Source organism: Anarhichas minor, unplaced genomic scaffold, assembly GCF_050575085.1.
Source record: "Anarhichas minor isolate MPS153535 unplaced genomic scaffold, ASM5057508v1 ptg000148l, whole genome shotgun sequence".
Classification (NCBI taxonomy): domain Eukaryota; kingdom Metazoa; phylum Chordata; class Actinopteri; order Perciformes; family Anarhichadidae; genus Anarhichas; species Anarhichas minor.
This window is the reverse complement of record NW_027466594.1, coordinates 1-225,000: the sequence shown is the minus strand read 5'-3', so window position 1 is coordinate 225,000 and position 225,000 is coordinate 1. Positions and strand designations below refer to the sequence as shown.

Here is a 225,000-nt window from a genome sequence, read left to right as displayed (position 1 = left end):
TACCAAAAAATCCTGAAGGAGAATGTCCAGCCATCTGTTCGTGACCTCAAGCTGAAGCGCACTTGGGTTCTGCAGCAGGACAATGATCCAAAACACACCAGCAAGTCCACCTCTGAATGGCTTAAGAAAAACAAAATGAAGACTTTGGAGTGGCCTAGTCAAAGTCCCGACCTGAATCCGATTGAGATGCTGTGGCATGACCTTAAAAAGGCGGTTCATGCTCGAAAACCCTCCAATGTGGCTGAATTACAACAATTCTGCAAAGATCAGTGGGCCAAAATTCCTCTACAGCGCTGTAAAAGACTCATTGCCAGTTATCGCAAACGCTTGATTGCAGTTGTTGCTGCTAAGGGTGGCCCAACCAGTTATTAGGTTTAGGGGGCAATCACTTTTTCACACAGGGCCATGTAGGTTTGGATTGTTTTCCCCCTTAATAATAAAAACCTTCATTTAAAAACTGCATTTTGTGTTTACTTGTGTTATCTTTGTCTAATATTTAAATTTGTTTGATGATCTGAAACATTTAAGTGTGACAAACATGCAAAAAAATAAGATATCAGGAAGGGGGCAAACACTTTTTCACACAACTGTATATATACATATACATATACACACACACATACATGTGTGATACTAGTACTTATACCACCGTGGTGAGAACAATCATGACATCACAGACCTTCATCTCTTTATTGTCTTCATCAAACATGGAACTGAACATTAACATGAAATGAATTCAAACTGAATGTTTCACAAACATCAAAACGTTGATTGTTGTCAGAACAACAATAAAAAAAGAGCTTTTTAAAAGACAAACAAACGTTATTTTATCACAAAATATATAAATCTAAATGGTTAATTTAGAAATCATAATAAGAAAGTGCAAACTGATCAAACATTAGTCTCAAACATAATGTGAACGTTTCTTCTTTAAAAGAGTTTGTGATGAAATAAAAGTGTTTCCCTGAAGATCAGGTTCTAAAGGTTCTAATGGTTCTAAAGGATTATTCAAGAACACTTTGATGAAGAATCTCATTATGAAGAAAACAAGTATTGCTTTAAATGGCTGACAGAGGTGTGTGTGTGTATAGGTGTAACACAGTGTGTGTGTGTCACACAGTGTGTGTGTGTCCTCTGCTCAGGTAGGTCTTCATGGTGGTGATGAGCTCACTCTCCTCCTCCAGCGTCAGGTCCAGATAATCCTCCTCATGACGAGAGATGTCCTCCAACACCTCGTTCACCAACTCACTGTCCTCTGTCAACACAACACCTGCTGTTAGTCATTGCCCTCGGTCATTGCTTTTATAAATTATATTCATTGTTCGTTGCCCAACAGGTGTGTCCTCCTACCTGTGGAGTTGCTGGAGGAGGCGCTGGAGGAGGTGCTGGGCTCCTCGGAGGACGGGGATTCGGCCATCAGCTCCGGGGAGAGGAGGCCCTGGTTGTCCAGCAGCAGCTGAGTCGCCGACTGGACGTCTCCACCCGTCAGTCTGAGAGCCGCCTCGGAGACGTCCCTCTGGAAGCCCAGATACAAGAGCTGAGGAGACAAGAGGAGGACGGGTCAGCGTCTGTCCTCCAGAGACCGCTCAACTCAAGAAGAAGAAGAAGAAGAAGAAGAAGCTCTACCTGCTCCACACACCCCTCTGTGTTGTTGTTGGTGGCCTGAGCCGATCCACTGGAGTCCAGCAGGATCTGAACACAACACAGAACTTGTTCCAGAGCTTTCTACCAAACACCTCATCAGCACATGGAGATGTCTTCACTCCACGGCAAGTACTCAGACCCTTTACTGCAGTAAAGGTACTACTACCACACTACTAGTAAAAGTATGCATTCACAAGACAGACAGACAGGCACTGACTCCATAAGCCTGGTCTACGTCTCCATCAGCGTGGTGTAGAGCTCTGGCTGCGTCTCTCCTGGAGAAACCGAGCTCTGTGAGGGTGGAGATCACCTCAGACCTCCTGCTCCTCCTCTTCCTCTCCCTCTGCTTCAGCTCCTCTCGCTCCTGGTGACCATCATCATCTTCATCACCATCACGTTCAGTATTTTCATTTCATGACGTTTACAGAACGTTAGAGACAGAGAGTCTCACCTGTCTCTGGTTACTGATGTGGACAGCTGCCTCCTGCAGGTCTCCCTCACAGGCTCTGAGTCCGAGTCGAGCTTCTCTCTCAGTGAAACCCAGAGACATCAGCTGATCCATCTTCTCTGAGTCCAGACAGAGACGACTGTACAGAGCCTCCACCTACACACACACACACACACACACACACACACACACACACTGTTCACACGCTAGCTATGCAATGCTAAGCTAACACAGTAAACATGTGAGTCTCTTCACAGACTGACTTTGGACAGCTGGTGTCGAGCCTGAGCGTCGTTCCCTTCGATGTAGGAGAGGAGACTCTGGAGGAGGTGCAGCCGCAGGAACAGCACCTCCTCTCTACCTGTGTTACCCTGATGACACACACACACACACACACACACACACACACACACACACACACACACACACACACACACACACACACACACACACACACACAATAAGAACAATAAGAACAATAACAAACTCTGTCTGAGAGGTTAGTTTTCAATATGACCTAAGTGAACGTGTCTATTGTTATAAATGTGACCTAAGTGAAAGTCTCTGTGACTCTGACCTTGATCCTGAGCAGCCTCTGCTGCCTCTCTCCGTAGCAGCGTAGGAAACAGTCCTCAGCTATCTGCAGTCGACTGCGTCCGTCGTCCAGACAGGACAGAGCCTCCAGAGCTCTGTAGCACCAGACCACATCCAGCTGCAGCACGGCGAAGTTATCCACCGACGCCAGCAGAGCAGAACCACACCGACTACACACACACAACACTCAGGTTAGTGAGGGTGATGATGATGAAGATGGTGGTGGTGATGAAGAAGTCGGTACCTGAACTGCTGGTCGGCCTGCAGCAGGTGACACAGAGCGTTGTCAAACTGCTTCTTCTTCATCAGAGAACGACCTTTCTCATGGAAACCCATCGCCAGGATCAGAGCCTGAACACACATAGAGACACACACACACACACACACACACACACACACACACACACACACACACACACACACACACACACACACACACACACACACACACACACACACACACACACACACACACACACACACACACACACACACACACACACACACACACACACACACACACACACACACACACACACACACACACAGAGAGACACACACACACACACACACACACACACACACACAGAGAGACACACACACACACAGAGAGACACACACACACACACACACACACAGAGAGACACACACACACACACACACACACACACACAGAGAGACACACACACACACAGAGAGAGACACACACACACACACACACACACACACACACACAGAGACACACACACACACACACAGAGACACACACACACACACAGAGAGACACACACACACACACACACACACACACACACACAGAGACACACATACAGAGACACACACACATACACATACACACACACACACACACACACACACACAGAGAGACACACATACAGAGACACACACACACACACACACACACACACAGAGAGACACACATACAGAGACACACACACACATACACATACACACACACACACACACACACACACAGAGAGACACACATACAGAGACACACACACACATACACATACACACACACACACACACACACACACAGAGAGACACACATACAGAGACACACACACACATACACATACACATACACACACACACACACAGATTAAGAAAATGTTCCTCTGATGCCGTTTGTGTGTGATGTTGCATTCAGGTGTTGTTGGTAACTGTGAGCTTCTGGATGAGAACATTATAATATCTATAAAGATATATATATATATACACAATGTATTCACAGTACTTGTACCTTCTTCTCCTGGGGGGGGATCTTCAGAGGGTTTCCTCTCTGGTCAGCGATCTCCAGGAAAGGGGAGGAGTCTTCACTGCCGTCTGAGGACACAGAGACACAGTGACAGCCAGCCGTCCAATCACAGCGGAGTAGGGGCGGGACTAATACCTCACACACATCCTGCATGAAGAGCCTTCTTCTCTCCTCTGCATTCAAGTATTAAGTATTTCATTCATACTATAACTGATATATGTGTATATATAGCACCTCTCTCTGACAGGATCTGGAACCCCTTCTGGGTCCTCTGCAGACTCTCCTTCTGGTTCTTCTTCTTCTCCTCTTCCTCACTCAGCTGGAGTTTCCACTCGGCGTCACTGACCTTCAGCACCATCATCTTACTATGGTTCTTCACGCCCTGCTGGTCCAGAGACTGGTCTACACACACACACACACACACACACACACACACACACACACAGTGAGACACACACACACACACACACACACACACACACACACACAGTGAGACACACACACACACAGTGAGAGACACACACACACAGTGAGAGACACACACACACACACACTCTCTCACTCTGAACTCACCTACAGACAGAGTTTTTCCGTTGAGGATCAGTTTGATGTATTTCAGGCCGTACTCTTCTCCAATCCTACACAGGAACACACTCATCAGTGTGTGTGTGTCTCACTGTGTGTGTGTGTGTGTCTCTCACTGTGTGTGTGTCTCACTGCATGTGTGTGCGTGTACCTGTCCACCACCTCCTGCACCAACACGTCCAGCCTTGTCTCCAGGAGACTCTTTGTCTTATCGTCCTAAAACCAAAACAAGACAAGAAACTAAATCACACTAATGTGTTCAACTCAGTGGTGATCCGTCTGAACACAATAGTTATAGCTATTTTATAATCTTTCTTAAATACACTACGTGTATTATAATGCATTACACACAGACTGATATATTTCAAATGTTTATTTCTTTTAATTTTGATGATTATAACTGACAACTAAGGAAAATCCCAAATTCAGTATCTCAGAAAATTAGAATATTGTGAAAAGGTTCAATATTGAAGAGACCTGGTGCCACACTCTAATCAGCTAATTAACTCTAAAACCTGCAAAGGCCTTTAAATGGTCTCTCAGTCTAGTTCTGTAGGCTACACAATCATGGGGAAGACTGCTGACTTGACAGTTGTCCAAAAGACGAGCATTGACACCTTGCACAAGGAGGGCAAGACACAAAAGGTCATTGCAAAAGAGGCTGGCTGTTCACAGAGCTCTGTGTCCAAGCACATTAATAGAGAGGCGAAGGGAAGGAAAAGATGTGGTAGAAAAAAGTGTACAAGCAATAGGGATAACCGCACCCTGGAGAGGATTGTGAAACAAAACCGATTCAAAAATGTGGGGGAGATTCAGAAAGAGTGGACTGCAGCTGGAGTCAGTGCTTCAAGAACCACTACGCACAGACGTATGCAAGACATGGGTTTCAGCTGTCGCATTCCTTGTGTCAAGCCACTCTTGAACAACAGACAGCGTCAGAAGCGTCTCGCCTGGGCTAAAGACAAAAAGGACTGGACTGCTGCTGAGTGGTCCAAAGTTATGTTCTCTGATGAAAGTAAATTTCGCATTTCCTTTGGAAATCAGGGTCCCAGAGTCTGGAGGAAGAGAGGAGAGACACACAATCCACGTTGCTTGAGGTCCAGTGTAAAGTTTCCACAGTCAGTGATGGTTTGGGGTGCCATGTCATCTGCTGGTGTTGGTCCACTGTGTTTTCTGAGGTCCAAGGTCAACGCAGCCGTATACCAGGAAGTTTTAGAGCACTTCATGCTTCCTGCTGCTGACCAACTTTATGGAGATGCAGATTTCATTTTCCAACAGGACTTGGCACCTGCACACAGTGCCAAAGCAACCAGTACCTGGTTTAAGGACTATGGTATCCCTGTTCTTAATTGGCCAGCAAACTCGCCTGACCTTAACCCCATAGAACATCTATGGGGTATTGTGAAGAGGATGATGCGAAATGCCAGACCCAACAATGCAGAAGAGCTGAAGGCCACTATCAGAGCAACCTGGGCTCTCATAACACCTGAGCAGTGCCACAGACTGATCGACTCCATGCCACGCCGCATTGCTGCAGTAATTCAGGCAAAAGGAGCCCCAACTAAGTATTGAGTGCTGTACATGCTCATACTTTTCATGTTCATACTTTTCAGTTGGCCAAGATTTCTAAAAATCCTTTCTTTGTATTGGTCTTAAGTAATATTCTAATTTTCTGAGATACTGAATTTGGGATTTTCCTTAGTTGTCAGTTATAATCATCAAAATTAAAAGAAATAAACATTTGAAATATATCAGTCTGTGTGTAATGAATGAATATAATAGACAAGTTTCACTTTTTGAATGGAATTAGTGAAATAAATCAACTTTTTGATGATATTCTAATTATATGACCAGCACCTGTATATATATATGTGTGTGTGTCAACAGACCTTCCTGGTGTCTCGGGGCAGCAGCAGCTCCAGTGTTGCTACGTTCGTCTCTCTGAACGTCTTGTTTCCTTTCCCTCGGTTCACCGCCTGCTGTCTGATGACCTCCAGAGCTCCTCCCACCTCCTCTACCTGTAGACACAGCAGAGGGGAGAAGCGCTCCGCCAGCTCCTGACACACACACACACACACACACACACACACACACACACACACACAATTATAGTCTGTTTATTTCTTTCTTTTTTACACGTACGTAGTAAAAATGTATTCCTCTCCTCTCCTCTCCTCTCATCTCATCTCCTCTCTCTCTCCTCTCTCCTCTCCTCTCTCTCCTCTCCCATCTCCTCTCTCCTCTCTCTCTCATCTCCTCTCTCCTCTCTCCTCTCTCCTCTCTCTCTCATCTCCTCTCTCCTCTCTCCTCTCTCCTCTCATCTCCTCTCTCTCCTCTCTCATCTCTCCTCTCTCATCTCCTCTCTCCTCTCTCCTCTCATCTCCTCTCATCTCCTCTCTCATCTCCTCTCTCCTCTCTCCTCTCATCTCCTCTCTCTCCTCTCCCATCTCCTCTCTCCTCTCTCTCCTCTCTCATCTCTCCTCATCTCCTCTCTCCTCTCTCCTCTCATCTCCTCTCTCTCCTCTCTCATCTCTCCTCTCTCATCTCCTCTCTCCTCTCTCCTCTCTCCTCTCATCTCCTCTCTCTCATCTCCTCTCTCCTCTCTCTCCTCTCTCCTCTCTCCTCTCTCTCATCTCCTCTCTCATCTCATCTCCTCTCCTCTCCTCTCCTCCTCCTACCTTCATGTGCTGATGACCCGGCTCACTGCTGTCCTCACTGAATGGAGGATTCCACAGCTGGATCTTCTCCTGCTTCAACATCTGCTTCAGCTTCGCCTCCAAGTTCTGATCAGACATCTCCTCTGATCTGGAGGAGGAGGAGGAGGAGGTATATAACTATATATATATATATATATATATATATATATATATATACATATATATATATATATATATATATATATATATATATATATATATACATATATATATATATATATATATATATATATATATATATACATATATATATATATATATATATATATATATATATATATATATATATATATATGTATGTATATGTGTGTGTATATATAACTTGTTTACCAGTCTATCTTTAAACAGAGAGCTAATGTATAGAATATATATATACATATATATATATATATATAACTTAAGCTATGTAATATAATAATATATAACAATATATAACAGCTAATGTCCAGGATGCTCACCGACATTAAACGAACTGTAATCTGAGAAATTACCCAGAATACTTAGCGCCAGTGACGCAGTTAAAACTGAAACAAACGTTGCGTTAACGTGACGTCAGCTCACGTGACTCGTTGTCATTCTACAGCTGCGTAGCTTCAAACTGCTCGTTTGACTGTTTTTATCCTTTCATTGTGCCGCCAGACGCTGTTGAATATGTCCGAGAGTTACCTTGATGTTAGAGGACACGATGACAAAGAGCTCCGCGGTCCGAAAAGTCCGTTAAATCTCCGTTAAACCTCCGTTAACCGTCCACTTCCTCAGTGCGACGGTATTGTTTTTGTCGTCTTTCGTAAAGAGGTTAAAGGAGGAGGAGGTCTCACTCTGAGCACGTTTAGGGTCTGGTTGACGTTACGTAAGCTAACGTAACGTCAAGCGATAGAACAGCCGAGAGACCCGTCTTCTCAGATATAGACGATCTTTGATGCACTACGGCGTCTTACAAGGGTCAAATGTAGAAAAGCTTTATTTCTATGAAAGATATGAAAAGTTAGGAAGAGACCCAAAGTAAAAGAAAGTAAAGATTTAATAAAATAAAGTTAAATAAAATAAAATAAAGTTAAATTAAATTAAATTAAATCAAACAAAAATGTAATTTAATCAAACAATAAAACAAGATTAAATTAAATTCTGGTTTAATGAGGTCAAAGACAACAACATCAGACTCATTATTATTTTATTGTTTTACATTCGATCATTTTAATGCACAACTTTCAACGACTCGTTTCTCTTCCTGCATCATGATGCAGCAGCTTTATTAATTAAATATCTGAATGAATTCATATATATATATAGTACATATACATACATATGAAATATAAAGGTGTTGATAGTGACGAATGTATTCTTAAAGAGACAGTACACCATTCAACGGACTGGACGGGGACCCTCAGAAGGACGAGTACATCCCCAGCCTCCTGGCGGACTCTGAGATCCTCGGGGTCTTCCTGTTGGGGAACGGGTGGTAGCTCTGGTTCTGGGTCTGGTTCTGGTGGACCCCGGTGGAGGAGCCCACACCCCCCAAACTCAGCTGCCTGGTGAACCTGAGGGCCGGCGCTGATAACTTCCTGGAGCCGAGTGAACCAGAGACAGAAACCTGGACTGGATCCGTCTTCTCTGGATCTCCTCTGGACCCGTCAGAGGACCCAGGACCCGGGTCTCCTCCAGAGGAGCCAGGACCCGGGTCTCCTCCAGAGGAGCCAGGATCCGGGTCTCCTCTGGACCCGTCAGCGTTGACTTCTTCTGTGGTGCTGCAAAAGGAGCTGCAGGAGGAGAGTTTTCTGGACTCGGAGGAAGACGAGGAGCGTCTGTAAAGACCAGAAGAACTTCATCACAATCTGATCCACTAGAACATTGAATTGATCTTCTGGTTATTTAGCACAGCGCCATCTGCTGGAAGGTTCAGAGAGTAACGAACAAAGTGAAGGAAAAGAGTTAAATAAATACAATAAAACACAATTAAGTTAAGTTAAATTAAATAAAATTTTCCCTGACCGGGAGGAACTGTCGGTGACACCGGGACAGCAGCGCCGGTGGAGTTCCAGGTGGACGCGCCACGGGTCGGGGTCAAAGGTCACAGCTGGCGGCGACGTGAAACCCTGAGAGACGGAGACGACGACCTCCGACAGCTCCTCCGACACTGAAGACAGAGTAACCGAGTATTTTATACTCTGGTATTATTGTGGTTTTACAATGTGAAGTCACATCTTCTTGTCTCAGGGGCTTTTATTTTGAAATCTCAACACGTGACTTGTTCCTGAACGTTTAAAACCAACATTTCCTGCAGTTTCTCTGCACAGATCCACAGTTTCTTCTTCTCTCTCTCATATTACAACGTCTACTTTCTCACTGACACACCTGAGACGCTCCTCCACAGGTAAGCGAGCTCACCTGTCCTCAGCAGCAGCATGTGTGTGTGTCTCCTCTGCGTCTCTCTGGTGCACCTGTACTGTTCTCTGAGCAGAGAGATGTCCATGTTCCTCCTGCTCTGCTCCTCCTGCTCCTCCTCATGCCTCACCAGCTGCTCCTTCTTCCTGATACCTGCGGGAGACACACGGAGAGGTGACCTTTGACCTACACACACCTACACACACCTGCACACACCTACACACACCTGCACACACCTACACACACCTACACACACCTGCACACACCTACACACACCTGCACACACCTACACACACCTGCACACACCTACACACACCTGCACACACATACACACTTATAACACACACACGCACACACACACACACATAACACATCTAATCTTTATTGCTAATATTTAGTTTTATTTGCAGTCTTCAGTATTGTATTATATAATATATGTATGTATACATGTACATTGTATATATGTATATATATATTATATAACAATTGCTGTATATATTATATATACACAGGTGTGTGTAGATGTGTGTGTGTGTGTGTGTGTCTTATAAGTGTGTGTGTGTGTGTGTGTGTGTGTGTGTGTGTGTGTGTGTGTGTGTGTGTGTGTGTGTGTGTGTGTACCCTCCAGCAGCTCTCCACAGCAGCAGCAGGACATCCTGTTGGCTGCAGCAGAAACACACCTGCTTCAGGTGAATTCAGTGTCCTGCTGCTCGGAGACTCGTGGTGCGTTCAAAGCCCGTCTGGAAGCTCCGATAAGTCACTACCTGCTCCTCAAAGCCGTGAAAATGGATCCAAGTAAAACCTGAAAAACAAAATTAAAACGATGAGCTGTGACCGGTCGAAGGAGAAATCAGGAGAATGAAGGAGGCGACAGGTTCCTGCTGTGTTACCTGGTCAGGTAGGAGGCTGGACTGATAACACACACACACACACACACACACACACACACACACTGGGCTCTGACTTTGATTGGTGTGTAAACAGTGGAGGACAATGTGTTGACCTCTCTGAGTGTGTGTGAATAACAAACGCTGCATTCATTAACAATCAGAGTGAAGAGAGTTAAACAGCTTCAGAACAACGACTCAGCAGATTACAGGAGGTCTGAACCACCAGCTGTCACCTGACACCAGTACACACCAGTACACACCTGTACACACATGTACATAGCAGTACACACCTGTACACACCAGTACACACATGTACATACCATTACACACATGTACATACCAGTACACACCTGTACATACCAGTACACACCTGTACACACCAGTACACACCTGTACACACCAGTACACACCAGTACACACATGTACATACCAGTACACACCAGTACACACATGTACATACCAGTACACACCTGTACACACCAGTACACACCAGTACATACCATTGCACACCAGTACATACCAGTACACACCAGTACACACCAGTACACAGCTGTACACACCAGTACATACCAGTACACACCAGTACACACATGTACATACCAGTGCACACCAGTACACACCAGTACACACATGTACACACCAGTACATACTGGTGTGTACACATGTGTTAAATGCACATTGGGGTTGATGAAAATACTTTTGTACTTTTACACTGTGGTATTAGTACTTTTACTGCAGTAAAGGACCTGAATACTCTGAATACTTCTACATGTAAATCATTAACTTTTGTATTAATACTAACTCCTCAGAGTGTTACTGTCTCTTTAAATAATTAACCCCTGCTCCTCACTCTGTGTGCGCGTGTGGCATGATGGCCGCCGCTCGTGACTCTCCTCTGTTTCTGGGCTTTGACTTCAGCACCCAGCAGGTAAACTTACCACGTGCAGCCTGTTTACTCGGTGTACTTCTACACAGTCCTTCATTTACTACTTGTGTATTTTACTGAGTGTGTGAAAGTAGTTACTTCTGTACTCGTGTACTGTGTGAGGTACTTTACTGTGTGTTTACATTCTGTACTACTTCTACTTTATCTGAGAGCTGTAGAATCCTACGACACCTGAATGCATCATTAGGACTAGATTCATAATATATAAAAGTATACTGTGTACTGAGTGTACTTTTACTGCTGATACTTTATACACGAAGCTGATATACTTGTGTACATTTACTGCTGGTACTACATGAAGGTGGTAATACTTGTGTACTTGTACCTCTGGTACTAGCTGAAGATGTTAATACTTGTGTACTTGTACCTCTGGTACTAGCTGAAGGTGGTAATACTTGTGTACTCGTACCTCTGGTACTAGCTGAAGATGTTAATACTTGTGTACTTGTACCTCTGGTACTAGCTGAAGATGTTAATACTTGTGTACTTGTACCTCTGGTACTAGCTGAAGATGTTAATACTTGTGTACTTGTACCTCTGGTACTAGCTGAAGATGTTAATACTTGTGTACTTGTACCTCTGGTACTAGCTGAAGATGTTAATACTTGTGTACTTGTACCTCTGGTACTAGCTGAAGGTGGTGGCCATCGATGAGAACCTGAACATCGTTCACCAGAATAATGTGCAGTTTGACTCCGAGCTTCCTGAGTTCAGGTAACAAACATCTCCTCTGTGTACTACTAGTAGTACTAGTAGTAGGACTAGTAGTAGTAGTATTTATTCATATTTCGGACACATTCAGAAGCTTGTGAAAGCATCACTGTGCATCTAAGTGATTTAATTTAGTAAAGTCTTTTATTTTGAAACTCCAGGACTCAGGGAGGAGTTCATATTCATGCTGACAGACTGACGGTCACCTCACCAGTACTGATGTGGGTGAAGGTGAGTCTCACACACACACACACACACACACACACACACTGTGACCAATGACTGTGTCTGTTTTAGTTGGTCCCTGTGCTGCTCTGTGATTTGGTTGTCACGTGTCTCTGCGCCTGTCTGTCATCAGGCTCTGGACCTGCTATTGGACAAGATGAAGGGGGCGGGGCTTGCCTACTCCCGTGTCAGAGCGTTGTCGGGCAGCGGCCAGGTGAGAGATCACACCAAACCTACTGCAGCGTTAGAACCACACCCAGACCTAAAGTACTCCACACTATGTATACAAAGGTGTCCTCATAACATATAACATACTGCATATCATTACTTCACCTGTTCATCGACTGAGCCTCTTCACTAAAGGAAAGTGGGCGGAGTCTGGTTTTTATAACAGAACCTCTTTAAATGTCTCTCAGCAACACGGCAGCGTGTTCTGGAGAAGAGGGGCGTCTGAGACCCTGAAGGACCTGGACCCGGACCAGGACCTGCACCAGCTGCTGCAGGTGTGTGGGTCCACAGGTACGTGTGTGTGTGTGTGTGTGTGGTATTATGGGATGTGAGCTGATGCTGACTCTCTAACAGGACAGCTTCTCCGTGTCTCACTCTCCTGTGTGGATGGACTCCAGCAGCAGACAGCAGTGTGAGGAGCTGCAGACAGCAGCAGGAGGAGCAGGGAGACTGGCAGAGATCACAGGGTCCAGAGCATACGAGGTCTGTCTGATTACCTGTCTGTCTGTCTGTCTGTCTGTCTGTCTGTCTGTCATATCTAATGGGTGTCTGTCTGCAGCGTTTCACAGGAAACCAGATCTCCAAACTGAGACAGACTCGACCGGAAGAGTTCAAGAACACAGAGGTCAGTGAGCAGACTTTGTTACTGTGTTAATGAATGATTCCACACAACTGATGTGTGTGTGTGTGTGTGTGTGTGTGTGTGTGTGTGTGTGTGTGTGTGTGTGTGTGTGTGTGTGTGTGTGTGTGTGTGTGTGTGTGTGTGTGTGTGTGTGTGTGTGTGTGTGTGTGTGTGTGTGTGTGTGTGTGTGTGTGTGTGTGTGTTTTCAGAGGATCTCATTGGTCAGCAGCTTCGCAGCCTCTCTCTTCCTCGGTGGTTACGCCTCCATCGACTACAGTGACGGTACAGAATCAGTGCTCGTTAATCGTTTATCAATTAGTGTCTTTATTGATCCGTCTTCCATCTTTACTAATCGTTACTTTAAACGTGCACAACGATGAGTCAGCAGAGTAAATATGAAAATGTATGAAAATCACAAAAGTGAAAACTAAACTATTGATGATGTCAGAGAGACAAACGACAACAAAGAGACATTAAAAGACTACAAAGACATTAAACGACTACGAAGAGACACTAAACAACTACGAAGAGACTCTAAACGACTACGAAGAGACACTGAACGACTACGAAGAGACACTGAACGACTACGAAGAGACACTAAACGACTACGAAGAGACACTAAACGACTACGAAGAGACTCTAAACGACTACGAAGAGACTCTAAACGACTACGAAGAGACTAAGCGACTACGACTACGAAGAGACTAAACGATTACGAAGAGACTCTAAACGACTACGAAGAGACTAAGCGACTACGACTACGAAGAGACTCTAAACGACTACGAAGAGACTCTAAACGACTACGAAGAGACTAAGCGACTACGACGAGACTCTAAACGATTACGAAGAGACACTAAACGACTACGAAGAGACTCTAAACGACTACGAAGAGACTCTAAACGACTACGAAGAGACTCTAAACGACTACGAAGAGACTCTAAACGATTACGAAGAGACTCTAAACGACTACGAAGAGACACTGAACGACTACGAAGAGACACTAAAAGACTACAAAGAATTGAATGTGCTGTGATTTAAAGCTCCAGAACAGCCACTGAGGTGCTGAGACCGTTTGCTGCTCTTGTGAAGTATAATCCTTCAATAATTAACTAAAAAGTGAAATGCTGTTTTCTCTCAACACTGAACTAAACTAGTGGTTCTTAACTTCTTCTTGTGAAACGCGTTCAGAGAGGGAACAGAAAGGGGCCTCATGTTTGTGACTAAATGTGCTTCACTTGAACGTGTCGGGAGCCCAAAAGAACGACAGCTCCTGAACACAACCAGGTGATCCCTTTTGTTCACCGGCTGATTCGCTGACTTCAGGTTCGGGGATGAATCTGTTGGACATCAGGACCAGAAACTGGTCTGAGATCTGCCTGGACGCCACCGCTCCTCATCTGGACCGACTGCTGGGCGCTCCGGTGCCCTCCACGTCTGTACTGGTGAGACTGGTCTTCACTGTCTTCACTGGTCTTTACGCTGTGGTGTGTGTTGGCTGAGCTCTGACTTCAGTGCTCCGTCGTGTCCCTGCAGGGTCCCGTCTCCGCCTACTTTGTGCGGCGATATGGTTTCTCTGAGAGCTGCAGGGTGGTGGCCTTCACCGGAGACAACCCGGGTAAGATATGACCTGAGACCTCCGGCTCACTGCAGCAGGACTCCAGTCACCAACTCTCACACTAAACACTAAACACATGACCTTTAACCCTTCCTGTGGCTCATTTAATATTTTATATAGTAGTCATTGTGAAATCCACTCATTCAAGCAGTTCTGTTGTCTGAACACAAGGTGGTGCTGCTGGGATGCAACTGTGTGTGTGTGTGTGTGTGTGTGTGTGTGTGTGTGTGTGTGTGTGTGTGTGTGTGTGTGTGTGTGTGTGTGTGTGTGTGTGTGTGTGTGTGTGTGTGTGTGTGTGTGTGTGTGTGTGTGTGTGTGTGTGTGTGTGTGTGTGTGTGAGGAAATGTCAAATGGAAATTTCCTCTTCAAACATTTACTTTTTTTTTCAGTTATTTACTTCCTGTTGTCCGTTTTTCCTTCTTTTAAATATTTGATGATGGAATGAAACGACGAGTTGTTTTTTTGACCCTCGTGGATCTTTTTCTTCCTCTGTCGACGTGTTCAAATTAAAAACAACAAAAAGTTCAGATATGTTACATATTATTATCATTAAAGTGAGTTTTCTCTCCTCAGCGTCTCTGGCAGGAATGAGGCTCCAGCAGGGCGACGTCGCTGTAAGTCCACATGAGACCCGTCCGTCTTTTAGCTGAGTCGGTCCTCTGTGTGGTCAGTGTGTGTTACACTGTGTGTGTGTGTGTGTGTGTGTGTTACACTGTGTGTGTGTGTCCAGGTCAGCCTGGGGACCAGTGACACGGTGTTCTTGTGGATCCAGCAGCCTCGCCCAGCGCTGGAGGGTCACGTCTTCTGCAACCCGCTGGACTGGCGGGCCTTCATGGCTCTGCTGTGGTACGTCACCGCTTAGCTTAGCATAAAGACTTGAAACGGAGGGAAACAGCTAGCCTGGCTCCGTCCAAATTTCAACCAACCAGCTCCTCTAAATCTCTAAGTACTGGAACTACACAAGTATTCTGGGAAAGTGTGTGTGTGTGTGTGCAGCTTTAAGAACGGGTCTCTGACGAGGGAACGAATCAGGAACGAGAGCGCTGGAGGATCATGGGAACTCTTTTCCGGTGCCCTGAGAGACACGCCGCTGGGCAACAACGGACACATCGGTGAAGCTTCCTTCATTCCTTGTGTCTCACCTTCCTTCCCCCAACTTCACTTCCTTCCTTGTGTCCTTCCTTTTCCCATTTACTCTTTCGCTACCTACATGTGTATCCTTTCTTCCTCCCTTACTACCTTACCTTTCCTTCTCTAGTTCCTTTTTCCTTCTTTCTTTTCCTTCTTCGCTTATTTCGTCCCTCCTTCCCTTTCCTTCACCCTTCTTCCTTATTCCTACCATCAGCTTCCTCCTTTCTTTCTTCCTCCTTCCTCCTTCCTTGTTATCCTCCCTAACTCCTTCCTTCCTCACTTCCTTCTACTTCATTAGTTCTCCTTCCATCTTCCGTCATTTTTCCTTCCTTGCCTCTACCTTCCTCATTCCTTCTCGTTTCCAGCTTTTCATCTTTCCTTTCTTCCTTCTTCCCTGCCTTCACCTGTTTCCTTCCTTGCTTCTTCCTTGTTATATTCCTTTACTCCTTCCTTTCTTCCTTCCTTTGTTTCCTATTTCCTTCTTCCACACCTTCGCATGTTCCATCTTTTCCTATTTGTTTCCTGTTTTTCTTCTTCCTGTCTTCTTTGTTATCCTCCTTCCCTCCTTCCCTCCCTCTGACCGGTTGTTTGGTGTGTTTCCAGGCTTTTATTTTGACAGTATGGAGATCACACCTCCTGCAGTCGGAGTTCACCTCTTTGACCCCGACGACAACCAGGTGAGTGAGAAACATTCAGACAGTTTAACTTCAGGTGACGTCTGAAACATGTTCAGCTCGTCTTCACTCTTCATGTTCTACGGCACTGGTTCTCAACTGGTCTGGCTGCGGGACCCACCATCACCCCTTAATGGCAAGCCGCGACCCACGACCAAAATTATATATATATATATATATATATATATATATATATATCTTTAAATTCAGTTCATTCAGGGTGAAGTGAAAAAGCCACGATATTATATTTTTCTCATCTTCTAAAAAGAGAATTTAGTGTTGGAAGATTTCACCTATATGACTCTGGTCTCTCTGGCCGATTTTCTCTTTTGGAAATCGTCCTATGATTTGACTTTCACAACTCAACAGTCCTGCTCTGCTGTCTCTCTTCTCGTCTCTCCCCCGTGTGTCACGGTGTGTGTACATCTCACTCAAGTCAGGAAACTCGTCAGAATACCCATATTTGATTGGCTGAGCTGCATCACGTGATGTGATTCACAACGCATTGGTCAGTGTTTTTCCTGCACTGCTGAACAAGTGCCGTAAATGCTGGAATAATTCCGCTGCATAAAAAATGCCTTTCAAAATAAAATCACATTTTTTATTTTTTCAGTCAAAGGCCCGCGACCCACCAGTTGAGAATCACTGTTCTACGGGAATCTCCTTGAATCCTTTTGAATCCCTTGTCTCCTGTCTCCTCTCCCTCAGGTGTCCTCCCTGAGTCCTCAGGTGGAGGTCCGGGCTCTGGTGGAGGGTCAGTTTCTGTCCAGGAGGCTCCACGCTGAGCGGCTAGGATACTCCATCAGTGAGACCTCCGTCCTTCTTCTGATCCTCATCTTCTCTTCCTGTTTATGCTCCATCAGTGAGACCTCCGTCCTTCTTCTGAACTCATCTTCTCTTCCTGTTTATACTCCATCAGTGAGACCTCCGTCCTTCTTCTGGTCCTCATCTTCTCTTCCTGTTTATGCTCCATCAGTGAGACCTCCGTCCTTCTTCTGATCCTCATCTTCTCTTCCTGTTTATGCTCCATCAGTGAGACCTCCGTCCTTCTTCTGAACTCATCTTCTCTTCCTGTTTATACTCCATCAGTGAGACCTCCGTCCTTCTTCTGATCCTCATCTTCTCTTCCTGTTTATGCTCCATCAGTGAGACCTCCGTCCTTCTTCTGAACCTCATCTTCTCTTCCTGTTTATGCTCCATCAGTGAGACCTCCGTCCTTCTTCTGATCCTCATCTTCTCTTCCTGTTTATGCTCCATCAGTGAGACCCCCGTCCTTCTTCTGAACCTCATCTTCTCTTCCTGTTTATACTCCATCAGTGAGACCTCCGTCCTTCTTCTGGTCCTCATCTTCTCTTCCTGTTTATGCTCCATCAGTGAGACCTCCGTCCTTCTTCTGATCCCCATCTTCTCTTCCTGTTTATGCTCCATCAGTGAGACCTCGGTCCTTCTTCTGAACTCATCTTCTCTTCCTGTTTATACTCCATCAGTGAGACCTCCGTCCTTCTTCTGATCCTCATCTTCTCTTCCTGTTTATGCTCCATCAGTGAGACCTCCGTCCTTCTTCTGAACCTCATCTTCTCTTCCTGTTTATGCTCCATCAGTGAGACCTCCGTCCTTCTTCTGATCCTCATCTTCTCTTCCTGTTTATGCTCCATCAGTGAGACCTCCGTCCTTCTTCTGAACCTCATCTTCTCTTCCTGTTTATGCTCCATCAGTGAGACCTCCGTCCTTCTTCTGATCCTCATCTTCTCTTCCTGTTTATGCTCCATCAGTGAGACCCCCGTCCTTCTTCTGAACCTCATCTTCTCTTCCTGTTTATACTCCATCAGTGAGACCTCCGTCCTTCTTCTGGTCCTCATCTTCTCTTCCTGTTTATGCTCCATCAGTGAGACCTCCGTCCTTCTTCTGATCCTCATCTTCTCTTCCTGTTTATGCTCCATCAGTGAGACCTCCGTCCTTCTTCTGAACTCATCTTCTCTTCCTGTTTATACTCCATCAGTGAGACCTCCGTCCTTCTTCTGATCCTCATCTTCTCTTCCTGTTTATGCTCCATCAGTGAGACCCCCGTCCTTCTTCTGAACCTCATCTTCTCTTCCTGTTTATACTCCATCAGTGAGACCTCCGTCCTTCTTCTGGTCCTCATCTTCTCTTCCTGTTTATGCTCCATCAGTGAGACCTCCGTCCTTCTTCTGATCCTCATCTTCTCTTCCTGTTTATGCTCCATCAGTGAGACCTCCGTCCTTCTTCTGAACTCATCTTCTCTTCCTGTTTATACTCCATCAGTGAGACCTCCGTCCTTCTTCTGATCCTCATCTTCTCTTCCTGTTTATGCTCCATCAGTGAGACCTCCGTCCTTCTTCTGAACCTCATCTTCTCTTCCTGTTTATGCTCCATCAGTGAGACCTCCGTCCTTCTTCTGATCCTCATCTTCTCTTCCTGTTTATGCTCCATCAGTGAGACCTCCGTCCTTCTTCTGAACCTCATCTTCTCTTCCTGTTTATGCTCCATCAGTGAGACCTCCGTCCTTCTTCTGATCCTCATCTTCTCTTCCTGTTTATGCTCCATCAGTGAGACCCCCGTCCTTCTTCTGAACCTCATCTTCTCTTCCTGTTTATACTCCATCAGTGAGACCTCCGTCCTTCTTCTGGTCCTCATCTTCTCTTCCTGTTTATGCTCCATCAGTGAGACCTCCGTCCTTCTTCTGATCCTCATCTTCTCTTCCTGTTTATGCTCCATCAGTGAGACCTCCGTCCTTCTTCTGAACTCATCTTCTCTTCCTGTTTATACTCCATCAGTGAGACCTCCGTCCTTCTTCTGGTCCTCATCTTCTCTTCCTGTTTATGCTCCATCAGTGAGACCTCCGTCCTTCTTCTGATCCTCATCTTCTATTCCTGTTCATGCTCCATCAGTGAGACCTCCGTCCTTCTTCTGAACTCATCTTCTCTTCCTGTTTATGCTCCATCAGTGAGACCTCCGTCCTTCTTCTGATCCTCATCTTCTCTTCCTGTTTATGCTCCATCAGTGAGACCTCCGTCCTTCTTCTGAACCTCATCTTCTCTTCCTGTTTATGCTCCATCAGTGAGACCTCCGTCCTTCTTCTGATCCTCATCTTCTCTTCCTGTTTATGCTCCATCAGTGAGACCTCCGTCCTTCTTCTGAACCTCATCTTCTCTTCCTGTTTATGCTCCATCAGTGAGACCTCCGTCCTTCTTCTGATCCTCATCTTCTCTTCCTGTTTATGCTCCATCAGTGAGACCTCCGTCCTTCTTCTGATCCTCATCTTCTCTTCCTGTTTATGCTCCATCAGTGAGAGCTCCGTCCTTCTTCTGATCCTCATCTTCTCTTCCTGTTTATACTCCATCAGTGAGACCTCCGTCCTTCTTCTGGTCCTCATCTTCTCTTCCTGTTTATGCTCCATCAGTGAGACCTCCGTCCTTCTTCTGATCCTCATCTTCTCTTCCTGTTTATGCTCCATCAGTGAGACCTCCGTCCTTCTTCTGATCCTCATCTTCTCTTCCTGTTTATGCTCCATCAGTGAGACCTCCGTCCTTCTTCTGAACTCATCTTCTCTTCCTGTTTATACTCCATCAGTGAGACCTCCGTCCTTCTTCTGGTCCTCATCTTCTCTTCCTGTTTATGCTCCATCAGTGAGACCTCCGTCCTTCTTCTGATCCTCATCTTCTCTTCCTGTTTATGCTCCATCAGTGAGACCTCCGTCCTTCTTCTGAACTCATCTTCTCTTCCTGTTTATGCTCCATCAGTGAGACCTCCGTCCTTCTTCTGATCCTCATCTTCTCTTCCTGTTTATGCTCCATCAGTGAGACCTCCGTCCTTCTTCTGAACTCATCTTCTCTTCCTGTTTATGCTCCATCAGTGAGACCTCCGTCCTTCTTCTGATCCTCATCTTCTCTTCCTGTTTATGCTCCATCAGTGAGACCTCCGTCCTTCTTCTGATCCTCATCTTCTCTTCCTGTTTATGCTCCATCAGTGAGACCTCCGTCCTTCTTCTGAACCTCATCTTCTCTTCCTGTTTATGCTCCATCAGTGAGACCTCCGTCCTTCTTCTGATCCTCATCTTCTCTTCCTGTTTATGCTCCATCAGTGAGACCTCCGTCCTTCTTCTGATCCTCATCTTCTCTTCCTGTTTATGCTCCATCAGTGAGACCTCCGTCCTTCTTCTGATCCTCATCTTCTCTTCCTGTTTCCTCATGTCTTCTGGTTTCCTGGTTAGTCTTTTCATAAACGGATCCTTGAATAATGTCTCCTTGAAGTTTGAGTCTCCGGTGATGAAACAGTGAAAACTCTTCGTTCATGTTTTCAGTTCCAGGAACCAGAGTTTTGGCGACAGGAGGAGCTTCAGCTAATAAAGACATTCTGCAGGTCATTCCTCCTCATTATTATTATTATTATTATTATTATTATTATTATTATTATCATTATTGTGGTTATTGTTCTTGTGTATTGTTATTGTTGTGATGACTGGATGATATCTCAGTGTTGGTTGATATTAATAATCCAGGTGAGGTCAGTCAGTCAGAATAATAAATGTCTTTAATAAGTAATAATAATAATAATAATACATTTTATTTATATAGCGCTTTTCATAAAACTTAAAGACACTTTACATTAAAATCATCATATATAAAAGCAATACACTAAAAACAAAATACACAATATCGGTCACACATTAAAAGCAGTTTTGAACAGGTGGGTTTTGATTTGTGATTTGAATATGGAAAGTTCAGTGCAGTCTCGGATGTGTTTGGGGAGAGAGTTCCAGAGGGAGGGGGCAGATATGGAGAAGGCTCTGTCACCCCATGTCCGGTGCTTGGTCCTGAGTGGAAGAGACAGGAGGTTGGCATCAGAGGAGCGGAGCCGACGGGATGGAGTGTGGTGGTGAAGCAGGTCGGTGAGGTAGGAGGGGGCCTGATTATGGAGGGCTTTGTGAGTGAGGAGAAGGATTTTGTATTGGATCCGTTGTGGGACGGGGAGCCAGTGGAGGTTCTGAAGAACAGGGGTGATATGGTCGCGGGTGTGGGTGAGCAGGCGAGCAGCAGAGTTCTGGATGTACTGGAGTTTATTTAGGATTTTGGATGATGTGCCGTGAAGAATGCTGTTGCAGTAGTCGATTCTGGAGGTGATGAAGGCGTGGATCAGAGTTTCAGCAGCAGATGAGGAGAGTGATGGGCGGAGACGGGCTATGTTTTTTAAGTGGAAAAAGGCAGTTCTGGTGATTTGTTTGACGTGGTGTTCAAAGGAGAGGTTGCTGTCGAACATGACTCCAAGGTTGCGGATGTGTGGGGAGGGAGACAGAGTGGAGTTGTCGATGGTGAGGCAGAAGTTGTGACTGGTTTTGGTGAGGGATTTGGGACCGATGATGATATCTGACTGGATGATATCTCAGTGTTGGTTGATATTAATAATCCAGGTGAGGTCAGTCAGTCAGAATAATAAATGTCTTTAATAAGTGATTTTAAAGCTCACTCTTTGCTCACTCTTTGTTTCAGAATCCTTTAATTCATTTGATGTGTCATACAGGAAGTGAGAGAGGAGATGACGTCCAATCACATCGCTCTGTTTTCTGTCTCTCAGGTTTTATGTGATGTGTTCAACGCTCCGGTTTACACCATCGACCTGTTGAACTCTGCTTCTCTGGGATCAGCCTACAGAGCTCTACACGGTAACATGTACTTATACTACTAGTACTGCTATTAATACTACTACTACTACAGCCTACAGAGCTCTACACGGTAACATGTACTTATACTACTAGTACTGCTATTAATACTACTACTACTACAGCCTACAGAGCTCTACACGGTAACGTACTTATACTACTAGTACTGCTATTAATAATACTACTACTACAGCCTACAGAGCTCTACACGGTAACATGTACTTATACTACTAGTACTGCTATTAATACTACTACTACAGCCTACAGAGCTCTACACGGTAACATGTACTTATACTACTAGTACTGCTATTAATACTACTACTACTACAGCCTACAGAGCTCTACACGGTAACATGTACTTATACTACTAGTACTGCTATTAATACTACTACTACAGCCTACAGAGCTCTACACGGTAACATGTGCTTATAATACTAGTACTGCTATTAATACTACTACTACAGCCTACAGAGCTCTACACGGTAACATGTACTTATACTACTAGTACTGCTAGGACTGCTATTAGTACTACTACTACTACTACAGCCTACAGAGCTCTACACGGTAACATGTACTTATACTACTAGTACTGCTATTAATATTACTACTACTACAGCCTACAGAGCTCTACACGGTAACATGTACTTATACTACTAGTACTGCTATTAATACTACTACTACCACAGCCTACAGAGCTCTACACGGTAACATGTACTTATACTACTAGTACTGCTATTAATACTACTACTACTACAGCCTACAGAGCTCTACACGGTAACATGTACTTATACTTGTACTGGTAATACTAGTATAAGTATCTGTTACCGGTACGTTCATGTATTTTTTTTTAAACGTTTAATACGTTTTACTGTATAATCTAATATTACCATTTAATAGTACACTATCAGAGTACTGTTGTATATATTTAAATCTGTATATATATTCAGTCATGACTCTGCTGACTCTACAGACTTTGTGTTGTTGTGCTGCACAGGATCAATAAAGTTCATCTCATCTTGTCCTCAGGTTATAACGGTCCAGTGGGAAACATGTTCACGCACACACTCACATACATGCATACACACACACATACACACACACACACACACACATACATACACACACATACATACACACATACATACATACATACATACATACATACACACACATACATACATACACACACATACATACACACACATACATACACACACATACACACACATACATACACACACATACATACACATACATACACACACATACACACACATACATACACACACATACATACACACACATACACACACATACACACACATACATACACACACATACATACACATACATACATACACATACATACACACACATACACACACTCGCATACATACACACACACACACATACACACACATACATACACACACACACTCACATACATACACATAAATACACACACATACATACATACACATACATACACACACACTCACATACATACACATAAATACACACACACTCACATACATACACACACACATACATACATACACACACACATACACACACTCTCACACACACACACATACATACATACACACACTCTCACACTCACACACACACTCACACATACATACATACACACACTCACACACACACACACACATACAGTTGTGGTCGTACAGTTCTGTCAACAGATCCATATCCATGTTGTGGAGTTTACAGTGACTCTGACGATGTGTGTGTGTGTGTGTGTGTGTGTGTGTGTTCGTCCTCAGTTGTGTGAGGTCAAGCTGAAAAAGATTTGACTTTGGAGGTCAACCCCCCCCCCCCTTTGGTAGCATATTACACACAAGGCATCATGGGAAAAAAAGGACATTGTGTGTCAGTCCCATGATGCTTTGCATGGGCGAGGTCATGACACAGAGTCCCCAGAGCAGCTGACCTCAGTGTGTGTTTTTACTGAGCTCAGCTTTGTCGTGCGTGCGTGAGAGATTTAATAACAGTGTAGAAGAGTTTCTAGGTGTAGAAAGCTTCAGTACAAAAAAGCTCCAAAAGTCCCTTTAGTTCATATTTACTGGATTCTGTGTATCAGCCAGTGGTGTATAGTAACGAAGTAGAAATACTTCGTTACTGTACTTAAGTCGTTTTTTTTGGATATCTGTACTTTACTTTACTATTTATATTTCAGTTGACTTTTACTTTTACTTCACTACATTTTGCAAAGAAAACTGATACTTTTACTCCGATACATTTCCCCTGAAACCTTCGTTACTCGCTACAAAATCAAATCTATCTTTAGAAACAAATGAATCATGAGACCAACGTCGGGGACAGAGACTGCAACAAGCAGGTTTGGTGAATCAGTGGTGCTAGTTTGCAAGTTAAATCATTGGTTAATCACGTTAATGCGCAATTGCAAACAAGTGCTCTCAAAGCCGCGGTGTTTTGATTCCCAGTGATGCCCAGGATGATATATGCTATAGCTAGCGAGACTACATGAGCAGAATTCCACTCTACGATGACTGATTTCATGACGGAAGCAGAAATGGAAGCACCTGCTACTCCCGCAACAAACTACGGTGGTGACGAAGACCAACACCCGAGGATCGCTAGCGAGTTAGTGAGCTGAGGAAGTGTTGACAGTTGTGAGATTTTGTTGATTTGAGTCATCTTAGCTATAATCATTGCAGCACTAGTTGGCTAACGTTAGCTAACTTAACGTTAGCTAGCCACCACACCATAGGATTGACAGGAGGCGCGAGAGCGCAGCATTAGGGTTAGCATTAGTGTTAGCATTAGGGTTAGCATTAGTGTTAGCATTAGGGTTAGCATTAGTGTTAGCATTAGGGTTAGCATTAGTGTTAGCATTAGGGTTAGCATTAGAGTTAGCATTAGGGTTAGCATTAGTGTTAGCATTAGGGTTAGCATTAGTGTTAGCATTAGGGTTAGCATTAGGGAAATCCTTCCCAGCTGTGCGCAAGCTGTGTGTGAAGCTGAACACACCTCTACCTGCCTCAGCGGCCTGTGAAAGGCTGTTTAGCGTCGCAGGACTAGTCTTCAGCCCAAGAAGAGCGAGACGGAATTCTCGCAATTTTGAAAACCAACTTCTTTTGAAGATGAACAGGACATTTTTCAGGTTCAAGTAATGACTGAGTTGTTACTTTCGGTGCTGCTTTAGTGTTGATCATGTTTTGATATTTGAGTCATTTTGTGGATGATCAGATGGAGTTATGATGGTAGCAGTCGCCCAATTGCAGATTCAGCTTGAGCAAAACCTTTGCCTATTGTGTTCAAATCAGGCCCATAGGAGTTTACAAGGCAGGTGTCCTTTCTCACAACACTGACCTGATGCATCAAGTTGATATTTTTTGCTGAACACAACATTATGCATTTTCCCTCTACATCCTCTAGTCGGAATGAGCATACTTATAAACACACTGTTACAACTCCTTCATAGTGTCATATTGCTTTTTGGAGAATTATGATGATAAGTTCATAGTAGATGCAAAAGTATACTTATGTACAATATATTATGTTGAACATTGTTGCTCCTGGATGGATCACAGCCAACACAATTATGTTCAACACAGCTCCATGTCCTTGGTCATGGTGCCACAGCACTTAAAAGAATAAACAGCATTTACTTGTACTTTTACTTTCAATACTTAAGTACATTTAATATCAGAAAATTACTTTTGATACTTAAGTACAATAAATATCAGATACTTTAAGACTTTTACTCAAGTAGTATTCTAATAGGTGACTTTTACTTTTACTGGAGTAGTTTTCCAGTAAGGTATCTTTACTTTTACTCAAGTATGGCTTTTGGGTACTTTATACACCACTGGTATCAGCACGTCACATGACGACATCACATGACACGTCACATGTCACGTCACGTTTGTCTTGATTATTGATCTGGACTTGTCATAGTAGTGAAAGCAAAGGACAGCTTAGTTCTGTTCAAGTGTCCCCGTAAACCATGACGGTGTGACAGTGAGCCAGAGTAGGAGGACTCTCACACTGCTAAACGGTGATGACTCAGTGTTCTACTGAACCAATCAGAAGGTCTTTGAGTTTTTAATGAACACTTTCTGTTTTTGATGCTGTTATTTATTTGTTGTATTGTGTTTATTGTTTGTTGTCTCTGAGTTGATTTGGTAATAAATGAGTTTCCTCACTGGGGATTTATAATCTAATTAACTCTGTAACTCACCTATATGTTGATTGGTTAACGATGCAGAAACCTCCTCCTCTGATTGGTCGATGTGTGTTTTCAGGCATGATGTCAGAATCTGTCGCGTCCTTCTTTGATGTGGTGAAGAAAGCTCCAGAAGCTCAACTGGTGGCTACACCTCATCCTGCAGCCCAGCAGGTACACACACTCACACAGACACACACACTCACAGACACACACTCACACACAGACACACACTCACAGACACACACACTCACAGACACACACTCACACACAGACACACACTCACAGACACACACACACAGACACACACTCACACAGACACAGACACACACACAGACACACACACTCACACAGACACACACACTCACACACAGACACACACACACACACAGACACACACTCACAGACACACACACTCACACAGACACACTCACACACACAGACACACTCACACAGACACACACACTCACAGACACACACTCACACACAGACACACACTCACAGACACACACACACAGACACACACTCACACAGACACAGACACACACACAGACACACACACTCACACAGACACACACTCACAGACACACACACACAGACACACACTCACACAGACACAGACACACACACAGACACACACACTCACACAGACACACACACTCACACACAGACACACACTCACAGACACACACACACAGACACACACTCACACACAGACACACACTCACAGACACACACACACAGACACACACTCACACAGACACAGACACACACACAGACACACACACTCACACAGACACACACACTCACACACAGACACACACACACACACAGACACACACTCACAGACACACACACTCACACACAGACACACACTCACAGACACACACACACTCACACAGACACACACACACACACTCACACACAGACACACACTCACACAGACACAGACACACACTCACACACAGACACACACACACACACTCACACAGACACACAGACTCACACAGACACACACTCATACACACTCACACGTTATTCTAATGTAGTCGTATGTTTACTGAAGTGATTTTCTCTCATGTTCGTCCTCTATAATTAAACAGCACAGCTCATGAATAAATAATGAGCTCCTCCACACACACACACACTGAAGGTGCAGTAATGATTAGAATAAATATTCTCTGTACAGCAGCATATTAAATATAAAAACAGTAACACGCTAATGTGTGTGTGTGTGTGTTCCAGGTGTACGACCAGATGCTGAAGCGTTACGCCCGATTGGAGGAGAGAGTCCTGCAGGAGACCCGCCCCTGAGCCACGACCACCAATCAGCTCTGTTGAAGAAGCACGTGACCTTTAATGGACGCCGTAGGACAAGAACATTTACAGAAACTAAAATACTGAATATGATTTTAATATAAGTTTAGTTAATAATTTAAACCGTTTGTTAACTTCTTTATCTGAATTTTATCAGTGAGTAATTGATTGCTGGTCGTGCACTTACAGGAATAATAAAAAGATGTTTGCACTGGAAATCAAAAACACACAACTCTTCTTTCATAGAACTTAAAATAAAAGACACAAACACAACTACAGATGAAGTTTTCGCGTGGTTAACGTCTTGACGCGTGGTTAACATCTTGACGCGTGGTTAACGTCTTGACGCGTGGTTAGCGTCTTGACGCGTGGTTAACGTCTTGACGCGTGGTTAACGTCTTGACGCGTGGTTAACGTCTTGACGCGTGGTTAGCGTCGTGACGGGTGGTTAACGTCATGATGGTGGTTAACGTCGTGACGCAACGCGTGGTTAGCGTCGTGACGGGTGGTTAGCGTCGTGACAGGTGGTTAGCGTCGTGATGGGTGGTTAACGTCGTGACGCAACGCGTGGTTAGCGTCATGATGGGTGGTTAACGTCGTGACGGGTGGTTAACGTCGTGACGCAACGCGTGGTTAGCGTCGTGACGGGTGGTTAACGTCATGACGGGTGGTTAACGTCGTGACGCAACGCGTGGTTAGCGTCGTGACGGGTGGTTAGCGTCGTGACGGGTGGTTAACGTCATGACGGGTGGTTAACGTCGTGACGCAACGCGTGGTTAGCGTCGTGACGGGTGGTTAACGTCGTGACGCAACGCGTGGTTAGCGTCGTGACGGGTGGTTAGCGTCGTGACGCAACGCGTGGTTAACGTCGTGACGCATGGTTAGGGTTAACCCTAAAAAACATGAAGCAAACTAAACAGTTTTTTAATGTTCAATAATCTTGGTGATGTCGCATCAGAAACACTGGAGGACTTCCTTACTAAAATATGAGAAACAGCAGATATCCGATCAAACTGCAGCTTCTCTTTCACTGACGGACTGATTCCACCCACACGGCTGAACACAGGAGCTGCTTCACAATCAGGGAACATGAATTCAATTAAATCTTTTTCAGCTCCCTCCGTCTAATGACAAGTTCCAACGTGGTTGTAATTTTAGAGCAGCAGCAGCTTCTGATTGTGTTTTGTTGATCCGTGTTTGTTTTGTTCATCAGCACAGAGATGAATCCTGATGCTCCTCTGATATATACAGACACAGCATATAATAATAATCATGACGGGGGGGGGACCTGAGGCACCAAAAGGACCAATGGTCACAAACCAATGGATGACGTCCACTTCTCATACAGTCTATGTCCTCATTGTGTGTGTGTGTGTGTGTGTGTGTATGTGTGCGCCCGCAGAAAGCTTAAAGAGATTTCTTTCTCTCACACTGCTTTGATGGATTAACACCCCCACCCACACACACACATTACTCTCCCCTCAGTATGTATTGTAACACACACACATTAAGCCCCTCACCTCATCTGAACTCCATGCTGTATTACACACACACACACACACACACACACACACACACACACACACACACACAATCTGGTGTCCAACAGCTTTAATTGGTTCAAACAAAAAAGAAAGGATGAGATTTCTCTCTGTTTCTATTTTTAGTCACATTATTAATTTGCATATGAAAAGTGTAAACTCCTCCACGAAGCTGAGTGAAGCGTTAAAGATGTGACCTTTAATCACCTCGCCTCTTCTGTGGTGCTTTAATGGCGACGACCAGCTATTTGCATTTATATATATTATACTGATATTCACACGTCTCTATTTCGTCTTACAGTGTGTGTGTGTGTGAGTGTGAGTGTGTGAGAGAGATCATGTGCACTTTATTCCCCGGTGACTAATGCCTCAGCCATGGGAGATTGAGTTCGATTGAGATGGGCTTTACACTGTGTGTGTGTGTGTGAGTAATGCAGCAGAAGAGAACGAGTTCACATGAGGAGACGAGCACTGCAGAGACTGAGCCACACGTGAGCATGTGTGTGTGTGCATGTGTGTTCGGTCTGTAGCCTTTACAGCGGTGTGTGTGAGGGGGGGGGGCTGTCCTTAGATGACACACCCATGAGAGCTGCTGGCATCTGTGTGTGAGTATTCTCACATACACACACCGTTGTCCTCGAATGCCATCCGTCTCCCCACAAATCCCCTGAATCCTCCATCGATGTTCCTCTGAATGTTCATCGGTGCTCTGAGAGTCATTTCCTGTTTCTGTTTCACGCTGGTTTCTACCAGGAGACAACCTCTGATTCTGAAGAGTGAAGTCAAAGCTTCATGTGTTAAAGCTGCATTCTCTCTAATGTACAGCAGGGGGCGACTCCTCTGGTTGTATAGAAGTGAAAATAAAAAGTAAATGTTGATTTATTTGTGACGTCACTTCTGTATTTAAGTAACACCACTTTTGTAGGTATTTTAACTAAATAGTTTAGTTGTCTCAACCTAACTAAGTAGTTTTGTTACTAGCTCTCCTCCTGTTGCTTTAAACACTGATTGGTTGTTCACAATGAAACATCAGAGATCAGAGACTAGAAACACAAGTTTAACTGAATATCGTCAGTTAAACTTTATTCCTCGCTATGATGTTAAACTGTGTGATTAATCTGAGGATCAACTACGCTCCGTTTCTGGACGTGGATGCAGATTGTTCATGTGGAGCAGCAGCACCAATGTTTCCTCTTAAAATGAGACGCGTCCATCGCTCTGCATTTTGATGGTGAAGCCTTCTGAATGGAGGACAAACAGAATGTCCTCACAAGTACAGCACAACACGAGTGTGTGAGAGAGAATGAGTCATGCAATAGGTTCAGCTGAGGAGATCCGTCCTCACATGGTACCATGAGTGTGTGTGTGTGTGTGTTTAGACTGATCAAAAGAAACCGCTTTGATGTTCAAACGTAAACAAACACACACACACACACACACACACACACACACAGCATGTGACTGTGTTCACTGTATTCCAGATATTTTGTTTGTGTGAAATAATTGGCTCCCAAAAGGAATAAAACAGGGAAACAAATTGTACGACGTGTGTGTGTGTGTGTGTGTGTGTGTGTGTGTGTGTGTGTGTGTGTGTGTGTGTGTGTGTGTGTGTGTGTGTGTGTGTGTGTGTGTGTGTGTGTGTGTGTGTGTGTGTGTGTGTGTGTGTGTGTGTGTGTGTGTGTGTGTGTGTGTGTGCGTGCGTGTGTCGTTAATTAATCCATCGGCTGGCGGATGAAAACGTGCGTCTGGATTTCATGTGAACCCTTCAGACCTGGCAACCCGCCGTCTGCCGCTGATTGAAGGGTTTGGTTGTGAAATGAGAGGATGAGTGACGGATCCAGATCTAATGAAGCTCTTTGTACAAAGACACATAAATGAGAAGCAATCCTCATCCTCACGTACTTTGATGTGTCTGAGACTTCTATCGGCTCCTTTTCTTAGCTTCAATATCAGCAGTAAAGAAATAAAGGGTTGTCTGGTAACCGCAATGTTGACGGTTCGATCCTTGGCTGGGACATGTCATGTGTCAAAGTGTCCCTGAGCAAGACAAATGCAAACTTAGACAAATTAAGTATAAGTATAATAAAAACCACTGCGTTGGTCGATAAGATGCAGTCATTATATAGTCGGATGCTACGTTAGCTTAGCGGCCGATCTCATTGACTCATACTTGTCTCATGGGTCTTTTGACTCGTACTCGTCTTGTCTCATAGGTCTTTTGACTCATACTTGTCTCATTGGTCTTTTGACTCGTACTCGTCTTGTCTCATAGGTCTTTTGACTCATACTTGTCTCATAGGTCTTTTGACTCGTACTCGTCTTGTCTCATAAGTATTTTGACTCGTACTCGTCTCATAGGTCTTTTGACTCGTACTCGTCTTGTCTCATGGGTCTTTTGACTCGTACTCGTCTTGTCTCATGGGTCTTTTGACTCGTACTCGTCTTGTCTCATAGGTCTTTTGACTCGTACTTGTCTCATAGGTCTTTTGACTCGTACTCGTCTTGTCTCATAGGTCTTTTGACTCGTACTTGTCTCATAGGTCTTTTGACTCATACTCGTCTTGTCTCATAGGTCTTTTGACTCGTACTTGTCTCATAGGTCTTTTGACTCGTACTCGTCTTGTCTCATAAGTATTTTGACTCGTACTCGTCTTGTCTCATGGGTCTTTTGACTCGTACTCGTCTTGTCTCATAGGTCTTTTGACTCGTACTTGTCTCATAGGTCTTTTGACTCGTACTCGTCTTGTCTCATAAGTATTTTGACTCGTACTTGTCTTGAAATTATTAATTCATAGTTCAAACATCGACCAAGAATCTAACATTTCATTAACACAGTTGTAATGAGTTTAACTTCCGTCTCAGTTCAGGTTCGTCCCATGACAGCATCAACTGTTAACGTGTTCCTCTGCTGTCGTCCTCATTTCAGTCCGTCCTTCAGCCGTCTGCTGTTTGTCCTGTCGAGTCCATCAGACCTTAGCTCATGACATTACAGCCAAAGTGAGAGACAGAGAATGAGAGGGACATTCTGGATGCCTAGCAACAACCACTCTCTGCCTTCTCCCCCTGAGTCTGACACACACACACACACACACACACACACACGCCTGAACTCCGTCCACAGAGGCAGAGATGCCACACCAGCCCGGTCGGCAGCCTGCAGCCTTTAGAGTCCACCGCTAATTTGGTCGATTAGGACCCAGTTAATTCTGTCAATTAAACCCTGTCTTCATTTGTCCAATTAAGTCTTATGCTAATTGATCATCTCGGGGGCAGAGTGGAGCAGAGGTAGAGTGTTAATTAGGTGGATGTCATCCGGCAAACACTCACATTAACTCACATACAGACACACAGAAGAGGAAAGGGGACAATCTTCCAGAGCATGAGGAGGTTAATTGAAACGGCTCGTTAAGGAATTAACTGATTACTGCAGAATGAAGAGAGCTTGACTGACAGCTGCACAAGGTGTGACTTTTGTTTGTGTCTGCCTGTGTGTGTGTGTGTGTGTGTGTGTGTGTGTGTGTGTGTGTGCGTGTGTGTGTGTGTGTGTGTGCGTGCGTGCGTGCGTGCGTGTGCGTGTGCGTGTGTGTGCGTGTGTGTGCGTGTGCGTGCGCGCGCGACATTAAATCACTTGAGCAGACTTTAAGCAGAGTCTCTGCGTTGTGCTCAGAGCTTGTTGCTCGTTGATGGATTGATCACTCCAACCAGTTCTTCACCTTCTTGGTTCTTCCTGAAGGTGGAACGAAGCGTTCAGAGTGAGGTCATCACATCTCCTCCTCCTCTCCTACTCTCTTCCTCTCCACCTTCTCTCCTCCTCTCCTCCTCTCTTCCTCGCCTTCTCTCCTCCTCTCCTCCTCTCCTGCTCTCTTCCTCTCCTCCTTCTCTCCTCCTCTCTTCCTCGCCTTCTCTCCTCCTCTCCTCCTCTCCTCCTCCTCTCCTGCTCTCTTCCTCTCCTTCTCCTCTCCTCCTCTCCTCCCCTCTTCCTCTCCTCCTCTCCTCCTGCTCTCTTCCTCTCCTTCTCTCCTCCTCTCTTCCTCTCCTCCTCTCCTCTCTTCCTTCTCTCTTCCTCTCCTCCTCTCCTCCTCCTCTCCTCCTCTCTGCATGCAGCTCTTCATCAAGCCGCTCCTCTCCTGCTCTCTTCCTCTCCTTCTCTCCTCCTCTCCTCCTGCTCTCTTCCTCTCCTGCTCTCTTCCTCTCCTCCTTCTCTCCTCCTCTCCTCCTCCTCTCTGCATGCAGCTCTTCATCAAGCCGCTCCTCTCCTCCTCTCACCAGATTCATTATGAATCTAAAGTCTGTTCTCTGTGTGTAACCTTCTGAAAGCTTTGACCTTCCAGTTTGAACCTGATCTTTGGACTTCGGACTGGCTCATGAATACCAGTTAGACCAGTTAGACCATCATGAGACCACTGAACTGGTCCGGTCTCCTCCTCCTGTGGCACTATGGAGTCATTCTCTCTCAAAGGAGTCAGGACTTTCCCCTCGTTGGTTATCGATGACGTTGTGTTCTGTCTGAACTCTCATCAGGTGTTTTTTTTAATGCAGCATGAAGTGATGAGCACAAAGGAGAGCAGAGGAACGCTGCTCTACAAGGACACTCGTCTGATAGCTCCTTACATAAAGAGGATGACAGATGGGCTGTATGGAGAGGAGGAGGAGGAGACACATGGAGGAGGAGGAACAGGAAGTGTGTTCACAAAGTAACCGGGTTATTCTAGGAATCTGGTCTGGTTTCTAACAGGGTCTCTGATGTGAGCAGGTCCAGGTTTGAACCTGTGATCTGTGTCTGAGAAGGACCTGGATGATGTCATCAGACCAGAGACCCTCACCTGGTCTAACGGGAGCTCCTTTTACTGTCATAACGCCGTTCTTCTTCAGGTCTTTTTCTGTTTCTCTTCTGTTCAGACTCAAACCAGCAGAGAATGAATCCTGATATGAAAACATATCAGTGAGCCTTAATCATCAACTGTCTTCCTATCTCCACAAGAACAGCCTCTTGGACCCCCACCAGTCCGGAGTGGGTCACTCGACTGAGACAGCCCTCCTTGCGGTGACGGAGTCGCTTCACGCAGCGAGAGCTAACTCTCTCTCCTCTGTCCTGATTCTCCTGGACCTGTCTGCGGCGTTTGACACTGTGAACCACCAGATCCTCCTCTCCACCCTCGAGGGGATGGGCGTCTCAGGCTCTGCACTCTCCCTGTTTGCATCCTACCTGACAGGTCGATCCTACCAGGTGACGTGGAGGGGGGCCGTGTCGGAACCATGCATGCTAACTACGGGGGTTCCACAAGGCTCAATCCTGTGCCCCCTTCTCTTCTCGCTCTACACAACATCTCTGGGTTCTGTTATTCGCTCGCATGACTTCTCTTACCATTGCCGATGACACCCAGCTTGTCATTTCCCCCGAGGACACTCAAGTGGAGGCACGCATCGCTGCGTGCTTGGCTGACAAGTGGATGACGACACACCACCTCAAGCTCAACCTGGACAAAACCGAGCTACTGTTCCTCCCGGGGAAGGGTTGCCTGCACAGAGACCTGTCCATCACCATTGATGATACCGTGGTGACGCCAACTCGGACTGCGAGGAGTCTGGGTGTTACCCTGGACGACCAACTGTCGTTCTCAGCAAACATTGCATCGGTTACACGCTCCTGCAGATTCCTGCTCTACAACATCAGGAGGATTCGCCATTTCCTCACTGATGAGACGGCGCAGGTGCTCATCCAGGCTCTTGTCATCTCCCGCCTGGACTACTGCAACTCACTACTTGCCGGAGCCCCGGCCATCAGACCTCTGGAGCTTGTCCAGAAAGCTGCAGCTCACCTGGTGTTCAATCGCCCCAAGTTCTCCCACACAACTTGCCTTCTCCGTTCTCTACACTGGCTCCCTGTAAGAGCTCGCATCCAGTTTAAGACTCTGGTGCTAGCCTACAGGGCAGTGAAAGGAACAGCTCCTTCCTATCTCCAGGCCACGGTCAAGCCCTACACCCCCGCCCGACCTCTTCACTCTGCTGCCTCGGGGCGATCGGTTGCCCCGTCGCTCAGAGGTCCTGCGGCCGATCGACCGGTCGCGTCTGTTTCCTGTCCTGGCCCCACAGTGGTGGAATGAACTCCCCACTGACGTCAGGACAGCAGAGTCGCTGCCCATCTTTCATCAGGCTGAAGACTCTCCTCTTCAAGAAGTACTACCCTGAGCCTTCCACTCACCACTTATTGTATTCATACTAGTTTGTTTCTGTACTTCTGCTCTGGTTTATGCTCTTAGACGCTTGTTTAAAGGAGATGCACTTATGACTTCTGGTGACTAGTTCTCTTGAATATGTTGAATACACTTATTGTAAGTCGCTTTGGATAAAAGCGTCTGCTAAATGACTGTAATGTAATGTCATCATCATCATCATCATCATCATCATCGTCACACTGAAGTTTAAACTCAATCACACAAACAAACACTCACTAGAGCACCAAATGAAGATTCATCCGCCGCTGAAAATAGTCCCAAACAAAGTCTCTATTTCCTGTTTGTTTTGATAAAAACTACAGTGACTTATTGATGAAACTATAGATTTTCATCTTCAGTACGAACCATTGAGGCACAGACAGGAAGTGAGACAGCGTTGAGAGAATAAAACGAGGTTTCAATGCAACAGAAGAAGAAAAAAGAAAAAGCACAAAATTAAGATTGTGTGTGTGTGTGTGTGTGTGTGTGCGTGTGTGTGCGTGTGTGTGCGTGTGTGTGTGTGTGTGTGTGTGTGGGGGCGGAGGAAGTTATACGCTTTCTACATCCGAGGGCAAACTTTGTGTGCGAGAGAGTGTGTGAAAGCATGTGAATATTACATCCCAGGGCAAGTTAAATGTGTGTGTTTGTCTCCATCAGCAGTGCTTTAAGGAAAATGCATGCATTAGTTATCAGCTCAGCTCTGATTTTCTTGTTTCTGCTCACAGCTCCGACTGATGCAACATCGCTAACACAGCACTCTTCAGTGTGTGTGTGTGTGTGTGTGTGTGTGTGTGTGTGTGTGTGTCGTCTGAATGGTTTTCATGTCTTGCATCACCAAAATAATTGATACATTTAGTAGTATTTTTGTGTTCCTCTGCAACAACAGAAACGTCTGAAGGATTTTGTTCGTCGTTCTTCTGGACTGATTGTGTCTTTGTCTCCTGAAGACGTGTTTGTGTTGGGCTTCAAGTAAACACATCGGAATGAGATCAGTCCTCAGTGGGTGTAAAGGTAATCCGGAACCCTGACCTCATTCTGAAAACCCAACAAGTGGAAAGGTCACCTGACTCAGGACACAAACCCTCCGTCGAAACAGAGCGCCAACAGACTGCCAACAGACCGCCAACAGACCGTCAACAGAGCTTACCGCCAACAGACGTCAACAGACGTCAACAGACCGTCAACAGACCGTCAACAGAGCTTACCACCAACAGACCGTCAACAAACCGTCAACAGACCGTCAACAGACCGTCAACAGAGCATCAACAGACTGTCAACAGAGCTTACCACCAACAGACCGTCAACAGACCGTCAACAGACCGTCAACAGAGCTTACCACCAACAGACCGTCAACAGAGCGTCAACAGACCGTCAACAGAGCTTACCACCAACAGACCGTCAACAGACCGTCAACAGACCGTCAACAGAGCTTACCACCAACAGACCGTCAACAGAGCGTCAACAGACCGTCAACAGAGCTTACCACCAACAGACCGTCAACAGAGCGTCAACAGACCGTCAACAGAGCTTACCACCAACAGACCGTCAACAGACCGTCAACAGACCGTCAACAGACCGTCAACAGAGCTTACCACCAACAGAGCGTCAACAGACCGTCAACAGACCGTCAACAGAGCTTACCACCAACAGACCGTCAACAGACCGTCAACAGACCGTCAACAGAGCTTACCACCAACAGACCGTCAACAGAGCGTCAACAGAGCGTCAACAGACCGTCAACAGAGCTTACCACCAACAGACCGTCAACAGACCGTCAACAGACCGTCAACAGACCGTCAACAGAGCTTACAACCAACAGACCGTCAACAGAGCGTCAACAGACCGTCAACAGACCGTCAACAGAGCTTACCGCCAACAGACCGTCAACAGACCATCAACAGAGCTTACCACCAACAGACCGTCAACAGAGCGTCAACAGACCGTCAACAGAGCGTCAACAGACCGTCAACAGAGCTTACCGCCAACAGACCGTCAACAGAGTATCAACAGACTGTCAACAGAGCTTACCACCAACAGACCGTCAACAGACCGTCAACAGAGCTTACCGCCAACAGACCGTCAACAGACCATCAACAGAGCTTACCACCAACAGACCATCAACAGAGCTTACCACCAACAGACCGTCAACAGAGCGTCAACAGACCGTCAACAGAGCGTCAACAGACCGTCAACAGAGCTTACCGCCAACAGACCGTCAACAGAGTATCAACAGACTGTCAACAGAGCTTACCACCAACAGACCGCCAACAGACCGCCAACAGACCGCCAACAGACCGCCAACAGAGCATCAACAGACCGCCAACAGACCGCCAACAGACCGCCAACAGACCGCCAACAGAGCGTCAACAGAGCGTCAACAGAGCTTACCGCCAACAGACCGTCAACAGAGCATCAACAGACTGTCAACAGAGCTTGTGTGTGTGTGTGTGTGTGTGTGTGTGTGTGTGTGTGTGTGTGTGTGTGTGTGTGTGTGTGTGTGTGTGTGTGTGTGTGTGTGTGTGTGTGTGTGTGTGTGTGTGTGTGTGTGTGTGTGTGTGTGTGTCTGCCATTCAATGTGTAAGTGATCTTCTATACGAGGATTTCAGATTGAGTGAGATTTATCTTTTAATGTGTAAATCATTTATGAGAACATATATTTCTCTGTGTGTGTGTGTGCGTCTATGTGTGCACGTCTATGTGTGCGCGTCTATATGACCCACTTATCAATGATAGAAGTCTAATGCTCCAATTGGTGATTGGAGCATTAGACTTAGATCTTCTGTCTCCTAATGCTCGCCCATTCACTTTAACAGCAGGCAGACAGACGTGTGTGCGTGTGCGTGTGCGTGTGTGTGTGTCTTCTCTCTCCCACCTCCCAATGCCATCGTCCATCTTTCAATTTTATGGTAGGTGGCAGGCAGACGGAGGAAATGTCACAAAGATAGACGTTAGAGAGGCGAAGCTGGACCCACATGATCCTGTAGTCACCTGGTATCACCCTGACACACACACACACACACACACACACACTACAGGACTAGCTGTGGCTGCAGGGAGGCGATCAGAGCAGTTGTCTCTCAATAAATCAGTGAAGCACTTGATCTCATTTTAACACAGAAGTGAACGACGGTTTCTCTCTTCAAGTCAAAAGATGAACGAAGTACATTTACTGGTACTTAAGTATATTTTGCTGTTTACTACATCTCAGAGGTAAATATTGTTCAATATTATAAAGAAGTAAACATCATCCACATTAATGCAGCAGTAATATTAACCCACAAACATCAGACGTTTGGAAAACATTTTACTGATCAATCAATACTTTTACTTCAGTAAGGTTTTGAATGCAGGACCTTTACTTGTAGTATTATCACAGTGTGGTATAAGTACTTTTACTGCAGTAAAGGATCTAAGTACTTCATCCAACACGTTCAACACATACAATCAGTTCTGTGTTAACGTGAAATATGTTGACCTAAAGCTTGATACATTTTACCTTGTTGCGCTGTTACGTTGTTAAATTGTTACTATCTTACGTTGTTATGTTGTAGCGTTGTAACGTTTTTAAGGTTTTAAGTGTTTATAATGTTACGTTGTTAAATTTTATGTTTCTACCATTCTACGTTATGTTTTTAAGTTGTTATGGTTTTAAGTGTTTACGTTGTTGCATTGTTACTTTTTTACATTGTTGTTACGTTGTTACGTTACTACGTTGTTATTTGAACACAAACCATGATGTTTTTTCTAAGTAGCTTTGTTGAGTAAACCTGACGAATCGTTTCACAACGTTAGCTTTGAGTCACTGTGCGTTTCTGCGTGATTAGAGGCTGATATGAAACATATTTGCAGAGAAGCTCGTCCACGCCTTTATCTCCTCAAGACTGGACTACTGTAACTCACTCTTCACTGGAATCACTGCCAAGAACATCCAGAAGCTCCAATACATTCAAAACAGCGCTGCCAGGATCCTGATGAGAGTCCGGAAGTATGAGCACATAACACCCATTCTGCACTCACTACACTGGCTCCCTGTCTCATTCCGGATTGACTACAAAGTCCTACTACTCACACATAAATGCATAAATGGACACGCACCTCCCTACCTACAAGAACTCATCACTCCCCAAATCTCCACCCGTACCCTCAGATCATCAAACAGCTCGCTCCTCCGGGTCCCCAACACCAAGCTCCGCACCATGGGCGACCGGGCCTTTGGCTCGGCAGCTCCACGCCTATGGAACAGTCTCCCTGACCACCTAAGGGCAACACAGACACTGGTCTCTTTAAGACTGGCTTAGAAACCTTTCTATTCAGGAAGGCCTTTCTGACCTAAATCACTGTCAGTTATTTCTTTTGTGTTTCTGTTCATTCAGTGTTTTTTTTTATTTTTATGCCTACTAGTTCTTCTATTATAGTATGTTTTAACTATGTTTTTACTGTTTTTTTACTATGTACTGGCTCTGTGGCACTCTGAGATTTTTTTAATGAAAAGTCCGTTACAAATAAAATGCATTATTATTATTATTATATTTATGAAACGTGTTTTTGGTTCAGAAACGCTGACGTTGAATGTATTTGTTGTTTTCAGAAACGTACAGCCGTGTGGTAGAATGTAGCGTGTTAAGCTAGTAAAAGCTAACGTAGCTGCAGCAGAGATCTTCCTAACGCCTCATTTATTTACTTCCTAACTTCAACCAACGCCGACTCAACACTGAAGGACACACACACACACACACACACACACACACACACATTCCCCTGCTAAACACACTGTTTGTCTTTTTGGACAGCACATAGAAGAAGTATTTCAGCCAATAATTGGCGTAGCAGCTTGAGAGTGTGTGCGTGCGTGTGTGCCAAAGCTCCTTTAGTTTGGCTGAGATGATTGCCTCCATTCTGTTCTATATTGACACAGATTAAACTGGTAAGAGACAGGAAGCTGTCCTCTGTGTGTGTGTGTGTGTGTGTGTGTGTGTGTGTGTGTGTGTGTGTGTGTGTGTGTGTGTGTGTGTGTGTGTGTGTGTGTGTGTGAGAATCCTGTTCAGGCGTGTTTCTGGATGTGTGTGTTTGATCCCGAGCCAAGAATAACACAGCTGTCTGCTTCATGTCTGCGTTGTCTGAACTTATGTAACATCAGCAGAGAGGAAGCAGAGCCGGACTCAGGTAGCGCTCAGTACCAGGACCACCGGGTCCATTCAATCACTGCAGCGATGCATCGACTGCATTCAGACGCATCAGCACTGAATATGTTACGACAATAAACGATTTCAAGGATTTGACATGCAGTAACTGTGCTCTCGCTCTTCTTTCACCACAAACCAACAGAACCAACAAGAGACACATCCGTCCATGTCCCTCACTCAGGGAAAGACAACGTCAACATAGATGCACATATGTGACGAAGGCCTCCTCATCAGAACTACCTCAACATGGAGGGATTACTGAACCAGGGGCCCAAAGTGTCAGGGGCCCCCGTCTTTCACCTGCAAGATGTCTCTCAAAGAAGACAAGAACCAACCAAGAAGAGACTTTAATTAACAAGAAAGAAAACTGAAAACCACAGAGAGACACAAAACAACCACAAAGAGACACAAAACAACCATAGATAGACACAAAACAACCACAAAGAGACACACAACAACCACAGAGAGACACAAAACAACCACAGAGAGACACAAAACAACCACAGAGAGACACAAAACAACCACAGAGAGACACAAAACAACCACAAAGAGACACAAAACAACTAGAGACACAAAACAACAAAGAGACACAAAACAACAAAGAGACACTAAACAACAAAGAGACACAAAACAACAAAGAGACACAAAACAACAGAGACACAAACATCTACACCACTCCAGGACCTCAGACTTGGAGGTGGCGGCTCAGTCCGTCATGAATCATTAAAAACGTTGATGGGAAACAACTTGAATATCATTTTAATTCTTGTTTTTCACTTTATTGAGTCTATTTGTATTTATTTATTAATTGAGCACAGAGAGGCAAGTGTAGATTACCCATGATGCATCTGTGGGAGGTAAGTGTCACTGGTGTTGATCATAATATCCTTTAGTATTGAATCTACTCAATGATGATGCTGCAGATTCAATGATGATGCTGCAGATACATGAACATGTCTCTCTCTCTCTCTCTCTCTCTCTCTCTCTCTCTCTCTCTCTCTCTCTCTCTCTCTCTCTCTCTCTCTCTCTCTCTCTCTCTCTCTCTCTCTCTGAGTGGAAGAAGTGCAGAGTTGACGGAGCGTGTTCGAGAGCGATTAACACTGATTTGGACGCTGAGTCCAGTATGGAAGAGGACTCTGAATCAAGTTGGGAGGACTCTGAGTCCAGTCAGGAGGAGGGCGCTGCTGCTGACAGTGAGCCCTCTAAACACGGTGCTGGCAGCTGTAGGAGCTCTAGAGACTACAGCGTGGAGATAATAAAGGAGTATCTGAGGAGGAGTAAGAACGTGAGAGGAGCCAAAGTGGAGGACTACCTCTCTGACAAAGAGAAGCTCTCCAGCTCTGCCAGAGCTCACATGAGGAGCAAGGACAGAGGAGGTCTCACTCAGCAGGAAGGCTTCAGACTGAAGAAGATAGTTCACAAAGTGGACAAAGAACTGAACAAAGATGGAGCTCAGTGAGGAAAAGATATCACAGTCTAAAGACAATCAAAGACACGGTTCTGTTTGTTGGACTTTATTTGTTTAACCGTTTTAAATGATAAAGAAACATGTTCAAAGAAAATAAAGGTTTTCTGAAAAAAAATCGGTCTCTCTCTCTCTCGCTCTCTATAGGAGCCATTTTGGACTCGGTTCAGCTCGGGTGCATCAAACACTGTCAAGCTCGTTAGAACACAAAACAACACTTCCGGTCAAGATTATCAAAATAAAAGAAGTCTTTCTTCGTGTCAAACTGGAAACTGAACATTTGTATTTTTTAATGAAACATCTGAAGCAGTAGAGACACTAGAGAACACTAGAAACACTAGAGAACACTAGAGAGCACTAGAGAACACTAGAGAACACTAGAAGCACTAGAGAACACTAGAAAGCACTAGAGAACACTAGAAACACTAGAGAGCACTAGAAACACTAGAGAACACTAGAAGCACTAGAGAACACTAGAGAGCACTAGAGAACACTAGAGAACACTAGAAACACTAGAGAACACTAGAAACACTAGAGAACACTAGAAACACTAGAGAGCACTAGAAACACTAGAGAGCACTAGAAACACTAGAGAACACGAGAGAACACTAGAGAACACTAGAAGCACTAGAGACCACTAGAAACACTAGAGAGCACTAGAGAACACTAGAAACACTAGAAAAACTAGAAGCACTTGAGAACACTAGAGAGCACTAGAGAACACTAGAGAACACTAGAAACACTAGAGAACACTAGAGAACACTAGAAGCACTAGATAACACTAGAGAGCACTAGAAATTCTAGAGAACACTAGAAACACTAGAGAACACTAGAGAACACTAGAAGCACTAGATAACATTAGAAACACTAGAGAGCACTCGAGAACACTAGATAACATTAGAAACACTAGAGAGCACTAGAGAACACTAGAGAACACTAGAAACACTAGAGAACACTAGAAACACTAGAAGCACTAGAGAACACTAGAGACACTAGAGAGCACTAGAAACACTAGAGAACACTAGAAACACTAGAGAGCACTAGAAACACTAGAGAGCACTAGAAACACTAGAGAACACTAGAGAACACTAGAAACACTAGAAGCACTAGAGAACACTAGAAACACTAGAGAGCACTAGAGAACACTAGAAGCACTAGAGAACACTAGAAACACTAGAGAGCACTAGAGAACACTAGAGAACACTAGAAGCACTAGAGAACACTAGAAGCACTAGAGAACACTAGAAACACTAGAAACACTAGAGAGCACTAGAGAACACTAGAGAACACTAGAAGCACTAGAGAACACTAGAAACACTAGAGAGCACTAGAGAACACTAGAAACACTAGAAGCACTAGAGAACACTAGAGAACACTAGAGGACACTAGAAATACTAGAGAGCACTAGAGAACACTAGAAGCACTAGAGAACACAAGAAACACTAGAGAACACTAGAGAACACTAGAAGCACTAGAGAACACTAGAGAACACTAGAGAACACTAGAGCACACTAGAAACACCAGAAGCACTAGAGAACACTAGAAACACTAGAGAGCACTAGAAACACTAGAGAACACTAGAGAACACTAGAAGCACTAGAGAGCACTAGAGAACACTAGAAACACTAGAGAACACTAGAGAACACTAGAAGCACTAGAGAACACTAGATAACACTAGAGAACACTAGAAGCACTAGAAACACGAGAGAACACTAGAGAACACTAGAAGCACTAGAGAACACTAGATAACACTGGAGAACACTAGAGAACACTAGAAACACTAGAAGCACTAGAGAACACTAGATAACACTAGAGAACACTAGAAGCACTAGAGAACACTTGAAACACTAGAGAGCACTAGAAACACTAGAGAACACTAGAAACACTAGAGAGCACTAGAAACACTAGAGAGCACTAGAAACACTAGAGAGCACTAGAAACACTAGAGAACACGAGAGAACACTAGAGAACACTAGAAGCACTAGAGACCACTAGAAACACTAGAGAGCACTAGAGAACACTAGAAACACTAGAAAAACTAGAAGCACTTGAGAACACTAGAGAGCACTAGAGAACACTAGAGAACACTAGAAACACTAGAGAACACTCGAGAACACTAGAAGCACTAGATAACACTAGAGAGCACTAGAAATTCTAGAGAACACTAGAAACACTAGAGAACACTAGAGAACACTAGAAGCACTAGATAACATTAGAAACACTAGAGAGCACTCGAGAACACTAGATAACATTAGAAACACTAGAGAGCACTAGAGAACACTAGAGAACACTAGAAACACTAGAGAACACTAGAAACACAAGAAGCACTAGAGAACACTAGAGACACTAGAGAGCACTAGAAACACTAGAGAACACTAGAAACACTAGAGAGCACTAGAAACACTAGAGAGCACTAGAAACACTAGAGAACACTAGAGAACACTAGAAACACTAGAAGCACTAGAGAACACTAGAAACACTAGAGAGCACTAGAGAACACTAGAGAACACTAGAAGCACTAGAGAACACTAGAAACACTAGAAGCACTAGAGAACACTAGAAACACTAGAAACACTAGTGAGCACTAGAGAACACTAGAGAACACTAGAGAACACTAGAAACACTAGAGAGCACTAGAGAACACTAGAAACACTAGAAGCACTAGAAGCACTAGAGAACACTAGAGAACACTAGAGGACACTAGAAATACTAGAGAGCAATAGAGAACACTAGAAGCACTAGAGAACACAAGAAACACTAGAGAACACTAGAGAACACTAGAGAACACTAGAGCACACTAGAAACACCAGAAGCACTAGAGAACACTAGAAACACTAGAGAGCACTAGAAACACTAGAGAGCACTAGAAACACTAGAGAACACTAGAGAACACTAGAAGCACTAGAGAGCACTAGAGAACACTAGAAACACTAGAGAACACTAGAGAACACTAGAAGCACTAGAGAACACTAGATAACACTAGAGAACACTAGAAGCACTAGAAACACTAGAGAACACTAGAGAACACTAGAAGCACTAGAGAACACTAGATAACACTGGAGAACACTAGAGAACACTAGAAACACTAGAAGCACTAGAGAACACTAGATAACACTAGAGAACACTAGAAGCACTAGAGAACACTTGAAACACTAGAGAGCACTAGAAACACTAGAGAACACTAGAAACACTAGAGAACACTAGAAACACTAGAGAACACTAGAAGCACTAGAGAACACTAGATAACACTAGAGAACACTAGAAGCACTAGAGAACACTAGAAACACTAGAGAGCACTAGAAACACTAGAGAACACTAGAAACACTAGAGAACACTAGATAACACTAGAGAACACTAGAAGCACTAGAGAACACTAGAAACACTAGAGAGCACTAGAAACACTAGAGAACACTAGAAACACTGGCTCTGTCATCATGTTATATTGAACTGATTTACAGTTTCCATGTAACAAATAACAACAGACACGAGTCTGTGACCAGAGAAGAGTCCCCCACTGAACCTGGTCCCTGGTGTCCCCTCTACCGGGGTCAGCAGCTGAATATCATGGGCGTATCATTGAACAGGTCTACTGGACACAGACCTGGAACCCCAGACCAGAGCCTCTGTTAGAAGAGACAATAAGACCACAAAGAGACAAAACAACCACAAAGAGACAAAATAACCACAAAGAGACAAAAAGACCATAGAGAGACAAAACAACCACAAAGACACAAAACAACCACAAAGAGACAAAATAACCACAAAGAGACAAAAAGACCACAGAGAGACAAAACAACCACAAAGACACAAAACAACCACAAAGAGACAAAATAACCACAAAGAGACAAAAACACCACAGAGAGACACAACAACCACAAAGACACAAAACAACCACAAAGAGACACAAAACAAAGACAAAGAGATACAAATAAAACCATTTGAAATATGTATCCCTTTAGTTGTTGATCACCACAAGAACCAGGACTTTAAACTGAAGGCGTTTTATTTTGAAACAGGAAGCAGGTGAACCCGAGCTGGTCCGTGCAGACTTGACTCATCATCCTGCTGCTTGTCCCCAGCAGCCCCGACCAGAGAGAGAGAGGACGAGGAGGCGGAGAGAGCTGCAGACAGAGAGAGAGAGACTGAGAGAGAGACTGAGAGAGAGAGAGAGAGAGAGAGAGAGAGAGAGAGAGAGAGAGAGAGAGAGAGAGAGAGAGAGAGAGAGAAGCGCTGGTCTGCGGGCTGTTTTCACACCTCACACGGCCTCTTCTCTGGGACTCCTCCTGCGGGCTGGTGTGGAACTATCAGCGGGCTGTGAGTGTGAGGGACCCCGCATGGCTCCTGATCCGCTGGGAACTTCTCCGTAGAGCCGTGCGGGTCTGGTTCTCTTTGGAGGAGGAGGAGGAGGAGGAGGAAGAGGAGGAGGAAGAGGAGGAAGAGGAAGAGGGGGCTGCTGGCTGGATTATTTCACACACACTGCACACAAAAACCCGGTGGACTAAAAACACTGTCCCGGATCTCCGGGTCGTGGTTTTTACGCAGCGTCTCTGAACTGGTCTCTTAAATGTTGGAGGAGGATCCGGGAGACACCAGGACCGAACCGGGCGGAGCAGACTAGAGGGACCATGTGGCTCTCCTGGCTGACCGGGGCACTTCTGCTGGGAACTCTGTGTGCAGGTACGAGCTGTTTGTTCTGGGGTTAAAGGGTTAAAGGGTTAAAGGGCTGCGGGTTGCATCACTGCAGCCGGAAACAGCGGCGCGCATATGATCGGTGTTACTGAACCGGATCAATGTGCATCAGAGACGGTCTGAACCGGGATCCGTCAACGTGTCCTCATTCTGCACCGAGGAACACCTCGCTGTGTGTGTGTGTATGTGCGTGTGCGTGCGCGTGTGCGTGCGTGTGTGTGATCATCTGAGGACGTGGTCTATATTGTGATGGTCTCTGCAGGAGTCAATTCAGTTCAGACTGCTTCTGCATTCACTGTCAGTGTGTGTGTGTGTGTGTGTGTGTGTGTGTGTGTGTGCTCCATTGTCTGCTCGCGCATACAGGCGGATCGATCAAAGATCAGCAGAGCTCGAGCCTCACCATTCTCCGGTAACCGGACAGATTGATCTTTATTTCTTCATGTCGCCCTCCTTTCTTTACTACGGGCAGATGAATGAAGCGGCGTGCGGTCATGTGGCCTGGTAGTAGTGGTGAGGAGGCGTGTGCGCGCTGCAAAACACAGATGGAGAGAGAGAGAACGTGCCGTGATGAGAGAAGGTGACGTGACGTCAGGTGTGTCCTCATGCTGCTCGGTGACCAGGCTTTGTGCTGCTTCATCATCTTCATCATCATCAACATCAACACCTTCATCATCATCAACATCTTCATCATCAACATCATCATCTTCAACACCTTCATCATCATCATCAACACCTTCGTCAACATCATCATCATCATCAACACCTTCATCATCATCAACACCTTCATCATCATCAACATCATCATCAACACCTTCATCATCATCAACACCTTCATCATCATCAACATCATCATCATCATCATCAACATCTTCATCATCATCATCATATACGGTGTATATATGTATATCAGCTGCTGCTGAGCTCTCCTGCTCCCTCCAGATCTGGGTCTGTCCACGGTGGACCGGTCTCTGCTGGAGGATCTGGGTCTGTCCACGGTGGACTAGGTTTCTGCTGGAGGATCTGGGTCTGTCCACGGTGGACTAGGTTTCTGCAGGAGGATCTGGGTCTGTCCACGGTGGACTAGGTTTCTGCAGGAGGATCTGGGTCTGTCCACGGTGGACTAGGTTTCTGCTGGAGGATCTGGGTCCGCTGAAAGAGATTTAAAGGGCCAGCGACTGTTTTTTTCCCTCTTCTTGGCTCTGCTATGATTGATGACATGGGTCAAGAGGAGAAGGAGGGAGAAAAATACCCAGAATGCACGTTGTTAACTGTTGATGTCGTGATTGGCTGAGAGAGAGACAATCAGGTTAGTTCCACAAGATGCTTATTTTTAAAGCTCAACCTCAATATCAATAACCTGATCACTAACCTGATCACTAACCTGATCAATAACCTGATCAATAACCTGATCACTAACCTGATCAATAACCGGATCAATAACCTGATCAATAACCCGATCATTAACCCGATGACTAACCCGATCATTAACCCGATCACGAACCCGATCACTAACCCGATCATTAACCCAATCAATAACCCGATCAATAACCCGATGAATAACCCGATCAATAACCCGATCAATAACCCGATCAATAACCCGATCACTAACCTGATCAATAACCTGATCAATAACCTGACCAATAACCTGTATTCTCACTAAGCTGTCCTCGAGCTGCATAGATGATGACATTTTTTTTTTTTGTGCTTCAATGACATCAGAGAGATCAATAATCAATCAACACGTCGGACTGTTGATGTGTGTTTGTGTTCAGAGCTGTGAGGACTCTGATTGGATGGACCCGACTAGGGGGAGGGGCTCTGTTTTAAAGACACAGCGACCTCATTACTATATTCATAATAATCCTTCTACACGGTTCATGAACTCATAATCCACTCACAATATGATGTTTACATGAACCACATCTAGTACAGAGTATATATTCATATATATGATAATGATATAAACCTGCTCCTTTAAGACAGAAACAGATTATTATTATTAACATGAACACTTTATTAATGTGTGAATATGACTTTACATCACAAACTATAGAACACAAATATGAACATTATGACAACAGTCATAATTAATAAGTGTAACAATAAGAGTAAATATAGAAACAAGTTCAACTCAAGTGAGAAGTAAAGAAATTCATCCGTTTAGATACAAGAGTGAAAAAATGTGTGTGTGAGTGTGTGTGTATCGGTCTGCTTTCTGTTAGCAGCCTTGCTGTGACAGATGGGTGTGAGGGGGGGTCCAAAGATGTCTTTCATTGACAAAGTGACGCCCCCCCCCCCCCCCCCTCCCCTCTCCTCCCCTCGTCTCCCTCGAGGACCGGAGGAATGACTCCCTCTGTTCAGGGATGGGTGGCCCAGTCTGGTCTGGTATGGGGTGGGGAGGGGGGGACAGATGTTGTCTGGACGACAAAACCGTCTCCGATCTGGTGCTTCTGTGATCAGCTGTTAAACGTGCACGTGAGCACGCCCAGCCTGATGTGGGGTCCTTAAGGGGACTATCAGGGGGGTCCACGGGGCTCTGAAAGGGTTTAAGGGGTTCCAGGGTTTCTTTGGTGGGTTCTAAGTTCTTAAAGGGGTTCCAGGGTTTCTTTGGTGGGTTCTAAGTTCTTGAAGGGGTTCCAGGAACACACCAGTGGGTTTGCTGGTCTCAGTCTTTCTGTCTTTTAAGGTTTCACTGGGTTTTTGAACAAGACCCACATGGGGTTGTTGATGGTCCTGAAGGGTGGTGTACAGACATCTTAGGGGGTTCAGGGGCTACTTGAACGAGTATTGGAGGTCCATTGGGGGGCTTATTGGGCCTTCTGTGGACCTGAGCATCTTCTAGGGTTCCAGGGCTCTATGGGAGTCCATTGCAGTGTTTTAAGGTCTTCGTCTTGGGGCTGTTTGGGGTGCAGGAGTTCCTTGAAGGTGTTCCATGACTACATTGGGATATTTCAAAGGTGACTGATTTACATGGGGTTCTTCAAAGGGTTCCAGGTCAACATGGGGGGTTCCTCCGTGGTTTCATTGGAGTGTCTCGGAGGAGATTCCAGGGTCTTAGAAAGGGCTCCATATTGGGGATTCTAGGGGGTCCCAAGGCTACTTTACGGGGTTCCGCGGTTCCATGAGTGAATTAGTTTGTCATTGAGGCGGTCTGAGCATCTTCTAGGGGGGTCACAGGGGGATCCTCTTGATTCTTAAAGGCACCACAAAGGGTGTTTTGGTGGTCTTTGGGGGTCATTCTAGTCTTCGAGGGGTTCTGGACCTCTGTGACAGGGTTCTTATAGTGATTCCACCACGTCTTCAGTGTAGAAGCAGAGTTTTCTAGAGGGTCTCTGTGGTCCTTCAGGTTGACTGTACGAGGGGTTCTTGGGGTTGAGTGACGTTCTCGTGGTCTTTGTGGAGGTCCCATTGTTCTAAGAAGAGGTTTTAATGACTTCTCCAGTTCTTGTTGGAACGTAGACCTCTTAAGGTTTTGGTTTGGTTGAACTAAAGCTCACAGGTTTACAGATGACGTAATCCAGATTCCACTTCAGTGAGCGCCCAGCATGTGTTGACGGGTCCCATGGGAACGAGCTAACAGATGGCTTTAACGAGTAATCTGCAAAAAGCATGAGAACGGAAATACTGTTCGGGACACGTTCAGGACACGTACAGGACACGTACAGGACACGTTCAGGACACGTACAGGACACGTTCAGGACACGTACAGGACACGTACAGGACACGTTCAGGACACGTACAGGACACGTACAGGACACGTTCAGGACACGTACAGGAGACGTTCAGGACACGTTCAGGACACGTACAGGACACGTTCAGGACACGTACAGGACACGTTCAGGACACGTTCAGGACACATACAGGACACGTTCAGGACACGTACAGGAAACGTACAGGACACCTTCAGGACACGTCCAGGATAACTCTGGATGCTAACGTCTGTGGTCTTTGGTCATATAGATATTTCAGCCCGGACCAAACACTGGACATGCTAAACTAAATTAGCATATTAGCATTTAGCATGGAGGTGCTTTTACATACTAAATCAAGAAAAACTGACAATTACATAAAAGTGAATTTGTAAACTTGTTGCTTGTTAATGTTGAATAACTGGAAATGAATATTAAGAGCCTTTATTTAACACGTCCATATTTTCATATTCGTCATGAATACGTTATAATTAAGCATTTTGATTGTTCATCTTGCTGTGAGGAAACATGTCGAGTTATTCTTTTATTTAAGAAAGTCTGAACCTTTATCACTCCTCTCAACCACATCCACCACTTCCTCAGCCATGAGGACCGGTGTGTGTGTGTGTGTGTGTGTGTGTGTGTGTGTGTGTGTGTGTGTGTGTGTGTGTGTGTGTGTGTGTGTGTGTGTGTGTGTGTGCGTGTGTGTGTGTGTGTGTGCGTGCGTGCGTGCGTGCGTGCGTGCGTGCGTGCGTGCGTGCGTGCGTGCGTGCGTGCGTGCGTGCGTGCGTGCGTGCGTGCGTGCGTGCGTGCGTGCGTGCGTGCGTGCGTGCGTGTGTGTGTGTGTTGGGGGGGGGGGGGGGCGTTTTGGGATCCAGCTGGATGGCAGCCAGGACCTGGTCTGAGAGTCTGGAGTCTTCACAGTTTTAACACCACATTAGAGAGCCTCAGTGATGACATCACTTCCTGTGTGTTCCCTGGTGGATGGACAGGTAAACAGCTGTTCTTAAAGTAACTGAGTACTTTGTGGTTCCATGAAGACCTTCAGAGCTACATGAACACATCAAACCATCTTCTCTCTAAATATGAACCATCACGTCAACAGATGACGTCATTGTGTCTCTGATGTCATCGCCATGGGATTCCACTGATACGTTATCGTACGTGAAGAAGTATTACTGCAGTAAAAGTACTACGACCACACTGGGAAAGTACTCCACTACTAGTAAAACATCCTGCGTTCATTCTTACTTTATTTATTTATTTTGTACTCATTCAGATCATTTTAATCTGATATGAAGAAACTACATCTCCCATAAGCCTTCACCAGCACGTCATCCCAACCAGTTGTTACACTTCATTTCACCCTATAGATTATAGATTATTGATTAAAAGTGTGTGTCTGTGTTTTTGTGTGTGTGTGAAAGCCCGCTGTTGGGGATTTACCCTCGGGCAAAAAGCCCACCGTATAATCTGACTCCAAAAGACTACACCTTCAGAAGGACCCCGCGCAGATCGTTTGATTGGAATTACATTCGAAATGAACAGAAGACGGTAGACGATCTATAAGTATTAACAATTTATTAAGTCAAGCATCAAAGCATAAAAAACATAGATCTATGGTTTCACAAAACACAAGAATTGATTAAGTATCCCTAGCAACAGACAGAAAGTCAGGGCTCGGTCCACGCATCTCTCCTCTCGGTGTTTTGTGAACCCCGCCTAATCCTTTCCCTGTTTCTTTATTCATTCTCATGAGGGGTTGACCTTGTCCTGCACAGGGACGAGTTATTTTCACACACACACGCCAGGGTTGGGGCCGCTGTGTGTGTGGGAGTCCAGTCGTTCTCAGGGATAGCGAAGAAGCTGTTCCTGCTTTCCACCTGTTGTTGCTACATAATATCTCATGGACTAACCCGCTTCACAACACATCTAGTTACGAGTTTAAGCTAAACCACCTGTGTGTCAGAGCTTCTTCTTTGTACGGGAAGCGCGTGCGTGCCTCACCCGGAGATTCAAACCTTTGCTCGATGACACACGCAACACTATTGCAAATGAGCACACACACAATACTTATACGTTTAATGCCTGTAAATACAGTTAGCATATTTCTACACCGTTAATGATATGGATCTATATGTGTGTGTGAGAAGAGTTCCCATGGCTTTGCCTCTCATGTGTTGTCCTCTGATCTCAGTAACATATGCACACATACACACAGGCATCTGGCAGACCGTGTGTGACCCCTGACCGTCATGTCTGGAACGCACAAAGGCTGTTAAAAATGCCCGTGAGGTCACACACACTCTGAGTGATTTGCATTTCACACACACACACACGTCGGTCTGATGGAGTCAGGAGGTCAGAGGTCACAGACTATAGACATGTTAATGTGTGAGACGGGATCATGTTACGTCGCTGCTCTTCATAACTAAACTGCAGCTGTCTCTGTTTCTAACAGACGATGGGGTCAGAGGTCATGAGAACTCTGGTTTATATGAAGACGTCCTAGGATACTGGATCAGGTCTCTGAGTCACTCTGAGACCTGATTCATCCTGGTCTCTACTGAGCATGTGCAGACCAGAACTACACACCTGTAGTGGAACTTTCATGCATGTTTGTTACCTGATGATGTTGCAGTGTGAGCAGGAGGAGAGCTAGCAACGTTAGCTGTTATGATGCGTTCAGGGTCTATTCTGTAAATATGTGTATAAGTTTAGTTTATTGGTGTAGTTTAGTTTCTGGTGTGGTTTAGTTTCTGGTGTAGTTTATTGGTGTAGTTTAGTTGACTGGTGTAGTTTAGTTTCTGGTGTGGTTTAGTTTCTGGTGTAGTTTATTGGTGTAGTTTAGTTTACTGGTGTAGTTTAGTTTATTGGTGTAGTTTAGTTTACTGGTGTAGTTTAGTTTATTGGTGTAGTTTAGTTTACTGGTGTAGTTTAGTTTATTGGTGTAGTTTAGTTTACTGGTGTGGTTTAGTTTACTGGTGTAGTTTAGTTTACTGGTGTAGTTTAGTTTCTGGTGTAGTTTAGTTTACTGGTGTAGTTTAGTTTATTGGTGTAGTTTAGTGTATTGGTGTAGTTTAGTTTATTGGTGTAGTTTATTGGTGTAGTTTAGTTTCTGGTGTAGTTTAGTTTCTGGTGTAGTTAAGTTTATTGGTGTAGTTTAGTTTCTGGTGTAGTTTAGTTTCTGGTGTAGTAGTTGATTTTACTTCACCTCATGTGAAAATATCTGAACCAGCCCTTTAATACTCCATTAGTTAGAGAGAGATGTGTGTGTGTCTTTCTCTACTTCTCTGCTGAACTTTTTAATTGAAAAAGAAGTTGGACTAAATGCCAAATGACACACTCACACACACACTCACACTCACACACAGACACACACACACACACAGCTTTCTGGCCCATTAGCTCACAGATCACTATGGCGACCGAAGTCGACCTCCAGAATACTGATGAGGGTTCAGACTGAAGTCCTCTGTGTACTGTACGCAGTACTACTGCGTACAGTAGTACACAGGCAGAATACAGTACTACTGCAGTACAGTAGTACACAGGCAGAATACAGTACTACTGCAGTACAGTTCATGTACAGCAGATAGATATATATTCAGAAGAACAAAAACGTGATCATCAGAAATCTGAGAAGTTTGTTCATATAAATACAATAAACACATCAAATATAACAGAAAGATTTACAATGGAAAATATGAAAAATACGTAAAAGTACATGTGGTATTACAGTGGCAGCCTGTACAGTTATTGAAGTACAATATGTACTTGTACTTCCTCCATGTAGGATTTCTGGAAAGAGACGTTGATGTTGAGACAGTTTAGATTTTTAGAGTGAACTGTCCCTTTAAAAAAAACTCTGTTGCCATTTGAGTACCATGGTATTGTAGTATTAGTACTGTGTGTGTATGTGTCTGTGTCTGTATGTGTGTGTGTGTGGTTGTGTAGCGACGCTGAATGCAAGATTGGCTGTAACATCTGTCACACTGAACGCTCTCAGTCTGAACTTCTGTTATTAAAATACTACAGTTACACAAGTACATGTATGAGGTAGTACTACTACTTCACTCCAGTATTCCTCTAACGCTACATTTATCTGATTTATTAAGTTTGAAAACCTTCATCTCACAAAGTACTAGGAGAGAGGAAGCAACAGAGGTGGGAGGAGACGAGGAGGGGCAAAGGAAACAGTAGGGAGGGAGGAAGAAGGCAAGGAAGGAAGGAGACAAGAAGAGATGGTGAAAGTGAGACAGATTGATGAAGATGACAGAGGAGGAGGAGGAAGAAGAGATGATGAAGGAAGTGTAGAGGAATAAAGAGATGAGGAGAGGAAGTGAGGGAACAAACTGAGGAGAGATGGATAAAGAGGACGATGATGATAATGGTAATGATGATGCTGACTCTGATGATGAAGATGATGATGCCTGATGAAGATGCTCTCTCTGTGTTTAGGACTCAGCGGGGGGGCCGACACCACCGACTGTCTGTACTACAACGTGAACTTTGAGCTGGAGCGGACCAATCAGAGCGGAGTGGAGCGCTGTGAAGGAGAGCAGGAGAAACGCTCCCACTGCTACGCCTCCTGGAGGAACATCTCAGGCTCCGTGGAGCTGGTGAAGAAGGGCTGCTGGCTGGACGACTTCAACTGCTACGACCGGTAATCTAGTTCCCACAAGTCATTGTCTTCATTCCACAAGTCATTGTCTTCATTCCACAAGTCATTATCTTCATTCCACAAGTCATTATCTTCATTCCACAAGTCATTATCTTGTTCCCACAAGTCATTATTAAAAGAACTGATACCACTCACTGCTTTTAAATCTAGAATGAAAGAAATAGAGGCAGGTTCCCAAAAATGTCAATGTTTTTTAAATTAACTCGGTTAAGTCACTGTCTCTTAACTTTTAATTTCTTTTAACTTGTCTTGTTCTGTGTTTTATGTCTAACTATGTGTTTCTTGTGTTGCTGCCTGTCTTGGCCAGGTCTCCCTTGGAAAAGAGATTTTTAATCTCAATGGGACTTCACCTGGTTAAATGAAGGTTAAATAAAAAAAACATTTAAAAAAAATCTTCATTCCACAAGTCATTATCTTGTTCCCACAAGTCATTATCTTCATTCTATAAGTCATTATCTTGTTCCCACAAGTCATTATCTTCATCCCACAAGTCATTATCTCGTTCCCACAAGTCATTATCTTCATTCTATAAGTCATTATCTTGTTCCCACAAGTCATTATCTTCATTCTATAAGTCATTATGTTGTTCCCACAAGTCATTATCTTCATCCCACAAGTCATTATCTTCATTCCACAAGTCATTATCTTCATTCCACAAGTCATTATCTTGTTCCCACAAGTCATTATCTTCATCCCACAAGTCATTATCTTGTTCCCACAAGTCATTATCTTCATCCCACAAGTCATTATCTTCATTCCACAAGTCATTATCTTAATTCCACAAGTCATTATCTTGTTCCCACAAGTCATTATCTTGTTCCCACAAGTCATTATCTCGTTTCCACAAGTCATTATCTCGTTTCCACAAGTCATTATCTTCATCCCACAAGTCATTATCTTCATTCCACAAGTCATTATCTTCATTCTATAAGTCATTATGTTGTTCCCACAAGTCATTATCTTCATCCCACAAGTCATTATCTTCATTCCACAAGTCATTATCTTCATCCCACAAGTCATTATCTTGTTCCCACAAGTCATTATCTTCATCCCACAGGTCATTATCTTCATTCCACAAGTCATTATCTTCATTCCACAAGTCATTATCTTGTTCCCACAAGTCATTATCTTGTTCCCACAAGTCATTATCTCGTTTCCACAAGTCATTATCTCGTTTCCACAAGTCATTATCTTCATTCTATAAGTCATTATGTTGTTCCCACAAGTCATTATCTTCATCCCACAAGTCATTATCTTCATTCCACAAGTCATTATCTTGTTCCCACAAGTCATTATCTTCATCCCACAAGTCATTATCTTCATCCCACAAGTCATTATCTTGTTCCCACAAGTCATTATCTTCATCCCACAAGTCATTATCTTCATTCCACAAGTCATTATCTTCATTCCACAAGTCATTATCTTGTTCCCACAAGTCATTATCTTGTTCCCACAAGTCATTATCTCGTTTCCACAAGTCATTATCTCGTTTCCACAAGTCATTATCTTCATCCCACAAGTCATTATCTTCATTCCACAAGTCATTATCTTGTTCCCACAAGTCATTATCTTCATCCCACAAGTCATTATCTTCATTCCACAAGTCATTATCTTCATTCCACAAGTCATTATCTTGTTCCCACAAGTCATTATCTTCATCCCACAAGTCATTATCTTGTTCCCACAAGTCATTATCTTCATCCCACAAGTCATTATCTTCACTCCACAAGTCATTATCTTCATTCCACAAGTCATTATCTCGTTTCCACAAGTCATTATCTTCATCCCACAAGTCATTATCTTCATTCCACAAGTCATTATCTTCATTCCACAAGTCATTATCTTGTTCCCACAAGTCATTATCTTCATCCCACAAGTCATTATCTTGTTCCCACAAGTCATTATCTTCATCCCACAAGTCATTATCTTCATTCCACAAGTCATTATCTTGTTTCCACAAGTCATTATCTTCATTTCACAAGTCATTATCTTCATCCCACAAGTCATTATCTTCATTTCACAAGTCATTATCTTCATTCCACAAGTCATTATCTTGTTTCCACAAGTCATTATCTTCATTTCACAAGTCATTATCTCGTTCCCACAAGTCATTATCTTAATTTCACAAGTCATTATCTTCATTCCACAAGTCATTATCTTCATTCCACAAGTCATTATCTCGTTCCCACAAGTCATTATCTTCATTTCACAAGTCATTATCTCGTTCCCACAAGTCATTATCTTCATTTCACAAGTCATTATCTTCATTCCACAAGTCATTATCTTCATCCCACAAGTCATTATCTTCATTCCACAAGTCATTATCTCGTTCCCACAAGTCATTATCTTCATTCCACAAGTCATTGTCTTCATTCACAAGTCATTATATTCATTCCACAAGTAATTTCTGGACATCACAGCAGAGACATGCAGGGACCTCAGATGGAACATCAGAGTTGACGACCCAGATCTCTTTCTCACCAGATATTGTTGATATTTGTGTATCTTGTATATAATAGTTTCTTGTCTCCGGCTCGTCCCTCAGACAGGACTGTGTCGCCACAGAAGAAAGTCCTCAGGTCTTCTTCTGCTGCTGTGAAGGAAACTTCTGCAACGAGAAGTTCACACACCTGCCGGACGTCACGGGACCTCGTGAGTCATATTTAATAAACATATCTATATTTCATGAATCAGTGTGTGTCTGTGCATCTTCACTGATGGACGTGTTTGTATATGTGTGATGTCAGTGATCAAAGCTCCGCCCCCCGGCCTGTTGAACGTGATGGTTTACTGCCTGCTGCCCTTCGTCATGCTGTCTGTGGTTCTGCTCACCGCCGTCTGGATGTACCGGCACCGGAAACCTCCGTACGGACACGTGGACCTTGCTGAGGTGCGCACACACACACACACACACACACACACACACACACACACACACACACACACACACACACACACACACACACACACACACACACACACACACACACACACACACACAGTGAGAACATGGTGTCATAGCTCCCTCTAGTGGAACTGCAGCTGTATTGCATTAAATGTGAGGTATTATAATATTTTGTAATCATTTTCAGCATTTTTGGTTTTTATAGATATAGAAGACAAAGAGTCCAGAGGTTTCCAACCTGGTCCCTGATGTCATCGTCAATAATAATAATAATAATAATAACTTGAGCAGCAACTTATAGACACGTGTAATTAATATGTATTATCATGTGTATTATTTTATTTTAAATGGTAATAATATCCTAAATATATTATTACTACTACATCTAGAAAATAACGAAAGAAAAATAATTCTAATATACTCATTTATTTATTTAGCACTTTTCTCAACAATGTAGTACTAATAATAATAATAATAATAACATACAATATAGATGAGGTGATGTCATCAAAACACCAGAATCAAACAAACAGACGTCTCCCAGATGATTAAATGTGATGTAAAAGAGTTCAGTTTAAAGACAATAGTCTCTGTGATGTCATTGCTCAGTTTGAGGAAGTCCAGCGGTGAATATGAGACATGTTAGTCTGCTCTGATTGGTGGATTATAACGAGACATATAACAGGGTGTCGTCAGCATAACGATGTATTTTTATCTTCTTTTCTTGTCTCGTACTTTTCTATTTCGTTAAAGAAGAACATCATGTGAGGCAGCAGAATCCTGACTTTCACACAGCATGTCTACTTCCTGTTGACCTTGTTGACCTTGTCCCCTCAGCATCCTGGTCCTCCCCACTCCTCCCCCCTGCTGCGTCTCAAACCTCTGCAGCTGCTGGAGGTGAAGGCCCGAGGACGCTTCGGCTGTGTCTGGAAGGCTCAGATGATCAACGAATACGTGGCCGTCAAGATCTTCCCCATCCAGGTTCAGACTCACACCCTCTCTGTGTGCTTTTGTGTCTGGACAACCGACTCTCATCTCCTCTTCCTCCTCTTCCTCACAGAACAAGGACTCGTGGGTGAACGAGACCGACGTCTTCATCACACCGGGGATGAGGCACGAGAACATCTTGAGGTTCATCGGTGCAGAGAAACGAGGGAGTCACCTGGAGGCCGAACTGTGGCTCATGACCGAGTTCCACGAGAGGGTGAGGAGGAGGTTAGGGTTAGCTGTTATTGGTCATTTGTTAACTGGTTCAGATGTATCGGTTAAAGGTCTATTTTCTTCGGTGATCACCCTCGAAGTGTAAGAAATATTAATTAATTTTTTTATTTGACTATATTTATCCCAGTAAGGGGGACATTTGTCTCTGCATTTGAGCCATCCCTGTATATAGGGAGCAGTGGGCTGCCTATGACGGGAGCCGTTAGGGGTTCAGTGTCTTGCTCAGGGACACTTCGACACAGCCAAGGATCGAACTATCGACCTTGCGGTTACCAGACAACCCTCTTAACCCAGTGGGCCACGGATGATACATATCAAAGAAAATGTGCCTCTCAACCGACACATCTGAACCACGACATGTTTACGTTAGTTGCTAGCTGTTAGCTGTTAGCCGTTAGCTGCTAGCCAGCCACCATACAAAACAACAGTGTGTCTCTGGTCTCAGCTGTGTTTCACTAGCGCCCCTGCTGGCCGGTAGGAGTAGTGAGACAGGAACTGGACTGGATGTGGTTTTGAATGAAGACCTGAGGGACCTGGTCTGTGTCTCTGCAGGGCTCCCTGTCTGACTTCCTGAAGGGGAACATCGTCAGCTGGTCAGAGTTGTGTCACGTCTCTGAGTCGATGGCGTGCGGCCTGTCTTACCTTCACGAGGACGTCCCCCGTCTGAAGGGAGGGGGGGCCAAACCGGCCATCGCCCACAGGTCAGAGGTCAAGGACACGTAGCAATGATGGAGATATTATTATTATTATTATTGTTATTATTATTATATTATTATTGTTATTATTATAATTATTTTTAAATATAATTATTATTTATTAATATTCTTTGCTTCTTCTTCTTTTTATATTTATTATTATTATTATTGCTTTTATTATCGTTTTTATTATTTTATTTTATTTTTTTCTTCTTTTTCTTCTTCTTCTTCTTTTCATTATTATTATCATTATTATTATTATTATTATTATTATTATTATTATTATTGTTATGTTAGAATAACATTATTTTAGATATAACTGATAAACGATGTTGGTGATGCGTTTAAGTTCCTGTATGAAGGACGTAAAACAGAACGTTTAGTTTACACACAGATGATTTAAAGAGGTGTCTGCAGTAACGACGTTCAGCCACATGATGGAGCCAGAGAGTCTGTTACCGCTCTGCAGATTAAAGAGATCAAAGAGTCACAGAGTCACTGCAGACATCAAACAGAATAACTCAACACTACTTCCTGTTTACGTCCCTGTTACGAGGTCATCAAGCATTTCATTACTAACAACATGGAAGATGATACAAAGAGATATCCTAAGTATAAAAACCTTTGACTAAAACAAGAATTTACAACCTGACTTCATCCAACGCTCTTTAATTAGATACATACAATTTACATATTCAAAGAAAACTTGTAATATAAAAAAGTAAAAGTCTAAACTGTGAGACTTTCATTTTGATTACTTCACCTGTAGAGTCTTAATATCATGATGAAGACTCATGATGGAGACTCATGATGAAGACCCCATCTACAGGGTTGTGGTAGTCCTCCTATAATGGGGGACGGTCTGTAGACCCCCCATCTACAGGGTTCTTGTAGTCCTCCTATGATGGGGGCGGTCTGTAGACCTGGTCTCATGTCCTCATGTCCTCGTGTCTCTTCAGGGACTTTAAGAGTAAGAACATCATGCTGCGTTCAGACCTCACCGCCGTCATCGGAGACTTCGGCCTCGCTGTTCGCTTTGCTCCGGGAGAACCACCTGGAGAGACTCACGGACAGGTGAGCCATCGGACCGCCAAGAGTCACACACCTACACACCGAGCACGGCCTCATGTGTGTGTGTGTGTGTGTGTGTACAGGTGGGGACCAGACGCTACATGGCTCCAGAGGTTCTAGAAGGAGCCATCAACTTCCAGAGAGACTCCTTCCTGAGGATCGACATGTACGCTCTGGGTCTGGTGCTGTGGGAGCTGGTGACTCGCTGCAGGGCTGTGGACGGTAACACTCATACATTATATTATTATCGTTTATTATGTGCTGTTTACTCATAAAGTAACACATCATAAAGTTAACTTAACTAATGTTACCGTAAGTTAACTTAACTAATGTTAACTAAAGTTAACTTAACTAATGTTACCGTAAGTTAACTTAACTAATGTTAACATAAGTTAATGTTAACTAAAGTTAAGTCAACTAAACTAAACTAGACTAACCTTAACTAATGTTAACTAAACTTAACTGGACTTAACTAGACTTAACTGATGTTAACTAGACTCAATTTAACTTCAAACTTAAACTCACTTCACACACAAACACTCAACCATCCAGAGACACTTCCCTCTAACAGACCGACCAATCACAGACTCTTCACTTGATCTGGAACTCGTCATGAATTATCACGTTTCTCTTCTGTAGCATTTGATAAAATATCCAATAAAAGATGTGAACGGTTTAACAGTTTTACTTTAAAACTGTAATCCTGCTAGTAATCCCCCATTTTTACAGAATATATCAGTAATCTGATTACATAAATTAGCTAGTAAAACTAATTACGTAACTCAGTTCCATGAAGGCTGACGTCACCATATCAACAGTTATTTTTAGTTGTAATATTCACTCAGGTGTTTTACTGTGTGTGTGTGTGTGTGTGTGTGTGTGTGTGTGTGTGTGTGTGTGTGTGTGTGGTTGTGTTTGTGTGTGTGTGTGTGTGTGTGTGTGTGTGTGTGTGTTTGTGTGTGTGTGTGTGTGTGTGTGTGTGTGTGTGTGTGTGTGTTTGTGTGTGTGTGTGTGTTAGGCCCAGTGGGTGAGTACATGCTGCCCTTTGAGGAGGAGGTGGGTCAGCATCCGTCTCTGGAGGACCTGCAGGAGTTCGTGGTCCACAAGAAGATGAGGCCGTCCCTCAAAGAGCTGTGGCTCAAACACAGCGTGAGTCTTCATCACGTTCTCATCGTCATCTTCAGTACCTGATCACATGTTACGTATCTCGTTACATTGAACGCGTTTGTCATCGTAGTTTGTCGCGTCTCGTTACATTGAACGCGTTTGTCATCGTAGTTTGTAGCGTCTCGTTACATTGAACGCGTTTGTCATCGTAGTTTGTTGCGTTTGTTATCGTAGTTTATAGGAGTTTGCTCTCACACAAAGAGAGACGCACCTTTAATAACGAGGCGGTTTAGCAGCTTTTATTCGTCTTTATAAAACGAGCTGCGGTCGTACTAAGAATGATCGATAATAATATTTCTACTTTGTGGTTTCAGGGTCTGGCTCAGATCTGTGAAACGCTGGAGGAGTGCTGGGATCACGACGCTGAGGCTCGTCTGTCGGCCGGTTGTGTGGAGGAGAGGATCTCTCAGGTCCGCCGCCTGACCTCCACCGTAGCCCCGCCCACCTCGGACCACCTGCTGGTCTCCACGCTACCGCCCGTTCCGATGGTAACCAACGTGGACCTGCCGCCCAAAGAGTCCAGTATATGAGGAGAACTGGTTCTGGAAGGCCTGACGTTACCCGTGAAGCTCAACACACACACACACACACACACACACACACACACACACACACACACACACACACACACACACACACACACACCATCTTTTCTCAGTGGAACCTGAACTCGGCTGCTATTTGATCTCTTTGGACTTCTGTTCTCTGATTCTCTCACGGTCCGTTTGGACTAATCTTACCAGCACACGTACTTGTTTTTCTCAAGTTTTCCTTCCACACTTGAGTCATTTGTGTCTTTTTTTTAACCAAACATGTGTGTGTGTGGTTGTGTGTGTGTTTCTACACACACACACACACACACTCACAGGAAAACCAACAGTGAAACGCATCCAGGTCCCGACTCAGTGAATGCTCTTCTATCTCCAGGTACCTCAGTGACGACTTTCTTTACTTTGGCAGATTACTTCTTATCATTCTGTCTTCTGAGACTCCGCCTCAAGATCCGGTCCGCGTCACCTAGCAACCGCTTACCATCAACCGGACGTTTTTTTTACTACAATGCTGCAAAAAACCCTTTGCAGGAACTGGACGACTGTTACTCAGTACGGACTCTAGCGTTAGTTTTTCTACCTTCTGCTCACACTCGACTCACCTTCGGATCCAACGGGTTTTTATCCAAAACGACAGGAAACAGGAAGTGAAGTCACATGGAACCCCAGAAAGACTTCCTGTCTCTCTTTGTGTTCAGCTTGTTATCATTTCGAGGTTGAAGACTGAAGAAGCTTTTTCAGGAACCAGGAAGTAAACGTCTTGCATGCAGAGATTTGATTGGCCGATGGCACTCAACCACAGCATTTTGGTTTTGGCTCTGAAATAAATCTTCTCAGGTAACCATGGCTACGGGGGGTGGCGGATTCACGGAGCGGTTAGGGGGCGGGGCCAACGCCGGACGGGAGGGGCCTCATCTGACGGTGCTCAAAGCCTATTGGCTGTCCTGAATATGTAAATTTGCAAAGGTGCCCAAACAAGGAAACGTATGTTTCCCTTTAAAAACAAAAGGTGCAAGACCTCATGATGTGTGTGTGTGTATGTGTGACCGTGACCTTTGACCTCCTCAGCTGTGTTTCCACTTCCTGCTCTTATTCTGAAAATATTCTGCTGATCAACATATCACACACATCTGTGAGACCTGAACCTGCTGTTGACTCGTTTAAATTAAACATTTTATTTATTCATGTTGACGACAATAAGCTCCGCCTCCTCCTGTGACATCACTGCAGAGGTCAAAGGTCAACAGTTCACTTATTCTTTCTTTTTGTTTTTTTCTTTCAACCGGGACCAAAATCCATCTGTGTGTGTGTGTGTGTGTGTGTGTCTCTGTCTGTGTGTCTGTGTGTGTGTTGTGTGTGTGTGTGTGTCTGTGTTGTGTGTGTGTGTGTGTGTGTGTCTCTGTCTGTGTTGTGTGTGTGTGTGTCTGTGTTGTGTGTGTCTGTCTGTGTTGTGTGTGTGTGTGTCTGTGTTGTGTGTGTCTGTCTGTGTTGTGTGTGTGTCTCTGTCTGTGTGTGTGTGTGTGTCTCTGTCTGTGTTGTGTGTGTGTGTGTGTCTGTGTTGTGTGTCTGTGTTGTGTGTGTGTGTCAGTGTTGTGCGTGTGTGTGTGTGTGTGTGTGTCTCTGTCTGTGTGTGTGTGTGTGTGTCTGTGTTGTGTGTGTGTGTGTGTGTCTCTGTCTGTGTTGTGTGTGTGTGTGTGTGTCTGTGTTGTGTGTATGTGTGTGTGTCTGTGTTGTGTATGTGTGTGTGTGTGTGTGTCTCTGTCTGTGTAGTGTGTGTGTGTGTGTCTCTGTCTGTGTTGTGTGTGTGTGTGTGTGTCTCTGTCGGTGTTGTGTGTGTGTGTGTGTGTGTGTGTCTGTGGTGTGTGTGTGTGTGTGTCTCTGTCTGTGTTGTGTGTGTGTGTGTGTGTGTCTGTGTTGTGTGTGTGTGTGTGTGTGTCTGTGTTGTGTGTGTGTGTGTGTGTGTCTGTGTTGTGTGTGTGTGTGTGTGTGTGTGTCTGTGTTGTGTGTGTGTGTGTGTGTGTGTGTCTCTGTCTGTGTTGTGTGTGTGTGTGTGTCTCTGTCTGTGTTGTGTGTGTGTGTGTGTCTCTGTCTGTGTTGTGTGTGTGTGTGTGTGTGTATGTACGATGCTGCTTCACCACGATGAGGAACACGTTTCTCTGGTTTTTGTTATTTTGTTCCTTTGAACTCTCAGTGAATCCAGACGATGCGTTCGAGGAGCGTCGTTCGTTTCAACACTGTTGAATAAACGATAGAAAAGAGAAACAAGAAACGACTCATGAACCACAAATCACCTCAATACAGCAGAAATACCTCAGAAGACTTTTCTACGTTTAAACTTGGGTTTCTATTCCGTCACCTGATTTATTTTACTGTGAACTTTTAATTATTTAGTTTTTACATAAAACCTCCAAACTGACTGAAGAAATGTTTCCAACCTCCAGCTTGTAAATAGTTAATAAAGTTTTGTGTTTTTTTAGACTGAACTGCCGATCTCATAGTAGCACCTGGACTGAGCTCCTCTGTCTCCACCTTTCCTTCTCTCCTTCCCTCATCCTCGTTTTCTTTCCTCTCCTTTCCTTTGTTCTTCCCTTCTTTTCCTCATTCCTTTCCTCCTCCATCTTTTCTTTCATCTCACTCGTGTCCTTTTTGCCTCCTTACTTCTCATTTTGTCTCCTTCTCACTTCCTCTCGTCTTCCAGCTCCCTCAAATGATTCCTGTTTCCTCACTTCTCTACGTGTGTCTCCTTTCCTTCCCTCCTCTCCTAGCCTCTTCCACTTGTGTCCTTGTGTGTTTTTTATCTCCTCACATCTCTCGACTTTCTCCCTTTTCTCTCTCGTCTTCCTCTCCTTCCTTGCTTCCTTCTCTTGTCTCCTTAACTATGACAGCAGGATGTTTGTTCATAAATACATTTAGAATATCAGATTAATACACAATAACAGATGATGATTAAATTCAACCAAACAAATGTGAGAAAACTTGCAATAATTTAAATGTCAGTAATATTCAGTTTGAAGTGACAGCCGGACTCAGATCGAGGTGTTTCCAGGTGTTTCCAGGTGTTTTCAGGAACATATTACCTCATTAAAGCCACACAGGCAGAAACGTTCATTACCACGTTCACGGGTTAGCAACCGACCGCGCCGCTACTGTTAGCATCCCAACTGCGAAACCAGACGTTGAATGCTAACAAATGCTAATGTGCTCGTTTAAATCGACAGATGTTTTCCTTCATAATGTCATGTTCACACCAGTTTCAGATGTATTCATGTCAAGAATACGAGCACGTTAGCTTGTGCTGTTAGCATTGAGTCAACACGGTAAAAACTTCCAGCTGCTGAATTTTACCACAGTTCATTGACACTCAACCTTCAGCGTTTTATTCATTTTCAAAGCCTCGAAAATGTGTTTGGACAGTGTGTTAAAAATGTGTTAAAACTCATTTAAATGTTTCAGATAGCACACAAAGCTCAAAGTAGCATGTTGGGCTAATGAACGTAACTACAACGGGAAGACTAAACGAAGTGGCTCGTTAGCGTCGATGCTAACCAGCGGGAGGATGCGGCGAGCAGCAAATAATTAAAATTAAAAAGACAGTTTTAAAAGCTTGTGATGCTTCCAGACAAGTGCCTGAGAGTCTCTATCTTTGGGCCTTCGCTAGTTAAACAGATGGACCGACTCATTTATAATCTGGTTCAGGGCTCTCATTGGCCAGAGGCAGATGCACAGGGTTTCCTGGGCACGTTGTCCAGGGTTTCATCGTGGTCAAACAAAACAGGTGTGTAAAGATGGCCGCTTCTATTTCTCTTTGTGTTGTGTTTATAGTATCGAACGGATGTCTTAATATCACGTGAAAAATGGTGAGGTCATAATCTCATTATTATGAGGTCATAATCTCAATATTATGAGGTCATAATAATGAGATTAAACGAGTAACGTTGTGAAGCAGAGAGACTTTGTTTGAATGGTTTTCTGTAACCACAGTAGCACTGAAACATGGTGGAATTAACAAGCTAGCTAACTAGCAGACAGCTGGCTTGTTAGCTAGCTAGCTAATTCCGCGATGTTTCAATGCTACTGTGGTTACAGAAAAAGAGCCAAATAGCGGGCTGGTGTCGGAGAGATCTCTCCGTCTCACTCCCTGCCGCTATGGAGACGAACTAGCTCACAAGCTAACTAGCTCACACGCTAACTAGTCCGCTCCCTTTCTGACGAGCTGCGACAAAACGTTACGGCCTCATTGACGGGTGTTGTCACCGGGACAACTAGCGACAATCTCCATTTTCTTTTCTTCTACTTCTAACAAGAAAAATGCTACATATATATATATATATATATATATATATATATATATATATATATATATATATATATATATATATATATATATATATATATATATATATGTATATATATATATATATATATATACATATATATATATATACATATATATATATATATATACATATATATATATATATATATGTATATATATACATATATATGTATATATGTATACACAGAGATCAAACTAAGAGGCGGCCATCTTTGCAATAGTCCTTCTCCATCAGGTGGTGATGGTGGTGATGATGATGATGATGATGATGATGATGATGATGATGATGATGAAGATGATGGTGATGATGATGATGATGAAGATGATGAAGATGATGGTGATGATGATGATGATGATGTAAATCTTGCACCTTATTTTTCAGTCTGTTAGACAAACTGGTTTAACGAACATGTTATAAAAAAGAAAAATAATCTGTTGACTCTACGAGCTGAGAGCTGGTTTTCATTTCTGTTGAAGAAAAAAGACAAAAGAAAACAAGAGGACATGTGAGAGAAGCTGTTTTTGGTTGAGTCTTTTAAAATATATATAAATATAAATGTACGTAAAACAACAGATGGAATAAATACGTCCAGGCAGGAAGAGATGTAATTTAACAAAGTAAAAGCACCAGGTCATGTCTATCCTGTTGTGATGCTGTTCAAAAGGTTCAAGTAAGTTCTTTTATTTTATGATTTTCATTTTAAAGAACGATCACTGTAACATAGATCATCATCTCTTTTATTGAACTGTGGTGGTTTGTAGAGAGAAGCTCCTGCTAGATGTTTCTATGAGAAACAGAAGGTGTGTGTGTGTGTGTCTCTCTCTCTTTTATTATCTATTTTCATAAATCCCTTGTATATATTTCTATCTCTTCCTCTCCACCCAGTGCCAGAATCATTACGGTGTGAATGAATGTAGTTCTAGTCTCAGTGACGCCCCACACACACACACACACACACACACACACACACGCACACACACACAACCTGTTACCGACAAGTAAAAGTCACTGTAGAAAAAGGTTATTTCAATTTTATCTTTTTGTATATGGAATAAACAATAAATGCTGTCAAATCATTTTAATACAGATTTCCGCTGTGTTTTCCTTTCGATTGTCTCTATATGGCTCTTGTGAGAAGTTTCAAAGCTCCTAATTATGATATAATGTGATACAGTATATTTACTTGTAGGAGTCTGGTCATTTCATGCATTAAGTGTCTGTGAGAGGGGGAGGAATGTGCTGGAGCGGGGGTTGTGTGAAAGTGGCTGGCTGAGGTGTTAACATCAGGACAATGGGGCATCGGCCCAGAGGGGGCTTGTTGGACTTCAGCCAATCAATGAGCTGATCGATGAGCTGAGGAATGTAACTCTGGGGAGACAAAAGGTTTGAAGCTCTGGGGGATTTCAGATCTTCTGCTGGCCACCGAGGAGGCAGACCAGCCTCCTGGGTGGCTCGGGTTGGATCTCACTTTCATTTTATATATACGTTTGTTTTGTTATTAGTGGTGTGATTCGGTTTGTAACTGTCTGTATCTGTTTTTATGCTTCTTGGATAATAAATCCATTTGATTTTTACTTTAACCTGCTGTTGTGTTTTGGAGCCGATTGAGAGCAAAGGGGGGGCGATTTCTCCCTGTGTCCAGAAGTTATGGCCATAACACTCTCAACATGGCACCCTATGTTTCCGTCTTTCACCACCATGGTCAGTGTTTTTATGAGGGACAAAGCTAGTTAGCTATCTACCGGGAGATTTGTTTTTAGTGATGCTCTTGTTCGCCGTGATCTGGTGATCCATGGCCTGTGTTTTTTTCAGTTGGGACAGCTGTAAACCAGAGGCATTATTACTGCAGTATTTATTATTATTAGGACCCGAGCACAGACAAAGTCAGAGCGAAGGACCTATTTTATTATTTTATTATTTTATTATTTTATTATTTTATTATTTTATTATTTTATTATTTTATTATTTTATTATTTTATTTTATTATTTTATTATTTTATTATTTTATTATAATATGTGGTCGTATATGTAACATGATGGGACGTACAACAGATCCTCTTAGAGTTATGTCATAAACCAGAGGTCACTAAGAGGTGGACCACGGTCCGGATCCAGACCCCGTTGTATCTGGACCCTGGACCTAAAACTGATAATTAGAGAATTATTCAATTAAGACGGAGCGAAGTCACAGATAAACAATCTAAGAGCCCAATACGATCAGAATCCTAACACATGAGCTCACAGAGAGGAGTAGAGCTGAAACAAGTGGTTCAATAACCACAGATCAAGTCCCTGCTCTCTGATAAAGATCATATCATCACTTCACACCTGAATGGACTGAATTTAAAGCTGCAGGACAATTCAGTGAAATACATTTTTCTAAGTACTTTATTTTAAGATAAACGTTTTTCAAACGTTTTCTGTTTATAATTTATTAAATTAAATAATAAAAAATAATTAAATTATTTAATTTATTAAATAACATTTATTTATTTATAATTTACTTTCTGTAAATTTATTAATTTTTTATTATTTATAATTCATCCAGTTAAATTTAAAATTGGACAATAAATATTGTTTAGATATTATTCAATTAAACTTTATTTATTTGATGAAACATACAGACGTTAATACAACTGATAATACTTCAATATATATGGAAGTAAATCATAGAAGACGTTAAACATTAATGTTCTGGACCTTAATGAGGAAACTAAAGCTCATTAATCTTTAATCCTCTGATTTAAACCTCCAGCTCTGTGTTTCTCACTCTGTCCTCTAGAGGTCGCTGTCGAGCCTCAAACACATTCAACTTCATGAAGAAACAAAGATTCTCTCACTTTATTCATTTAGTTATTCATGTCATTACTCCTCAAATAAACTGAGAGAACATGTGGTGAAAATAAAGATATTTGTTTTCTTCAGACGCTTCAGTTATATTATAAGAGAAACAAAAGAAAAGATCAAACAAGTGGAACCTTCAATGAACAAGAGAAGCACACACACACACACACACACACACACTCTCTCTCTCTCTCACACACACATGGTGCACCCCCCCCCCCCCCCCCCCCCCCTGAGACAATAGATTGATCTGAATGGAGAATTAAAGGAGCAGACCGCTGTTTCGACAGGATTTAACCCTTTACATCCCTCTCAGTAAAGGTTGATCACTGATCACTGATTATTGATTATTGATGAATTGCAGATGTTTAGATGTTCAGATGAAACTTTAACTCTCCCGGCTGAATCATTTCTAATGACATCAGAACAAAAAGTTTAAATATTTACTGATGATTTAAATGAAACGTGAAGAAGTAAACTTTAATCACAGAGAGTCTGGTAAACAACAGCAACAGCATACCAGAGACAAGTTTCACAATCCATCCTTTAGAGAGGAAGAAGAAACCCCCCCCAACCAAATTAAATGGTTCAGTCCACCCCCTCCCCCTCTTATGGAGCTGAATGAATGAGAAAGTCTCTGCAGCAACACATTCCTCTTCACTACATTGATTCTGCAGCTAACAAGAGAAGACCAGTTAGAAAGAGTCTGAGACCAGTTAGAATCAGTCTGAGACCAGTTAGAATCAGTCTGAGACCAGTTAGAATTAGTCTGAGACCAGATAGAATCAGAGATGAAGTTGTTGCTTTTGTTGCTGCTGATGGAGACTGAAGCTCAACAGAGAGGTGAGACAGTTTATATTTACTCTACTGTAACTTCTACTGAGTTCTATGAGTTAGTTTTGTGATCTGTTAGCTCCATAAGCTGGTTAGCTCTGTTAGCTCTGTTAGCTGTTAGCTCCAAGTGGGTCAGAGTTGAGGTTATTTAAAATTTGAGTGGCTGATATTTTAAAATAAATGTGAAGCAGATTTCATCCAGTTTGTGTCATTTTGGATTAATTTACATTTTTAATTTGACAGAATGAATGACATAAAATAATGAAATGTGTTGTTGTGTAACAACAATGTCAGCAGTCTGTCTGTGTGTGTAGTGAGTGAGACACCCAGAGACAGACAGGTTGTGGTGAGACACGATGACCCTGAGTTTATGTGTTGAGTCTATTGTTCTTCTGATGATTTCAGTTGAAATGTTTCAGCCTTCGTTACTTTAAGCTTTTGCTGCTGGTTTCTACTGCAGAGTGTGTATTTACCGCAGTAGAGTGTGTATTTACTACAGTAGAGTGTGTATTTACTGCAGTAGAGTGTGTATTTACCGCAGTAGAGTGTGTATTTACTACAGTAGAGTGTGTATTTACTACAGTAAAGTGTGTATTTACCACAGTAGAGTGTGTATTTACCACAGTAGAGTCTGTTTCTAATGCAGTAGAGTGTGTATTTACCGCAGTAGAGTGTGTATTTACTACAGTAGAGTGTGTATTTACTGCAGTAGAGTGTGTATTTACCACAGTAGAGTGTGTATTTACCACAGTAGAGTCTGTTTCTAATGCAGTAGAGTGTGTATTTACTGCAGTAGAGTGTGTATTTACCACAGTAGAGTCTGTTTCTAATGCAGTAGAGTGTATTTACTGCAGTAAAGTATGTATTTACTACAGTAAAGTGTGTATTTACCACAGTAGAGTGTGTATTTACTGCAGTAGAGTGTGTATTTACTACAGTAGAGTGTGTATTTACCACAGTAGAGTCTGTTTCTAATGCAGTAGAGTGTGTATTTACTACAGTAGAGTGTGTATTTACTGCAGTAGTGTGTATTTACCACAGTAGAGTGTGTATTTACTGCAGTAGAGTGTGTATTTACCGCAGTAGAGTGTGTATTTACTACAGTAGAGTGTGTATTTACTGCAGTAGAGTGTGTATTTACTGCAGTAGAGTGTGTATTTACCACAGTAGAGTCTGTTTCTAATGCAGTAGAGTGTGTATTTACTGCAGTAGAGTGTGTATTTACCACAGTAGAGTGTGTATTTACCACAGTAGAGTCTGTTTCTAATGCAGTAGAGTGTGTATTTACTGCAGTAGAGTGTGTATTTACCACAGTAGAGTCTGTTTCTAATGCAGTAGTGTGTATTTACTGCAGTAGAGTGTGTATTTACTACAGTAGAGTGTGTATTTACCGCAGTAGAGTGTGTATTTACTACAGTAGAGTGTTTCTAATACAGTAAAGTGTGTACTTACCACAGTAGAGTGTGTATTTACCACAGTAGAGTCTGTTTCTAATGCAGTAGAGTGTGTATTTACCACAGTAGAGTGTGTATTTACCACAGTAGAGTCTGTTTCTAATGCAGTAGAGTGTGTATTTACCGCAGTAGAGTGTGTATTTACCGCAGTAGAGTGTGTATTTACCACAGTAGAGTCTGTTTCTAATGCAGTAGAGTGTGTATTTACTGCGGTAGAGTGTGTATTTACCACAGTAGAGTCTGTTTCTAATGCAGTAGAGTGTGTATTTACTACAGTAGAGTGTGTATTTACCACAGTAGAGTCTGTTTCTAATGCAGTAGAGTGTGTATTTACTACAGTAGAGTGTGTATTTACCACAGTAGAGTCTGTTTCTAATGCAGTAGAGTGTGTATTTACTACAGTAGAGTGTGTATTTACCACAGTAGAGGGTGTTTCTGTGTCTTTAACCTGTATAACGTCTTAGTTGGAGGTTTGTGTTCATCAGTTGATCAGTTGATCAACATATTGATGAAGATCTTCAGACAGACTGTGTGTCCTACTGGGAAACAACGTGTGTGTGTGTGTGTGTGTGTGTGTGTGTGTGTGTGTGTGTGTGTGTGTGTGTGTGTGTGTGTGTGTGTGTGTGTGTGTGTGTGTGTGTGTGTGTGTGTGTGTGTGTGTAATTACTGTAAACAATCACACTCTGCCCTCTTCCTCTCTACCCCCTAAATTACCCCCCAGTTACAAAAACCCTAAAACCCCCCACAAGGCCTCATCTCTTTGTGTGTGTGTGTGTTGGTGGGGGATGGGTCAGAGGTCAATCTGAACATCAACACACTGACTCAACACATTCTATTACACACACACACCTCCATTTTAATTTCTGTTGTGTGTGATCAGCTGTGGAGGTGTGATAACATCAACGGGGTGGTCTCTCACACACACACACACACACACACACACACACACACACACACACACACACACACAGAGTTTGTTGTGGGAACACACAGACCTTCAGACCTCGTCTGCATGAAGACGTCTGTGTGAGGCGTCAACAGTGTCCAGGTGTTTGTGAACAAATGACTCTTCAGTGGAGGCGTTGGACTCCCTCTGCTGGACAGAGACGGTACCTGTCCTCAGTTTGTTAAATCAGAGACACCATGGATGTCAAATGGCAAATAGATAAATCATTTAGAAAGTCCTGAAGATTGAAGATGTTTATTCAGTGTGACTTTGTAGCACAAAGGCAGTAAAACTGCCTGTGCAAAAGCACACTGACTATAAACCTGCGGGCTTATTTCTTCCGTGCAAAAAGTTTGGCGCACTTCTCCTCACACAGCGTTGCCAACACCTGCGCAAAAAATACATAAAAATGTGCGGCCTGATCGGGAATCATGTGCTATGACTTTTCTCAGAGATTCGCCCAGCGGTTTTCCCGAAGATCCCGAAAAACTGAGCAAAATTTCTCCATTCACTTGAATTGGGTTTCGGGGCCCATATTGACGAGCCATACTTTAACGTAGAAAAATGATTCAAAGTTTAAAACGTAGACAAAACGCTGCACTTTATTGAGCCAAATGGACATTTTGATAGCTAGCACAGTTTTCATGAAGTCACAGATTAAGTTTCAGGAACATTTTGGGTCCGTTTTTTAGATTTTATAATGGGTGTGTATTGCACGGAACGTTCAGTCCTAGAGTGATGACATCACGGTCAGAGTGGAGCAGAGCAGAAAAAGGTCTGTTCAGGATGCTAACGGTTAGCTGTGTGTTCCAGGTCTGTTCAGGGTGCTAACAGTTAGCTGTGTGTTCCAGGTCTGTTCAGGGTGCTAACAGTTAGCTGTGTGTTCCAGGTCTGTTCAGGGTGCTAACGGTTAGCTGTGTATTCCAGGTCTGTTCCCGGCCATCTTGAACTTGGCCAGTAACGCAGTGATCAGCAGTAACGCCACGTGTGGAGATCCCGGACCTGAAGTTTACTGTAAACTGGTGGAACACGTTCCAGGACGACAGATCAAGAACCCACACTGCCTGAGATGTGACGCCAACTCCGTCCTGACCAAAGGTACAGAACCAGAACGACAGAAGGACCAGTCCGGTGTTTTTATTTGATCGAATCTCGGATTCAAATGAAAATCATTACAGACACAACAACACAGATATTAGTGCGTCTCTAAATGATGTCCGACTCCCTGCTACAACCCAATTGGTTGAAGACGAAAAGCTTAAAAAACATGAATATATTGGTAAATTTGTCTCAGTAATCTCCTCAAACAGCTCGTAATTTTGGTTTTATCAAACAAACAGTAGGAAATAGTCACATTGTTGGGGACTATTTCCAATGGAGGATGAATACACATTTCACGGGCAAAAAGGAGGATGGAGCTAGGTAGCTAATTAGCTGCGTAGCCGGGTAGCTAGGTAGCTAGTTAGCTGAGTAGTTAGTTAGCTAGGTAGCTGGATAGATGGGTCGTTAGGTAACTGGGTAGCTAATTAGCTAGATAGCTAGTTAGCTAGGTAGCTTCATATGGCTGCAGCAGGATGCTGTATCCGGTTGAACCTGTAACTGTTACAGGTACTATCCAGAGAGGTAGTGGGGGTGAGTGGAAATACTGACGATGTTTGTGTTGTTCAGAACGTCATCCGATCACAAACGCCATCGATGGGACGAATCACTGGTGGCAGAGTCCGAGTATCAAGAACGGACGTCAGTTTCACTGGATCACAATAACGCTGGACCTCAAACAGGTAATAACACACCTAAATACACACGCACACACACACACACACACACACACACACACACAAAACAGACACAGCTACCTCTCACTGATTTACAGATATATGTAACTGCTGCTCTGTTATTGTAACCCCTGATCTCTGATTGTAACCTCTGTTCTCTGATTGTAACCTCTGTTCTCTGATTGTAACCCCTGTTCTCTGATTGTATTGTATTTATTTTCAGATCTTTCAGGTCGCTTACATCATCATCAAGGCAGCTAACTCTCCTCGACCAGGTGAGACAGTCTGTCTGTCTGTCTGTCTGTCTGTCTCTCTCTCTGTCTGACCTGTCTGTCTCTCTGACCTGTCTGTCTGTCTGACCTGTCTTGCACCTTCAGGTAACTGGATCCTGGAGCGCTCTCTGGACGGTGTGACCTTTGACCCCTGGCAGTTCTACGCCATCAGTGACTCTGAGTGTTTGTCTCGTTACAACATGACGCCGAGACTCGGTCCTCCGACCTACAAGAGCGACACCGAGGTTATCTGCACGTCTTACTACTCCAGACTGAACCCTCTGGAGCATGGAGAGGTGAGACAGGCTGTCTGTCTGGACGTCCTTCACTGACCCGTCTCTCTCTCTGACCTGTCTCTGTCTGTAACTGTCTCTCTCTCTGACCTGTCTCTCTCTCTGACCCGTCTCTCTCTCTGAACCCGTCTCTGTCTGTACCTGTCTCTCTTTGTACCCGTCTCCCTCTGTACCTGTCTCCCTCTGTACCTGTCTCCCTCTGTACCTGTCTCCCTCTGTACCTGTCTCTCTTTGTACCCGTCTCTGTCTGTACCTGTCTCTCTCTGTACCTGTCTCTGTCTGTACCTGTCTCTGTCTGTACCTGTCTCCCTCTGTACCTGTCTCTCTGTCCCAGATTCACACCTCACTGATTAACAGCCGACCCGGAGCCGATGATTTGACCTCTGAACTCTTGAACTTCACGTCGGCTCGTTTCATCCGACTGAAGCTTCAGCGAATCAGAACGCTCAACGCCGACCTGATGACGCTGAGCGCCCGCGACCCCCAAGAGATCGACCCCATCGTCACCAGGAGGGTGAGACAGGCTGCTAGAGAGAGACAGCTGTGGATGAGCTGTGTGGTCACATTTAATAAAACAGGTCGTTGCTTAATGCTTCACCATGTTCATGTTTTGTCTCTCAGTATTATTACTCCATCAAAGACATCTCTGTGGGGGGGATGTGTATCTGTTATGGCCACGCCCAGAGCTGCCCGCTGGACCAAGTTACCAAGGTAACCTGTCTTCACCTGCTCACCTCTACACCCGTTTACCTGTACATCTCCTCCACTGTTTACCTGAACACCTGAACGCCTCTTCACCTATTTAATTTAATTCTTTAAATTTAAAATTTTATATACTTTATTCATCCCGCAAGGGGAAATCGTTCTCTCATTTGACCTACCCTGTATAAAGGGAGAAGCAGGGGGAGCGGTTAGGGGAGTGGTTAGGGGTTTAGTGTCTTTCTCAGGAACACTTCGGCGTAGCACACGTAGTAACCGAGGATCGAACTGCCAACCTTTGCGGTTACCGGACAACCCTCTCTTCCCCATGAGCCACGGTCGCCCCATTTACCTGCTTAGTGTTGTAAACCAGAGGTCTTCAACAGGGGGTCCGTGACCCCTAGGGGGTTATAGAAACATTAATATATGAACCTGTGTATTATTTGAATAGCTTAGTATTGAATGCACAGTAAAGAGGTATGTTTATACATGGCACGAGGCCCATTTAATAAAAACACAATGTTATACATTATATATAATCGGTGGTCCCTGCTCCATCTCTATCAGTTTGGGGTCCTTGGCCTGAAAGACGTTGAAGACCCCTGATCTAACCACTACCTTCAACCTGTGTGTGTGTGTGTGTGTGTGTGTGTGTGTGTGTGTGTGTGTGTGTGTGTGTGTGTGTGTGTGTGTGTGTGTGTGTGTGTGTGTGTGTGTGTGTGTGTGTGTGTGTGTGTGTGTGTGTGTGTGTGTGTGAACAGAAGCTGCAGTGTGTGTGTGAACACAACACCTGTGGAGAGAGCTGTGACCACTGTTGCCCCGGTTACCACCAGCAGCCATGGCAACCTGGGACCGTCTCCGAGGGAAACACCTGTGAAGGTAAGAAGCACGGAGTGGACAGAAAAATAGAAACACCTTTAAACACACTGATTGTGGGTCAACCTGTTTCAAAACACCTGTCTGTCTGTCTCTACCCATCTGTCTCTGTCTGTCTGTCTCTACCTGTCTCTCTCTCTCTCTACCTGTCTCTCTCTCTCTCTCTACCTGTGTCTCTCTCTCTCTCTACCTGTCTCTCTCTCTACCTGTCTCTCTCTCTCTCTACCCGTCTGTCTCCCAGAGTGTAACTGTCACAACAAAGCTGTGGACTGTTTCTACAATCAGACCGTCTCTGAACTCTTTTTGAGTTTAAACACTCGCGGCATTCGTGAAGGGGGCGGAGTCTGTATCACCTGTCAACAAAACACCGCCGGCATCAACTGTGAGACCTGCAGCGCCGGATACTACAGACCTGCTGAGGTACTGACAAATACTGCAAATAATACTACAGACCTGCTGAGGTACTGACAAATACTGCATATAATACTGCAGACCTGCTGAGATACTGACAAATACTGCAAATAATACTACAGACCTGCTGAGGTACTGACAAATACTGCAAATAATACTACAGACCTGCTGAGGTACTGACAAATACTGCAAACAATACTACAGACCTGCTGAGGTACTGACAAATACTGCAAACAATACTACAGACCTGCTGAGGTACTGACAAATACTGCATATAATACTACAGACCTGCTGAGGTACTGACAAATACTGCATATAATACTACAGACCTGCTGAGGTACTGACAAATACTGCAAATAATACTACAGACCTGCTGAGGTACTGACAAATACTGCAAACAATACTACAGACCTGCTGAGGTACTGACAAATACTGCATATAATACTACAGACCTGCTGACGTACTGACAAATACTGCATATAATACTACAGACCTGCTGAGGTACTGACAAATACTGCATATAATACTACAGACCTGCTGAGGTACTGACAAATACTGCATATAATACTACAGACCTGCTGAGGTACTGACAAATACTGCAAATAATACTACAGACCTGCTGACGTACTGACAAATACTGCATATAATACTACAGACCTGCTGAGGTACTGACAAATACTGCATATAATACTACAGACCTGCTGACGTACTGACAAATACTGCATATAATACTACAGACCTGCTGAGGTACTGACAAATACTGCATATAATACTACAGACCTGCTGACGTACTGACAAATACTGCATATAATACTACAAACCTGCTGAGGTACTGACAAATACTGCATATAATACTACAGACCTGCTGAGGTACTGACAAATACTGCAAACAATACTACAGACCTGCTGAAATTATATAATAAATCATATATTTGTCTGCTTGTGTGTGTGTGTGTGTGTGTGTAGGTTTCTCCATATTCAGACTCTCCTTGTGTCGAGTGTAACTGTGATCTGAGAGGATCAGAGTCTTCAGTCTGCACCAGAGACGGCACACAGCCAGGTCACTGTTATTAGTACTATAGTATTAGACTAGTAGTAGTATTACTGCTGTTGTTGTTAGTATTATTACCTTCATGTAAATCCTCATCGTAGCTGTGTGTTGTGTGTACAGGTGTGTCTGCGGGACAGTGTGTGTGTCAGCAGGGTTTCACAGGTCGGCGATGTGACCGCTGTGCGTTTGGATACAGAGACTTCCCTCAGTGCTCTCGCTGTGAGTGTCACCTGTCTGGCAGCACCAACACAGACCCCTGCAGCACTTGTACCTGCAAGGTGAACCCACTGATGTCATACTGGACTCACAGCACCAGGGTCACCTGACACCTGTGTTCCCCCAGGCTGTGGGTCCCAACAGGATGTTCTCTAACCTCTCACCTGTTCTCACCTGTTCTCTGAAGTCTCACCTGTTCTCTGAAGTCTCACCTGTTCTCTAACCTCTCACCTGTTCTCACATGTTCTCTAACCTCTCACCTGTTCTCTGAAGTCTCACCTGTTCTCTAACCTCTCACCTGTTCTCACCTGTTCTCTGACTTCTCACCTGTTCTCTGACTTCTCACCTGTTCTCTGACGTCTCACCTGTTCTCTGAAGTCTCACCTGGTCTCTGACATCTCACCTGTTCTCTAACCTCTCACCTGTTCTCACCTGTTCTCTGAAGTCTCACCTGTTCTCTAACCTCTCACCTGTTCTCACCTGTTCTCTAACGTCTCACCTGTTCTCCCCTGTTCTCTGAAGTCTCACCTGTTCTCACCTGTTCTCCGAAGTCTCACCTGTTGTCTAACCTCTCACCTGTTCTCACCTGTCCTCTGACGTCTCACCTATCCTCTGACGTCTCACCTGTTCTCTGAAGTCTCACCTGTTCTCTGAAGTCTCACCTGTTCTCTAACCTCTCACCTGTTCTCACATGTTCTCTAACCTCTCACCTGTTCTCTGAAGTCTCACCTGTTCTCTAACCTCTCACCTGTTCTCACATGTTCTCTAACCTCTCACCTGTTCTCTGAAGTCTCACCTGTTCTCTAACCTCTCACCTGTTCTCACATGTTCTCTGAAGTCTCACCTGTTCTCACCTGTTCTCTGACTTCTCACCTGTTCTCTGACTTCTCACCTGTTCTCTGAAGTCTCACCTGGTCTCTGATGTCTCACCTGTTCTCTAACCTCTCACCTGTTCTCACCTGTTCTCTGAAGTCTCACCTGTTCTCACCTGTTCTCTAACGTCTCACCTGTTCTCCCCTGTTCTCTGAAGTCTCACCTGTTCTCACCTGTTCTCCGAAGTCTCACCTGTTGTCTAACCTCTCACCTGTTCTCACCTGTCCTCTGACGTCTCACCTGTCCTCTGACGTCTCACCTGTTCTCAGACGTCTCACCTGTTCTCACCTGTTCTCAGCCGTCTCACCTGTTCTCTCCTCCTCAGGTGAACGTGATGGGGGCTCACTGTGATCTGTGTAAACCAGGTTTCTACAACCTGCAGGCAAGTCACCCGCTCGGCTGCACCGACTGTTTCTGCTTCGGTGTGTCGGACGTCTGTGAGAGCTCCACCTGGTCCAGAGCTCAGGTAACAGACACACCTGCACCCAGCTACACAAACACAAACACACACCTGTACTCGGGTACCACAGCAGGATATCATATTATCTCTGATGCCATTATATGTTAGAATTTATTTTCTTATATATTTTTTTTCAGGTGTTTCATACAGATGTTTGGCTCCGCCCCTCAAAGTCCCTCCGCACCCCCCATGTCGTCCACGGCAACGACCTCCCCATCCCCAACAACTCATCTGGCCACGCCCACCAACAGGTGTTGTCGTGGGCGGCGCCCGACAGTTTTCTCGGCAACAAGGTGAGTCAGCACTTCCATATTTGGTCATTAAACATCACTCAGTCAACAGCAACATGATCTCCTGTCTCTCTGTCTCTCTCTGTCTCTCTCTCTGTCTGACTCTCTCTCCCTCTCCGTCTCTCTGTCTCTCTCTGTCTCTCCGTCTGTCTGTCTCTCTCTCTCTGTCTCTCTCTCTGTCTGTCTGACTGACTGACTGACTGTCTGTCTCTCTCTCTATCTGTCTGTCTGTCTGTCTGTCTGTCTCTCTCTCTCTCTCTCTCTCTGTCTGTCTGTCTGTCTCTCTCTCTCCATCTGACTGACTGACTGTCTGTCTCTCTCTCTCTGTCCAGCTGGTTTCTTTCGGAGGTTCCCTGAACTACTCATTGGTCTATGATGTCCCGTTGGACAATGAAGACCATTCTCTGCCCGTCCACTCTGACATCATCATTGAGGTGAGGAGAAACAATAACAATGTAGTTGAGGATTACCATGAAGGACTAAAACACCCAGACTGAACCCCCCCCCCCTCGTCTCCAGGGAAACGGCCGAGCTCTTCGTCTCTCTCCTCCTCTCCTCCTCTTCCTCTCCGAGCTGGCCGAGCGCTCAGTTGCTGTGACGATGTCCCCGCAGAGGTTCCTGGACCTCCAGACAGGTGTTCCCGTCGCCCGTGATGACCTGCTGTCGGTCCTGGCCGAGGTGACATCACTGAGGGTCAGAGTTCACCTGAACGCCTCCACCGAAGGGCCGATACGGTGAGAACCTGTTATCTGGTCTTGGTTGATTCTTTAGGGTCTATTAGAGGTTCGGGGGGGGCACCTGAGGACTGGCATACTGGGTAGTGGTCCACAATGTTAAAGAAGGGGTCTGGAGGTTGAGCTCCAGCTATCCTGCAGGGACCCTGGAGTGATCGGGACAGTTTGTCCAGCTACTCTGGATGTGTTTTGTGGACTTGGAGAAGGTTTATGACCGTGTCCCCGGGAATATCTTGTGGGGGGTACAGTGTGAGTACGGGGTGCCAGGACCAGTTCTACCAGTCATTAAGTCCTTGTATAACCAGGTCTCTGTTTAAGTCCTCAACTGTGGTCTATGTTTTAAAAAACCTAATGTCTCTCTGTCTGTCTGTCTGTCTCTCTGTCTGTCTCTCTGTCTGTATGTCTGTCTCTCTGTCTGTCTGTTTGTCTCTCTGTCTGTCTGTCTTTCAGTCTGGGTTCAGTGTCTCTGGACGTTGCTGACTCTGGTTCAGTTTCTGGTCGTCAGGCGGTCGCTGTGGAGACGTGTGAATGTCCGTGGGGTTACAGTGGCACTTCCTGTGAGGTAAGTACTGCTAGAACTGCTAGTACTGTTAGTTCTGCTAGTACTGGTCCTCTGTATTGTCTTGTATTTAGTGTGTACTCTGTGTAACGTAGTGTGTACTCTGTGTAACGTAGTGTGTACTCTGTAACGTAGTGTGTACTCTGTGTAACGTAGTGTGTACTCTGTGTAATGTAATGTGTACTTTGTGTAACATAGTGTGTACACTGTGTAATGTAATGTGTACTTTGTGTAACGTAGTGTGTACTTTGTGTAACGTAGTGTGTACACTGTGTAACGTAGTGTGTACTCTGTGTTGTAGTCGTGTCTCTCAGGGTTCTACAGAGTGGGAGGAGTCTTGTTTGGAGGAAACTGTATGCAGTGTGAGTGTAACGACCACGCAGCGGAGTGTGACCTCGACGGGGTTTGTTTGGTGAGTCTGAACTCAAAGAAAACAGATAAACAACAAAGAATGAAGACTCAACTGTGAACCGTGTCCGTCTGTCCTCAGGGTTGTACCCACAACACCACCGGTCCTCAGTGTGACCGCTGTCTTCCTGGTTTCTATGGCGACGTCACAGAGGGGACATCAGGCGACTGTCGGTTGTGTCGGTGTCCTCTGACGGAGCCGTCCAACAGGTCCGTCACACCGCCGCCCATTCAAGACAAAGCTTTATTGTTTGTCCAGAGGACGTAATACTGTAGTTGTGCTTCAGTTTCAGCCCCACCTGCGTGTTGGACGCGTCCGGCCAGGTGTCTTGTGACCAGTGTCGGGACGGATACACGGGACTCAGCTGTGAGAGGTGAGGACGGCAGGCCGGGGTTTCGATTCCACCAATCGGGAACGTGTCATGTGACGTGGTCATGTGTCATGTGACGTGTCAGGTGACGTGGTCATGTAACGTATCGTGTGACGTGGTCACGTGATGTGTTGTGTGACGTGGTCGTGTGTCATGTGACGTGTCATGCGACGTGGTCATGCGACGTGGTCATGTGACGTGCTCATGTGTCATGCGACGTGGTCATGTGTCTTGTGACGTTGTCATGTGACGTTATCATGTCACTGTCATGCAACCAGGTCGTGTGACGTGCTCATGTTACGTGCTCATGTGACGTGCTCATGTGACGTGTCTGGTGACGTGTCAGGTGACGTGTCATGTGACGTGTCAGGTGACGTGTCAGGTGATGTATCTGTCCGTGTCTCCAGATGCGCAAGCGGTTTCCATGGTAACCCACAGGTGGTGGGCGGGGCCTGTGTCCGCTGCGAGTGCAACGGTAACGTGGACGTCGGCGAGGCGGGACACTGTGACACCGTCACCGGGGAATGTCTCCGTTGTCTCACCAACACCGCCGGGAGACACTGTGAGGTCTGTCTGCCCGGTTACTATGGAGACTCAGTACAAGCAAAGGACTGTCGGGGTGAGACACACACACACGCATTTACACACATACATACAGACACACGTACACACACATACACACACACACAGACATACAGACACACGTACACACATACAGACACACATACACACACACACACACACATACATACACACATACATACACACGCATACAGACACACACACACACACACACATACATACACACATACATACACACACACACACACACACACACACACACATACAGACACACATACAGACACACACACATACAGACACACATACAGACACACACATACACACGCACACACAGTTATGGAGTCTGTAATGAAGCTCAGTTCCTGCTGATTCAGAGCTGAGATCTGATTGGTCGGTTTGAACAAGGTGAACAAAATACTGAAGGTTCAACTGGCTCAGGAATTCACACATACACACACACACAGTTTTGTATTTGTAGCAGCAGGAATGTTGATCTGTTCAAATCCAGTTCAGATTTGACCTCTGACCTCTTTGTTCTGCTGTCACATGACTACTTTAGTAACAATAACCTCTAGGAAAAATACAACATAGTGTTTTTCTTCTGTTGACTGATTGATGATGAACATTGAGTTAAATTCAGGAGGTGAAATATTTTATTAAGTTTAATGTTTATTTAAAAGGACTGATCTTAGTTTCTTTTTTCACTTTAAGACAGAAGCAAAGACTCATGGGAGTTGTAGTTAAAGTGTGAGCAGAAAGTTTTAATCCTTCAAAAACTGTCTGTCTGTCTGTCTCTCTGTCTCTGTCTCTCTCTCCCTGTCTCTCTCTTAGAGTGTGGCTGTGATGTCAGCGGTGCCGTCTCCAGTGTGTGTGATGTCACAACAGGACAGTGTTCCTGCAGAGAGAACGTGACGGGACTCACCTGTGACGGCTGCCAGGTGAGACACACACACACAACTACACTACCAACAGGGGACCACGGGCCACGTTGAGACCGGCTGTGTTTGCTGTTTGGTCCGATCACACGTCTGATGATCAGATCTCAGTGAGTGAAAGATCACTGATTAATGTTTAAAATGTCTTTTTTCAGTCTGGGTTTTTCGGGCTGCAGAGTCAGGAGGGATGTGGGGCCTGTGGCTGCAACCAATCAGGATCCGTCTCTGAGTCATGTGACGAGGAGGGGCGGTGCCAGTGTGTGGAGGGCGTGTCCGGAGATACCTGTGACCGCTGTAGCCGTGGTTACTATGGTTTCCATGCCGATGGCTGCACAGGTAGATAAACAGAGGAGGTGAAGCGTCGCTCTGCTGATTGGTTCTCTCTAACTGGCTCTGTTCTCCCAGCATGCACCTGTGATCAAACCGGAGGGAACTGTGACCCTGAGAGCGGAGAGTGTATCTGCCCCCCCCACACACACGGAGACGCCTGTGACAGGTGTGAGACGGGTCACTGGGGTCACAACCCCTCCACAGGCTGCAAGGTACACAAGTACACACAGAAGTACACACAGAAGTACACAAATACACAGAGATGTACACAAATACACACAGATATATACAAATACACACAGATGTACACAAATACACGCAGAAGTACACACACATGTACACACAAATATATACAAATACACACAAACACACAAATACAAACAGATGTACACACAAATACACACAGATGTGTGCACTAACATCTGTGTGTCTTCAGGCGTGCAGCTGCATGGCAGCAGGAAGCTCCGCCCCTCAGTGTGAGCTGTCCAATGGGCAGTGCCCGTGCAGAGAGGGGTTCTCAGGCAGGTTATGTGACCGTTGTGCCCCTGGTTACCACGGTTACCCAGCATGCTCGGCATGCAGCTGCGACCTCACGGGATCGGACGAGAAGTTCTGCAATGCCACGCTGGGAGTGTGTGACTGTACACACACCGGGGAGTGTGTGTGCAAGGTACTGTGTGTGTGTGTGTGTGTGTGTGTGTGTGTGTGTGTGTGTGTGTGTCCTGGTGCTGAGGACGGTTCAGTGTGTGTGTGATGGGCGTGTCCTGATGGGCGTGCCTTGTGTCCAGGTGGGCGTGTCCGGGCGGCGCTGTGAGGAGTGTGTCTCCGGTTGGTTCTCTCTGGGTCCAGACGGCTGCTCTCGGTGTTTCTGTTCAGGACTGAGCTCAGACTGTGAGGAGCAGGGAGGACTGCAGCGAGTACCTGTGAGTACAAGTACACACGTGTACTACGTATATACACATGTGTACATCCTAAATACACACCACCATATGTACACGTGTACTCAAACACGGCCTCTCTCTCCACAGATCAGCCTGTCTCACTCTCCGGCCCTCCTGTCATTGGTCAGCCAGTCTAACCTGCAGGGTGTAGTTTCTGGAGTTCACCAGCAGGGCGGCAACTCGCTGCTTGACACCCGACAGCTGGACAGCAGCCACCTGGTCGGCCCGCTGTACTGGAGACTACCCCCCCACTACCAAGGCCCACAGGTACTGTGGCCCACTCTTACTGTGTACTTTACAGTGTTTACTGTGTACTTTACAGTGTTTACTGTGTTTACTGTGTACTTTACTCTTTATTCTACTGTGTACTTTACTGTTTATTGTGTACTTTAGCTGCTGTCGTACGGCGGTCTGCTGTCTTACATCATCACCTTCTATGCCGAGGACGGCTCGGGTCTGTCCAATCAGGAGCCTCAGGTGGTGATGAGCGGCGGGACCATGAGGAAGCATGTGATATACACCGACATGGTCGCCCCTAGCAACGGCATCAGGACACTGCATGACATCAGGATGACAGAGGTACGGCTGCAATGCATCATGGGAAACCAGAAACGTGTAGATCAAAACAAACCTGCAACAGTTTATTAAAGTGTGTGTGTGTGTCTGTGTGTGTGTCTATGCGTGCGTGTGTGTCTGTGTGTGTGTGTGTCTGTGTGCATGTGTATGTGTGTGTGTGTGTGTTACAGCACAAGTGGAAGTATTTTAACTCGGTGTCGGAGAAGTCGGTGAGTCACGATGACTTCATGTCCGTCCTCAGTGACGTAGAGTATATCATCATCAAAGCTTCATACGGGACCCGACTGCAGCAGAGCAGGTACACACACACACACACACACACACACACACACACACACACACACACACGTCACATGACTGACATCACTGATGATGTAATTTACTGTCTGTGTTTAAGGATCTCTAACATCACCATGGAGACGGCGGTGGAGGCGGAGTTAGATGAGGGGAACGTGTCCCGACTGATCGAGTCCTGCGTCTGTCCACCTGGACACACCGGACTGTCCTGTCAGGTACCTCAACCAATCTGTGTGAACCTGTCTCTCTCTCTCTCTGACCTGTCTCTCTCTCTGACCTGTCTGTCTCTCTCTCTGACCTGTCTCTCTCTCTCTCTCTCTGACCTGTCTGTCTCTCTCTCTCTGACCTGTCTGTCTCTCTCTCTCTCTGACCTGTCTGTCTGTCTCTCTCTGACCTGTCTCTCTCTCTCTCTGACCTGTCTGTCTCTCTCTCTCTGACCTGTCTGTCTCTCTCTCTCTCTGACCTGTCTGTCTCTCTCTCTCTCTGACCTGTCTGTCTCTCTCTCTCTCTGACCTGTCTGCAGGAGTGTGCTGCAGGTTTTTTCTACCAGCCTCTGTCTGAGTTGTCGTCTAAGAGTCAGAAGTCGCTGTTTGTTCGTCCGTGTGTTCGATGTCGCTGCAACAACCACAGTGAGAGCTGTGACACGGAGACCGGAGTCTGTCAGGTAAACCGCTAACACATGCTAACGCTAGGTAATGTTAGCTTGCACATACTGACACACGCTAACACGCGGTAACACACGGTAACACACACTAACACACGCTAACACACGCTAACACTCGCTAACACTCGCTAACACACACTAACACACGCTAACACACACTAACACACGCTAACACACGCTAACACACGCTAACACTCGCTAACACACGCTACCACTCGCTAACACCCACACACACATTTTAGAGGGAGCCTGTTAAAAACAGACCGTAGAGAATAGTAGAAATAAGTAGAATGCCGTTTCTATTTTTTCGTCCAGGGCTGTCAGCATCACACCAGTGGGCGGAGCTGCGAGCTGTGTGCCCCGGGGCATTATGGGAACGTCAACGGCTCCATCAGTGACTGCTCGCTGTGTGCCTGCCCCCTACAGGACAACAGGTAACACTGTGCTTCTGTTGAGTGGTAACTTATAATATTTAATGTGATATCATTGACTTTAACTGTGTGTGTGTGTGTGTGTGTGTGTGTGTGTGTGTGTGTAGTTTCAGTCCCACCTGTGTGTCGGACGGTGTGGTTGGTGATTTCCGCTGCACCGCCTGTCAGAAGGGATACGAGGGGAGATACTGTGAGAGGTGAGACAACAGGAAGTACCAGCTAGTCAACCTTTAGTCTGACATCATCTGAAGCTCAGCCAATCAGCCGAGAGCTCCGGTTGACGTTTTGATTGTGTTGCTGTCATCCTGCAGGTGTTCTGTCGGTTACTACGGTAAGCCGTCGTTAGTGGGCGGGGCCTGCTCGCCGTGCGGCTGCAGTGGGCGGGGCTCGCTGCAGCCGCTGTGTGACGAGCTAAGTGGACAGTGTGAGTGTAAGGCCGGAGTCAGAGGACGGTCATGTGACCAGTGTGACAAGAGACACGTCCTGCAGGGAGGAGAGTGTGTGTGTGAGTACCAACACACACACACACAACTGTGTACTTCACAGTGTCTACTGTGTACTTTACAGTGTCTAGTGTGTACTGTACAGTGTCTACTGTGTACTTCACAGTGTCTACTGTGTACTTTACAGTGTCTAGTGTGTACTGTACAGTGTCTACTGTGTACTTTACAGTGTTTACTGTGTACTTCACAGTGTCTACTGTGTACTGTACAGTGTTTACTGTGTACTTCACAGTGTCTACTGTGTACTTTACAGTGTCTACTGTGTACTTTACAGTGTTTACTGTGTACTTCTCAGTGTCTACTGTGTACTTTACAATGTCTACTGTGTACCTAACTGTGTACTTTTCTGACTCCAGCATGTGATGACGAGTGCACCGGAGTTCTGTTGGACCACCTGGAACAAACACACGACCACTTCCTGTCTGTCAACCTGACCACTGTTGCCATGGCGCCGTACCGCCAGCTGGTGCTGCTGGAGAACCAGACCAGAGACGTCCAGGTAAACCAGGTGTAGACCGGCGGTCTACCTGTAGGTCGAGCTACATCTACCTGTGTTTATCATTACTATGTGTGTGTGAGCTCACAGAGTAACGTGTTACCTGCTGTGTGTTCCTACAGGTGATGTCTTCAGGTAACAGCTCTGTGACTCTGCGTCTGTCCACAGTCGAGGACGAGCTCGATCATTTGACCTCCGACCTCAGCGCTCTGCTGCAGCAGGTAAACATGGTCACCTCTGTTAGAGGCTCATTGCTCTCTCTGACTCAAGAGACCAACATGTGATGATTGGTGATTCATTCTAGGTCCCACGTCTGTCCAACGACCTGCAGAAAGTGGGCGTGTCCATAAACAACAGCCTTTCCCAGGGTGCACTGCTGCTGGAGAGCATCAGCAGCCTTCAGGACAGCATCCAGGGTAAACAATAAGAACGTACCAAATCAAATTGTACCGTTAAAATAAGAATAATAAAATAAAATGACAAACAACTCTGAAATCCTATTGGTCCAGGGCTTCAGATGGAGGCGGGGCATCTGAACCAGACCGGAGTTAAGGAGCTGGATTCAGCCAATCAGACGCATCTGCTGGAGGAGGTGGCGTCCATGTTGGAAAGCATCAGAGCCGTCAACCTAACGGCCGCCAACGCCACAGCCAATCAGGAGCTCAGGTGTGTTTGTGTGTTAAATACTTTCTCCTGATAACTCAATTCAAATTCAAAGAACTTTACTGACACGACAAAACACCAACCTGTCTGTCTCTCTGCAGTCTTGCCATCTCTCTCGTCCGCTCGCTGCAGACGGACTTCCTGTCCAGCAGGGCGGCGGTAGACGACAGGCTCCGCCTCCTCTCCGCCCCCCTCATAGTTGCCGTGGAAATGCTGCAGCAGGCTCACAAACAGCTGAGCAACACTGAGCAACAAACCACACACACACACACTCTGCTGGACGCAACACACACACAGCTTCAACACTACCAGGTGAACACACACACACACTGACAGACTGTCCATCACAACCTTAATATGTATTCATTATTCATCTATAATGAGATGTTTTATGAATGTTTATTAATTATTAATCTTATGTCTTCAGTCTGTCCATCACAACCTGAGCTCTGACTGTCTTTCTGTGGACGGACTGATGGACGACAGTCAGCTGTTGCTGGATGACATCATCGTCCTGAGGGAGGAGTTTACCAACAGCACCATGGTGAGATAGCCCCTCCCCCTCCTTACAGGTGATGATGTCAGTAATATATGAATTCATGAATAAATGAATAAATGACCCCCTAATGAGCAGCAGCTGGAGGAGGTGAGCGGTGAGCTGGACCAGTGGCGCCCCCTGCTGAGCAGACAGGTGGACGCTCTGGTTGTCGGACTGAAGACCACCGACGCTCTGATGATGGTTTACCGGGCAGAAGGCCACGCCCACCTGCTGCAGAGCCACGCCCACTTAATGCACAGGTAACTGTGTGTGTGGGTCTACTTGTCTGTCTACCTGTCTGTCAACCTGTCTGTGTAACTCTCCATCTACCTGTCTGTCTGTCTACCTGTCTGCGTTACCTGTCTGTCTACCCGTCTGTCTACGTGAGACACAATCATACCTGTCGTCCTCCCTCAGCTCTCTGGCGTCGGTGTGTAACGTGTCTCAGAACGGCAGCCGATTGGCTCAGCTGGACAGTGACATCACAGAACGAGTCGACTCCGCCCAGCGGGTTGCTTTGATGGCCCACAGCTCTGCCTCCATCGCTCTCAACATCGTGAGTGTGTGTGTGTGTGTGTATATGATAAATACACACCTGTGGAAAGTTCTCATGACCTCACAGTCGTCGGAGTCTGATTGGTCATTGACGTCACATGTCTTGAACTCTTGTGTGTTTGTTTCAGACCGTCCAAACAGAGCAGCTGCTTTCAGAAGAGGGCGGAGCCAAACTGAAAGTCAGCTCTGCTGTTTTAGAAGGAAGTCGACGAATCAACGAGACGGCTGAAGGTTTGTGTCTTAATATTATATCTATTGATATAATATTAATAAGTGACGGAAACAAGCAGTCACGTTTTATTTTCATCGGTTTCTGTCTCTCAGAGCTGCAGCTGAACATCTCCATGGTAACCAGCAGACTGGGATTGGTCAGAGACGGCATCCATAAAAGCAGCCTCCTCCTCCGTCAGCCAATCAGAGAGCTGCAGAGCCTCCCTAACGGTGAGACATGTTAGGCTCCGCCTACTCCAACACTGTAGAGTGGATGTGCCGATGTGTCGATGTAGCGATGTGTCGATGTAGCGATGTATCGATTTATTGATCGTTGTCTTCCATCAGCTTCGTCCACGCCGCTGCAGCAGGCTCGCCATCAGACTGCAGCTGCTCGCTCCGGACTGCATGAGGCGCTGCAGCAGCTGCAAAGACTCGGACTGCGGCTGCAGGCTTCTTCTTCTGTGGTGGAAAACACCAACAACACCGTGAGGCAGACCAACCGGCTGATGACTCACACACACACTGCAGGTCAGTCGGCGTCGGTAGAGAGAGTCACACACTGTGAGAGGTTCATGGGCCTTAACACTTAACACTTCCTGTTTCCTGTGTACTCAGCCAATGAGGCGCAGCGTAAGCTAGAGGAGGCGGAGCATCGTACGGTGCGTCTGATGGAGCGAATAAAGCCGCTGAGCATGCTGGGAGAAACGCTGAGCAGGAATCTGTCCGACATCAGAGAGCTGATCGATCAGGCCAGAAGACAAGCAGCCTCGGTACATAAACACACAAACACACACACTGACACTCAAACTAACACTGAAGTACACACTGAAACACACACACTGTAACACACACACAAACACACAAACACACTGAAACACACACACTGAAGAACACACTGATGGTGGTGATGATGATGATGATAACGATGATGATGATGATGATGATAATATGATGAAGATAACACTGATGATGTCGTCTCCTCAGATTAAGGTGGCGGTTCGGGCCGACAGAGACTGTGTTCGGTCCTACAGACCTCAGGTTGAGTCCAGTAACTTCAACACTCTGAGTCTGACCCTGAAGACCTCCAGTCCAGACAACCTGCTCTTCTACCTGGGCAGCAACACCACGGTAACCACCGCTACACTCCCACACACACACTTCCTGTTTCCTGTTGTCCTCCTCTAACTCTGACGTGTGTTCAGGTGGACGTCCTGGCCGTAGAGATGCATGCTGGGAAGGTTTCTCTGTTGTGGGACGTGGGCTCAGGAAGCACCAGACTGGAGTTTACTGGACTGGACATCACCAACAACCGATGGACCAGAATCAACGTGACCCGGTAAATAAAACACTTCGTCATCGCCCCCACGTCACATGATGAGATGTCACATGATCACATGTCACATGATGTCACGTGATCTGATCACGTGACGTCATGTGATCAGATCACATGTCACATGAGATCCCATCACATCTGATCTCATCACGTGACATCACATGATGAGATCACATGACATCACATGATGAGATCACATGACGTCTCATGATCAGATCACATGACGTCACATGATCAGATCACATGCCGTCACATGATGAGATCACATGACGTCTCATGACAGATCACGTGACGTCTCATGATGAGATCACGTGACGTCACGTGATCAGATCACATGTGGTGATGTCACGTGATGATGTCATGGTGTTTCAGGTTCGGTTCCCGCTCTTCTCTGTCGGTTCATCAGTTGGAGGCGGAGTCGGCTCCGTTGCCCGCGGTAACGGCGACATCACCGGGACCGTCCAGAGTTCTAGACATTGACAGGAACACAGTGATCCACATCGGAGGACTGGGGCCTCACACTCAGGTAACACACACACACACACACACACACATCAGGTGTACAGGTGTGTGTGCAGGTGAACAGGTGATAACTGTGTGTGTGTGTGTGTGTGTGTGTGTGTGTGTGTGTGTGTGTGTGTCAGAGCCCTGCGGCGCTGCAGTCCTCCTCCTTCCAGGGATGTTTGGGTGAAGCATCGCTCAACGAGAGGAACATCGGCCTCTGGAGCTACGACAGCAGAGAGGGAGAGTGTGGAGGCTGCTTCAGCAGGTAGAGCAACACAGGTGTGACGTTACACCTCTACCTGTCTGTCTCACCTGTCTGTCTCCACCTGTCTGTCTCACCTGTCTGTCTCCACCTGTCTGTCTCTACCTGTCTGTCTCCACTTGATTGTCTCTACTCGTCTGTCTCACCTGTCTGTCTCACCTGTCTGTCTCACCTGTCTGTCACTACCTGTCTGTCTCTCAGTCCCCAGGCAGAGGAGACCTCCTTCCACTTTGATGGATCTGGATTCTCATTGGTCCAGAAGTCTCTGCGAGCGACCTCCACCTCCATCGTCCTGCTGTTTAAAACGCTGTCGCCGGGCGGATTACTGCTCTACTTGGCCTCCAACAACACTGTACGATACACACACTCACTCACTGTTGAGGCTCTTATTGTGAAGTAAATACAGACATGACCTCACTTCCTGTGTCCTACAGAGGGACTTCCTGTCCATGGAGCTGGTGGAGGGGCGTGTCCGTTTGACTTTTGACCTCGGCTCAGGTGCTCTGATCCTGACCTCCAAAAAGAAATACAACACCGGAGTCTGGTACAAGATCACCCTGCAGAGGAGCAAACGCAAAGGTACTACTACTACTGCTAAAGTACTGCAATACTACTCTAAGAGTCTGGTACGAGATCACCCTGCAGAAGAACGAGTACTGGTACTGCAATGTTTAGTAGTACTAATACTGCAGTGTTAGGTAGTATTAATACCACAGTGTTTGTTAGTACTAATACCACAGTGTTAGGTAGTACTAATACCACAGTGTTTGGTAGTATTAATACCACAGTGTTTGGTAGTATTAATACCACAGTGTTAGGTAGTACTAATACCACAGTGTTTGGTAGTATTAATACCACAGTGTTTGTTAGTACTAATACCACAGTGTTAGGTAGTACTAATACCACAGTGTTTGGTAGTATTAATACCACAGTGTTTGTTAGTACTAATACCACAGTGTTAGGTAGTACTAATACCACAGTGTTTGGTAGTATTAATACCACAGTGTTTGTTAGTACTAATACCACAGTGTTTGTTAGTACTAATACCACAGTGTTTGTTAGTACTAATACCACAGTGTTAGGTAGTACTAATACCACAGTGTTTGGTAGTATTAATACCACAGTGTTTGTTAGTACTGATGTTTCTGTGTTGTCCAGGTTACCTGTCCATCATGGCAGCCGACCAATCATCAGACAAGGAGGTGTTGGAGGCGGAGTCTCCCGGAACGGCCTCCGACCTGAACCGCTCCGACCTGGACCCGATCTACATCGGAGGACTTCCTGCCTCCAGACCAATCAGGTGAGTCTGTGACGTCACCAGGTGAAGATGATGATGTCACAGGAGGATGTGTCTGTGCTAACTCCGTCCTCACCTGTCTGTGTGGTTGCCAGGCGACATGTGGTCTCCAGGTTGTACATGGGCTGCATAAAGAACGTGGAGATCGCTCGGTCCAACTTTGACCTGCTGAGAGACGCCTTCGGAGTCAGGAAGGGCTGCGTGCTCGAGGTGATGACCTCACTCAGCTCACCTGTGGATCAATCAGCCAATCAGGCGCTTCTTTGTTCTTATTTGTTGTTGTGTGTTGTATTTGTTGCATTTGTTGTATTTGTTGTTTCGCGATCAGGCCGTGCGGAGTGTGTCGGTGTTCGGAGGCTTCGTTCAGATCACTCCTCCATCGCTGGGTCAGGAGGCGGAGCTTCTCTTCTCCTTCTCCACCAACAACCAATCAGGAGTCCTGCTGGCCGTCTTCAGTGACGAGCGAGCACAGAGACATGTGAGACAGGTGAGACAGACGGGTCATGTACACCTGTACACCAGGTGTATCTGGTACCATCATGTGACCGTGATTGTCTTACCTGTGTGTGTGTATATGTGTGTGTGTGTGTGCGTGTGTGCAGCACTTCCTGTCGGTCCACCTGATTTCAGGTTCGTTGGAGGTGGAGCTTGGTGAGGTGGGCGGGACTACTCGGAGGGTGATGATGGTGAAACCGGATGGAGGATCCTTCAGTGACGGAACAAAACGCTCTGTGATCATCGCCATCAACAGGAAGTAGGTGTTACCATGGAAACAGACTCACCTGTCTCACCTGACTGAGAAGCCTCGATTGATATACTACCTGTCTGTCTCTCAGGTCTCTGTCCGTGCAGGTGGACGAGGAACACCTGAAGTCCGTCTCTGTGTCACCGGGCGGATTGTCTCGTTTGTCTCCAGCCTCTTTCTTCATTGGTGGGCTGCCATCGGGGGCGGAGTCTCGTCTGCCAATCAGATTACAAGATGTGTCCAGGAGCTTCAGAGGCTGCATCCAACACCTGGTGGTGGGCGGAGCGTAAGTGTCACTCACACACACACACACAGCCGCACACACACACACACACAAACTAACACACACACTTTCTGTCTCTCTGATTGGTTTGATTGGCGGCTCCCTCCAGGTTAGTCGACCTATCAGGAGCTGTGAGGTATGAGGGGGCGGAGCTTGACAGCTGCCTATTGGAGGAGAAGGTAGTGGGGGCGGTACTGCCTGATGACCAGGATGTAGAACCCACTCCTGACCCCGCCCACCTGCCTGTACCCCCGCCCACACACTTGAGCGCCTTGACACCTGGAGCACTAACGGTAATCAATACGTTTATTATTGATCATTGGTTGTTGAATATTGGTCAGTATATACTGTAGCGTGAGCGGCTCCTGCCCCGTTCCTAACACAGTGGTCACTCCGTCGGCTGTCCCACCTGCGAGGATATGCGTTCCTCCTTGAGGTCTCACAACAATACCTTCAGCCTTTTATCTCACCCCGTAGCTAAATCGTTAGGATTTCGGAATTAATTGTCTTCTTGAAAGTCTTTTAGGGCTAATGCCCTAGGCGCTCTCAATGGGATGTAACCCTAACACCCTGTATGTAATAGTTATGTACATCGTCTATACTTTACTATTGCCTATTGTGAACATTCTCACCATTTATGACTAACACTGCAAAGTCTTCACCCAGAGAACTCACCTTAAGCTCCTAATGGTAGCTTCTGTCGTCACATCTTATCGCACCGTTAACGGACAGGGGAAGAGGGGTACATTGTTCTAAAGGACCAGAACACTGTTTTGGTTTCAGTCTCTTACTAAATGTAAGGCTGTGTTTTTATTTCTGGTTTTCACACAAGATTCACATACAACGATTTCAATTCAATGAAACAGTGACAGTGGCTACAAGAACTAACTCTAGCATTCCTCTCTGTCAGCCTTTGCTGATTTTGTAATGAGGTGTTCTTCTCCCCCTCCTGCTGTCTGTCTGCTCTGCTCTGCTGTTTTTATTCTGCTCTCAGGCTGGAACCTCCTTCAGGCTCATGAGCCACTCACTCATGAGTCCTCCTCTTTCTGGAGCTGACACAGGATGTAACTGGTTTGATCCAGTTAGAACCAGAAGCACTGTATAAGGCTCAAGTGACTATGTTACACAAAGTGTCTAACTCTAAACAGTTTATATGTTAAATCACAGCTTATCAAAAATAAAATATGTTGTGCTGGTTATACTTTGAAATCAAAAGGGTTACAGGTTATAATAGCTATACTTTATGCTTTCATACTTTTCTACGATCTTTCTACAATATTGATTATTGACTCCTGCTCACTACTATTGGTTATTGATCGGTGAGTGTCATACTTTTAATTGTTGTTGATAACTGATCACTGATTATTGGTTATTGATCTGTGTTTGACGCAGTGTGTGTCGGAGGCGGAGCCAACCTTCCTACCGTCAGCGGTTCAGTTTGGTTCATCCAAACACAGTCACATAACCTTCATCATCACCCCCAACACTGTCAAGAGAAGGTGAGTCTACAACCAGAGAGGGGCGGGGTTACAGCCAGAGAGGGGCGGGGTTACAGCCAGAGAGGGGTGAGGCTACAGCCAGAGAAGGGCGGGGTTACAGCCAGATAGGGGGCGTGGCTCCAGTCGGTTGTTCTCCGTCTGACTCTGCTGTCTCTCTTCGTCCTCAGCGTGTCGTTGAGGTTGTCGGTTCGAAGCCGAGCTCGTGACGGGTTGATCCTCCTCCTCTCAGACTCCAAACAGATGGACTTCGTCGTCCTCAAACTGACCGCGGGGAGACTGGTGATGTCAGCTGACCTGGGGAAAGGCCCCGCCTCCATCGCCTCTTCTGTTGCCGTTAACGACGGAGAGTGGCACACCGTGAGTTAATATAACACACACACACACACACACACACACACACACACACACACACAGTGTCAGATACACATTACCACACACATTTAGCAGAATATAGAATAAAAAATGTTGTCCCTCTAAACCCTGTTCTCATACTCAAGTAGTCTGTGCCTGCTCTCGGATTTGCTCTGCTTCTGCTCAAACTGTATATTAACCAATAGAATGACAGCTGTAGTGTTGACCAATAGAATGACAGCTGTAGTGTTGACCAATAGAATGACAGCTGTCTTGTGTTGACACTTTTTTCTCTTTAACTCTCTCTGAACTTTTTGAACATTAAGAGGTCCACCATTTACTTGTACTGTCCTAAATGTCTCTAAATGTGTCTTCAGACTCTGATTAACATGTTCTAGAGCAGGGATTCCCAAAGTGTGGGATAAAAATTCCCTTTGTACGATTTAAATTTAAAATTAAAAACGTACAATTTAATAAATAAATGCACTTCAGCTCCTGCCGCCAGACTGTCTTTTATGTACACACTAGCTAGCCTAGCTTGTGCAGCTAACAGCTAACTTCATTCATTCAGCAACATTCATGCAAATATGCTAAACTGGCTGAAATCGGGGAAACTGTCAGGTGGGACATCTGAAGCTATCAGTCATAAAAGAGGAGAGAGAGAGAGAGAGAGAGAGAGAGAGAGAGAGAGAGAGAGAGAGAGAGAGAGAGAGAGAGAGAGAGAGAGAGAGAGAGAGAGAGAGAGAGAGAGAGAGAGAGAGAGAGAGAGAGAGAGAGAGAGAGAGAGAGAGAGAGAGAGAGAGAGAGAGAGAGAGAGAGGAAATCGAACGGGAGTCAGAGACGGAGGAGACCGAAAAGGAGGAAGGGATAGCACAGACAAATGGGGAGCACATAGGCCCATCGCGGAGTCAAGGTGAAAGAAGAGGAAACGAGAGTGAGCATCAGACTGGGAAAAAAAGAGAGGGAATATGATGAAAATGATCTGGGTCTGGGCTTCACTTGGATTGGTAATGCAGATTGCCCAAAGCCACAGTGCGTGGTGTGCAGTGAGGTTCTGGCTAACAGCTGTCTGAAGCCCTCTTACTTACGTCGCCACCTGAACACCAAGCATGCCAGTGCAAGTCAAAAGCCCCTTACATTTATATATCGAAATTGGAGGAGTTACAAAACAGCCCAAAACAACTGCAGTCTCATGTGTGGTTAATTGTAAATTAAATGTGATGCAATCTGCCTCTGAGCCTGTGCGTGTGTCCTCGCCATCCTTATTGCTCTTTAAAAGTGACGCCTTGTGTAACTGAAAGTTATTGAAACTTTGTTGCAGTGTTTCAGGGCGTTTTCACACCTTCAGTTCGTTTGCTTTGTTCTGATTCAGGGATTAATATGATACAATGTTGCAGTTGCCCCTTTGTTCGGTTTGTGTTCACACTGCAACATTTAACAGCGGACTAAATATTGTAAACAAACGCCACGCGCGAGCAAACTGTTCTCTCATTGGTCCGATTTCTATGCGGCTATAAATAGGCTCTGTTGCTTCTTTTAAGGTGTGGGGGGATTGGGGGTGCGTGAACCCGGTCGGGATGTAGAAGGGGGTGCGTGGCCTAAAAAGTTTGGGAACCGCTGTTCTCGAGATTTGACCCTGGCGGTGTTTATATCGGACCCTCTTTCTCTCTCAGGTGGTCGGCGAGGTGAGCCGGCGGTCGGTGTCGGTGTCGGTGGACGGGTCGAGTCCGGTCTCTGTGTCCGTCAAAGGAAACCAGCTGGACGTGGACAACCGACTCTACCTGGGAGGACTGCCGCACGCACACACCACCAGGAGGATCAATGTGCGACACGTTCCACTCTTTATCCACAAACGATGAACCAGGTGACTCTGGCTGCCACCTGCTAGACCACCTGTAATATGGGTCCCTTCTCTTCGTCTCTCAGGCCAGCAGCAGTTTTCCGGGTTGCGTTCGCTCCGTCAGTCTGAACGGCGCCATGTTGGACCTGTCCAAGCCGGCCTCGAAGCATGATGTCACTTCCTGTTTCACCAACGACCAGTCAGGAAGTTACTTCAACGGCAGTGGATACGCCGCCTTCAGTGAGACCAACACACAACGACACCAAAAACACATCCTGCTTTAGTCTGATCACATGGTTCCAGTATTCATCTGTGTGTGTGTGTGTGTGTGTGTGTGTGTGTGTTCAGTGCGTGATGGTTATAAGGTCGGCTCTGACGTGTCGGTGTCTCTGGAGTTTCGAACGAGCCAATCAGAAGGAGTGTTTCTGGGAATCAGCAGCGCAAAGGTGGATGCCATCGGACTGGAGATGATCAACGGACAGGTGAGCACAGAGTTACCTGTGTGTGTGTGTGTGTGTGTGTGTGTGTGTGTGTGTGTGTCACATATAAACTGTGTGTGTGTGTGTGTGTGTGTGTGTGTGTGTCTGTATCTGTGTGTGTGTGTGTGCACGCGTGTGTGTGCGTGTGTGTGTGTGCGTGTGTGTGTGTGCGTGTGTGTGTGTGTGTGTGTGTGTGTGTGTCCTCAGGTGGTGTTTAATGTGAATAACGGGGCGGGTCGTGTGTCGGTGCGTTCGGTCAGGCACGTGTTGTGCGATGGACGGTGGCACCACCTGGTGGCCAGAAAGAGCAAACACACCCTGAGTCTGAGTGTCGATAGGCGGAGCTACACCACCAACAACCCTTACCCACAATCCACCTCTGCTGAGACCAACAACCCTGTTTACCTGGGAGGCTTTCCAGGTGAGAAAGGCTTCAATGAGGTGATTCACATTTTACGACACGTGTTGATGACTGACTGATGACTAACCTCTCTCTCTCTCCTCTCTGTCTACCTGTCTGTCTCTCTCTCTCCCTCTCTCCCTCTCTCTCTTCCTCTCCCTCTCTTCCTCTCTCTCCTCCTCCTCCTCCCTCCCTCTCTCTCTCTCTCTCTCTCTCTCTCTCTCTCTCTCTCTCTCTCTTCTCCTCCTCCTCCTCCTCTCTCTCCTCCTCCTCCTCCCTCCCTCTCTCTCTCTCTCTCCCTCTCCCTCCTCCTCCTCTCTCTCTCTCCCTGTCTCTCTCTCTGATACAGTCGGGGTGAAACAGAACTGCCTGTCTATCAGCTCCAGGTTCAGAGGTTGTCTGATGAACCTGCAGCTTGTTAAGTCTCACCTGAGTGACGCTCTGGACCTAAGCTCCGCCCACTTCCTGTTGGGCATCACTCCTAACTCTTGTCCTGTTGCCAAGCAATGCCCAGCCTCCCTCTGATTGGTCCGCAGATAGAAACAGGACAGAGGAGTATTAATGTTGTTGGATGATGCTCATTTCCAGCTTCACTGTAACTTTGATCTCTTTCTCCACGAATCATTAAAGATCATCTGAATATAACACGTGTTCGTTTCTCATCATTTTCACATTTATCAAACACTGTAAACATCAGAAGACTTGTTCCATGTCTGTTCTGGTTGTCTGAAGGTGAAGATGTTGAGTTTGATGAGGAGACTTTTGTCTCAACAAGATTTATACAAAGCTCCGTATTCATCGTCAGAAGAGCTTTGTGTTCATCCTGGTCAGGTGCTCATGCTGCTTGTTGCTGTTCTCGAGTCTACAATAACTTCTATAAAACATTTATACTTTAATCAGAATATGTTCTTGCTGAAAGAATAAAAAGACAGAAAGTTGGGTAATTTATTAATCATTTTATTTTATTTTAGTGGGTAAAGACATTCAGTAAGTTTTAATTCATCATGAAGAAAATAACACCTGGGGGAGCGGTCAGTCTGTCAGGTGACACCTGGGGGAGCGGTCAGTCTGTCAGGTGACACCTGGGGGAGCGGTCAGTCTGTCAGGTGACACCTGGGGGAGCGGTCAGTCTGGGATTACATACGAACACAGATCAATAAATAAATACATAGACAGGTGAATAAAATAATTTGAGTTTCCATGGCGAGATGAAAGAATGGCACATTACTATTGCATTATGGGTAAATAGAGAGCAGATTGTTGGTGCTATACAGTGAGTGGTTACAGTGCTAGCAATCATGCTATTTTACATTTCAGACAGGAGGCTGTCGGATCCATCACCTCACCAGGTGACACGGGTGAAGTCAGGTTATTATTACAGAACCTTCAGATGTGACACAAACTAATTATTGAATATTACATAAGGCGGCTGTCTCTGTCTCACAATCAGGAGTAAATATACCTGAGTCAACCAACCAATCAGATGTCTGCTTTGACCTGTAGGTGTGTCAGGTGTGTGTGGGAAGGCGGGGCTTGTTTTACTAGGAAGTAAATACAGCAGCAGGACAATTTTTGGTGAAAGTTCATCTGAAGTTGACTGGCTCTGGTTGCCATGAGAACATGTTGATGGCGTCACAGCAGCGCCACCTGTCTGTCTCTCACCTGTCTGTGTTGTGTAAATATTTTATGCCGTCTTTGTATTAAATTTGCCTGTAAATGCCATCATGAAGCTTTCAACGAGATCTAATCAAACTATTGAACTAATGCTAACGGCTCTGAAACAAACTCAGCCTTTGGCCCCGCCCCCAGTCAGACAGACAGATGCTGCTGTGTGTGTGTGTACAGGTGTACATGCATGTGTGTGTGTGTGTGTGTGTGTGTGTGTGTGTGTGTGTAAATCCTCAGTTCCATTGATGTCCACTGGGTGTCGCTGAAAACAGTGTCTACAGTTGTCTCTGGAGTCTGGACTACAGCTCCCATGATGCAGCAGAGGCCTCTCGATTCAGTCCTGAAAGAAAGACCGAAGCAGCTGTGAGACTACATTGTAAATCTAAATGTGTATATTGAATCCATCTATAGCTCATGGCCTGAAGTTCTCTGGAATCACGATAAATGATCCTTGAATAATTAAGTTAGCAAGGATAGCATCATGGTCATGCTAATTAGCATAGCACAGCAAGCTTCAAAGCATGGCCAGGCTGTTAGTGTAGCATAGCAAGGTTTTCTTCCCTGAGTGTTGTTCACCGAGTCAGCATTCTGATCACCTGAGTCATCAGGAAGGCTGTTTATTTCCTCTTCACACTATCTTCTATTTAATCCGATCATTGCACAAACCGATCCCCATCAATCTTTCCTGTCCTCCAATCAGAAGATTCCCTTCACTACCTGTGTTCTCTGGACCAATCAGAACCTCTGAGCTCCTGGTCCGTCAGTGTTTGTCTCTCCTGGTCGAACTCCGATGTTCCTGAACACCAAATTTGCGTAAAACATGCAAACACCATGTTATGAATGCTAGCATGCACCAGCCAACCAATCAGCATCCAGTACGGGACTCCACCTGTTACCTGTGATGTCACTAATCGATCACATGATCAGGAGAGACCTCTGTTTCTTTATGGACAACGACTCGTGTGACTGACAGCTCAGGATGCTGCAGCCGAGCCTCGCTGAGCACCGCAGCCAGAGCCTTAAAGAGAGACACGAGGATCAGAACCTGGTCCAGGATTAACCCTTGACTGACCACCCCCAGGTCTGTGCAGGGTTAATCCAGGTCTGTCCGGGGTTAATCCGGGTCTATTTTTGGTTAATCCAGGTATATATATATGTCATGGGTTAATCTGGGTTTGTTCAGGTCTATACTGGGTTAATCCATGTATGTATTAGTCCGTCCGGGGTTAGTCCAGGTTTGTATAGGTCTGTCCTGGGTTAGTCCAGGTATGTACAGGTGTGTCCTAGGTTAGTCCAGGTTTGTATATGTCTATCCTGGGTTAATCCAGGTATGTACAGGTGTGTCCTAGGTTAGTCCAGGTATGTACAGGTGTTCCCTAGGTTAGTCCAGGTATGTACAGGTGTGCCCTAGGTTAGTCCAGGTATGTACAGGTGTGTCTAGGTTAGTCCAGGTGTGTCCTAGGTTAGTCCAGGTATGTACAGGTGTTCCCTAGGTTAGTCCAGGTATGTACAGGTGTGCCCTAGGTTAGTCCAGGTATGTACAGGTGTGTCTAGGTTAGTCCAGGTGTGTTCTAGGTTAGTCCAGGTATGTACAGGTGTGTCCTGGAAAATCAAGACCTGTTCCTGTTATGACACTTACCTCGTCATGGTCGATTTCTGTGTCTCCAGAAATCACGATTCTCTTTTCGATTCTGGTTTCTGACATTCCTCCTTTCACTGTCTGAAGACACAGAGAAAGAGAGAAACTCAGTAAACTCTGATCAAACATCTAAACATCTTCACTGCTTCTGTCTGGTGGTGGTGGTGGTTACCTTGGTGATGTGTGTGGTGGTGGTGGTGTTGGAGGTCTCAGCAGTGAAGGTCTGGGAGCTCAGCAGTAAACCTGTAGGAGGATCAGAGTCTACGCAGCTCTGAAACACACACACACACACACACACACACACACACATCTGTCAATCAATCAATACTCTGAATCATTATTGATTTGGTTTTACCAACAAAAGTGAAAAGTTGAAATTTCCTGGAGGTGGTTCTGGTGTCACTTCATAAAAGGTGAATACTCAACAACTAAATAATCAGTTTACAAGAATGATTTATTATCTTTCCATTCATCAATAATCTCATGAAAGGTAGTGAAGCTCAAAAACACATAACTGTCCTCACCCCTGGAGCTTCATATGTGAGAGTCTTCCTCATCACTGGGACCTGCTGACAGACACAGAGAGACAACAATCACATATATACATATATATACATATATATACATATATATACATGTATATATACATGTATATATATATATACATATGTATATATATATATATATATATATATATACATATATATATATATATATACATATATATATATATATACATATATATATATATATATATATATATATATATATATATATATATATATACATATATATACATATATATACATATATATATATGTATATATATATATATGTATATATACATATATATACATATATGTATATATATATATATGTATATATACATATATATATATATATATATATATATATATATATATATATATATATATATATATATATACATATATATATATATATATATATATACATATATACATATATACATATATATATATATATATATATATATATATATATATATATATATATATATTATATATATATATATACATATATATATATATACATACATACATACATACATACATACATACATACATACATACATACATACATACATACATACATACATACATACATACATACATACATACATACATACATACATATATATATATATATATATATATATATATATATATATATATATATATATATATATACATACATACATACATACATACATACATACATACATACATACATACATACATACATACATACATACATACATACATACATATATATATATATATATATATATATATATATATATATATATATATATATATATATATATATATATATATATAGTTATGAACTCAAAACTATTTAAAATATCCTCCTAAATTACAGTTTAATCTGTAAATCCAGAGAAGCTTTAATGATGTTCAGTCTGTTTGTTGCAGCGCAGTCATCTCAGGTTTAAGTGGGGCAGGAGTCAGTGGGGCAGGTTTAACTGGGGCAGGTTTAACTGGGGCAGGAGTCAGTGGGCAGGTTTAACTGGGGCAGGAGTCAGTGGGGCAGGTTTAACTGAGGCAGGTTTCTATCTCAGGTGTTACCTCCTGCAAAGATTTGGGCTCATCATCGTCATCACTGTGGTCAGATGGCTGCGTCTGATTGGCCGAGCGCCCTGACGCGTGGCGGGCTAAAGAGGGAGGAGGGGAGTTTTCCCTGAAACTCCACCCTCCCCCGACCTCCCCAGAGTCATCCGAGTCCTGGCCTTCATGGTAAAGCCGAGAGCCCATAACGGAATGGGGTCTGGTGCCGGGGCTGTTGTTAACCTCCGCGGCAGCTGCCTCCTGCTCACCGTGGCTAACCGCAAAGTTAGCATTGATGCTATCCTGATTAGCATCGTTAGCATCTGGGCTCTGAGCCTGTCTGACTGCGGCCTCCATGGCTTCCTCCACAGCAGCCTGTGCTACCACACTGATAGCATCCTCGCTAGCATCGCTAGCCTGGCTAGCCTGGCTACTCGGCTCGTCGTCGCTGACGTCGTAATAGCTGACCTCGCGTTTATGTGGTGGACTATTAGGGTGGTTAGCATCGTTAGCATTGCGACTGTCATCATCGCTAGCCCATTCCTCTGTGACATCATCAGCATGCGACATGCAGGCCCCCGGCGGAGGGGGTGGGGGATTAGTTGGCGGCGGGCCAACCAGATTTCTTGTTGCTACCTGAGGCTGGTCTGCCATTGGCTGGTCCTGGTCACATGGCTCCGTCATCAGGAAGACCGTCTCCACCTTCTCTGAGGTCTGAAACAGAGTCAACAGACAGGGTCAACAGACAGATCCAACAGACAGGGACAACAGACAAAGTCAGCAGACAGATCCAACAGACAGAGTCAACATACATGGTCAACAGACAGAGTCAGCAGACAGATCCAACAGACAGAGTCAACAGACAGATCCAACATACATGGTCAACAGACAGAGTCAACAGACAGATCCAACAGACAGGGTCAACACACAGAGTCAATAGACAGGGTCAACAGACAGATCCAACAGACAGAGTCAGACATATCCAACAGACAGGGTCAACAGAGAGTCAACAGACGGATCCAATAGACATGGTCAAAAGACAGGGTCGACAGACAGGGTCAACAGACAGATCCAACAGACAGGGTCAACAAACAGAGTCAACAGACAGATCCAACTGACAGGGTCAACAGACAGATCCAACAGACAGATCCAACAGACAGGGTCAACAGACAGAGTCAGCAGACAGATCCAACAGACATAGTCAACAGACAGGGTCAACAGATAAAGTCAACAGACAGAGTCAATAGATAGTCAATAGACAGGGTCAATAGATAGTCAATAGACAGGGTCAATAGATAGTCAATAGCTATAGTCAACAAGTTAACAGACAGGGTCAACAGACAGAGTCAACAGACAGGGTCAACAGACAGGGTCAACAGATAAAGTCAACAGACAGGGTCAACAGACAGGGTCAACAGATAAAGTCAATAGATAGTCAATAGACAGGGTCAATATATAGAGTCAATAGAAATAGTCAACAGACAGGGTCAACAGATGGAGTCAACAGACAGAGTCAATAGACAGCTTTTGATATCTTCAAATATTAGACAGACAAGTAGACAGACAGGTGGACAGACAGGTGGACAGACAGGTAGATAGACAGACATGTAGACAGACACCTTCAGCAGATTGTGTTCTCTGAAGGTGTTTTGTTCTCTGGCCGAGTTCAGCAGAGCCGTCAGAGCAGGAGACATGTCATCAAATGTAGGTTTAGGCTGCACACACACACACACACACACACACACACACACACACACACACACACACACACACACACACACACACACACACACACACACACACACACACACACACACACACACACACACAGGTTAGAGAGACAGGTAAACAAGAGGCAGAAACTTCAGACCTTTGAATTGCAGCCATCTCATTTTTTTCAGCAAACAAGTAACGTAACGTAAAGTAAATGAAAAGTCATTGATTCTTAGTAGAAACTGACAGCCATGCAGGGGGCGTGGCCATATAAGGTGTGGTCAAATAGGGCGTGGTCCGATAGGGCGTGGTCAGAGAGTTGTTAGTAATTAGTCTGTAATTACTAATCCGTGTAACTGGGTGACATTGAAAACAGGTTTCATGGTTTTCAGTCAACAAATAAATATATGAAATATTATTCTATTACAGTTTCTACTGTGAAATCCGACCACAAGGAGGTGAGCTTTGCATTCTGGGAGGTCTTCATTTATTGATGTTTACTTCCCGACCCATCTGACCAATGAGAGGAGAGAACATTCTCACCTGACTTATACTGATGCAAGCTGATGCTAACGTTAGCTCAGCTTGTTTCTCGAATAACTTAAGATCCAGACGTCTGACTAACGTTAGCTCAGCTTGTTTCTCTGATAACTTAAGATCCAGACGTCTGATGCTAACGTTAGCTCAGCTTGTTTCTCTGATAACTTAAGATCCAGATGTCTGACACTAACGTTAGCTCAGCTTGTTCCTCTGATAACTTAATATCCAGACGTCTGACACTAACGTTAGCTCAGCTTGTTCCTCTGATAACTTAATATCCAGACGTCTGACGCTAACGTTAGCTCAGCTTGTTGCTCTGAATAATAGTAAAGCATTTTCACGTTTGATCGTAACTCAAGTAATTATATGACACCTCTGACGCTGTAGCAGGAGCTGTTAGATATGAAATGATTCTTAAAACATCTCCAGTGGTGAGACTAAACCTGAGAGCTTCAGACAAGGTGAAAAGCATCAACAAACAGGAAGTGAAGAGCAGTAAAATAAATATCAGCCAATCAAATAAACCCAGAAAACAGGAGAAAATAATAACAACATGAAAAAGATCTAATCCTTCTTTTGCACCATTTTCAACAAAGAAAGGACCAGAAATAAAATGGTGTCTGGGAGGAAGAGGAGGGAGAAGCTGAGGGGAGTTTAAACTGAACACTGCAGCTCAACACTGTCTTCCTGCTGGACAGTCTACTGCAAGACACACTGCACTGACTGCACTCACTGCACTGACTGCATTCACTGCACTCATTGCAGGTCACACTGCATTCACTGCACTCATTGCAGGACACATTGCCCTCATTGCAGGATACACTGCACTCACTGCACTCACTGCAGGACACACTGCACTCACTGAACTCATTGCAGGACACACTGCACTTACCACACTCACTGCACTCATTGCAGGACACACTGCACTCACTGCACTCACTGCAGGACACACTGCCCTCACTGCACTCATTGCAGGACACATTGCCCTTATTGCAGGACACACTGCACTCATTGCAGGACACACTGCACTGACTGCACTCACTGCAGGACACACTGCACTCACTGCACTCATTGCAGGACACACTGCACTCTTTTTTCCTGCAGTTTCTCAGAGCTGAAGTGTTCAGTTTGACTTCCTGTGTTGGGCCGGTGAGGGTTAACTTCTCGCTGCCGGGTCGTCATGCTTGTTTCCATGCCGACCACCAACCAGCCAATCACCAGCATACCAGTCCGGTTAAGGAGGGCGACGTCCTGCCCGTCAAGTGACCTGGCGGGGGGGCGGGGCTTAGACTCAGCTCATCCAGAGGAGGTTTAGGAGGAAGGAGGGGGGTCAAAGGTGAGATCACAGAGGCTCCGCCCCTACGTATGAGGTCACTGTTGATGGGCGGTTCTGACGGTGATGTCGGCGTCTTCACCTCTCGGATGGTGATCAACGGTCCCCCCGTGATGACATCATCAGCGGTGGACAGCGGGATGATTCTGACCGGCCTGCTCATCCCCGTACGCACCGTCGTCACGGTGACGTCGGAGCTGTCGTCTGTTATCGTCATGGTAACGACCCTCCCGGAGGCCGTGTCGTAGCTCCGCCCCACGGTGTAGCTCTTCTCTCTGATTGGCTGAGGAGGAGCTCGGTTTGCTATGAACCCGCCCTCCTGGAGCGCACAGATGAGCAATATGAAACGCACACAGACTGACCGACCAATCATGAGACAGGTGAGCTCAGTAACACCTGTTTGTGTTTGACTGACAGCTGAGTGGACCTACCGCTGATGAGTTGCTTTCCAGTGGGATGGCCTGAGAGACAGACAGACAGACAGACAGACAGACAGACAGGACAGAGAGAGACAGACAGAGAGAGAGGACAGAGAGAGACAGATTAGACAGAGACAGACAGAGAGACAGGGAGACAGACAGAAAGAGAGAGAGAGACAGACAAGGAGACAGACGGACAGAGACACAGACAGACAGACAGAGAGACAGACAGACAGACAGTGTTTGTAGAATAAACAGCTGCTCTGTTTAATGTAACAATGAGTTCTGTCTCACCTCTTCTGGTTCCAGAGGTTCGATCATCGGTGAGTCGTCGACTCGTCGTAGAGGTGAGGAGGCGAGACGTTTCTCCCACTCTGTCATCCCTCCTCCTCCTCCTCCCTCTAAGAAGGAGCGTCTCAGAGCGCTGATGGAGGTCTGAGGTCTCTGCTCCTCCTCTGGACTCCCCATCGTCTCCTGGAGACAGAAACAAAGTGAGTCTCATGGAGACGACGTCATGATCCATAACAATAAAACCAGGTTTACCTGAGTCCTCAAGTCCTCATCCTGATCAGACTGCCAGACAGACAGACAGACAGACACACGGACAGACAGACAGACAGACAGACAGGGTGTTGTTAGAAGAGTTTCCATCCACAGACAGGTTTCACTTTTATTTGATATTTAATCTGAAATAATCTTCAAACCTCAGTCAGATCTCCGTCCACAGCGGTGTCAGTGAGCTCCGTCTGCACACAGACAGGTCCTCATCAATATACGATGTATGTGAAACAGGTAGACAGGTAACACAGGGGAGACAGGTGAGATAGGTGAGACAGGTGAGACAGGTGAGACAGGTGAGACAGGTGTTTGTTACCTTGGTTTCCTGCTTCTGAGGAGTAGGAGGACTCTCCGGAGAGATCTCTGTCGCTCTGGTCTCCTCCTCTTCCTTCTCCTGCTGCACCTCCTCCTCCACCACCAGCACCTCCTCAACTAGGAGATAGGAGACAAAGAAGCAAGGAGAGGAGACGAGAGAACAAGGAGACAAGAAGACGAGGAGGAAAAAAGGAAACCAGAAGAGACAGAAGGAGGCGTCATTTAGTGCTTCGGTCACCTGATCTAACGTCTCTCCTCTGATTGGTTGTTGTCTGTACCTGTCTCCACCCTCCTCTCCTCCATTGTCCTCTCAGGTGTTATCGTGGTGATGAGGTCACTGACGGTGATGAACTTAGACGCTCCGTACAGACCGGCTCCCATATCTACACACACACACACACAGACAGACAGACAGACAGACACACACACACACACACTGTGATATCAACAACAACAAGGACGATAACGCTCAGGCGCATGCAAGGCAGCCCTGGCCAATCAGCCAATTAGCATTCAGAACCACCACGAAGCCATGACCACACGGCCGTGCTAACAGCGCTAACAGTGCTAACAGCGCAGAAAAAGTTCACAAACATAGCGATGCTAACTATGCTAATAATGCTAGCTGAGAGAGTCAGACCTCCTTCCTGTCGAGTTCACAAATAAAACAACAAAAGACGGCTCGAAAGGGGCGGAGCTAAAGAAGAAATTAAATGTTTATTTCTGACTTCGTGTCTCGTCGTGTTATTGACGACAGGATCGAGGTCTGACATCATGTGATGACCTCACCAGAAACAGAAGAGCTGATTGGACAGAAATAGACAGCTGATCACAGATGTGTCTGAATGAAGCAGAGCTCATCCAGCCAATCAGGAAGCAGCATTCGCTCATGAGCTGAAGGAAGTGAAGCATTCAGAACTGTGGCCAATCACAGAGCTGTACTACTACAGTACTACTACAGTACTAGTACAGTACTGATAAAGTACTGATAAAGTACGACTACAGTACTACTACAGTACTACTGCAGTGATGAGCTCTACCTGTGTGTGTACCACCGTTGGCTTTAGGGGACGTTGTGATGGCTGGAGAGCCAATCAGAGGGGATGTGGGCGTGGCCATCGGAGCTGAGGACCAATCAAAGCTCTGGTCACCAGCAAGTACAAGAAAGAACTGACCTAACACACAGCTGTACTCCTGAACCTGAACCCTCAAAACCTGAACCCCAAAAACCTGAAGCCCCAAAACCTGAACCCCCAAAACCTGAATCCTCAAAACCTGAACCCCTAAAACCTGAACCCTCAAAACCTGAACCCCCAAAACCGGAACCCCCAAAACCGGAATCCCCAAAACCTGCTACAGACGGCACTTCTGGTAAACTACTGATACCAGTATGACCAATACTTCTACTACTGGGACCAGAACTACATGACAGAGACCAGAGACCAGGACTACTACTACTGGGACAAGAACTCCTACAGGGACCAATGAGATGGTATGGTAGGTGCCAGGACCAGCATTGGTGTTCATATTAGCGACTGTGGCTCAGGTGGTACTATGAGGACCAGGACTACCTCAGTACTAGTATGATTCAGCATGAGTACCTCCATCCAGGCTGCGGCTCAGAATGTTCCTCTTGCTGATGCATCTTGGGAAATGCGGTGCCGGTCTGGAGATCTGAGCGCTGGCTCTGCGACTCTGAATCTGAGTCCGACCGCTGTAGCGAAACTTTGAACCCAGATTCAGAAACTTCTTCGGCGTCTCTTCTGGAGACACAAGCCTGAGAGATACACGGGTACGGAGAGAGACAGACGATTTCAGAGCATGTGAGGTCTCCCGTTTGTCAAGATATGTTATGTTACGTCTTGTCACATTACGTCATGTTACGTCGTGTTGCGTTACGTCGCGTTGCGTTACGTCGCGTTGCGTTACGTCGCGTTGCGTTACGTCGCGTTGCGTTACGTCGCGTTGCGTTACGTTGCGTTGCGTCTTCTCAGTTCATATCAGGTGATATCATGACATTAATCACTGACCTGAAGAAGGAGTGATGCTCCACACACACTTTCCACAGTCTTTTAGCTGATCGGTGGTTCAGCAGCTTGAAACCAATCGTAGACTCAAACTGGTCAAACTGGAGACAGAGACAGATCAGTGATGTATCGTTGACAGCTGTGTTTCATGATGTCTAGTCGGTCAGTGAAACGTGTCTCCAGTCTCTGATCAGCTGACCGGTGTTTATCTTTATGTCTTCTTCTTCTGTGGTGTTAGGGTGTGTGTGTGCCCGTGTGTGTGTGTGCGTGGGCGTTTCACCTCTCCAGGTCGGATCTTGATGTAGAAGTTGTTCCTTTTGTACGAGAGCTTCAGGATCTTCGGCCACGAGAATCTGTTGATCCTCAGTCGGTCTCTGTAGACCAGGAGGCCGCTACTGCACACGCCAAGCATGATGGCCACGTCCTCTGAGTCCTGCACGCACACACACACACACACACACACACACACACACACACACACACACACACACACACACACACACACTCACACGTTATTTCTCTGAATGTCAACATGTTCTGTTTTTATTTATTTTTTAGTCTGTTGTAATAGTTTAAGTTCATTGATGGTTTTATGATCAGTGTTAGTTTGTGTTTTTTATCATAACCTGCAGCAGCTAGCATAGCTACATGCTAACAGCAGCATCAGAGGCCACAGAGATGACAGTGATCACTTCCTGTCTGCTCTGAACAAAGGAAACACTGATGACACACACACAGACATACACACACACACACACACACACACACACTCTTACCTCTGACTGAGCTGAAGGCAAACAGTCAAAGCGACTTCCTACCATCTACTCCGTTCAGGCAGACAAAAAACAAACAGAGAAGAAGAAGAACAGCTGGTCGATATGAGGAAGTAAAACACATCAGCTATGCTGCGTTCAATGAGCCTCCAGAACATGGGACATTTAAAACACCACAGCGTGACACAACAAAAGAGCTGTTTGTGACCTGAAGGATGGTTTGTGTTCAGGATGTAGGGGGGGGGGGGGGGGGGGGGTGCTGTTGCTGTGGCGACAGTCTTTATCCAGAGGACTGTGATTTATTTCCAGCTGTTCTTCCTTCATGTTTCACTTCCAACTGCTTATTTCACTTCTTCATATTTATATAACGTCATCTAACAATCCATGAACTGAGCTCTGATTGGTCAGGAGGCAGAGCTTACATCTCCAGCATCACCTGCTCCGTTCAGCATCAGTTACCATGGTTACCAGACGAGGAGCACAAACCCTGATCCAGGTACAGGGACCTGGTCTCTGTGGATCCGGACTGACAATGAAGTGAACCAGAGTCGATCTGTTTAATCTGCACCTCTGTGACTGAGAGACGGAATCAATGATGGAAAAATCATTACTGACACACACACACACACACACACACACACACACACACACACACACACACACACACACACACACACAGAAACGATTGATCAGGACAGGAAGTGTGTCATGTATTGATCAGATTGTTGAGAATCAGAACATCAGCAGCACACTGATGTCTGTATTAAGGGCAAAGGATTCTATACTGTATATGTAAATATTTATTTATATATTCATTTATATACATATATACATATATATATATATATATATACATAAATATGTACATTTGAATATTTATATGTATATATATATATATATATATGTATATTTCTATGAAAAAGTCGTATGATAAGTAACTACATTATCTATCCAAAGTTAACGTGTGTCCAATAATTCAAAAAGATGTTTAATATAAACAGGAGACTGCTACTACTAATACTATGTGTAAGTCTAAACATCAAGTACTGTTTTATAATTATTTAGACTGAAGCTCTTTTTTCATCATCATTCTTTCACTTTTCCCAGATTAAAGAACCCTGAAGCTCCGCCCCATCAGGACACCTGGGACAGGTTCCTCCATTAAAGGTTTGACAGAACTCAGATGAAGTGAAATGATGGTGGAGATGTTTACTCATGCAGCCTGCATCGTGTCTTATTGTGTTGATTTCTTTATTTCAGGTCATCTTCATGTTGTGTGTTTTTACCTTTGCGTGATGAAGGTCGACTCCGTACATAGAAAGTTTCTTCACGTTGTCCAGGAAGTGCATCTCTGCTTCAACTGGTGTCATTCCTCTAAACACACAAATCTAGTTTTAACAGCTGTTATTTGTTTGGGTTTGTTTTTCTTCTTAAAATTGACGTTAACATATAATTAAATGTGAGAACCTGTAAGTCTTGTGCAGCTCAATGATCTTCTCCTCCATCTCTTTGGTTTGATTTGGAGCGAAACAGAGTTCACTGACGTAATCTGAACCACACTCATCTGAAATATACAGAGAGAGAGACAGAAAGGTGGTCAGAGACAGACAGCAGGGTATGGTAGGGTATGTCAGAGAGCGTAAAGCAGGATATGGTAGGGTATATCAGAGAAGGGTACAGCAAGGTACAGTATGGTATGGTAGGGTGTCAGAGAAGGGTACAGCAAGGTATGGTAGGGTATGGTAGGGTACAGCAAGGTACAGTAGGGTATGGTAGGGTACGTCAGAGAGGGTACAGCAGGGTATGGTAGGGTATGGTAGGGTATATCAGAGAAGGGTACAACAAGGTATGGTAGGGTATATCAGAGAAGGGTACATCAAGGTATGGTAGGGTATGGTAGGGTAGAGAAGGGTACAGCGTGGTATGGTAGGGTACAGCAAGGTATGGTAGGGTACGTCAGAGAGGGTACAGCAGGGTACAGTAGGGTATGTCAGAGAAGGGTACAGCAAGGTACAGTAGGGTATGGTAGGATATGTCAGACAGGGTACAGCAGGGTACAGTAGGGTATATCAGAGAGGGTACCGCAGGGTATGTTAGAGAGGGTACAGCAGGGTATGGTAGGGTATGTCAGAGAGGGTACAGCAGGGTATGGTAGGGTATGTCAGAGAGGGTACAACAGGGTAAGGTAGGGTATGTCAGAGAGGGTACAGCAGGGTATGGTAGGGTATGTCAGAGAGGGTACAGCAGGGTAAGGTAGGGTATGTCAGAGAGGGTACAGCAGGGTACAGTAGGGTAAAGTAGGGTATGTCAGAGAAGAGTACAGCAGGGTATGTCAGAGAAGAGTACAGCAGGGTAAAGTAGGGTATGTCAGAGAAGGGTAGAGGGTACAGCAAAGTATGGTAGGGTATGTCAGAGAGGGTACAGCAGAGTATGGTAAGGTGTCAGAGAAGAGTACAGCAGGATATGGTAGGGTATGTCAGAGAAGGGTACAGCAGCATATGGTAGGATATGTCAGAGAGGGTACAGTAGGGTAAGGTAGGGTATGTCAGAGAGGGTACAGCAGGGTACTGTAGTGTATGTCAGAGAGGGTACAGCATGGTATGTTAGGGTATGTCAGAGAAGAGTACAGCAGGGTACAGTAGGGTATGTCAGAGAAGGGTACAGCAGGGTATGGTAGGGTATGTGAGAGACGGTACAGCAGGGTATGGTAGGGTATGTCAGAGAAGGATACGGTAGGGTATGGTAGGGTATATCAGTGAAGGGTACAGCAGGGAAAGGTAGGGAATGTCAGAGAAGGTACAGCAAGGTAAGGGTACATCACAGAAGGCTCTGGCAGGATGTTTTAGGGTGTAATCGGGTATCTTCAGTTGAAGTACCAGGATCGTAGTCTCCGAGCTCTGATTGGACGGTGTACGAGCTGAGGACGGTGTGAGTCGCAAAGGAACATGGGAGATGCCCAGAAACTATATCCTGTCTGAGCTGGAGACACAGGAAGTACCTGCAAACAGAAAGGGGGGGGGACTCTCTCAGGTGTCTAAACAGGTGACAACATGTTGGTATTGATCTCTGATTGACAGATGAGTGGATCTACCTGGTAATGTCCTCAGAGAGCTGGGCGGGGTCAGGGGGGTAAAACTTGACGTTAAAGGAGAAGTTCCAGGGAACACCTGAGAGACAGCGAGGGGGAAGCATTTCATCATTTAATTCAATATTAATCTCTAATTTATCGATTTTAAATGACTCAATTTAACGATCTGATTACCTGTAAACCTGAACTAACCACTTAGCCTGTTAACCAAAGATCACATTTGAATGCCCCGCCCACCAGTGAAAAGGGGGCGGGGCTACTGACCTCTGACCTGCTTCTTCATCTCCTTTGCTGGATCCAACCAGTTCTATGAGACGAGAGGTAAAGGACAGAGATCAGAGAGACAGACAGAGAGACAGACAGGCAGAGACAGGCAGACAGACACACAGAAAGACAGACGGGTACCTTGTTGTTGTCCATGTCTCTGAAGGACAAAGCAAAGTAGTCTCTCTCCAGCAGGTTGACGTGTTCACAAACTTTGTCAAACAGCTGAACACCATGAGCTCGTTTCTACAGAAGAAGAAGAGATTAACATTTATTTATCCTCCACCTGTCTCTCCTCCACCTGTCTTTCTTCCACCTGTCTCTCCTCCACCTGTCTTTCTTCCACCTGTCTCTCCTCCACCTGTCTTTCCCCCACATGTCTCCACCTGTCTTTCTTCTACTTGTCTCTCTCCACCTGCCTCCCCTCCACCTGTCTCTCCTCCACCTGTCTCCCCCATATGTCTCCACCTGTCTCTGCTCTACATGTCACCTCCACCTGTCTCCCATCCACCTGTCTCTCCTCCACCTGTCTCCCTCATATGTCTCCACCTGTCTCTCCTTCACCTGTCTCCCCTCCACCTGTCTCCCCATATGTCTCCACCTGTCTCTCCTCCACCTGATTCTCCTCCATGTGTCTCTCTCCACCTGTCTCTCCTCCACCTGTCTCCCCCATATGTCTCCACCTGTCTCTGCTCTACATGTCACCTCCACCTGTCTCTCCTCCACCTGTCTCCCTCATATGTCTCCACCTGTCTCTCCTTCACCTGTCTCCCCTCCACCTGTCTCCCCATATGTCTCCACCTGTCTCTCCTCCACCTGATTCTCCTCCATGTGTCTCTCTCCACCTGTCTCTCCTCCACCTGTCTCCCTCATATGTCTCCACCTGTCTCTCCTTCACCTGTCTCCCCTCCACCTGTCTCCCCATATGTCTCCACCTGTCGCTCCTCCACCTGATTCTCCTCCATGTGTCTCTCTCCACCTGTCTCTTCCCCACGTCTCTCTCTACCTGTCTCTCTCCACCTGCCTCTCCTCCACCTGTCTCACCTCCACAGTGCAGGTGAACAGTGAGCCGTCCAGCAGGGACACCTTGGTCTGCATGGTCCTAAAGCTCAGCGGGTTTCTGGCCGGAGAGCGAGCGATTCGACTGCTCGACGACAGGTGACTCGTCGAATCCTCGGCCAATGAGCTGTGAGCTTGGCTCTGGGACGGCCCGCCCTCCCCTCCCTGAGGACGCAGGAAGTGATGTCACTCTTCACAGACCTGATCAATAATCTATTTATTTATTTCTTGGTGTGTTGTTGTTGGTTTCTTTACCTGTTTAGGCGTGGAGTGGGCGGCGGCTTCAGGGAAAGACTCCGCCTCTTTGGACTGGGCCTCCTGTGGCTCACCTGGCTCTGTCGTCATGGTGATTCACCTGAGCAACACAGACACAGAAGCTGGAAGCTGATTGGCTGTCAGGGAGACGACAAACAGCCAATCACAGAGCTCCAAATCCTGTGAAGTCAGGCTCATGGGTATTGTAGTATTCAGAGTCAAACAATCTAAACCAGCACTGGTCTCTAGCTGATGATGTCATCAGCCTGAGCCCCATTGTGACCATCTGGTGACCCCTCCAGCTGTCAGGTGAAGGGTTGCCATGGTAACACATGTGTGGAGGGGGGGGGGGATTGGAGTTGAAAGCAATTTAATGTAATCTGGATTCAGACAGACAACAATGATGTGTGTGTGTGTGTGTGTGTGTGTGTGTGTTCATTTATTATATTGTATATTACATGTACTGAACATATAATATTATACTTTATAGTTTTTCCTCCACAACTTCTTCACATATTGATTCCAGTTTAGATATTTGATTTAGTTTGTAAAGAGTTACTGAATATATTATTATGAGGGCCCGAGCACCTAATGTTCATTATTATTATTATTATTATTGTCATATACATATATATATATATCATTTATATATACAGTATATCATATATATATGGTATATATATGTGTATATATATATATGATACATATATATCATATATATATATACCATATATATATATATGTGTGTATATAAATGTATATATGTATATATATATATCATATATATATATATATATACATATATACATATATATATGGTATATATATGTGTATATATATATACACATATATATACACATATATATATGTGTATATCATATATATGTATATACACATATATATATATATGTGTATATAAATGTATATATGTATATAACAGACACTTGATGCAATAGTTTCCGGTTGGGAGTGTTTGAGTCTTTGTCGTCCTGCAGCTGGAAACACCCCGCTGCAACACACACACACACACACACACACACACACACACACACACACACACACACACACACACACACACACACTGAGCTGCAGTGTGATGAGGCAGAATTGATACTCAGTCTCTCTCTCTGTCTCTGTGATCGATATTAAACTGATAGTCGCTTCTATCAGTGATCAATAAGCTCCTCCTCTTCCTCCTCTTCCTCCTCCTCTGTAAATAAAAACCATCATCTCATATATTTACCTGTCCTCGTGCAGGACGCTCGCCCTCTTCCTCCCGTTAACGGACGCTTTTTTTTAAAAACGTCATCTCTCTCTACGACACAACGCAGGGCGGCGGAGCGGTGACGTAACGACGCACGCTGCGGAGATGACGCTTTAACTAGTATTTATTTAACTAGTGGTTGTTTATAAAAGGAAGGTATTAGCTTGTATTGTATTAGTATCTGGGATCAATAAAGTTTATTTAAATGTAGAGTATTTTGTACAAACACTGCGATTAATATGTCTTTAAAAACAACACTGTAATAATAATATTACTACGTATACTAATGTATTTCTACAGAGTACAGTGATATTATTACTTACTTTTTATAGTATGTGTATAGTGTATAGTGGTATTATTACTACATAAAGTATTTGTACAGAGTATTGTTACTTTCATCGACTGTGTTTGAGTTTTACTCACCAGTTATTTGGAGACAGGAAGTCAACGAGACGATAGGAAAAGAAGAGGAAGAAACCATGTTAGTCGGATTCTCAAAGGGAATGAACCTAAACCTGAACCCAGAGGTGAACCTAGACCTGTACCTAGACCTGAACCCAGAGCTGAACCTAGACCTGAACCCAGACCTGAACCCAGACCTGAACCTAAACCTGAACCCAGACCTGAACCTAGACCTGTACCAAGACCTGTACCTAGACCTGAACCCAGACCTGAACCCAGACCTGAACCCAGAGCTGAACTTAGACCTGTACCTAGACCTGAACCTAGAGCTGAACCTAAACCTGAGCCCAGACCTTCAATAAATCTTACAAACTCAGAGTATGTGTTGTACTATGAAGTACTGCAGTATTTAAAGTACTCCTGCTGCTGACACGTTCAAAGGGTTCACAGAGGATGAAGATGATGATGACGAAGAAGATGATGATAATGATGATGAAGAAGAAGATGACGATGATGATGATGCAGATGATGATGATGAAGATGATGATGATGAAGATGATGAAGATGATGAAGAAGAAGATGACGATGATGAAGATGCAGATGATGATGATGAAGATGATAAAGATGAAGATGAAGATGATGGAGGACCGATCAGACGACATCAAACAGTCACATCACAATAACTACACACACTTTTAGATGAACCTGAGTTTTACCTGTGCAGGTGTTCAGAGTCTCAGTGATGAAGATGATGAAGATGAAGATGATGAAGAGGAAGCTCCTTTAAAACGACGTCTGTCTCTTTTTGTCTCCGTCTCTTGTCCCGTCTGTTGTTTGGATGGATTAGTGGTTTTTACTCTGACTCGTTAAGACCCGCCCACACAGATTACCCCCCCTCCTCACATCTGTCAATCACAGGCTGGGGGGCGGGGTTTACGGCTGTCATGGGCCCCTGCAGAGCATTGTGGGACTTGTAGTGTTCAGATCAACAGTGGAGGACAAACAGAGACCAGATGTGACATTCAGGACACATGGTAACCATGGTGACACGACAGGATATTATGGTCTGTAGTGTGTAGATTCTGTCTCTAAGTGTCCTCTGTCTTCTGTCCTCTGTCTTCTGTCTTCTGTCTTCTGTCCTCTGTCTTCTGTCCTCTGTGTCCTCTGTGACTGTCTGTCTCCCTCTAGTGGAGGATGTCCTCTACTGCAGCTTTACAAATATACTTTGTCCTTTATATATATATATATATATATATATATATATATATATATATATATATATATATATATATATATATATATATATATTATTATTATTATTTATTTTTTATTTTTTATTTTTTTTTAAATAAAAGAAATATGTATATACATATACATACATATATATATATATATACATATATATACTTATATAAAGTAAAGTAAAAGTAGTTCTAAAGTGTCGCATCTGTCTTCTTCTTCTCTGATTCATCAGGTCGTCACTAAACCAGAAGAGGAACCACAGAAGAAGAACAGGCTCATATTATTGATATTAATTCTTTATTCATCTTCACTAACTAGTGTCCACATACTTTAGGACACAAATCTGTCTCTGATATCTGATCTCATATTTTTATTGGTCTCCTCTTCTCATTCGAAGAGAGTTAATCCTCCTCCGGCCTTCTGATTGGCCGAGGCAGCCGTCACTCTGCCGGTGGGCGGGGCCTGTGAGCTCCTATAGAGCTCGTTTATGAGTGTCGGCGTGTTGTTCAGCGTAGACACTGAAGAGAAGAAGAAGAAGTTCAGATAGTTCTTCAGAAAACTAGAAGAAGAAGAAAACTAGAAGAAGAAGAAGAAGAAGAAGAAGTTCAGTGTTCTCCAGTTGTTTCTGCTGGAAAAGAAGAAGAAGAAGAAAACAAACTAAAATAAGCTTCAGTTTGTTTTTACTCTCTAAATATTTTAACTTCTGCTGTCTGCAGACAGACAGGCAGACAGAGAGACAGACAGACAGACAGAGAGAGAGACAGACAGAAAGAGAGAGACAGACAGACAGACAGAAAGAGAGAGACAGACAGAAAGAGAGAGAGAGACAGACAGACAGAGAGAGAGAGAGAGGCAGAGAGAGACAGACAGAAAGAGAGAGAGAGAGAGACAGAGAGACAGAGAGAGAGAGAGAGAGAGAAAGAGAGACAGGCAGAGAGACAGACAGACCATCTGTCTGTCTACATCTCTCTTACCTGTCTGTCTGTCAGCCTGTCTGTCTGGAGGATGGCCCCGTGGCCCCTCCGGCGGGCACACGGACCTCTGACAGCCTGCTGAACCAGAGACTGGACCAGAACCAGAGCTGGACCTGTGGATTAAAAGAGAGGATTCAGACCTGCTGGGTTCAGGATGCCCTCAGAGCTGGCTGTAGGGCTGGTCTTCAGGGTTCTGCTGCCCCTCAGCTTGACTGCAGGTAAGATCAAATTCAAGTTGTTTCTGGTTCACTGGAGGAAGTACTAATACCACACTGTAAATATACTCTGTTACAGCAAAGGTAATAATACCACACTGTAAACATACTCTGTTACAGTAAAGGTACTAATACCACACTGTAAACATACTCTGTTACAGTAAAGGTACTAATACCACACTGCAAATATACTCTGTTACAGTAAAGGTACTAATACCACACTGTAAACATACTCTGTTACAGTAAAGGTACTAATACCACACTGTAAATATACTCTGTTACAGTAAAGGTACTAATACCACACTGTAAACATACTCTGTTACAATAAATGTACTAATACTACACTGTACAAATACTCTGTTTTAGTAAAAGTACTAGTTAGTAGTTAGTAGTAATGTAATAGTAGTAGTCATTGTTAGGCCCTGAGTATCGTCTGCAGGTAATGATCATAGATTAACCCTGAGTAATGTCTGCAAGTATTAATCAAAGTTTAGCCCTGAGTAGCGTCTGCAGGCATTCATTATAGTATTGCCCCGAGTTGTGTCTGCAGGTAGTTATGATAATTTAGCCCTGAGTATTGTCTGCAGGCATTCATTATAGTAAAGCCCTGAGTAGAGTCTGCAGTTATTTAACTCAACAAAAAATATGTTTGAAACAAACATACAACAAATTTACAAAATTACTTTTCTGACAGAAGTATCAAAAACAGAATGTGATCAATAATCTTCATTTTTGATCAGTTAAAACACCAGACTCATTCTTATAACGAGTGTAACTTTACGAGGACAGACTGCTTCACGTCTACCTCATGAGTAAACTGTGTCGCATTCATTTAGTAAAGTGACTTCACTCTTTTAACACAGTTACATGTCAAACGTCTTCATTCTTTAAAATGTCGGCTAGCTTCCCGTCCGTTCTGCTGAAGTGCCCTTGAACTGATGACACATCCATGTAGAGCCGTACATTCAGCTTTTAGGTGGAATTTCCCTTTAAAACGGTCCCACATTCCACAGAGAGGGGGAGGTGTGAATGTGTGTGTGTGTGTGTGTGTGTGTGTGTGTGTGTTTGTGTGTGTGTGTGTGTGTGTGTGTGTGTGTGTGGTAAGCAAGCAATGTGTCAACACACACACACACACACACACACACACACACACACACACACAGCCAGATGTTGTTACCTGAGAAAGTGGAACCAATCTGTGTGTGTTGTTGCGGGAGGGGAATTTAAACAGGGGGGCACACTCTTCCTGTCTGCCCCCCCACCACACACACACACACACACACACACACACACACACACACACACTGTTTACAGCTCAGCATCTGTGTTCGTGAGGAAGAGGAAGACGTTCATCTTCAGACTGTTTATGAATCTTCTGTCAGATTCAAACTGAATATATATATATATATATATATATATTTATATAAGTATAAGTATAAAATACACAGATTGATCCTGGACCCCCCTGGTTCCATGGGGGTCCAGGATCAATCTGTGTAGTCACAGACCTCCTGCTGGTTAAACTGATAAGGAGCTTTTATTTTGTTAACTCGCTGGCTTCCTGCCACTGTCGGGCTCATTTACATGTTTGGTCCATATTTACATGGATATGAACTGATTGTTGTGATTGGTGTGTGTATTGATGAACTGATTGATGTGTGTATTGATGATCTGATTGGTGTGTTCACAGCTTGTGTGTTGAGGTTTAATGGATTCTCTCTGGTCTACGTCCTCCTGCTGCTGCTGCTGCCTCTACTGCCAGACCCCTCCTCCTCAGGTACCACCTGATCAATACTGATCAATGCTGATCAATACTGATAGATACTAATCAATGCTGATCAATGCTAATCAATACTAATCAATGCTAATCAATACTGATCAATACTGATAGATACTAATCAATGTTAATCAATGCTAATCAATACTAATCAATACCGATCAATACTGATAGATACCAATCAATGCTAATCAATGCTAATCAATACTAATCAATACTGATAGATACTAATCAATGCTAATCAATACTAATCAATACTGATCAATACTGATAGATACCAATCAATGCTAATCAATACTAATCAATACTGATCAATACTGATAGATACTAGTCAATACTAATCAATGCTGATCAATGCAGATCAATACTGATAGATACTAATCAATGCTAATCAATACTAATCAATACTGATAGATACTAGTCAATACTAATCAATGCTGATCAATGCAGATCAATACTGATATATACTAATCAATGCTAATCAATACTGATCAATACTGATCAATACTGATAGATACTAATCAATACTGATCAATACTGATCAATACTGATAGATACTGATAGATACTAATCAATACTGATAGATATGAATCAATACTGATAGATACTAATCAATACTGATCAATACTGATATATACTAATCAATGCTAATCAATACTTATCAATACTGATAGATACTAATCAATACTAATCAATACTGATCAATACTGATAGATACTAATCAATACTGATAGATACTAATCAATGCTAATCAATACTTATCAATACTGATAGATACTAATCAATACTGATAGATACTAATCAATACTGATAGATACTAATCAATACTGATCAATGCAGATCAATACTGATATATACTAATCAATACTGATCGATACTAATCAATGCTAATCAATACTGATAGATACTAATCAATGCTAATCAATACTGATCAATACTGATATATACTAATCAATACTGATCGATACTAATCAATGCTAATCAATACTGATCAATATTAATCAATACTGATCAATATTAATCAATACTGATCAATACTAACCAATACTGATAGATACTAATCAATACTAATCAATACTGATAGATACTAATCAATACTGATAGATACTGATAGATGCTAATCAATACTGATCAATACTGATATAAACTAATCAATACTGATAGATACCAATCAATACTGATCAATATTGATCAATACTGATAGATACTAATCAATACTAATCAATACTGATAGATACTAATCAATACTGATCAATACTGATAGATACTAATCAATACTGATCAATACTGATAGATACTAATCAATGCTAATCAATACTAATCAATACTGATAGATACTAATCAATACTGATCAATACTGATAGATACTAATCAATACTGATCAATACTGATAGATACTAATCAATGCTAATCAATGCTAATCAATACTGATAGATACTAATCAATACTAATCAATACTGATCGATACTAATCAATAATAATCAATGCTAATCAATACTGATCAACACTGATCAATATTGTAAATATCCTGCAGCACCTCCTATTGTGTGTTTAGTTTCCGTCTAGTTAGTAGTGTCTCCCGTCAGTGGTGTACCCCTGTTAGTGGTGTCCCCCTGTCAGTGGTGTCCCCGTCAGTGGTGTCCCCCTGTCAGTGGTGTCCCCCTGTCAGTGGTGTCCCCCGTCAGTGGTGTACCCCTGTTAGTGGTGTACCCCGTCAGTGGTGTACCCCTGACAGTGGTGTCCCCCTGTCAGTGGTGTCCCCCGTCAGTGGTGTACCCCTGTTAGTGGTGTCCCCCGTCAGTGGTGTACCCCTGTTAGTGGTGTCCCCCGTCAGTGGTGTACCCCTGTTAGTGGTGTCCCCCGTCAGTGGTGTCCCCCTGTCAGTGGTGTACCCCTGTTAGTGGTGTCCCCCTGTCAGTGGTGTACCCCTGTTAGTGGTGTCCCCCGTCAGTGGTGTACCCCTGTTAGTGGTGTACCCCTGTCAGTGGTGTTAGTGGTGTCCCTTGTTAGTGGTGTCCCCTGTCAGTGGTGTACCCCTGTTAGTGGTGTCCTTTGTTAGTGGTGTCCCCTGTCAGAGGTGTCCCTCGTCAGTGGTGTACCCCTGTTAGTGGTGTCCCTTGTTAGTGGTGTCCCTCGTCAGTGGTATCCCCCGTCAGTGGAGTCCCCGTTAGTAGTATCCCCGTTAGTGGTGTCCCCCATCAGTGGTGTCCCCCGTTAGTAATGTCCCCCGTTAGTGGTGTCCTCCGTTAGTGGTGTCCCCCGTTAGTGGTGTCCCCTGTTAGTGGTGTCCCCCGTCAGTGGTGTCCCCCGTTAGTGGTGTCCTCCGTTAGTGGTGTCCCCCATCAGTGGTGTCCCCTATTAGTGGTGTCCCCCATTAGTGGGGTCACCTGTTAGTGGGGTCACCTGTTAGTGGTGTCCTCCGTTAGTGGTGTCCCCCATCAGTGGTGTCCGCTATTAGTGGTGTCCCCCGTTAGTGGGGTCACCTGTTAGTGGGGTCACCTGTTAGTGGTGTCCCCCGTTAGTGGTGTCCCCCATTAGTGGTGTCCCCCGTCAGGACGTCCTGACTCTGGACTGTCTTCAAGGTCTCTGAGGCTCCCAGATCCGGTCCTGGGTTATCCCCCCTGTCCTGGAGGACCTGTCCTTCTCTTAATGTGGTTGATGCCGGCGGTTCAATCCCTCAGTAACGTGTTTGTCTCCTCGGTAACGCGGTTCGATCCTGTCTGTCTGTCTGTCTCCTAGGTAACATGGTTCGATCCTGTCTCTCTGTCGTCGTCGTCTCCAGCTTCCTCTTCCTGTTGCTTCAGTCCTTCTTCCAGTTCACCACCATCACCCTGCAGCCAGAGGCCAACTGTGAGACACCGTCTGTCTGTCTATTCACCCGTCTGTCTGTACCTAAACCTCTCTGTGTAACGATGACCCGTCTGTGTCTCTGTGTAACGATGACCCATCTGTGTCTCTGTGTAACGATGACCTGTCTGTCTGCAGGTACATCGTGGCAGAAAACTCTGGCTCAGCTCGGCCTGGTGAGGTAAGAAAGACGTTACGTGTCCATCTGTGTGAGACAGACAGACAGACAGACAGACAGACATACAAGAAGACAGACAAGCAGATAGACAGGCAGGACTTTGTATCAATAACGATGTATGTATCGTATTAAATTGGATAAAAGACTCAAAGATGGTGTCCAGACACTTTAAAATGAGCCAAACATCTGGACTGTAGTTCCATTAGACCAGAGAGGCCACGCCCCCTTTTGGAGGAAGGAGTGGCGGCGTCACAAAAGAGAAACAGGAAGAAGAAATGTGTTAATAAGTGAGACTTTAATATAATTTTATAATTTATATCATTCTAATCATCGTGATATTAAATTGTCATAGTTCAACAATAATATTTCATCTTTTAAGATAATATAAAATAAGATAATCCTTTATTAGTCACACAGCAGGATCACAGCAGCGAAGTGGACAAAACAACAGTAAAGGTAGAATAAATAATAAATAATAAATAATAAATGAATAAGTACACCGCAAAAAAAACGATGAAAGCTAAAAATACAATAAATCCGATCGAGTTGTTGGATACACATTATTGCACGTATGAGGTAAAGTGTTCATATGACATATAAACTTGGTGATATGTATGTACTGCTCACACATGGATATTGATACTGCACATAGATGAATGGTACGTGGGGTCTATTGGGAGCAGTGATGCAGTCAGACAGTCGTCTCTCTGTCTGGACTTCATGGCTCTGCAAACACCCACTCACACACACACACACATCCCTGTACTTCTATCTCTGTGGGGACCCTCATTGACGTATTACATTCCCTGATCTAAACCTAAACCTGACTCTAAGCTGGACCCTGAACCAGGTCTGGACCCTGAACCAGGTCTGAACCCTGAACCCTCAAACAGGTTTCTGAAGAAGTGAGGACCGGGTCCATGAACACACACACTTTAATCTGAGGTTGAATATCTGAAACAAAACTTTGTGTCTGTGTCTGTCACTGTATGTCTGTGTGTCTCTCACAGTGTGTCTCTCACTGTGTGTCTGTGTGTCTCTCACAGTGTGTCTGTGTGTCTCTCACTGTCTGTCTGTGTGTCTCTCACTGTCTGTCTGTGTGTCTCTCACAGTGTGTCTCTCACTGTGTGTCTGTGTGTCTCTCACAGTGTGTCTGTGTGTCTCTCACTGTCTGTCTGTGTGTCTCTCACAGTGTGTCTCTCACTGTGTGTCTGTGTGTCTCTCACAGTGTGTCTGTGTGTCTCTCACTGTCTGTCTGTGTGTCTCTCACTGTGTGTCTGTGTGTCTCTCACAGTGTGTCTGTGTGTCTGTCACTGTATGTCTGTGTGTCTCTCACAGTGTGTCTCTCACTGTGTGTCTGTGTGTCTCTCACAGTGTGTCTGTGTGTCTGTCACTGTATGTCTGTGTGTCTCTCACAGTGTGTCTCTCACTGTGTGTCTGTGTGTCTCTCACAGTGTGTCTGTGTGTCTCTCACTGTCTGTCTCTCACAGTGTGTCTCTCACAGTGTGTCTGTGTGTCTCTCACTGTCTGTCTCTCACTGTGTGTCTGTGTGTCTCTCACAGTGTGTATCTCACTGTGTGTCTGTGTGTCTCTCACAGTGTGTCTGTGTGTCTCTCACTGTCTGTCTCTCACTGTGTGTCTGTCTGTCTGCATCAGTCTGACAGGAAGCGATGCAGGCTCGGCAGTGAGACAGGTGTTTCCAGATGTTGGTGTACTGGTTGTTGGTCTGCTGACCTGGAGGTTGATCGGAAGACTGAATGCAGACACACACACACAGGTAACACACACACACTCACACTCACACACACACACACACACACACACACACACACACACACACTAATGAAGCAGGTGTAAGCGGGTTAAGTCGTCTCCTCTTGTTTCTTAACGAGGTTTCCTGTCTATTAGTGTGTAACTCAGTAAGCTATTTATTAAATGTAACCTCATTATGTGACTACATCAGGGCACACACACACACACACACACACACACACACACACACACATACACACACACACAAACATATAATGATTAGGTTTCAGGTTCAATCAGTTTATTAGCTGAACTGTCGGAGTCTGTTTGTTAACATGAAACCAGACCATGAAGTCCTCCTCCTCCTCTTCCTCCTCCTCCTCCTCTTCCTGCTCTTCCTCCTCGGCCAGCCGGAGGACGAAGATGTCCACAGGTGGACAAACAGATATTGATTCTATTGTTTTACATTATATGTGAATGTTCAGGTGATATGTGATGAGTTTAGATGTTTGTATAGAAGTAGAAGAAGAACTAAATGTCTCTGTGTGTGTTTCAGCCTCAGCAGGAGGAGGAGACGCAGGAGGAGCTGATGTTTGAGGAGGACTCTGTGCTCGGACAGGAGGAGGAGGAGGAGGAGGAGGAGGAGAGCAGCAGAAACAGGGTTCTGGTTGAACTGGAGTTACTGATGTGTAAGACCAGGAGGATGATGGGAAACATGACAACGACTGGAGGAAAAGTCCTGGTGACGGTCCTACTGGGACTCACAGGTAACCAGTAGAACCCAGTAGAGTACTTTACGGTAACCAGTAGAACCCAGTAGAGTACTTTAAGGTAATCAGTAGAACCCAGTAGAGTACTTTACGGTAACCAGTAGAACCCAGTAGAGTACTTTAAGGTAACCAGTAGAACCCAGTAGATATTTGAAGGTAACCAGTAGAACCCAGTAGAGTACTTTAAGGTAACCAGTAGAACCCAGTATATATTTGAAGGTAACCAGTAGAACCCAGTAGAGTACTTTAAGGTAACCAGTAGAACCCAGTAGAGTACTTTAAGGTAACCAGTAGAACCCAGTAGAGTACTTTACGGTAACAAGCAGAACCCAGTAGAGTACTTTAAGGTAATCAGTAGAACCCAGTAGAGTACTTTACGGTAACCAGTAGAACCCAGTATATATTTGAAGGTAACCAGTAGAACCCAGTAGAGTACTTTAAGGTAACCAGTAGAACCCAGTATATATTTGAAGGTAACCAGTAGAACCCAGTAGAGTATTTGAAGGTAACCAGTAGAACCCAGTAGATATTTGAAGGTAACCAGTAGAACCCAGTAGAGTACTTTAAGGTAACCAGTAGAACCCAGTAGAGTACTTTAAGGTAACCAGTAGAACCCAGTATATATTTGAAGGTAACCAGTAGAACCCAGTAGATATTTGAAGGTAACAAGTAGAACCCAGTAGAGTACTTTATGGTAACCAGTAGAACCCATGATATTTGAAGGTAACCAGTAGAACCCAGTAGATATTTGAAGGTAACCAGTAGAACCCATCAGAAACTTGGTTTTGAATCTCAAACTAGTCTTGATGGTCAGACTTCCATCAGTGAAGACTGTGAACCACTTTGCTATTTCTGGACCAGAATGAGGAGGTTCTTCTTTGTGAAGAGAAGTCATCTCTCCTCTTCCTCTCTTCTTCCTCTCTTCTTCCTCTTCCTCTCCAGGTATCGTGTTCCCCTCTCTCTCCTCCCTCCCCTACCTCTTCTGTTTCCAGGTGTTGTGCACCTGGTGGGCGTGGTCAGGTCAGGTCCCGCCCCTCCTCTTCAGGTCTGTGTCTGTGATGTCACTGCTCTACTCCTCATCCCATTTCCTGCTCCTCTACTGTTACCAGCTGCCCTCCCTGCAGGAGGTGTGGCCCCCGAACCGCACCTCCGCCAGGTAACACACTTCCACCATATTACACACCTCCATGAAACACACATCCACCAGGTAACACATCCACCAGGTAACACACCACCATGTAACACACCACCAGGTAACACACCACCATGTAACACACCACCATGTAACACACCGCCATGTAACACACCGCCAGGTAACACACCACCATGTAACACACCACCAGGTAACAACCACCATGTAACACACCACCAGGTAACACACCACCATGTAACACACCTCCAGGTAACACACCACCATGTAACACACCGCCAGGTAACACACCACCATGTAACACACCACCAGGTAACACACCACCATGTAACACACCTCCATGTAACACACCACCATGTAACACACCACCAGGTAACACACCTCCTAAATGGCTAAATGACTGTAATGTAATGTAATTACAGGTTGAGTTAAACACAGACTCTCTTCATAACAACATGTTGCTGTAAACTAACAACAGGTCTGGAGTCAGTTATCAATAGTTTGATGGATTGATTGTTCTATTGATTGATTGTTCTATTGATTGTGTCCCGTGCAGTGTGTTTGGCCTGCTGCCGGTGGTCTCCGTGGACTGCTCCGCCCCCTGGAGGATGCAGGTGAACTCTGAGCTCAGCTGGTTCCACGTCACCAGTCCTCTGATGCTGCTGCTGCTCTACAACACTGTGGCTACTCTGTGGAGGAACCAGGTGATCACTCAACAGCGATGACGTCACACGGCATGTTGTAATGTCTGTGTATGATGTCATCTAGTCATGATGTTGCAGTATGACGTCACTTTATGTCACTGCATTTATTTCAAACATGTTACAAATAATAAGAAAAAAAGAAGAACCAATAAAATAAATAGTAAACATGAACAGCAAAGTTTAAAACTAAATAAGTATGATATGTTCCAAACATATGTAGGCAGAGGTGAACTCCTATAAGGTCTTAAAACTTGAATAACTTCACAAACAAACGCTCCTCCGCTCTGATTGGCTGACGGGTGTCACATGTTTCTGCAGCTGATCGACGGCGTTGGGTGGTGGTGGGGGGGCGTAGAGAGGGCGGAGTCGGCGATCAGCGTGAGCTGTGACGTCATCACCGCCACCAGCAACCTGAGCGATGAGGTCAGCGGTGACATCACAGCGGAGAGACGGAGGGAGCTGTGGAGGAGAGCTCATGACCGTCCCGAGTGCAGAGACGTACGGAAACACCAAATATTATTTTGTTTTAATTTATTTATTATTTTAATTGGTTCATGAATACTCTCTCTGGGTCCGTCTCAAGGTGTCATCCACCAATGACAGTCCCTCTGACTCCTTTGCCCTGCCCACCCAGAGCACAGCCCTTGGATTGGATGTTTACTCCACGCCTCACTACTCTCTGAGCCAATCAGGTCAGTTTGTTTAGCTGTTCAGAGTCACTGAACGATCTGAAGAGTCCTCACTCCACCTGTTTTATCAGGATACTTAAGCGCTGACTGTAGACAGGTGTCCTGTAGGACAGACAGGTGTGATGATGATGTCACAGGACAGACAAGTACAGGTGTGATGATCATGCCATGACGCTGGTTCTGTTCTGTGTGTTTGATGCTGTAGACACGTTGGAGACGTGTGTGTTTGAAGGACACGGATGGGAGGAGGAGGAGGAGGAGGAGAGGAGGAGGAGAGATGAGGAGGAAGAGGAGGAGGAGAGGAGGAGGAGGGAGGATGAGGAGGGAATCAGTGCTGCGTCCATGGCGTTCAGCTTCCTCCTCAAACAGAGCTACATCTGTGCTCTGATCTCCATGATGGCGTGGCCCATCACCTACGTGTCCTGGCTGACGTGTGTCCTGCTGCTGTGGTCGTGTGTCCTCTGGATGATGCGAGAGCGTCGCCGCTACACACTGATGTCATCGCCCTGGCTGGTTGCCTACGGCAACCTGCTGGTCATCATGCAGTATGTCTACAGCTTCCCCTCAATCCAGGAAGTACCGGGACTGTTCCCTAGGAAAGAGGATCCCTGTAGGGAGCTGGCCTCCAAGGTACTACTACTGCTACTACTACTGCTAATGTTAAATCTGACGTGTTGTTGTTACAGTTATTGTTGTTGTTACAGTTGTTGTTGTTGTTACAGTTGTTGTGTCTGTTGACCTTCTGGCTGCTGCTGCGTCAGGCGCTAACTGAGAAGAGAGACAGACAGAAAGACAGACAGGCAGACACACAGCTGTCTAACATCACCGTCCACATGGAGGGTAAGACAAACCATCTCACTGACCAGCCTGTCTCACTGCTCACCTGTCGGTGTGACTCTTGTTGTTTTACGTCCGTTAGAGGAGGAGAAGAAGGAGATGTCCTATGAGGAGGTGCTGCTCCTGCACACAGGAGGAGGAGGAGTCAAGTTGGAGGCTCTGGTTGCTGTGGTTACCAGGATGTTTGTTAAATACTGGATCTACGTCTGTGGAACGATGTTCTTCTTCGTTAGTTTTGAAGGAAAAATCGTCCTCTACAAAGTCATCTACATGGTCATGTTCCTCTGCTGCGTCGCCCTGTACCAGGTAATACTGCAAGTACTGTAAGTACTACAAGTACTATCACTGTACTTATATATTATATATGGTACTACTACTGAATACACTTAAAACCTGGTCTCAAGTCACACGAGTTTTGAAACTCAGGACTCTGTCAAGCTGTGACTTAATGTACTTATGTAGTTATACTACTAATGTAATACTTTGAATCTTATAGCACTACTGTACTACGTTGAATCTTAAATACCACTGTACTACTTTGAATCATCCAATCCTGGGTCCTGAATCATGGTGGTGGGCGGGGCTACAGTTTGGTTTGCATCACTGATTGGATCTTTGGAAGGTGACACATCAGATTCTTCTTGAAAGTAGAGGAAAGAAAGCTGATGTCTTACAGCATCTACCTACCTGTCTCACTGTCTCTCTACCTGTACCTCTCTGTAGTTGAACTATGAGCGTTGGCGTGCCATGCTCAGGGGTTTCTGGGTAGCCGTGGTGGTTTACTCCATGTTGGTCCTCATCCTGGTCTACACCTTCCAGTTCCCCTCGTCCCTCCACACTTGGAGCTACTACACTGGATTAAGTACACACAGGTACTCAAAGATACAAGCGAGTACACACAGATAAGCAAAGATACAAACGAGTACAAACAGGTACTCAAAGATACAAACTAGTACACATAGGTAAGCAAAGATACACATGAATGCACTTAGGTACACAAAGATACACAATGAGACACATGGGTACTCACTGTCTCTACTGTGATTAATATCTCTGCTGTCTCCACTGTCTCTAATGTTGTTATTATCTGTCCAGGTTGGAGGATGTTGGGTTGGAGAAGTTCTCAGTTCCTGTTCTCTTCACCAGGATCTTCATCCCTGCTGCGTTCCTTTTGGTACTTTTTACATGTTTCTACAGAAACGTCCTGTTAAATGTGATGTGAAAGTTGACTCTTAACCTTGTTCTGCAGGTGTGCATTGTACACCTGCATTACTTCCACAAACCATTCCTGCAGCTGACCGACCTGAAGACTGTGGTGGACACACACAACAGCACCATCACCAGGTAACACACAACTCTACCTGCCAGTCAGAGGTCACAGATCAGCACCTTAACAACATTTGGCCTATTCTATCCAATCATTGTCCAGATATCCTATATCTGCTGACCAATCAGAAATCTCTGACAACTACTAAGTACTCAGACCTCTACAACTAGTCCCCTGATAGTTCCCATACCTCTGCAGCTGGTCCTCAGACCTCTGCAGATAGTTCTCGCACCTCTGCAGATAGTTCCCGTACCTCTGCAGATAGTTCCCGTACCTCTGCAGATAGTTCTTGCACCTCTGCAGATAGTTCCCGTACCTCTGCAGATAGTTCTCGCTCCTCTGCAGATAGTTCCCGTACCTCTGCAGATAGTTCTCGCACCTCTGCAGATAGTTCCCGTACCTCTGCAGATAGTTCCCGTACCTCTGCAGATAGTTCTCGCACCTCTGCAGATAGTTCCCGTACCTCTGCAGATAGTTCCCATACCTCCATAGATAGTTCCCATACCTCCATAGATAGTTCCCATACCTCTGCATAGTCCCCGTACCTCTGTAGACAGTTCCCATACCTCTGCAGACAGTTCCCATACCTCTGTAGATAGTTCCCGTACCTCTATAGATAGCTCCCATACCTCTGCAGACAGTTCCCATACCTCTGTAGATAGTTCCCATACCTCTGCAGATAGTTCCCATACCTCTGTAGATAGTTCCCATACCTCTGCAGATAGTTCCCATACCTCTGTAGATAGTTCCCATACCTCTGCAGATAGTTCCCATACCTCTGTAGATAGTTCCCATACTTCTGTAGATAGTTCCCATACCTCTAGTGTCTCTCTCTCTGCAGGTTGGTCCACTCTGAGGGTAGCCTGTTCGACCTGTCGGTGTGTGGAGCTCCTCAGCTCCTCCTGGAGGCAGAGAAGAGCGGAGGACAAAGGGAGAGAGAGGAGGAGTACACCTGTGTGTTTGAGAGGGAAACCCTGTCCGACCATATTAAAGGTAACTGAATCTTCATCGTCACACCTGTATCAGAATAGTTGAGTTCCATACAGAAAGTTGACTCCTGGTCTCTCCTCCTCAGTGCTGGTCTCCTGGAGGCTGGTGGTGGATCGTCTCTCTGTTTTGTTCCTGCGCCTCCTCCTCTCCTTGCAGCGCCTGCAGCACCTCCTCTGGTGGCTCCTGGAACTCCACATAGTCAAGATCGTCTCCTCCTACATCATCTGGGTCTCTGTGAAGGAGGTCAGCGTCTATCTGTCTATCTGTCAGTTTGACCTGTCTCTCTGCAGGTGTGTGTATGTTGAACCTGTTTGTCTATCTGCAAGTCCATCCATCCATTTTCCTCCGCTTATCCGGGGTCGGGTCGCGGTGGCAACAGGCCAAGCAGGCTGACCCAGACTTCCCTCTCACCGGTAACATGTTCCAGCTCATTCTGGGGGATCCCGAGGCATTCCCAGGCCAGCTGGGAGATGTAATCCCTCCAGCGTGTTCTGGGTCTTCCCCGGGGTCTCTTCCCAGTTGGACGTGCCTGGAAAACCTCCAGTGGGAGGCATCCAGGAGGCATCCTAATTAGATGCCCGAACCACCTCAGCTGACTCCTTTCGACGCGAAGGAGTAGCGGCTCGACTCCAAGCTCCCTCCTGATGACCGAGCTCCTTACCCTATCTCTAAGGCTGAGCCCGGCCACCCTACGGAGGAAGCTCATTTCGGCCGCTTGTAGCCGCGACCTTGTCCTTTCGGTCACGACCCAGAGTTCGTGACCATAGGTGAGGGTAGGAACGTAGACCGAGTGGTAAATTGAGAGCTTTGCCTTCCGGCTCAGCTCCCTCTTCACCAAGACGGTCCGGTGCAGCGCCTGCTTTACTGCTGCAGCCGCACCGATCCGTCTGTCGATCTCCCGCTCCATCTTACCCTCACTCGTGAACAAGACCCCGAGATACTTGAACTCCTTCGCTTGAGGTAGGCACTCCGTCCCCACCTGGAGGGAGCAATCCACCGGTTTCCGGCAGAGCACCATGGCCTCAGATTTGGAGGTGCTAACTCTCATCCCCGCCGCTTCACACTCGGCTGCAAACCGCCCCAGTGAATGCTGGAGGTCACGATCCGAGGAGGCTAACAGGACCACATCATCTGCAAACAGCAGAGAGGCGATCCCGAGACCCCCGAACCTGACGTTCTCCACCCCCCGGCTGCGCCTAGATATCCTGTCCATGAAAGTCACGAACAGGACCGGAGACAAAGGGCAGCCCTGGCGGAGGCCAACACCCACCGGGAACGTGTCTGACTTATTGCCGAGAATGCGGACACAGCTCCTACTTCAGTCGTACAGAGACCGGATCGCCCGTTGTAATGGGTCCGGCACCCCATACTCCCGCAGCACCCCCCACAAGAACCCCCGAGGGACCCGGTCGAAAGCCTTCTCCAAGTCCACAAAGCACATGTAGACTGGTTGGGCAAACTCCCAGAACCCCTCCAGTAGTCTTGCGAGGGTAAAGAGCTGGTCCACTGTTCCACGGCTGGGACAGAATCCGCATTGCTCCTCTTGAATCTGAGGTTCGACAAACGGTCGGAGCCTCCTTTCCAGCACCCTGGCATAAGCCTTCCCCGGGAGGTTGAGTAGTGTGATACCCCGGTAATTCGAGCACACTCTCCGGTCCCCCTTTTTGAAAATGGGAACCACCACCCTGGTCTGCCAGTCCATGGGCACTGATCCCGACCCCCATGCGACATTGAAGAGGCGTGTCAGCCAGGACAGCCCAACTATGTCCAGCGCTTTCAGCATCTCAGGGCGGATCTCATCCACCCCCGGCGCCTTGCCACCGAGGAGCTTTTTGACTACCTCAGTGGCCTCTGCCAGGGATATGGGTGAGCCTCCCCCTAGATCTTCAGGCGCTGCCTCCTCTGCAGAGGACATGTTGGTCGGGTTTAGGAGTTCCTCAAAGCGCTCTTTCCACCGCCCGACGATGTCCCCTGTCCGGGTCAGCAGTTCCCCCCCCCTGCTGAGAACAGCCTGGGGTAAGCCCTGCTTTCCCTTCCTGAGTCGTCGGATGGTTTGCCAGAACCTCCTTGAGGCCAACCGAAAGTCCTTCTCCATGGCCTCCCCGAACTCCTCCCATGCCCGAGTTTTAGCATTCGCGACTACCGCAGCTGCAGCCCTTCTGGCCTGCCGGTACCTGTCAGCTGCTTCGGGAGACCCCTGGGCCAACCAGGCCTTGAAGGTCTCCTTCTTCAGCTTGACAGCTTCCCTCACCTCCGGTATCTGCAAGTGTGTTTGTTAAACCTGTCTGTCTCTCTGCAGGTGTGTGTTTTGAACCTGTTCGTCTCTTTGCAGGTGTGTGTGTTGAACCTGTCTGTTTTTCTGCCGGTGTGTGTTGAACCTGTCTGTCTCTCTACAGGTGCGTGTGGAGCCTGTCTGTCTCTCTGTTGGTGTGTCTGATGAACCTGTCTGTCCCTCTACAGGTGTGCGTGTTTAACCTGCTATTCGTGCTGTGTGTTGGCGGGGCTCTGCCCTGCAGGGCGTGGCGCCCCCTGCTGTCAGGAGTCTGTACAGTTTGGACCTGTGTGGTGACCGTCTGTAAGATGTTGTACCAACTCAACATCGTCCAGCCCATCAGATACTCCTCCAACTGCACCGTGGTAACAACGGCAACGATATCTCTATATCCGTCTATCTAAACAAGTCAAACACCTGTATATCTGTCTGTCTGTCTGTCTGTCTGTCAGTCTCATGCCCCCCCACCACCAGTATCTTTGTCTAACCTCCTCCATATGAGGTGCCTCACAGTTTAAAAACCTCCAGTAATGGTATCATACCTGTCTGTCTCTCTGTAGCCAGGTAACTCCAGCACCGACCTGTCTCGCTCTGTTTTGTACTCTGGTCCAGTTGACCCCGCCCAGTGGGTGGGGCTTCGAAAGACGGACGGAAAACTGCTTGACTACCTCAGGGTGAGCAGTGACAACACAACTCTGATAGCTTAGCATCATGCTAAGCTGAGGATGTTAGCATCATGCTAACCTGTCTCTACAGTATAACCTGATGATGTTAGCACTGATAACATAGCATCATGCTAACCTGTCTCTTCAGTATAACCTTATGATGTTAGCTCTGATAACATAGCATCATGCTAACCTGTCTCTACAGTATAACCTGATGATGTTGGGTCTGATGACATAGCATCATGCTAACCTGTCTCTACAGTATAACCTGATGATGTTGGGTCTGATGACATAGTATCATGCTAACCTGTCTCTACAGTATAACCTGATGATGTTAGCGCTGATAACTTAGCATCATGCTAACTTGTCTCTACAGTATAACCTGATGATGTTAGCTCTGATAACATAGCATCATGCTAACCTGTCTCTACAGTATAACCTGATGATGTTGGGTCTGATGACATAGTATCATGCTAACCTGTCTCTACAGTATAACCTGATGATGTTAGCGCTGATAACTTAGCATCATGCTAACCTGTCTCTACAGTATAACCTGATGATGTTAGCGCTGATAACTTAGCATCATGCTAACTTGTCTCTACAGTATAACCTGATGATGTTAGCGCTGATAACTTAGCATCATGCTAACCTGTCTCTACAGTATAACCTGATGATGCTAGCGCTGTTAGCCTTCGAGGTGACAGTTTACAGACACCAGGAGCTCTACCGTCTCCGCCGTAACGAAGTCCCGCCCCCTACCAAAACGCTGTTTCATGACATCACCAGGCATCACCTGGACGACAGCGTGCTAAGCTGTATCAAGTACTTCCTCAACTACTTCTTCTACAAGTTTGGCCTGGAGGTGAGACACACACTGAGGTTAGCAATAAGCTAATGTCTTCCTGTTTAAAAACATTCCCATGCTCTTCCTCAGACCTGCTTCCTGTTGGCCGTGAACGTGATTGGTCAGCGGATGGATCTGTTTGCCGTAGGCCACGCCTTTGGCCTCATTGGCGTCCTATCAAAGCGCAACAGGAAGCACATCGCCTCAGTGTGGCCCAAGTACTGCTACTTCCTGTCAGGGCTGTTGTGCTTCCAGTACATGCTGTGCATTGGGTTCCCTCCGGCTGCCTGTAAAGGTACAAACTCCCCTGCAGACAAGATGTTGGGATTATTCACTTCACAGTTTAAAAAACATGTCTTTATGCTAAGCTAGCCTAACATTAGCTGCGTTCGGATCGCCGAGTAGTGAGTTCTGACCTCACAGCAGCAACAGGTATTCAAGGTGTTTCAGGGTGTACTAACAGTTTCCCTCTGCTTCAAGCCGTTATGCTAAACTAGGCTTAAGATTTTCTTTTTAATGGCTGAATCAAAACATTTAGGATGAAACCCTTTTTTTTATGAAACACAAACTTGTTTGATATTTGTTTTGTTTACAGATTATCTCTGGAGACCTCCGTCTTCCAACATGGACTCCAACGTGGTGAAGTGGCTCTTCCTCCCTGATCACCTGACACCACCGAACCCAGTCTTCCTCCTCTGTAAGATCATCATCATCATCGTCATCATCATCATCATCATCATCATCATCATCATCATCATGTTTCCTGATCTTTCAGATGATTTCCTGCTCCTCCTCGGAGCGTCTCTGCAGCTGCAGGTGTTTGAGGAGGAGCTCCTGTCGTCAGTTCAGATCCTCGCGGGAGACAACTGTGAACTGGACGAGGATGACGGACAGGTGTCCGATCCAATCAGGCGACTCCGTCTCAACACAGGCCCTGACTTCATGCTGTGCAGGTAAACCCTCCTCATTCTCCTCCTGTCTGTCTGTCTGTCTCTCTGTCTGACCTGTGCCATCTGTGTGTGCAGGTCTTACCTGGACATGATGAAGCTGATCATCTTCAGCTACATGTTTTGGTTTGTCCTCACCATCATCTTCATCACTGGGACGACCAGGTGAGTGGGCGGAGCCACAGCTACCTGAAGTTAAACCTGAATATTCACCATTAAACTTTTTACTGGTTCTGGACCAGTCTCAGTTTAATACTGATGCATTTATATGACCTACATCAGTAAATGAGACTATCAGCATGAAGATTGGCTATTTCTATAAAGTTATTAGACGAAACGTTTGCTGGCATGCAGGTTCACCAGAAACTCCTTTAGCTCAGACTCCAGCACTTACCTCTTGACTTGTTTCTACTTCCTGTTCCAGGATCAGTATCATTAGATTACATGACAGTCATTTAGCAGACGCTTTTATCCAAAACGACTTACAATTCAGATTCTATCACATTTCTACACCGTAAGCACAGCTACAGGAGCAATTTTGGGGTTAATTGTCTTGCTGAAGGACACGACTAGCGGAGCCGGGGATCGAACCGCCGATCCTCTGATTGAAGGACGGCCCTGCTCCCCACTTATCCACAGTCGCCCGACACTATTCTACTTCCTGTTCAAGGGTCAGTATCTTCTTCGACTTCCTGTTCCAGGATCAGTATCTTCTTCTACCTCCTGTTCCAGGATCAGTATCTTCTTCTGCCTCCTGTTCCAGGATCAGCATCTCTTGTATGGGTTACCTCTTGACTTGTTTCTACTTCCTGTTCCAGGATCAGTATCTTCTTCTACTTCCTGTTCCAGGATCAGCATCTCTTGTATGTGTTACCTCTTGACTTGTTTCTACTTCCTGTTCCAGGATCAGTATCTTCTTCTACTTCCTGTTCCAGGATCAGTATCTTCTTCTACTTCCTGTTCCAGAATCAGCATCTCTTGCATGGGTTTCCCCTTGAGCTATTTCTACTTCCTGTTCCAGGATCAGTATCTTCTGTATGGGTTACCTCTTGACTTGTTTCTACTTCCTGTTCCAGGATCAGTATCTTCTGTATGGGTTACCTGGTGGCGTGTTTCTACTTCCTGTTGGTGGGCGGAGATCTGCTGCTGAAACCAGTCAAATCTATCCTGGTGTATTGGGATTGTCTGATTGGCTACAACGTGTTCGTCATCACCATGAAGAACATTTTGTCGGTAAGATGCATCATCATCATCATGCTGGTCTTTATTAAAGTACTCAGAGCCACATGGTCGTGAACCTAAACTGTCTTCCTGTCTCCACCTGTCTGTCTCTCTGCCTGTCTGTGGTCAGATCCTGGCCTGTGGTTTCATCAAGTCGTTGGTGTTGAATCACTGTTGGCTGATTCAGCTCTTCAGTCTGGCCTGCACCATCAAAGGATACACAAAACGTAAGTCAGCTAGGTCTACCTGTCTGTCTGTCTACCTGTCTGTCTGCCTGTCTGTCTGTGTGTTGCTTATGTATGCATCACTTCCTGCAGCGGAGCAGCAGAGCAGTAAGCAGTGTGAGTTGCCGAGTGACGAGGCCGGAATCATCTGGGATGGCGTCTGTTTCTGTTTCCTGTTGCTTCAGAGGAGAGTCTTCAGGAGTCACTATTTCCTGTATGTGGTCCTGGACCTTCAAAATACACAATTACTGGCCTCCAGGTACACAATCACACCATAAACACACATTAACACACACACACACACACACAGAGGCACATCATGTTAATGTGTCTGTGTGTGTTGCAGGGGGGCAGAGCTCTTTGAGGCGTCCACAGTGAAAGCTGTCAGAGCGAGACTGGAGGTGGAAAAGACGTCCATGGACCTTCTGAAGAGACAGTAAGACACGCTGAGTCAAAACACTGAGACGAGTCACAGTCAAAACACGGAGAAGAGTCAAAGCACTGAGACGAGTCAGAGTCGAAACACTGAGACGAGTCGAAACACGGAGACGAGTCAAAGTCGAAACACTGAGACGAGTCAAAGTTGAAACCCTGAGACGAGTCAAAGTAAAAACCCTGAGACGAGTCAAAGTCGCAACACAGACGAGTCAGAGTCGAAACACTGAGACGAGTCAGAGTCGAAACACTGAGACAAGTCAGAGTCGAAACACTGAGACGAGTCAAAGTTGAAACACTGAGACGAGTCAGAGTCGAAACACTGAGACGAGTCAGAGTCGAAACACAGACGAGTCAAAGTCGAAACACTGAGATGAGTCAAAGTCGAAACACTGAGACGAGTCAGAGTCGAAACACTGAGACGAGTCGAAACACTGAGACGAGTCAAAGTCGAAACACTGAGACGAGTCAGAGTCGAAACATTGTGATCTACTTCCTGTCTTTCTCTCTCTGTGTCCTTCAGGATGGAAAGAATTAAATCCCGACAGAAGAAGTTCCGCAGGGGAAAAGAGAAGATGTTGAGTTTGACCCAAGACAGCTTCCATCCCGACGGTTTGTAAACAGATATCCATTGTCATGGTAACGACTGTCAGTCACACAACGAACTGACGCGAGTGTCTGTTTGTAGATCAGGAGAACAGGAAGGGGCGGAGTCACAATAAGTGGTGGAGACCCTGGGTAAACCACGCCTCCAGTGAGTCACATGACCTCTGACATCATCACTCACCTGTCAAGAGTCATTGTGTACCCGTCTGTCTGACCCGTCTGTCTGCCTGCAGTGATGAGGAGCGGTGACTACTACCTGTTTGAGACAGACAGTGAGGAAGAGGAGGAGGAGGAGGAGAAGAAGGAGGAGGAGCTACCTGAGAAATCAGCCTTCCAGGTGAGTCTGATAAAGATCTGATATAATACAAAGTTATGAGGAAGAGTCAAACTCATGAAAACATGCTGTCTGTCTCTCTGTCTCTCTCTCTATCTGTCTGTCTCTCTCTCTGTCTCTCTGTCTCTCTGTCTCTCTATCTGTCTCTCTCTCTATCTGTCTCTCTCTCTATCTGTCTGTCTCTCTCTCTATCTGTCTGTCTCGCTGTCTGTCTGTCTGTCCATCTCTCTCTGTCTGTCTCTCTGTCTCTATCTGTCTGTCTCTCTGTCTCTCTCTCAAATTCAAATTCAAATTCAAATTCAAATTTGCTTTATTGACATGAAAGTTTAAAAACAGTATTGCCAAAGCATCAAAAAATTTAACATACAATAACATCAATACACAACAATATCAATATAACAATAATATTAATACAACATCTCAAAAGTGGTGTGAGACAGAGCCCCCATTGCTCCCACGTTACCTGTAGACCACCGCAGCTCTCTGACACCGAAGCAAAGGGAGGAGCGAAGTGAGAGAGAGAGATCCATGGATAGATAGATCTCTCTCTCTCTCCGTCTCTCTCCCAATTCAACCCAAAACTCAGATCTGCTCCGTTGGCATGAACGCCCAGAGACGGCATCGCCAAAGCGTCACCTGCTGTCCCTCAGGTTGTGGCATGTTAGTACATACTGGGCAGCAAGGTCTGCCCTCTCTCCTTCTCCTAGGAGGACTTTTAATTTTGAGATATCGCTCGATTTTTTAAAATCTGAAATCACAGAGTCAAATTTGTTTAGGTAGATGTTCCTAATTTTATGGAATGTTTTGCATTTTAGGAGGAAGTGCATCTCCGTCTCAACCTCACCGGTCCCACAGTGACCACATGTTCTATTCTCTCTTGGTTGCCATGATGTTTTGTGTCGTCCTGTTTCAATCTCCAGTCCAGTTTGTGGTCACTGAGCCTGTACTTGGTGAGGTTCTGTCTCTGCTTTATATCTCTGACTGTAGAGAGATACTCTGCCAATTCATAGTCTCTCTCTAGGGCCAGATAACATTCCAGTCTGCTTTGGCCCCCAGTTTCCTCTCTCCAGTGCTCCAGATAGGCTTCTTTACATCTCGCCATGATGTGTTTTACTCTGGTTGGTGTTTGGAGAGCAGTGTTGTTGAGAGACTGGTCCCCGTGTGTCTGAGAGGAGGCAGCTAGTCTCAGCACCAGCTGACATAGGGGACTCTTCTCTGGGCTCAGCTCTTGGGTTCGGAGGGCTTTGGAGTGGAGGGTGTCTGGGGGGCTGGATTTAAGGTGATTGAAGAATGTGAGTGCTCTCTTTAGAATGTTAGTGATCAGTGGGTATCGGCCTAGTTCTGCTCTACATGCATTTGTTGGTGTGTTTCTGTGTACGTGTAAAATGTGTCATGTTGGTGTTTATGGTAAACTGGTATTTGTTCTCCTGACATCTGGGGCGTTTTTGGAAAATCATGACATTGGTTTTCTTCATGTTTACTGCCAGGGCCCAGTTGTGACAGAACTGTTGCACTATGTCCAGCTGTTGCTGTAGTCCTGGTTCAGTAGGAGACAGTAGAACCAGGTCATCGGCATTAAGCAGACACTTCACCTCTCTATCTAGGAGGGAGAGCCCAGGAGCAGCACATTGATCCAACTCAACAGCAAGTTCATTTATATATATATTAAATAGGGTCGGACTTAAGTTGCAACCCTGACGAACACCTCTTTTCTGGGTGAAGGATTCAGTTTGTTTGTCTCCAATTTTAACAGCACATCTATTTTCCAAATACATTGATTTAACCAGATCATATACTTTGCCCCCTATCCCACACTGTAGGAGTCTGTAGTAGAGCCCTTCATGCCAAATAGAATCGAAGGCTTTCTTGAAATCAATAAAACAAGCAAATATTTTACCATTTTTTGTTTGGTGGACATGTTTGTTAATTAAAGTATGAAGGGTATATACATGGTCGGTGGTCCGGTGTTTTGGGAGGAAGCCAATTTGATTTTTACTCAAGATGGAGTGTTCGTCAAGGAAATGTAGTATTCTTTTATTGAGAATACTACAGAATAATTTACCGAGACAGCTGCTGACACAGATGCCCCGGTAGTTACTAGGGTCTGACTTGTCTCCACTCTTATGAATGGGTGAAATGAGCCCTTTGCTCCAGGAGTCAGGAAAACACCCTGACTGTAATATGATGTTGAACAACTTCAACACTGCACCCTGCATCTCTGGGGTGCTGCATTTGAGCATCTCATTTTTGATGCTGTCTGGAACACAAGCTTTCCTTGGCCGGAGACACTTTGTCTGTGTGCTCAGTTCTTCCCAAGTCATTGGGAAATCAAGGGGGTTCTGGTTGTCTTTAATTATTTCTTCTAATGTTTGGAGTTTTTCTTTTGTAATATATTGGTCTGAGTTAGTTTGATTTATTGGTATATCTTTGTACAAATGTTCAAAATGTGCTCTCCAGATGTCACCATCTTGGATGGGTAATGCCTGTGGCTGCTTTGTGTTGAATTTGTTCAACATATCCCAGAATTGATTTTGATCAATGGCGTTCTCAATATCTTCAAGTTTCATGTGGGTATAATTTAGTTTTTTGTTCCTAATTGTACATTTATACATGTTTAAAATTTCATTGTACCTAATGCGTAGGGCTGGGTTGTTTGGTTGGCGATGTTTTTCATTTGCTATTTTTCTCAGGTCTTTTCTGATGCTCTTGCATTCTTGATCAAACCATTTTTCCGTGTTTTGCCTTTTTACAGGCTTCCGTGTTTGTTTTATAAGGTCAGCTTTAATAGCTGCCTTGTGAAATATCATATTGATATCATCAATGGCCTTGTTTACACCGTCTCTGGTGTGGATATATTGTTGTTGGTCATATATTGATATGTCATCTATCAGATCAGGTGAGTTCAAGGCCATGATGAATTTGTCTCCACTGTCTGGGGCCCATCGGTAAGTAGCATTTAATTTAAACAGCTTACTGGGTTCTTTTTTTATGTCATTCATTTGACCTGAGAGTTTAAAGAACAGATTTATTTGGTTGTGGTCTGAGAGGGGGGCTTGTTGTCTGACAGTGAATGCACTGATAGTGGAGGGGTCCATGTCAGTGATTGCATAGTCTACTACACTAGATCCAAGAGCTGAGGAGTATGTGAATCTTCCTAAAGAGTCCCCTCTGAACCTACCGTTAACTATGTACAGGCCTAAGGCCCGGCAGAGATGCACGATCTCCTTGCCACTTTTATTTATTCCAGAGTCCAGGTTGTTCCGGTGGGTGATGGTTGGTGTGGTAAATAAGGGAGTTTGACCAAACACATGGTTGTTGCCCTGTGGGTCGATGACATCAGGTTCAATTCCTGTTCGTCCATTTAGATCTCCAGTTAGAAGCACGTTTCCCTGGGCCTGGAAACAGGCGATTTCTGAATGAAGAGTTTCAAAAATGTCTTCTTCATAATAAGGAGAATCCACTGGGGGTATATAGATAGCACAGAGATATAGATCCCTATCAGTTATGCCCAGAGTTTGGTGTAACCTTAACCAGATGTGTGATTTACTGTTTTACTGGTGAGATCTTATGGCAAAGGTCTCCTTTATACCACACCAAAATCCCCCCCGATGTTCTGCCCTTGCGTATGTTTTTAAATTTGATAGAGGGCACCATGACTTCATTATATCCTGGAGGACAGTGAGTGAGTAAATCATTTTGACACCATGTTTCTGTTAACACAATTATATCAACGTCTTTGATAGATTTCATGAATTCAGGGTTTCCACTTTTCAGTTCAAAGGTTGAGGAGTGGAGACCTTGAATGTTCCAGCAGCTTATATGAAATGAGCGCATTTAGAAAAAACAATCAAAATTAACCTGTATAGTGAGACAAATATAAAGAACACCTACCACGATTTATACATGTACAATACTGATAATAATAATAATTTTGATAGATTTCATGGGGGCACTAATATTACCACTATACTGACTACTACTATTGCTGTTATTACCACTATTGATTAACAATATATTTCCATGTTGTTCTGTTATTCAAGTGGGAAGGTGTTCTCAGTATGTGGGGAGGGGGATAAGGGGCAGGTGCTGCTGCTGCATATCTCTGCTGCTGTGGGTAAGGAGGAGGGTAGGGGGCAGGTGCTGTTGCATATCTCTGCTGCTGATATTGTAAAAGGGGTTGGAGGGCAGGGGCCGAGGAGGGGGAAGGTAGCCTCCTCTGGTTCTGCCTCATACTGGGGTGGTGGTGGGGGGGGGGTGGAGTTCTGGGAGATCTGGGCGGTCTGGGAGGTCTGGGATGGTCTCTAAAGCTCCTAGTAACGGAGGGGGTGGAAGGATTGTGTCCCAGAGCCGTGTCTTTAAGGGTCTTTGCAAATATCCCCATCCTTTCTTTGTGTAGATGGAGTCCATCATAGAGGTCCCAGGTGCCAACGGTTGGGTGGAAGGCCAGGTGGACATTGGGTAAGGGGGCACATCCTCTTCTGATCTCCATATTTATGTCATGGATGACATGGGGAGGGGTGTCTGTCCTAGGCAGCAAGGTGGAGATCACAATGCGGGTGTCAGGGAATTCTGAAAGTCTCCTTTTTCAACAGCTTCATTGCCTGGCCTGTGGTGCTGCAGCGTTTAGAAAGCACTTTTTTACCAGGAAAAAGCTTGTTTGTGTCCAGGAATTTCCCATTAGAGTCAGTCAACAGGACCACTTGTGGGGCTTGCTCTTCAGGCTGAGTGGAGGAAAGCTGAGCTGGGCAGAGCTGGCTGTTGGTAGCTGGCTGTGTAGATGTATCAGGAGGTGCCAGGGTGTTGTTGGGTTGAGTGTAGAGCAGAGGGGGTGGGACAGGGACAAGGCAGGGGTTTGGGACACTGGCAGGGAGAGTTTGTGTCTCTGTATTTGTCTTTGTTGGGACGGATGAGAGTTGGTCCGTCAGGTGTTTGACTTGTCTGGTGAAGCTCCGTTCTCTATTCTCAGCATCCTCCTTCACTTTGGCTAATTGAGCACGGAGCACACTGTTGTCCTGTTTGAGTGTCTCTAGACTTCCTCTGAGGTCAGATGCCAAGGCCTGGTTGTCTCTCCTGAGCTGCTGGAGCTCCTCTTTAAGCTGTTGCAGAGTGTTGTCTGGGGGGTCAGACAGTCTGGCCTGGGTCAGCTCTTTGAATTCAGCAAAGTCCAGCTCCAGCAGGGCCATATTCTCTTTCAGCTTGTTGGTGGAGCTGGCAGGTGTGGGAGGGGCAGAGATGGACAGGGTGGTGAGGTTCTCTACTGGGTTCTCATCGTCTTCACTGTCAGAGGGGACACTGCCCCTCTTGGCATCCATCTCAGCTTTCAACAGTGGGAATACCTCTTCAAAGGACTCCAGGTTGGTTTCATTCCCTTGTCTGTCTCTCTGTCTGCCTGTCTGTCTCTCAGTTTGTGTATCACGCCTGGATCACAGACTCCAGAACAGCAATGAGAGTTCGCAACAACCAAGAGAAACTGTGGAAGAAGAACTCCTCTGATCGAAAGAGCAGGAAGGAGGAGAAGAGAGGTGAGGAGGAGGAGAGAGGAGGTGAGGAGGAGAAGAGAGGAGGTGAGGAGGAGGAGAGAGGAGGTGAGGAGGAGAAGAGGACAGACTCAGATTTACATTAAAGGTGTTTTCAATAATTGCCTCCATAAAGTATTGTATTATTATATTATATATTATTATATTATATATTATTATATTATTATATTATTATATTAGTATATCAGTATTATATAATATTATTATATTATATATTAGTATTATATTATTATATTATATATTAGTATAATATTATATTATTATATTTTATATTAGTAAAGTAACGTCAGGAACAAGAAGACCTGAGAAAATAATGTGATGCAGTAAATAAACCACAGAAGAAGACATACTAACTGCTCCTCCTCTCCTGCAGCCGGAGGAATAGAAGTGACGGAGGACACGGAGGAGGATGGAGAGGAGGAGGAGGAGGAGGAGGAGAAAGAGGAGGGACCAGGTAGGAGGAGTCTGAAGAGGCTCCACTCTGACATCACTTCCTGTCTGGATCCTGTAACTCTACGTTGTGTGTTTCAGACACCGTCCTGCGTCGGTTCTCCAGCACGTTGCGGTTCTGTTGGGTTCTGCTGTCGGCTTTGCTGGACTCTCTGACTGCCTGGCTCAGCGGTCTGTGTCAGGAGCACATCGACATCTCCACCGTCCTCCGCATCGAGCGCCGCATGCTAACGCAGCAGGCCAAGCAGGTACACATTCTAAGGACTACAGCTGGTGGAACTACAACAAAGATGGAGGAGTCGAGTTGATTTGTTTGTTATTTGATTGTTTGTTCAGGGTAATGTTCCCACCAGAGAGGCGATCCACGTTTACTACCAAGAACAGATGATGAAGGCCTCCAGAGAGTCAGGTCTGAACTACAGTACCCATGAGGCTGAGCGGCAGGCCTCAGCAGAGACCAGAAGGGAGGAAGAAGAAGAGGCAGTAAGTCCTGATACTGATGAGGAACCAGATAGTAATCCAGATAAACCAGAATCAGGACCACTATCAGGAGGAGCTCCACTTGAACCAGAACCAATATCAGGAGGAGATGGTTCAGGTGAACCAGAACCAGTATCAGGAGGAGATGGTTCAGGTGAACCAGAAGCAGAACCAGTATCAGGAGGAGATGGTCCAGGTGAACCAGAAGAAGAACCAGTATCTCTAGCAGATGGTCCAAGTGAACCAGAAACAGAACCCGTATCTGGAGCAGATAGTCCAGGTGAAGCAGAACCAGTATCTAGAGCTGAGTATCCAGGTGAACTAGAAGCAGAACCAGTATCTGGAGGAGATGGACTAGGTGAACCAGAAGAACCAGTATCTGGAGGAGATGGACTAGGTGAACCAGAAGAAGAACCAGTATCTGGAGGAGATGGTCCAGGTGAACCAGTTTCAGCAGAGCCTCCATCCTCAGGACTTGAACCAGAGAGAGTAACAGTGGAAGATTACTCAGTAGGCCCGGTGACTTCAATCAACCAAAGAAGGCGACCCAAACTGACCCGGATGGAGAGAGTCCAGTCTTCATGGTCCTCCTCGTCTTCAGAGGAAGAACCGATGAGGTGGGTCCTCCTGGAGGAGGAGAAACATGATCAAGATAATTGTTCCTGTAGATGTTTCCCTCTCTTTTATTATTTCTGTGTGTCTGTTTGAACAGAACTGAAGAATCAAAGCCGACTCACACCAGCGCCTCCTCCCCCACCTCCTGCTGCTCCCTCCTCCTCCCCCCTTCCTACAGCCTTGCTCTGGGGCTGGATCTGCATGAGGAGGAGGAGGAAGAGGAGGAGGCTGGGGAGGGATTCAGGAAGCGGCGGCAGAGTGACTTCCTGTCTGACTCGGCCTCCACTTCCTGTCCGGCGGCGGCGTCTCGCGCTCAGGAGCTGACGGCCAGCGAGCTGCTGCGGAGCAGGTGAGTTCACAGGTGAGTCACCTGAGATCCTCCACACTTGTGACCCTGCTTGAGGTTTCACACCATCTCTGCTTCGCTCCCGTGTTTTTTTAGGACTTTCTACGACGAGGAGCTGGAGGCGTCGGACCGTTTCTACGGCGACCAGCACCAGCTGCTCCAGATGTGCTACGCCCTCTACAACATCCTGGCAGCCAGGTGAGCTCCGACCTACAGGTGAGTCCTTCAGATATCCCTCTGCTGTTGCTAAGATGCTCCCTCTGTCAGGTCGGAGACGGTGTGCTACCTGGTCATCGTGTTGAACCACATGGTGTCCGCCAGCTGTCTGACGTTGGTACTTCCTGTTCTGGTGTTTCTGTGGGCGACGCTGTCTGTCCCTCGGCCCAGTAAGACCTTCTGGATGACAGCCATCATCTACACCGAGGTTCTCACAACTTTATTTAAAATGTTCATTCACCGGTCGACAGGTCGGTGTTTTAACATTCAGTATATCCACCTGTCTGTGTCCTCAGGTCACCATCGTCATCAAGTATTTCTTCCAGTTCGGTTTCTTTCCGTTCAACCAGAAGCTGGAGGTGGATCGCTCCAAACCGTTCCATCCCCCAAACATCCTGGGGGTGGAGAAGAAGGAAGGCTATGTCCTCTATGACCTCCTGCAGCTGCTCGCTTTGTTTTACCACAGAGCCATACTCAAGGTAAAAAGCTCTAAATTATAGAACACTGAGTCATATTTAAGGTAAAAAGCTCTAAATTATAGAACACTGAGTCATATTTAAGGTAAAAAGCTCTAAATTAAAGAACACTGAGTCATATTTAAGGTAACGAGCTCTAAATTATAGAACACAGTCATATTTAAGGTATAAAGCTCTAAATTATAGAACACAGTCATATTTAAGGTATAAAGCTCTAAATTATAGAACACTGAGTCATATTTAAGGTAAGAAGCTCTAAATTATAAACTTTACCCTCCACAGTGTCACGGACTCTGGGACCAGACCACAGAGACTGACGCCGTCCATCACCATGATAACCAGGCAGACTCCGCCTCCGTCGATCCGACCGAGCTCACCGGCACCGTGCGGCGGCGTCGAGGCCGGAGACGGACGAATTCCGGCTCCAGCCAGCTGCGCTCTCCTGCAGGTAGAACCTGACACACCTGAACTTAAAGGCTACCATCTCACGATAAAGGGACGAGCACGGATAACGGGTCCTGGTCCAGCACTAATAATGGGTCCTGGTCCAGCACTAATAGCACTGATAACGGGTCCTGGTCCAGCACTAATAGCACTGATAACGGGTCTTGGTCCAGCACTAATAGCACTAACCTGGTCCAGACTGAGTGCGTCTCTATGCAGACGATGTGATCCTGTTGGATCATCTCGATCCCTCAGCTCTGGTTCATGAGCTTCGGGTTCAGACTGAAAGTGGCTGATTAAAGTTTCTTAAGCTCGACAAATTCTTTGTTTTCCAAAAATATCTCTGTCCACTCGAGAGTGAATAAATAACTCCAAACGATTGCAGTTTCTGAGCATGCTCAGTGCGTTTATTTTCCTTTAGAGGTATTATTTGCAAATAAAGGATTAACTTAAAACATCAGATACAAGGTGGCCTGTAGCTCAGTTCATAGGGACTTGACTTGTTAACTGATAGGTCACCGGTTCAAGTACAAATACATTCATAATAGTATGTATATAAGTACTGTTGACATGTTCCTCTCCGTGTGCTTTCAGGCAGTTTGAGCTCCAGAGCTCAGCAGCCCGGCAGGTTTGATCTGCTGCTGGAGAAACTCAGGGAGCTCTCCATCAGAGCCAAGGAGTACTCTGTTAGCAGGTATGCTAACGCTCCAGCTAACCAGTGACCAGTGACATCAAGTCTCATTTATTACTCAGCAGATTCTATGATCAATGGATTTATATGAATACGATCCAAAAATAAAAATAATTGGAGGATGAAAATAAGGAGAAACTCATCTAAATACTTCTCTCTCTCTTTCAGGTGTTTGTCTCTCTACCGTCCCGTCCTTCACTTCTTCAGAGCTCTCGTCCAACCAGAATACAGCGCCGTCACCGACGTTTACGTCCTCATGTTCCTCGCCGACACCGTCGACTTCATCATCATCGTCTTCGGCTTCTGGGCCTTTGGAGTAAAGTTTCATTCACTGATGCATCCCATCATGTTCACTCTGTTTTTATTCTATTTCATCTTCTTAACTTCATTGTTTTATTCATGTTTATTGTTTTATTCTTCATTGTTTTACTCTGTTATTTCCCAGAAACACTCTGCGGCTGCTGACATCACTTCCTCCCTCTCAGAGGACCAGGTTCCTGAAGCGTTCTTGGTGATGGTTCTGATCCAGTTCGGTACGTCTACCTGTCTGCTTGTCTCTGTGTCTGTGTGTCTGTCTGTTTAGCTGTCTCACTGTCCACCTGTCTGTCTGCAGGTACCATGGTGATAGACAGGGCTCTGTATTTGAGGAAGACCGTTTTAGGGAAGTTAGTCTTTCAGGTGATTTTGGTTTTTGGGATTCACTTCTGGATGTTCTTCATCCTGCCGACCGTCACTGAGAGGTGAGTAACCTTTACCGGCTGCCTCATTAGCATAATGAAGCAGTATCATTAACATAATGAAGCTGTATCATTAACATAATGAAGCTGCATCATTAACATAATGCAGTTGTATCATTAACATAATGCAGCTGTATCATTAACATAATGAAGCTGCATCATTAACATAATGAAGCTGCCGCATGAGCATAATGAAGCTGCATCATTAACATAATGAAGCTGTATCATTAACATAATGAAGCTGCATCATTAACATAATGCAGCTGCCGCATTAGCATAATGAAGCTGTAGTATGAACATAATGCAGTTGTATCATTACCATAATGCAGCTGTATCAACATAATGCAGCTGCGTCATTAACATAATGCAGCTGCATCATTAACAGAATGCAGCTGTATCATTAACATAATGAAGCTGCCGCATTAGCATAATGAAGTGGTAGCATGAGCATAATGAAGCTGTATCATTAACATAATGAAGCTGCATCATTAACATAATGAAGCTGCATTATTAACATAATGAAGCTGTATCATTAACATAATGCAGCTGTACCATTGGCATAATGAAGTTGTACCATTAACATAATGCAGCTGTACCATTGGCATAATGAAGTTGTACCATTACCATAATGCAGCTGTATCATTAGCATAATGAAGCTGTATCATTAACATAACGAAGCAGTATCATTAACATAATGAAGCTGCATCATTAGCATAATGAAGCTGTATCATTAACATAATGAAGCTGCATCATTAACATAATGAAGCTGCTAGAAGTTACAGAATCAGTAAGACCACTGCAGTAAATAAAACCTGATGTCTCTCTGTCTGCCTCTCTGTCTGTCTGTCTGTCTGTCCTTAGGCGATTCAATCAGAACCTGGTGGCTCAGCTCTGGTATTTTGTAAAGTGTGTTTACTTCGGCTTGTCGGCCTATCAGATTCGATCTGGATACCCGACACGAGTTCTGGGAAACTTCCTGACGAAGAGCTACAACTACCTCAACCTCTTCCTCTTCCAGGGGTGAGTCCGACTGTTAGCCTAGCTTAGCACTAAGATTGAAGTAAGGGGAAACTATTAGCCTAGTATAGCACTAAGGCTAGAAGTAAGTGGAAACTATTAGCCTAGCTTAGCACTAAGGCCAAAAGTAAGAGGAAACTATAGGCCTAGCTTCGCACTAACAGTGGAAGTAAGAGGAGACTATTAGCCTAGCTTAGCAATAAGCTCTGTCTACCTGTCTGTCTCTCTACCTGTCGGTCTGTAGTTTCCGTCTGGTCCCCTTCCTGACCGAGCTGAGGGCGGTGATGGACTGGGTGTGGACAGACACCACTCTGTCTCTGTCTTCCTGGATCTGTGTGGAGGACGTTTATGCCCACTGCTTCGTCTTAAAGTGCTGGAGGGAGTCTGAGAAGGTATGTGTCTTTCTGTGTGTACATGTATGTTTACGTGTATTTGTACACAGATATACTCTTCGCCTCACAGGCAGAAGAAGTGTCTGCACATGTTTTTATACTTTGTATTTGGACACAGAGGTACCCTCAGCCTCGTGGGCAGAAGAAGAAGCGTGTGGTGAAGTACGGGATGGGCGGTCTGATCGTTCTACTGCTGATCTGCATCGTTTGGTTTCCTCTGCTCTTCATGTCTCTCGTCAAGTCTGTCGCCGGTGTCGTCAACCAACCGATTGACGTCTCTTTGACCATCACACTGGGAGGCTTCCAGGTAACGTCACCTGTACAGCCACACCTGTACCAACACACCTGTACCAACACATCTGTACAGCCACACCTGTACCAACACATCTGTACCAACGCACATAATAGTAGTTGTAGTAGTAGTATTAGTAGTACTATCACTGACTTGCTCTTGTTGTTAACAGTATTAGCAGTAATAGTAGTATTAGTAGTACTATCACTGACTTGCTCTTGTTGTTGACAGTATTAGCAGTAATAGTAGTATTAGTTGTAGTAGTATTAGTAGTACTATCACTGACTTGCTCTTGTTGTTGACAGTATTAGCAGTAATAGTAGTAGTAGTAGTAGTAGTACTATCACTGACTTGCTCTTGTTGTTGACAGTATTAGCAGTAATAGTAGTAGTATTAGTAGTACTATCACTGACTTGCTCTTGTTGACAGTATTAGCAGTAATAGTAGTATTAGTAGTACTATAATTGACTTGCTCTTGTTGTTGACAGTATTAGCAGTAATAGTAGTATTAGTAGTACTATCACTGACCTGCTCTTGTTGTTGACAGTATTAGCAGTAATAGTAGTAGTTGTAGTAGTATTAGTAGTACTATCACTGACTTGCTCTTGTTGTTGACAGTATTAGCAGTAATAGTAGTAGTAGTAGTAGTAGTACTATCACTGACTTGCTCTTGTTGTTGACAGTATTAGCAGTAATAGTAGTAGTATTAGTAGTACTATCACTGACTTGCTCTTGTTGACAGTATTAGCAGTAATAGTAGTAGTTGTAGTAGTATTAGTAGTACTATAATTTACTTGCTCTTGTTGTTGACAGTATTAGCAGTAATAGTAGTAGTTGTAGTAGTATTAGTAGTACTATCACTGACTTGCTCTTGTTGACAGTATTAGCAGTAATAGTAGTAGTTGTAGTAGTATTAGTAGTACTATCACTGACTTGCTCTTGTTGTTGACAGTATTAGCAGTAATAGTAGTAGTTGTAGTAGTATTAGTAGTACTATAATTGACTTGCTCTTGTTGTTGACAGTATTAGCAGTAATAGTAGTAGTTGTAGTAGTATTAGTAGTACTATCACTGACTTGCTCTTGTTGTTGACAGTATTAGCAGTAATAGTAGTATTAGTAGTACTATCACTGACTTGCTCTTGTTGTTGACAGTGTTAGCAGTAATAGTAGTAGTAGTTGTAGTAGTAGTATTAGTAGTACTATCATAGACTTGCTCTTGTTGACAGCCCATCTTCACGATGAGCGCTCAGCAGAATCAACTCAAAGATCTGACTGAGGAAGACTTCAGCTCCTTCACCAGCTCCTACAGCTACACACCTGTGAGTACCTTTTCACTAACATTCATACACCGACTGCAGTTCTGGTGCTAAAGCTTGTAGGTTTATACCAGTAACTCTGTGGCTGTATTTCCCAGAGTGCCTTGCAGTTCCTGGAGGCTTACGGTCACGAGGACGTGACGGTGGCAGAGCTGCCCGGCAGCAGCAACTCTCTGTGGACCATCAGTCCTCCCAGCAGGCAGTACCTGAGCCAGGTGCTCAGTCTGGACCACTTCCCCCTCACGTTGTCCTGGACTGTTCAGAGGTCAGCTTCACTCTACTGATCAATAATCAATACTTATTAATCCTTCCGACATGCTAGACTAAGTGTTTTGTCTACCTGGAGGAAGAGGAGCCGAAACTAATGTATTTTATCACTATTAGTACTAGCTGTAGAAGTAGTAGTATTTACAGCTTTAGTTGTAGTATTCTTAGCTGTAGTAGTAGTAGTACTCAATCATTGTGCAGTACTCCATGTATTACTATGTGTACTGTGTTTTAACAGGAACCTGAGTCTGGGGGCGAAGGCGGAGCTTGCATCAGGTAAACATGTGACCTATCTGGACGACCAGACTCGCCTGGAGCTGATCCAGCTGCTGAACGGGACGAGGTCACTTCCTGTGTGAGTACAGGGGCGGGGGCCTACATAGAAATGGGCAGGGCCATGTGTGCAGGTGTGTTTGTTGCAGGTAGAGTTGTGTTAAGTGTGTGTTTGTTTTCAGCGTCATACAGGAAGTGTTTCCGTGTTTCATTCGAGCTCCCAGCGACTCCAACTCCAAACCCATCCAACAGCTTTACCCAGGTTTCTATATTCATAATAAAAACATGAAGCTTCATTCATATTTACATATTATAAGGGATTAAAAATGTTACACGGTATTGTAAAATATTATGAAATATTGTTAAGGATTATAAAATATTATAAAGGATTATTAATCAATCTAAAGGATTATAAAACATAAAGGACATCAAGAGATTTACAGTTTATAGTACTGCAGTATTCTCCGTTTGTTAACAGAGAGTACTGCAGTACTCTCTGTTAACAACTAGTACTGCTCTCCTCTCTGGTCCAATCAGACGACCGCTACAAGGACATCCTACTGGCCCTGGAGCGGTCGACCAATCAGAGCCGAGAGATCCAGGACTGGTGGATCGTCGACCAACCAGCTGCCAGCCTGGTGCCCATCGGAGGCGGATCTTCGCTGAGTGACAGGAGGGAGGCGGGGCTTCAGCTGTTTGTGTTCAGTGATAAAGTCAGTCCTCCGAGTCTGGGCTTCCTGGCTGGATACGGGTACACAACATTACCTTCAAGTACTGCAATACCTGTAGTATTATTACTGCTTTAACACACGTTGGTACTGCAGTAGCTGTAGTACTATTACTACTTGTTGACGCTCTGTTCTCCCTCAGCATCATGGGACTTTATGCGTCGGTGGTTCTGGTGATCGGGAAGTTCGTGCGGGAGTTCTTCAGCGGGATCAGTCACTCCATCATGTTCGAGGAGCTTCCGTGTGTCGACCGCATTCTCAAACTCTGCACCGACGTCTTCCTGGTACACATGAAATAAGAAAACTTTATTAACACAGTCACACCATCAGTGTTGGCTGCTGTGATCTGATTGGTCGTTCTCTGTTCCAGGTGAGAGAGACAGGTGAGCTGGAGTTGGAGGAGGAGCTTTACGCCAAACTGATCTTCTTGTATCGATCGCCGGAGACTCTGATCAAATGGACACGACGATGACCTCATTGATCGATGCGGAACCTGTGGTGACATCACCACTGTCTCTGAATCTGTGGTTCCTCCGTTCTCCAGGTGGAACCGTCAGTTAAAGAACATTTACTGAATTTTATTTTGAAGGTTTCGAGAAACGTTATTCTCTGTGTGACCAATGGGAGCAGCAGGGGGGCGGAGCTAACTGATCTGAGGACAGTGGTCATGTTTCCAATCAGTTCCACACTTGAAATGTAAAATGATCAACTGGAGCGAATAAACTCGGCTACAAGTGTTGATTCCTGATGATCAATAACTGAAGCCCCCCCCCCCACTGTAAAATCATATGACGCTGCTGCTGACACTCATTGACTTCCTGTGATACTGGAACTATTAAAGTTATTAATGTTTTATTAAACACTTCTGATGTATCAATCGAGTCACACAGCTGTTCTCACTTATTTCTATTAGCACTGTTAGCTGTAATTGGCTGAATGTTTGGTCTACACTAGCTTTATGTTAGCTGTAATTAGCTGTATGCTAGTTCTACATTAGCTTTATGTTAGCTGTAATTAGCTGTATGTTAATTCTACATTCGCCGTTTTTAACTGTAATTAAAAACTAATTAGTTCTAAGTTCTACATTAGCTTTAGGCCTATGTTAGTTGTATGTTAGCCATACATTCACTTTGTGTTAGCTTTTCCTAAGTTAAATTTTAGCTCTATTATGTTGCAGGGTGTCGACAGGTTAGGTATCGACAGGTTAATAAACACCCTGTGGTGGAGAGGTGGGTGGATCGATACCTAAAATTGGCCTACTGATAATGATAAACACTGATATTAGAATGTATTATGATACTAAGCCTTGTTTTTAGTATCAATGACATTCAGGAACCAGATGTCCCGGTTTGTCCCGGAGTGTCTTGGTTTCCAGCTGGGTGTCCCGAGTCCTTACAAATATTTTTAAAACAACCATATTATTCCAGTTTTGACCTCAGTTAAAATTATCATATTAACTATTTAATACTTGTTTTCAGTGCGTATATAGGCGTTTATGATTTCCCATTCATTATTAAATGAAATAAAAATTCTACGATGACCATTTTTACTTGTGCTAATACACTAACCACTGAAATAAATGTTCCTCTTCCTGATAAAAACTCTACCAAACGTTCACGTGTGCGTAGCTCTCGTTATCATTAGCATAATGTAAGGTCTATTTAGCACCACATTAGCTTTATGTAACTTCTATACTTAAGCTCTATGTTGGCTCTGTGTCTGCTTTCACTAGCACTAAATTAGCTCCATGTTAGCATACATACAAAGTTCTGCTTATAACCTACTGCTAACCCTACTACGGTAGCTAAAATATTAGCTCTGGGTTAGCGCCTTGTCAGTTCTACATTTGCTTTATGTTAGCGCTTGTTAGCTCATTCAAGCTGTGCTCATGGTGACAGGTGATTGTAGCAAAGCTAAGCTATGCTAAGATAGATGTAGGCTACTCTATAGGAAGGATAAAGGTGTGAGATGAACTAGTGTTAGGATGGAAATAAGTGAAAACAGCTGTTCATAGTCACATCATGACACTGGATGCATTTAGTCGGCCCGTTCTGTCCTACTGTAAAAAAACTGGAAGTACATGTAACATTTAAGAACTAGGTATTAATCGTTGATAGTAAATCTGTTCACGTCACTGTATTTTCTGACTTCTGTAAACTTGTGTCTTCTGTGAATATTTGAAACTAAAACAGTGAATAAGTTAAAATAAGACATTTGTTTACACTAAAATAGTGAATAAGTTAAAATAAAAGACGTTTGTTGGAGCAGTCACCCGTTGAGACACCTGTTCACCTGTTCACCATCTCAGCTCAGTTCTGAGACATCGAGTGAGGCTAAAGCACCAAACGTGACTAAAACACCAGAAAATACTGGATTAAACGTGGACTAAAACACCAGAAAACACTGAACCAAACGTGGACTAGAACACCAGAAAATACTGAACCAAACGTGGACTAAAACACCAGAAAATACTGGATTAAACGTGGATTAAAACACCAGAAAATACTGGATTAAACGTGGATTAAAACATCAGAAAATACTGGATTAAACGTGGACTAAAACACCAGAAAACACTGGATTAAACATGGACTAACACACCAGAAAACACTGGATTAAACATGGATTAAAACACCAGAAAATACTGGATTAAACGTGGATTAAAACACCAGAAAATACTGAACCAAACGTGGATTAAAACACCAGAAAATACTGAACCAAACGCGGACTAAAACACTAGAAAATACTGGATTAAACGTGGACTAAAACACCAGAAAATACTGGATTAAACGTGGACTAAAACACCAGAAAACACTGGATTAAACGTCGACTAAAGCACCAGAAAACACTGAACCAAACATGGACTAAAACACCAGAAGACACTGAACCAAACGTGGACTAAAACACCAGAAAACACTGGATTAAACGTCGACTAAAGCACCAGAAAACACTGAACCAAACATGGACTAAAACACCAGAAGACACTGAACCAAACGTGGACTAAAACACCAGAAAACACTGAACCAAACGTAGACTAAAACACCAGAAAATACTGAACCAAACGTGGACTAAAACACCAGAAAATACTGGATTAAAACACCAGAAAATACTGGATTAATCGTGGATTAAAACACCAGAAAACACTGGATTAAACGTGGACTAACACACCAGAAAACACTGGATTAAACGTGGACTAAAACACCAGAAAATACTGGATTAAATGTGGATTAAAACACCAGAAAATACTGGATTAAACGTTGACTAAAACACCAGAAAATACTGAATTAAACGTGGACTAACACCAGAAAATACTGGATTAAACGTGGACTAACACCAGAAAACACTGGATTAAACCTGGACTAAAACACCAGAAAACACTGGATTAAACGTGGATTAAAACACCAGAAAATACTGGATTAAACGTGGACTAACACCAGAAAATACTGGATTAAATGTGGATTAAAACACCAGAAAATACTGGATTAAACGTTGACTAAAACACCAGAAAATACTGAATTAAACGTGGACTAACACCAGAAAATACTGGATTAAACGTGGACTAACACCAGAAAACACTGGATTAAACCTGGACTAAAACACCAGAAAATACTGGATTAAACGTGGACTAAAACACCAGAAAACAGTGGATTAAATGTGGACTAACACACCAGAAAATACTGGATTAAACGTGGACTAACACACCAGAAAATACTGGATTAAACGTGGACTAACACCAGAAAACACTGGATTAAACCTGGACTAAAACACCAGAAAATACTGGATTAAACGTGGACTAACACACCAGAAAATACTGGATTAAACGTGGACTACCACCAGAAAATACTGGATTAAACGTGGACTAACACCAGAAAACACTGGATTAAACCTGGACTAAAACACCAGAAAACACTGGATTAAACGTGGATTAAAACACCAGAAAATACTGGATTAAACGTGGACTAACACCAGAAAACACTGGATTAAACCTGGACTAAAACACCAGAAAATACTGGATTAAACCTGGACTAAAACACCAGAAAACACTGGATTAAATGTGGACTAACACACCAGAAAATACTGGATTAAACGTGGACTAACACACCAGAAAACACTGGATTAAACGTGGACTATGAGAGAAATGATGAGAGAAATATTTGACAAAAAGCCAAACTCAATGTGCTATATTTTGATTTATTGATGGAAATGTTTCTGTTCAAATCAGCCAATCAGAGCAGAGAGTGAAAATTTACCAGATGTCACCATCTGATTGGATGTTGAAGTTTTCAGTGGAAGATTTTAAGTCTCAAACCTCAGACTATATTTGTTTACTTTGAACAGCGTCATGCTGATGCAGATGTTTGGTTCATCATTTATATCGAAGTGATTAACGATGTCAAAACATTTCAGGGACATTTAAAGGTACAGAGGAATACATACGTTAAAACTCTTCCAGCAGCTCTTCGCCTCCTTTAAAAACAGTCTCGTCTCTTCAGTGGCTTCATTCCTCCTGCAGGTGTCCACATTAATACATCAAACATGACTAATATATATATGGTGAGTGTAAAAACACTCCCTGGCGTCTGATAAGAAGAAGCAGGCAGTAAAATAAATGTGCTTCATTCATCCATCTGGAAGACTTCCTTATTGCTACATGTGTCCCTCCACATCCAGAACCAACACTTCCTGAAGTGATGCTGATCGATGATGTCATGCTGATGTCATTGATGACTCGTGCTGTGAATCACAGAGTCGGCCTCCCGATTGGTCGGCCCTCCCTTCGTCCCTCCTCCTCCGTCTGCATTGAACCAGAATCCGCCTGTGAGATCATCCTCAGCTTCTCCCTGTTGGAGTACTTCCTGTGTGACGTCACATGGTGCGATGATGTCATCTCGGTGGACTCAAACGATTGGTCCTCCCCGTGTGTCAGTTTGCTGTAACCTGATGCCGCCGCGCCGCCATTGCCGCCGGTCGGCAGGCTCCGCCTCCTCAAAGGGGCGGCCAAGGTGGACGAGGAGGAGGAGAGGAGGTGAGACAGGGAGGACAGTGACAGGTTGGAGGGGGTGAGGGAGGAGGAGGAGAGCAGGAGCAGCGCCTCCTTCTGGAGGCTGGAGGAGCTGCAGGACGCTGCTGGAGTGGAGGAGCACAGAGGAGGCGGAAGAGGAGGACATGCAAGCTCCTCCTCCTCCTCCCCCCTGTGGCCCACCCCCGCCCGGGCTGAGTGCCTCCTGGGGGGGGCGGAGGACCGCGGGCGGCGCAGCGGTAAGGTGAAGGAGCTGAGCGCCTCCTTCTGCAGGGAGGTCCAGCAGGTAGAGAGGTGGGGGGGGGCTGAAGCTGGGGGGGAGGGAGAGTCTGTGGGAGGAGGAGGAGGTGGTGGTGGGGGGAGGAAGAGCGTCCGGCTGCTCCTGGTAGATACTGAACACTGTGTCGCATCCTCCTCCTCCTCCTCCTCCTCCTCCTCCTCCTCCTCCTCCTCCTCCTCCTCCTCCTCCTCCTCCTCCTCCTCCTCCTCCTCCTCCTCCTCCTCCTCCTCCTCCTCCCTCCCTCCTGTTCAGCAGCGAGGCGGGGTACGCCCTGGGTTTGGCCTCCAGGCTCTTGGATTGGACGTAGTTAACGAGGCCGTTGAGGGGATTGGCCGAGGAGCGGCGGGCGGAGGAGGAGGAGGCGGGGTTTGGTTTTCGGAGGCCGTGGAGGTCGATGACTGTCGAGTAAATGTCCCGCAGGTTGATCACTTTGGTCTTTTTGTCACGGTTCTCGTGCAGGACGGCGTTCGCACAGATGAAGAGGAAGATCCCGATGCCCATGATGAGAGGACCCAAGACCTTCAGCCTATCAGAGTACAGATACCTGTAGAGACATTTAATACAGCCAATCACAGCACAGATACCTGTAGAGACATTTAATACAGCCAATCACAGCACAGATACCTGTAGAGACATTTAATACAGCCAATCACAGCACAGATACCTGTAGAGACATTTAATACAACCAATCACAGCACAGTTCTGGGGCTTCGTCATGTGCTTAGAACAAAGACTCGGGCCTACTTGTACTGCAGAGCAGTCAAAAGCCTGATTTGAGTTTTAAGATAACACCAAAGCTGCAGGAGACGCTGAGTTGCACCTAAGTGTGACTTTTATCCAAACTCAACACTGAGGTCTCATTGGACGAGAGCCACAGACACCCCAGGACTTCCTGCGCTGCAGCTCTGCCTGTCCCTGAAACTATAAAACTCTGCGTCTCCTCCAGCTCTTTGCCATCCCATGCGATGTGATTCGCATGAGAGGGGGTGCTTTTAAAAGAACCTCGGTCATCGTCTTAACTTCGCTGGATGAATAGACTGTGCTTCTTTGGATCCTGAAGAAGAGAACGGATCGTTCCTGTTAAGGTCGATATATTGCCGGTCATAAGGACGAGAATTCTCTTAATTTCCAAGGAAAACTTTCTGCCACACAGAGGGAGCCGGGTTTTAACCAAGAAATTGGAAGAACCACTTCGACCACGACGAAGTGGTCTCACAGTAAGAGGCTTAGTGTCTGGGCAGAGTTAGGTCATAGTGTGTTTATTACCTTGTTGTGTTTTGTTCTAAGTTTACTGTATTGTTATAACATGTTATTGTGTGTTTACGGACCGCAGAGTTCGTTAGTGCCGTTTAGAAACTACTACTGTGTTCCATGATGCTGCAACAGCAGTGGTGGGCGAAGCCTTCTCTGCTGTTCTAGACACAATCACAAAGTTATAGCTATTTTATCATTTAATAATGTTTCTTAAATACACTACATGTATTATAATTTATAAACATATTTTCCCCATTATCTTATCTTCTCATTGCACAGCTCCTGTCTTCCTCAGTTGCTCTGCTTCCAGTGCAGCTTGTTTTATCCAATCAGATCTCACCTCTGTGTCTCTAGGTAAGAACAGAGGCCCGAGGCCTGCAGACTCAAGTGCATCCATGTGCAGTTTAAGTGAATGGGGACGATATTGTTGATTGTCATAGTGTTCAACCAATCAGATCTTTAGTTTGACATGTTGGGCGTATTCTTTATTTATTGGTTTATTTGAACGGGACAGTGCACATTAATAAAAACATTTCTGCAAATGTGCCAGAGTTAGCCAAAAGGCTATTTTTCATCTGTAGTCCCAAGAGGCAGATGTTACAAAATAAACCTAAAAACAATGTAAGATTAAAGTTAAAAGGTTATACAATATTGACACTTAACAATGCGTGCACAAACAATGAAAGAAGTGAGAATAAAACTGTTATACAGGTAGTTGACGGTCGACCGGCAATTTAAAGAAAGACAGAAAGGTGACAACAGACAGATTGAGGGAAGTTCAGCACAGACAGAGAAACAGTTACAATCTAGTGTTGACAGAGCTGGGTACTAACTAACCATTTCTGTAAGTGAGCTTTAAATGACCTGTATGTGCGTAGTTCTCTAATGGTCACTGGGATGGAGTTCCATTGTAGTGCAGCTTGTACAGAAAAGGCAGATTGACTGAAAGCACTTTTCCTGAGTGGGATAATGTGATCCCCTCTTGCTGCTCCTTTGTTCTTGTGATCACAAATTGTTTGAGCGGAGGAGAGGTCAAGCCATGTATAATTTTGTACATCAGACAGACATTCACATATTTAATCATGTTCTCCCAACTAAATAAGTTATATTTTTTTAGTATAGGGCAATGATGAGAAAGAACAGATTTTTTATCAAGGATTTTGAGTGTACGTTTATACAATGACTGTAGTGGTTTCAGAGTAGTGGTGCTAGCCTGTGACCAGGTTGTTAAACAGTAAGTGATATGGGAAACGACCATAGCAAACATGTATGTCTTAGCTGCCTCTGTTGACATGTAGTTTCGTGTGAACCTGAAATTTGATAGATTACAATTTGACCCGGTTACAGACCTTTTTCACCTGAGATTTGAATGATAATTTGGAATCAAAAAGTACTCCGAGATACTTGTTGTCAGGTACAACCCGTACCTCTCCCCAGATACACAAACATCTGGCTCCACACTACCAGAGTTTGTTTTGGTAAGAAACATACACACTGTTTTGGAGACGTTTAGTTGGAAAAAGCTTTGCTTTAACCATGCAGTTACATGAACCATGGAGTTAGTGAGTTCATTTGCCACTTTGGATGTTGGTGTCAGGGCATGCTGATGGCAGATCATTGATATATAAAGAGAACAACAGTGGGCCCAGGACAGATCCTTGTGGGACGCCTGTGGACAAGTGGAGGGCGGTAGATTGATAGTTCTGTATTTGGACATACTGTGATCTATTTAGCAAATACGATTCAATCCATTTAAGTGTACCTGAGGAGAAATTATAGCCGTGCAATTTAGACAAAAGAATGCGATGGTTAACAGTGTCAAATGCCTTCTTGAGATCAAGAAACACAACTCCAACAACTCCCCCTTTGTCCATTAGAAATTAGATTTTTTCTGTGAAGAAACAGGTGGTCTCACTAGAATAATTGGCTCTGAAGCCGAATTGCATTGGGTGAAGGGCAAAATAACTGGTATTCAAATGGAAGATCATTTGCTCAGCTAACAACTTCTCTGCAACTTTTGATATTGTTGGCAGGATACTGATGGGTCTGTAATTACAGGTAGAAAGGGGATCTCCATCTTTGAATACTGGGACAACAGCAGCTGACTTCCAAACACTGGGAAACATACTCTGAGAGATTGAGAGGTTGATGATTTTGCTGATGGGATCTGTTAGTGTTGTGTTAAGTTCTTTGAGCATAACTGCATCCATACCAAATACATCCTTTGCTTTGGAGGGTTTAAGAGACCTGATTATTCTCGTGACCTCCGATTGAGTGACATTTCTTATGCTGAAGGTCGGCTCCAATGAATTTACTGTACAGACGTTGTGGCAAACCAGGGGGAAAAGCCGAGCCGACACAGCACAGGAGGCGGATCCCCAAGCTCAGGTTGGGGGACGTGATAGAGGGAGTATACTATCCGGTGCAGGTGCTGCAGCCACTAGGCACATGGCAGTGGTCACACCTGCAGCCCATGAGCTAATTGGAAGGAGCATATATTCCCAGGGCTGTGAAGCAGCAGCGGGAGACAGACTGGGCAGAGGATACAAGGATCCCCTGAACCTCTGGAGAGGAGTTTCAGCAGACCGGAGGTAATTAAGCGGACTCACCTCTCTCCTCTGCTCTGCCCAAACAGGACGGAGGAATCATCTCACGCTGGGTCCACGTCCCCCGGGTTGCCACATTTGGTGGAGAATGTAGGCACGGTGATCCGTCGCTAAGGATTCAGAATAAAATAGGTACTCAGAGAGAGAGAGAGAGAGACATGCAGTGCTATGGAGAACGCACTAGCACAGCTCGTATACACCCAAACTCAGCAGGCCGAGAGCCTTAGAGTATTACAGGACGCCATGACTACTCTGGACCAGCATCTGATAAAACCAGAGAGGCCTACGGAACCCAGTAAAGTGCTCGCCAAACAGACTGGTGAAGCCCCAGTGCGACCGCAGGTTGCAACCCTTCTGCGCCTGACACGTAATTGGTTAACCACGGGGGATGGGCCCTCAGCCATGGACAGAGTTGTAATGGACCGGTGTGTTAGAGCACTACCAGGGGATGCCAAACGACATGCCTCCCAAAGCAGCCCAGAGACAGTGGATGACCTAGTGGCGCTATTGGAGAATCACCAGGTCACAGTGGAGCTGATGCGGAGCAGTCGGCAAGAGCCCTTACGACCCAGCCGCTCTGACCCCAGGGAAGACAAGCCAAGGCTGAGGAAGGGTGACCCGGAGACATCACCCCACTGCCAGATCCCCCAGGTGGGCCAGCCCAGGCCACCCCTCCCCCGTCGACCCCTTGTGAATCAGGACCGCCGGAAGTGCTTCATCTGTGGCCAAGAGGGCCATTTAGCTTGGAATTGTCCAGTGGGTGATGTAATGATGCCTACGGCAGGCTCATCAGATGCACAACAGAAGGCCGGCAGCTACCTTACTACTTGCTGGGCCCATGAGGGCACGAGGGCCCCAAAGCTTCCCGTCAGAATAGGGACCCAGGACGCAGAAGCCCTACTGGACTCTGGGAGTGCCGTCACTCTCCTACGGCCAGGACTGACAACCGGGCCCAGAGGGCCCCCTATCCCAGTCTCCTGTGTCCATGGGGATTCGCGGGATTACCCCACCACCCACATTAAGATTCAGACCACAAGGGGCACTTTTGAAGTCATGGCGGGGGTGGTAGAAAATTTGCCGGTACCAGTGCTGATTGGGCGAAACTGCCCCATATTTTGGCGTTTGTGGGCCCACAGGGCAGCTGGCCACAGGAGAAGCTGTTCAAACAAGAAACCTCGGGGCAACCGGAAAGCTAAGGTGGTACATGCCTGTGCAGCCCCATCTAGCCCAACCGTTTCATCTGGAGTGGAGACAGATGAGGATGCCCTGGTCCCAGCGGAGGCCCTGGCGAGGGAGGATCCACGGCCGGACGAGGCTTCATCAAACAAAGTTTTTTCTGAGTTCCCCCAAGCAGAAGAGGAAAATGCTGTCCGCCCAGGCCAGTTTGGGACCGCCCAGTTGGAAGACTCCAACCTGGAACAAGCCAGACGAAACCTGGGGGTGGTCGAGGGGAAACCGGTAGAAGGGGTGAATGTTACCACTTTTCCACATTTTTCGGTGAAAAATGGCCTCTTGTATAGGGTAGCTAAGCTGGGGGAACTTGTTGTTGAACAGCTGCTAGTCCCTAACTGCTATGTTCCAAAAGTGTTGTACCTAGCCCATTCACACCAGTTGGGAGCTCATCTGGGAGCAGAGAAGACCTACGACAGAATCCTGGGTCGCTTCTACTGGCCTGGGGTGAAGAGGGCGGTCCAGGATTATTGCAAAAGCTGCCGGGAGTGCCAGAAGACAGCTCCAAAGGTACACTATCAGAATCCCTTGATCCCGTTACCCTTAATTGATGTCCCCTTCCAGAGAGTGGCGATGGATATAGTAGGACCCCTGCCGAAGTCCAGTAGGGGGCATCGTTACATTCTGGTCATCATGGATTATGCCACCTGCTACCCAGAGGCAGTCCCATTACGCACTGCAAATGCTAAGGCAGTTGCCAGGGAATTATTCCTACTCTTTAGTCGAGTTGGCATTGTAAAAGAAGTCCTAACCGACCAGGGAAGCTGCTTCATGTCTCGGGTCATGAAGGAGATGTGCAAGTTGTTGAAGGTGAGCCAAATAAGATATGATTATATGGTAACAGATCATGCACCATTAAGATGGATGTCAACAGCCAAGGACACTAATGCACGAGTTACACGGTGGTTCTTGGAATTGCAAAACTTTAATGTTTCTGTTGAGCACAGGCCTGGAAAAGCCCATGGAAATGCGGATGCCCTGTCCAGGAGAAAGGAATGCTGGTTGGTCGACGCTCCTAGCCCCCACCTGGAGCTGGTGGAGGGGGTGTGTGGCAAACCAGGGGGAAAAGCCGAGCCAACACAGCACAGGAGGCGGATCCCCAAGCTCAGGTTGGGGGACGTGATAGAGGGAGTATACTATCCGGTGCAGGTGCTGCAGCCACTAGGCACATGGCAGTGGTCACACCTGCAGCCCATGAGCTAATTGGAAGGAGCATATATTCTCAGGGCTGTGAAGCAGCAGCGGGAGACAGACTGGGCAGAGGATACAATGATCCCCTGAACCTCTGGAGAGGAGCTTCAGCAGACCGGAGGTAATTAAGCGGACTCACCTCTCTCCTCTGCTGTGCCCAAACAGGACGGAGGAATCATCTCACGCTGGGTGTAGACCGAAGGCCAAAGACCCCGACCGGGAGGAATCTTTTGTTGAGTTTGACCCTATCCCGCTTTACCCTACCCTGTTTATTAAAGGACACTTTTTGTTACATGGCTACTGTCTCTGAGTCACCTGTTTTATCGCTGAATCTTGCCTCCACGTCCCCCGGGTTGCCACAACGTGTGTATTCTCAGGGGAGAAACATTTAGCAATAGTAGCTACTTCCGCTGGGTTCCACTGTTGCTACTTCCGCTGGGTTATTTGACAGCTTTCCATTTATGTTAAGTTGCTGCAGCTTCCTTACTTTGTTGAAATGTCCCGTTAGCTTGTGTAACTGATCCCAGATCATTTTAGTTTTACCTCTTGCCTTTTCTATTATAGTCAGGAAAAAATCTGCCTTAGCTTTTCTTAATTTCTTTACCACTTTGTTCCTCAGCATAGCAAAATGTTGTCTGTCATGGCTCGATTTATTTTTAATTGCAGTTTTTAAGACACAATCCCGTTCTTTCATTCATTTTAAGATATCATCATTTATCCAAGGAACAGTGTGTTTGATATTTTTGTGCCTAAATTTGCGATTAAAATCCTTGATAGTGTTCTCTAATTTCTTTGAGAATTTTTGACTGTCTTCCTCAATGTCTATTCCCAACAGTAGTTCATCCCAGTCAATTAGTTGAACAGTGTTTTTAAAGTTTTCTTGATTGTTTTTGGGGATTCTGAAAGATTCATCATCCCTGACGGAAGGCCTAAAACGCTTGCTGGTTAGTTTCCTGGCTACCAGAGTCAGATTGTGGTTGGAGAGACCAGTTACCATATTGAGAGATTTTAGAACTCTCTCAGGCCTATTACTAAATATTAAATTTATTTGGGTCCTGGAGGAATTTGTTATTCTTGTGGGCCCACTGATCAACTGCACAAGGTCAAAGTCATCAGTTATCACTTTAAGATTCTTTCTAGATGATTTGTCCTCCAATTGATGTTAAAATCACCCATAATAATTACCTCTTTACTGAAATTGCATTCTTTTAATAGTTTCTCAAATTCCTCATAGAAACTATCATTGGAAGAGGGAGGGCGATAAATTACAATAAGTGTGAAAGACATTTGTGGTGATAAGATTATATCTAGACCTATGCATTCCAAATCTTTACAGACAGTCTACTGGATTTCATTACACCGGATACTATCTCTCACATAGATCATGACACCACCACCCTTTGATCCAACCCCATCTCTCCTGTAAATGTTATAACCTGCCACTGTAATTGCTGCTGATGGAGCATTTGTGTGGAGCCAGGTCTCAGATAAACAAAGAAAGTCTAAATTGGAATCAAGCAAGAGATGATGGACTTGATCACTTTTAGATTTAATGCTTCTTATGTTCAGATGCCCACCTAAGAGACCTTTTGGCTTAACGTTAGGATCCCACACTGTTCTTGAATGATTGACAGTCCGGAAGACGGCCCACTTCCTGTTCTTTGAGATCGCGGGATTTAGCAGTTTCTTGTTTACATTTTGGGTAATCTTTCCAATTACACGTGGACTTTGACGTGTCAGTGGTACTCAGGTAGCCTGCTAAGTACGTCAGCATTAATGTGCGCCGTGATTGGTCAGTGGGCCAGCATGACTGTTGTCAAACACAAAGCTAGCTAGCAGATCTTAGTGTTTAGTAAGAGTTCAGGTTGAAACATATGGAAGAAGTTATGACATGTTTAGTATTTTGCTTGGTGTAGATTCTTTTTTTTCTTACCTAGCTTTGTTTTTAACACTCAACGGCTGAAGGAGGAGAAACGGATTTCTCAAGACCAGAAGAACTGGACATCGTATTAAAGGGTCGGTCAACCCCACAGCTAGCATGGAAAAGGATTTGTACGAACGGTATTTCTGGCTGACAGCGGCGGAGAAGCGATGCACATTTTATGGCAAAGAATGAAACTTTTGCTGAGACCCGAGTGGATCTACAACTCAACGAACACGTTCAGGAGGACCTCTGACTGGAACTGAACCGCACCGATGTTCTGTACAACCGCGTCATTAAACTCTTTGTAATCAAAGAAAGGAGGATGGACTTTGTCTTTAAGTGAACAGCAGCTGTGGTAAGTGAAGTGCTTTTGTGTTTTTACATCTGCAGTAGCGTTACTACTGTGTTCATTTGTCTATGGTGTCGTTCTTATGATATGGTTAATATTGTTCCCTCTGATGTGAATCATATTTGAATGGCTCATGCTCTTCAGTGTGCGGTGGAATACGTGTGTTAGCGCCGCAGTGTTGCTGGATTGATTTGTTGCTTTGTTGTCATATAAATATATGTGACTGGTTCTTGTTCTTGTCATTGTGTTAATTACGTTGATTCTGACTATATGTCCGTTAATGACGAAGCATCTCGTCATCACGGGGTTTGCCGCGGTTGTTTTCCTGTTAAGGTAGTTTAGCGTAGCTTCAGCTACGGTTCAGAAGTCACACAGTCCGTTGTCTCCTACGTGAGCGCAGTCCACCGAAAACATAATATTTCCCACAATTTAAGCTTCTGCATTTTCCAAATACACTAGTATTATTCAAATGTATTGTTCAAGCCTCGTACCGAACGGTTTAACATGAATACGTGTATTGTTACACCATAGAAACACATAATAAGCGTAGCTGTGGCTCATAATGAGGTTATTCAGCTGTAGTAGGACGGCACAGACGGCCCAGATATGAAACACACGCGGTGATGTTAGATCGTCACCACGAGGGAAGTTGGTAGTTGTGACTTTATCAGTTAAAAGACCAGAACCTCGGCTGAATCTAAGTTCACACACACACCAAAGTAACTGATAGATCTCAACAAAAGATACCTGGAGAGACATTTAACACAGCCACTAATTTCTAAAGACTTACCTGTCCAGAAAATCCTCCAGAAAGCCTCGTGGAAGCCGTCCGGTCGTCCCGTTTATGGTTTCTGTCTGGTTGAAACAACCTCCTCCTCCTCCTCCTCCTCCCTGGAAACAGTTAGAGAAACAAAACATCTTGTTTACAACTGGTTGGACTTCTGTCTGGAAGACAGTCCAGTGGTTTCCTGTTTCAACACGTCTGAAAGCGATCGTGTGATTCTGGATCTCACCTGAGCCTCAGCAGGCGTGTCTCTGCTGGAGGACACCGAGGCCATGGCGGTGGCCTCCTGAGGCTGAGCGCTGAAGAACAGTCCGTCTCGAGGCCAGTAGCCCAGAGCCGCCATGACCACACCCACCAGCAGGACCAGGACGCCCAGCGCCGCCACCAGACCCGAGACCGAAAACAGCTTGAGCTTCCCCTTCACTACCACCACCTCGTTCCTGAGGAGGCAGGAAGTGACATCATTGTGTACAGGCCGGTGACAGCACAGCCGAGGTTCAGACTGTGTGTGTGTGTGTTACCTCTTATTCTTGTTCTTCCTCTTGTGTGTGTGTGCTTTGTGTGGTTTGGACCTCAGTGAGTCTTGTCGCCGTGCGTTGATCCGCAGGAGGCCGCCAGTCGCGATCATTACCACCCACCAATCAGATGGTGGCTAAGCAGGCTAAGCCCCGCCCACTGCCACCTCACCTGGACTCAGTCACCGACTTCCTGTAAGTGAGACAGGTAGAGGGACAGAGAGATAGGTAGAGGGACAGAGACAGGTAGAGGCAGAGAGAGAGAGACAGGTAGAGGGACAGAGACAGGTAGAGGGACAGAGAGACAGGTAGAGGCAGAGAGAGAGAGACAGGTAGAGGGACAGAGAGACAGGTAGAGGGACAGAGAGAGGTAGAGGGACAGAGAGAGGTAGAGGGAGAGAGACAGGTAGAGGCAGAGAGACAGGTAGAGGGACAGAGAGAGGTAGAGGTAGAGAGACAGGTAGAGGCAGAGAGACAGGTAGAGGGAGAGAGACAGGTAGAGGGAGAGACAGGTAGTGGCAGAGAGACAGGTAGAGGGACAGAGACAGGTAGAGGGACAGAGACAGGCAGAGAGACAGGTAGAGGGACAGAGACAGGTAGAGGGACAGAGACAGGTAGAGGGACAGAGACAGGTAGAGGGACAGAGACAGGGTGGTTATCTTCTTGTGAAAAACATTTCAACATGTAATGTACGTGGACAAAGAGACACTGATTTATTATCATGAGCTCATTAATATTACCTCAAGTATCTCTATGACTTGACCACAAATGACCACAGAGACACAAAACGTCAAAGAGACAAAACAAGTGCCTACATCTCCCAACATGCATTCCCCCAACAGACATCCACAGGAGAGTCTCTGTGACTCACGTGTTCCTCCTCCACCTCCTACAGCTACTAATATACATCAGTCCTTCAGTTCATTCAACCGATCAACAACGACATACAAATAGAGTCCAGAGAAGACAAGACCAGCAACACACACACGCACACGCACAAACACACAATCAGTATTGATCATCATATCTATCAGCATAGATCAGCATAGATCAGTGCTGTACCGCTGGTCTGTCAGTCACTACTGCAGCATGTTGATTGACAGCAGAACACAGAACCAATCAGAATGAGATCTCACCGTTGGAGCTCCAGTCGCTTCATGTTTCTCCTCTTTTCTCTTCATCCTCCTGCTGCTGCTGCTAGTCTTTAAATGTGTCCTCTCATCATCTCCCCCTGTTCTCTCTCTGTCTCTTTCTCTCCCTCCCTCTGTCTCTCTCTCCCTCCCTCCTCTGCAGTGATGTTGAGTGTAAATGAATTTCCTCCTCCAGAGAGAGAGAGAGAGAGAGAGAGACACAGGTTCTTCCCACTAACACCCCACAACCTGTCTGTCCCTGTGAACCTGTCTGTCTCTCCACTTGTCTGTCTCCAGAGTTTCCTCAGACTTAACTTCCACAGACTGAAGAAAGCTTTTCTTTCATTACTTTGAGGACGTTTGTCAACATTTGATGACCTGAAGGACGAATGCAGATTATGAATGAAGATCTCCTCAGACAGGAGCCAGTCTCACACTAACCCGTCTGTCTCTCCATCTGTCTCTCTGCCCTCTGGTCTGCTGTGAATCCTCCGTCTCTGATGCTGGGATGCTGCTGTTGCTAGGAGACAGAGGCAGAGCAGCTCTGCAGCATCTGAATAAGTCACTGAGGAAGTTTGTCCCTCAAGAGACTCCGTAGACCTCATCCAGAGACCTGGTACAGGACCCGATCAGGGTCTCTATGGATCAGGTTCTCTACGGATCAGGTTCTATATGTATCAGGTTCTCTACGAATCAGGTTCTCTATGAATCAGGTTCTCTACGGAGAAGGGTCTCTACGGATCAGCTTCTGTACGGATCAGGTTCTCTACGGATCAGGTTCTATACGGATCAGGGTCTCTACGGATCAGGTTCTCTACGGATCAGGGTCTGTACGGATCAGGTTCTCTACGGATCAGGTTCTATATGGATCAGGGTCTCTACGGATCAGGGTCTGTTGGGATCAGGTTCTCTACGGATAAGGGTCTCTACGGATCAGGTTCTCTACGGATCAGGTTCTCTACGGATCAGGGTCTGTAGGGATCAGGTTCTCTACGGATCAGGTTCTCTACGGATAAGGGTCACTACGGATCAGGTTCTCTACGGATCAGGTTCTCTACGAATCAGGTTCTCTACGAATCAGGTTCTCTACGGATCAGGGTCTGTACGGATCAGGTTCTCTACGGATCAGGGTCTGTACGGATCAGGTTCTCTACGGATCAGGTTCTCTACGGATCAGGTTCTATATGGATCAGGGTCTCTACGGATCAGGGTCTGTTGGGATCAGGTTCTCTACGGATCAGGTTCTCTACGGATAAGGGCCACTACGGATCAGGTTCTCTACGGATCAGGTTCTCTACGGATCAGGGTCTGTAGGGATCAGGTTCTCTACCGATAAGGGTCACTACGGATCAGGGTCTGTACGGATCAGGTTCTCTACGGATCAGGTTCTCTACGGATAAGGGTCACTACGGATCAGGTTCTCTATGGATCAGGGTCTGTACGGATCAGGTTCTCTACGGATCAGGTTCTCTACGGATAAGGGTCACTACGGATCAGGTTCTCTACGAATCAGGTTCTCTACGAATCAGGTTCTCTACGAATCAGGTTCTCTACGGATCAGGGTCTGTACGGATCAGGTTCTCTACGGATCAGGTTCTCTACGGATAAGGGTCACTACGGATCAGGTTCTCTACGGATCAGGTTCTCTACAGATCAGGGTCTGTAGGGATCAGGTTCTCTATGGATAAGGGTCACTACGGATCAGGTTCTCTACGGATCAGGGTCTGTAGGGATCAGGTTCTCTACCGATAAGGGTCACTACGGATCAGGGTCTGTACGGATCAGGTTCTCTACGGATCAGGTTCTCTACGGATCAGGGTCTGTACGGATCAGGTTCTCTACGGATCAGGTTCTCTATGATAAGGGTCACTACGGATCAGGGTCTGTACGGATCAGGTTCTCTACGGATCAGGGTCTGTACGGATCAGGTTCTCTACGGATCAGGGTCTGTACTGGGAATCCTGTGGTCCCCCCAGGACAGAGACCAGGACACAGAGTGATGGACGGGCCGCCTCCTGAACGAGCTGAAAAGAAACGGTGGAATCAAAATGCTCAACATCTCAGCTTCAAGAGAAACTTTATTCATCTCATCAAACACCGACAGAGACAGCAAAGAAGAACAAACAGACTGAGCGTGTGCAGCAGAGTCTCCACCCTCTGTGACATCACAGTGACATCACCGAGGAGGAGGAGTCAGGGTGAACTACAAATATATATATTTATAAACTTTAAAATAGAAATCTCTAGAGGTACAATAGATACTCTTCATAATACTACAGAGAATATAAATATAAAGCCGACGTCGTCTCCCTTCACAAACTGACCAATCGCAGCAGAGGAGGCAGGACTTCTGAATGTCGTCGCTGCCATTGGTCATAAAGGTCACCTGACAGGAAGTGACGAACCGGCATCGAACAGTCTGACGAGTCAAATCCTGAGAGTTCCCCGAGGCGAGAATGACATCACATCTTTAAAGTGTTGTTACCGTGGGGGCGGAGCCACGGTGTGATGTCATCGAGCGTCACCCGTGAGGCGTTTATTCATGAGCCCTTACATTCTGGTTTGTTAGGACTTAATATCTTATTATAATAAAAACCGTCAGATGACACTTTTCATAATTAAACCTTTTATTCATAATTAAGACACTTATTTATTAATCAGACCCTTTTCTCGTTTTTATTATTATGAGACCGTTTTTATGTTAAGACTTTTTCCTAATAAATATTAAACTTTCTCACAGTTTTTCTTTAGTAAATGGCTTTTTAATCTGCATGTATTAACATTTCATTTGGTTTTTGTTTTGTTTACCTGATAAATATGAAGTTGTTAACAAAAACATATTTTCACAAACAGAAACATGAATTATTCATAAGATTTATAGATTAGATATCAGTTTCCTGTGTTGTAGTGTTTTTTAAGGTCTCAGCCAATCAGCTGGCAGCATTCATGAGTTCAAAAAGATTTAAGTTTTTTTGTGGAAAATTCAATAAAGCTTTATGAATATTGTAAACGACTTCGTGTTGTCAGGTGGAGGTGTTTCTTTATTCTGTTACAGGAAGAAACGTGAGCCCATTTCAGACGCACCTGTCCCGTCTGAACTCACCTGCATTTAGCCCCGCACCTCCAAAAGAGGCGGAGCCTGGAGTGGAGCTCATGTGCTCCTGGTGATGAAATTCAACAAACTTTCTATTTCTGTCTCGTTTTCTTCTTTTTGATGAACGTCACATGACGGCGAAAACACCTGAGATTATAGCCGAGTCATCAGAAATTAAAATCTGATAAAATCTGTGATTGGCTCCGGTCCTCGGCCTGTGATTGGCTCCGGTCCTCGGCGAGCGATTGGTTCCGGTCCTCGGCGAGCGATTGGTTCCGGTCCTCGGCCTGTGATTGGACCCAATCCTCGGCCTGTGATTGGCTCCGGTCCTCGGCGTGCGATTGGACCCAATCCTCGGCCTGTGATTGGCTCCGATCCTCGGCGTGCGACTGGACCCAATCCTCGGCCTGTGATTGGCTCCGGTCCTCGGCGTGCGATTGGACCCAATCCTCGGCCTGTGATTGGCTCCGGTCCTCGGCGTGCGATTGGACCCAATCCTCGGCCTGTGATTGGCTCCGGTCCTCGGCGTGCGATTGGACCCAATCCTCGGCCTGTGATTGCCTCCGGTCCTCGGCGTGCGATTGGACCCAATCCTCGGCCTGTGATTGCCTCCGGTCCTCGGTGTGTTTGAACATCAGGATGGAGTTGTAAATTTTGAGGGCGGGACCAAGTTTGATTGACATGATCCTGACAATGTCCCGTTGGGAGAGTAGAAGGAAGGCCCGACCATCGATTTGCTAGACGGACGGAAGCAGGAACCAATGAGATCACAGCAGGTTCAATGTGATGAGTTAAATCTACAGCAGCTGATTGGTCGTCTTACCTCATCTCTGAACTGTTTGGCCTGTTCTTCACAACCAGGAAGAGACTCAATGAAGTCTGACACCTGCAGAGAGACAGACAGGTTAGAGAGAGACAGAGAGGTTAGAGACGGACAGAGAGGTTAGAGAGAGACAGAGAGGTTAGAGACGGACAGAGAGGTTAGAGAGAGACAGAGAGGTTAGAGAGAGACAGAGAGGTTAAGAGAGACAGAGAGGTTAGAGAGATGGACAGAGAGGTTAGAGAGATGGACAGAGAGGTTAGAGAGAGACAGAGAGGTTAGAGAGATGGACAGGTTAGAGAGAGACAGAGCGGTTAGAGAGACGGACAGGTTAGAAAGAGAGTGAGACAGGTTAGAAAGAGAGTGAGACAGGTTTGAGAGACAGACAGGTTAGAGAGACAGACAGGTGTGAGAGAGAGTAAGACAAGTGAGAAAGACAGACAAGTTAGAGAGAGACAGACAGTTTAGAGATTGACAGGCAGGTCCCTGTCTGTCTCTCTCTGACCTGCAGGACGCTCCAGTGTCTGACGGTCTCTGCGTGGACTCCGGAGACGCCCGGCAGCAGTTTGCGGTGTTGCTCCCAGCAGAGAGACAGGTCGCGGCCGGGCTGCGCCGACATGGCCGACAGGAAGACAGACTGGTGGAGGGCGGCCTGCAGACTGGACTCTGCTGGTGGAGAGACAGACAGGTCAAAGAGACGAGTCTCTGAAACAACACCTTAACACCTCAGTGATTTATGATTCTACTTTGAGCTAATTGAACTGTGACTCACGACGTTAGTAGAATAATCCTTAGCACAATGCTAATCGGTAGCAGAATGCTAATTCTTAGCACAATGCTAAACGTTAGCACCTCAGTGTCGTGGTCCTGATTCTGGTTCAGACCCGTCTATCAACAAACACAATCCAGTCTGAACCACATTAAAACATTAAGAATCAGGAGACCTGTCTCACCCCACAGCAGTGAGACAGGCGTCACGTGACCAGAGACAGGAGGACCTTCACAACCAACACCGCTGATACCATGGTGAGCTGTCTCCATGGAAACAGCCACTTCATTGGCCTGCTGTTTCCATGGAAACACAATGAGGAGAGAAAGAGAAAGAGCGACAACGTCGACGAAAGTGTTCGACGTCGATGAAACTGTTCGACGTCAATGAAACTGTTCGACGTCAACGAATCTGTTCGACGTCAACGAAACTGTTTGACGTCAATGAATCTGTTTGACGTCAATGAAAGTGTTCGACGTCAACGAAAGAGTTTAACGTCAATGAATCTGTTCAACATCAACGAAAGTGTTCGACGTCAATGAAAGTGTTCGATGTCAATGAAACCGTTTGACGTCAATGAAAGTGTTCGACGTCAACGAAAGTGTTCGACGTCAACGAAAGTGTTCAACATCAACGAAACTGTTCTACATAAATTAAACTGTACCTGTTGTGATGTGAAGCTCCTCCTCTTCCTGTTTCACACGGAGGAATTTGGTTGGATGGGAGAGTCTGGGGGGCGGAGCCAGTGGAGGAAAAGAAGTCATTACAAAATAAAGACAAATAGTTTTATCAAGTGACTGAATGTGTTCTGATTCCTCTGCTTCTCTCTGCTGAAACAATGAGCCTATTGATCCATCATCGATCCGTTATTGATCCGTTATTGAGCCGTTATTGATCCATTAGTGATCGTTTTTGATCCGTTATTCATCCATTATTGATCCGTTATTCATCAATTATTGATCCGTTATTGATCTATTATTGATCGTTATTGATCCGTTATTGATCAGTTGTTGATCATTATTGATCCGTTATTAATCCGTTATTGATCTGTTATTGATTCGTTATTGAGCCGTTATTGATCCGTTATTGAGCCGTTATTGATCCATTAGTGATCGTTTTTGATCCGTTATTCATCCATTATTGATCCGTTATTGATCCATTATTGATCGTTATTGATCCGTTATTGATCTATTATTGATCCGTTATTGATGCGTTATTGATGCGTTAGTGATCCGTTAGTGATCTGTTATTGATCGTTATTGATCCGTTATTGATCTGTTATTGATCAGTTGTTGATGCGTTATTGATCCGTTATTGATCTGTTATTGATCTGTTATTGATCCGTTATTGATCTGTTATTGATCCGTTATTGATCTGTTATTGATCAGTTGTTGATGCGTTATTGATCCGTTAGTGATCTGTTATTGATCGTTATTGATCCGTTATTGATCTGTTATTGATCAGTTGTTGATGCGTTATTGATCCGTTATTGATCCGTTATTGATCTGTTATTCTGACCGTGATGGGTATCTAGCTAGCTGTCGTCGCAAAAAAAGTTTATTGGAATTTAATTCCAAACGAATAACTTCAATTTCAAATTAGTTATTTTAACATTAAAAGTCAAATATAAAGGAGTCAAAGTGAGTTTGTCTGTCTGTCTGACCTGTCTGTCTGTCTCCGTCTCTTCCCCAGAGGAAGCAGCAGGGTCTGGTCTCTGGGCTCCGTCTTCACCTGGACATACCTGAAAGAACGTCTTTGTCATTAAAAGGTTTTGTAACATGCTGTAATTTATTCGTGAATAAATGGTTACCTGTCTGACTGGTTGTCGTGGTGATACATGGTGACAGGTACGAGGGTGATGACTCTCTCTCCTCCCAGCCTATCAGGAAGCAGCACCTCCTTGCGCATATTAATGTCCGAGTACGGACACCCGAAGGCACTGGGGGAGGACACACAAACATGAGTCAGCATAAATAAAACACGAGTCAGCAGACAGAAACATGACTCAGCAGGTGTGTCTGGACCTGTGGTGTCCGGTGTATTTGGCTCCTTTAATGTGTCCGACTCCTCTGCAGCCACGAGTGGGACATACACCCTGAGAGGGAGACACGGGGGAGGAACCTGTCTCACACACAGCGGGAACAGAAACACTGTTAGAATCTAGAGTCTGACCTGTCTGTCTCTGACCCGTCTCTCTCTGACCCGTCTCTCTCTGACCCGTCTGTCTGACCCGTCTGTCTGACACGTCTGTCTGACACGTCTCTCTCTGACCCGTCTCTCTCTGACCCGTCTGTCTGACCCGTCTCTCTCTGACCCGTCTGTCTGACTCGTCTGTCTGACCCGTCTGTCTGACCCGTCTCTCTCTGACCCGTCTGTCTGACCCGTCTGTCTGACCCGTCTCTCTCTGACCCGTCTGTCTGACCCGTCTGTCTGACCCGTCTGTCTGACCCGTCTCTCTCTGACCCGTCTCTCTCTGACCCGTCTGTCTGTCCCGTCTGTCTGACCTGGGGGGGGTTCCAGAGGGTGTCCTGTGCGTTGACACCAGCCCATAGGATGAAGGTCCCAGAGGTCGCTGTCGCTCCAGACGTCAAACTGCTGCGACCAGCCGTCATAATGAACCTGCAGGTGAACACACCTGGTGACGTCATCACACACTCCATGACATCACACAGGTACACAGACAAACAGGTAGACAGACAGACAGACAGGTAGACAGACAGACAGGTAGACAGGTAGACAGACAGACAGACGGGTACACAGACGGGTAGACAGACGGGTACACAGACGGGTAGACAGACGGGTACACAGACGGGTACACAGACGGGTAGACAGACGGGTAGACAGACGGGTACACAGACGGGTAGACAGACGGGTAGACAGACGGGTAGACAGACGGGTAGACAGACGGGTAGACAGACGGGTAGACAGACGGGTACACAGACGGGTAGACAGACGGGTCCGACGTACCTTCACTCTGTAGTCTTCTGTATCCGTTACCGTGGCGACGCGGATCAACATGGGGTTCTTCCTGTCGACGGCCTCCAGTTTCTGGTTCACCTGGAACCCGTGTGGAGCTCTCTGATTGGACGAAAAGACACCCGTCAATCATCACATCATCTGAGTGAAGGCTTCTCTACCTCCTTCTTTCCTTCTTCACCTCATTGTTTCCTTCTGTACATTCTTGTTTCCTTCTCTAACTCCTTGTTTCCTTCTCTACCTCCTTGTTTCCTTTTCTAACGCCTCCTTTCCTTCTCTACCTCCTTGTTTCCTCACCAGTGTGAAGGCTGAACTGGGAGCAGCGGTGGAACCAGTTTGCTGAAGGTATTCCTCCCACAGGAAGTTCTCTGGGTTTGGGTGTCCTGAAAAACAGAAGTATCCATGACCAGTATTACTCAGAGTACTACAGAGTGTATACTATGCGAGTGTGTACTACAGAGTGTATACTACAGAGTGTGTACTACAGAGTGTATACTACAGAGTGTGTACTACAGAGTGTGTACTACGTGAGTGTGTACTATGTGAGTGTGTACTACAGAGTGTATACTATGTGAGTGTGTACTACAGAGTGTATACTACAGAGTGTGTACTACAGAGTGTGTACTACAGAGTGTATACTACAGAGTGTGTACTACAGAGTGTGTACTATGTGAGTGTGTACTACAGAGTGTGTACTATGTGAGTGTGTACTACAGTGTATACTATGCGAGTGTGTACTACAGAGTGTGTACCCTGAGGAGCAGTGAGAGGTCGTCCCTGTTTTTCACACCAGCCCACAGGATGGATGTACGGACTCCTGCTGTCACACCTGATTCATCCAATGAGAATCAATCAATAAGTACCTTCACTCATACAAACACACTTTACTGTCACCATTTACTACTACTGTACAGCACTGTGACAATATCAGTACTACCTCTACTACTCCTTCTCTTACTTAATCCTCACTAGTTAACTACTAAACACGTTAATGTTCTCTAGTTTCACTCGTGGATGAAATTGCTATTACTAATTACTAGTACTACTGACACTGTTACTACTGCCTCTGACCCATCTGTCTGCCCGTCACTGACCCGTCTGTCTGCCCGTCTCTGACCCGTCTGTCTGCCCGTTTCTGACCCGTCTGTCTGCCCGTTTCTGACCTGTCTGTCTGCCTGTCACTGACCCGTCTGTCTGTCACTGAACTGTCCGTCTGTCTGCCTCTGAACTGTCCGTCTGTCTGCCTGTCTGTCTTTCTCACCAGTAGTCATACGTGTCGTCCCAGTTGTCGAAGTGAACCAGGAAGTGGTCATCGATGACATCAGCGACGGAGGCGACGCAGACGAGTCCGGGGTTCTTCCTGTCGACCGCCTCCAACTTCATCCCCACACTGAACCCACAGCTCTGAGAGACAGACAGGCAGAGAGAGAGAGAGACAGGTGGTGAGATCAAACCCACAGGCAAACAGACAGGTTTATACTGACTGCAGACAGACAGGTGTATACTGACTGCAGTGCGACAGGTGAACAGGGTCGCGGGGGCAGCATGAGAGCCTGTAGACTGAAGGTAATGCTGCCAATCAAAAGCTGTCTCACTGTGGCCTGTAAAGAGAGAGACAGACAGGTTGGTTGAGTGGTGTCACCTGTGTCAGGTGGTCCTCTGTGAGGGGGCGGGGCTACCTGTAATCACCTTTGGGGGGGTGGAGCTTGTGGTTGTTGTCTTTACACCAGCCTGTCTGTCTGATGTCGGCTGAGTCAGAGTTTACCCAGAAGTCATAGCACTCAGAGTACCCATCGATATGGAGGCGGAGCCGACAGCCAATCACCTGAGAGAGAGAGAGACAGGAGACTCACCTGACCGACCTCAGACAGGTGTGTGTGTGTATACAGGTGCTGGTCATATAATTAGAATATCATCAAAAAGTTGATTTATTTCACTAATTCCATTCAAAAAGTGAAACGTGTCTATTATATTCATTCATTACACACAGACTGATATATTTCAAATGTTTATTTCTTTTAATTTTGATGATTATAACTGACAACTAAGGAAAATCCCAAATTCAGTATCTCAGAAAATTAGAATATTACTTAAGACCAATACAAAGAAAGGATTTTTAGAAATCTTGGCCAACTGAAAAGTATGAACATGAAAAGTATGAGCATGTACAGCACTCAATACTTAGTTGGGGCTCCTTTTGCCTGAATTACTGCAGCAATGCGGCGTGGCATGGAGTCGATCAGTCTGTGGCACTGCTCAGGTGTTATGAGAGCCCAGGTTGCTCTGATAGTGGCCTTCAGCTCTTCTGCATTGTTGGGTCTGGCATTTCGCATCATCCTCTTCACAATACCCCATAGATGTTCTATGGGGTTAAGGTCAGGCGAGTTTGCTGGCCAATTAAGAACAGGGATACCATAGTCCTTAAACCAGGTACTGGTTGCTTTGGCACTGTGTGCAGGTGCCAAGTCCTGTTGGAAAATGAAATCTGCATCTCCATAAAGTTGGTCAGCAGCAGGAAGCATGAAGTGCTCTAAAACTTCCTGGTATACGGCTGCGTTGACCTTGGACCTCAGAAAACACAGTGGACCAACACCAGCAGATGACATGGCACCCCAAACCATCACTGACTGTGGAAACTTTACACTGGACCTCAAGCAACGTGGATTGTGTGTCTCTCCTCTCTTCCTCCAGACTCTGGGACCCTGATTTCCAAAGGAAATGCAAAATTTACTTTCATCAGAGAACATAACTTTGGACCACTCAGCAGCAGTCCAGTCCTTTTTGTCTTTAGCCCAGGCGAGACGCTTCTGACGCTGTCTGTTGTTCAAGAGTGGCTTGACACAAGGAATGCGACAGCTGAAACCCATGTCTTGCATACGTCTGTGCGTAGTGGTTCTTGAAGCACTGACTCCAGCTGCAGTCCACTCTTTCTGAATCTCCCCCACATTTTTGAATCGGTTTTGTTTCACAATCCTCTCCAGGGTGCGGTTATCCCTATTGCTTGTACACTTTTTTCTACCACATCTTTTCCTTCCCTTCGCCTCTCTATTAATGTGCTTGGACACAGAGCTCTGTGAACAGCCAGCCTCTTTTGCAATGACCTTTTGTGTCTTGCCCTCCTTGTGCAAGGTGTCAATGGTCGTCTTTTGGACAACTGTCAAGTCAGCAGTCTTCCCCATGATTGTGTAGCCTACAGAACTAGACTGAGAGACCATTTAAAGGCCTTTGCAGGTGTTTTGAGTTAATTAGCTGATTAGAGTGTGGCACCAGGTCTCTTCAATATTGAACCTTTTCACAATATTCAAATTTTCTGAGATACTGAATTTGGGATTTTCTTTAGTTGTCAGTTATAATCATCAAAATTAAAAGAAATAAACATTTGAAATATATCAGTCTGTGTGTAATGAATGAATATAATAGACAAGTTTCACTTTTTGAATGGAATTAGTGAAATAAATCAACTTTTTGATGATATTCTAATTATATGACCAGCACCTGTATGTGTGTCTGTTACCTCGGCCACGGTCAGCACACAGAACATAGACGGGTGCAGCGGGTCGACGCCCTCCAGCTTCATCCCAACTTTAAAACCAGTCCTCCTACTGGGAACACACTGGGACTGAGAGAGAGAGCGAGAGAGAGAGAGAGAGAGAGAGAGAGAATATAGAATAGAATAGAAGAATAGAAATATACTTTATTCATCCCCAAGGGGAAATTTGTCTGTGCAGCAGCAAACAGGGTTACAAAATAAAATAGAAATATTAGGTATGGAAAATGGAAAATGCACAATATATACAATATAATAAAATAACAGAGCAGGACCTATTCAATTTAAGAAAATAACGTAATAAAAATGCACAGTATATACACTAAATAGAATCATATTAAATTAACTAAGTAGGAGAAAATAAACAAAACAGCAGTGCACAAGATCACCAACAGCAGCAACAACAGTGTAGCAGTGTTACAGTCTTGTGTTTGATCTGTTCAGAGGTGATTTATTATAGAGTCTAATAGCAGAGGGCAGGAATGTTTTCCTGTATCGGTCCTTGTGACAGCGGAGCTGAATCAGTCTGTTGGAGAAAGTGCTCCGCTGTCCCTGCAGTAGGTGGTGGAGAGGGTGTTGGTCTTCCAGTTCAGTCTGCTGTCGATGGAGACACCCAGGTACCTGTATTCATCCACCATGTCCATCCTCTCCCAGAACTCTCAGCGGTTGTGGAGCCGTCGTCTTCCTCCTGAAGTCGACCACCATCTCTCTGGTCTTGGCCACGTTCAGACGCAGGTGATTTCTACCAGACCACTCTACAAAGTCACCCACTACTGCCCTGTACTCCTCCTCCCGTCCGTCCCTTATACACCCGACCACTGCAGAGTCATCAGAGAACTTCTGCAGATGGCATGACCCCGAGTTGTACTGGAAGTCAGTGGTGTACAAGGTGAACAGGAAGGGAGACAGAACAGTTCCCTGTGGGGCTCCAGTATCACTGACCACCACATCAGAGAGCATACGGCCCAGTCGGACAAACTGTGGTCTGCCTGTGAGGTAGTCAGTGATCCAGGAGATGGTGGAGGCGTTAACCCCCACCACCCGCAGCTTCTCACTCAGCAGCACTGGTTGGATGGTGTTAAATACACTGGAGAAATCAAAGAAAGTGATTCTCACAGAGCCACCGGATCCATCCAGGTGCGACTGAGCTCGTTGCAGCAGGTAGATGATGGCGTCGTCCACTCCCACATGAGGCTGGTATGCAAATTGCAGAGGGTCCAGTGAGGATTTCACCTGCGGACGGAGGTGGGCCAAGACCAGCCTCTCCAGCACCTTCATGACATGAGGCGTGAGGGCAACTGGTCGGTAGTCATTGAGGCCAGATGGGGTCGTCTTCTTTGGTACGGGAACCAGGCACGACGTCTTCCACAGCACCGGGACTTCCTCCTGCTTCAGGCTCAGGTTGTATAGGTGTTGAAGGACATTAGACAGCTGGATGGCGCAGGTCTTCAGGACCCTGGGGCTGATGCCATCAGGTCCAGCAGCCTTGCCTTGGTGGAGTCTCTCCAGCTGTCTCCTAACCTGGCCAGTCGTCACAGAGAGAGGGGGGAGGGGGGGGGGAGGGCGGTCATAGGCCATGTCCACACTACTCCGTTTTTACTCCGTATTTGCTACGTTTACACTGAGCAGCCACACTACGCCGGAGTTTTGGAGCACCCTAAACGGAGGGATCTGAAAACTCCAGCGAGGTTGGAGGTATTTGAGAACTCCGGGGTTGCGTTTGCGTGTGGACGGTCGGATACGGATGTGCTTAGAAAAAATTACGCCCACACCCGTGTTCGCTACTGGATTGGTTCTTGGCAACCATGACGTCTCCGTCCCTGATTCGTCACACTCACTATCACATGACCCGTACCCGGAAGAAAACAAACTGGGCTACCAGCGATTCATTTCAACATGGATAACTAATTGCAAGCGTTGCTGCTAGCACAACAGCTAGCAGCAGCTATGCAGTAAAAGTCAGCATTTCTGTGGAGGAAGCAGCTGTTATTGGAGTGATTAGCGAGCGGTGTGACCGGCATCAGCCCTATGGAGCAGCTCCTTGTTTTTAGATTCTAATGAGAAGACATGCTGCTCTAACGTTTTACTTCTTCCGTTTGGTAGCCTTGAGAGACCTTAGTCTGTAAGTATGTATTTATGGAGCATGAAAATATGTACGTAGATATATTCTATTCGCGTGTTTAGTATAACATTTGTGTTGTATTAAATGCTAATCGCGGTTAGCATTTCTCCATTGGCGGTAATGTTAAAATTAGCTTAGAAGCTAGCTAGGCGGACATGTTACATGCTGGCTATATCATGGATTGTTGTTTTGTATTCGTGTAATGTGTATAGGGACAGTTCGTAAAGCCATATTTCATATTGTGCTTCCACAGTTTTACAAATAAAGATTCACACTGAAGTCTTGAAACTCTTCTATGGATTCCATGGTCTTTATTTCACGGATCTACTGTTAGCGATCTGCTAAGCTTTCCTGCACGAAGGAAGAGCAGAATAGAGTGAGAGACGTGTGTTGACCACATGTATGGACCCATATTCTAGTAAACGTTTACGTGTAAGTGTTGATTTTAAAGTAAATTTGATGTGAGAGAGAGAGATAGACCCGCACCGCTGTAATGCTAATCGCGGTTAGCATTTCTCCATTGGCGGTAATGTTAAAATTAGCTTAGAAGCTAGCTAGGCGGACATGACGTTCAGAGCTACTAGTGAGAACAGACATCAACAACACGGAGGAAACGAGTGAGAGACCACATTGATGGACCCATAATCTAGTAAACGTTTATGTGTAAGTGTTGATGTTAAAGTAAATTTGGAGAGAGAGAGAGAGACAGAGCGAGTATTTTTTTTTTTTTTTAACTAAGCAAGCAATTCACTTCCTGTTTACACCGTCACGCGCATGCCCAGTGTAGTTAATGGTCACGTGCTGTCCGCCTTCGACGGCTGCCGTGTGGACGCAGATCAACTCTAGAATGATGCTGAAACTCCCGTGTGGACGGAGATCGTTTCTATTTGACAAATCTGCATCCAAGGAGAAACTGAGTAGTGTGGACAGGGCATAGTGTCGGTGGTGGCAGAGCCCTTTGAAGAGGAGGGCTCAGAGTCCATGCAGCTCACCAGGGGGGACAGATGGGGAGGTGTTTGGGAGGTGTGGTGTGTGGAGGAGAGAGAGAGAGAGAGAGAGAGAGAGAGAGAGAGAGAGAGAGAGAGAGAGAGAGAGAGAGAGAGAGAGAGAGAGAGAGAGAGAGAGAGAGAGAGAGAGAGAGAGAGAGAGAGAGAGAGAGAGAGAGAGAGAGAGAGAGAGAGAGAGAGAGAGAGAGAGAGAGAGAGAGAGAGAGAGAGAGACTTGTCATTAAATTTAATACATGTCTGTGATCACAGACACGTGTGATCACAGATGTGTGATGCAGTAAAAGTCTCCACCGCTGTGTTCCCGACTGCGCATTTTGCTGATAAACTGGGTGCACTTGGCACGTAGTTCACTCTGCGATTTACCGACTTTGCAGCTCAGAAATTAAAATCTGAACTGCTCAGCAATCCGTTTGCAGTTGACGTGGAAAGAGCACCTGTGGAGCTGATAGACCTCCAGTGTAATGACACTCAAGGTAAAGTATGATTCTGAGGGCGCTGCACAGTTTCCAAGCTTCACCCCGAAACGATGCCTTAACTCCGCCTACATGCTGCTCAAACGCTCTGCATGTTTGGAAGCACATACCTGTGTGAGCAGCTTTTCTCTGTGATGAAGAGAACAAACCCACACAGGAGTCTCACTGATGCGCCTTCACTCCATCGTGAGGGTTTCCACAGAACCTAACTCCAGATATTAATGAACTGGCAGCCAAGAAAAGATGCCAAACATCTGGCTCTGGTACGTATGCATAAAATAATGTAGCCTACCTAAACATGTATTCTTTTTGCACTTTGTCCAATATCCCTTCTATCCTGTTTATTAAATGGTGACTCTATTTAATTTTGTCCCTCTCTGTGATTGAGTTTGACACCCCTGCATATCTGCTGTATTATGCTAAAAGGTGTAATTTTGTATCGTTTTTGGATGTTGGTGTGCCGCGGGATCTTTTTAATGTAAAAAATGTGCCGCGGCTCAGAACAGGTTGAAAAACACTGGTGTAGGCTACATTTAAAAAACTGTGTCTGTCTGTCTGTCCTACAGTCTGTGTCTGTCTTATTTTACCAGGAAGTGAGCCGTCTATCTTTGACCATGAAATTAAACTCAATGTGTGCGTGTGTTACATGTGTGTGTGTGTTACATGTGTGTGTGTGTTACATGTGTGTGTGTTACCTGTAGATGTATATAAACTGAACTTGTCTAGTCTTTCCGATCTCTCAAAGCTCTTTAACACTACATATCATTCACACACTGATGGGAGGAGCCACCACCTGTCTGTCAGACACAGCTACGGGGGCAATTCTGGGGTTAAGTCTCAAGGACACCTCGACATGCGACCAGCGGAGCCGGGGATCGAACTGCTTTAGACACAGTCGCCTCACGTGTGTGTGTGTGTGTGTTACCTGTTTGTGTGGGTGTAGTTGTGTGTTACCTGTGTGTGTGTGTGTTACCTGTGTGTGTGGGTGTAGTTGTGTGTTACCTGTGTGTGTTACCTGTGTAAACAGTGACAGAGGAGCAGCTTCAGTTTTCTGTTCGTTCAGGTACTGCTGCCAGGACCAGGACCGTCTCTTTACACTCACTGAACACACACACACACACACACACACACACACACACACACACACACACACACACACACACACACACACACACACACACACACACACACACACACTCGTTATATCATGCCATCAACATCATTAAACTGCAGCTGTCTACTGGTGCAGCTAACTGTCAACTAGTGCTGCTAACTGCTAACTAGTGCAGCTAACTGTTTACTAATGCAGCTAACTGTTTAATAATGCAGCCAACTGTTTAATAATGCAGCTAACTGTTTACTAGTGCTGCTAACTGTTTACTAATGCAGCTAACTGTTTACTAGAGCTGCTAACTGTTTACTAATGCAGCTAACTGTTTACTAATGCAGCTAACTGTTTAATAATGCAGCTAACTGTTTACTAGTGCTGCTAACTGTTTACTAATGCAGCTAACTGTTTACTAGTGCTGCTAACTGTTTACTAGTGCTGCTAACTGTTTAATAATGCAGCTGTTTACTAGTGCTGCTAACTGTTTACTAGTGCAGCTAACTGTTTACTAATGCAGCTAACTGTTTACTAGTGCAGCTAACTGTTTACTAGTGCTGCTAACTGTTTACTAGTGCAGCTAACTGTTTACTAATGCAGCTAACTGTTTACTAATGCAGCTAACTGTTTAATAATGCAGCCAACTGTTTAATAATGCAGCTAACTGTTTACTAGTGCTGCTAACTGTTTACTAATGCAGCTAACTGTTTACTAGAGCTGCTAACTGTTTACTAATGCAGCTAACTGTTTACTAATGCAGCTAACTGTTTAATAATGCAGCTAACTGTTTACTAGTGCTGCTAACTGTTTACTAATGCAGCTAACTGTTTACTAGTGCTGCTAACTGTTTACTAGTGCTGCTAACTGTTTAATAATGCAGCTGTTTACTAGTGCTGCTAACTGTTTACTAGTGCAGCTAACTGTTTACTAGTGCAGCTAACTGTTTACTAATGCAGCTAACTGTTTACTAATGCAGCTAACTGTTTAATAATGCAGCCAACTGTTTAATAATGCAGCCAACTGTTTACTAATGCAGCTAACTGTTTACTAATGCAGCTAACTGTTTACTAGTGCTGCTAAATGTTTAATAATGCAGCTAACTGTTTACTAGTGCTGCTAACTGTTTACTAATGCAGCTATTTACTAGTGATGCTAACTGTTTACTAGTGCAGCTAACTGTTTACTAATGCAGCTAACTGTTTACTAGTGCCGCTAACGGTTTACTAGTGCAGCTAACTGTTTACTAATGCAGCTAACTGTTTACTAGTGCTGCTAACTGTTTAATAATGCAGCTGTTTACTAATGCAGCTAACTGTTTACTAGTGCAGCTAACTGTTTACTAGTGCAGCTAACTGTTTACTAATGCAGCTAACTGTTTACTAATGCAGCTAACTGTTTACTAGTGCTGCTAACTGTTTAATAATGCAGCTGTTTACTAGTGCAGCTAACTGTTTACTAATTCAGCTAACTGTTTACTAATTCAGCTAACTGTTTACTAATTCAGCTAACTGTTTACTAGTGCAGCTAACTGTTTACTAATGCAGCTAACTGTTTACTAGTGCAGCTAACTGTTTACTAATGCAGCTAACTGTTTACTAGTGCAGCTAACTGTTTACTAATGCAGCTAACTGTTTACTAGCGCTGCTAACTGTTTAATAATGCAGCTAACTGTTTACTAGCGCAGCTAACTGTTTAATAATGCAGCTAACTGTTTACTAGTGCTGCTAACGGTTTACTAGTGCAGCTAACTGTTTACTAATTCAGCTAACTGTTTACTAGTGCAGCTAACTGTTTACTAATGCAGCTAACTGTTTACTAGTGCTGCTAACTGTTTAATAATGCAGCTGTTTACTAATGCAGCTAACTGTTTACTAGTGCTGCTAACGGTTTACTAGTGCAGCTAACTGTTTACTAATGCAGCTAACTGTTTACTAGTGCAGCTAACTGTTTACTAGTGTTAGAGTTTTGGTGACCCTTGATGCTCTTCCAGGGTTATTGATCCTTAACAGAGGTTAAACTGATGTGAACAGAGAGACAATCAGAGAGCAGGGTTTCCCCCAGGTGGACCAGGGCCCCGTTCCTCGTACGTGGTTCAACTAAGTCCATCAAATGTCCTATTAGCCAGCCTAAATTAACCCGATGATTGATGTCAAGCTATCTCGGTTTCTCAAAGGCTGATCCTCTCAAACAGTCTCGTTAATTGGAACCAGACGATCAGGATCAGGATAATTGCGCGTGCCCATCCTACTTCAAAAGGGGGAAGCGTCGATCACCGAAACCATGATTTTCTAACAGTACAATGTTAAATAAAGTCAAAGAAAGAGCCTCTTTTTACTCCGCTGACGAGCAGGAGATGATCATGAACGCATATGAGGAATTCAAGACCATAATCACGGCTAAATCTAACACCGCCACCGCTGTGAGGGCTAGACAAGAAGCACGCAAAATATCAGACACGTTAAATGCGTAAGTGTTGGGAAATGTATCGGCTCATTTTAATGCCTCATCACCCCAATCAATCAGATGATATGTCTTTAAATGTGCTGCTGGCAGTAGGCTTCATGAATGCATCATCCAATGAGATCTATAGCGACAATAATGATCTCAACTCTTTCAGAATAAGTAATAAAAACAAGCCCAAAGAGCATCTAACTGATCCTCATTAATATGAGGATATATGTACTGTATGCCCTCATGTATCATGTACTATATATATGTGTATATACATGTCTGTGTAGATTACCATATAGAACTAGCAGTTTGAATATGTGTGTGAATCTGTGTGTGGGCGGATCAGTGTGTGTGTGTGTGTGTTATTCATCATCAGACATTCAATCAACTGAAGCAGTGAAGATAAATAGTGTGATTCTCTCTGTTCTTATCATGAGTCCACCTTCATCATGTTCTACAGTAATGATATGCTGGTGTACTAATAACACTGTCATATCATTATGAGTGCTTTAACCCTCATGTATGCAACGCAGCCATCAAGAGGACATGGGAGCAAGTAAACACTAACACACACACACATTACTCAGAATGCTGAGTCAGTACAATATGTGCCATGGTGATGTAATGAACACATCCATAAGTTTATTAAGCGCCAAATAAACTTCACCAACAGCACGGCATGCAGCGGCTTTCCCCATGTTCTCCGCATCGCCGACACTGAACAATGTACCACTCGCAGAACAGCTCAAAGCTGCATCCAGTGTGTGAAACATCAATGCTCGGCTGCAGCGTGTGGTGTTCAATGTATGCTCCAGAAGGTCTGTAAATAAATGATTCCTTGTGGGCAGAATGGATAGCGCTCGTATAGGAAGTCATCATGATGTGATGACGGATCTTGGCGATGTGGAAGAACTCTCTCCCTATAAAACGCTAATCTAACTAATATCCTCCTTCATCAGTGGATCTCTGAGGAAGGGAGCTGTACATTAATGCAATAGAGGCTTCTTAGTTTGCTCAGCTGCTTTTAATGGATCACCGTGTGTCTCACTTTACATGCATTTCTGGAACTCCCGTATAAGCCCCGGTATATGCGCAAGCGCATTAGACTACCGTATATGACAGGAGCTGCCATGTTTTCCGGGGGAGTGGCAGCTTATCCAGCTACCTTCAGTTAGCCTGCGCTGGAGCAGGTTCAAGCTTATGGATGTGTTGCCATGGTGATTTTGCCAAACTTGCTTCGTGGAACCAAAAAGCCTGATCTACGTCATCTTATCCTGAAAAGTATCCGGCTAACTCAGTTAGCCACGTACGAGGAACGGGTCCCAGGTGTGTGTGTATGTGTGTGTGTGTGTGTGTGTTACCTTGAGTGCTGCTGACTTTGTTCTTCATCTTCTGTTCTTCTTCTTCTTTGGTTGTTTTCTGGTGATGAGACGCGTCATTAGAACCTCAGACAGGAAGTCTGTAAATACTTATTGATCATTTTTTTCTTCTTCGTGTTAGGTGACTCCAGGTGAGTTTATGGCGGACCCCTCCACACAGGTGTCACAGCAGGTCACCAAGCACAAAGTTCAGTTATTGTACACATATATGTATATATATACTACTACATGCAGTATCAGTACCAGTTGTGTCTGTGTGAGCAGCTTAAAACAGCTAAAAAAGTGAATGGATTCTGGTTTCCTGATCCATCCCATAATCATCTCATAACTCATCATCTTCATCATGACCGGAAGTGATTCCATTTAAACTCACACTAACAGGAAATAAACACATGCCCCTTCAAAATAAATGTATATCTGCAGCTGAAGAATCAGATTTAAATGATTTAAAATTGTTAGCTATACATCAGAGAGCATCATCAATATTTATTACTTCTGTTTTTCACATTAAAACAATAAGAATATTATCGTTAAAATGTGCAAAGACACCACAGAAGAAGAGTGTCTAAATGCACTGTTTGTTTATGTCGGTATTTATACTTTTCAAAAGAAACAATAAACTTGGGTCATAATTCGAACTCTTATTGTGAAAGTCTGACCGGAAGTGTGGTCCTGTTAGCGCTGACTGATTGAATCAGGAAACAACAAACAGCGGTGATCCGCGGGCCTCTCCGTCGGCCGACGGCCTCCTGTGAGCGGCTTCAGTAGCAGCAGAGAGCCGCTGAGAGGAACCGTAGGACCGTGGAGGCGGTACCGATAGTACCGGTACCGAGCGGTTAAACAACACTTACCGTCACTGATGATCCACCTCACTCTGCTGCTGACAGCAACACAACACGGAAATAAAGAGCAGAACAGCCCACAGCGCATGCTCCGAGGGGAGGGAGGGACGGAGAGAGAGAGAGAGCGAGAGGCATCTGTGTCAGCAGCTGTCTAAGTTCATTACTCTGTCGTATTCTATATCAAAGAATACTACATTTCCTTCACAAACACTCCACCTTGAGTAGAAATCTAACCGACCATGTATATACCTTCACACTTTAACTAACAAACATGTCCACCAAACACAACATGGTGAAGTCTTCTCTTGTTTATTGATGTGGAGAAAGCGTTGGACTCTAGTCATGAAGGCTCTATGACAGACTTGTACAGCGTGGGACAGGAGGAGCATGTACCATCACCAGAACAGAGGTGCTGCTCATGTTGACTTTATTCAACGTGTCAATGAAGTGTTGGATCAATGTGCTGCTCCTGGGCTCTCCCTCCTACAGAGAGAGAGGAAGTGACCTGGTTCTACTGTCTCCTACTGGACCAGGACGACAGCAGTAGCTGGACAGAGTAGAACAGTTCAGTCACAGCTGGACACAGTAGAACAGTTCAGTCACAGCTGGTCAGAGTAGAACAGTTCAGTCACAGCTGGACACAGTAGAACAGTTCAGTCACAGCTGGACACTAGAACAGTTCAGTCACAGCTGGGCCCTGCAGTAAACATGAAGAGAAATAATGTCTAACTAAAACACATCATAACGAGATGTAAAGAACCCGATCTGGAGCACTGGAAAGAAGAAAGTAAACAGTCAGAATATGTCTTGTTACGACCTGAAGATTATCAAGATGGCGCCGCGGATGGCAGCCTCGGTACTGCGCTCTCTCGTACTTTTTCTGTTTTTGTTCGTTTGTCTTGTTTCCGGCTCTCCCTCTCTGATCACATTCAGCAGAGAGGAACTTTTAAACATCCGTTTATCCAGTGGCCAAACCTTTTTCGCCGCATTTCATCGAACCAGAGAGTTTTTCAGAGATTTTAGATGGTGGTCGGACTCACCGATCACTGGAGCTATGTGAGGTCCCCTCCTGCTTCAAACGCTCCACGATCATCCCGGTCCCCAAGAAATCCTCCATCACAGGATTAAATGACTACAGGCCCGTCGCCCTGACGTCTGTGGTCATGAAATCCTTTGAGAGACTAGTGTTGACCCATCTGAAGGACATCACAGGGCCCCTGCTGAACCCCCTGCAGTTTGCCTACTGTGCAAACAGGTCGGTGGATGATGCAGTCAACATGGGACTGCACTACATGCTGCAACACCTCGACTCCCCAGGGACATATGCAAGGGTTCTGTTTGTGGACTTCAGCTCAGCGTTCAACACCATCATCCTGGAAATACTCCAACCCAAACTCTCCCAGCTCACTGTGCAGCCTCCACCTGTCAGTGGATCACTAACCTCCTGACTGACAGGACGCAGCAGGTGAGGCTGGGAAAAACCACATCCAGCACCCGGACTATCAGCACTGACCCCCAGGGGTGTGTGCTCTCCCCACTGCTCTTCTCCCTCTACACCAACGACTGCACCTCAGATGACCCGTCTGTCAAACTCCTGAAGTTCTCAGACGACACAACGGTCATCGGCCTCATCAGGGACGGTGATGAGTCTGCGTACAGACGGGAGGTTGAACAGCTGGTCCTCTGGTGTGGTCAGAACAACCTGGAGCTAAACAGGCTCAAAACTGTGGAGATGACAGTGGACTTCAGGAGGAGCCCCCAACACTGCCCCCCCTCACCATATTCAACAACACTGTGTCTGCTGTGGAGACCTTCAGGTTTCTGGGATCCACAATCTCCCAGGACCTGAAGTGGGCTCCCAACATCAACACTATCAGGAAAAAGGCCCAGCAGAGGTTGTACTTCCTGCGCCAGCTCAGGAAGTTCAACCTGCCTCAGGAGCTGCTGATCCTGTTCTACTCAGCCATCATCCAGTCTGTTCTCTGCTCTTCCATCACTGTGTGGTTTGGATCGGCTACTAAACAGGACAGAAACAGACTGCAACGGATTGTCAGGTCTGCAGAGAGGATCATTGGTTCCAGCCTGCCCTCCATCCTGGACTTGTTCACCTCCAGAGTCAGGAAACGGGCTGAAACATCACTGCAGACCCCTCACACCCTGGACACAAGCTGTTCAACTGCTCCCCTCTGGTAGGCGCTACAGAGCTCTGTACGCCAGAACCACCAGACACAGGAACAGCTTCTTTCTGCCGTCACTCTCATGAACAACAAATAATATTGCACTACTACCTCTGTCTGCACTGCTGTATTATATATATATATATATATATATACACTTTTTTTGGGATATATTTATACTTATATTGTATATAGCTGTTAAATGTTTATACCTCTGTTCTACTTTTTTGCTGCCCTCTTTTATTCTTATATATTTTTCCTTGTTTATTGTAAAATAGTGTATTGTTTGTACATTGAGACGGAGTGGAAACCGGAGACAAATTCCATGTATGCGTACGCATACATGGCCAATAAAGCTGATTCTGATTCTGCTCAAAGGCTGCAACATGAGGGAGACAAGACGAGTGATAAGAGTAATAAATAGACATTCATATAACGAACAAATAACAAAACTAAACTAAAACAAACAGAGAATCAATCACACGAAGCAGCTGCTGTGAGGAGGGGATGCACCTCACCATGGTCAGGTGCATCTATATAGCTGCTACTACCAGCCACAGACAGACAGAGAGACAGAGAGACAGACAGACAGGTGAGGTGAGACAGAGATGCACTTCCTCCTAAAATGCGAAACATTCAATAAATTAGGAACATTTACTTAAAATAATTCAACTCTGTCATTTCAGATTTAAAAAAATCTCAACATAAAAATACTCCTAGGAGAAGGAGATAGGACGTATAGGAGAAGGAGATAGGAAGTATCTTGCTGCCCAATACGTATTAACATGCCACAACCTGAGGGACAGTGAGTGACCTACACACACACACACACACTGTATACATATATATATATATATGTATATATATATATATATATAATTAATAATCAATCTAGATGTTATATTAATGTTATTGTGTTTAATCTTTTTGATGCTTTGGCAATACAATCATGCCAATAAAGCAAAATTGAATTGAGAGAGAGAGAGACAGAGCACATCCATAAAATGATCATAATTGTGCTAAGCTAGGCTAACAGCTCCCCTCTGCTTCCAGTCTTTGTGCTAAGCTAGGCTAACTTGTGGTGGACTGCCTCTGATTGTGGGACAAATAGCTGATGGAGGATTTCACCAACACTCCCCGTCTGAGCTGGTGTCCAGCTGCTGGTCTAAACTGGGAGCTTCCTCTCTCTGCCCCCCCCCTCTCTGGCTCCTCCCCCTCCTCCTCTCTCTGGCTCCTCCCCCCCCCCTCTCTCTCCGCACAGACGAGCAGTGAGCGGACCGATCGGAGGTGAGTCTGTTTCTTCTCTTTATGTCTCTATTGATCACTGATAACAGATTAATAACAGATTGATGTTGAGAACGATCCAGACCAGATAAACCACCATGAGTACCAGATCTGGATCAGACCTGAACCAGAACTATTATCATTATTATGAGACCGATGGAGGTTTAGATCCAATCAGAGCTTCTAGAGGATCCAGAACAGGGACATCATTACAGACCCGGGTCCGGCACCAGATCTGGTCCAGATGACACCTAACTGGTCCCAAGTGGATCTGGTCAGAGTCTGTAATAATGTCCTGTTGTGGATCCGGTCCGGTCTCTGGACTCTGATCTGGATTCAGAATGAGGCTTCAACACATACTGATGATAGAACTGTGTTGACAGAAACAGGTCTCTGAGACCTGAACCACCACCCACCTGTCTAGATCAGTCCACTAAGATCTAGATCGTGGCTTCAGACCCTAACTCGGTCTGGATCCGGTATTAAAGGTGTTTACAGGACCGACTCCGGACCAGATGTGGCTCAAATAAACCACTTTCAGGAACTTCTCCTGACTTGATCCAACAAGAAACCACTAAACTAGACTGAAACCACCAGACCTGGACCAGATACAGGACTACTTACATCCTCGTGGTCCATGTGGTTTCAGAGGATTTAACCAGGTCAGATTACCGTCTGAGGACCTGAGTGAAAACACTTATCTCTGACGCTCTGATTGGCCGACACCATCCATTTCCTCCTAATGGACACATGAAGCAGCTAGCATTAGCCTGCGCACCCCACTCTGTCCTCCCTTGGGAACCAAAACCATTAGAGCGAGGTTCCCCCTAACACACACACACACACACACTGATCAATACACTGGAAGAGGCCGACTTCCTCTCACACACGTTATCAATATTTAATGTCGGCTCGACAACCACAACATCTAAATACCAGAACTAACATCCAATCAGCTTTCTCCCCTTTAACAACAAAGTCTGACAACTTTTACTGTGAAGATATTTAAAACCATGATTCCGTCAGGAAGTGGGCTCTGATTGGCTGACGTAGACGCTCTGATTGGCTGACAGGATGTAGACGCTCTGATTGGCTGACAAGATCTAGATGTTCTGATTGGCTGACAGGATGAAGACGCTCTAATTGGCTGACAGGATGTAGAGGTTCTAATTGGCTGACAGGATGTAGAGGGTCTGATTCGCTGACAGGATGTAGACGCTCTGATTGGCTGACAAGATGTAGACGCTCTGATTGGCTGACAGGATGTAGGCGCTCTGATTGGCTGACAAGATGTAGACGCTCTGATTGGCTGACAGGATGTAGACGCTCTGATTGGCTGACAAGATATAGATGCTCTGATTGGCTGACAAGATATAGATGCTCTGATTGGCTGACAGGATGTAGACGCTCTAATTGGCTGACAGGATCTAGATGTTCTGATTGGCTGACAGGATGAAGACGCTCTAATTGGCTGACAGGATGTAGAGGTTCTGATTGGCTGACAGGATGTAGAGGTTCTGATTGGCTGACAGGATGTATACGCTCTAATTGGCTGACAGGATGTAGAGGTTCTGATTGGCTGACAGGATGTAGACGCTCTGATTGGCTGACAAGATGTAGACGCTCTGATTGGCTGACAGGATGTAGATGCTCTGATTGGCTGACAAGATGTAGACACTCTGATTGGCTGACAGGATGTAGAGGTTCTGATTGGCTGACAGGATGTAGACGCTCTGATTGGCTGACAAGATGTAGACGCTCTAATTGGCTGACAGGATGTAGAGGTTCTGATTGGCTGACAGGATGTAGAGGTTCTGATTGGCTGACAGGATGTAGACGCTCTGATTGGCTGACAAGATGTAGACGCTCTGATTGGCTGACAGGATGTAGACGCTCTGATTGGCTGACAAGATGTAGACGCTCTGATTGGCTGACAGGATGTAGACGCTCTAATTGGCTGACAGGATGAAGACGCTCTAATTAGCTGACAGGATGTAGAGGTTCTGATTGGCTGACAGGATGTAGAGGTTCTGATTGGCTGACAGGATGTAGACGCTCTGATTGGCTGACAGGATGTAGACGCTCTGATTGGCTGACAAGATGTGGACGCTCTGATTGGCTGACAGGATGTAGACGCTCTGATTGGCTGACAGGATGTAGAGGCTCTGATTGGCTGACAGGATGTAGACGCTCTGATTGGCTGACAGGATATAGATGCTGTGATTGGCTGACAGGATGTAGACACTCTGATTGGCTGACAGGATGTAGAGGTTCTGATTGGCTGACAGGATGTAGACGCTCTGATTGGCTGACAAGATGTAGACGCTCTAATTGGCTGACAGGATGTAGAGGTTCTGATTGGCTGACAGGATGTAGAGGTTCTGATTGGCTGACAGGATGTAGAGGTTCTGATTGGCTGACAGGATGTAGACGCTCTGATTGGCTGACAAGATGTAGACGCTCTGATTGGCTGACAGGATGTAGACGCTCTGATTGGCTGACAAGATGTAGACGCTCTGATTGGCTGACAGGATGTAGACGCTCTAATTGGCTGACAGGATGAAGACGCTCTAATTAGCTGACAGGATGTAGAGGTTCTGATTGGCTGACAGGATGTAGAGGTTCTGATTGGCTGACAGGATGTAGACGCTCTGATTGGCTGACAGGATGTAGACGCTCTGATTGGCTGACAAGATGTAGACGCTCTGATTGGCTGACAGGATGTAGACGCTCTGATTGGCTGACAAGATGTGGACGCTCTGATTGGCTGACAGGATGTAGACACTCTGATTGGCTGACAGGATGTAGAGGCTCTGATTGGCTGACAGGATGTAGACGCTCTGATTGGCTGACAGGATATAGATGCTGTGATTGGCTGACAGGATGTAGACGTTCTGATTGGCTGACAGCATCTCTCTCTGAAGGATGTTGTCATCATCTCCATCCACCTCCTCCGCCCCCCCTCAGACGGTGACCTCTGACCTCCGCCACGTGACCATGGAGACCTACTGGAGAGAAGTGCGGAGCATCGAGGAGGAGAAAGAGGAAGAGGAGGAAGAGGGAGAGGAAGAGGAGAGGAAGAGTATGGACGGTAAGTCAAAGTGACGGCAGAGTGAGACGGCGTTCTTTGTCCCTCTGACTCGTCTCTGTTTTACCTGCAGAGGTGGAGCTGGAGGAGGCGTGGCTAAAGGAGGCGGGGCTATCCTCCCTGGTGACGACCTCGTCGTCCGAGGAGGTGCCGCCGCCAGCCGAGGTGCTGCTGTCAACGTTGACACGTCAACAAGCCGCCACGGTGAGGAGGAGGCTGGACAACTACAACGAGACGCTGAAGACCAGAAACAAGCAGCCAATCAGAGACGTCCGCGACATCTTCACCGTGGTATATAAGTAACATTTAAAAAAAATGATGTATAATATCTGCGTGGAGGTTGAAATTAAATGTGTTTTCTCTGTCTCTCACACACACACACTGTTCCAGCACGACGATGACTCAGAAAGATGCCTCTCCCCCCCCTCTCACCGCGCCGAGTCACCTCCGAGTCGATACCACACCACCACCAAAACCATCCGGCGGAACGCTCACAGAGGTACCTGTCAGTCCACTCACCTGTCCATTAGTCTGCTCATGGACCAACAGACCCACCCAGTACTCTACCCAGTCCATTGGGGAATGTTCTAATGGTTGTAATTCAGGTGGTTCCTGTAGAGCAGAGTTCTACTGGTCCTTTAGTTTGTTCTAGTGGTCCTTTAGATGGTTCCATTGGTCTCTTAGGTCAGTGGTTCTCAACTGGTCTGGCTGCGGGACCCACCATCACCACTTAATGGCAAGCCTCGACCCACGACCCAAATTATATATATATATATATATATATATATATATATATATATATATATATATATATACGTATATATAATTTGGGTATATCTATACTCAAGAAGTCTAGTAGTAGTAACGTCTCTGTGTAGTAAACAGCTGCCAAATCAAAGAAAGTACACCAATTATATTTTAACTAATATTATTCAAATTTTTCAAATTTAACTGGATGGATTATAACTAATACATAGAAATACATGAATAAATGTTCTTCTCATTTCAAGTAAAATAACGGCTGGATTAAAGAATAAATTACGTAACAGAATTCATTTTAGAAAAATGATTTTCACTGAATTGCTCTGCAGCTTTAAATTCAGTTCATTCAGGGTGAAGTGAAAAAGCCACGATATTATATTTTTCTCATCTTCTAAAAAGAGAAATTAGTGTTGGAAGATTTCACCTCTATGAGTCTGTCCAGTCAGAGTCTAATGACTCTGGTCTCTCTGGATATTTCTCTCTTTTGGAAATCGTCCTATGATTTGACTTTCACAACTCTCACTACAACAGTCCTGCTCTGCTCTCTGTATCCTCGTCTCTCCCCGTGTGTCACGGTGTGTGTACATCTCACTTGAGTCAGGAAACTCAGAATACTCATATTTGATTGGCTGAGCTGCATCACGTGATGTGATTCACAACGCATTGGTCGGTGTTTTTCCTGCACCGCTGAACAAGTGCCGTACATGCTGGAATAATTCCGCTGCATAAAAAATGCTCTTCAAAATAAAATCACTTTTTTTTTTCTTTTTCTTTTTTGTCAGGCAAAGGCCTGCGACCCACTGAAAACGGGTCCGCGACCCACTTTTGGGTCGCGACCCACCAGTTGAGAATCACTGTTTTAGGTGGTTATCATGGTCCTTCAGGTGGTTCTACTGGTCCTTTAGTTAGTTCTAGTGGTCCATTGCATGGTTTTAGTCGTCCTTTGGGTGGTTCTAGTGGAACATTGGGTCGTTATAGAGGTCAGTTATGGTATGTGGTTCTAGTGATCCTTTAAATGGTCCTAGTGGTCCTGTTATTGATTCCAACGGTCCTTCAGGTGGTTTTAGTGGTCCTTTAGTTAGTTCTAGTGGTCCATTATGTGGTTCTATATATGTGTTTGTTCTAGTGGTGTTTAGAGCTGTCCAAGTGGTCTTTAAGGTGGTTCTAGTGGTCCTTTAGGTGGTCTTTAAAGTGGTTCTAGTGGTGTTTAAGGTGGTTTTATTGGTCATTTAGATGATTATTATGGTCCTTCAGGTGGTTTTAGTGGTAATTTAGTGACTTCTAGTCGTCCAATATGTGTCGTCCTATATATGTGTTTGTTCTAGTGGTCTTTAAGGTGGTTGAAGTGGTCCTTCAGGTGGTTGAAGTGGTCCTTTAAGTGGTTATAGTGGTCTTTAAGATGATTTTAGTGGTCGTTTGGGTGGTTCTAGTGATTCGAGGAAATAAACAACTGTTTACTATTTGTGTTTCCAGTTCGACCAACTCTTCCGACATTCGTTTTTGAAGATCAACTACCTGAACACCCGTCATCCCCAACACACTTTCCAACACACACACACTTTCCAACACACACAGACTCTCCAACACACACACACTTTCCAACACACACACACTTTCCAACACACACACACTCTCCGACACACACACACTCTCCGACACACACACACTCTCCGACACACACACACTCTCCGACACACACACACTTTCCGACACACACACACTCTCCGACACACACACAGTCTCCGACACACACACACTCTCCGACACACACACACTCTCCGACACACACACACTCTCCGACACACACACACTCCCATTCTGTCAGTTGGTCGAGACAAGCTGATTGGCTGCTGCGGGACTCTCCCTACTCAGAAGGCGTGGCTGAGCACAAAAGGGGTGGGACTTGTTGGGACTGTCTTCGTTTCCATGGAAGCGAGAGTGGTGACTTACCGGTGAGTCTGACCTCTACCTCCTGACACACACTCCTGCTTCTAGTTTCATTCTTTATATTACTTCTATCCGGGGGCATAATCAAGTTCTATGTTTTGGAACTACAGTTCCCATAATGCTTTGGGGGTGTAAAAGAGAAACTTAACCTGTTGATGTATCTCAGTGGGTACATCCCAAGTCTCTTAATTGTCGTTTCCTCGCTCGAACCGGAAGTTGTTCTGCGCCGCCATATTGACGGCCGTCCCAAAGCTCTTATTTCTGCTCTGAGGAGCGAGGATGGAGGAGGGATCTCTGAGGAGCCATGAGCGAGGACCTACGAGAACAGACTTCCAGGAAGTCTTTTAACGGCCGACACGCCCCCTCACTGTTCATCAGTCATGTGATTGGACGCTGCAGCCGATTGGATTGATGAGATTTTGTTCAACATGTAAACAGTGAAGACAGATCACAGATTAAACTCAAGTTTATATTTGATTCGTTTTCTGATTCAACATCTGGTTTAAATAAATGTTCATTGTAGTCTGAACAACAAAAGGACCACAAACAACTTCCTACATTTATTAGAAAGATTTGTGTTTTCATGATCTGATGTTTCCGGGGATGCAATTAAGAGACTTGGGATGTACCCTGTGTGTGTGTGTGTGTGTGTGTGTGTAGTTTGTACCCGTCTCACCCTCTCAGGGTCTCGTCTCAGCTGACGACTTGTCCTCATGTGACCTCACCCGCCTCGGCTTCATCTCTCACATCGAGCTCTCCACCTTCCTGCTCGCTCTGGGCGTCCAAACCAAACGCCACCGCCCGCCGCGCCGCAGGACTCGGGGTGATTGTTATTATTATCATTGTTGGGGATTCGACCCCTGAGAGACTGGTGTAGAGATGAATATTGACCACTACAGGGTTCCGGTCAGAGAACACGCAGACATCTGTTTGTTGCACACGTTCCTGTATTGAGTCTGGCATACAGTGTTATAGTTTGGTGACAGACGGTGACAGATTTTACAGATGTTGAAAGAGTTTCTGAAATAAACACAGAAAACGAATTACAGAACCGAAGTATTAGCAATAGTAAACCCTTAACTAAAGCAAATACACACACATTCACAGGAATACAGGCTCGCTAGCCAGGTTAGCCACTTAGCTCAACTTTGGGCTATTATTTGAACGGCTAATTACATGACAAACACTTACTGACAGTAAATGCACTTAAGAACATAAGTACAACTACAAACGGAACAGTTACGTCACATAGGCTCAAAGTTACAGTTCTATGACATACATCATCAATGACTTGATGTGACTGTACCGTTGGTCCTACGTAGGATCTACGATTAGCGCAACCGGAAGCGGAAACATTTCGCAACGTCAAAATACAGTTTCAGAATAAAAGCACCTTAACTGTATCGTCTTTGTCCGTGAAGAATTCACAACAGCCGCCCCCACATTTGAGCAGCAAATGTGTAATAACAGGAATTCTTCATGCATCATTAGCATCATCCCTGAGCTCAGGGAGCTGGATCAGACGAGCAACTGGTCTTGTGTAGACCTTACCGTTCACCAGGACCTCTGCGGTCCTGATACATCCGTCTTGACTAGGGACTGTCTTACAAAATTTCCCAATGGGCCACTGATCCCTGGGAAGCGATGGGTCAACGATCAGAACGACTGAGTCCACAGCGATGTTATCAGCGGCCTTCTGCCACTTCTGCTGTGTCTGAAGAGTGGGCAAATGTGTTCCGGGTAAACTGGATCCAAAACTGGTCCACAAGCGTCTGACAGTGGCGCCATCTCTGCCTTCCCATGCCTATGGGGGCATAGACCACTTGAGGCAACGATGCATCCCGCCGCCCCATGAGGAGGATGTTAGGAGTGATGGGGTCAGGGTCAGCGACATCAGCTGACACGGTTTTGAGTTTAGGATGCCTTCGACCTCCACTAAAGTTGTGTAGAGGACGTCTTCAGAGACTGATTGGCTCCCAACTGCGACTTGAAGGCCGGCCTTTATGGAACGAACCTCTCTCTCCCATACTCCTCCGAAGTGAGGAGCGCTCGGCGTGTTGAACTTGAAGTCGATCTGGTATTCCATCAGCTGTTCCTTCAGCTGTGGTTCCATAGCTGCAAAAGTCTCACAGAGTTCCCGCTCAGCACCACGGAAGTTGGTACCGCAGTCTGATAGTGTCTCCTTCGGTCTGCCTCGCCTCGCGATGAACCGACGAAGGGCAAGGAGGAAGGCGTCTACATCCAGAGAGTTGAGGAGTTCAATGTGGATGCCGCGGGTCGTGAGACACTTAAAGATGGAGCCCCAGCTCTTTTCGGTCCTCCTGCCTATCTTGACCAGGTAAGAGCCAAAACAGTCGACTCCTGTTGAATAGAAAGGTGGACAGAGAAGCCGGAGGCGCTGTGGTGGCAAGTCCGCCATCTGTGGGACCTTGGGCTGAGCTTGCCAGCGTTGGCAGGATGGACACTTGAGCTGGTGGTGTCTGACAGCTTGTCGTCCTCGCAAGATCCAATACTGCCTTCGCAGTTCTGCATACACCCGCTCCGTACCTGGATGAAGCAGACGTTTGTCCATGTGTTTGATGAGGAGCTTTGTTGCTGGGTGCTTTGGATCGAGCACAATCGGATGGCTCTCTCCTAGACCTGTGTTCTGCAGCCTTCGCAGCCTCCCTCCTACTCGGACTAAGCAGGTTGAGGGGTCCCATTCTGGGGCGAGGCTGACCATGCGGCTGTGGTTTGGCACTGGTTTCTGTGCTTTGAGAGCGGTGACCTCCTCTGGGAAACTATGGGCTTGACACTTCCTCAGCAGAAGGATCTCCGCATCCTGGGGGTTAGTAGTTTGGTGGTATTTCGGACCCTCGACCGCCCCTTGAGCAACCTGGCTTGCTTGACGAGTGGCCTCTACCAACTCCTTCCATATACTGAACTGAGAAGCATCAGGGAGATTGTCCTTAGGTTCCACTGTTGTGAGGCCGCAGAATGTGATACCCTTTAGTTCAGCTGAACTCACTGCTGTAGCATGCTCAGGCTTCCTTGGCCAGTGCTCAGCACTCTGTTTTAAGAATGGAGGCCCTTGACTCCAACGACCGGGCTCTGCCAGCTCCAAGAGTGTCTTACCCCTGGTTGGGTAGATACACGGGTTCCGACGAACACCTTATATCTACAGGAGTCCGATTGGAGCCACTCCAGTACTGTGGTGGAGTCAGACCAAAGGGTTGTCTGTCGGATAGTGAGCGTCATCTCAGTCTCTATGAGCTTGGCCAGTTGAGCTCCAGCCAATGCAGCACAGAGTTCCAAACGTGGCATGGTCTGTTGCCTCTTGGGGGCTACTGTTGACCTGGCCATCACAAAGGAAGTGTGAATGTTGCCTCCTACATGTACTGTGAGGTAGGCCACTGCTCCATATGCTCGTCAGGTCAGGATCATCCCAGCCTCTGTTTGGACCAGAGCTGCTGGATGATTACTTTGGCACGTGCGGTGAAAGGCACGATGAACCCCAAAGGATCATATTGGCTAGCCAGGTGGTCAGAATGGCTGCTATCTCGCTTTGTGCCAGCTGGTGTGGCTGCAAGGCTTGCATAGCCTTCTCTGCTGGCCTAGACAGAATCACAAAGTTATAGCTATTTATTTAATTATTTTTAACAAATACACTACATGTATTCTAAATATGTCTGTCTCTCTGTCCAGCAGACAGCGGTGTCTTCGCTGTTCCTCTAAATTCGCTGTTAGAAAACGACAGGAAGAGGTTTCCAGGGGTTAAAGTTCCTGTCGTCTTCCAGAAGGTAAAGAAACTGTCTCTCTCTCTATCTGTCTGTCTCTCTGTGTCTAGATAAAGCACTATGTACTAGTGTGCAGAAAGACCAACTTGTGTGTGTGTGTGTGTGTAGTTGTTGTGTACTTTAGAGCAGACTGGTCTGCAGACTGAAGGGATTCTCAGAGTTCCAGGATCAGCTGCTCGCCTGAAGGTAACACACACACACACACACACATACACTGTGATCTGCCGTATTTCACAGAATGATGGAGTGATATCTGTCTGTCTGTCTATGTCCTCAGTGCCTGCGTAGAGACTTAGACAGGTGTTGTGGAGAGTTTGACTGGTCTGCAGTGAGACAGGTGGAGGCTGCAGGTCTGCTGAAGCTTTTCATCAGAGAACTGCCGACACCTCTGCTGACACACACACACCTGTCCACCTACCGCTCTGTGCTGGGTACACACACATACACACACGCGCACACACACACACACACACACACACACACAGTGCTGAATCATCAATGATGTCCCGTTGTGTCTCTGCAGGTGTCTCCTCGGTGGTCCACCAGGTTCAGGCTCTGCAGCTTCTGTCGTTGCTCCTTCCTGAAGCGAACAGAGAAACACTCAGAGTAAGGCCCAATCCCAATGTCCCCCCTTACGGACTCACGGACTTTGAGGCGTGCTCCCGCGAAGTCCGTGAGGGTTTGGGCTGTCCCACTGTCAAATCATCGAGTGTTTGAGGCTCTCTTGCAGACATTGTGAGCCCTTTATGAACTCTTACCGTAAGTCAGCATAGGATGCTGACTTTACCTATACAGTATATATACATTATACAATAAAATGAAGAAACTAATAAAAAAGGGTCTATTTTAAAGTATCTTCTCCACCATAACAATAACTCAGGAGAAACTCAGCTGACCAATCACAGCGTCTCTCTGAGTTCCTTCCTGTCCGAGTCACTTTGGCCCAATGTCCCCCCTGAACCCTCACGGACTTCCGCGCCTCAAAGTCTGTGAGTCCGTGAGGGGGGACATTGGGATTGGGCCCCAATGTCCCCCCCTCACGGACTTTGAGGTGTGCTCCCGCGAAGTCCGTGAGGGTTTAGGGATGTCCCACTGTCAGATCATCGAGTGTTTGAGTCTCTTGCAGACATCTTGAGCCCTTTATGAACCCTTACCGTAAGTCAGCGTAGGATGCTGACTTTACCTAAGGGAATTACCCACAAATCATTGCAATATGATATTAAACACGGGATAACCAGTGGATGGATGGAGACGTAAAAAAAAGGTAAACAAAGAGGACGACTCACGTGTGTTCAATCTTATTAAATTTACTCAGAAACATTAAGGGTTAAAGATGGAACAAAAAATAAACATGAAATCATAAGATATTTATTTATTTATTCATCAAATATTTGATTTTGTCATTGAGGCTGTTTTGACAAAAACGAGTAAATAGATGATATGAAGTTACCTCTCATCTTGTGAGGAAAGAGCCTGAAGACGTTCAAATCAGGGAGTACAAAGTATAAAATAAATACACACAATTATACATCATATCTTTTGTCGTTTTCATGGTAACGTGATATGTTGCAGCAAAGTGCTGTCCCGTTCCTATTTCCACCATCTCAAGCCCTCACAGTCTCTCACACTCAACCACTTACCAGGTGACGTCAGTAAGTCTTTGAGGGTTCAGGGTTTGAGGGTTTAGGGGGGACATTGGGATTGGGCCTAAGTCAGCATCTCTCAGTACACAGGTTACACTAGTAACTACAACCGACCATCATCTCTCAGTACACAGGTTACACTAGTAACTATAACCAACCAACATCTCTCAGTACACAGGTTACACTAGTAACTGCAACCGACCAACATCTCTCAGTACACAGGTTACACTAGTAACTATAACCGACCAACATCTCTCAGTACACAGGTTACACTAGTAACTATAACCAACCAACATCTCTCAGTACACAGGTTACACTAGTAACTATAACCAACCAACATCTCTCAGTACACAGGTTACACTAGTAACTATAACCAACCAACATCTCTCAGTACACAGGTTACACTAGTAACTGCAACCAACCAGCATCTCTCAGTACACAGGTTACACTAGTAACTGCAACCAACCAACATCTCAGTATACAGGTTACACTAGTAACTACAACCAACCATCATCTCTCAGTACACAGGTTACACTAGTAACTAGTAGGTTAGGGTTAGATCTCACCGTCTGAGATCAGGTAAACCTGGATCTGTTTCCATGGTTACAGGCTCTGCTGGTCTTCCTACGTAAGGTGGTCTTTCATCAGGACCAGAACAGGATGTCTCTGTGGAACGTCTCCATGGTAATGGCGCCAAACCTGTTCACCTACACTCACCGTGGCAACAAGCGCTCCATCGCCAAGCAACGAGAGGAGATGGAGGAGGCGGTGAGCGGAGCTCACCTGGTCCGACTGATGATCACACACCAGGACCTGTTGTGGACCGTGAGTCAGAGGACACACACATTCACAGCCTCAGTGACATCACTGTCTCAGCTGTCACTTCCTGTTTTGTTTGGTAGGTCCCCAGCTTCCTGCTGACTCAGGTGAGACAGATGAACCACGCATCCAATCAAAAACAGTTCGGCCTGACCAAAGCAACAAGACGACTGCTGAGGAGGAAGAACGACAAGAACGACAGAAACCAGGTGAGATCAGAGAACCAGGTGAGGTAAGAGAACCAGGTGAGATCAGAGCCAGGTGAGAAAAGAGAACCAGGTGAGATCAGAGAACCAGGTGATATCAGAGAACCAGGTGAGGTCAGAGAAACAGGCGAGGTAAGAGAACCAGGTGAGGTAAGATAACCAGGCGAGGTAAGAGAACCAGGTGAGGTCAGAGAACCAGGTGATGTCAGAGAACCAGGTGAGGTAAGAGAACCAGGTGAGATAAGAGAACCAGGTGAGATAATAGAACCAGGTGAGGTCAGAGAACCAGGTGAGATCAGAGAACCAGGTGAGGTCAGAGAAACAGGTGATATCAGAGAACCAGGTGAGATAAGAGAACCAGGTGATATCAGAGAACCAGGTGAGGTAAGAGAACCGGGTGATATCAGAGAACCAGGTGAGATAAGAGAACCAGGTGAGATCAGAGAACCAGGTGAGGTAAGAGAACCAGGTGAGATCAGAGAACCAGGTGAGGTAAGAGAACCAGGTGTATGACATCACACCTGTGTGTGTGTGTGTGTGTGTAGATCACAGAGCTGTGTGCAGGTGTGATCAGGGTTCACGCCCCCCTGCACACTAAGGTTTCCATGGCGATACAGCTTGATGGACAGATGAGAGCAAAAGATGTCATCACACGCTTTGAGTGTATCAACAGGTAACACACACACACACACACACACACACACACACAAGTTGATAATCTATCATTGTGTTTCTCTCTACCAGCAGTTCTGTTCAGCATCTGTATGAAGTCGGAGGAAACATCTGTGAGTCTGATTATAACATCATGTAAACGTAATGTAAACATGTAAACATGCAAACATGTAAACATCATGTAAACGTAATGTAAACATGTAAACATCATGTAAACGTCACGTAAACATGTAAACATCATGTCAACTTAATGTAAACATGGAACTTCATGCAAACATCATGTCAACATGTAAACTTTATGTAAACATGTAAACTTAATGTAAACTTCGTGTGAACATGTAAACATCATGTAAACTTCATATAAATATGATGTACACATCATGTAAACTTAGTGCGAACATGTAAACAAAATGTAAACTTCATGTAAGCATGATGTACACATCATGTAAACAAAATGTAAACTTCATGTAAACATGTACACATGTAAACAAAATGTAAACTTCATATAAACATGTACACATCATGTAAACAAAATGTAAACTTCATATAAACATGATGTACACATGTAAACTTCATGTAAGCATGATGTACACATGTAAACTTCATGTAAGCATGATGTACACATGTAAACAAAATGTAAACTTCATATAAACATGATGTACACATCATGTAAACAAAATGTAAACTTCATATAAACATGACGTACACATCACGTAATATTGATCAACTGCCCAGGTTTATTATAGGAATGTGTTGTTTAAATATCAAAGGATGTTAAAACCTCTCTGTCCGTCTGTCTCTCAGGCGAGCGGCGTCTCCATCCCGACGTCGTGCTGTTGGACGTCTACAGAGTGAATCCTCACTGTGATTGGCTGATCAAACCCTGACTCGCTTCCTGTCATCTGTTTATTTGTATCGATTTTAAACTTTAAATGAAAGACATTTTAAAAGATTTTATTTTGTATGTAAGTGATGAAATATAATAAAGAAATAAAACAGATGTTTGGTTTAAAACACAGCAGCTCTGCTCATGAAACTGAACAGAACAACAACTTTATATACAACACAAACCAAGAGCTTCAAAATCAATCTGTACATTTACAAAGAGACAACATGACAAATCATACATGAAGCCAGAGGCGTTAACATGTTAATAACATGGTATTAACATGTTTATCACATGATCGCTGAGGTCATCAGCTCAGGTGAAAGTCAGTTCATGGTCTCTGATCAGAGCAGGATAAAACAGCTTATCAATAATAAAAATATCAATAAACGTACAGTGTAAATATCATTTATACACTAACATCTGTCCAGATGTTAGGAGCAGCTGATGCTATCCAGATGTTAGGAGCAGCTGATTTTGTCAGATGTTAGGAGCAGCTGATGCTGTCCAGATGTTAGGAGCAGCTGATGCTGTCCAGATGTTGCTCCTCAGCAGCGATGGCAGCAGCCTGCAGCGTCTCCGTGTCGCTCTGCAGTGGATTCAGCTGCTTCCTCTCACTGTGCATGTTGTTCTCATGACGCTTCAGATCTGAAGCCTGAACGTACAGAGTGACACTGAACTCACCACAAGCACGAGTTGTAACAGAAGTAGTAGTACTAGTAGTATTATTCGTAGTAGTAGTAGTACCTTGGCGAAGGCCTTGGTGCAGGACGGACAGACGAAGGGTTTCTCTCCTCGATGTCTCCTCTCATGATCCTTCAGGTGAGACTTGTGTTTAAACGCCTGAAGACCAGAATCAGAATCAGAACTGTTTATTGCCAAGGAAGTTTGCACTTACAAGGAATTTGTCGTGGCGGGTGGTGCGTAACATTTAACAATAAACAATAACATTAAACTATCAACAATCAACGCAGTGCAAGAAATAGAAACATATTAAAATGTACAATAAAATATAAAATATAGAATAAAGTGCACAACAAAACAGATAACAGGACTGTAAAACAAGTGAAGTGTAAGTGAAAATAAAAGTGATGAGTGTGTTTAAATAAAGAAACAGGGATGTGCAGGGGAGAGACCAGAAGGAAATGTCCTGGGGATGACAGTCAGTGGGGGACCCGGGCTTTGTTGATGAGCCCGACTGCGGACGGGAAGAAACTGTTTGTGTGGCGTGAGGTCTTGGTCCTGATGGACCGCAGCCTCCTACCAGATGGAAGGGGCTCAAACAGATCATGTCCAGGGTGAGAGGGGTCGGCTGCAATCGTTCTTGCTCGCTTCAGGGTCCTTGAAGCGAACAGGTCCTGGAGGGACGGCAGATTGCAGCCAATCACCCTCTCAGCAGAGCGAATGATGCGCTGCAGTCTGCCCTTGTCCTTGGCAGTGGCTGCAGCGTACCAGACCGTGATGGTGGAGCAGAGGATGGACTCAATGATGGCAGTGTAGAAGTGCACCATCATTGTCTTTGGCAGGTTGAATTTCTTCAGCTGCCTCAGGAAGTACATCCTCTGCTGAGCCTTCTTGGTGATGGAGCTGATGTTCAGCTCCCACTTGAGGTCCTGGGTTATGATGGAGCCCAGGAAGCGGAAGGACTCCACAGCATCGACGGGGGAGTCACACACAGTGATAGGGGCTGGTGGGGCTACGTTCTTCCTGAAATCCACAACCATCTCCACTGTCTTTAGAGCGTTGAGCTCTAGGTTGTTCAGACCGCACCAGGTCACCAGATCGTCAGTCTCCCACCTGTAGGCGGACTCATCCCCACCAGAGATGAGTCCGATGAGGGTGGTGTCATCCGTGAACTTCAGGAGCTTGACGGACTGGTGAGTGGAGGTGCAGCTGTTGGTGTACAGGGAGAAGAGAAGAGCGGAAAGAACGCAGCCTTGGGGGGAGCCGGTGCTGATGGTCCGAGAGGCTGAGACGCGTTTTCCCAGCTTCACGTGCTGCTTCCTGTCAGACAGGAAGTCTGTGATCCACTTGCAGGTGGAGTCTGGCACCTGCAGCTGGGAGAGTTTGCTATGCAGCAGAGACAGGATGATGGTGTTGAAGGCAGAGCTGCAGTCCACAAACAGGATCCTGGCATAGGTTCCTGGGGAGTCCAGATGCTGGAGGATGAAGTGCAGGGCCAAGTTGACTGCGTCGTCTACAGACCTGTTGGCTCTGTAGGCAAACTGCAGGGGGTCCAGGAGTGGGTCAGTGAGGGTTTTTAGGTGGGACAGGACTAGGTGTTCAAAGGACTTCATGACCACAGATGTCAGGGCGACGGGCCTGTCGTCATTTAGTCCTGTGATCCTAGTTTTTTTGGGGACAGGGATGATGGTGGAGGCCTTGAAGCAGGCTGGTACATGGCATGTCTCCAGGGAGGTGTTGAAGATGTCTGTAAACATCGGAGACAGCTGATCAGCACAATGCTTCAGGGTGGAGGGGGAGACAGAGTCCGGGCCGGGGTTCTGTTTTTTAAAAAGCCTGTTGACGTCACTCTCCAGAATAGAGAGTCGTCACTGGGGAGGGGGGTGGGGGGGACACTGGGATGGGTGGTACAGAGGCATGGGCCCCTGCTGGGCTGGGGGAGGGGGGGCTGATGGTCTGGGGCTGGTTGATGGAGCTGTGGGGGATGGAGTCAGGACTGTCCCATTGTCTTTCAAATCTGCAGTAGAACTCATTCAGCTCGTTTGCCAGGCGGAGGTCATTCATGGAGTGGGGGGTTTTAGGCTTGTAATTGGTGATCTGCCTGAGACCTCTCAGTTTCTCATGCCCTGTACACATTACTCCGTTTCTCCTTGGATGCAGATTTGTCAAATAGAAACGATCTCCGTCCACACGGGAGTTTCAGCATCATTCTCGAGTTGATCTGCGTCCACACGGCAGCCGTCGAAGGCGGACAGCACGTGACCATTAACTACACTGGGCATGCGCGTGACGGTGTAAACAGGAAGTGAATTGCTTGCTTAGTTAAAAAAAAAAAAAATACTCGCTCTGTCTCTCTCTCTCTCTCCAAATTTACTTTAACATCAACACTTACACATAAACGTTTACTAGATTATGGGTCCATCAATGTGGTCTCTCACTCGTTTCCTCCGTGTTGTTGATGTCTGTTCTCACTAGTAGCTCTGAACGTCATGTCCGCCTAGCTAGCTTCTAAGCTAATTTTAACATTACCGCCAATGGAGAAATGCTAACCGCGATTAGCATTACAGCGGTGCGGGTCTATCTCTCTCACATCAAATTTACTTTAAAATCAACACTTACACGTAAACGTTTACTAGAATATGGGTCCATACATGTGGTCAACACACGTCTCTCACTCTATTCTGCTCTTCCTTCGTGCAGGAAAGCTTAGCAGATCGCTAACAGTAGATCCGTGAAATAAAGACCATGGAATCCATAGAAGAGTTTCAAGACTTCAGTGTGAATCTTTATTTGTAAAACTGTGGAAGCACAATATGAAATATGGCTTTACGAACTGTCCCTATACACATTACACGAATACAAAACAACAATCCATGATATAGCCAGCATGTAACATGTCCGCCTAGCTAGCTTCTAAGCTAATTTTAACATTACCGCCAATGGAGAAATGCTAACCGCGATTAGCATTTAATACAACACAAATGTTATACTAAACACGCGAATAGAATATATCTACGTACATATTTTCATGCTCCATAAATACATACTTACAGACTAAGGTCTCTCAAGGCTACCAAACGGAAGAAGTAAAACGTTAGAGCAGCATGTCTTCTCATTAGAATCTAAAAACAAGGAGCTGCTCCATAGGGCTGATGCCTGTCACACCGCTCGCTAATCACTCCAATAACAGCTGCTTCCTCCACAGAAATGCTGACTTTTACTGCATAGCTGCTGCTAGCTGTTGTGCTAGCAGCAACGCTTGCAATTAGTTATCCATGTTGAAATGAATCGCTGGTAGCCCAGTTTGTTTTCTTCCGGGTACGGGTCATGTGATAGTGAGTGTGACGAATCAGGGACGGAGACGTCATGGTTGCCAAGAACCAATCCAGTAGCGAACACGGGTGTGGGCGTAATTTTTTCTAAGCACATCCGTATCCGACCGTCCACACGCAAACGCAACCCCGGAGTTCTCAAACACCTCCAACCTCGCCGGAGTTTTCAGATCCCTCCGTTTAGGGTGCTCCAAAACTCCGGCGTAGTGTGGCTGCTCAGTGTAAACGTAGCAAATACGGAGTAAAAACGGAGTAGTGTGGACAGGGCCTCAGAGTACAGACGTTTAGCGTTCCTCACCGCCTTGCTAAACGTGTATTTTGCCTCTTTGTACAAGTCCATGTCCCCACTCCTGAAAGCCTGATCTTTCTGCAGCCTTAGCTGTCTGAGTTCTGCTGTAAACCAGGGTTTGTCGTTGTTGTAACACACCCTGGTGCTTGTTGGAACACAGCTGTCCTCACAGAAGCTGATATATGAAGTTACAGCCTCTGTGTACTCATCCAGACTGTTGGTAGCAGTCCTGAAGACATCCCAGTCTGTACAGTCCAAACACGCCCGAAGGTCCTCCATAGCTTCACTGGTCCACTTCTTGAATGTCCTCACCACAGGTTTGCAGAGCTTGAGTTTCTGCCTGTAAGCAGGAATCAGATGGACCATGACGTGGTCTGAGTGTCCCAGTGCAGCACGAGGGACGGGGTGATAGGCCCTGCTGATTGTGGTGTAACAGTGGTCCAGAATGTTCTCCTCTCTGGTTGAGCATTTAATGAACTGTCTGTATTTAGGGAGTTCATGGCTGAGGTTTCCTTTGTTAAAGTCACCAAGGACAATAACTAAAGAGTCCGGGTTGGTCCGCTCCACACACCGTATCTGATCGGCGAGTGTCCGCTGTGCTTCCTGCACATTGCTCTACGGCGACATGTAAACACCGACCAGTATGAATGAAGCGAACTCACGGGGGAGTAAAAGGGTTTACAGTTTATAATGAAGGATTCCAGATCAGGAGAACAGTGCTGCAGAATCACTGTCACATCGTTGCACCAGCTGCTGTTGGAGTAGAAACAGATTCCTCCACCCTTCGATTTGCCGGAGAGGTCCGTGTCGCGGTCCGCTCTGAAGAGCTGGAAGCTAGCCAGCTGGAGCGCAGAGTCCGGTATGGATCCACAGAGCCAGGTCTCAGTGAAGCACAAGACGGAGGATGAAGAAAAGTCTCTGTCTCTCCACAACAGTAGCTGAAGTTCGTCCAATTTGTTGCACAGTGAGCGGACGTTTGAGAGAAATATGCCTGGCAGCGGTGTGCGAAATCCACGTGAGTGGAGACGCACAAGCGCACCGGGCCGTTTCCCTCTCCTCCGTCGTCTCACTGCGTGGGCTAAGGTCAGCGCACCTTTGACAAGAATGTCCAGTAATTCCACTGAAGTTAAAAGGAAAGTTGGAAGTAAGTCCGCTGGAGTTGTTCCCCTGATGTTCATGAGCTCATCTCTGGTGAAAGAGCTCCGGGTATCACAGCAGAAAACAGTATTTACAACAAAAACAACACAAAACAATGAGCACCAACACACTGAGGCAGCCGTACGCGGCGCCATCTTGAGTAATCTCTACAGACAGGTGTTCAACAGAGAGACAGACAGGTGTTCAATCAAACAGGGGAGAGACAGACAGCTGAGCTCACCTTCTCACACATCTGGCAGGCGAACGGTCTCTCGTTGCTGTGAACTCGTTCATGTTTCTTCAGGTCTGGAGCTCGAATGAACGATTTGCCACAAACGTCACACCTGTACGGTTTAAAGCCCGTGTGGATCTTCAGGTGCTCTGAAACACACAGGTGAGGGCGGAGCCAAACGCTTAGTGAAACAAACATCACCTGTAAAACGTCCATCATGTGTTTCCTCTCACACTGTATCTGATGACATCACAGCTCAGGGGTGTGGTTACCTTTCAGGTGAGCGTGAGTGGTGAAAGCTTTGGTGCAGATCTCACAGGCGAACGGACGCTCGGCTGAATGAAGCTTCTCATGTTTCCTGAAGACAGAGAGATCAGGGGTGGTGGTCTCGTGAGGGGTGGTGGTCTCGTGAGGGGTGGTGGTCTTGTTAGATGTAGTGGTCCTGTTAGATGTACTGGTCCTGTTAGATGTGCTGGTCTTGATAGATGTACTGGTCCTGCTAGATGTACTGGTCTTGCTAGGTGTACTGGTCTTGTTAGATGTACTGGTCTTGTTAGATGTACTGGTCTTGTTAGATGTACTGGTCTTGTTAGATGTACTGGTCTTGATAGATGTACTGGTCCTGCTAGATGTACTGGTCTTGCTAGGTGTACTGGTCCTGTTAGATGTACTTGTCTTGCTAGGTGTACTGGTCTTGCTAGGTGTACATACCTGAGCCGGCTCTCGTCCAGGAAGGTCTTCCCACACACCTGACACGCGAGCTGGTCTCTGGTCCCGTACAGCAGGTACTCAAACTTCATGTCCGTGGTGGTCGTGGACCATCCTGGAGTCTGCTCATCCTTCACCTCCCCGATGCTCTCTGCAAAGGTCAGCGTCTGGGTGGCGTGATGCTCCGCCCCCAGCTCTTTAGGCTCCGCCTCCATGTCCACATCCTGGTTGTAGCAGGTGACCTGGAGAGGTCACATGATGTGGTTACCTGTGTTCAGGGAGTGTGGGCTGTGTGTAGAACACCTGTGTGTACCTTGTGTACGTCCTCATTGGTCAGTTCTTTCAAGATGGCTTCCTGCACACGCAGCGCCGCACTGGGAGACTTATCCAGCTCCTGATTGGCCGACGCCTCAACGAGGTCATCTGTGGTGGGCGTGTCATCGTGTTCCCCGAGCACCTGCGCGCACACGCACACGCACGCACGCACACACACACACACACACACACACACAAACAAACAATTATAATGTAACACGTTGAAGCTGGTTTGATCTCATTGATTATTAATAATGAATAATTAGTACCTCTGCATCAGCAGCCAGCTGGGCCTCGGGGGGCAGCGCCATCTTCACGATGTCATAAGGAAACTTGTCTTTGTCCTCTGAGGACACGTCTCGTTTCTAAGGACACATGAATGTATCATCACACAGGAGGAGGCGCTTTACCTGTCTGGTTAACACGCAGGTAAACCACACACATTAACTACACACAGATAAACCTGTGTCTGTGTTACCTGTGTGAGTGTTACCTGTGTGAGTGTTACCTGTGTGAGTGTTACCTGTGTGAGTGTTACCTGTGTGTGTGTTACCTGTGTGAGTGTTACCTGTGTGAGTGTTACCTGTGTGAGTGTTACCTGTGTGAGTGTTACCTGTGTGAGTGTTACCTGTGTGAGTGTTACCTGAGTGTTACCTGAGTGTTACCTGTGTGAGTTACCTGAGTGTTACCTGTGTGTGTGTGTTACCTGAGTGTTAATTTAATATATTTAATTTAATACAACACAAATGCTATACTAAAAGAGCGAATAGAATATATCTTTGTACATCTTTTCATGCTTCATAAAGACATACTTACAGACTAAGGTCTCTCAAGGCTACCAAACGGAAGAAGTAAAACGAAGCAGCGTGTATTCTCATTAGAATCTAAAAACAACGAGGCACTAACTGTTGTTGTTCTCACTCGTAGCTCTGAACAGCATTTACGGCTAACTGTGGCTTGGCCGCTGGTCACGCCGCTCGCTAATCGCTCCAATAACAGCTGCTTCCTCCACAGAAATGCTGACTTTTACTGCACAACAGCTGCTAGCTGGTGTGCTAGCAGCAACGCTTGAAATTAGTTATCCATGTTGAAATGAATCGCTGGTCGCCCTGCCTGTTTGTTTTCTTCCGGGTACAGGTCACGTGATAGTGACGAATCAGGGACGGAGACGTCATGGTTGCTAAGAACCAATCCAGTAGCAAACACGGGTGTGGGCGTAATTTTTTCTAAACACATCAGTTTCCGACCGTCCACACTCAAACGCAACCCCGGAGTATTCAAACACCTCCAACCTCCGGGGTGTTTTCAGACTCCTCCGTTTAGGGTGCTCCAAAACTCCGGCGTAGTGTGGCTGCTCAGTGTAAACGTGGCAAAAATGGAGTAAAAACGGAGTAATGTGGACATGGCCTTAGTCTCAGCTGCTGAATAGCTTTGCTAATTGCAAGGGAGGAGCCTGCACTCCTGGCAGACAATCAGTAGATTGCTGTCCTTAAGCACTGTAGGTTGGAAGCGTCAGCTTTCAAGCGTCTGGCAAACAAAGGCAACAGGGCGACTTTTTCAAGCCCGACTTCGTCAAGCTCAGACTTGTCGAACGTGTAGTTACCTAATTTTTATTTTTCAAACCATGTGTTTGCATCGGATTTCGGTTCGCTCCTCTGCTCGGTGGTCACGTAGACATTGGGCCACTCCCAGGTGCCGTGACCCCAACAACCTCATTTATCCTACTGTCTCAGCTCATGTTGAGCGAGTGGTGGCGGGGGGGCTCTGGAATTGCCAGTCGGCAGTGCCGAAAGCAGAGCTCATCTCGGGCTACGCTTCCTTGCTCTAACTGAGACCTGCATCACACCAGAAAACACCATCACACCTGCAGCTCTGTCAGAAGTGTACTCGTTCTCTCACACTCCCAGAGCTGCGAGGCGGGGTGGTGGTACTGACCTGCTAATTTCCCCAAAATGGAAATACACTCTTGTCTCTGTTCCACAGTTCTCCTCGTCCTCTTTCGAATTTCATGCGGTTACTGTCACTCATCCGGTCAAGCTCACCATTGCTGTTGCGTATCGCCCACCGGGGCCTCTTGGTGAGTTCCTGGAAGATATCGACAGACTAGTCTCGCACTTCCATGACGATGGCTCAGCACTCATCCTGCTCGGCGACTTTAACATCCAGACTGATAAGTTAGAACCTCTTCTTTCCTTCCTCTCCTCCTTCGACCTTTACCACTCCTCATCTCCTCCTACCCACAAGGCCGGCAACCAGCTGGATCTTATCTTCACTAGACACTGTTCTACTGCTAACCTCTCCGTCACTCCCCTCCAGCTCTCTGACCACTATTTCATGTCCTACTCTCTCTCCTCTCCCCCCGTACTTCCTCCACCTACCCACATGGTTTCTACCCGTAGTCATCTCCGCTCCCTCTCCCCGGCTAATCTTTCCTCTTCTGTTACCTCTGCTCTCCCTGACCCTGAATCCTTCTCTCTCCTATCCCCTGATACTGACCTTCTCCTCTCCACCCTTTCCTCTTCTTTGGACAACCTCTGTCCCTTCACCTCCAGGCCTGCAGGGCCAACTCCACCTGCCCCATGGCTGTCGTACTGACAGACGGAGCCTAAGAGAGGCTGAGCGTAAATGGAGAAAAGGCAAACTCCCTGGGGACCTTCTTAACTTCCAAGCTCTTCTTTCCACTTTTTCCACCACTCTTTCTACTGCTAAAGCCGAGTTCTTCCGCTTCAAAATCCTAACCTCTGCTTCCAATCCTAAAAAAACTCTTCGAAATTTCTCTTCACTCCAACCCCCACCCACACCTCCTACTTCCTCCCTTCTCCCTGACGATTTCGCCAACTTCTTTGACAAGAAGGTAAACGAGATCAGGTCCTCCTTCTCTCAGCCCCCCGGTCCCTGTCCATCCTCTCCCTCTCTACCCTCTCCAGCTCTCCCTCCCCTCTCCATGCCCCATCTTACCCTATCTTGCTCCCTTCTCCCCTAACGAGGTCCTCAACCTTGTTACATCTAACCGCCCCACCACGTGCTCCCTTGACCCGATCCCCTCCCCTCTTCGTCAGTCTATTGCGACTGAACTCCTTCCTTTCCTCACCCACCTCATCAACAAATCCCTCGTTTCAGGATGCTTTCCCACGGCTTTCAAGACTGCCAGAGTCACCCCCCTTCTGTAAAAACCATCACTTGACCCCTCTGATGTCAACAACTTCAGACCGGTTTCTCTTCTACCCTTTCTTTCCAAAACACTTGAATGCGCTGTCTTTACTCAACTGTCTTCCTATCTCCACCAAAACAACCTCTTGGACCCCCACCAGTCTGGGTTCAAAGTCGGTCACTCGACTGAGACAGCCCTCCTTGCGATGACGGAGTCGCTTCACGCAGCGAGAGCTAACTCTCTCTCCTCTGTCCTGATTCTCCTGGACCTGTCTGCGGCGTTTGATACTGTGAACCACCAGATCCTCCTCTCCACCCTCGACGGGATGGGCATCTCAGGCTCTGCACTCTCCTTGTTTGCATCCTACCTGTCAGGTCGATCCTACCAGGTGACGTGGAGGGGGGCCGTGTAGGAACCACGCATGCTAACTACGGGGGTTCCACAAGGCTCAATCCTGTGCCCCCTTCTCTTCTCGCTCTACACAACATCTCTGGGTTGTGTTATTCGCTCGCATGACTTCTCTTACCATTGTTATGCCGATGACACCCAGCTGGTCTTGTCATTTCCCCCGGGGACACTCAAGTGGAGGCACGCATCGCTGCGTGCTTGCCCGACATCTCGAAGTGGATGACGACACACCACCTCAATCTCAACCTGGACAAAACCGAGCTACTGTTCCTCCCGGGGAAGGGTTGCCCGCACAGAGACCTGTTCATCACCATTGACGATACCGTGGTGACGCCGACTCGGACTGCGAGGAGTCTGGGTGTGACCCTGGACGACCAACTGTCGTTCTCAGCAAACATTGCATCGGTTACACGCTCCTGCAGATTCCTGCTCTACAACATCAGGAGGATTCGCCCCTTCCACACTGATGAGACGGCGCAGGTGCTCATCCAGGCTCTTGTCATCTCCCGCCTGGACTACTGCAACTCACTACTTGCCGGAGCCCCGGCCATCAGACCTCTGGAGCTTGTCCAGAAAGCTGCAGCTTGCCTGGTGTTCAATCGCCCCAAGTTCTCCCACACAACTTGCCTTCTCCGTTCTCTACACTGGCTCACTACTCCAGTTTAAGACTCTGGTGCTAGCCTACAGGGCAGTGAAAGGAACAGCTCCTTCCTATCTCCAGGCCACGGTCAAGCCCTACACCCCCGCCCGACCACTTCGCTCTGCTGCCTCGGGGCGATCGGTTGCCCCGTCGCTCAGAGGTCCCTGCGGCCGATCGACCCGGTCGCGGCTGTTTTCTGTCCTGGCCCCACAGTGGTGGAATGAACTCCCCACTGACGTCAGGACAGCGGAGTCTCTGCCCATCTTTCATCAGGCTGAAGACTCACCTCTTCAAGAAGTACTACCCTGAGCCTTCCACTTAGCACTTATTGTATTCATACTAGCTTATTGCACTTATTGTTTTCTTATTAGTTTGTGGCACTTATTGCATTCATTTGTTTCTGCACTGTACGTTGGCTCTGGTTTATGCTCTTAGATGCTTGTTTGAAGAAAGGAGATGCACTTGTGACTTCTGGTGACTAGTAGTTCTCTCGAAAACCGATGTTGAATACACTTATTGTAAGTCGCTTTGGATAAAAGCGTCTGCTAAATGACTGTAATGTAATGTTACCTGTGTGTGTGTTACCTGTGTGTATGTTACCTGTGTGTGTTACCTGTGTGTGTGTTACCCGAGTGTTACCTGTGTGTGTGTGTGTGTGTTACCTGAGAGCAGAGCTTGTCGAGGAAGCGGATGCCGAGTATCTGTCCCGATGACATCATGAGGTTGACGTCTCTCTTCTTCACTGAGATCTTGGCTGTGTACATGTAGTTCAACACCTCCTCAAAGATATCGGAGCGGATGAAGTCGATTTCAATTACAGAGGAGTTGTCCACCTGAGGAGAGTCAGACAGGTGAGCACCTGCTGTTCTGTTTCTGGTTGTTTCTTCTTCTAGGGTCTGTGTTATTAAAACGCCTTGTTTAACAGTACCTCGTGTTCTAGAAGTATTTAGACAGTACCTCGTGTTCTAGAAGTAGTTAGACAGTACCTCGTGTTTTAGAAGTAGTTAGACAGTACCTCGTGTATTTAGAAGTATTTAGACAGTACCTCGTGTATTTAGAAGTATTTAGACAGTACCTCGTGTATTTAGAAGTATTTAGACAGTACCTCGTGTATTTAGAAGTAGTTGCACAGTACCTTGTGTATTTAAAAGTATTTAGACAGTACCTCGTGTTATAGAAGTAGACAGTACCTTGTGTATTTAGAAGTATTTAGACAGTACCTCGTGTATTTAGAAGTATTTAGACAGTACCTCGTGCTTCTTGAAGAGCTTCTTGAAGTAGTTGGAGCAGGCAGCGAGCACACAGCGGTGAGCTCTGAACTTCACGTCTTCCACCACTACAGCGATGTCACAATGTTCTCCTTCCAATCGCTGCTCGTTCAGAAGCTTCAGGAAGATGCTTCTGTGTTCATCATCCACGTACTTCACCGTCTCCGCCATCTGAACACAGACCGGTACATCATCAGGTAACACAGACCGGTACATCATCAGGTAACACAGACAGGCACATCATCAGGTAACACAGACAGGCACATCATCAGGTAACACAGACCGGTACATCATCAGGTAACACAGACCGGTACATCATCAGGTAACACAGATCGGTACATCATCAGGTAACACAGACCGGTACATCATCAGGTAACACAGACAGGTACATCATCAGGTAACACAGACCGGTACATCATCAGGTAACACAGACGGGCACATCATCAGGAAACACAGACGGGCACATCATCAGGTAACACAGACGGGCACATCATCAGGTAACACAGACGGGCACATCATCAGGTAACACAGACGGGTACATCATCAGGTAACACAGACGGGCACATCATCAGGTAAGACAGACAGGTACATCATCAGGTAAGACATGAGGGGTTAGAACAGTGGTTCCCAAACTTTTTCTGTCAAGACCCCCTTTGATGATATAGGAACATTGGACGACCCCCCCCCCCCCCCCGCAACCCGACCCCAAATTTGTCTTGGTTTTTAATGAATTGCATTATAATGCATGAACTGTATAAAATATTTTTGCGCTTTAGACCAGTCACAAATCTGTCCATCTTTGTACATACTTCCTTCTCTTATCTTTATCTTTCTCTGTCGCTCCGTATCTTTCTCGCTCTGTGTCGCTGTGTGTCTCTCTCTCGTTCGCGCTCCCTCACTCTCTCTCTCCCTCGCTCGTTCGCGCTCTCTCGCTCGGGCGCGCGCTCGCTCTCGCTCTCGCTGGTTTTGCCACAGTCGGTCTGTGACATGAGCCGCTCTGGTGGCGTGGTTGGAACACAGTGCATGTCACGTCGGTTATTTTATATTGTTTTACCGGTGTATGTGTGCGTCTGTGTGTGTGGGTTGGTGATGAAGCCGCGACCCCCCTGTAGTACCACCGCGCCCCCCCTAGGGGTCGCGACCCCCACTTTGGGAACCACTGGGTTAGAAGATGGTCACTAAAGGTACGAGCTACATGTACTTAAGTACTAATATTATACATATTTATTATTACACATACTTATTATTGTATGTTTCGTGTGTCACAGAATGATGAAGATGAAGAAGAGGAGGAGCTTATTTGACAGAAGTAGTTCATGTAAACTAGTTCATGTATCTCTCCTACCGCGGACACGCGCACGATGCGTTCGACTGAACCAAGCCTTCAGACTGCAGACATGCTAACTGTTAGCATCGCGCTCACAAACGTTATTCACCGGAACAGGTCTACCACCGGTTCCGCGTCCCGTTTCTACTCGAACACGGTTCATTTACACCGGACTCACGTGGGCTAAGCTAACGGGCTAGCAGCCGCGAGCGTAACGTTTACCGGTATTCTAGCGGAGCAGAACGTCACATCCGGTTCGAACCATTGTAAAGTCTCCAGTGAGGCTAACGTTAGCATGCTAGACGTCTCTCTCTGCAAGTCTCTCTCTCTCTGTCCCTCCCTGTCTCTCTCTCTCTCTTTCTCTGCCTGTCTCTCCCTCCCTGTCTCTCTCTCTCTGTGTGTGTGTGTGTGTGTGTGTGTGTATATATTTCTCTGTGTGTGTTTTAAATGGCGGACAGTCCGGCCTGCTCTTCTCTCTCACAAACAAAATGGCGTTGTTTATCGGTCTTCTCCTACACGCGGACTGTCTCCGTTAAACCTGTTGACCGACATCACCACAGACCAGACCGAGGGCGCGTGCTGGCTCGCGGGCCCTCCTACTCGCGAGCTCCCCGGGACCGACACGCAGGCACGCGGCCTCGGCAACACGAACGAGACCGGGAGCTCGAGCGGCCATGAACGGATCGAGAGCGCGCAGACCGGAGCGGCGCGAGGAGGAGAGCGCGAGGAGCGGCGGAGCGTCTTACCGTGACAGCGGCCCGGTTCCTCTGGGTGGGTCTCGCGCACCGGGATCCACTTTGTCCGGTGGTTGTTGTTGTTGTTGTTGTTGATGAGGACGAGCTTTGCGCCAGCACGCGAACACTGCAGGGGCACGCAGGCAGCGCGCGCTTAAAACAGCCTCTGTGGGCGAGACGGATCACTACCCTCTCACACATGCGCACTGCGAGCCTGTGACCTGGGCTCGCGGAGAGAAGGCGCCATGTTGTAGTTTAAAGAAGACCGAACAGGACTGATTCTGTTTATTTATTATACATATATATATATATATATATATATATATATATATATGTATATATATATATTTATTTATTATACATATATATATATATATATATATATATATATATATGTATATATATATATTTATTTATTATACATATATATATATATATATATATATATATATATATATATATGTATATATATATATATATATACATATATATATATATATATATATACATATATATATATATATACATATATATATATATATATATATATATATATATATATATATATATATATATATATATATATATATATATATATATATATGTATATATATATATATATATATATATATATATGTATATATATATATATATATATTATACATACATATATATATATATATATATATATATATATATATATATATATATATATTATACATATATATATATATATATATATATATATATATATATATATATATATATTATACATATATATATATATATATATATATATATATATATATATATTATACATATATATATATATATATATATATATATATATATATATATATATATATATATATATATATATGTATATATATGTATATATATATATATATATATATATATATATATATATGTATATATATATATATATATAATATATATATATATATATGTATATATATATATATATATATATATATATATATATATGTATATATATATATGTATATATATATATATATATATATGTATATATATA

The 225,000-nt window shown here is 45.4% G+C and overlaps 9 protein-coding genes and 1 pseudogene across 42 annotated transcripts; 5 read left to right on the top strand and 5 right to left on the bottom strand.

The window, feature by feature from the left end:
* Positions 1-676: 676 nt before the first annotated feature.
* nub1 (negative regulator of ubiquitin-like proteins 1) lies at positions 677-8,083 on the bottom strand. Of its 2 annotated transcripts, none has more exons than XM_076085243.1 (15): positions 7,937-8,083; positions 7,232-7,358; positions 6,443-6,610; positions 4,705-4,769; positions 4,542-4,606; positions 4,203-4,370; positions 3,954-4,036; positions 2,931-3,037; positions 2,670-2,856; positions 2,356-2,463; positions 2,096-2,248; positions 1,862-2,008; positions 1,627-1,692; positions 1,351-1,537; positions 677-1,255 (listed from the first exon to the last, which is right to left on the bottom strand). In XM_076085243.1, exons 2-15 carry the CDS (start codon positions 7,346-7,348, stop codon positions 1,113-1,115), a joined length of 1,764 nt encoding a protein of 587 aa, XP_075941358.1. In that variant the 5' UTR covers positions 7,349-7,358; positions 7,937-8,083; the 3' UTR covers positions 677-1,112. The 2 variants fall into 2 exon arrangements, with proteins under 2 accessions (XP_075941358.1, XP_075941359.1); XM_076085244.1 differs by lacking the exon at positions 7,937-8,083 and adding an exon at positions 7,729-7,747.
* On the top strand, positions 7,836-28,130 carry xylb (xylulokinase homolog (H. influenzae)). 6 transcript variants are annotated; one of them, XM_076085248.1, is made up of 21 exons: positions 7,836-9,641; positions 9,729-9,826; positions 10,284-10,550; positions 12,120-12,202; positions 12,361-12,430; positions 12,558-12,638; positions 12,841-12,927; positions 13,007-13,135; positions 13,212-13,277; positions 13,484-13,556; positions 14,598-14,716; positions 14,808-14,889; positions 15,463-15,503; positions 15,620-15,735; positions 15,886-16,001; positions 16,624-16,697; positions 17,403-17,556; positions 21,016-21,074; positions 22,287-22,374; positions 26,661-26,755; positions 27,827-28,130. In XM_076085248.1, exons 5-21 carry the CDS (start codon positions 12,419-12,421, stop codon positions 27,893-27,895), a joined length of 1,461 nt encoding a protein of 486 aa, XP_075941363.1. In that variant the 5' UTR covers positions 7,836-9,641; positions 9,729-9,826; positions 10,284-10,550; positions 12,120-12,202; positions 12,361-12,418; the 3' UTR covers positions 27,896-28,130. The 6 variants fall into 6 exon arrangements, 4 of the variants coding, with proteins under 4 accessions (XP_075941363.1, XP_075941362.1, XP_075941360.1 ...); XM_076085247.1 differs by having other exon boundaries at positions 10,281-10,550; XM_076085245.1 differs by lacking the exons at positions 7,836-9,641; positions 9,729-9,826; positions 10,284-10,550 and adding an exon at positions 10,588-11,470.
* An 18,267-nt stretch (positions 28,131-46,397) lies between these two features.
* Positions 46,398-64,204, top strand: LOC142943648 (activin receptor type-2B-like). Its single transcript, XM_076085287.1, has 11 exons — positions 46,398-46,979; positions 55,142-55,346; positions 57,910-58,016; positions 58,112-58,254; positions 59,107-59,250; positions 59,330-59,473; positions 60,043-60,191; positions 61,145-61,259; positions 61,340-61,478; positions 62,275-62,405; positions 62,738-64,204. The coding sequence occupies exons 1-11, from the start codon at positions 46,928-46,930 to the stop codon at positions 62,951-62,953; spliced, it is 1,545 nt and encodes a 514-aa protein (XP_075941402.1). The 5' UTR covers positions 46,398-46,927; the 3' UTR covers positions 62,954-64,204.
* A 6,742-nt stretch (positions 64,205-70,946) lies between these two features.
* Positions 70,947-99,919, top strand: lama1 (laminin, alpha 1). Its single transcript, XM_076085285.1, has 64 exons — positions 70,947-70,998; positions 74,317-74,487; positions 75,058-75,170; positions 75,388-75,439; positions 75,542-75,732; positions 76,064-76,243; positions 76,351-76,440; positions 77,190-77,307; positions 77,546-77,724; positions 78,682-78,775; positions 78,887-79,044; positions 80,181-80,321; positions 80,453-80,608; positions 80,938-81,039; positions 81,125-81,339; positions 81,790-81,901; positions 82,200-82,310; positions 82,389-82,516; positions 82,594-82,680; positions 83,085-83,296; positions 84,091-84,197; positions 84,350-84,530; positions 84,600-84,736; positions 84,961-85,194; positions 85,313-85,447; positions 85,553-85,732; positions 85,859-86,044; positions 86,212-86,339; positions 86,439-86,553; positions 86,862-87,002; positions 87,318-87,436; positions 87,541-87,630; positions 87,745-87,938; positions 88,293-88,435; positions 88,555-88,653; positions 88,737-88,848; positions 88,942-89,098; positions 89,197-89,407; positions 89,523-89,639; positions 89,733-89,893; positions 90,051-90,189; positions 90,317-90,419; positions 90,513-90,629; positions 90,747-90,929; positions 91,017-91,171; positions 91,386-91,529; positions 91,604-91,737; positions 92,107-92,260; positions 92,379-92,503; positions 92,702-92,852; positions 92,935-93,079; positions 93,659-93,800; positions 93,893-94,007; positions 94,126-94,275; positions 94,400-94,551; positions 94,634-94,828; positions 94,935-95,118; positions 96,218-96,324; positions 96,492-96,681; positions 98,349-98,498; positions 98,602-98,755; positions 98,864-98,997; positions 99,202-99,415; positions 99,744-99,919. Exons 1-64 carry the CDS (start codon positions 70,947-70,949, stop codon positions 99,917-99,919), a joined length of 9,222 nt encoding a protein of 3,073 aa, XP_075941400.1.
* A 416-nt stretch (positions 99,920-100,335) lies between these two features.
* Positions 100,336-117,972, bottom strand: LOC142943636 (protein 4.1-like). Of its 22 annotated transcripts, none has more exons than XR_012952109.1 (29): positions 117,896-117,972; positions 116,653-116,752; positions 116,383-116,562; positions 115,480-115,584; positions 115,339-115,381; positions 115,078-115,153; positions 114,863-114,984; positions 113,454-113,550; positions 113,273-113,360; positions 111,990-112,034; positions 111,494-111,646; positions 111,217-111,314; positions 110,788-110,963; positions 110,227-110,310; positions 109,465-109,569; positions 109,188-109,303; positions 109,018-109,059; positions 108,857-108,886; positions 108,608-108,787; positions 108,326-108,355; positions 107,788-108,213; positions 105,928-106,023; positions 104,330-105,022; positions 103,226-103,270; positions 102,874-102,972; positions 102,702-102,782; positions 101,959-102,080; positions 101,659-101,858; positions 100,336-101,402 (listed from the first exon to the last, which is right to left on the bottom strand). XR_012952109.1 is itself a non-coding variant. In XM_076085249.1 (28 exons), the coding sequence occupies exons 2-27, from the start codon at positions 116,740-116,742 to the stop codon at positions 101,970-101,972; spliced, it is 3,411 nt and encodes a 1,136-aa protein (XP_075941364.1). In that variant the 5' UTR covers positions 116,743-116,752; positions 117,896-117,972; the 3' UTR covers positions 100,336-101,402; positions 101,959-101,969. The 22 variants fall into 22 exon arrangements, 20 of the variants coding, with proteins under 20 accessions (XP_075941364.1, XP_075941366.1, XP_075941378.1 ...); XR_012952110.1 differs by lacking the exon at positions 101,659-101,858 and having other exon boundaries at positions 100,336-100,476; positions 100,508-101,402; XM_076085249.1 differs by lacking the exon at positions 101,659-101,858.
* A 2,052-nt stretch (positions 117,973-120,024) lies between these two features.
* LOC142943638 (piezo-type mechanosensitive ion channel component 2-like) lies at positions 120,025-156,477 on the top strand. Of its 2 annotated transcripts, XM_076085271.1 has the most exons (55): positions 120,025-120,752; positions 122,440-122,526; positions 125,266-125,376; positions 125,512-125,554; positions 127,208-127,328; positions 127,860-128,070; positions 129,016-129,229; positions 129,780-129,927; positions 130,246-130,425; positions 130,511-130,619; positions 130,822-131,246; positions 131,339-131,456; positions 131,536-131,759; positions 132,177-132,325; positions 132,549-132,627; positions 132,703-132,797; positions 133,622-133,773; positions 133,856-134,013; positions 136,231-136,407; positions 136,603-136,716; positions 137,369-137,569; positions 137,642-137,846; positions 138,147-138,248; positions 138,327-138,504; positions 138,577-138,663; positions 139,575-139,731; positions 139,850-139,946; positions 140,037-140,202; positions 140,290-140,379; positions 140,902-140,990; positions 141,067-141,132; positions 141,218-141,321; positions 146,723-146,840; positions 147,229-147,309; positions 147,387-147,553; positions 147,642-148,402; positions 148,498-148,749; positions 148,843-148,944; positions 149,014-149,170; positions 149,259-149,441; positions 149,721-149,886; positions 150,477-150,576; positions 150,742-150,889; positions 151,019-151,106; positions 151,187-151,313; positions 152,172-152,330; positions 152,572-152,719; positions 152,838-153,026; positions 154,239-154,331; positions 154,427-154,593; positions 154,834-154,950; positions 155,051-155,130; positions 155,406-155,619; positions 155,739-155,880; positions 155,967-156,477. In XM_076085271.1, exons 1-55 carry the CDS (start codon positions 120,689-120,691, stop codon positions 156,066-156,068), a joined length of 8,382 nt encoding a protein of 2,793 aa, XP_075941386.1. In that variant the 5' UTR covers positions 120,025-120,688; the 3' UTR covers positions 156,069-156,477. The 2 variants fall into 2 exon arrangements, with proteins under 2 accessions (XP_075941386.1, XP_075941387.1); XM_076085272.1 differs by lacking the exon at positions 136,231-136,407.
* Positions 156,478-159,764: 3,287 nt separating this feature from the next.
* LOC142943642 (uncharacterized) lies at positions 159,765-173,791 on the bottom strand (annotated as a pseudogene).
* A 145-nt stretch (positions 173,792-173,936) lies between these two features.
* Positions 173,937-205,772, bottom strand: l3mbtl4 (L3MBTL histone methyl-lysine binding protein 4). 6 transcript variants are annotated; one of them, XM_076085278.1, is made up of 18 exons: positions 205,615-205,772; positions 191,602-191,659; positions 187,700-187,785; positions 183,050-183,154; positions 181,225-181,360; positions 181,045-181,136; positions 180,797-180,939; positions 180,288-180,364; positions 179,833-179,918; positions 179,527-179,637; positions 179,064-179,178; positions 178,584-178,680; positions 178,370-178,498; positions 178,223-178,300; positions 177,224-177,288; positions 176,296-176,459; positions 175,794-175,856; positions 173,937-175,707 (listed from the first exon to the last, which is right to left on the bottom strand). In XM_076085278.1, the coding sequence occupies exons 2-18, from the start codon at positions 191,627-191,629 to the stop codon at positions 175,138-175,140; spliced, it is 2,145 nt and encodes a 714-aa protein (XP_075941393.1). In that variant the 5' UTR covers positions 191,630-191,659; positions 205,615-205,772; the 3' UTR covers positions 173,937-175,137. The 6 variants fall into 6 exon arrangements, with proteins under 6 accessions (XP_075941393.1, XP_075941389.1, XP_075941390.1 ...); XM_076085274.1 differs by lacking the exon at positions 205,615-205,772 and adding an exon at positions 202,396-202,449; XM_076085275.1 differs by lacking the exon at positions 205,615-205,772 and adding an exon at positions 202,396-202,449 and having other exon boundaries at positions 176,296-176,456.
* Positions 198,740-209,835, top strand: arhgap28 (Rho GTPase activating protein 28). The gene is made up of 14 exons (XM_076085282.1): positions 198,740-199,013; positions 199,084-199,301; positions 199,401-199,509; positions 201,246-201,724; positions 202,380-202,542; positions 205,407-205,498; positions 205,604-205,681; positions 205,773-205,926; positions 206,019-206,101; positions 207,748-207,963; positions 208,041-208,166; positions 208,709-208,836; positions 208,908-208,948; positions 209,640-209,835. The coding sequence occupies exons 1-14, from the start codon at positions 198,848-198,850 to the stop codon at positions 209,720-209,722; spliced, it is 2,136 nt and encodes a 711-aa protein (XP_075941397.1). The 5' UTR covers positions 198,740-198,847; the 3' UTR covers positions 209,723-209,835.
* zbtb14 (zinc finger and BTB domain containing 14) lies at positions 209,774-224,125 on the bottom strand. The gene is made up of 10 exons (XM_076085280.1): positions 223,959-224,125; positions 221,868-222,056; positions 221,280-221,450; positions 216,688-216,783; positions 216,417-216,560; positions 216,107-216,345; positions 215,668-215,753; positions 215,405-215,544; positions 210,469-210,564; positions 209,774-210,376 (listed from the first exon to the last, which is right to left on the bottom strand). The coding sequence occupies exons 2-10, from the start codon at positions 222,054-222,056 to the stop codon at positions 210,236-210,238; spliced, it is 1,302 nt and encodes a 433-aa protein (XP_075941395.1). The 5' UTR covers positions 223,959-224,125; the 3' UTR covers positions 209,774-210,235.
* Positions 224,126-225,000: the final 875 nt, after the last annotated feature.

What these genes read in the sequence shown, in the direction of transcription:
- LOC142943648 (XM_076085287.1), top strand. Translation starts at nt 46,928, where the DNA reads ATGTGGCTCTCCTGGCTGACCGGGGCACTTCTGCTGGGAACTCTGTGT. An exon ending in TCAAGATCTTCCCCATCCAG is followed by an intron (nt 59,251 to 59,329) that starts GTTCAGACTCAC and finishes TCTTCCTCACAG; the next exon opens with AACAAGGACTCGTGGGTGAA. An exon ending in AGCTGTGGCTCAAACACAGC is followed by an intron (nt 62,406 to 62,737) that starts GTGAGTCTTCAT and finishes TTGTGGTTTCAG; the next exon opens with GGTCTGGCTCAGATCTGTGA.
- LOC142943636 (XM_076085249.1), bottom strand. Translation starts at nt 116,742, where the DNA reads ATGACGACAGAGCCAGGTGAGCCACAGGAGGCCCAGTCCAAAGAGGCG. An exon ending in TGTTCACCTGCACTGTGGAG is followed by an intron (nt 115,585 to 116,382) that starts GTGAGACAGGTG and finishes CTTCTTCTGTAG; the next exon opens with AAACGAGCTCATGGTGTTCA. An exon ending in GATGAAGAAGCAGGTCAGAG is followed by an intron (nt 115,154 to 115,338) that starts GTCAGTAGCCCC and finishes GCTGTCTCTCAG; the next exon opens with GTGTTCCCTGGAACTTCTCC.
- lama1 (XM_076085285.1), top strand. Translation starts at nt 70,947, where the DNA reads ATGAAGTTGTTGCTTTTGTTGCTGCTGATGGAGACTGAAGCTCAACAG. An exon ending in TCAGCGCTCTGCTGCAGCAG is followed by an intron (nt 88,654 to 88,736) that starts GTAAACATGGTC and finishes GATTCATTCTAG; the next exon opens with GTCCCACGTCTGTCCAACGA. An exon ending in CAGTGGATACGCCGCCTTCA is followed by an intron (nt 98,756 to 98,863) that starts GTGAGACCAACA and finishes GTGTGTGTTCAG; the next exon opens with TGCGTGATGGTTATAAGGTC.
- arhgap28 (XM_076085282.1), top strand. Translation starts at nt 198,848, where the DNA reads ATGTTGTCATCATCTCCATCCACCTCCTCCGCCCCCCCTCAGACGGTG. An exon ending in TCCGCGACATCTTCACCGTG is followed by an intron (nt 199,302 to 199,400) that starts GTATATAAGTAA and finishes ACACTGTTCCAG; the next exon opens with CACGACGATGACTCAGAAAG. An exon ending in TGAAGTCGGAGGAAACATCT is followed by an intron (nt 208,949 to 209,639) that starts GTGAGTCTGATT and finishes TCTGTCTCTCAG; the next exon opens with GCGAGCGGCGTCTCCATCCC.
- nub1 (XM_076085243.1), bottom strand. Translation starts at nt 7,348, where the DNA reads ATGTCTGATCAGAACTTGGAGGCGAAGCTGAAGCAGATGTTGAAGCAG. An exon ending in GTGCAGGAGGTGGTGGACAG is followed by an intron (nt 4,607 to 4,704) that starts GTACACGCACAC and finishes GTTCCTGTGTAG; the next exon opens with GATTGGAGAAGAGTACGGCC. An exon ending in TCCCCCCCCAGGAGAAGAAG is followed by an intron (nt 3,038 to 3,953) that starts GTACAAGTACTG and finishes ATGTGTGTTCAG; the next exon opens with GCTCTGATCCTGGCGATGGG.
- zbtb14 (XM_076085280.1), bottom strand. Translation starts at nt 222,056, where the DNA reads ATGGCGGAGACGGTGAAGTACGTGGATGATGAACACAGAAGCATCTTC. An exon ending in AGCTGGCTGCTGATGCAGAG is followed by an intron (nt 216,561 to 216,687) that starts GTACTAATTATT and finishes GTGTGCGCGCAG; the next exon opens with GTGCTCGGGGAACACGATGA. An exon ending in GCACCAAGGCCTTCGCCAAG is followed by an intron (nt 210,377 to 210,468) that starts GTACTACTACTA and finishes CTGTACGTTCAG; the next exon opens with GCTTCAGATCTGAAGCGTCA.
- l3mbtl4 (XM_076085274.1), bottom strand. Translation starts at nt 202,434, where the DNA reads ATGAGGACAAGTCGTCAGCTGAGACGAGACCCTGAGAGG. An exon ending in CAAGCTCCACCCCCCCAAAG is followed by an intron (nt 181,137 to 181,224) that starts GTGATTACAGGT and finishes CTCTCTTTACAG; the next exon opens with GCCACAGTGAGACAGCTTTT. An exon ending in CCAGTTCAGCCTTCACACTG is followed by an intron (nt 179,638 to 179,832) that starts GTGAGGAAACAA and finishes TCGTCCAATCAG; the next exon opens with AGAGCTCCACACGGGTTCCA.
- LOC142943638 (XM_076085271.1), top strand. Translation starts at nt 120,689, where the DNA reads ATGCCCTCAGAGCTGGCTGTAGGGCTGGTCTTCAGGGTTCTGCTGCCC. An exon ending in GCTCAGCTCGGCCTGGTGAG is followed by an intron (nt 125,555 to 127,207) that starts GTAAGAAAGACG and finishes TGTCTGCATCAG; the next exon opens with TCTGACAGGAAGCGATGCAG. An exon ending in ACTCCTCCAACTGCACCGTG is followed by an intron (nt 136,408 to 136,602) that starts GTAACAACGGCA and finishes GTCTCTCTGTAG; the next exon opens with CCAGGTAACTCCAGCACCGA.
- xylb (XM_076085245.1), top strand. Translation starts at nt 11,411, where the DNA reads ATGATGGCCGCCGCTCGTGACTCTCCTCTGTTTCTGGGCTTTGACTTC. An exon ending in TTGACCCCGACGACAACCAG is followed by an intron (nt 16,698 to 17,402) that starts GTGAGTGAGAAA and finishes CCTCTCCCTCAG; the next exon opens with GTGTCCTCCCTGAGTCCTCA. An exon ending in AGCCTACAGAGCTCTACACG is followed by an intron (nt 22,375 to 26,660) that starts GTAACATGTACT and finishes GTGTGTTTTCAG; the next exon opens with GCATGATGTCAGAATCTGTC.